Source organism: Zalophus californianus, chromosome 8 (genome assembly GCF_009762305.2).
Source record: "Zalophus californianus isolate mZalCal1 chromosome 8, mZalCal1.pri.v2, whole genome shotgun sequence".
NCBI classification, from domain to species: domain Eukaryota; kingdom Metazoa; phylum Chordata; class Mammalia; order Carnivora; family Otariidae; genus Zalophus; species Zalophus californianus.
In genome coordinates this window covers 115,857,015-116,103,559 of record NC_045602.1, presented here as the reverse complement: position 1 = coordinate 116,103,559, position 246,545 = coordinate 115,857,015, and the positions used below count along the sequence as shown (strand labels likewise).

At 42.7% G+C, this 246,545-nt stretch overlaps 4 protein-coding genes, 1 long non-coding RNA gene, 1 other non-coding gene and 1 pseudogene across 25 annotated transcripts; 2 read left to right on the top strand and 5 right to left on the bottom strand.

The window, feature by feature from the left end:
* The first annotated feature begins 7,870 nt into the window (after window positions 1-7,870).
* Window positions 7,871-112,055, top strand: NCOA6 (nuclear receptor coactivator 6). 13 transcript variants are annotated; one of them, XM_027620956.2, is made up of 19 exons: window positions 7,871-8,053; window positions 22,838-22,907; window positions 25,033-25,109; window positions 46,204-46,305; window positions 47,770-47,842; window positions 51,101-51,203; window positions 52,176-52,457; window positions 57,695-57,850; window positions 64,174-64,296; window positions 70,865-70,993; window positions 71,663-72,532; window positions 74,559-74,705; window positions 84,063-85,179; window positions 87,804-87,925; window positions 91,635-94,613; window positions 97,496-97,564; window positions 100,396-100,432; window positions 103,667-103,812; window positions 111,494-112,055. In XM_027620956.2, exons 7-19 carry the CDS (start codon window positions 52,223-52,225, stop codon window positions 111,535-111,537), a joined length of 6,174 nt encoding a protein of 2,057 aa, XP_027476757.2. In that variant the 5' UTR covers window positions 7,871-8,053; window positions 22,838-22,907; window positions 25,033-25,109; window positions 46,204-46,305; window positions 47,770-47,842; window positions 51,101-51,203; window positions 52,176-52,222; the 3' UTR covers window positions 111,538-112,055. The 13 variants fall into 13 exon arrangements, with proteins under 13 accessions (XP_027476757.2, XP_027476765.2, XP_027476764.2 ...); XM_027620964.2 differs by lacking the exons at window positions 47,770-47,842; window positions 51,101-51,203 and having other exon boundaries at window positions 71,663-72,078; window positions 72,400-72,532; XM_027620963.2 differs by lacking the exons at window positions 47,770-47,842; window positions 51,101-51,203 and having other exon boundaries at window positions 71,663-72,099; window positions 72,400-72,532.
* LOC113938852 lies at window positions 23,660-23,789 on the bottom strand (annotated as a pseudogene).
* Window positions 112,056-113,124: 1,069 nt separating the features above from the next.
* TP53INP2 (tumor protein p53 inducible nuclear protein 2) lies at window positions 113,125-144,898 on the bottom strand. 6 transcript variants are annotated; one of them, XM_035728980.1, is made up of 5 exons: window positions 144,785-144,898; window positions 121,868-122,065; window positions 117,642-117,816; window positions 116,943-117,231; window positions 113,125-116,420 (listed from the first exon to the last, which is right to left on the bottom strand). In XM_035728980.1, exons 3-5 carry the CDS (start codon window positions 117,763-117,765, stop codon window positions 116,168-116,170), a joined length of 666 nt encoding a protein of 221 aa, XP_035584873.1. In that variant the 5' UTR covers window positions 117,766-117,816; window positions 121,868-122,065; window positions 144,785-144,898; the 3' UTR covers window positions 113,125-116,167. The 6 variants fall into 6 exon arrangements, with proteins under 6 accessions (XP_035584873.1, XP_027479236.1, XP_027479230.1 ...); XM_027623435.2 differs by having other exon boundaries at window positions 116,943-117,111; XM_027623429.2 differs by lacking the exon at window positions 144,785-144,898 and having other exon boundaries at window positions 121,868-122,077.
* Window positions 144,899-145,043: 145 nt separating this feature from the next.
* PIGU (phosphatidylinositol glycan anchor biosynthesis class U) lies at window positions 145,044-231,705 on the top strand. Of its 3 annotated transcripts, XM_027622644.1 has the most exons (13): window positions 145,044-145,250; window positions 156,833-156,897; window positions 168,178-168,237; window positions 169,052-169,114; window positions 175,138-175,247; window positions 177,424-177,524; window positions 180,644-180,688; window positions 193,671-193,768; window positions 205,564-205,718; window positions 207,964-208,107; window positions 210,851-210,975; window positions 218,377-218,519; window positions 231,270-231,705. In XM_027622644.1, exons 1-13 carry the CDS (start codon window positions 145,121-145,123, stop codon window positions 231,381-231,383), a joined length of 1,353 nt encoding a protein of 450 aa, XP_027478445.1. In that variant the 5' UTR covers window positions 145,044-145,120; the 3' UTR covers window positions 231,384-231,705. The 3 variants fall into 3 exon arrangements, with proteins under 3 accessions (XP_027478445.1, XP_027478447.1, XP_027478446.1); XM_027622646.1 differs by lacking the exon at window positions 210,851-210,975; XM_027622645.1 differs by lacking the exon at window positions 180,644-180,688 and having other exon boundaries at window positions 145,046-145,250.
* On the bottom strand, window positions 161,745-161,817 carry TRNAC-GCA. Its single transcript has one exon. It is a non-coding gene; the product is annotated as a tRNA-Cys (tRNA).
* On the bottom strand, window positions 190,587-201,926 carry LOC113937804. The gene is made up of 3 exons (XR_003524725.1): window positions 201,823-201,926; window positions 193,735-193,831; window positions 190,587-191,391 (listed from the first exon to the last, which is right to left on the bottom strand). It is a non-coding gene; the product is annotated as an uncharacterized LOC113937804 (long non-coding RNA).
* Window positions 231,706-231,901: 196 nt separating the features above from the next.
* MAP1LC3A (microtubule associated protein 1 light chain 3 alpha) lies at window positions 231,902-233,581 on the bottom strand. The gene is made up of 4 exons (XM_027622647.1): window positions 233,311-233,581; window positions 232,972-233,027; window positions 232,789-232,895; window positions 231,902-232,506 (listed from the first exon to the last, which is right to left on the bottom strand). The coding sequence occupies exons 1-4, from the start codon at window positions 233,348-233,350 to the stop codon at window positions 232,344-232,346; spliced, it is 366 nt and encodes a 121-aa protein (XP_027478448.1). The 5' UTR covers window positions 233,351-233,581; the 3' UTR covers window positions 231,902-232,343.
* Between the last annotated feature and the right edge of the window lie 12,964 nt (window positions 233,582-246,545).

Here is a 246,545-nt window from a genome sequence, read left to right as displayed (position 1 = left end):
ACTTGGATTTGGCATTGGTTCTTAGATATGACACCAAAAGCACAAGCAACAAAAGAAAAAATAGATAAATTGAAATGCATCAAAACTAAAAACTTTGAGCATTAAAGGATACTATCAAGAGGGTAAAAAGACAACCCCCAACATGAGAGAAATATTTGCAAACGTATATCTAATAAGGGTCTAGTACCCAGAATATATAAAGCACGCTTCAGTTCAACAACCTAATTAAAAGTTGGGCAAAGAACTTGACCACACATTTTTCTAAAGAAGATATTCAAATGACCAATAAGTCCATGATAAGATGCTCAATATCATGTCACTAGGGAAATTCAGATCAAAACTACAATAAAATAAATACCACTTCACACTCACTAGGTTGGTTATATTTTTAAAAGGAAATAAGTGTTGGTGAGGATATGAAGAAATTGGAACCTACATATATTGCTAGTGGGAATGTAAGGGTGGAGCTGCCGTGGATAACAGTTGGGCATTTAAAAATTAGAATTATCATATGACCCAGCAATTCCACTCCCAGATATATACCCCAAAGAATTGAAAACAAGTGTTCAAACAAAAACTTGTACATGAATGTTCCTAGCAGCACTATTCACAAAAGGCAAAAGGTGAAAACAACCCAAATGTCCATCAATAGATGAATAGATAAGCAAAATGTGGTATATTCATACAACGGAATATTATTCGGCCATAAAAAGGAATGAAGTACTGATACATACTACAACAGGAGTGAACCTTGAAAACATTATGCTAAGTGAAAGGAGCCAGACACAAAAGGTCACATATTGTATGATTCCATTTATATGAAATATCAAATTTCAAATTTCAAATATCAAATTTATAGAGACAGAAGGCAAATTAGTGGTTGTTTAGGGATAGGGGAATGGGGCATTGGGAGGATGGCAATATCTAAAGGGTAGAGATTTTCTCTTTGAAGTGAAAAATTGACTGTGGTGACAGTTGCACCTGTGATTTTAATAAAAAGCATTGAATTGTGTGCCTTAAATGAGTAAATTGTATGGTATGTGCATTCTCTCTCAATAAAGCAGTTTTTATTTTTATTTTTTTCTTTAAATTTTTTATTGTTATGTTAATCACCATACATTACATCATTAGTTTCTGATGTAGTGTTCCATGATTCATTGTTTGTGCATAACACCCAGGGTTCCACGCAGAACGTGCCCTCTTTAATACCCATCACCAGGCTAACCCATCACCCCACCCAATAAAGCAGTTTTTAAAAGATAGGATTTGGAATATCCACTAGAGCTGAACACATGCAAATTCTATGACCCAGCAATCCTGGTCCTAGATATATCTATATCTATATCTACATCTATCTATCTATCTATCTAATCTATCTAATCTATAGATAGATAGATATAGATAGATCCAGCAGAAATATATATATATCCAGCAGAAAATTGTACAGATGTTCATCCAAAGATGTGCAAGAATATTCATTGTAGCACTTTAAAAAATTGACCTGAGGGGCACCTGGGTGGCTCAGTCAGTTAAGCGTTTGCCTTCAGCTCAGGTCATGATCCCAGCGTCCTGGGATCAAGCCCCGCATCAGGCTCCGTGCTCCGCAGGGAGCCTGCTTCTCCCTCTCCCTCTGCCTGCCTGTCTGCCTACTTGTGATCGCTCTCTGTCAAATAAATAAAATCTTTAAAAAATAAAAAAATAAATAGAAAATAGAAGTGGAAATTCACCATCAGTAGAATGGATAAATTGTGATATATTCAATTAATAAAATGTTATGCAGCAATGAAAAGGACAAACTACAACTATATATTAACAATATAGATAAATCTCAAAAACATAAAATTAAGCAAAAGAACCCAGACTCAAAAGAGTACACTCTCTATGGTTACATTTATATAAAGCTTAACATCTGGCATGCCTAATCTATGGAGTTAGAAGTCAGGATACTGTTTACCCTCAGGGGCATGAGTAACAACTGGAAAGGGAGCACTAAGGGGCATTTGTGAAGCTAGCAATGTTCTATTTCTCAATTTAGGTGTTGTGTAAATTAGTGTTGTACACTTTCTGAAAATTCATCAGGAATTATACTTAGGACTTGTGTATCTTTATGTCTTTATATTATACTCTGATAAAAAGTTTTAAAATTTCAGAGTATTTTTGAAAACAGGTTTTCGGGGGTTTTTTTAAGATTTTATTTATTTATTTGACAGAGAGAGAGCATGAGCTGGGAGGAGGGGTAGAGGGAGAGGGAGAAGCAGGCTCCTGCTTAGCAAGGAGCCCGATGCAGGGCTCAATCCCAGGACCCTGGGATCATGACCTGAACCAAAGGCAGCCGCTTAAACGACTGAGCCACCCAGGTGCCCGAAAACAGGTTTTTAAGTCCTAAAAATATTTCTCCTTTTTTTTTTTTTTGGTCATTTCTTTTCAATTCTGTAGTTATCACTCTATTTCTATTTTTCAATCTTTTTTTTTCTTAATAGCGAGCCATTGCTTGCCCACACCAAAACTTTATGCAAAGTAGAAGTTACTGACTCCTTTTCAAGTCACCTTTATTTTCTGTTGTGCGAAATGGATCTGATTTTGTAATTACAAGGTACTTTACTGCCATCTACTGGTAAATTGTCACAATAAAGTTATTACTATTTTTTTTTTAAGATTTTATTTATTTGAGAGAGAATGAGTGAGAGAGAGCGCACCTGAGAGAGGGGAGGGTCAGAGGGAGTAGCAGACTCCCTGCTGAGCAAGGAGCTCGATGTGGGACTCAATCCTGGAACTCCAGGATCATGACCTGAGCTGAAGGCAGTCGCTTAACCAACTGAGCCACCCAGGCATCCCTCACAATAGTTATAAATTACAGTATTTACCAGCTACTAATACCCACTTAGATGTGATGTCCTCTTGCAAGACACATCTTGCCCAACTAAATGTGGTAAACTTGTTGTTTCACGTTTGTGATGAACCCCATAGACAGTAGAACGTTGACACTCTCTAGATTTTTTTTTTAAGACTTTATTTATTTATTTGAGAGAGAGAGAATGAGAGATAGAGAGCACGAGAGGGAAGAGGGTCAGACGGAGAAGCAGACTCCCTGCTGAGCAGGGAGCCCAACGTGGGACTCAATCCTGGGGCTCCAGGATCATGACCTGAGCCGAAGGCAGTCGCTTAACCAACTGAGCCACCCAGGCGCCCTCTCTAGATTTGTTTTGTTCTTTCTTTTTATTCCTCTTTGATATTGTTCTTAAAGACATGGTTGAAGTATTCACTGCAAAAGCTTAAGCTCATTTGGACTAACATGTGAAAGCAAAAGTTCAATAAATGCTAATCAATTTGTTTATATCAAAGAACAATTGATTTGCTTTTTTTTTTTTAAGATTTTATTTTTATTGGGATGCCTGGGTGGCTCAGTCGGTTAAGCGTCAGTGTTCAGCTCAGGTCATGATCCCAGGGTCCTGGGATCAAGTCCCGCATAGGGCTCCTTGCTTGGCGGGGAGCATTCTTCTCCCTCTGCCTGCTGCTCCCCCTGCTTGTGTTCTCTCTCTCCCTCTCTCTCTCTGTCAAATAAATAATAAATATATTTATTTGACAAAGCGAGAGAGAGACAAAGCGAGAGAGGGAACACAAGCAGGGGTGTGGGAGAGGGAGAAGCAGGTTTCTCGCCAAGCAGGGAGCCCGATGCAGGGCTTGATCCCAGGACCCTAGGATCATGACCTGAGCCGAAGGCAGACGCTTAACCGACTGAGCCACTCAGGTGCCCCTGATTTGCTTTTTCTTTACCCAAGTCTGAATCCAGAACAATCCTGGATATCTTAGGACTGCTTTTTTTGCTCAAAACATTTTGTGAAATAGCCTTATACTCTCTTAGGATGCCTCTGTGAATCTGACATTGCTGAAGCTATCATAAGCGCTAGGTACTCTTCTAAACATTTTATATCTACTAATTCACTTAATCCTCTACTCCTTATCTGTAAGATACCCTATTATGTCCATCTTACAGATGAGGCAACTGAAGCACAAAAAAGTTCATTTATTATTACAAGTGATGATATTACAAAAATACCTTCTTTGGGGAGCTTACAGTCTATTAGGGACACAAAACAAAATAAAAACCATGTAAGGTTTAAGAAACAAAGGGGGACACCTGGGTGGCTCAGTTGGTTAAGTGTCTGCCTTTGGCTCAGGTCATGATCCCAGAGTCCCGGGATCAAGCCCCGCATCAGGCTCCTTGCTCAGCAGGGAGCCTGTTTCCTCCATCTGCCTGCCACTTCCCCTCCCTCTCCCCCATTCTCTCTCTCTCTTTCTGACAAATAAATAAATAAAATCTTAAAAAAAAAAAGGGGGGGGAATACTTTGGACCCTGTTGGAAAAGTCATTTTTCTCCTTTTGGTCCCAGTTTCCTCAGCTGTATAGCAAGAGGGTTGAATTATCCCAAGGTCACATAGCTAATAAATGGCAGAGCTAGAATCTGAATTTGGGTATTTTGGTTTCAGAGCCCACGCCTGTGATCACTATGCTATATTCAGTACCAGTTCATGGCCTGTTTCTGTCCCTTTGCGGACTTCCTGTAGACAACAAATATTTATGTTGCCTATGCTTCTGCTATTTTCACCTACAGAATATGTAGGTGCCCAAGTGGGTCTCTGGGTCCTACCTCCCAGCATCCTTGCTAATCCCAGGAAAACTTATGACCCTCAATTTAAGGACACGGATAACAAGGTAAAAGTGAGGATAGTGGCTCACATTCTGGCAAGTTTTTTTTTTTTAAGATTTTTATTTACTTATTTGACAGAGAGAGAGAGAGAGAACACAAGCAGGGGGAGTGGGAGAGGGAGAAGCAGGCCTCCCACCAAGCAGGGAGCCTGACACGGGGCTTGATCCCAGGACTCTGGCATCATTACCTGAGCTGAAGGCAGATGCTTAACAACTGAGCCACCCAGGCGCCCCAAGTTTTTTTTTTAATTGTGGTAAAATATATAATCAATTTCACCATTTTAACTATTTTTAAGTGTACAGCCCTGTGGCATTAGGTACATTCATTGTGGTGCAACCATCACCACCATCCATCTCCAGAACTCTTTCATCTTTCCCAACTGAAACTCTGTACCCATTAAACAGTAACTCTCAATTTCTCCTTCCTGCTAGCCCATGGCATTTCTTTCTATTCTATTCTTTCAATTCCACAGTATTCTACTTTCTGACTCTATGAATTTGACTATCTAGAAACCTCCTATAAGAGGAATCGTATATTTTTCCTTTTGTGACTGGTTTATTTCACCTAGCAAAAGTCTTCAAGGTTCATTCATGTTGTAGCATGTGTCAAAATTTCCTTCCTTTTTAAGGCTGAATGATATTCCATTGTATGTTGTAAATACCACATTTTGTTTATCACTCATCTGATAGACATTTGTGTTGCTTCTACCTTTTGGCTCTGGTGAATAATGCTGCTATGAACATGAGTGTACAACTGCTCAGGTCGTCCCTGCTTCTACTTTTTGGGGGGTAAAAATCCAGAAATGGAATTGCTGAATCAATGGTAATTCTATGTTTAACTTTTGAGGAACCTCCAAATTGTTTTCCACAGCTGCTGCATCATTTACATTCACACCAGCAAAGCATAAGTGTTCCAATTTCTCCATATCCTCACCAACACTTGGAATTTTCTGGTGTGTGTGTGTTTGCATGTGTTTTCTTTTATAATGGCTATCCTAATGGGTGTAAAATGGTCTCATTGTGGTTTTGATTTGCCTTACCCTAATGACTAGTGATATGGAACATCTTTTCACGTGCTTATGGGCCATTTGTATGTCTTCTTTGGAGAAATGTCTATTCAAGTCCTTGGCCCATTTTTAAATAGGATTTTTGTTGATGTTGTTGAGTTTCTAGAATCTTTCAGAACTTTCTTACCCCTAGAAATTGTTGTGAGACTTGGAGGTTTGTGGATGATGTCATCTCAGTCTCTGCACTGGCTTCTGGAATGAACTTTGTCTAACTAGTTTCTCATTCAGTCTTTTGGATTAATTCATTAATCAAGTAACTGATTTTATCATTATCTAAAGAGTCATTCTGTGGCTATGTCAGATTTCTAGGCTAACATAAAAGAATATATGTGTATATGTTTATATGAAATTCAAGAATTGTCAAACTTGATCTAAGGTGCTAGAAGTCAAAATAGTGGTGCCTCTGGGAGAGCAAGTATTGACTGGGAGGGGACATATAGGAGGAGATAAAAGGGAACTTTCTGGGTTAATAGTTCTATAACTTGATCAGGGTGGTGGCAACACAAGAACACAGGTAAAAACTTATTATGCATATACTTAAGATGTTTGCATTTTGCTGTATGCAAATTATACCTCACTTTTTAAAAATTAAAAGAAAAAGCTTAAAAAAATTTTCCCCCTAGGACCTTGTAAGTCCTTTTGGTGTTAATTTCATAGGCTCAAGGACCTGAGATGCCTCCTTGTGGCCCTCTTTATTTTTCTTTGCCCTCTTGGGCCCATCACCTAGCACAGTGCCCAGGATTCACAAACACAACAAATATTTATTGAGCACCTCCTCTGTGTCAGGCACTGTGCTATATGCTGAGGAACCCGTGGTAAACAAGATGGATAATGTCTCCCTCCTTTTGGAGTCCACAGTCTAGTGGTGAAGACAAGGAATAAACAACCTGCTATGTCCTATTGAGGACAAGTAAGAGAACCTGTCTGGGGAATGGTCAGGGAAGGAATCCTTGAGGTAGTGATGTCTGAGCTGGGATCTGAAGGCTGATGAGTTATCTAAGTAGGGAGAGTATTTCAGGCAGCAGGATCAGCATGTTCAAGGGTGCTGAGAAGGGAGGAAGTACAAAGTGTGAAGAAGATCACTGTCATTACAGCCCAGAAAGAGAAGAAGAGGGCCCTAAGTTAAGTCTGGAGAGGTAGCAAGGGCAACAGTAAGACATCTATTTGAGCCTTATCTTAAGAGCAATATGGACCATCAAACACTTTTAAATAGGGGAGAGACCTGATAAAATTTCTGACTTAGAAACATTATTCTGACAGCAGGGTGGAGAAAAGATTGAGGGGAGCCAGAGAGGATGTGAAAAGGCCTTGGATCACTATTGCACCAGTCCAAGTACACCATGTATGCTCAATGGAATGAAAGGACTCCAGACTCCTTTTCTTAGATGAGACTAGTATGCCTGACCAGTATGCAATCGGTTTACAATACACCGGCTCATCTTCTATCTTCTGTAATGTTCATGACAAACTCTTTAACTCCCATTTTACAGATGAGGAAGCTGAGGTTCAGAGGCAAAGAAAGTCACACAACTATCAAGAGTGAAAGCCAGTTCTGAATCCGGGCCTGTATGACAGACATTAATTCCAGTGCTGGGGAGGCGTCTCTACATTTGGGGAGAGGGGAGGAGCCACATTCCCTTGCACCTACGGAGCTTGCTAGGATGATGGTGACGGGAGAAAGTGGACAGGGACTTATAGGCAAATAATAATAAAGGCTACAGGTTATCTTTATCACCGTTAACGTTATTAGACACTATGTGTTAGGCACCGTGCCAAGTGCTTTCCATGTCTTCCCTCATTTCCTCTCTGCAAGCACCATTATCCCCATATTTCAGATATGTACACTGAGGCTTGGAGAGCTGACTTGCCCAAGGACACCCGGTCAGAGGGTTTCTAATGATATCACAGCTCCAGGAGACAGACAGTCTCCCAAACCCGTCCCTAAGCTCTGCACCCAAAAGAGCGGGCGCGCGCTCCGCCTCGCGCTATCGGGGACGTTTGGCCACGTGATCCGGGCCCGCCCCCGCCCGCCCCGCCCCCTCCCGCGCTCCCACCCTCTCTCCCTCCCTCCCCCTCCCTCCCCGGCCCGGTCCGGCCCATCCCCCCTCCCCGCCGGCTCCCAGAGGCCCTGCCGGGTCGGGCTGCGGGCGGCCGGGCGCCGACGGCCGGACTGACGGACGCACGCGAGGGCGGACTGACGGACACACGGAGGGCGACGGGTACGCACGGCCCGGGCCGCTGCTCCGAGGCCCGCCCGGGAGGGCTGGGGCCGCGCTCAGGTGAGGTGACGGCGACGCGGGCCCGTAAGGGGTGGGCCCGCCGGTCGTCTGGGGTCCCGGCCCTGCTGGCTCCGAGGGAAGGAGGCGCCGCCCGGGCCCGGCGCGGGAAAATGGCGCCGGCTGGCTGTGGAACACGGCTCCTGTGCGGGCCCGGCCCGGAGCCGCCCCGCCCGCCGCGCTCGTGTCCCCGTCGCCATGTTGGGGAGCGGGCCCCGGGCCTGCGGGCGGGGGTGCTGGAGGGAGCGGGGGCTGGCCGGGGTTGGGGAGGGTGCGAGACGCGGGGTCTGGGGCGCTGAGGGAGTGCAGGGCCGGCCGGGGTCTGCACAGGGTGGCGCTCCAGGCCCGAGGAACTGGCGGGAGCCGACCGTGGGGTCTTGGCCGGGGGTCGAGAAGGGACACTGAGTCCGAACGGAACTGGGGTCAGGGTCCGTGAGACTGGAGGCCGGGACTGGAGTTTGGTTAGGCTATTCGTGTTCAGGACCCAGAGGGCGTGGGGTCCGAGCTCAGGCTGTCAGAGCTGGGACAGTTCTTTGTGGAGGGCGGGGGGGTGGGGGGAGGCTGTTGATTAGAAATATTAGAAATGGGGGCCCTTTGGATGCAGGCGCCAGTATCAGATTGGGGCAGTTCTCGGAGTCGCGGGACCGAATTGCAAAGCCTTATAACTCCCGAGAGACTGAGGACATACGTTCTCCTAGCATATTCTACTCCCTATTGGGAAGAGCAACAGAAAATAGGAAGACTTTGATGAGAAAGAGGGAAAAAGGGGACTGAGGTTTGGGTGCAGCAGCTGGCCAGCAAATGGGGTGCATGGAGTGGAACTGGTTGGCAAGAAGAAAGAGCCTCCATCAACTTAGGGAGTTTGTGTGTGTCTTTAAAAGGAGGGACCGGGCTGTTTGTGGGCGGTGACCCAAGGTGTCTTCCCAGGAAGGGGACAGCCCACTGTTTTAAGAGCAGGGTCACCTGGGGAGGTCATCAGAAAGGCGTTTTTGAAGCCAGTAAGAATGGTGAAGAGGAATGAATTGTAAAAACTACAAGGATTTTCTTAGAGATCATGTAACAATTTCAGATCATATAGTGATTTTAGCTGAGATATAGAAAGGTAAAGATGACTCCTCAAGATCTTACAAGTTCCTGGCCGAGGAGGTCCTCTGCCTCCTCATTCAACACGCTGCCTTAGAGGAATTTGTTCGCTGTGGGAAAAGTGTTAAGATGAGCTCGGCAGCATATATCAAAGAACTGTTAATCTGTTTTGTTTTGGTAATTAGTTTGTCAGTAGAAAAACTGAAGGGATACAAAAAAAGTACAGGTGATCAGCTATTTGATAATTTCCAGCCCACATCCATTTGTGCAAAGAAGTTATCTTCAGGACCCTTTGACTTCTAACTTTCTAGAGTTTTAAGAGATGCTCCTTCTGTTCTAGGTGTTTACTGTACAGCAGAGGGACACAGAAAGCCGAAAAAGATAACAATGAACAATGGCACACACCCAGGATCTCTGTCATGATCAAACTTCAATTAAAGCTTGATCAAGATAGAGAAAAGTTCAAAGTTCATACGGGTATGGAAGAATTCTGAGGGAAACTATGCAAATTAGTCATGAAATAGTAGTTCTAGGACTCCCATAAAATCAACAAGGACTTTCAACAAAAAGGTTATGAAGATGTCCATAGCAAGTAAGATTTTCAATATATATTCAATGTGTATATACCATACGTATATACAGCATCAAGATTCATTTGTTCTGGGTCTTTCTAATGCAAGAAGGCCTGACTTTGTGCATTGGGACCCTCTGGCATCTAGTGAAGCTGCTCAGAATAATAGTAACCCCTCTCAGAATAATATTTTTAATTGACTAAAAAAAAATACTTTATTATAGAGAAAAGCATTATATTAAAATACCAAAATACACAAATTATAAAATAGTAATATGGATATAATTTATCAGTACATTAAGAAATCAGATCTAGTGATGGGTCTGATAATTACAATTTTAAACACATGATGAACATAAATAATACTTTAAGATATTAGCAAAAACTGTAATAAACATAATACTTTAAGATATCAGCAATACCTGTAATATGACGTACAGATATCTGTGATAACTGTGACAGTCACAGATACCTCTGATACTAGAGTGGTTTGTTGCCTATATTTCATATTTGAAGAAAATGGTAACTTTAAGTTAGAGGTTAGTGAAAATAAAGAAGTAGTTTTGGTTTTTTTCTTATCCAAGTTCACAGACCCCTCTGAATTCTGTCTGTGGATTCCCATCTATGAACCCCAGGTTAAGAAACCCTGCTCCTACCACCAAGCATGTCTTGCATTCAACAGACATTTACGATGCACTAAGGTATGTCTTTTTAGATACTCAATCTCATGAGAGAAATGAACATAAAAACAATGATAGTTCAGAATGAATACCAAAGCGGTATCAAAGGTTGTAAAAACAACAGAGGTGGGCACGACTCAGCTCTAGGAGTCAGGGAAGGTTTTGTGAAGGGGTGATGACTTGAGATGTGTCCTGAAAGGTGGAGGAGTTTGCCAGATGGAGAGTTGGAGAAAAAGCTTTCCAGGTAAAGGCATGCACTTTCAGGAAATATGGTTGAATGTGGTGGGAGCATAATATGTGTGTAGAAAAAGTGGTCAGAGATGAGATGGAACTGTTGTTTGGAACCTGGCTGTAGAGGACTTTGCTAAGGAGTTTGGACTGAATCTTTAGCTAATAGGGAGGCATTCATGGTTTCCAAGGAGGAAGTGTGTATGATTTGGTTTAATTTTTAGGAAATAAATGGATGTTCTTTGAATGGGGGTGGACTAGAGAGCAGAGCCTAATCATGACAGAGGCTGTGAGCTTTGAACAAAGTTAGAATTTTCAGGTATTGATAATTGACATTGCACGTGGTAAGAGAAAAGGAATATTTTAGATTTTTGGTTTGGGATGGTGGCTGTCAAAGAGGTTATAAAAAGGGTGAAAGGAAAATGAAGCAGTAATTGTCACAAATTAGGAAGAAGTTGTTTGGGGTAGAGTAATAGACTTGGAAACCATTGCAAAGCTGTCAAGTGTGGTGTATTTTTCACTTAAGGAAATCAGTGGTCAGTGTCAGCAGACATAAAAGCAGGGAAAGGGGTGCCTAGTTGGCTCAGTTGATTAAGCATCTGACTTCGGCTCAGGTCATGATCACAGGGTCCTGGGATCATACCCCATGTTGGGCTCCCTGCTCAGCGAGGAGTATGCTTCTCCCTCTCCCCCTGCTTGTACTCTCTCGCTCGCTCGCTCACTCTCTCTCAAATAAATAAATTCTTAAAAAAAAATTTCCAATTTAAAAAAAATAAAAAAATGAAAAGCAGGGAATGTAGGAAAATCACAGCTTCTATGTCAGAGGTCAGCAAACTATGGGCCATGTCACATTTGGCCCACCACCTATTCAGGTAAAGTTTTATTGCAACACAGGCACAGTTACTCATTTACGTATTGTCTTTAGCTGATTTCACACTACCAATGGCAGAGTTGAGTAGTTTTACAGAGAAGATACATAGTTCACTATATATTTACTGTTTGGCCCTTTACTAAAGATGCTTGCCAATCTGATCAGTGTCTGAGGATTGGATGTTCAACTTCTGGTTTGCCATCTAGTTCCTATAAAATGGAGAATAACCAACTTGGATTTGTCCTCCTGGCTGGGTCCTCCATGCTCTGTGTATCTGCAGTATGACATAGAGCCCTGAATATTTATATTGGTCTGCAATGCCTAGGTCTGTTCTGGGATCTGCTGTGTGGCAATTATGGTAGTGACAGGTTTTCACAGTTTAGACCATGCTGGGGCTTATTTTGCCATTTTTCCTACTGGGTTGTCTTTTTCAAAAGATTTCCTTATATTTTCTGATTAGTAATCCTTTGTTGGTTATGTGTATTATAATTTCCCAGGTTGTTGTTAATCTTTTAAATCTTTTTTTCTCTTGTTAAAAGAACTTGGGAATTTTAACAAAGTCAAATCTATCAATCTTTTCCTCCCCCAAGATTTTGCAGTTATTCTTTATATTATCTTCTTGAATCTCTACTGTTTTGCCTTTGATGTTTAGATCTCTAATCTATCTGGAGTTGACTCTTAATGTGTGATGTGAGATAGGGTCCAGTTTCATTTTTTTCGTATGTAAAACCAATTATCCCAGCACCACTTATTGAATGGCACTTTGTTTTCAAATTGTGTGCTCTTTTGGTGGAGTCTGACTAAGGTCCTAATTCTAGCTCTACTGCTTGCTAATTGTGTGACCTTGGACAAGTTGTGTAACCTCTTTGTGCCTCAATTTCCTTAGCTTTTATTTTGTATATGTATGAATGAATATATGTATTAGTATGTATGTATGTAGCTAGATAGCCAGCCAGCCCAGCGTGGGACTTGAACTCACCACTGCAAGATCAAGAGTTGTATGCTCTACCTACTGAGCCAGCCAGATGTCCCAAGTTTCCTTAGTTTTTTAAAATAAGGATAGGAGCGCCTGGGTGGCTCAGTCGTTAAGCGTCTGCCTTAGGCTCAGGTCATGATCCCAGGGTCCTGGGATGGAGCCCGCGTCGGGCTCCCTGCTCTGCGGGAAGCCTTCTTTTCCCTTCCCCACTCTCCCTGCTTGTGTTCCCTCTCTTGCTGTGTCTCTCTCTGTCAAATAAATAAATAAAATCCTTGGAAAAAAAAAATAAAATGGGGATAACAGTATTTTATCTCGGAGGGTTGTGAGGATTAAGTGATTTAATTCATGTAACGTGTGGAACAGTGTGGCACCTAGGAAATGCTCAATAATGTTAGCTTATATTTAGCACTGTTGTTCATTTCTGATTTCCAGCACCTGGCACAGAGTAGGAGCTCAATGTACTCAATACAATTGTTTAATTTGGATTTCAGGTCAAAACAGAATGGGTGAGAGGTAGGCTGAGTGTTACAGGAGATGCTTCCATTTGCTACAGTTTTAGCTGCTGCTTCAGACTTTCCACTGGGATGGAACTCCTCTCACCCCATCACTTCTTTTGCAGAGAACTTTTGTAACAGAGGATGCAAACCAGCAGTCTGTGGTTGGATTTGACTTGCAGACATGTTTTGTTTGGCTCAAATATACACAGATTTTTTACTTACCTTGAAAAATTTGGAAGATCTATCAACACCAAACTCATATTCTCTCATAGCAACAGAGTAAAAGCTAAAGCTTTTAGGTATGATGGGTGTTTGTTTCCTAATGCTCTGCGGTCCTCATTACTCTCTTGTTTTGCTCATTTACTTTTATTACTCTATAGGCATTTGATTTTCTGGTTCTTACTTCACTGAGGTTTTAAATATCTCTTCTAAACCAATAAATGATATGTTGGGATAAGGGTCAGGATGGTCAGAAATTGACAGATGAGTTTGTGGGCAGGTAAAAACCAAAGTCTGTTTCTAAGGATGCATCATTCTTGAGCATAATGAATAAAATGATAATTGAAATTAAAAGATGAGATGAAATTCATCTCAAATCACTGAATATTTAGGCATCTAGTATGTGCTGGGTACATTAGAAATTACCACATTGGTGGTAGAAAAGAAAACTAGCTGGCCAGCTTTATGAAACATTACAGAAGAGATCTTTTTAATTGTGATGTGGAGCTGTTTTCCAGGAGAGTGGTTGGATGAGAGAAAGGAAAAACAGGAATTAATTCATTTGCCAAACATTTATTGAGCCCTACCATGTGTATTAGGCTAGAACTCTGCAGGATACAAAGATGATTCTAGTCAGAGTTTTAAGTGTCAGGAGGGGTATAGGTAATGTGTTATGGAGCTGTCAAGAATGCTGTAGAGATGTGTATTTAGGAGATAGTAAAGAGTCCAGTTTGGCTGGAGAACAGGATTGTTATAGGGCCGTGGTTGGAGGTCAGGCTGGAAATAGAGATTGAACAATAACAATAATAATAGTAGTAGCTCACATTTTTTGCATGTGTACTGTTTGCCAGATACCTTGCCAAGCATTTAATAAGTAGTATTTCTTTTAATCCTCACAACAACCTTGTGAGATAGGGCACTAATTTTTATACCTTTTTACAGATAAACTGAGGAAAAGAGCTAACAGTTGTTGGGGAAAGAATTTGAGTCCAGGCAGTCTAATTCCAAGGCCTGTGTTAGTCTCTGTATACTATACAAGTGAATCAGGGAAGGCTTTGAATCCTTTTCAGTTCCAGGCTGGGAAATTTGGACTTGATTGACTAATGGGGAGGCCTCAACAGTTTTTAGCCATGTGGTGACATAATGAAATCTGTACCTTAGGAAGGTAAGCCTGCTAGTGAATGTAGGAACAGTATGAGGAGAAAGGAGAAATATGGAGCTAGTTTACTCTTTTCCTCCTCACTATATTCAGTGCTCCTTCAGAGCTGACCCTGTGTCTGTTTGTCCCTCCTGTCCTTCAGCTCCACTGTCTATTGTGTTGTCTGGCACATTTATTTTTTAAAAATGTAATCTTTTTCTATGTCACTTTATTCTAAAAAGGGCTTGAAGTGGCTGCCTAGGAGCTCAGTAATCATTTGCTGAGTTAATTAATAAACGCCTAGAGGTATAGGTAGAATGTGTACATAAAGGGAGTACTATGGCTTTGTTGGAGGGAGTAAGGTAGCCCTAGAATTTGGTGATAAGCCCTATCTTATATATAAACCCTATAAAGCAAAAGCCTGGAACCACATCTTCTTAAACTTGTGAAGAATTGTATTGGGTCAGATAGAATATTAATTAACTATATCAGTTAAAAAGCTAAACTCAGAAACAGAAAATGGTGGTTGCCAGGGCCTCTGGGTAGGGGAAATGAAGATATGTTGGTCAAAGCATATAAACTTCCAGTTGTAAGATGAATAAGTTCTGGGGATCTAGAGTACAGCATGGTGACAGTAGTTAACAATAATGTATTATATACTTGAAATTGCCGAAAGAGTAGATTAGATCTTAAATGTTCTTACCACACACCAAAAAAAAAAAAAAAAAAAAGTAATTGTGTGCGGTGGTAAATGTGTTAACTAAATTTATTGTAATTTTACGGTATATATGTGTTTCCATCTCATTATACACTTTAATACAATGCTGTATGTCGATTATATCTCAGTAAAGCCAGGGAAAAAATCTTTGTTAATATTAATGATCACTAAATTCAGAGGACATTCATACTTTAAGTAGATATTTAGGTTTGTATTTAACATTAACCAGCTACGACCACCACCCCTGCCCCCTCCCAACCCAATGCACACAGAGAGGCAACAAAAACTCCCATTAACTGGCACCTTTACCAATATTGAACCTATTGGATATTAGTTCTATAGTACCATTATGTATATTATCTAAAGACCAGACAACAGCAGTTTCTCACAAGAAGAAATAGTTAAAAATTTGTGAATCAGATTCCTGTTTTGGATTTTACAGTGGGAAATTGTTCATTAGGTTAAGTCCCTTGTAATTTTAAATATTAGATGAAAGTTAAGACTGTGTCCCTTCTATAAAATACAGACTTAAAAAGTTCAAACACTTGGAAAAATCAGACATTGTGGTTAACCACCAAATGCTAGTATAGGTGAGAAGAGTTTAGGTAAACCAGCATCTGACTAGACTTAATAAGAGACCGATCAATAGACCAAATCCAAATAATGGATTTGTTAAATATTCTTTCCCATTGTGGGTATTAACAGCAGTGTGTGCATATACATGTATGCACATATCAGTGTGAAATATATTGATAAAACTGGTATAAGTCTGAATCTAGGAATGCTTCCTAAAAAGAATGAGCCTTCAGTTGAGTTCTTTTAGATTGTTTTCAACTCGGGCGCCTGGGTGGCTCAGTTGGTTAAGTGACTGCCTTCAGCTCAGGTCATGATCCTGGAGTCCCAGGATCGAGTCCCGCATCGGGCTCCCTGCTCAGCGGGGAGTCTGCTTCTCCCTCTGACTCTCCCCCCTCTCATGTGCTCTCTCTCTCATATAAATAACTAAATAAAATCTTTAAAAAAAAAAAGATTGTGTTCAACTCTTCAGTATATGTGGAGATGACTCATTCATAAGCATTGCAATCAGAATAATTAAGTATGGAGGAAAATACTGTGATAGTATATATTGACTGCCTACCAGTGTTGAGAGGTATATCCAGTTGGTGAGTAATTAGTTTCTGCTGTCAAGGAAACTAATTCATCTGGGAAAGTGATATGAACATAAATAAAAAGGGGGGAAGCGTAAATGTTTTAAATGAAACTGTAAATGTTATGGAAATTCAAGACAGAGAGCACTACTACCGGAGGATCAGGGAAGTCTTCGTGGAAATGGTGGTATATTTCCTAGGGCTGCTGTAACAAACTGCCACAAGCTGGGTGATTAAAACAACAAAAATTTATTCTCTTACAGTTCTTGACACTAGAACCTGAATTCAAGGTGTCAGCAGGGCCATGTTCTCTTTGAGACAGGGTAGAACCTTTCCTTGCCTCTCCCTGGCTTCCATCAGTTCTTGGTGTTTCTTTTCTTTTTTTTCAAGATTTTCATTTATTTATTTGAGAGAGAGAGGGAGAGAAAGAGCAGGAGGAGGGGCAGAGGGACAAGCAGACTCCCCGCTGAGCGGGGACTTTGTAGGGAGATGAAGCTGGAGTAGTTTGTTGGGGCCCTAGATGCCAGATCTAGGACATTCAAATGTTTCTGAGTGGGTTGTATGTGGGAACGGGATGGCACTGCAGAATTTTGAAATATGGTGGGTAACTGATTCAAGCTTTGGATAGCTAATTCAAGCTTTAGGGAGATTCTGTGATCTAGTGATCATGGATAAGTAGACACCCCAAAGAAAAACAAATGGTTGGTCTTTTAACACACCTAGCCTCCCTCATTTGCCCATGCCAGTAACTTTTCACCAGGACAATCAGGGAATCCCTCTTGTGTAAAAAAAAAAAAAAAACAAAACAGCACTTGCAAAAACACCACAACAACAAACTTTGAGGGTTTTTTTAGCCTCTTGGTCACTCATCCATGGATATTGAGATACATCAGCTTTTTAGGATCTCTATTCAGAAGCCTCTCCATGGATTTCAGTATTAATAATCATGTCACTTTAATTTTCTTTCAAATTTTTCTTCAAAATCACCTCTTTTCCATCTTTTTTTGTTATCTCTTGATTTTTCTCAGAACTCTTCAGTCTTTCCATATCTTTTCTAAACATCTGACTAATGGAAAAAATTGAGGAAGATTGTGTACTGTCCAAACCAATGATACACTTTTTTTGTGTCCTTTAAAAAAAAATTTTTTTTTTTTTTTTTAATTTTAAGCAGGCTCCATGTCCAACATGGGGCTTGAACTCAAGGCCCTGAGATCAAAAGCTGCGTGCTCCAGCAACTAAACCAGCCAGGTACCCCTTTTCTTTGTCCTTTTAATGATAGTTATGTTGACTTTTGTCCACAATAGGACTTTATTCAAATTGTGAATGCTCATTCAAACTGTGGTCAACAGTAGAGCTCAGGTGCTTTTCTTTATTTGTCTCTAGGCAGTTCTTCCTGATTGTATATTTGCATTGTTCATATATTCTCTAAGAGCATGTGTCCCCATGAAATTTCTAAAATTGTGTTTAAATATTACAAAAAATGTTCTAGTCATTAGCATATGTGCTGTATAGTCTTTACAAGTTTAATTCATATAGTTTTTTTTATAGTTTTTTCATTTGGCAATATATTGAGGTACTTCTCCAATGTTTATATACTTATTTTTACTGGATACATAATAACCAAAGTTTAAATACTGTCTGTTTATTTGGTATTTGGGTGATTTCCATTTTGCTTTTATTTTTGGTTTGCAGTTCTCAATTAGGGCACCTGGGTGGCTCAGTTGGTTAAGCATCTGCCTTCGGCTCAGGTCATGATCCCGGGGTCCTGGGATCGAGCCCCGCATCGGGCTCCCTGCTCGGTGGAAGCCTGCTTCTCCCTCTCCCACTCCCCCCACTTGTGTTCCCTCTCTCGCTGTGCGTCTCTCTCTGTCGAATGAATAAATAAAATCTCAAAAAAAATTCTCAATTATAATGTGTAACATGTTATTATAAGTCTTTTTTCCCCCGATTTTTTTCTTAGAATATATTCTCTAAAATGGTACAGTTTGGTCTAAGGATGATCACTTTTTAGCTATCTTGTCAGCGTATTCTTTCTTTTATTTTAAAAGATTTTATTTATTTATTCGACAGAGAGAGACACAGTGAGAGAGGGAACACAAGCAGGGGGAATGGGAGAGGGAGAAGCAGGCTTCCCGCGGAGCAGGAAGCCCCATGTGATGTGGGGCTGGATCCCAGGAGCCTGGGATCAAGACCGGAGCCGAAGGCAGACGCTTAATGACTGAGCCACCCAGGCGCCCCAGCTTATTATTGCCGCTAGCCACAAGTTATTATTGGATTTTATAATTTTTTTCTTCCAGTATAATAGTGGTACCTCACAATTTTGTGGATTTTTAAAATATTTAAAATATTTTATATGAAAAATTTCAAACATACAAAATCCCTGAAATAGTAGAATAAACACCCTTACACCCACCACCTATATTCAATGTATAGCCATATGCTTAATAAAATACTTATTAAACCTTTTAAAAATAAAGACATTGTGAAACTATGCCTTTAAACATTTTAGCATGCATCTCTTACAAATACATTCTTCTGCATACTCACAATACTGTTATCGCACCTAACAAATTATCAGTAATTCCTTGATATTATCTACCAGCAAGTCTGTATTTAGGTTTCCCTCATTGTCTCCAGATGACTTTTATAGCTGACTTATTCAAAGTAGAATCAGGGCGCCTGGGTGGCTCAGTTGGTTAAGCGACTGCTTTCGGCTCAGGTCATGATCCTGGAGTCCCGGGATCGAGTCCCGCATCGGGCTCCCTGCTCGGCGGGGAGTCTGTTTCTCCCTCTGACTCTCTTCCCTCTCGTGCTCTCTATCTCTCATTCTCTCCTATCTCAAATAAATAAATAAAATCTTAAAAAAAAAAAAAAAGAATCAAATTTAAGGACCATGCATTGCATTTGCATTTTATTATTTATGCAGTTGTAGTCTTTTTAACATCTGGAACAGTTCCCATTCCTTGTCTGCTTCCTCACCTTTTTAATTTTTTTTCATGGCATTGATTTGTTGAGACCACAGCAGTTTTAATGTCCTACATTCTGAATTTATCTGATTATTTTCTTTGTGATATTTATTCCTTTATTTCTTATATTTCCCTAAGCTGAAGGTTTAAAGACTTGATTAGATTATAGCTGAATATTTTGGCAAAAATACTTAAATATTCTTCACATTGCATCAAATCACAAGGTACACAAATGTCTAGTTGTCCCACTGTTGATGGTAACTTTGATCACAGGTTTAAGGTTGTGACTTCTAGATCTCTCTATTGTGATGTTACATTTTTTTCTTCTATGACTAGCAAATATATTTTTTACTTTTATTAAGCTGAGTATTTTTTTAATCTTTGAGCTAGTTTTTAATATCATTTGACCATTTATCAAATGATTTAGTTTTTTTCCTTTTAATTTTGCACTGTGTTTAAAAATTTTATTAAGTGTAACCAATAGTGAGTTGTTACAATAGATAAATTTCAAGTTTCAAAATATAGCTGAAATCCAATGTAATTTAACCAAAAAAAGGATACAGATTGTAAATATATAATAGGGGACATTTCTTTGACAAGATTTTGTGATGAGATGTGTTTCCTTTTTAAAAAAACATTCTAGGGACGCCTGGGTGGCTCAGTCATTAAGCTTCTGCCTTCGGCTTGGGTCATGATCCCAGGGTCCTGGGATCGAGTCCCACATCGGGCTCCTTGCTCAGTGAGGAGCCTGCTTCTCCCTCTCCCTCTGCTGCTCCCCCTGCTTGTGCTCTCTCTCTCTCTCTGACAAATAAATAAAAATCTTAAAAAAAAAAAATTCTAAGCAGACAAACCTAAAAAGCATAAAGCTCTTGTATCAAAAATTTCTTTCATTTTTCTTTTTGAAATGGAGGTAAATCTCAAATTCATAAAAGTTGTGTTTACATTTGTTTTACATGCCCACCCAAAAAGCACCCAGAATGTATTTTTTTTAATTTTATTATGTTATGTTAATCACCATACATTAGTTTTTGATGTAGTGTTCCATGATTCATTGTTTGCGTATAACACCCAGTGCTCCATTCAGTACGTGCCCTGTTATTTTTATTTCTTGTTCTTTGAGTGTTTCATTTGGTTGCTTTTATACACCCATTTTCTTAATTCCATTCTTCTGTTGTGAATTAAATAGGATTTTCCTTCCAAACCAGATAGGCATATTGAAACTACTTGAGCATCATCTGAAGTACATGAAGAAAAAGTCAATCCTCTCCTCCTCTCTAGTTCCTGTCCTCCAACCTACCCAAGTATAATAGCCTAGTGTGGTTCTTTCATATTTTTCTCTATAGTCTTAGAAATAAATTAAATGCTGATTCATTTTCTCTCATAAGATTATCATGATGCCATACACATTATTCTACAAATTCTGTTTTTTTACTTTATAGAATATACATTTCATTCTGTGTCATTAAACAGATATCTAACTCATTTTTTTTCTAGCTGCATAATGTTTCATTTATGTAGTTTTCTGAAGGAGCATCAGGTTTTTTTCTAATTTTATTTTCTCCGTCACAAACAGTGGATATCCTTGTGCATATATCTTTAAGAAATGGAGTTTTTACTTCTGTAGGATAAATCCCCAAATACGGGGTAAAAGGTAAACTTATAATGTGGGTATTATGAACATCCAGGTTATTTTCCATAAAGGTTGTTGCAGTTCTTATTCCCACTTGCACTGGATAACAGTTATCTTCTCAGTTTTTGCCAGTCAGCTGAGAAGAGTTTTCTTATTTTTATTTTCATTTCCCTGACCATTAATAAGTTGTATACATTCATTGGACATTTGTATTCTCTATTCTGCAGATTGCCTTTACCAGTTCTTGTTTTTCTCTTGGGTGGTTAATTTTGTACTCTTTAATCAACTTGTAGGTGCTTTTGTGTATTTAGGATATTAACCCATTTTTTTGTCACATGGTACAAATATATTATCCCAGTCTGTCATTTGGCATTTGACTTTGTGGTTTCTTTGACATATAGACTATTTTGATTTTTGCCTGATCATGTCTGTCAGTCTTTATTACTTATGGGTTCATGTCTTGCTTATCATCACCCCACTAATGAATTTTTATATTTTTGTTTTATTGTTACTAATTTTTTACCTTAATTTTGTTTTTCTCTTTTTTTGCAATTTGGGTAGAGATTTATTTCTTTGTGCTTTTTTTAAGTATAAATAACCTGTTTATCTTGCCATTGAATTTCCTCTTCTGATCAAAATATTCTCTTTTTCATTGTTTGGTGATAAGCACAGTATAGATTTTCTAGTTTTTAAGTAATTCTCTTTTGAACTTTGAAGAAATACTTTTTAAACTGTTCCAAGTTATTTTGAATCCTATATCTGTGTTTAAAGATATTAGCAATAGTGTATTCACCTAATACAGTTCTGTCTACAGGTTTGCTAAGTGGATTTATCTGGGTCATCAATAATGATGAAATGGTAGCTACAGGATTTAAAAGCTGATCTTAGGACTTCAGTGTTTGATTTAAAAAGAGACAATTTTAAGAGCATAAAGCAAAAAAGAAAAAGAGAGAGAGAGAGAGAAAAGCCTGACAACACTGTCATTATGAATATAAGACAATGGAGAAGAAGAAACACTGGTAAACTCTTAGAATGATGGCCTAAGGACTTCTGTAACTTAGAGCCCAGATCTCATGATTTAACTGTGTTGGAAATTTAATAGAAAAAAAAGCCATTGTTCTTTTTTTAAAGATTTTATTTATTTGACAGAGAGAGAGAGAGCACAAGCAGGGGGAGCGGGAGAGGGAGAAGCAGGCTCCCTGCTGAGCAGAGAGCCCGATGCGGGGACTGGATCCCCGGACCCTGGGATCATGACCTGAGCCAAAGGCAGTTGCTTTACCAATTGAGCCACCCAGGTGCCCCACCATTGTTTTTTGTTTTTGTTTTTCCACCATAGTTGTTTAAAGCTGTCTTCCATCTTATGGCAAGACAACATTCATTCTTATTGTTATTTATTATACCATACTTTTCTAGTGCTTTTAAAATGAATTATTTTGTAAAGAAGTGTCACATATGAAATGAGAGACCTTCCTACTACTAAGAAGCTTCAAACTATTCACTCAGGCCTCAATTTTTCCATTAGGATATTAGACCAGATGATTGTCAAGGGCTCTCTAGTTCTTACTCTGCTAAGGTTCTCAGTTTATTTTTAGGGAAGTTTTTAGTAGTTCCTATATTGTAGGATTTGATCAACTTTTCAATGTTATTTGTATATTTTGAGCATGGATTAAAAGACTGGTACTCCAAACCTGTGTTATTTATTTATTTATTTATTTATTTATTTATTTATTTATTTTTACTGTAGCTTTATTAGGATTAAAAGAACACAGTGGTGTTCATAATTAGAACATGATGTATAAAGTAGTTTTTTCTAAATTTTACTTTATCCACTTTCATGGCATCTAACGATATGGGGAAAATCTCTTTGAGCCTCTGACTTATTTTGTTGGTTTATATTGTGCTTAATTAAATTAACTATATTTGTGTTTAGGATGAGTAGTTCCAGGAATCTCAAATTTCATATTTCACGAATTTATCTTTTTTTCTTATGCTAAAATGTCAATTGAAATTTAAAAATTAATGTTAATATTCCCTAATCCGTTAAATTATCTGTTATTCCTACCAGGAGCAAACCAATTGTTGTTACAGTATTGAAATGCCAATCTCTCTGACAGGCATTCTGTGGATCCTTTCAGGTACTCAGTTTCTGTTATTTGATTGGAGATTTGCATAAATCTTCCCTTGGGCGCCCTTGGCTTAGGAACAGGAAGCATGTAATAGTTTTATAAGAGATTCACGAGGTGTAGGAAGGATGGGATTGGATTTTTAGTTGTGCCATGGCAAATCATTTTGACAGTTCACATTTAACTGTTTATTCACTTTTTAAATGCCTTATGAGTTATCCCGAAACTTTTAAGGCTATGTGGTTAACAGGCCAATTTATTTTAAGTACTGTAAGTGTAATATCCAGATTTAGGCATTCGTATAAATGTTATTTAAATTCCTCATTCTACAAAATTTTTGTTTCTTATATAGTAACTTCAGGAGCAGGAAAGTACCTACCCTGCCTGGTGCATAATAAGCAGTTGGTAAAGGATAGTTGAACAAATGCATCCATTCAGAGTATTCAAATTCTGGATTAGAAATTATGAGGGACTTCTCTACACATAATTTTTTTTTGAAGATTTTATTTATTTTTTTGACAGAGAGAGACACAGCGAGAGAGGGAACACAAGCAGGGAGAGTGGGAGAGGGAGAAGCAGGCTTCCCACGGAGCAGGGAGCCTGATGTGGGGCTCGATCCCAGGACCCTGGGACCATGACCTGAGCCGAAGGCAGACGCTTAACGACTGAGCCACCCAGGCGCCCTCTACACGTAATTTCTATTTAAACAATAACTCATGGGGGTGCTTGGCTGGCTCAGTCAGTGGAGCATGTGACTCTTGATCTCAGGGTTGTGAGTTTGAGCCCCACATATTGGGTATAGAGATACTCAAAATCTTTAAAAAAAATAATAACTTATGTTCTGTAAGTTTGAAATTATTTCACTTGATCTTAGCCAAAAGGCTGAGAAGTGATCGAAATGATTTCAAAATATAAAGTTGAAAAATTCATGTAGAAGAGTCTCTTGGTAAAGTATTGAGGATATTATTACTAGCCATCTTTTTTTTTTTTTAAGATTTTATTTTTAAGTAATCTCTGTACCCAACATGGGGCTCGAACTTAAAACCCCAAGATCAAGAATCACATGCTCTACTGAGTGAGCCAGCCAGGCTCCCCTATACTAGCCATCTTTGAGAACGGAAGGTTTTACACCCAGACAACAAATCTGGAAGATTTATATTTGGCACAAGCTGAAGATATGCTTGTGTTTATGAGGCAGAATCCAGAAGAATTCTAGGATTCTTATTTTACAAAGCTGTTAATTAAAGTGTAGTTGACATATAATGTGACAGTAGTTTCAGGTGTACACTATACTGATTTGACAACTCTATACATTGTGCTATGTTCGCCACAAATGTAGCTGCCATCTGATACCCTAAAACTATTACAGTATCACTGACTATATTCCTTATGCTGAACCTTTCATCCCCATGACTTATTCATTCCATATTGGAAGCCTATACCTACCTCCCAGTTCCCTTCACCCATTTTGCCCATACCCCCACCCCCATTACAAATCTATTTAAAACATTTGAATAGAGATATTCATTGGTTAAAGTGAAAGCAGATAAAATAATAATTAAATTAGGCTTTATTTAACTTATGCGGATGGTGCAGCAGCTGTGATAGTGCACAGCTTTGAACCCAGGACATCTATATTTTCTGTTTGCTTGCTTGTTTGGTTTTTGCATTGTCGTTTGTGATGAAAATTTTTTCAAATCATGCAACCTCTGTGGGACTGTTTATGCTACATACTTCATTAGAATCCTTCAGGGGTTCTGCCCAAGACAGATATATCTGTTTTTTCATATTTGTTAACTAAAGTAGGACACATACAATGCAAAGTGCACAAATCATAAGGGTAATGAATTATAAAATGAACACCCTCGTATAACCACTATTGATGTATTTTGAAAAAGCTTTCTTGATGATTATAAAAGCTTTCCCTTTTAAAAAAAACCACTGGATTTGAGACTATAGGTAATCTCATGTCTTTTAACAACCCTTTTTAGAGTGAAATTAGCAGAAACAGTGGTAGAAAGAAAGAATTTGGCCAGTCACAAAAATTTACTTTGAATAGGTTTATTGGGCTTATATGTTTAGTCTTTTCTTCTGATGTTTCTTGTCTTCCTCTTTGCCCCTTTCCCTTTCTATCTAGGTCCTGGATGGAATGGAGAGGGGTCCTACTGAACATCTATTATCTTTTCTGAGAGTGGTCAGAGAGTTCTTAAACAGGTCTGTTGTTTATATAGAATACAAATGCAATCTTATTTTATTAAAAAATTGATCTCAGTTGATAAGAAAAGGATTGAATTAGATAGAAATAGAGTTTACTTTTTTAAAAAGAAGGCATTTTGATCTCACTGTCCATGGGGCATTTTAGTTTGGCAGGCTGCATTTGACATGTAAATGGGACCCAAAGCAACTGAATTAAATGAGATCTGCTTATTAGAAAAGCAGTTTCTTAATAGAAAAGCAAGTGAGCCTTGTCTTTTTGAGTTATGTTGAATATATATAATATGGCAGAATTCTTTATTGGTTTCATGGGAAGTACTAAGAAAAGATTAAAAGGTGAATATCTTAGTTGTCTATGATTCTGAAGGGGAATGGAGGCATGAATTAGCCAAGAAGGAAAATATTTGGCCCTCTTTTTCATGTTTTCACAATTTATAACATTGGAAAAAAAAGGTACCTTGCAATCTCTGATTCAGAGAAGGACAAGTTATGTAGAGTTTTGGCTCCCCCCCCCCCATTCATTTATGTCTCACTCTGTCACCAGGAATGAATTTTGTCATTATTCAGTCAGATAAAAACCTTAGCTTAGTGATATCCCAAACCTGTCTTCACGTTGGACTCACCTGTGGAACTTGGCAAATTATTGGTGCCTTTGTTTCCCTTCCTTCCCTACTCTTCACTCCATTGTGATTTAATTGGCCTGGGAATATGATGTGGGTTTTGGAATTTTTAAAAGATCCCTAGGTGATTCTAAAGTGCAGACAAGTTTGGGAACAACTGCTCTAGCTAAAACAGATCTGGCCCCTATTGCAACTTGTGACTTTTTTTCCATAAATAAGGGGATAAATATTTTGATTTAAGAATCCCGCACCTTAGAAATAAGTCAGGCAGAGAAAGACAATTATCATATGATGTCACTGATATGTGGAATTTAAGAAACAAGGCAGAGGATCATAGAGGAAGAGAGGAAAAAATGAAACAAGACGGAACCAGAGGAGATAAACCATAGAGACTCTTAATCTTAGGAAACAAACTGAAGGTTGCTGGAGGGGAGGGGGGTGGGGGAATAGGGTGGCTGGGTGATGGTCGTTGGGGATGGTATGTGTTGTGGTAAGTGCTGGGTGTTGTGTAAGACTGATAAAATCACAGACCTGTACCCCTGAAACAAACAATACATTATATGTTAATTAATTAAAAAAAAAAGAATCCCATGCTTTAAACCTAAGCGCTTACTAGAATGTAAGCCCTATAAAAGCAGGTACCGTGTCTGTATTTTCTTCACCATTGTATCTTTAGCATTTGGAACAATATCTGGCATATACTGCATGCCTAAATATTTGTTGAATGAGTGAATGACTGTCAGTCTCCAGTGAGGTGAGAATATGCTTTTAGCGAATACTCCAGTGGTCTGAGAGAGTGGGGTGGTTGTGGAGAGCCCCGCCTCTAGAATCAGACTGCCTGGACTTGAATAATGGCTCTGTTACTTACTAGCAATATGGTCGTAAGCAGTTTACTTCTCTGTGCCTAACTTCCCTCATTTGGAAAAAAAGAGGGTAATAGAATCTATTCCTTGGAATTGTTGGGCGTACTAATTGAGTTAATAATGTAAAGTGCTTAGAACAGTGCCTGATATATAATAGCGTTCTGTAAGTTGTAGCTACTGTAAAATTCAAAACACCCCGGATTCTCTGCTGTTTGGGTAATTTATCTGTAGAACACTGTTTGATGGCTAAGGTAGAATAATGGAGACAGTTGTATTAGGTGGAGTTAAGGCTTGAGGAAGGTGTTTGGTTTTTTTTTGATCAGCTTAATGAGGTATAATTTACATACAAATTATCCGTTTTATTTTTATTTGTTTTTTACCTGCACCCATTTTTTTTTATTTTTATATTTTTTAAGATTTTACTTATCTATTTGACAGAAAGAGAGCACAAGCAGGGGGAGCAGCAGGCAGAGGGAGAGGGAGAAGCAGGCTCCCTGCTGAGCACGAAGCCTGATGGGGGGCTCGATCCCAGGACCCTGGGGTCATGACCTGAGCCAAAGGCAGCTGCTTAACCAACTGAGCCACCCAGGCACCCCCCTGCATCCATTTTTTTTTTTTAAGATTTTATTTATTTATTTGAGAGAGAGAATGAGAGATAGAAAGCACGAGAGGGAAGAGGGTCAGAGGGAGAAGCAGACTCCCTGCTGAGCAGGAAGCCCGATGTGGGACTCGATCCTGGGACTTCAGGATCATGACCTGAGCCGAAGGCAGTCACTTAACCAACTGAGCCACCCAGGCGCCCTCCCCCCCCCGCATCCATTTTAAAGTGAAACATGATGAGTATTTATTAGTTTATACTATTTATTATTAAACAACCACTACAACCAAGGTATAGAAAATTTCCATCTCCCTAAAGTTTCCTTATATTCTTTTGCAGTCTCTCCATCCCAGCACCCCCATCAATATATTGCTTTGCATTTTCTAGAGTTCTAGAAATTCATATATTATGTTCTCTTTTGTGTCTAGCTTCTTTCTCTCTGCATAGTTATTTTATTTATTTATTTGACAGAGACAGACACAGCGAGAGAGGGAACACAAGCAGGGGGAGTGGGAGAGGGAGAAGCAGGCTTCCCACGGAGCAGGGAGCCTGATGTGGGGCTCGATCCCAGGACCCTGGGATCATGACCTGAGCCGAAAGCAGACGCTTAATGACTGAGCCACCCACGCGTCCCCTGCCAGTTTTAAAGGAGCTGAATATTCAGCAGGATATCCAGGGAGAGTCCATTAGTTATCTGTTGTTTCATAACAAATTGCCACAAATTTAGCAGCTTAGAACAACACATACTTATGGTGGCACAGTTTCCGTGGGTCAGGAATCTGGGTATAGCTTAGGTGAGTCCTCTGTTTTGGAGTCTCTCAGAGGCAGCAGTCAAGCTGTCAGCCAGGGCTGGAGTCTCATCTGCTTGACTGAAGAAGGAACTGCTTCTGAACTCATTTGGTTATTGGTAGAATTCACTTCCTCAAGGGATGTTGAATTGAGGCCCTTGGTTTCTCACTGGCTATTAGCTGGAGGCTGCTCTCAGTTCCTTGCCATGTGGCTTCTCCAGTGTGGCATGCTGAGAAGGCAGTAATTAGAGTGTTCTAGGGAAATAGAAGTCACCATCTTTTATAACCTAATCATGGAAGTGACATCCCATCATCAACATCTCTTGGTTACAAGCTAGTCACTAGGCTAGCCCACACTTACGGGGAAGAGATTACACAAGGATGTGAATACCAGAAGCCTGGAATAATTGGTGGCCATCTTAGGAATACTTGTCCCAAAGAAGGAATGGCTTAGTGCCAGGCTAGGTCTAGATAGGACTGGGGGGGAAAACAGCTTGTGAAATTTTCTTTACCTTCCCTATATCAAACTGTATCTCTTTATTCCTTTGTCTTTCACATCAGCCTCTCCTCACTTCAAGAACAGAGACATTAAGGTCACACTCGCAGTGAGATTTTTATCTTGGGTATTTTTGTTGTTGTTGAGAGATTCAGTTAAGACCTCTTCCTGGGCGCCTGGGTGGCTCAGTTGGTTAAGCGACTGCCTTCGGCTCAGGTCATGATCCTGGAGTCCCGGGATCAAGTCCCGCATTGGGCTCCCTGCTCAGCAGGGAGTCTGCTTCTCCCTCTGACCCTCTTCCCTCTCGTGCTCTCTCTCTCTCATTCTCTCTCTCTCAAATAAATAAATAAAATCTTTAAAAAAAAAAAGACCTCTTCCTGAATCATTTAATGTTTATATATTATTTTTAAAAAACATTTTGTTGTGGAAATTGAGACAGATACAAAAGTAGAATACTATCATGAACCTCCATGTACCTTTTACCTACCTTCAACAATTTGGTTTTTTTACCAATCTTTTATGTACAATTTACATGCAATAAAATGCACTCATTGTAAGTGTATAGTTTGTATTTTGTGTATTTTGTCAAATGTATATATCCTACCAATCAAGCTATAGAACATTTCCAAGTTACCTTGTGCCCCTGTTTAATTAATTTCCACCCCAGTCCCAGGCAAGTACCCATCTGGTTTCTATTGCTGTTCATTTTGCCTGTTCTAAAATGTCATAGAAATGTTTTGATTCTTTTGATAATCATGAAGTTTTTGAGATTCATCCACGATGCATATATCAGTAGTTCAGAGTTTTTCTATGGACATTTTGGGCTGGGTAATTTGTTTTTCAGACTGCCATGTGCGTTGTAGGATATTAGCAGCATCCCTGACCTCTGTCCAGTAGACTCCAGTAGCACTCCCCTCCCCTCCTTTGATTGTAACAATCAAATATGTCTCTACATCGCCACCTGTCCCCTAGAGGACAAAATCCCCTCCTTTTACTGGTAGATAACCCTAACAGTAGTTGATCCTTTTTATTGTTGGGCAGTATTCCACTGTATGGCTATACTACAATTTATCCATTACTAATTGATGGATATTTGGGCTGTGTGCAGTTTACTTTCAGTTTCAGGCTAATACAGATAAAGTTCTATTAACTTTCATAGGAAGTCTTTGTATAGACATGTTTTTATTTATTTGGGACATTTATCTAGGAGGGAGATTGCTGGGTCCTGTGATAAGTAAATGCCTAACTTTATAAGAAACTGCCAAATTGTACATTTTTACGTTCCCACCAGTATGAGAGTTCCAGTTGCTCTAGATTCTTGTCAACATTTGATATTATCATTCTTTTAATTTAAGCCATTATTGTAGATGTGTTATTTCTTTGTAGCTTTAATTTGCTTTTTCCTGATGACTGATAATGTTGAGCATCTTTTTACATGCTTGTTGTCAAGTGTTCACATCTTTTGCCCATTTTTCATTGCATTATTTGTCTTATTATTGAGTTTCCTTTGTCTTTGCCCGTATGTGTGCATAAATATGCACAATTAAGGGACACCTGGGTGGCTCAGTCGGTTAAGTGTCTGCCTTCGGCTCAGGTCATGATCTCAGGGTCTTGGGATCAAATCCCACATCGGAGCCTGCTTCTCCCTCTGCCTGCCACTCCCCCCTGCTTGTGCGCCCTCTCTCTCTCTCTCTCTGACAAATAAGTAAATAAAATCTTTTAAAAAAATAATAAACATACACAATTAAGAAAAATGAAATAATGAATACAATTTTATATACTTTCATATTTAAAACATGAACATTTCTCATAACGTTAAATATTTTTTTTAAGATTTAAGCAGGCTTGGGGCGCCTGGGTTGGCTCAGTCAGTTAAGTGTCTGCCTTCAGTTCAGGTCATGACCTCAGGGTCCTGGGATTGAGTCCCACGTCGGGCTCCCTGCTTATCGGGAAGTCTGCTTCTCCCTCTGCCTCTCCTCCTCCCCCACCCCGCTCATGCACGTTCTCTCTCTCTCTCTCAAATAAATAAATCTTTAAAAAAAAAGATTTAAGCATGCTCCCCACTGAGCAAGGAGCCCGAACAGGACTTGATCCCACGACCCTGGAATCATGACCTGAGCCGAAGGCAGATGTTTGACTGAGCCACCCAGGCATCCTTCATGACATTAAGTATTTCTGAAAAGATGAATCTTAATGAAGAAGCAATACCTGAGAGAGGGTCTTCACCAGAATCCCACTATGCTGGCACAATTTTCTTGAACTTGTCAGCCTCCAGAGAACTGTGAGAAATAAATTTCTGTTGTTTATAAGCCACCCAGTGTGTGGTATTTAGTTATAGCAGCTCAAACAGGCTAAGACAATTGTGAAATGAGAATTTAACAAATTTTTTTCCAAATATTTTACCAGTTTGTCCCAAACTACAAAATTATCCTCCCCCACAAAGAAATGTGACACAAAATTCATTAATGAACAATCAGAACTAGATAAAAAGAAAAGTCACCAACAGCAACCCACAAAGTAGAAGACAATATTTGCAAATCATATATCTGGTAGGGGATTTGTATATAAATTATATCAAGAACTCAGTGTAACAAGAGACAAAGAAGGAAAGAAGGACACTACATAATCATAAAGGGAACGATCCAACAAGATTACATCAGTGGATAGATCATCTAAGCAGAAGATCAACAAGGAAACAGTGACTTTGAGTGACACATTGGACCAGATGGATCAAACAGATGCATTCAGAATACTTCATCTTAAAACAGCCAAATACACATTCTTTTCAAGTGTACATGGAACATTATCCAAAAGAGATCACATGTTAGGCCACAAAACAAGTCTCAACAAATTAAAAAATGTTGAAGTCATACAGTGCATCTTTTCTGACCACAATGCTATGCAACTAGAAATCAGTCATAAGAAAAAAATCTAGAAAGAACACAAATACGTGGAGGTTAAATAATATGGTACTGAACGATGAATGGGTCCACCAAGATATCAGAGGAAATAAAAAAATACATGGAGAGAAATGAAAATGAAAATGCCAGAGTCCAAAATCTTTGGGATGCAGCAAAAACTGTTCTAAGAGGGAAGTTTATAACAATGCAGGCCAGCTGCAAGAAGCAAGAAAAATCTGAAATAAGCAACCTAAACCTTACATCTGAAGCAGCTAGAAAAAGAACAAATAAAACTGCAGACCAGTAGAAAAAAGTAAATAATAAAGAATAGAATAGAAATAAATGAAATAGGAACTGAAAAAACAATAAAACATTAATAAACCAGGAGCTGCCTCTTCAAAAAGATCAACAAAATTAATAAACCTTTAGCCAGACTCATCAAAAAAAAGAGAGAGCAAGAACACAAAATCAGAGATGAAAGAGGAGAAATAACAACTAACACCACAGAAATACAAAGGATTATAAGAGAATACTATGAAAAACTATATGCCAACAGATTGGACATCCTAGAAGAAATGGATAAATTCTTAGAAACATATAACCCCCCAAAACTGAATCAGGAAGAAATAGAAATTTGAACAGAGTGATTACCAGCAATGAAATTAAATCGGTAATTGGAAAACTCCCAACAAACAAAAGTCTAGGACCCAGTGGCTTCACAGGTAAATTCTACTAAACATTTAAAGAAGAGTTAATACCTATCTTCTCAAACTATTTGAAAACATGTAAAAGGAAGGAAGACTTCCAGATTCATTCTATAAGGTCTAAGCAATACCCTCACCCTAAAACCAGATAAAGACACTACAGAAAAAGACAACTACAGGCCAATATCGCTGATGACTATAAATGCAAAGTATTAGCAGGGGTGCCTGAATGGCTCAGTCAGAAGAGCATGTGACTCTTAATCTCGGGGTTGCAAATTTAAGCCCCACTTCGGGTGTAGAGATTACTTAAAAAAAATTAGCAAAAAAAAATTAACAAACCAAATCCAACAATATATTTAAAAAGTCATTCACCATGATTAAGTGGGATTTATTCTTGGGATGCAGGAGTGGTTCAGTATTTGCAAATCAGTCAGTGTAATACATCACATCAGCAAGAGAAAGGATAATGATATGATCATTTCAATAGATGCAGAAAAATCATTTGACAAAGTACAACATCCATTCTTGATAAAAACCCCCAACAAAGTAGGATTTATACCTCAACATTATAAAGGCCGTATATGAAAAACCCACAGCTAACTTCATACTCAGTGGTAAAACTGAGAGCTTTTCCCCTAAGATCAGGAACAAGGCAAGGATATCTACTCTCACCGCTTTTATTCAACATAGTACTGGAAGTCCTAGCCACAGCATTCAGACAAGAAAAAGAAATAAAAGGCATCCAAATTGGTAAGGAAGAAGTAAAACTTCCACTCTTTGCAGATGTCCTGATACTATATATAACCCTGGGGCACCTAGCTGTTCAGTCTGTAGAGCATGGGACTCATGCCCCATAGTGGGCATGGAGCCTACTTAAAAACAGACAAACAAAAACAACCCTAAAGACTCCACCAAAAAATTACTAGAGCTGATAAATGAGTTCAGTAAGGTTGCAGGATACAAAATTAATATACAGAAATCTATTGCATTTTTATACACAAATAATGAAGTAGCAGAAAGAGAAATTAAGAAAACAATCCCATTTACAGTTGTACCCAAAAAGAATAAAATACCTAGGAATAAACTTAACCAAGGAAGTGAAAGACATATTCTGAAAACTAGAAAACACTGATGAAAGAAATTGAAGATGACACAAACAAATGGAAAGATATTCCATGCTCATGGATTGAGACAACTAATATTAAAATGTCCATATTACCCAAAGCAATCTACAGATTTGATGCATCCCTAGCAAAACACCAACATTTTTCACAGAACTAGAACAAATAATCCTAAAACTTATATGGAACTACAAAAGACCCTGAATAGCCAAAGCAGTCTTGAAAAAGAAGAACAAAACTTGAGTTACCACAATCTAGATTTCAAGATACGCTATGAAACGGTAGTAATCAAAACAGTGTAGTACTGGCACAAAAGTGACACATAAAATAATAGAACAGAATAGAGAGCCCAGAAATAAACCCACAATTATATGGTCAATCTAAGCAAAGGAGGCAAGAATATGCAATGGGAAAAAGTCTCTTCAACAAATGGTGGTGGGAACACTGGATAGCTATATGCAAAAGAATGAAACTGGACCACTTTCTTTCACTATACACAGAAATAAAATGGATTCAAGACCTAAATGTGAGACCTGAAACTATACAAATCCTAGAAGAGGGTACAGGCAGTAATTTCTCTGACATCAGCTGTGGCAATTTTTTTCTAGATATGTCTCCCGAGGCAAGGGAAACAAAAGCAAAAATAAACTACTAGGACTACATCAAAATAAAAAAGCTTCTGCACAACAAAGGAAACAATTAACAAAACAAAAAGACAGCCACTGAATAGGAGAAGATATTGCAAGAAACATATCTGATAAAAGGTTAGTATCCAAAATATATAAAGAATTAACAAAACAACACAAAAAACCCCCAAGTAATCGGGCAGAAGACATGAACAGACATTTCTGCAAAGAAGACATCCAGATGGCCAACAGACACATGAAAAGATGCTCAGCATCACTCATCATCAGGGAAATGCAAATCAAAACCACAATGAGATATCACCTCTCACCAGTCAGAATGGCTAAAATAAAAAACACAAGAAATAACAAGTATCAGCAAGGATGTGGAAAAAAAGGAACCCTCGTGCACTGTTGGTGGAAATGCAAACTGGTGCAGCCATCCCAAAAAATTAAAAATAGAATTAGCATATGATCCAGTAATTCCACTACTGGGTATTTACCAAAGAATATGAAAACATTAATTCTAAAAGATATGTGCACCCCTATGTTTATTGTAGCATTATTTACAATAGCCAGATTATGGAAGCAGCCCAGGTATCCATCAGTAGATGAATGGATAGGGACACCTGATTTGCACTGCCAGTTAAAGCCTCTGACCCTTGGTTTCGGCTCAGGTGGTGATCTCAGAGTCATGAGATTGAGCCCCGAGTTGGGCTCTGTGCTCCACATAGAGTCTTCTTAAGAATCTCATTCCCTCTCCCTGTTGCCCCTGCCCCTGGTGCACACTCTCTCTCTCTCAAATAAATCTTTTTATAAAAAAAAATAGATGATGGATAAAGAAGATGTGATCTGTATACACAACAGAATATTGCTCAGCCATAAAAAATGAAATCTTGCTATTTGCAACAATATGGATGGATCTAGAGGGTATAGTGCTAAGTGAAATAAGTCAGAGAAAAACAAATACTATATGATTTCACTCATACGGAATTTAAGAAACAAAACAAATGAACAAAGGAGAAAAGAGACAAAACAGACTCTTAAATATAGAGAACAAACTGGTAATTACAGGGGTGGGAGTGGGGGGGATGGATGGATGAAATAGGTGAAGGGGATTAAGAATACACTTATTTTGGGGTGCCTGGGTGGCTCGGTTGGTTAAGCGGCTGCCTTTGGCTCAGGTCATGATCCTGGAGTTCCAGGATCGAGTCCCGCATCGGGCTCCCTGCTCAGCGAGGAGTCTGCTTCTCCCTCTGACCCTCCCCCGTCTCATGCTCTCGCTCTCTCTCTCTCTCTCTCTCTCTCTCATTCTCTCTCTCAAGTAAATGGATAGAATCTTAAAAAAAAAAAAAGAATACACTTATTTTGATGAGCACTGAGTAATATGTAGAATTACTGAATCACTGTATTGTACACCTGAAACTAATATAACATTGTATGTTAATTATACTGAAATAAAAATAAAAGAATGATAAAATGTTAAACATAAGATAGGAAAAAATATATATCAAGAACTTGTATAACTCAATAATAAAGAGTCAAATAACCCAATTTTTAAAAATGGGCGAAGAATTTGAATAGGTATTTCTCCCAAACAAATTCTGCCAGTCATTTGACATGAAAATATGCTCAACACCATTTGGCACTGGGGAAATGTCAATCAAAATCACAGTGAGACACCACTTCATATGTAATAACAAGGGTTGGTGAGAATGCAGAGAAGTTGGAACCCTTGTACACTGCTAGTGGGAATGTAAAATGGTGTAACTGCTTTGTAAAAAAGTTTGGCAATTCCCCAAAAGGCATAGAACATACGACCCAGCAGTTTTACTCCTAGGTGTAAATATATATATATAAACCCAAGAGAAATGAAAGCATCCACACAGAAACTTGTATGCAGGGGCTCCCGGGTGGCTCAATTGTTTAAGCAGCAGCTTTTGGCCGGGTCATGATCCCAGGGTCCTGGAATCAAGCCCCACATCGGGCTCCCTGCTCACTGGGGAGTCTGCTTCTCCCTCTCCCTCTGCCTGCTGCTCCCCCTGCTTGGGCTCTCTCTCTGTCAAATAAATAAAATCTTAAAAAAACTTGTATACAGATATTCATAGCATTTTCATAATAGTGAAAAGTGGAAGCAACCCAAATGTCTATCAACTGATGAATGAATGAATAAATCTGATATTTTTTGGTAAAGAGTATTGTTTGGTAATTTAAAAAAAATAACTGTTACTTGCTACACCACCTTGCAAATAGTATGCTAAGTGAAAGAAGCTGGTCACAAAAGACCAGTTATTATATGGTTTCTATTATATGAGATATCTAGAATAGACAAATGCACCTCGACCTAGTCTAAAACTCTACCCTTTAATTTAACCCATTAAATTAACAACAGAATTGTTCATAGTACTCAGATGAAGGTGATGACTAGTAATAGTTCATCTTTATTTCATACCTTATAGATCTTCCTTTTCAATAACTATTTTTTTAAAAAATAGCATTTATTCAAGCCATTTATTCAATAAATAAGCAGCATTGAATAAATAGAAAAATAATATGGAAAGAAAAAATCGATCACAATACCAAGTAATTGGTATAGTTAAATGTCAAGGATAAGGAGCATAGTATTTCCTTCCTTAATTAGGGGATTAGGGTAGTGTTAGGGTTATGAGTTAGGGATAGGGTTAGCGTTAGCCCTCATGCAAAATGGCTATGAGGGAGTAGACATGGTAAGTAGCCAACCTCTGATGACTATATAACGAGTAGGGCTGGTCTTGCACCTTTATAGACACTTTCTGGATGTTGGGTATTAAAGGCCCAGAATTCACACTCTTCGTTTGTGCTCAGAGCTTATCCCATGGAGGCTATAAAGCTGAGTAGGAAAAACACATTTAACCCCGTGGTTAGAAAGGAATTGAAGGCTATTAAGTACCTGAACATTTGAAAGACTTTTGAAGTAGAATGGAGGGCAGTAAGAGGTAGCAGAATTCTGTCTGGACAATTATAAGTTTAATGTCTGATATAAAAAAAATAGCATTGGTGCTAATCATATTTATGACAATTTTTTAGACTTAGCCCTATGTTTAACTGATTTCATCCCTTCTCAAGGTCTTTGTTTTTGGTTAATTATTATTCAGATAATATTTTTATGAAAAGTACTAGATGAAAGTATCTTTATGTTAATTTCACATTGAATGACAGCTTGGTCAGGGAGAGGGCAGAATTAGGTTACATTATTTTCCACCCCTAATTCTTTACTATTTTGGCATTGTCTTCTGGTCTTTTGTACAAAGCAGAAATCTAAGGCCAGCCTGATTTCTGGTTCTCTGTGTATGACTTCTTTTTTTCTTTGTGGGTTGATTGTGGAGCATTTTCTTTATCCTTGAAATCTAAAAGTTTTACCAGAAAAAAATCTAGTTGTCACTATCTTTTCAGTAATTTTGCCTGTTTTTTTTAATTCAATTAGCCAACATATAGTACATCATTAGTTTCTGATGTAGTGTTCAATGGTTCATCAGTTGCCTAAGGTATTTTGTGAGCTTTTTTGAGCTAGAGATGCAGAACACTCTTTGACTCAGGAAAGTATTCATTTCCCTTTTAAAAACCTTTGATTATTGGGGCACCTGGCTGGCTCAGTGGGTAGAGCATGCGACTCTTGATCTCAGGGTTGTGAATTCAGGCCCCACGTTGGGCATGGCGCCTACTTAAAAAAAAAAACAAAAAACTTTGATTATGGTTTCTGTTCATTTGTTTCAGGGATAACAATTAGATGAAATTTACTTCTCTTTTCTCTCATCGATCTTCTCTCATTGTTCCCATTACTTTGTCCTTTCCATCTCTATTATGGAAGTTTCTCAAATTTGCAATCCCCATACATCTGATTAAGTATTCTGCTCTTTACACTTCTAGGATTTGAAATCTGAGTTGACATATTTACTTTTTAAATGATTTTTCCTTTGCTTTTCCCCCCTCTCTTATTTCCACTTTTGTATCTCACCTACTTCTTTTCATTTCTGTCTGTGGACTTTGATCTTTCATGTCAATGTTTTATCAGATTTGTTGAGAATAATGTAGTTGATGTCTAAAATTTAACCTGTTCCTCCTTACATATTCACTTTCTGAATTACAAATGCAGAGTTTCTCTTATGTTGTAGAATGTCACCTCCCCTCAGTTATTCTTCCTTGAAAAAAGAGAGGGGTATATAGGTCTAGCATCTACCAAATAAACAGGATTAGATAGGTACCTCACTGCCTACTTGTTGGTATTATAAATCGTCCTTTCAGATGTTAAGCTCAAGGACTAATTGGTGCACATAGTTTTGGAATACTTTTTGTGTCTAACAGTCATTTTTGTGCCTCCTACTTGATTGAGGGGACAGGGCCAAGGGGGGACAGGGGGATCGCTTTCTGTGGCCTGGGTAATTTGACTTTGGAAAAGAGAATTTGTTTTTGATAATTTGAAGCCTAAGCTACAAATACCTGTGGTTCCTAAACGTAAGGCTCCTAGGACTTTTGCTTGCCCAAGTCTTCCTGCGTCTGTCTTCAGATTCCAGGATGCGTGTACTACTTTTGTGTATTATAGAACCTGAAGTAGAGAGGGGAGGCCATGTGCATGTAATAGTGCTGACTGTTCTAAGTGGGTCTGTCATAGTAGGGTGGTACATATCACCTCTGCCATTGCTGGCTCTGGAGAGAGCTGTTTTTTTTTTTTTTTTTAATTTTTAAGATATTTATTTGAGAGTAAGAGAGTGAGCACAGGGGGCGGGGAGGGACAGAGGGAGAAAATCCAAGCAGACTCTTTGCTGAGTGCAGAGCAGACTCGGTACTCAGTCTCATGAACCTGAGGATCAGGACCTGAGCCGAAACCAAGAATCAGTTGCTCAGCTGACTGTGCCATCCAGGTGCCTCTGGAGAAAGCTGTTTTAGAGCAGGTAGTTGGAGGAGGCGGAGCCACATGTGGGGGTTAGAAATCTGTTACCTTCCTGCCTAGCTCTTTTGTTGTATTTCAAGCCCCATTCCTGCCTTGGGTCAGCTGGGTCAACAGTTCTTTGAGCTGTGCAGTTCTAATTTCCAGGGTTGTTAATAACTTTGACTCTCATTGTTTCCTTAAGTATAGCAATGAAAATACCAATGAAAAATTAGGGTGGAGGCAATGATAGAGATGAACCAGGTATTGTTAGGTAGCCTCCATTCTAACTTCCAGCTTGGATTTACTTTTTGAAAGGAGGAGGTTGAGAGAATAGTATGGAAAGCAGCCACTCGTGGAAGAAGAGTTAGAGATCTTGCACCAAATGATTTCCAGTTCCTCAGGGAAGTATGATTAACATTGAAGTCAAATAGACAAGGATTAAAGTAATCATAGTGTCCCTAGATCTGGAAAATGTTAGGCCATCATTTTCTAAATGACAACATGGAAGCTAAGAAGGGTTTAAGGGACTCCAAGGACATAGAAAAAAACCAAGATGGAATACAGGGTGGTATAGTTCACTTTTAGATTCATTTAGCCATATTTTATTTGATTTTCTGACATACCATTTGGTCTGTATTAAAAAACAAATTTAAGAAACAGTCAAATTTTATAATAAGCAAAAGAAGAAAAAGCTTTCTCCATCACTTTCTTGGAGCAAATTCGTAAGCCACATTCCCCACCTGACTCAGTTTCCTCATATAAGGTAAATTAAATAATGTATGAAAGGTGTGGTTCTAAACTTTCGCCTCATATTAGAATCACCTGGCTAGTGTTTAAATGCCCAAAGCTCAGGCCACAGTGCAGACCTAGTATGGCTCGAGCATTATTTTTTAAAGTTCCCCAAATAATTACAATGTGTAGCCAAAGTTGAGAGCTACTGAAGTTCTTTCAAGGTATTTGAAAGATCACTTGATCTCAGATATTCTGACTTCAGTCATTTTCGAGTAGTTGGGGCAGTTCTAATTAGTGAGTATTGGCCTGAAATAAAGTAGATCACTTGGTTCTGATATTTCTGCCAATTGTGCACTATGAGTAGGGTAGAGTCACCCTAGTAAGAAGAGAGTTTGGTATATGGTGGAAGAAACATTGAACTTGAGGTTGAAAGACCAGACCTCGCGGGGCTGGATCCCAGGACCTGGGATCATGACCTGAGCCAAAGTCAGATGCTTAACCAACTGAGCCACGCAGGCAGCTCCCAGGATTTATTTATGCCCACCTCCTCCCCAGTTTCTTAATACGAAAAATTTCAAACATACAGAAAATTTGAAAGAATAATACAGTGATGATAGTTTGCTATATTTGCATCATGTCTGTTTAGCTACCTATCTTTGCTGAATATTTTGAAAATTAGTTTCTACACAATCACAAATAACGTTACCAACCCAGCTGAGCCACCCAGGCGCCCCACACCCAAGAATGTTTTTAAAAATGCCCTAATATCTTCTGTTACTTCACATTCAGTTTTTCCCACTGTCTAAAAAACATTTTATGGCTGTTTTCTTCAAAGCAGGTCTAAGTAACATTCATGCATTGCATTTGGTGGTTCTATCTCTGAAGTCTTTTAATTGAGAACTGTATCTTCCCCCTATCTCTTCCTTTACGATTTTGGATTTTGAAGAGACCAGATCAGTTTTGTTGTAGCTAGTCCCACATTCTAGATCTGATTGGTTCTTCATGTAATGGAATACTTCTTCTTGGAATTGTTCTTGTTGCTCTTTCTCCTGAATTTCCTATAAAGGAAGAATTAGGTTTAAAGATGTGTTTAGACCTAGGTTAAGCATTTTGGGTAATAATACATTGTAGATGATGACTGGTACTTCAGGCATAAATAAAAGGTCTCACTCTAATTGTTACTGAATTGATCACCAGGTTAAGCTGGTGACTGTCATATCTTTCCATTGTAAAGGTACTTGATTTCCCTTTGCAATTAGGAAGTAATCTGTGGAATAATCCTTTAGCACCATGGGACTCTTCTCTTTCAGTTTTCACCAGATGATTTTTAGCACCCCTTGATCATCTTTGCCTGAATCACTTATTTCATTGGAGGTTGCACATGGTGATTTTAAAAATTCTTTCCTTCTGCATTTATTAACTAGCATTCTAATGTAAAGGAGAGCTTTCCCTCTCCACCAAGGATGAACCCTTCTTAAAAGAAGTAAATTGCTTGCTTCATTCTTTTTCTTTATCAGTCTTCAGAGTAAGGAGTTGATGTCATAGTTACCCCTAATGGTGACTTCTTGAGCAATTTTTTTTTTACTCTCTGAGCTATTACTGTGTATTTATGGATTCTTATTTATTCATGATATTATAATGAATTTTAGTCATTATTCTTTCCAATACTTAAATTGTCTCAGATTTGCTGGTAGAAACCCCTTAAAACTGGCTCCTAGGTCTTTGTGACATGCTCCCCATTGGTCTGAGTGCTTCCTTGCCTTCTGATACAACATGATTTTTAAAAATTTACCTTGAAGATACAATTTTTATTTTTTTATATTTTTTTCTAGCTTATTTTTTTAAAGATTTTATTCATTTGTCAGAGAGAGAGAGAGAGAGCACAAGCAGCGGGGGAGGGGTAGAGGGAGAAGCAGGCTCCCCGCTGAGCAAGGAGCCCGATGTGGGACTCAATCCCAGGACCCTCGGATCATGACCTGAGCCGAAGGCAGATGCTTAACTGACTGAGCCACCCAGGCATCCCTAGAGTTTTTTGTTTTAAAACTAACATATAAAAAATATTTTTCTCCTCTTTTCTCGCCAAAAGTAGAGTACTATAGTCAATGTTTTACTCCTTGTTTTTTCTTCTCTCAACAGTATATCTTGGAGATCATTCTGTATCAGTGCATAGAGAGCATTCTTATTCTTGCTGCATTTCCTTTTTATTACATGTACTATAATTTAATCAGATGGACATTTGGGTAATTTCCTATCTTACTATTGCAAACAGTGCTTTAGTGAATAACCTTGTAATATATGTCATCTAGTGTGGGAACAGGTGTACCCTGTAGGATCAGATCACCAACCAGAAGCGAGATTGTTGGGTTAATGGTATATATAATTATAATTTTGATAGATAATACCTAATTGCTGATGTTAGACTACCACTAGCAATGAATGAGAGTGTCTGTTTTCCCATAACCTTGCCAAAAGAGTGCATTATTAAATTTTTGGATTTTTTGCTAATCTGATGAGTGAAAAATTTTTTTCTTATGTATGAAGTTGAATATTTTTTCATATGTTTAAAGTTCATTTGTATTTCCTTTTCTGTGAATTTTTATCATACTCTGTGTCCATTTTTGGACACAATACTTTGTCCAAATTACTTTTTATTTTATATATCTATATATGCACACACACATATATGCACACACAAAAACACCTGTGTTTTTTTCTATAGTATGTTTATGTATGGGAGGTTTGCTCTTTCATCAATGATATGATTGCCAATATTTTTTCTTACTTTGTCATTTGTTGTTTGTTTTGGGGGGTTTTGTTTTGCTTTCCTTATGGTGTTTTTTGCTTTGCAGAATTCTTTGATTTCTATTCAAATTTATCAGTTTTTTAAATGTCTTTGGATTTTGAGTCATAGTTAGAAATCCTTACCAACTCCAAGGTTATAAAGATTTCTTCTGTATTTTCTTCTAATACTTGTATGGTTTCATTTGTTACATTGAAGTTTTGGGTTCATTTGGAGTTCTCTTGATATGAGGTATAGCTCTAATTTTATTTTTTCCCTAGATGGCTACCTACTCCCATTTAGTGAAAAATCAATTTTTTTCTACCTTTATGAGATACTAAAATTCCATATGCACTTTGTTTAGTTTGGGGGATTTTAGTCTTCCATTAGTTTCCCATTCTTTTATATGCCAGTACTACACAGTTTTAATTATTGAGGCATTATGTTTTGATATCTGGTAGGACTTATTCCTTTCACTACTCTTATTTTCAGAGGTTTTTTTTTTTTTTTTACTCGTTTCCATATGAACTTTAAAGTCAGCTTGTCCATTTTAAAAAATAACAGCATTTTTTATTGGGATTATGAAATTCTAAATTAGGGAGAATTGCTGTTTAGGAGTCTTTTTATCTAAAAATTTGGTATATCATTCCATTTGTTCAAGTCTTTTTTATATTTGGATCCTTCATTAGTGTTTTAAAAATTTCATCTTGTAGTTCTGCATTTTCTTTTTAGTTTATTCCTAAATATTTTATCTTTTTGTTGCTGTTATAAATTAGATTTTTCCCCACCTACTGGTGATCAATTGCATATGTTATAAAAACTATTGTTTTCTGTGTATTTTGTACCATGCCTAAAGTATTACTGAATTTTCTTATTTTTCTTGGTTAATTTTCTAAGATGTTCAAGAATACAAATACAAATATTATCTATTAATAGTGATAGTTTTACACTCTTCTTCCCAATTTTTTACTATTATTAGTCTTGTTTTCATTTCACTGACTTTATACCTTTGGCACAGTGTTTAATAATACATAATGGATATCTGTCTTCTTCCCAACTTTTCCCCATTGAGCAAGCTGCTGACTTTAGGGCTAAAAAATATATTTTGTATGTTAAGGAAGTCCTTGTATAGTCCTATTTGATTTTTTTTAAAAGATTTATTTGTTTATTTTAGAGAGGGTGTGAGAGAGCCTGCATATGAGCTAGGGGAAGGGGCAGAGAGAGAGAGGGAGAAAGAATCCTCTAGCAGACTCCCTCCTGAGCATGGACCCAGACACAGGGCTCAGTCCCAAGACCCTGAGATCATGACCTGAGCCGAAATCAAGAGTTGGCCGCCCAACCAACTGAGCCACCCAGGTGCCCCATTTGATTTTTTTTTTTTTTAATCAAGAAGTGTTGAATTCTGTCAAATGACTTTTAATATCTGTGGAGATGATCATATGCCTTTTTCTCTTAGTTTCCTCATAGTGATCCTTCCTTGCATTCCTAGACCAAACTCCACTTAATTATGATGCATTATTCTTCTTCTAATGTACTGTTGTAGTCTATTTAAAGTTTGATTTAGAATCTTGCATCAACATAAGAGAGATTGATCTATAGCTTTCTGCATGCAGTTTGTATCAGTTTTTTGTTTTTTAAAGATTTTATTTATTTGAGAGAGAGAGGGTGCATGAGCAGGAAGGAGAGGGAGAAGCAGGCTCCCTGTGAGCAGGGAACCTGACGTGGGGCTCAATCCCCGGACCCCGGGATCACAACCTGAGCCAAAGGCAGACACTTAACCAACTGAGCCACCCAGGCGCCCCTGTATCAGCTTTTGATACTTATCTTATATTTGCTTCATAAAAATATTTAGGAAGTTTTCTTTCTTTTTATATGCTCTGGAATAGTTTCAGATCACTAGACTTATCTGCTCTTTAAAGAGTTAATGTTTCAATTAAATATGTGTGGTGCTTTTGGGGGGCATTATCATATTTACATAGATAAATGTGAGCAAAAGCTTGAAGAAAATAGTCTCTATGGTCCTTTTAATTTCCTTTGTTTCTGTGGCTACTTTCTTCTTTCTTTTTTTTTTTTAAGATTTTATTTATTTATTTGACAGAGAGAAACAGCGAGAGAGGGAACACAAGCAGGGGGAGTGGGAGAGGGAGAAGCAGGCTTCCCCGCTGAGCAGAGAGCCCGATGATGTGAGGCTCGATCACAGGACCCCGGGATTATGACCTGAGCTGAAGGCAGATGCCTAATGACTGAGCCACCCAGGCGCCCCTACTTATTTCTTATCTTACATATCTGGACTTGTCCCTTTTTACTTACTAGATTAGCTAGTGGTTTAACTATTTTATTATTTTCCCCCAATGTACCAATTTTTCAATTTATTTATTCTGCTGTTTTTCTATTTTCTAATTTCTACTTTTATCTGTGTTAATTCCTTCATTTTGATTTCTTTCAGTTCACCTTACTGGTTTTTCCCTGACTTTCTGAGTCAGATGTAGAGTCAGATTTCTTTCTTTCTTGTTTTTTCTTCCTTTTCCCTGATGTAGGTATTTATGGCTGTGAATTTTCTTCTTTACTGGTTCAGCTATATTCTTTAGGTTCTAATATATGTAATATTTTCCTTATTTTGGCATTTTCTAGAAATTTTGCAATATTGATTTCATTTTTAAACAAAGTCCAAGGGTTTTGTTGTTTTTTTAAGGTTTGAAAAGGCCTTCGTTTCTTGATTTTATTTTAAGTGTATAATTTCATTAAGTGCATTTTCATCACAATATTATCCCACTGTTACTTTTTGGATTTATCAAGGTTTTTTTAAAATTCTAGTATAGTTAACATACAGTGTTATATTTGTTTCAGGTGTACAGTGTAATGGTTCAGCAATTCCATATATTACTCAGTGCTCATCAAAATAAGTGTACTCTTAATCCCCTTCACTATAGAGATTTTCTTTATGGCCTTTCTTAAGGTCAGTTTTTGTTAATGTTCCATGGAGACTTAAAAAGATGGCTTTTTCTTAAAATAAAAATTAAGGCATAGTTTTTTCTCTAATTAATACCTAGTACATATATCCATCTAAAATTTTGAGATTATAAAATCAATAGTTGGCGATAATGAAAAACCATAACAGCCAAGTTGAAGATGTTGTAGACTGATATTATCTTAAGTGAGAATTTTTTCTGAAGCATGACAAAATTAGGCACTTTCCATGCAAAATTTCTACGTGTACCATAAAGAATACTTAGAAAAACTGAAAATTTGAAAAGTAAAATGTATAGATATTATATATAAAATCAGAAACCTAAATCTATACTTCATGCTTAAAGTTTAAAATGAATTTTGAAATTATGTTAGAACAAGTGGGTCTTATTTTTTTTTTAAGATTTTATTTATTTATTTGAGAAAGAGAGAATGAGAGACAGCATGAGAGGGAAGAGGGTCAGAGGGAGAAGCAGACTCCCTGCTGAGCAGGGAGCCCAATGCGGGACTCAGTCCTGGGACTCCAGGATCATGACCTGAGCCGAAGGCAGTCACTTAACCAACTGAGCCACCCAGGCGCCCAGAACAAGTGGGTCTTACTAAATACAAAGTATTTTGGTTTTGGCTCCAAGTATCTGCAAAACAGTGTGGCATGATGCTATCAATTTATTTTAATTTGACCCCAATAAAAATGGAGGTAAAGTGAGGAGGGCTCTAAGGCTTAGGGTCCCAGTTTCATAATTCTTAAGCTGGTATATGTCCCTGAGTTTTGCTTCCATACTCTTTGAAATGCTTGTTGAATAGTGGTTCAATCTCAAAAAAAAGATATATTTTGTAGACTTAATGAAAACTCTGTCTCAATAGCCTCTGAAGATGTCTAAGTTGACTTGATAACTTGTGATATTTGCTTTGACTTCTGTTAAAAGATGTCACTTCTGTAGTTTCTAATTTCTATATAATGCTGAAACTTTATTTTCTCTCTTTCATTCTTTTTTAGAATTTTTATTGGCTGCTGCCTTGAAATACCAGCCCTAAAAATGCCAACTTGTTTGGACTTAGAAGATGACCTGGATAAATGATAAAAATTAAAGACATTTTGGTGAGTGGTATCTTACATGAAAGAGTGGTTAAGGCTCAGCTTAATTCCACACAACAGAATGACTCTGTACCAAAGTTACACAGCAAATAAAAAAGTCTTTCCTTCATCGTCTGGCATTTTATCAAAGAGGAAATGGTCCTTCAGCCAGTTAGTGGGAGGCATCAGCATGTTTAATGAAGCCCAAAATTCACTTAAGTTTGAATGCCTTCTGTTCCTCTGGGGTTGAGAGCTTGATCTCTTTTTCTTTCTCTTAGCCCACAGACCTCTCAGGAGGCACATTGTAATTTTTTTTTTTAAGATTTATTTATTTATTTGAGAGAGCGAGAGAGAGAGAGAGAGAGAGAGAGAGAGAGCGCGCGCGCGCACGAGTGGGCGGGGCAGAGGGAGAGGGAGAGAGACTCTCAAGCAGACTTCACACTGAGCAAGGAGCCTGATACAGGGCTCAATTTCATGACCCTGAGATCATGACCTGAGGCAAAATCAAGAGTCAGACACAACTGACGGAGCCACCCAGGCATCCTGGCACATCATAACATTTTTTTTTTTTTAAAGATTTTATTTATTTATCTGACAGAGAGACAACAAGAGAGGGAACACAGGCAGGGGGAGCGGGAGAGGGAGAAGCCGGCTTCCCACTGAGCAGGGAGCCCAGTGTGGGACTCATCCCAGGACCCTGGGACCATGACCCGAGCCAAAGGCAGATGCTTAACTACTAAGCCACCCAGGCCCCGCATCATAATATTTAAATGCTTTTTAAATACCTAGTTTCCTCCAGCATTATACCAAACCCAGCATAGTTCACCCAGACCTAGCGTTGGACTAGTCAATTAGGTGAGTCATAGAAATTGAAAACTGATGGCTGAGCCTTATGCCTCTATAGCATGTTTCATTTAGCCTGCAGAGTATTTTCCAAAAATGTAAAACTATTTTAAAACCTGGAGATTTCGCTGAATATATGGATTTTAGTCTTTTCTTAAAATTCAGAACATCTACTAGTGCTGGGCCTGCACAATCCTTCCCATCCTTCCAAAAAGAAAGTAATAAGCTGAAGCAGAGTAGTGGCTACTTAATATAGGTGGGTGTGTGAGTTTTCTGTTGCCCAAATCATTCATACAGTATGTGCAAATGCATTTAATATCCAGTGTTCTTCTCTTATTTTTTTCTGCCTGACCCCTGTATGTGAGTTTGTGATTTCTGATGTAGATCGTAGGGTCTTGTCTTTTGTTCACATGGCAGCCAGGTTGATAATCTGAATGGCCTGTGACAATCTTTTCTCATCATTCAGCTACCTGCACCAGTCCTTTCTCTTCAGATTTAAATGTAAATCTGGTGCATATTAGCTGGTTATATGTATAATATATAGGATATATAAATTTATATACTTAACAAGTAATATAAATTTAAACATTTACAAATATATATGTTTAAATATATTTATTTATTTTTAATCCTGTGATTTGGAAGATGTTCATAAGTAAGCTTCTAAGCCTTCCTGATGTCTGATGGAGTTTTACCTTGGAGCAGTACTATGTTGCTGGTATGCTTGCTTTTCTCTTTTCTTTCTTTCTTTTTTTTTTAATTTTTATTATGAACAATTTCAAACATTTTAGAAAATTATACTATAAACGAAAATATAATGAACACCTATATACCCATCACCTATGTTTAACCTTTATTAACCTTTTGCCATATTTGCTTAATCTATTTTTCCCTCAATTTTATTTTTTTAAAGATTTTACTTACTTGAGAGAGAAAGTAAGAGAGAGTGAGAGAGCAGGAAAAGGAGCAGAGGGAGAGGGACAAGCAGACTCCCTGCTGAGCACAGAGCCTGACATGGGGCTCAATCCCAGACCCTGAGATCATGATCTGAGCCGAAGTCAGACACGTAACCAATGGAGCCACCTAAGACCCCTCCCTCAATTTTAAAGTAAATTATAAGCATCATGACATTTTACCCGAGTGCTTCAATATGCATCTCTTAAACAGTAAGAATATTGTCCATAACACCATTATTATCACACCTAACAAAACTAGCAGTAATTCCCCAGGGTACCTGGGTGGCTCCGTAAGTTAAGTGTCTGAGTCTTGATTTCAGCTCAGATCATGATCTCAGGTTGTGAGATCAAGCCCTGCGTTAGGCTCTGTGCTCAGCAGAGAGTCTGCTTAAGGTTCTTTCTCTCTCCCTTTCCTTTTGCCTCTCCCCCTGCTCTCTCTCTCTCTCAATAAAATAAATGAATGAATAAATCTTTTTTAAAAATTAGCAGTAATTCCCTAATTCTCCTAAAAATGTGCTTTACATCTTTTTTTTCAAACCAAGACAATAAAGGACCATACACTGCATTTGATTTTTAAGTCTTTCAAATCTCTTTTAACATAGAATAGTTTCACCCACCTTTTTCTTTCATGACCACTGACTTAACTGAAGAGGCCAAGCCAGTTATGCTCTAGAAATCTACCCTCTAGATTTGTCTGAATATTTCCTCATTGTGTTATTTAAGTTATTCCTCTATCTCCTGTACAAAGACTTGTTAGATTCAGTTTAAACATTTTTGGCAGGAATGTTTCATAGGTAATACTGTGCAGTTTGGTCATTGTGTTTGGGTGATGACAGCCAGAGCCTCCCACTGTGAAGTTAGGTTTCCGTTTGCCAAGCAGCAAATCTCTGGCCTGATACTTTAACATCATGTGAATGAATATCCAGTTAGTTCTCTGTCAATTTTTCACATGTTGTTTTGTTCTTATTAATGATCCTTTTCTGAATTACTTTATTAGGGATCACAAAATTGGGATTTTTCTAATGATACTTTTTACATTTAAGTTCGCATTCTTCTATAAAAAAAGAGCTTTCCTTTATCCACTGGAGCTGTTTGGCTATCCTGAAATATTACCCTGAAATGATTTAGTTTGGAAATCTACTTCATTCTGCCTTGGAAAGATAGAATAAATAATATGCTTGCTTTTTAAATTTCTCCTGGATATCACATTTATTCTTAGGTTCTTTATAAAAGATTAAAAGAACTCCAGTTAGAAGTGAAACCAGTAGATAATCTGGAAATTTATTATGTGGTGAGTGAGCAAATTCACTGGTGGTTAATCTTAACAAACCCAAAGAGGTAGCACATGGCTCTCTTATAAGTGAGCAAATGAGTTTCAAGCTAGTCAGCTATAATCTGTTGTCTGTCTCCAAGAGCAGGGCCCTGAACTGCATTTCACTTGAAGGTTGGTTAATTACTTTGATTATAAATCTTTTGTTAAAGACTAGATTTTAAGTGGACAGTATGTCAATGAATATGTAGTCTGGAAGAAGCTTCTTTAAAAAGTTTTTGGAGGGGAGGCCAGCAATTTTTTTCACACTGACTTTTCTTTGTTTTTTTGTTTTTTGTGTTTTTTAAAGATTTTATTTATTTATTTGACAGAGACATCGCGAGAGCAGGAACACAAGCAGGGGGAGTGGGAGAGGGAGAAGCAGGCTTCCTGTGGAGCAGGGAGCCCAATGTGGGGCTCAATCCCAGGATCCTGGGATCATGACCTGAGCCGAAGGCAGACGCTTAACGACTGAGCCACCCAGGCGCCCCTTTTCTTTGTTTTTTAAGCATCTGTGTTGTGCCCATAGTGCCTTTAAACTGTTAAGTTTCTGAATTTGGATTAGCTGATTTGTTGTGTCTGCCACTAAATGGTTTTCCAAATCCAGATTTGCCAGACTTCATGGCATGACCAGTGACCTCTTTGGAAGACTATCAAAATCCATGGGTTTTAGTTGGTCTCCTTCTTTCCAGTTAAAGATTCTTTTGGAAACATATCTTAAATTTGAAATCCTCTTCTTCTAGTCATTCCAACTGTGGAATAGCTACTGTATGGCTCCAGTATTTCAGTCTCAGCAATCAGTCTGTTTCCTCATGAGCAGCAGCTTCTAAGCCCTAAAATCTTTTTTATTCTTGTTTATTTACCTCGAAAGTTCTTTAAAATCTGTAAAGTACAGATGGCAGTTGACTAAAGGCATTGGTATTTATAAGGGATTTTCTGAATGCTATTGTTTCTTAACCACCCAAATCACACTATTCCTTTGTAATAGTCACAGTGCTAGAAAAGGGTATAATTGCAAAACTGTAAGGTGCTCTGCTCAGATGTAAAAGGGTTTGGCTTTTTTTTTTTTCATATTTACTTAAAACAGGAGTTTTCCCCTAAGATTTTAGCTTAAATTGGTTTTGGGAAAGTGTTTGCTCCTAAGAAGTTTAAGTGACTATTTAAAAAAGAAAAAGAAGAAAGTTAAACAGTTTTTAAAAAGTTGATACATTTTGGGGCGCCTGGGTGGCTCAGTCGTTAAGCGTCTGCCTTCGGCTCAGGTCATGATCCCAGGGTCCTGGGATCGAGCCCCACATGGGGCTCCCTGCTCGGCGGGAAGCCTGCTTCTCCCTCTCCCACTCCCCCTGCTTGTGTCCCCTCTCTTGCTGTGTCTCTGTCAAATAAATAAATAAAATCTTTAAAAAAAAAAAGTTGATACATTTTTTTCCATTTGTACTGGTAATAAAACCTATTAGAGCATATTTAGTTTTGCATGTCCCCAATGACTTCTAGCATATTTGGAAAGTAGGAAAAGAAAATTTACCAGTGATCTTACCAACCTAGCACAATCACTCTTTGCATTTTAGTGGATTTCTTTTCAGCCATTTTCTTGCCATTAAAAAATCCATCTTTAAAAAACACATAGTTGTAATTATAGTTTATGTAAGAAATGTTTTTAAATTAGAAGAGTTGTGTGGTGTTCTTATGTTTCCATATCATCCTCACTTAACAGAGATGCTAAAAAATGAATGTTCACTCACTTTTGGGTTAAGAATGTGATCTTCAGTCCCAAAGCTAATGGAGAAAATGGCCACATGGTGTGATCTTTAGTACAGGTACTCTTTGGTAGACAACATAACTGAAAATAGCAGGTAATGTGACTTCTCTAGATCTAAAAGTTAGAAAGTAATTTAGTTCTGTCCTGGACACAGTTCTTTCCCTCCATAAACATGTGTTAACCACTTATTTTCCTTTCCTGAAAGTATTTAAAAATGTTTGTTTTGTTCCTGAATTATTATTTTTAGTTATATCACTATTAATAACCCTTTAAAAGTTATTTTAAAGGGTCCTTAAGACTTGAGGATTTTACGTAGTCCTCTGGATGTTTTTAGTTGGGTCAAGTTGTGCTTTTCAGATTAGAGAAAGAGAATGGCTCTACAACATTGGCTCCTCTGAAACTTTTGTCGGGACAGGAATAAGGGGAGTCTTGGGGAGCCCCTTGCTCTCTGGGCTCAAAGGCTTATATAAATTAATTCTCAAAATATAACTTGTTTTATTTTTTTGTGATCTCTAGTTCCCTCCTCCCCATTGTATAGGCTTACCAAATGGTAGCCTATGACATAATAGACATAAACATTATAATAAAAGGAACTTTATTAAAAACTGGTAAATTTTTATATCAGGTATTTTTTTAAGATTATTTATTTATTTATTTATTTTTGAGAGAGAGAGAGAGAGAGAGAGAGCGCAAGCACAAGCAGGGGGTGGGGGCAGAGGGAGAAGCAGACTCCCCGTTGAGCAGGGAGCCTCATGTGGGACATGATCCCAGGATTTTGGGATCATGACTTGAGCCGAAGGCAGACACCTAACCAACTAAGCCACCCAGGCACCCTATTTCAAATATTTTTAAGAGTTAATTATTACAGAATATCTTAATTAGTTTATCCTCTCTGTAATTTCTTAATTTTTATAGTGTGCCTCTTATTACTTGGCAAATAAATTACAGTTTTCACAGAACAGTGGATTATACATTGTTGATTATATAATTATGCATTGTAATGCCCTTTTTCTATCTTCTTTTTTCAAAGGTTTTCTTATTCTCCATTTGGCATATGCTACTGGAATAATATTCACCATGGTTTTGGATGACCTTCCAAACTTAGAAGACATCTATACTTCCTTGTGTTCATCAACAATGGAAGACTCAGAGATGGATTTTGATTCTGGACTAGAAGATGATGACACAAAAAGTGATAGTATTTTGGAGGATTCCACAATCTTTGTGGCCTTCAAAGGAAATATAGATGATAAAGACTTCAAATGGAAATTGGACACAATATTGGAGAATGTGCCCAATTTATTACACATGGGTAATTTGCTTTAATTATTTTCTTCTTGTTACTCTTTTTTAAAAGTGTTTGCTCTTCTGTGATTATCCTGAGTTTCACAAAGTAAAACTGCTATAGTGGATTGAAAGGCTGATTTTAAGTGCAGGATTTTAAGTGACATATAACATATTAGTTTCAGATATACAACATACCATTCCATCAATAAATCCAGTTAACATCTGTCACCGTACATAGTTACAATTTTGTTTTCTTGTGATGAGAACTTTTAAGATATACTCTCTTAGCAATTTACAAATATGGAATAAAGTATTATTAATCAGTCACTATGCTGTACATTATATCCCTGCGACACTAACAGGAACTTTGTACCTTTTGACCCCCTTCACCCATTTCACCCACTCCTCTCACACCCCCCAATCTCTGTCAACCACCAGTCTGTTTCCTGTATCTATGAGCTTGGTGTTTTTGTTCTTGTTTTGTTTTGTTTTTAAGATTCCACATGTCAGTGAGATCATACTGTATTTGTCTTTCCTTATTTCACTTAGCATAATGCCCTGAGGGTCCATCCATGTTTGTTTTAAATGGCAAGATTCTTATTTATGGCTGAATAATATTCCATTTTCTATGTATATACCACATTTTCTTTGTTTATTCATCCATCCACAGACACTTAAGTTGTTTCCATATCTTTGCTTTTATAAATAATGCTGCAGTGAACATGGGGGTGCAGATGTCTTATTGAGTTATTGTTTTTGTTTTCTTCAGATAAATATTCAGAAGTAGAATTGCTGGATCATGTGATAGTTTTATTTTTAATTTTTTGAGGAACCTTCATACTATTTTCCACAGTGGCAGCAACAGTTTACATTGTCACCAACAACACACGAGGGTTCCTCTTTTCATCCTCACCAACGCTTGTTTTTTGTTTGTTTGTTTGTCAATAATAGCCATTCTAATAGATACGAGGTGATATCTCATTGTGGTTTTGATTTGCATATCCCTGAGATTAGTGATGTTGATCACCTTCCCTGTACCTGTCGGTCATCTGTATGTATTCTTTGGAAAAAAGTCTATTCAGATCTGCCCATTTTTTAATTGGATTGTTTGGATTTTTGCTATCAAGTTGCCTGATTTCTTTAAATATTTTGGATATTAATTCCTTATCACATACATGATTTGCAGATATTTTCTCCCATTCATTAAGTTGCCTTTTCATTTTGTGAATGGTTTCCTTTGCTCTGAGGAAGCTTTTTAGTTTGATCTGGTTCCAGTTGTTAGTTTTTGTTTTTGTTTCCTTTGCTTTTTTGTGTCCCATTGAAAAAAATTGCCAAGGCCAATGTCAAGGAGCTTACCACCTATGTTTTCTTCTAGTTTTATGGTTTCAGGTCTTACATCAAGTCTTTAATCCATTTTGAGTTAACTTTTGTGTATGGTATAAGATAGTGATCCAGTTTCATTCCTTTGCAAGTGGCTGTCAAGTGGCTGTCTAGTTTTCCCAGTAACACTTATTAAAGAGACTGTCCTCTCCCTATTGTGTATTCTTGGCTCCTTTGTCGTAAATTAATTGATCATATATGTGTGGGTTTATTTCTGGGCTCTCTATTTTGTTCTGTTGATCTGTGTGTGTTTTTATGCCAATATCATACTGTTTTGATTACTATAACTTTTTTTTTTAAGATTTTATTTATTTGAGAGAGAGAGAGACAGCGAGAGAGGGAACACAGCAGAGGGGGTGGGCAAGGGAGAAGCAGGCTTCCCGATGAGCAGGGAGCCTGATGCGGGGCTCCATTTCAGGACCCTGGGATCATGACCTGAGTCGAAGGCAGACACTTAACGACTGAGCCACCCAAGTGCCCCTGATTACTGTAACTTTGTAATACAGCTTGAAATCAGAGAGCTAGAATTTTTTTTTATAGAAATGCTGTTATGTTTCTTTTAACTACATGGAGAAACTGGACATGATAAGGTATTGCTTAACATAGTTATCTGCTCTAGTGGATAGGAGTTAATTCTTAAGACTCATTTATTGTTTTTAACTCTGTGATCTTCAGTTTTCTTTCCTTCCTTTAATACTGGATCTTGAAGGTCCCTTAAAGCTTAGAAAGATCTTTTACTTTGTGGTTCTACTTAAAATGTATGTGAAATGTGTTTTCTTAAATTTTAGATCAGAGGTTACCAACTGGCAGCCTGTTGGATCCAGCCTGCTACCATATGTTACGGCTCTACTTTAGTTTTGTTTGTGTTTTTTCTTAATGTTTGAATTTCATTGCCGATGCTTTTAAAATTGAAATATTTTACATACAAATCCAGACTTGACGTTGGATTTAGCTCTAAAAATGGAAAGATCTGGGGCACCTGGGTGGCTCAATTGTTAAGCGTCTGCCTTCAGCTCAGGTCACGGTGATCAAGCCCCACATTGGGCTCCCTGCTCGGCGAGAAGCCTGCTTCTCCCTCTCCCACTCCTTTTGTGTTCCCTTTCTAGCTGTGTCTCTCTCTGTCAAATAAATAAATAAAATCTTTTAAAAAATTAAAATAAAAATGGGAAGATCTGATGACATTGAACTCTCTTTCCCTGATAGTGCTGAGGAGCAGCTGCTATTTAGGGCAGGCCCTCATCTCACAGCGCTCCCCTCTGGCCTTTTCATGCATTTAGATTACCTGTCTGGGACTTGTGGGCATTTGTGTTTTTGAACCTTGGTTTAGATGGTGTAAGATAGTGATCCAGTTTCTAGATCCAGGATCTAAACCTGATCCAAGTTTAGATGTTCTGCATCATTTCTGGTTAGCACAGTTACCTACTCTCATCAGACATAGTACAAAGCCTAGGTTGTATCCTTTTCTTTTTTTAAAAAAAGATTTATTTATTTTGTGAGAGAGAGAGCACAGAGGGTGAGGGAGAGGAAGAGAGAATTTCAAACATATATCATATTACACAGGGACAAGAGTGTCTAATGAGCATGAAATTGTTCATTGCTCTTAATTACCCACATTTTTTCTTGGTTTAAATTGCTTAATCAGGGGCTCTTGGCTGGCTCAGTTGGTAGAGCTTATGACTCTTGATCTCTGGGTTGTGAGTTCAAGCCCCACCGTGGGGTTTTAATTTTACACTAAAAAATAAAATAAAATATAGATAGATTATTTATGGCTTTCAAATAAATTACCAAACCCAGATTTATGATGTTATCACCATATATAAGATTGTATTCTTGGTCCAAAAGTATTTTAAGTCAAATCTTCTCAAGTATGATGGAAGTTAAAAAACTTTTGATAAAATATAACCATGTTATAGACAAGGATTTTTTTTGTAACCATATCATGAATAGATAATACCATAAGCAAATTTGATGTTTGTCTAGACTTTGTATAAGATTCTAGTACTCTTTAGTTTGGCAAGAAGCCCTATAGCATCTGTAGTGGAACTAAGTTCCCTAGCTTCCTGTGTTTTGCTATTTGGAGATGTAAGTGTTATGGAAAGGAAATTGACCTGAGAATCAGGGGTGGATGTTAATGCCATCCATCTCTGATGCTGCTAGGTAACCACAGGATTCTAGGCAGATCACTTAGCCTAGCTTGGCCTCAAGTTTCCTCACCTGTAAAATAGACTTGGACTAAATATTGCCTAATCCTTTCTAAATTTCTGTGATTGTATTATTTCACTGCTTTTAGCAAGTAGTCTCTCTTTTCAACATTAGAACAAGTGAACTCCATGTTTGGATAAGTTCGCTTTCAATGTCAACCAATTTCATAGTGGTTTTGGAGCTGGAAGGGGCTTTAGACAATATGTAGGCACTTTCCTCTATCTGTAGATATATCGGATTTTGACAACACATACGCCTGTGTGACCCATTTTCTTTATATTGAAATGTATAACTGAATAGAGGATACCAAAGACTTAATTTAGCCAAGTTCCTAACAAGAGGGAAAATTATTTTGTCTTGGGTTGTTGAAAAAAATCGTTGTTTTTATCAGCTAACTGGGCCTGGGATTTACTTTCTATCTGTAAAACACAATTACAAGCAACTTTAACCTCCTCAGTTAACTTTGTATCTTCTTTTAAAAACATGTCTTGAAGTTTGCATTGACTTTTCAAACTTGCTGAAATGAATGTTTTCATATCCTAACTGAAGCTTCATTGTCAAATTATACTGTTTTTCCCTTCAGTGTGCTTCAGTGAAAATTATACTCTTATTTAAAGCAGGAAAAAAATTTTAAATCAAAGATAAAAAAGACTTAAACCCTCCTTAAATTAAGCATTTATAGGACATTAGAAGAAACGATTTCTCCCTGTCTTTATATCTTGCACAGAGATACTTGTTAATATTTAAAAATGAGTATAAACCAGCATAATCTGCATCCCATATTTTTATAGAATTTCACTGAAATTTGAGACTTAAATGTTCTCATGATGCCAGTTCACATACATTGAACTAAGTTCAAAAGTAGACCTTAGTCTATTCATTTAAACTTCTCTCTCTCTTCTCTCTTATAGTCCTCCATCTTACTGCTTTCCATGTATTCAGTGCATGTATCAGGTCCTTTGCTAGGTTTTTGGTATATATTTTCTCATTTAGTACTCACAATCTCATGAAGTAGATTTTTCACGGTTTTAAAGAAGAGAAGGGTGGGGCGCCTGGGTGGCTCAGTTGGTTAAGCGACTGCCTTCGGCTCAGGTCATGATCCTGGAGTCCCGGGATCGAGTCCCACATCGGGCTCCCTGCTCAGCAGGGAGTCTGCTTCTCCCTCTGACCCTCTTCCCTCTCGTGCTTTCTATCTCTCATTCTCTTTCTCTCAAATAAATAAATAAAATCTTTAAAAAAAATATAAAGAAGAGAAGAGTTAGTTTCAAAAAGGTTAAATAGGGGTGTCTGGATGGCTCAGTCGTTGAGCGTCTGCCTTTGGCTCAGGTCATGATCTCAGGGTCCTGGGATCGAGCTCTGCATCGGGCCCCCTGCTTAGTGGGAGGCCTGCTTCTCCCTCTCCCTCTCCCCCTGCTTGTGTTCCCTCTCTTGCTGTGTGTCTCTCTGTCAAATAAATAAAATCCAAAAAAAAAAAAAGGTTAAATAATCTGGTCATGGCCACTCAGGTGCTAAGTGGTAAAGCTGGGATTAGATTTGAAGTCTAGCTAATGCCAAAGACTAAGCTGTCACAGCTATTCCAAGTCAATGCTCTGTCTTGTTCTTTTGTTTTTGGTTTGTTTGTCCCATGTCTTCTGGTGGCTAAAAGATTACTAATATTATTCGCTTTCTTTCACGACCAAGAATCCAGCAAGCTAAAGGTACAGAAGGTGGAGCCCTGGAACAGTGTGCGTGTGACATTCAACATCCCCCGGGAAGCAGCGGAGCGGCTACGGATCCTGGCTCAGAGCAACAACCAACAGCTTCGGGATCTGGGGATTCTCTCCGTTCAGATTGAAGGTGCCCATCTAGACCCAAATCATAACAACAGTAGAACGTAGCATGATTTTCTGTGCTGCTTTGTCTGTTCCTCTCATGTTTCAGAATGCCAAGTAACTCATGTAACCTGCACTTCACATTGCAGCACCCTAGGATAAAGAGGAATTGAGGCTTCGTCTGGGTCCTGATGCTTCAGCATCCACAGTCTCAGACTCCGTTCCCTTGGCTGATTTTGTCAGTCTGTCAGATTGAGATTTTACTGGCACCCTGACCAGAAACTGATTTGTCTTTTAAAGAATATCTAATTTGATTAGCTTCCTTCTACCAAATAAGCTTTAGTATTTATTTCTTTATTCATCTAACAGAGATTAGGAGGCCTTGAATGGTCCTTTTTGTAGCAGTATTCATTTTTCAAATATTTTGCCAGAGTGGTCTTTTCAAAATGAAAATATGCTACACATGTGCACGTGTACACACAGCCTAAAACCCCTGCTCTGGCTTGCTGTCGTTCACAGAATAAGGACTAAACTTCTTACCATGACCTCATGGCCTTGTGTGATCTGACCTCTACCTTTCTCATCCAGTCTTAACTCATACACTTCTCCTCCTTGCTGTTTGTTCATGCCTCTCCAGCTTTGTTCTGGCTCCTTGAATTTGCATTTCTTCCTCCTGCCAAGGGCCCTTTGCACTTATGTTTTCTCTATATGGAATGTTGTCCCTTACCATTCCCCCTTCCCTTAGTTAATACCTACTCAGCCTTCGAGTATCAGCTTAAATCTTCTTGAGGGTATAGTTTCTGAACTCCTTGATGAAGTCAGTGTCCTTTATGTGCTCTCACAAAAGTCTTTTTTTTCCCTCCTTACATCATTTATGTAATGCTTTCATTAGAGCAATTATTTGACTATTACTTAATTCTCCCCTAGAATGCAAACTCCAACAGGGCAGAGACCATGTCTGGTTTTGCTCACTGTTGTGTTCTGCTTGCCTGGAACATGTTAGGTTCCTTAGTAAACATATGTTGAATGAAAACAAGGGAAGCACACACATAATAGCACCACTTTGCTTTAGCACTTGGCATACAACGATAAGTATAATATGGTCCTTGCTGTTATGAACTCAAAAGAAGCTCCTGACCTTGGTGAGGGAGACAAACCTGTGAGAGATCTAAGTACCAGGTATGGGGGAGCATAGAGGAGGTTAGAAAGGATTATATGTATTTTGAAAAATGGGGTAAATCCCATCATTTGATAAACAAGGGAATAGTGGTTTAAACAACAATCAGTCTATCATGAAAAATGTTGGATTATCTAAAAGGATCCAGAAAAGTAAAATTAATTCACAGCAATCTATAGGATATAGGATGAACTTAGGAAAACAATTTTTGGCTACAATAAAACTATATAGGCTGTTTATGTTTTATGTTTTTTTTTTTTTTTAAGAATTTATTTATTGGGACACCTGGGTGGCTCAGTCATTAATCGTCTGCCTTTGGCTCGGGTCGTGATCCCCGGGTCCTGGGATCGAGCCCTGCATCGGGCTCCCTGCTCACCAGGAAGCCTGCTTCTCCCTCTCCCACTCTCAATGCTTGTGTTCCCTCTCTCACTGTGTCTCTCTCTGTCAAATAAATACATAAAATCTTTAAAAAAAATTTGTATTTATTTAGGGGCGCCTGGGTGACTCAGTCGGTTAAGCGTCTGCCTTCAGCTCAGGTCATAGTCCCAGGGTCCTGGGATCAACCCCCACATCGGGCTCCTTATGCAGTGGGAGCCTGCTTTTCCTTCCTTCTGCCTGCCACTCCTCCTGCTTGTGCTTCTGTGCTCTCTCTCTCTCTCTGTCAAATAAATAAAATCTTTAAAAAAAAAAAGAATTTATTTGAGAGAGAGAGTGAGTGAGAGAGAGAGAGAGCACAGGTGGGGTGTTGGGGGGATAGGAGAGGCAGAGGGAGAAGCAGACTCCCTGCTGAGCAGAGAGCCCAATGCGGGGCTCAGTCCCAGGACCCTGGGATCATGACCTGAGCTGAAGGCAGACGCTTAACCGACTGAGCCACCCAGGCGCCCCAAAACTCTAAATGTTTATAGTCTCTGTTACCTATTTACGTGAGTTAAAAGGGCTTTGGAACTTTATGTGGTCGTGTTTTCTACTGGAGAAAGGAAACACCAGTTTCTTCTTTTAATCAGACCTATTTCCTGTAAGTTCTCTTTAAAAGGATAAGGTGCTGGCCTTTATTATAGCCATAAATTAAAGCATAGGTACCATCAAGGAAGTAAAATAGGTAACATATATTTTAAGAAATTATGAAATTCACTTACGGCAATGATTATCCCATTACAGAAGAGAGTTCTTTATTCTTTAACTTTTAGGATATACATGTGTATCCCAGGTGATCTCCTTTTCTCTCTCCCCACTCCCTCAGAATTTACGCAGGATTGAAAGTGGCGGCAGCACCTTTGCCTTTGTGAAACTGGTAGCTAGCTTATGTCTTAGTGCATCGTGAGAGGAGGTGTTGCTACCGCCATGGTGTCCGCTGCAGGGATGCAGGGAGAGGTGGTTCCCCGACAGCCTGTTTTCCATTGAAGAATACTCTCTGTACCCTTTCTTTCTCGAGTTTGGGCCAGGAAGTTGGGAAGACATCTTTTTTAAGGACATTTTGTGACCCCTCTATTCATTCATGGTGATTTAAAGCAGAGTCTGCAAACTCTTTCTGTAAAGGGCCAGAGAATAAATTTTTTTTGGCTTTGTGGGCCCTCAGATCTCTGTCACAACAATTCCAGTCTGGTTGTAGTGCAAAACAGCCATAAGCGTATGTAAGTGAATAAACATGGATGTGTTCCACTAACACTTTATTTAATTATACAGGCAGCAGGCTAGATTGGGTCCATAGGCCGAGGTTTGCCGACCCCTAATCAGCAAGTTTGGGACCCTGTAGTGTTTTTCCCTTGTGTTTCTTTGATACCAATTAGCTTATATGCAGTTGGCAAATAGGTGAATGATAACACTATAATGTGGAAATTGTGTGTGTTCATATAAAGAAGGCAAGGGAAGCTGGAATAGTGGGAACAGAAGGATGATTACAAGAAAAAAAGAAGACAAACTTAGCTGCTGCATAGGTGGGAGTCCTTTCAGCTCTATATCCAGATAATTAAGAATCAGAATTTATATTCAGATACCTTTCCTCAGAGATGCACCCCCAGACTAGCATGGCTCTTGGCTTGTGACAAGTTTCACTTCCTCCTGTGCCTGCTTTAGTGGCAGCCCCACTGGCTCAGAGCCCTTTGGCCTCTGCATTATTTCAGCACCTGTAACCAGGCATTTCCACTGGAAATGTTTTTGGATATGTTGCCTCCACCAGTTACTGTTTTTACTAGAACTCTAGTTACAAAGCCACATAGGTTGGTCCCAGCAACACTGTTTTTCCCATAAAATCTGTTATTTTCAGTGTGAGATTTTACAGAATGTGGGATTTTCTAGGAATGCATTCATCATACAGAAAAATGCCTGTAATTCTTTGTAAGGTTATAAGTTGACGATTCATAATATATTCACTAAATAGCTAATGAGTGCCTACCATGTATCAGACACCATTCTGTGTCATAAGGATATAATCAGGGTGGCCATATATTAAGGATATAATTAGGGTGGCCATATAATTAATCATCTAAATTGACACTTTTGAGAGTAAAAGGGATGCTATTAACAACTGTCCCCGAACAATAGGTATAAAGGAACTAGGGCAGATTTATGGTTACCCTTGTATGGGGATGGGAAAGGCAGAAAAGAAATCAAGTGAATGAGTAAGTAATTACATGGGATGTGCTTTGAAGAAATAACAAGATGTGATAAGGGTGACCTACCCTTGGATAAGACAATTGGAGAAGGTCTTTGGGGGCCTGTGACACTTAAGTTTACATGAAAATTGAGAAGTTGGCTTACATGAAAAGAGCAGGAGAACTGTTGTAAGCAGAGGGATCAACATGTGCAAAGGCCTTGAGGTGAGAAGCAGCTTTGTGTGCCTAAGAAACTAAAAAAAAAAGCCACTGAGGCTGAATCCTTATTACTGAAGGAGAAAATAGTATAGTTGAAGTTGGAGAGGTAAGCAAGGGCCACATCTGGGCTGTTAAATATGGTAGCCACCAGCCATATGTGGCTGTTGAGCGCTGGACGTGTGGCTAGTTCAAACTGACATGAGCTGTGAGTAAAATACATAGTGGATTTTGAAGACTTAGCACTCCCAAAAAAGAATGTAAAATATTTCATTAACTTTTGTATTAGTTGCATGTTGAAATAATAATACATTAGATGTGCTGGGTTAAATAGGATATTACAATTAATTTCATCTTTTTTTTTAACCTTTTTACTGTGGCTTCTAGAAAATTTAAAATTATATGTGTGGCTCATACTACATTTGTTTTGAACAGCACTGGACTAGATAGATCATTTAAGGCCTTTATATCCTGTTTGGAGGAATTTGGCTTTTATTTCTACAACAGTAGGAAGTAATAGAGCAGTTTGAAGCAGAGAACTGACATGATCTGATGTCCATTTCAAGAATAATCTTTCTGCTTACAGTGTCTTAGCAAGTTTGGTATATTAATAGTTCCTTCCCTTAATTGGAAACCCTCAAGATCTGTAGTCTCTTTTTCTTTCATTCCTGTCTCCCATAGGCAATTTTTTAAAAAGATTTTATTTATTTATTTATTAGAGAGAGCATAAGCAGGAGGAGGGGCAGAGGGAGATGGAGAGGGAGAAGCAGGCTCCCCGCTGAGCAGGGAGCCCGATGCGGGACTAGATCCCAGGACCCCAGGACCATGACCTGAGCCAAAGGCAGACACTTAACCCACTGAGCCACCCAGGTGCCCCTCCCGTAGGCAATTTAGAGCATCTTATAGCCCCTGGTAATCGGTGCCTTATTAGTAGGATGTTTATGCCCTATGACCAATCTACCTGCCTGGTTGAAATACTTCATACAGAAAGGTGACTTTATCAGTGACAAGACAGAGGAAACTACTGTGTCCTCATTAGCTTCCTGCTTTATCATCTGGCTCTGTAAACCAGGACCCCACAATATGGAAGGATTACTATCAGTGCAATGCTGCCTTTTGCCTCCTTAGCCACCAGCTAGCTATACTCTGTCTGTCCACTACGTGGTGCTGTCATCCAGAGGAACAAAATATTGGATTAAGTGCAGAAAGTATCCTGAAATTTGTTTCTTTTTATCATTTAACCAAGTAAAATTTAAGTTACCTCTAAGTTTAGAGTTACCTCTAATTAATTAGAACACTTCTAGTGATGTTACCTACCAGGATATTATGAGGTTCAAATGAGATAAAGTCTTGTAAGCATTAAAAACTGTACAGGGGTGCCTGGGTGGCTCAGTCATTTAAATGTCTGCCTTTGGCTCAGGTCATGATCGGGCTCCCTGCTTATGGGAGAGTCTGCCTCTCCCTATCCCTTCTACTCCCCCCAACCCCCTGCTCGTGCTTGCACTCAATCTCTCCCTCTCACTCTCTCAAATAAATAAAATCTTTTAAAAAAATAAAATAAAAATAACTCTATATAAATGTTGGTCTTATCATTAGATGTTGTAAAAGTAGATTAGTAGCAACCTATCTACTCTTCATTGTATGAATATCTCTAATGGATATCTATTTATATTACAGTTTTTGAAAGGGAAATGATATATTTTTTTAAGATTTTATTTATTTGAGAGAGATAGCAAGAGAGAGCATGAGCAGCGGCAAGGGAGGAGGAGAAGCAGGCTCCCTGCTGAGCAGGGAGCCCAACTCAGGGCTCAATCCCACAACCCCAAGACCATCACCCGAGCCAAAGGCAGACGCCCAACCGACTGAGCCACCCAGGAACCCCCGGAAAATGGTATTTTGTTCACAAATATTTCAGTGTCACTGTACCATCATATGTTCTTTCTCCATTAAACCTAGTCATATCTCTACCTTCTGATTATAAATTCCCAAAAGGTAATTTAGGATTTTGAGAATTTCTGAGAACATTTTCTTCCTTCTCACACACATAGACACACATGCACCCACACACTGAGCTAGTTGGAAATAGATATTCAGAGTTACAAGCTGTCTCCTGACACTATACATCATTAATGATTGCCTGTCTGCTGTATTGTAAGGATTGATTATGTTCTTCTTGTGCTTCTTGTAAGTAAACCTACTCAGATGAAGTTGAAGGAAGACCCATCGTATTGCACTTACCGTTTTTGTGATGGTAAACTTACCATAATTCAAAAACACAGAAAACTAAAGTTCTTGTATACTTATTTTTAAGCAACATTTGCATCTTATTCTGATGGTTTCCTTTTTATAACCTGTCATTTTCAGGGGAAGGTGCTATCAACCTGGCTTTGGCTCAGAACCGAAGCCAAGATGTGAGAATGAATGGACCCATGGGAGCTGGAAATTCAGTTAGGATGGAGGCAGCATTTCCCATGGCAGGTGGTCCAGGTGAGATCTCCCACTCAATTATATGACATTTTACTGGTTTGCTTTTTTTCCCTTTATTTGCTAATGTTTGATCATTTGGGTCCTGCAAAATAGGTGGAGATTTCTGGTACATCTCTGTTTTCTGGTTTAGGAAAGCATGATTTAAATCACTCTTAGGATAGAGTCACAGAGCATGGGCTCATGCTTAAAGGTAGATAGATGAGCACTGAGCTGTGCAGCAAACATTTATTGAGTTCTTTTTATAGGACAGGACCTCTGCTAAGTGTTAGAGATAGAAATGAATAAAATATTTTCTACCCTCAGAATGTTTATAACATAATGGAGAATGTAGCTTTTCAACTCACACTTACTCTGAGGCCGAGAATCTGTGAGCTGAGTTCTTGTGTGCTTATGTGGAATCTGAAGAAGTATGTGGAAGAATATGTGTTTTTAGGTATTTAGAATCTGAGAGAGTTATAAATTATTTGCAAACTTTTCCAGTAAAACTGAAATTTCTTCTTTAGAGATTGAGCTCAATATTCTGTGAATCACAAAATGTTAGAATTAAATTGGCTCTCAGGGTGCCTGGGTGGCTCAGTCAGTTAAGCGTCTGACTCTTGATTTTAGCTCGGGTCATGATCTCAAGGTTGTGAGTTGAAGCACCCTGCGTGAGGCTCTGCACTGTGCATAGAGCCTGCTTGGGATTCTCTCTCCCTCTGCCCCTCACCCCACTAAAAAAAGAAGAGGAATTGAGTTGGCTCTCATATATTTTATTTTTTATTTTTTGGTTAATCCCAAGCTTTATTTTTTTTTAATCTTTTAATTTTTTAATTCAATTAAAATACAGTGTATTACTAGTTTTGGAGGTAGAGGTCAGTGATTGATCAGTCTTACGTAGTACCCAGTACTCATTACATCACGTGCCCTCCTAAATGTCCATCATCCAGTTACCCCATCTTCTATTCCCCTCCCCTCCAGCAACCCTCAGTTTGTTTACGATTAAGAGTCTCTTAGGGTTTGTCTGTCTCTGATTTCATCTTGTTTTATTTTTCCCTCTCTTCCCCTATGCTCCTCTGTTTTGTTTCTTAAATTCTATATGAGTGAGATCATATGATGATTGTCTTTCTCTGATTGACTTATTTTGGTTAGCATAATACCCTCTAGTTCCATCCATGTTGTTGCAAATGGCAAGATTTCATTTTTTGATGGCTGAGTAATATTCCATTATATATATATACCACATCTTCTTTATCCATTCATCTGTTGATGGGCATCTTGGCTCTTTCCATAGTTTGGCTATTGTGAACATTGCTGCTATAAATATTGGGGAGTTTGGGTAGTTTATATGTCTAGGAATACATCCATTTCTTCCAGATTGCCTAATTTGTTGGCAAACAGTTGCTCATAATATGTTTTTATAATTGTTTGTATTTCTTCAGTGTTGGTTGTGATTTGTCCTCTTTCATTCATGATTTTATTCATTTGGGTCCTCTTTTCTTTTTGATAAATCTGGCCAGGAGTTTATCAATCTAATTAATTCTTTCAGAGAACCAGCTCCTAGTACTGCTTCTTGTTCTCTTTTTTGAGGTGAGTTTTTCCATCTTGTCATTCTTGCAGAAAGTGGTTGCTTTTCTATTTGTAGAGTTGTAGCTATTCTTTTCTTAGATCGCTGGTTGAGTTTGCAAGTGTTCAGAATGATTTAATAGCTATCTAGCTGATTTCCTGGAACCAAACAAAACTAAGGTCTCCTACTCCTCTACCATCTTGGGCTCTCAGTCCCAAACTTTAAATCTGCCTCAGGCCTTGCCATTGGCTCCCTTGCCACCTCTCGAGTTGGCTCTGATTTAAAGCTGAGGAAACTCCAGGGGCACCTGAGTGGCTCAGTCGGTTAAGCATGACCTTTGGCTCACATCATGATCCCAGGGTCCTGGGATGGAATACTGTGTCGGGCTCCCTGCTCAGCGGGGAGTCTGCTTCTCCCTCTCCCTCTGTCCCTCCCCCCATGCATGCACAAGCTCTCTCACTTTCTCTCTCGAATAAATAAATCATTAAAAAAAAAAGAAGAAGAAGAAGCTGAGGGAAACCCTGGAGCTCACAGAAAGGAAGCAGTTTGCCCAGGGTCAAGTAGCAATAGCCTAGTATCACAGATCTAACTCCCAGTCCAGTGCTCTTTTCACTACACTAGTGGCTTTCAAACTTTTTCTGCTGCAGGACCTTTTATTCAAATAAACCAGAAAAGCACACTGCTGTGGTTAAAGCATAGTAACCACCTGAAACTATACCCAGTCATTCACTTCCCCACTTACCACAGTACCTCTTGAAGAAATACAGCAGGATGGAGAGCATCAATTTATAAAGCCATTGTTCTGAACTGTAGCTGAAGACTTGGCCATATAAAATTGAAACTAGATTTTTATCCTAGCAGTGCCATTTCCTGGTTACCTCAAGCTAGCTATACCTCTCCAAGCAGCAGTTTCTTCACCTAAAAAAATGAAATAAAAATGTCTCCAATCTTTTGAGCTCATGCTTGAAGGTGGATGAGCCGTAAACCCTGAAGCTAACATTTACAGAGTTCCTATTATATGTCAGGACCTGTGCTATTGGGCTGTTATGGAATACCACATAGTAGATGTACAGTACCCAGCCTGGTACCTATAGTAGGGGGTCAGTAGTTAGAGTTCTCCACCGAAGTCTGAGCATTTGGTATTGTGGTAGCTTGATGAGAGATAATCAGTGATGCTATTGCCAGTACTAAAGAACCAGAGTGGGAAGAGTCTGGCCAAGTTGCCTATAGTTAGTGAAAGAATAGATCTAGGAAGAGGAGGACCAATAGAGGGAATGGCTGAAATTTTTCCAGAATTGATGAAAGATGTGAGTCCTCAGAAATCCTGAGCAATATAAATAAAAATAAATCAACATTTGACACAAAATTGTAAAACTGTAGAACATGAAAAAACAAAGAGAATGTTAAAAGCAACTCAGAATGAAAGACCAGTTATTTACAAATGACAAGCTATCAGATCATAGCTGATTTCTCAGCAGCAACACTGAAAACCAGGAAACATTGGAACAGTATTTTCAAAGTGATGAGAGAATAATTGACAGCCTAGAATTTTACACCTATTTATACTATAAAGAGTAGTATAAAATAAAGACATTTTCGAAGACACTAAGTGAAGTTACCATTAACAGACTCTTGCTAATTGAACTGCTCAAGAATCTACTTTAGGAAGAAGAAAATTGAATCTAAAATGGAAGAAATAAGGTTTGAGAAGGAATAGTGAGCTAAGTAATTGGTAAACATTGGATAAATCTAAGTATTGGCTCATTTAGCAATAATGATGATCACATGTTTATACTTTAAGTCAAGTATGTCTGTTGACAAAAGATATAATTAAAATAATAGAGGGGTGCCTGGGTGGCTCAGTCAGTTACGGATCTGCATTTGGCTCAGGTTGTGATTCCCGGGTCCTGGGATCCAGCCCTGCGTTGGGCTCCTTGCTCAGCAGGGTGTCTGCTTCTCCCTCTGCCCCTCCCCTGCTGGTATGTGCTCACACTCTCTCTCTCTCTCTCTCAACTAGTAAAATCTCTTAAAGTAAAAATAAAATAATAGAAATAAATGTGTAACTTATAAGCTCGTAGTGGAGGGGTAGAAAGGAAGGGCATGTTGGAAAAAAATCCAATAAAATTCAAGAAAATTAGGAAAATGGCATAGGAAAACACCATAGGAAAAGAAGGGGTAAAAAGCAGAGGTATCATAAAAAAAAAAGAAGGGGTATCATAAAATGATAAAATGAATCAAAATATATCAGCAATTAATAGTAAAGGTAAGTGTATTGTGAACACTGATAAAGAGTGATTCATCAGATTGAATAATCTCAGATTTAGTTATGTGCTCTTACAGGAAACACATAAAACATAAGGATTTGGCTCATAGTTAAAAGGATGGAATAAAAGATAATCCTGGTGAATATTAACCAAGAAAAGGTATATAACAATATTTTTATCAGATAAAACAGACTAAGATAAAAAGCATTACTGAGGATAAATAGGGCCACTTTTTGATGTAAAAGGAAATATTCATCAGGGAGCTAAACTTTTATTACATACTTAATAATCTAGCCTCAAAATACGTGAGGCAAAAGTGGAACAGGATTATATGGAGATATCACATCTTAGGGGACATATTAACACATCTGTGTTAGTAATTGATGTATTGAGCTTATTTTGAAAATTAGTAAGGATAATGCTTGAATAACATAAGTAAAATAGTTTGATATAATGGAGGTACATAGAAACCATGCACTAATAAATCAAAAATTTTTAATCTTTTCAAGCATAAATGGAACATTTATACAAATTCACTGTATTTTTCTAAAATCAAGTTTCAGTAAATAACAAGATATTGGTATCACACAGATCATGTTCTCTGACCACAGTACAATTAAATCATGGCAAACAATCAAAAAAAAACAGCTAACCAAAATATCCTGTATTTTTAGAAAATTTAAAATACGTTCTGAATATCCCTGATTTTTTTTTATAAGATTTTATTTATTTATTTGACAGAGAGAGACACAGTGAGAGAGGGAACACAAGCGGGGGAGAGGGAGAGGGAGAAGCAGGCTTCCCACCGAGCAGGGAGCTTGATATGGGGCTCGATCCCAGGACCCCGGCATCATGACCTGAGCCAAAGGCAGATGCTTAACGAATGAGCCACCCAGGTGCCCCTATCCCTGATGTTTTAAAAAGCAATCATGATGGACAGCAAAAAATATTTAAAATGGAATAATGAAAATTGTATGTACCGAAATTTGTGAGATGTAGCCAATACAGCACATGGAAGAAAATTTAAGCCCTCAGATAACTGTGTCAGAGCAGAACATGAACTGAAAATTAAGAAGCTAAATATCTGACCTAAGAATTGAGAAAAAGAATAGCAGAGTAATAATAATTTAGGAGGAAGGAAGTAATAAAGATAAGAGCAGAGATAAGTATTAAAAAAACAAAATGGAACAAAGTAGCAAAACCAAAGATGTTTCTTTGAAAAAACAATTAAAACTGATGAATACGGTAAAACAGAAAAAGAGAAGACATAAGCAATGTAAAGAAGGAAAAAAGTGTGTACTTCAAAAGGGTGAATTTTATAATATATTAATTATATCTAAAAAAATGGGAAAAAGTTGTGAATAACTTCATGCTAATAAATCTTAAAGCTTCATCAAATTAACATTTTTCTTGAAAATATAATTTAACCAAAACTGATTTAAGGAAACTTGAAAAATCTGTAACTATTTAAGAAATTGAAATAATTAAAAATTTGTATCCCTATGAATCAATTCGTATAACTCACAGGCCCAGATAGTTTTCCAGGTGAGTTTACTAAACATTTAAAGAACAGGGGCGCCTGGGTGGCCCAGTTGTTAAGCGTCTGCCTTCGGCTCAGGTCATGATCCCAGGGTCCTGGGATCGAGCCCTGCACCAGGCTCCCTGCTCAGCGGGAAGCCTGCTTCTCCCTCTCCCACTCCCCCTGCTTGTGTTCCCTCTCTCGCTGTGTCTCTCTCTGTCAAATAAATAAATAAATAAAATCTTTAAAAAAAAAAGAATTTAAAGAACAGATACAGATATTCTTCCAGAGCATAGACAAAGAAGAAAGAAGCTTTCCAGCTCTTTTTTGAAGTTATTTTAATCTTGATGCCAAAAATCAAAGAGACATGAAGAGAGGATAATATATTTTCACTTATTAATATGGATACTAAATCCTAAAAGTCTAATAGTATCAGAAATTGGAAAGATGTGGAACAAGAGTAGTTCTCAAACTGCTAGTTGGAATATAAATGGGCATAATGACTTTCTTTTTCCACTTTTTTTTTTTTAAGTTTATTTAAGAAATCTCTACACCCACCCCGTGGGGCTTGAACTCACAACCCCGAGATCTAGAATTTCACACTCTTCCCACTGAGCCAACCAGGCACCCCTGGCATAACCACTTTTGAGAACAGTTTGCCAATATCTAGTAAAATGGAAGAAGCTTTTTTACTTGAAACCTAGGAATTCTAAGTATATAGTCTAAAGACATGTCCAGAAGAATACATAACATTGCAAAATTGTTAAGAATGAAAATTGGGGCAGGGGGTGGGAGAACCTTAACTGTTCATTAGCAGAGTGAATGTATGGGTTCCATAAAATGGATCACCGTTATAGCAGTCAAGATGGATGGATCTCAAAAGGTAATATTAAGTGAAAAAGGAAACTGAAGACAGAGTATGATGCCACTTATACAAAGATTAAAAGCATACCAAAAATGCTATGCGGTTTACCTACATATGTGATAAAGATAAACAAACATGCACGGAACTATTAATCCCAATTATAAGGTAAGAGAGGGAGTGGAATGAGATTGGGAAGGAGTAGGAGGCTTCTGCTGTATCTACATATGTATCTGAAGGGAATGGGGCAAAATGTTAACAAGGTAGATGATTGGTACAGAAATTTTCCATATCTTTTTATATTCTTGAAATATTTTATTTAAAAACAAATGTTGTACCAGTTCCAGTACTCTATTCTAGGGATTTTCTTTTTCCTTTAGGACTAATAAGGATGACCAGCCCTGCCACAGTTATGATACCCCAGAGTGTAAATGTGTCATCTTCCTTGATGGCACCAGGCCCCAATTCAGAGCTGCAGCCCAGGACTCCTCGCCCTGCTTCTCAGTCAGGTAATGGCCTCTCCAATCTTTGTGGCTTGAAGAGGCTGGAACTCTTTGCAGAGTTTTCATTACAAAATTCATCTGTCTCTGGTATCAATTCCTAACTGCCCAACTTAAATGCCACCTTCTTTACAAAATCTTCCCTATTTCTTCAAGCTAAAAGTCAGCATTTCCTTCTCAGAACTTCTCATTCTCTTATCAGTTATAACCTAACATTCCTAAAAATGCTTTCCTTTGGCTACATACTTCATGGCAGAGAATTCTATAATAGGTAAGCGCAGCATGCTTTACCCTCCCTCCTAGAGATTCACAGTTAACCTATTGGAGGCACCGAACGTCCTGCAATGAAGAAACCTGTCTAAGCTGGTTAGGTTCAGTTGTTTTCCAAACCTAATTGACTATGTTTAATTTTGTTTTCTTATAATGCTAATGAACATAGTTCTCCAGGATACGCTTTGGAAAATACTGCTCTCCACATTTTATGTTTGGCTCTTCTATCCACTTTTGAACCATAAGCTCTTTCTAGACAACACTCATCTTTCTGTCATCTTGGCATGTTGCTTTGCATATAAAAGGTGCTCACAAACATCTCATTGAAGGTGCCAGGAGATTTACTACTGCTAATAGGATCTAGGTTGCAGTAATTTAATTATTGCTTTGTTAACTGTCTTTAAACAGATGCAATGGATCCACTCCTCTCTGGGCTCCATATACAGCCGCAGAATCACCCCTCAGGATCTTTAGCTCCCCCGCACCACCCAATGCAGCCTGTGCCCGTGAACAGACAGATGAACCCAGCTAACTTTCCCCAGCTGCAGCCGCAGCAGCAGCAGCAGCAGCCGCAGCAGCAGCAGCAACAGCAGCCACAGCAGCAGCAGCTACAGGCAAGACCCCCACAGCAGCAGCAGCAGCAGCCACAGGGAATTCGACCCCAGTTCACTGCCCCAACTCAGGTGCCTGTTCCTCCAGGCTGGAACCAGCTGCCTTCTGGAGCCCTTCAGCCTCCTCCAGCCCAGGGTTCTCTGGGCACAATGACTGCAAGCCAAGGGTGGAAGAAGGCTCCCTTGCCTGGCCCAATGCAACAGCAACTCCAGGCAAGACCATCCTTAGCCACGGTACAGACACCTTCCCACCCTCCCCCTCCATATCCCTTTGGCAGCCAACAAGCCTCACAAGCCCATACAAACTTTCCTCAGATGAGCAACCCAGGCCAGTTCACAGCTCCTCAGATGAAGAGCTTGCAGGGAGGGCCCTCCAGGGTCCCAACCCCCCTGCAGCAGCCCCACCTCACCAACAAGTCTCCTGCCTCCTCACCCTCCTCCTTCCAGCAGGGATCCCCTGCATCCTCCCCAACGGTTAACCAAACTCAGCAGCAGATGGGACCAAGGCCACCTCAAAATAACCCACTTCCCCAGGGATTTCAGCAGCCCGTCAGCTCTCCCGGTCGGAATCCTATGGTTCAACAGGGAAATGTGCCACCTAACTTCATGGTGATGCAGCAGCAACCACCAAACCAGGGGCCACAGAGTTTACATCCAGGCCTAGGAGGTGAGGAACACTGAAGCTATTTGTGTTGGTAAACTTGAGATAGATCTTAGTAGAACTTCAATATTTAGAGTTAATGGAGGGAGGATGTAATTATTTGGCTTTGTGGATATAGTGGTGACACTTAACTTAGTTAACTTGATACATTATGCAGCATCTTACTGGTTACATTTAAGCTAGCCCTCTGGATAAAAATGCAGGTAACTACATACAATATAGAGATTTCCATTTTGTTTTTCAAATTATTTTTGCTTGATCTTGGACTAGTAAATTAAGATGTCCAGAAGAAACATGCATTGTATTAACTTAAACTGCTCAACTGTTGGAAAGAAAAAAAAAAGATTATGCAGTAGAGCAAAAATGAAAAAAATACAGGGTCTTTTGGGGAAAAGTCCCTTCAACTTTCCAATTTTGATAATCTTAATAAAGTAGTAAGCATGGTATTTGTTAAATTTGATTAAAGTGTTAAAGGGGATTAAGTTCAGAAATCATTGACTTTTATAGTTTTATAATGCCAATGCCTGCTCCTTAGAGAGGGAGTTCCACCAGTTATACCTAAAGGAGATTTATTTATTTATTTTGTAAGGTGCCTCTTGTATGAAGAAAAAGCAATGGAGCTTAATGTGTGAGAGGTAAAACGATTACAGTAAAACTTATCCATCTCCATGTTTATTATTTATTCTTATTAATCATTGATCTAGTGCACATGAATGTGCTTGGAGCTTTTCAGTAAGGTATAGAGAGTGTCAGTAATACTGTCATCTGATAAACATGTCCCCACCAAAAGACACCCATTGCCTACCCAGAAAAAAACCCTTGCATCTTTAGTGCAACATAGCAAAGGCATGTTCTCATGGTTTCTGGTGAAATTAAGTTGCTCATCAGTCTTTTCACTCTCTTGTAATTAATTTTGCTGACTTGCAGGCTATGATATTTGAATCCTAAGAAGGTTTTAGAAAATGCAAGAATGTTTCAGCTCCAAACTTCACTGTTCTGGGCATCTAGCCCTGGATCAGTGGAAGCTGGGTAGTCCTTCCTGCAAATGTGATTACTGATTTAATTACAGTGGAAGCATGCAAATGGGGACTTGTCACTGCTAAAGAAAGGACAAATGCATATTTGTCTACAAAGTGTTTTTCAGGACACTGAAATTTGGTCCTTAAAAATAAGTGGATGAATACAAATTTTTTAAGTGAGTTTAGGTCTTGATGCTTTCATAGAGCAGATGATGTGCTCACCTAGGTGATCTGGCCACATCAAGGCCTATGTTATAAACAATGAGTGGGTTCTGAGATCCTCCTCCTTACAGATCTGTTTTCTGAAATTAAACCTTCCTATAAAAGGAAGTAATACCTTCATAAGATTCCATTAGAGCATGGCTTTTGGTACCATAGCTGTCGGAATTACAGCAAACCTTAAAAGGGGAAGGCATGATAATAATTTAATATTGCCTCACTTTGGAGCTCCTATGGATTGTTTCTAATCTCCTGTCTCTTCCCAAGAGATAAGCACAATACTGGGGGAAATTTTCTACAACAGAGATTGTCATCCATTTCCTTCAATGGAAAAAAAAAATCACCAATCATTAATATCAGGACCCAGCTCTTTGTTTTATAGTATTTCTGATCAATTTGTTTGAATATGAAAGAATTTAGTATATTCCTTTGGTGCCTGTGTTAAAGTATGTAAAGTTTTGGGGTCTGTTGTATTATAGTGAAAAGTGAGCCCTAAACCTTGCTGTGACGTGGCCTCAGATCACATTTAGGGAGCAGATTGCCATCTCTTCCTTGGCATGTTCTAAGTGTAAATTTTTTAGTATTTCTTTTTCATTTTGACAATGCTCATGTAAGAGATTGTGTTGATTTTTTTAACCATCTTTCCCAACCTTATTATTAAAGATCTTACCAGTGTGACAGAGAGAGCTAAGCCAGTGGAGACTTCATGCAGCTCATCCTTCCTTATTCATTCCACATCTAAGCAAGAGTATAAATTTGCTAGGTAACTGCCTTACTCATTGTTTTCTATTAAGGAATGCCTAAACGCCTCCCACCTGGCTTCTCAGCAGGACAGGCCAATCCGAACTTTATGCAAGGTCAGGTGCCTTCGACCACAGCAACCACCCCTGGGAATTCAGGAGCCCCTCAGCTGCAAGCAAATCAGAATGTCCAGCATGCAGGTTTGTTTTCTGTGCTTTATTCAGCCAGCATTTATTGAACATTGTGTGCTAGATACCATGATAGACAATAAAAATATACAGATAAATATAAGTCCTGGTCCTTCCCCTTAATCTCAAACCAAAATTATTCTTTCAGGGCAATAACTGATACCGCAAATGTAGATACAGTGTCTTGGGATCCTAAAAACACCTAAGGAAAGAAAATGAAACTTGAGTTTGAGCAGGGATCAGCATTTATTTTTTCCTGTAAAGGACTCCAGATAGTAAATATTTTAGGCTTTGCAGATTATATGGTCTCTATTGCAACTACTTAACTCTGCTGTCATAGTACAAAAGTAGCCATAAACAGTAGGACAGATGAGCATGGCAGTGTTCCAAACACTGTTTGTTTAGAAACTGGCTGTTGATTTGGCCCATGGGCCATAGTTTGCCAGCTCCCGAGTTAATAAAAGGGCAAAAGACATTTCTGGAAAGGAAGCTATAGGTACAGAAGCACAGAGGCACATGGCATTTTGGGGAAACTGCAACTTTTTAAATCTCTCTATAGTACACATTAGCTTTGTTTATGCAGAATGTTTAAATTCTAGTTTACAATGTGGTGTTTGAAGACCAGACTTCAATCAGTATAGATTTAATGCCAACAGTGTATTGTATATAAGAAATTTTGGAGAAGAAATAGGATGGAGCAGAATGGCTAGAAAGAATTTATAAAGCAGTGTTATATATGCCCAGACTTTGTGTTCCTTGTTACTTAGGTACCACATGACTAATCTTATCCTTTCTCATTTAGGCAGTTTGGACTGAAGTAGCACAATTAGTTTCTGTGGAGAACTCCCCATCCCCACTTGGAGTTAATTTAGTTATGTGGTTGCAGCTTTAATTGTGAATCACTAAAGAACAAGAAAGTTCTAACTACCTCTTAAAGGGTGAGAGAAGAGTAGAGCAAACCACTTGGCTTTCCCCATCTGCTAATGCAAAACTGCATTCCTGAGTTTTGTGAATTCATGAGTTTTGTAGAAGTTATAAAACAGTGATAAAATCATTCATAATTCTTCCACCCAAGCACCAGCTATTTCTTTTTATGTGGTGCCTTCCACATGCACATATTGTTTAGATTTCCCCATTTATCCTAAGATAGTTCTACTCTTGTCTCTCATTTTCTGTTCTCTTACCCTACTTTATTTCTCTTGTGAGCTTTTACTTTTTATTTTTCTTTTATTATGTTATGTTAATCACCATACATTACATCATTAGTTTTTGATGTAGTGTTCCATGATTCATTGTTTGTGTATAACACCCAGTGCTCCATTCAATATGTGCCCTCTTTAATACCCATCACCAGGCTAACCCATCCCCCCACCCCCCTCCCCTCTAGAACCCTCAGTTTGTTTCTCAGAGTCCATCGTCTCTCATGGTTCGTCTCCCCCTCCGATTCCCCCCCCTTCATTTTTCCCTTCCTACTATCTTCTTCTTTTTTTTTTAACATATAATGTATTATTTGTTTCAGAGGTACAAATCTGTGATTCATCAGTCTTACACAGTTCATAGTGCTCACCATAGCACATACCCTCCCCAATGTCTCTCACCCAGCCACCCCATCCCTCCCACCCCCACCACTCCAGCAACCCTCAGTTTGTTACCGGAGATTAAGAATTCCTCATATCAGTGAGATCATATGATATGTATCTTTCTCTGATTGACTTATTTCACTTAGCATAAATAATACCCTCTAGTTCCATCCACGTTGTTGGAAATGGCAAGATTTCGTGTTTTTTTTGATGACTGCATAATATTCCATTGTGTGTGTGTGTGTGTGTGTGTGTGTGTGTGTGTGTGTGTGTGTGTGTGTGTGTGTACACCACATCTTCTTTATCCATTCATCTGTTGATGGACATCTTGGCTCTTTCCATAGTTTGGCTATTGTGGACATTGCTGCTGTAAACATTGGGGTACATGTACCCCTTCGGATCACTACATTTGTATCTTTGGGGTAAATACCCAGTAGTGCAATTGCTGGGTCATACGGTAGCTCTATTTTCAACTTTTTGAGGAACCTCCATACTGTTTTCCGGAGTGGCTGCACCAGTTTGCATTCCCAACAACAGTGTAGGAGGGTTCCCCTTTCTCTGCATCCTTGCCAACATCTGTCATTTCCTGACTTGTTAATTTTAGCCATTCTGACTGGTGTGAGGTGGTATCTCATTGAGGTTTTGATTTGGATTTCCCTGATGGCAAGCAATGTTGAGCACTTTTCCATGTGTCTGTTAGCCATTTGGATGTCTTCTTTGGAAAAATGTCTGTTCATGTCTTCTGCCCATTTCTTGATTGGATCACTTGTTCTTTGGGTGTTGAGTTTGATAAGTTCTTTGTAGATTTTGGATACTAGCCCTTTATCTGATACGTCATTTGCAAATATCTTCTCCCATTCTGTCAGTTGTCTTTGGTTTTGTTGACTGTTTTCTTTACTGTGCAAAAGCTTTTTATCTTGATGAAGTCCCGATAGTTCATTTTTGCCCTTGCTTCCCTTGCCTTTGGTGATGTTTTAGGAAGAAGTTGCTGTGGCTGAGGTCAAAGAAGTTACTGCCTGTGTTCTCCTCTAGGATTTTGATGGACTCCTGTCTCACATTTAGGTCTTTCATCCCTTTTGAGTCTATTTTTGTGTGTGGTGTAAGGAAATGGTCCAGTTTCATTCTTCTGCATGTGGCTGTCCAATTTTCCCAACACCATTTGTTGAAGAGACTTTCTTTTTTCCACTGGACATTCTTTCCTGCTTTGTTGAAGATTAGTTGACCATAGAGTTGAGGGTCCATTTCTGGGCTCTCTATTCTGTTCCATTGATCTATGTGTCTGTTTTTATGCCAGTACCATACTGTCTTGATGATGACAGCTTTGTAATAGAGCTTGAAGTTTGGAATTGTGATGCCACTAGCTTTGCTTTTCTTTTTCAACATTCCTCTGGCTATTCGGGGTCTTTTCTGGTTCCATACAACTTTTAGGATTATTTGTTCCATTTCTTTGAAAAAAGTGGATGGTATTTTGATAGGGATTGCATTAAATGTGTAGATTGCTCTAGGTAGCATTGACATCTTCACAATATTTGTTCTTCCAATCGATGAGCATGGAACATTTTTCCATTTCTTTGTGTCTTCCTCAGTCTCTTTCATGAGTATTTTATAGTTTTCTGAGTACCGATTCTTTGCCTCTTTGGCTAGATTTATTCCTAGGTATCTTATGGTTTTGGGTGCAGTTGTAAATGGGATCGACTCCTTAATTTCTCTTTCTTCTGTCTTCTTGTTGGTATATAGAAATGCAACTGATGTCGTGCATTCATTTTATATCCTGCCACTTTATTGAATTCCTGTATGAGTTCTAGCAGTTTTGGGGTAGAGTCTTTTGGATTTTCCACATAAAGTATCATATCATCTGCAAAGAGAGAGAGTTTGACTTCTTCTTTGCCGATTCAGATGCCTTTTATTTCTTTTTGTTGTCTGATTGCTGTGGCTAGGACTTCTAGTACTATGTTGAATAGCAGTAGTGATAGTGGACATCCCTGCCGTTTTCCTGACCTTAAGGGGAAAGCTCTCGGTTTTTCCCCATTGAGAATGATATTTGCTGTGGGTTTTTCATGGATGGCTTTTATGATATTGAGGTATGTACCCTCTATCCCTATACTCTGAAGAGTTTTAATCAAAAAAGGGTGCTGTACTTTGTCAAATGCTTTTTCTGCATCTATTGAGAGGATCGTATGGTTCTTGTTCTTTCTTTAATTAATGTATCACATTGATTGATTTGCAAATGTTGAACCAACCTTGCAGCCCAGGAATAAATCCCACTTGGTCGTGATGAATAATCCTTTTAATGTACTGTTGGATCCTTTTGGCTAGTATTTTGGTGAGAATTTTTGCATCCATGTTCATCAGGGATATTGGTCGTAATTCTTGTTTTTGATGGGGTCTTTGTCTGATTTTGAGATCAGGGTAATGCTGGCCTCATAAAATGAGTTTGGAAGTTTTCCTTCCATTTCTATTTTTTGGAACAGTTTCAGAAGAATAGGTATTAATTCTTTAAATGTTTGGTAGAATTCCCCTGAGAAGCCATCTGGCCCTGGGCTCTTGTTTGTTGGGAGATTTTTGATTACTGCTTCAATTTCCTTAGTGGTTATGGGTCTGTTAGGTTTTCTGTTTCTTCCTGGTTCAGTTTTGGTACTTTATATATCTGTAGGAATGCATCCATTTCTTCCAGATTATCTAATTTGCTGGCATATAGTTGCTCATAATATGTTCTTATAATTGTTTGTATTTCTTTGGTGTTGGTTGTGATCTCTCCTCTTTCATTCATGGTTTTATTTATTTGGCTCATTTTTCTTTTTGATAAGTCTGGCCAGGGGTTTATCAATCTTATTAATTCTTTCAAAGAACCAGCTCCTAGTTTCATTGATCTGTTCTGCTGTTCTTTTGGTTTCTATTTCATTGATTTCTTCTCTGATCTTTACTATTTCTCTTCTCCTGCTGGGTGTAGGCTTTATTTGCTGTTCTTTCTCCAGCTCCTTTAGGTGTAGGGTTAGGTTGTGTATTTGAGACCTTTCTTGTTTCTTGAGAAAGGCTTGTATTGCTATATACTTTCCTCTTAGGATCACCTTTGCTGCATCCCAAAGATTTTGAACAGTTGTGTTTTCATTTTCATTTGTTTCCATGAATTTTTTTAATTCTTTAATTTCCTGGTGGACCCATTCATTCTTTAGTAGGATGCTCTTTAGCCTCCATGTATTTGAGTTCTTTCCAACTTTCCTCTTGTGATTGAGTTCTAGTTTCAAAGCATTGTGGTCCGAAAATATGCAGGGAATGATCCCAGTCTTTTGGTACTGGTTGAGACCTGATTTGTGACCTAGGATGTGATCTATTCTGGAGAATGTTCCATGGGCACTAGAGAAGAATGTGTATTCCGTTGCTGCTTTTGGTACCGGTTGAGACCTGATTTGTGACCTAGGATGTGATCTATTCTGGAGAATGTTCCATGGGCACTAGAGAAGAATGTGTATTCCGTTGCTTCTGAATGTTTGTGAATGTTCTGAATACATTTGTGAAGTCCATTTGGTCCAGTGTGTCATTTAAAGTCTTTATTTCCTTGTTGATCTTTTGCTTAGATGATCTGTCCATTTCAATGAGGGGGTGTTAAAGTCCCCTACTATTATTATATTGTTGTCAATGTGTTTCTTTGATTTTGTTATTAATTGGCTTATATAATTGGCTGTTTCCATGTTAGGGGCATAGATATTTACAATTGTTAGATCTTCTTGTTGGATAGACTCTTCAAGTATGATATAGTGCCCTTCTTCATCTCTTATTATAGTCTTTGGTTTAAAATCTAATTTGTCTGATATAAGGATTGCCACCCCTGCATTCTTTTGATGTCCATTAGCATAGTAAATGGTTTTCCACCCCCTCACTTTCAATCTGGAGGTGTCATTGGGTCTAAAATGAGTCTCTTGCAGACAGCATATCGATGGGTCTTGTTTTTTTTATCCAATCTGATACACTGTGTCTTTTGATTGGGGCATTTAGCCCATTTACTAAATTCAGGGTAACTATTGAAAGATATGAATTTAGTGCCACTGTATTGCCTGTAAGGTGACTGTTACTGTATATCATCCTTTTTGGTCTATGTTACTTTTAGGCTCTCTCTTTGCTTAGAGACCCCTTTCAGTATTTATTGTCAGACTGGTTTCGTGTTTGCAAATTCTTAGTTTTTGTTTGTCCTGGAAGCTTTTTATCTCTCCTTCTATTTTCAGTGACAGCCTAGCTGGATATAGTATTCTTGGCTGCATATTTTTCTCGATTAGTGCTCTGAATATATCATGCCAGTCCTTTCTGGCCTGCCAGGTCTCTGGATAGGTCTGCTGCCAATCTAATGTTTCTACCATTGTAGGTTACAGACCTTTTGTCCCAAGCTGCTTTCAGGATTTTCTCTTTGCCTCTGAGACTTGTAAGTTTTACTATTAGATGTCAGGGTGTTGACCTATTTTTGTTGATTTTGAGGGAGGTTCTCTGTGCCTCCTGGATTTTGATGCCTGTTTTTCTTCCCCAAATTAGGGAAGTTCTCTGCTGTAATTTGCTCCAGTATGTCTTCTGCCCCTCTCTCTCTTCTTCTTCTGGGATCCCAATTATTCTAATATTGTTTTGTCGTACGGTATCGCTTACCTCTCGAATTCTGCCCTCGTGATCCAGTAGTTACCTCTTTTTCTCAGCTTCTTTATTCTCCATCATTTGGTCTTCTATATCACTAATTCTCTCTTCTGCCTCATTTATCCTAGCAGTTAGAGCCTCCATTTTTTTTTTTGAGATTTTTATTTATTTATTTATTTGACAGAGAGAGATACAGCAAGAGAGGGAACACAAGCACGGGGGAGTGGGAGAGGGAGAAGCAGGCTTCCTGCCGAGCAGGGAACCCAATGTGGGGCCCAATCCCAGGACCCCGGGATCATGATTGGATCGGATCAAGCCAAAGGCAGACGCTTAACGACTAAGCCACCCAGGTGCCCCGAGCCTCCATTTTTTATTGCACCTCATTAATAGCCTTTTTGATTTTGACCTGGTTAGATTTTAGTTCTTTTATTTCTCCAGAGAGGGTTTCTCTAGATCTTCCATGCTTTTTTCAAGCCCAGGTGGTATCTTTATAATCATCATTCTGAACTCTAGTTCCGACCTCTTTCTAATGTCCGTATTGATTAGGTCCCTGGCAGTCGGTACTGCCTCTTGTTCTTTTTTTTGAGGTGAATTTTTCCTTCTTGTCATTTTGTCCAGAGGAGAATAGATGCATGAGAGAACAAAATGCTAATAGCAGGGTAACAACAACCCCAGAAAAATACACACTAAACAAATCAGAAGAGACCTTCCAGAAAGTGGTCGCTTTTCTGTTCAGAGTTGCTGCTATTCCTTTCTTCGACTTCCTGTTGAGTTCGTAGGTGTTCAGAATGGTTTGATACCTATGTAGCTGAATTCCTGGTACCAGACAAAATTTAGGTCTCCTACTCCTCCGCCATCTTGCTCCTCCTCCCCACCCCCGAGCTTTTACTTCTAACCGAAAAAATGCTTGTCTGTGTTATTGTCTCTTGCCAACTCCAAAGAATCAGGGATTTGGTCTGTCTTGTTTATTTGATATTACCTTAGCACCAAAAGTGTCTTGTACATATTAGGTACTCAATAAATAATTTTTTTTAAGATTTTATTTATTTATTTGACAGCAACACAGCAAGAGAGGGAACACAAGCAGGGGCAGTGGTAGAAGCAGGCTTCCTGCAGAGCAGGGAGCCCAATGCGGGGCTTGATCCCAGGACCCTGGGATCATGACCCGAGCCAAAGGCAGATACTTAACGACTGAGCCACCCAGGCTCAGTCCCTCGATAAATAATTACTGATCAAATGACTATACACTGGTATATTCAGTGTGTATAGTATATGCAGTGGTCGTGGAGTTCAAGTTAAGAGTTTATAAGCTAGGGGCACTTGGGTGGCTCAGTCAGTTGAGCATCCAATTCTTTATTTCACTTGCATCATGGGATCGAGCCCCTTGCTGGGCATGGAGCCTGCTTGGGATTCTCTCCCTCTCTCTGCCCCATCCCCCATTTTGTCTCTCAAAAAAATAAAAATAAAAATCTTTTTTAAAAAGTTTATAAGGGTAGTTTAAAAAATCTTCCTTGGGATTCAGAAAAACTCTGGATAGTGTGAACAAGGGATAGTTTGTCCCCTGTCTCCCTGGCTGGAGTATGGACTGGTCTCATAACTTCATTATGGCTTCCACTTTCTAGTCCTCACTTAAAAATGACAAAAGATAAAATCATCTAGAGGATTATTCAGTAGAAAGGGGGATATAATGCAAGAAACTACAGGAAAATCCCAAAGACCCATCAATAAGTAAACACTGCAGCAAGCTGGCAGTGTCCTTGTCTAAATTAGAAATAACCAAGAAGACTAAGACATGTCCCATGTGATCCACCAGGGACTGCCACAGGGGAGGGTCAGTGAAGTTTTAACATCCCTTGTTAACTGTTCTCTGTCCGCAGCTTCTGGGTTGTTTGTCAGTTGTGTCCCACCAGAGGCTCAGCTTCCAGATCAGGATTAAATAATTTTTAGCTGGGGCACCTGGGTGGCTCAGTTGGTTAAGCATCTGCCTTCACCTCGGGTCATGATCTTAGGGTACTGGGATTGAGCCCCGCATCGGGCTCCCTGCTCAGCGGGAGCCTGCTTCTCCCTCTCCCACCCCCCCGCTTGTGTTCCCTCTCTTGCTGTGTCTCTCTCTGTCAAATAAATAAATAAAAATCTTACCAAAAAAAAGATTTTATTTATTTGAAAGAGAGAGAGAGAGAGACTGAGAGAGCAGGAGTGGGGAGGAGAGGGAGAAGCAGGCTCCCCCTGAGCAGGGAGCCTGATGCGGGGCTCGATCCCAGGACTCTGGGATCATGACCTGAGCCAAAGGTAGACGCTTAATAACTGAGCCACCCAGGTACCCCTAAATAAATAAAATCTTTAAAAATAATCATTTTTACCACATCGGGGCAGAGAAGATCTGTCCTCAGGAAGTATTTAGTGTTCTTTCTTTTCATGTGCAGCATCCAGGTACCACACACATAATCTGTGAGAGTCATTCATTTTCCAGGAAGCATTTTTAAAATGTCTTATCAACATTGTCAAGATTTTCCTAAGAGATTACATCACATTCATTGTTTCCTGGACTCATCTAAAGCAGAGCTTATTTCACTAGCCTACAGTGCTTTTCATTAACTTTTTTCACCTTAAAGTAGCTACATATCATTTTTAAATAGATGCTGCCTTTCTCTTTAATCTGAAACAAAGTAAACTATTGATCTTCAAAATGTTATCTTTAAGGTACCAAATAGAAGTAAAGAAACAATTTCCCCTTCTTTCCTCTGGTCATTGAGAATGTAAACAGTCATTCCCTAGTCATAGCTCCATACTTAGAAAAGCTACAGAAGCCTGGATGGCTCACTTGGTTGAGCATCCAACTCTTGATTACAGCTTAGGTCATGATCTCAGGGTCCTGGGATCGAGGCCCACATCAGGTTCCACGCTCAGCAGGGAGTCTGCTTGAGATTCTCTCTCCCTCTCTCTCTGCCCCTCCCTCCCTCTCTCTCTCCCTAAAATAAATAAATCTCACTCACTATATTAAAAAAGAAAGAAAGAAAAGAAAAGCCACAGAAAATATGTCAAGCACAGCATATTTGTTTTTTTTGGTCAGTGGACATGTGGGTGATGGGTGTTTTTCCAATTAATTTGAGTATCTTAGTATCAATAATATAAGACTATTTCTTTCTGAAACTGTCCTTTCTTTTTCCTTTTTTAGGTGGTCAAGGAGCTGGTCCTCCTCAAAACCAGATGCAGGTGTCCCACGGGCCACCAAATATGATGCAGCCCAGCCTCATGGGAATTCATGGCAACATGAACAGCCAGCAGGCTGGTAGTTCTGGGGTTCCTCAGGTGAACCTGGGCAACATGCAAGGCCAGCCTCAGCAGGGCCCACCATCTCAGCTGATGAGCATGCACCAGCAGATTGTGCCCTCCCAGGGCCAGATGGTCCAGCAACAAGGAACCTTGAACCCTCAGAACCCTATGATCCTTTCAAGGGCCCAGCTTATGCCTCAGGGCCAGATGATGGTGAACCCTCAAAGCCAAAATCTTGGGCCCTCGCCCCAAAGGATGACCCCACCCAAGCAGATTCTTCCCCAGCAGGGCCCACAAATGATGGCACCACATAACCAGATGATGGGGCCTCAGGGGCAAGTTTTACTCCAACAGAACCCAATGATAGAGCAGATAATGACCAATCAGATGCAGGGGAATAAGCAACAGTTTAACACTCAGAACCAATCCAATGTCATGCCGGGACCAGCACAGATAATGAGGGGACCAACTCCAAACATGCAAGGAAACATGGTGCAGTTTACGGGACAAATATCAGGACAGATGCTGCCACAGCAAGGGCCCGTGAACAACAGTCCGTCTCAGGTTATGGGGATTCAGGGGCAGGTCTTGCGACCACCAGGGCCCAGCCCACACATGGCCCAGCAGCATGGTGATCCTGCTACTACAGCAAACAATGATGTCAGTTTGTCTCAGATGATGCCTGATGTTAGCATGCAACAAAGCAACATGGTTCCCCCCCACGTGCAGGCCATGCAGGGAAACAGTGCCTCGGGAAACCACTTCTCAGGCCATGGGATGCCTTTCAGTGCACCTTTCAGTGGAGCACCCAATGGAAATCAGATGTCCTGTGGTCAGAATCCAGGCTTCCCAGTCAATAAGGATGTCACACTAACAAGCCCATTGTTGGTCAACTTATTGCAGAGTGACATCTCTGCGGGCCATTTTGGGGTAAACAATAAGCAAAATAATACCAACGCAAATAAACCGAAGAAGAAGAAACCCCCTCGGAAGAAGAAAAATAGTCAGCAAGATCTAAAGTAGGTTGTGGTAGTTTCACCTCAAATTTTATTTATTTCTATGTGGACAACTTTTTTTGTTGGAAAATTTTAAGCATATATAAAATTAGAACAGTATGAAATCCCTGTGCTTCAACAACTATCAATTCAATCTATCTTGCCTTCATCTCCCCATTACTTTTTTGATTATTTTAAAGCAAATTGACTAAATATTTCAGTTCTATGTATCTCTGAAAGATAAAAATGGTTGGTTTTTTTTTTATGAACACACAGTATCATTAACATGTAGAAAAACTCACTGCCTTCATATTCTCACATATTCAAACAATGTTCAAATTTCTCTAATTACCTTAATTCTTTTTTTATAGTTTGTTCATATAAGGATTCAGACAAGGTTTATACATTGCAGTTGATTGATATATGTCTCTTAGGTCTGTAGTCTCAGGGGGACTGTGGCACATAGAAACTGAAAAGTAGCCAGTGCTGCCACATTGCACCTCCACAAAGCACTTCAGGCTATTAGTGGCTGTTGGGGGAGCCAGAAAGGCCAAGTGTGTTTTAGAGATGAAAACAATTTATGGAGATTCCTTGCTGTCTCAAATAGAAATAGATTTTTGGGGGTGCCTGGGTGGCTCAGTTGGTTAAGCATCTGACTCTTAATCTCAGCTCAGGTCTTGATCTCAGGGTCGTGAGTTCAAGCTCCATGTTGGGCTCTGTGCTGGCATGGAGCCTACTGTAAAAAAAAGAAAAAAATAGTTTTTTATACAAATGCCTTTCCTGTGAAGGCTCTCCATTTTGTTTTTGTTTTTTTTTTAAAAAAGGCTTTCCATCATCCCTAGATGCTTAAAACCTCACTTTAGGTTCGTTGGACCTTTTAAATCAGTTACCCTTTAAGTAAAGGTTCTCCAGGTGAGTTCTTTTGCACTTCCTTCCTTTTGCAGGAAGGAAAATTAATTTATATGTCATGTCTTGAAGCTAAGTGTTAATAATCATATTTTTGGCTTTGATAAAATTTCCAGAAGGAGTATTGATTAACTGGATTTTCTGCCTTTAATCATAAAATTGGAATTCAGGGACATTTGTTATTAGGGCATAGTGACTAATGAATGTAAAATGGGTTAATCAAAACAAATTGCTAGAACTGTAGAATAGGAGAGTTTTAGTTAACCATAAATGTTCAAAATAAAACCTACTGTCTCCATGCCTTCCCACAATATTTCTTTGATTGTACTCTAATATTATACCATACTCACTTGTTGCTTCTTGAATCTTAAAAAAGTCTATAACTGTATATTAACAAACAGTATTTTCCTGAATTCAGACCTAATAAGACCATTAATTATCTGATTTTTCCAGTAGCTCTTTCTAAGTTAAATTCTTTACTGCTATCAACGTGCTATTTATTCCTCCCAGTAGTCTAGGAGTAAAATTGCAAGGTTATTCGGTTGCCATTAGTATGCATTCTTGCTGTCTTCATGAGTCCTGAGGGAGATTGCTTACTTCTTGTGGCTAGAAATTGTGAAAAGGACCTTATATAGCATCAGGGCTTCTAGGAAAGGGAGACAGTATGTCTAATAGGAAGAGCACCTGCTCCTAACTCTTATCAGCAGCTCACTGTGGAACCATGGGCCTCTTATACCTCTCTGGGCCTTTGTTTTCTCATCCATAACATGAGGTGGCTAGACCAGATATCTGAGATTTTTTTTTAGCAGTGCAGTTCCATGAAAGTAAAACCTACAGAATCCTTATAATTTGAAGTGAGAGAGAAGTCATAGAAGGAACAAATTGATATAGGCATCTGGATGTGTTTCAAGTTCTAAATTTCCATGTGCTAGGACTTTTTAAAATGGATTTAAGGTAAGGCTTAGAAACTACACAATATAATGAGATCAAATGCGGTCTAAAAGTGGGTGACCAACATCAGGGCAAAGGGAAACTAAAGGAACAAAGGTGCAGCTAGGAATAAGATTGTAAACCAAATGGATGTGAGCTGCTGGTTCTTTGGAAATTTGGGTATTAGTAATAACATTCTTTTCATTTCTTTTTCCCCCGCTAAAAATTCTAAGCTACAACCAGGTAAAAATGAAAGCATCCCAAAGCCAACGGGGATGTCTGCAAATACTCATTCAGCAGAATTAATTAGCTTTGTTCTAGTATTCTCCATTTTTCTTTATTCTCTGAATACCATTTTTATCAGCCAGCCTACAACCTCTTGCAAGGTGTTGTGAATTATCCACACACAAAAAAAAGAAATAATCTGGACTCCCCGATTGACCTTGATAACTACACCAAAGATAGTGTGGTTTCACAGAAACAGTACTTTATAATGTTGATAGCCCAAACTATGATCAGGTCTTAAAACATCTAAGGGATGGATGATTAACGTGAAAATCATTATGTCAGAAATTTGTAGAAAGCACTTTGAGTAAATAGCCATACTATTAGAGTAAGTAGATTTTATGTAATGAAATTGCTGGATTATTTTTATGCCAAATACCGAATATTTTATCAGACTAGAGAGATGTAAGTAATGATAAGGATGATAATGCAAACAGATTTTAGTTCTTCAGAAATAGGGGAGAGGTTAAGCTAGTTTCATGTATAAACTATGCAACTTACTCTCAAATGTGTAATTTATTTTTTAGTACCCCAGATACTCGCCCAGCTGGGCTGGAAGAGGCCGATCAGCAACCATTGCCAGGAGAACAAGGAATTAACTTGGAGAACTCGGGCCCTAAACTGCCAGAATTTTCAAACCGACCACCAGGTGATAAAATGTTAGCTAAAGATTATATACTTTTCATCATTTATACAGCAGTACAAGGTTTCTTTTCAAGGAAACAGTAGTTTATTTTGTCTCCTAACTAGGCTTCTTTAGAGATAAAGTGTATCTGATATTTGGAAACTTTGCCTTGATATTAAGTAAAAATTTCAAATACAACTTCTGAAGCTTGTGTGTATACGTAGTATATACAGTTGACCCTTAAACAACAGGGGTTTGAACTGCATGGGTCTACTTACATACAAATTTTTTCAATAAATATAGTACTATAAAGGTATTCTCTTATTACTAACATTTTCTTTTCTCTAGCTTACTTTACTGTAAGAATACAGTATATAGGGATGCCTGAGTGGCTCCATCGGCTCTCTCTCGGACAAATAAATAAATAAAATATTTTTAAAAAAAGAATACAGTATATAATACATATAACACAAAATACATGTTAATGGACTGTTTATGTTATCAGTAAGGCTTCCAGTCAGCAGGTAGGCTATTAGTATTTAAGTTTTGGAGGAGTCAAAGTTATATGTGGATTTTCAACTGCATGGGGGGTTGGTGTTCCTAACCCCCACATTGTTCAAGGGTTAACTGTATATATACGGCTTAGATTAGTCTTGCATTATTTTAAGTCCTCAAAAAATCAGACTGAATTGTCAAGTGCCTCTTTATTCTTGTCAGTATCGAGGTTCTAGTTGGCATCAAAATGGAGTAAGATTAAATGGAAAAATGTTCTCACTCTAATCCTGCTTGCCTGCCTTTCTTGCAGCCTTTCCTACTAGGGTTGTTTCTCAAAGCAGAGAACAGGGTTTACAGTAAGATTTTTCTATAGCAGTTTTGTTATGAATCTTTAAGCATAAAAACTATATGAGAGTAATAAAAAGATAACTCATGTACCTACCACCCAACTGAATAATAAATAGGATCAGTATTGTTGAAGTCCCCTGTGTTATTCCCCTTTCTGACTATAAAATAATATTATCCTCTAAATGTTGAAAAGAAAAAAGCTTCTAAAATTCCTTTATTCCAACCTAGGTGTTGCAGAAGAACTAAGGCCAGTATCTCTGTACTTGTTACTGTTGGCCTGAGCAATGATTTGTAACCGTATTCCCCTGTGACTCAGTTAAAGACACACAAGCCTGTTATACTCAGGTCACTCTCCCCTGTGTATACAAAAGATTATGTTTTGTTTTTTCTTCACTAGTTATTACACCTTTTTGGCATGTAAATGAGAATGACATTATTTGGGCGATAAACTTTAATCCACCCTTATGTATTTTAAAAGTGAATCAAAAAAAGAAGTAAATACATCATGATGTCAGTATTTTGTGTTATTTATTACAAATTGTTTGGGCACACCACACTTCCAGTCAGTGAGTTGCAGCAGCACAGTTGAGGCGGGGAGGTCACCGGTCTTGACAGGTATATCCAAAAGGCATTATGAATAGGAAGGTACCTTCTTCCCTCAGACACATCTGAATTCTTATGTGAATCGCAGGGGTCCTCACACACATACTGCTTCCTTTCCATAGTTTGTAAACTAGGAACCTATAGGCTGAATTTGACCTATTAGGTGTTTGAATTGTCATGCAGTTTCTTAAACCAAACAAAAACCTGAATTTATATGCCTTTAGACAGAACATCCATTCTGATCAGTTTGGCTCTGTCCACAGGACTACTACTGTCTTATACCACACCACTTCTCTTCTTCACTACTGGTCTGGTGCCTAAAGGCATATGAGCTTGCATCCCTTGATTAACAATAGGGTGTTTGGTTATGTTATAGACACCGTGTGTGCTTTGGCTTTCCTTCTCCACCCTTCTGTCATGGCAACCCTAATCTCTTTTCTTATCATTAGTGCCCTTTGGACTGCCACCTCCAGTTTCTGGAACCTTTATAATAGCCGTGCTGTCAGCTATTACTTTTGAGAGGCTGCTGTATTATCTGTTCTGCTCTCTGGTATTTACTGTGCTGCCTGGTGGGCTGATTTAAAGATAAAAGACATTTGTGTCATAGCCCAACCAAAGTGGACTTCTACAGAAATGACAATTTTAATATGGGAATCTGAGTTAAACCTGTAGAAATGCCACATATTATTGGCTCTATAAATGTAAAGAAGTAACTCGGGCCTAAAATAGAAAAGGATTTTTAAAAAATCTTCAAAACTGAATTCGGCACATTGTACTCAGTGGTGCCATGGAAATCTTTGGCCGGAAGACATTAATTAGCTATGGACCACAGGGTCTGACCCTGTGGATCAGCAGCATTTGTAGCTGCTCTGTGAAAATCTTGAATCATCATTTCTGCCAACTGCCAGAGCCAACTGTTCTTATTCCTGCACCTTTGTAAAACTTTGCTTATGTATTTTTCATGCAACAATGGAATAAATTTAGTTTTTGAAATTGTATCCCAGCTATATCTCCACTTTTTCCCGTGGAACCCCCTTTATTCCTGGTTAATGCTTTTCCTTTCTGCTGATTGCATAAGGCTTTGGTTCTAAAATGCCAAGTAAAGGGGCGCCTGGGTGGCTCAGTTGGTTAAGCAGCTGCCTTCAGCTCAGGTCATGATCCCAGGGTCCTGGGATTGAACCCCACATCAGGCTCCCTGCTCGACGGGAAACCTGCTTCTCCCTCTCCCACTCCCCCTGCTTGTGTTCCGTCTCTCATTGTCTCTGTCTCTCTGTCAATTAAATAAATAAAATCTTTAAAAAAATAAAATAAAATGCCAAGTAAAATCTTCACAAAAGAAAGAATCATTTGAGCTCTTGCCTTCTGGAAATCTATAAGCCATTGTCCCCCAGATTCTTGTCCGAAATTATTTTTTATTCCTGAGGGCACTGCTTCTGGCTTGCTTATTCTCCCATTGTGGATTCATAGAAAATATTTCTCCAAATAGAGTTTTAATATGTAAGAAAGTAAATGAAATTAATATCCATTAAAAAATCTTCAGTGCCCTCAATTGATTTTCAATGTGTATATCAGCTTCTATGAACTCCTACTATTTATTAAACTGATTTACATCGGAGGGGCAGTTTAATTCAGTTGGGGTCCCCAAAGGATTGAGCCTGAAAGATGCAGCATGGTGTATGGAGCCAATGGATTGGAGTAATTTTAAATCCCTCTTAAGGAGTTTGAATCCCAGCATCTTATAGTTTACTTCTGTTGAAAGAATAAAAAGGCTGTCTTCGGTGCTGGCATTTTCTCAAAATCTAGCCTTAAAAAAATTAATCAGTGATAACAGAAAAAATGAATCCTAAATGCCTTAGCTCATTCCCAAGGACAGTGGCATATTTATTATGCCCACGTGACAGCCCAGTGCTGGGTGCTCAGCTCCTTGCTGTTGATGGGAATTGTTCTCATTTCTTCCGAATGAGTGGCTGGGACAAAGTCGGCCGCTCTGAGCGCGCAGCACACAGTGTCTGTCTGGTAGTCTTGGTGCAGTAGTGCCGCATTCACACCCTGAGGACTACGGAGCTCCAGGTTCTGGATGCTTTGCTTTGTGCTTCCGTAAGCAGTGTGCCCCTTGGCTTATGTCGGAAAGCAAGGGGCTGCCCCCACGCCCCCAGGAGTGGCCATGCCTGAGCTGTTCGTGCCCTGCCCGCGCCGCCCAGACGAATATTGCTTGGCTGTGCTTTAAAGGTAGCAGAGCTTTTCTTGCCGAAAATCTAACTTCCCTGATTTGGGGGGCTTGTTTTAGGTTATCCTTCTCAACCAGTTGAACAGAGGCCACTTCAGCAGATGCCTCCTCAGCTCATGCAGCACGTGGCAGCCCCACCGCAGCCACCACAGCAGCAGCCGCCGCCACAGCTGCCGCCACCGCCGCCACCACAGCAGCCGCCGCCTCCCAGTCAGCCACAGTCGCAGCAGCAGCAGCAGATGATGATGATGCTCATGATGCAGCAGGACCCCAAATCTGTTAGGCTTCCAGTCTCCCAAAGTGTCCACCCCCCACGGGGCCCCCTGAATCCAGACTCCCAGAGAATGCCCATGCAGCAGAGTGGCAGTGTACCCGTCATGGTCAGTTTGCAAGGACCTGCCTGCGTGCCACCATCACCTGATAAACAGAGAATGCCTATGCCTGTGAATACTCCTTTGGGAAGCAATTCAAGGAAAATGGTATACCAGGAGAACCCCCAGAATCCTTCTAGCTCACCACTGGGAGAGATGGCCTCACTCCCTGAAGCGAGTGGCAGTGAAGTACCGTCTGTCTCAGGAGGCCCAAACAACATGCCTTCACATTTAGTGGTTTCCCAAAATCAGTTAATGATGACGGGGCCAAAACCCGGACCATCACCCCTTTCAGCAACTCAAGGTGCAACTCCCCAGCAACCCCCTGTCAATTCCCTGCCCAGCTCCCATGGCCACCATTTTCCAAATGTGGCTGCTCCAACCCAAACATCTAGGCCTAAAACACCAAACAGAGCCAGCCCCAGACCCTACTATCCTCAGACACCCAACAATCGCCCTCCCAGCACAGAACCTTCAGAAATCAGTCTGTCCCCAGAAAGACTCAATGCCTCCATAGCAGGACTCTTCCCCCCACAGATTAATATTCCTTTACCTCCTAGGCCAAATTTAAACAGGGGCTTTGATCAACAGGGCCTAAATCCAACAACTTTAAAGGCCATCGGGCAAGCACCTTCAAATCTTACCATGAATAATCCTTCCAATTTTGCTGCCCCACAAACTCACAAATTAGATTCTGTGGTGGTGAATTCTGGAAAGCAGTCTAATTCTGGAGCAACAAAACGGGCTAGTCCAAGCAACAGTCGCAGGTCTAGTCCTGGGTCCAGTAGGAAAACCACCCCAAGTCCTGGGAGACAAAATTCCAAAACCCCTAAGCTTACTCTGGCCTCTCAAACAAACACAACCCTGTTGCAAAATGTGGAGTTGCCAAGAAATGTATTGGTCAGTCCCACTCCTTTGACCAATCCCCCTGTACCTGGGAGCTTCCCTAACAACAGCGGGCTGACTCCTCAGAATCCTGCCATGCCTGTGGCTGCAGTGGGGGGTGTTCTCGAGGATAACAAGGAGAGCTTGAATGTGCCTCAGGACAGCGATTGCCACAATGCCCAGGGTAGGAAGGAGCAGGTAAACATTGAGCTCAAAGCAGTCCCTGCCCAAGAAGTTAAAATGGTTGTCCCCGAAGATCAATCTAAAAAGGATGGGCAACCTCTGGATCCTAACAAACTTCCCAGTGTTGAAGAGAACAAAAATTTGGTGTCTCCTGCTATGAGGGAAGCACCGACATCGTTAAGTCAACTCCTTGACAACTCTGGAGCTCCTAACGTGACCATTAAACCCCCTGGGCTTACAGATCTGGAAGTAACACCTCCAGTAGTTTCTGGGGAGGACCTGAAAAAAGCATCTGTCATTCCCACACTGCAGGATCCGTCTTCTTCTAAAGAACCCTCTAATTCCCTAAATTTACCTCACGCTAATGAGCCGTGTTCAACCCTTGTGCATCCAGAATTGAGTGAGGTCAGTTCTAATGTTGCACCAAGCATCCCTCCAGTAATGTCAAGACCTGTCAGCTCTTCCTCCATCTCCACTCCCTTGCCCCCAAATCAGATAACTGTTTTTGTAACTTCCAATCCTATCACAACTTCAGCTAACACATCGGCAGCTCTGCCAACTCACCTGCAGTCTGCATTGATGTCAACAGTTGTCACAATGCCCAATGTGGGCAGCAAGGTTATGGTTTCTGAGGGACAGTCAGCTGCTCAGTCTAATGCCCGGCCTCAGTTCATTACACCTGTCTTTATCAATTCATCCTCAATAATTCAGGTTATGAAAGGATCACAGCCAAGCACAATTCCTGCAGCTCCACTGACAACCAACTCTGGCTTGATGCCTCCCTCCGTTGCAGTTGTTGGCCCTTTACACATACCTCAGAACATAAAATTTTCATCTGCTCCTGTACCACCTAATGCCCCCTCCAGTAGTACTGCTCCAAATATACAGACTGGTCGACCCTTAGTCCTTAACTCACGAGCCACCCCTGTTCAGCTTCCTTCCCCGCCTTGTACCACTTCTCCAGTTGTCCCTCCTCATCCCCCTGTCCAGCAAGTGAAAGAATTGAATCCAGACGAGGCTAGTCCTCAGGTGAGCACCTCAGCAGATCAGAGCACTCTGCCCTCCTCACAGTCAACCACAATGGTTTCTCCCCTTTTGACCAATAGTCCAGGCTCATCTGTCAGCCGGCGAAGCCCAGTCTCCTCTAGTAAGGGCAAAGGAAAAGTGGACAAAATCGGCCAGATTTTGCTGACCAAGGCATGTAAGAAAGTTACAGGTTCTCTTGAGAAAGGGGAAGAGCAATATGGTGCAGATGGAGAAACTGAAGGCCAAGGGCTAGAGACCACAACTCCAGGGCTCATGGGAACGGAGCAGTTATCCACAGAGCTGGACAGTAAAACCCCAACACCCCCAGCACCCACTCTGCTAAAAATGACCTCTAGCCCTGTGGGCCCGGGCTCCACCTCGGCAGGACCCAGCTTACCTGGCGGTACTCTCCCCACCAGTGTGCGCTCAATAGTAACCACTTTGGTACCCTCTGAGCTCATCTCCACGGCGCCGGCCACAAAAAACAGTCATGTTGGCATAGCACCTGAGCCACGTGCAGGTGGCCTAGTGGAGGAGAAAGTGGGATCCCATCCAGAGCTTCTGCCCAGCATAGGTATGTACTTGGGGCCTGGCATCATCTCCTCATGTCAATTTTTTGATGACCTATCCCACAAAAGAAAGCATGACTTCTTTTCTACTTGGAGGAAGAAGAATGGGCCAGATGGCAATAGTGGTAGTTTTATTTATTGGAAGTATATTGGGAAATATACTTTAAAAAAAAAAGTTTACGTTTATTAACATGGTTCTCTCTCAGCTCCTGAAACAATGATAGGCCTTTCATTTATATAAAGTTTGTCACTTTACAAGGCAGCCTCTTTACATATGTTATCTCACATCATCATCATACCAACCATGTTGGGTAACCCTAACCCCATTCTGCGGGTGAGAAGATTGAAGCTCAGAGTTCAGTATCTGTTCAAAGTCCATACTGTGAACCTCCAGTTTAACATTGTCCCTTAAAGGTGAATAGCAGCTTCTGCAAGTTCTCGTCACTGTAATAATGACTTGCTCTCAACAGTTTCAGGGCAGGGTTCTCATGGCCCTTTCCTCATTGTACTCTATCCCAGAGACTATTCTCTTCTGACTGGCTACTCCAGAGGAGAGCTTTTCAAAAACCCAGGTTTCATGATTATAGACACAGGAGATGCAAAGTGGTTGAGAGACAGGCTTGAGTTAGTATCACAGTGCCAGCATTTACCAGCTCTATGGGTTTAGGTAAGTTACTTGACTACTCCAAACTTGAGTTTCCTTCTTTGTAATATGGAGACAACAGTAGTTGTAAGAATTCAGTGAGATAATGCATATCATGTGCTTAGCACAGAATATAGTAATCAACACATGTAAGTAATTCTTACTGATTTCTCTTTGATTCAGTCTCTGTAAATTAGGCCATTCCAATTTGTGTATATCTTTAGATTATTTCCTATGTACTGTTAAGGTGTGCAAATGACGGGAGCATTGGTGTCCTTAACACCTCCCTTCCTCCCTTCACACCCTGCCTCTCACATACACGTTCCTTCTTCTGTGAGGCCCAGAAGCTCTGTTTCTGCAGAGTGGAGCCAATCACGCACTGCCAAAGCTGAGAAGGACCTTTGCTATATCCTAGGCAAGCAAATAGTGCCTATCTTTTTTAATGCAGCTGAAAATTTTTGAGTGGTAAGCACTCAAAACGTAAGTTTCAGGGTATGATCAGAGTTCAGATTCTGGTTACCAATCACAGTTGGATGAATTCCTTGACCTCTTGTAAGTCATGTACTTGATCTGTAAAATGGAGGCTGTAATTCCTACCTCCCAGAATTTATACAGATGTAAGGAGAGGCCTTAGCATAAAGTGGCCAGCACACTGCCTCACTCAGAGCTTTGGAAAGGTTAATTCCCCTTCTCTCTGCCCCTTTACTTCAATGCTGGAGATACAAGGAGAGATAAAAGCCCTTGAAGAGTTCACTGCCCTTAGAGGAGACAGAGACTTCACAGGTCTGGGCGCTCTAGGTTTCTGGTTCTGGTTCTGTGGAGGTAGGTGACCTCTAAGATTGAAGAAACCTGGTGTGACTTAAATATATTCTCTGCTATTAAATATTTCTATTATAGAACTTTCCCCCCACATACCCAGAGAATAATGGTGAAGTGATGAAAAAATATTTTTATCTGGATCATATATAATCTTAGAGGAATATATGAGCTTTGGGGAGATGAACCTATAGTTGGGGAAAAAAACCTTCAATTTTAGTTGAGATTGTTTCCATTCTTTTTCAAGAGGCTTCTGGGTTTTTATCTTGAAAATGTGAGAAACCAATACTAGAGTTAAAAGTAAAAGTTAAGGTATAGTTTTAAGCTTTATGAGATAAGCATCCAAAATAAATTCTTAATACAAATCATTACTGACTAGGCAGGCAGAGAAATCTACAAAATTCACAATTTCTACAATCAGGTAAAACTTACTGTTACAGAGTTTATCTAGGATGTTAGACTGAAATGTCAAGATGGGAGGACATAATCCTTGAGTGACTGTGGCATATCTATGCCCTTAATCTTTACTGTATGATCCAGGAAGCTCCCATTCTAGAGTACATTGCGTATCCTGTTCCATTCCTCTTCAAGGACCTAAGTACTCTCTGTCCTCCGAAGCATAATTCTCATGTTTATCCCCTCCATTGTACCATCAGTTTTCTCAATCTAGAATTGATCTTTGCTTTTGATTTCTATAGCACTTTATACTTTATGAGGCTTCTTCATATAACATCCCAGTGCATTCCAGTGTACCACATATGTGTATCTTATCTTTATACTGGACTGTGTTCCTGATAGGCAAAAATAATAATTGGTCTTGAAAGGTGCCTGGCACAGTGCCTTGCCCCTAGTTAAGTTCTTGGTAACTGTTTGTTAGACAAGTAAATGACATATCAAATGATTTATTCATCAAGTATGAATTGAATATCTGTTTTATGAGCATCATTCTTTGCCAGGTGCTGTAGAAAAGTATAAAAGAAATTGTATGATTCATTTCAGGTCTCAAGGGCTGTGTGTAATCTTTACAGGGATGAGACAGTTTTTAAATGCTAAGGTGAATGGTATAATTGTTCCTCTGAAAATGTTTGCGTTGCCTACTAAGGTATGCTTTGGAGTTTTTCAGAGTACTGGATAGAACATGCCCCTAAGAAGCAAAAATCGTGGGTGCTCTTGTCCTCATGACCACCTCCTTCCTTGATCTTTGTACACACAAAAGGGAAAAAGACCACCTACTGGTGGTCTATGTTACTGTGTGGTACAATAGCTAATTTTTTAAGTAAGTTTTGAAATGTCCTTTCAAGGCAGTTGAAATGCCCTCCAAGAGGGTGTGTATTTAGCAGTTACTTAGCCCTTGATTCAGTCAGTGTTTTCTGTTTTGTTGAGAAAAGAAAGTAAAAGGCCTGTATTTTTTTTTCTTCCTTGCCTTAGCCCCTTCACCAAGTTTAGTCTCAAAGGAAACTCCAGCCACAACACTGCAGGGGTCTGTTGCCAGACCAGGTAAGGCATGCTTTGGAGAAACTTCTCCAAATGGAATGGATTATGTGTGAAAGAACTGCTTCTCTCCTCAGGGTGCCAGGAAGTGGCTGAAAGTCTCTCACCTCCTGGCTTCAGAGCAGACTTCAGTTGAGCGGCAGAGCTTGTGCAGTACTATTTGAGGTTACTTTCCCTGGACCAGTTTGCTGTCTTACGCATTTCTGGTGTCAGCCAGGGAACTCAGGAAGGGCCTTGCACTACCCATTGTCTGCCTGCCACCCAGCTATGTGTGGTTTCCATTGCACAGTTTGCCCTGTTCCATGACCCTGGCACCCATAGCTGGCAGCTGACTGACTGGCATATGGCAGCTCGCTGGGGTGGCAAGCATTACTGCACTAAACTAGTAATTGCACTTTCATGACAGGAGTGGAGGCTTGTTCTGAGAACCTCTGCTACAGTGAGGCAGCCATTCCCCAGGGAGTCAGTCATTTCAGTCATCTCTGGATGGCATTGTGTTTCTTCCCATGACCAAGAAATTGCAAATAGCACTAGGGATGGTGTTTCTGGAAGGTGGAGTACATGGTAATCTGACAAATAATTGTTGTGGAATCCTGTGTCAGCTCTGAACGCATGAGGATCTTGATGGCAATAACAGCACTGCCCACTGCCTCCGTAGGCAGATAAATACGCCAAAGCAGATAAATATCATAAATATGATACAGTTTAGTCTTGCCTGGCCCTTTGTCACTGGAGGTATTGAGGGATACCAAAAAAAAAAAAGTATGACACTTTCCCAAGGAGGTTAAAATCTCATTTACAGTACAGTTCACACTTGACAAAATTTGTAAGCAAAAAAATACTGCTGTGTTTAATTTTGTGGGCCTAAGCCATTGAAATTAAGGTATAACTTGTGGTTTATTTTAAAGATTTTTTTTTAAAGGCATCTCTATACCCCGGGTGGGGCTTGAACCCACAACCCTGAGATCAAGAGTCACATGCTCCACCCACTGAGCCAGCCCTACTTATGATTATTTTAAAATGGGCTTCAGGTGCTTTGTGCTATGCTATGTTCTATCGCACACTCTGAGTAAAATCAGTCCTCTGAAATGAATGGATGATTTCACCCACCCAGATTCTTCCTTTGCTACCAACTGGCCGCATGATTGTGCTAGGCACCCGAGAAGGGTGGGAGTGGAGCGAATTATTCACAGAAGGGCTTATAGTAAAATTCATTTTTGGTGAGAAAAGAAGCAACTAGGAAGAGGAAGGGAATTCCATTTCCTGCCCCAATTTTTTACTCCAGAAAAATGTTTTATCATATCCTACATCGAAGTCAGAATAATTGGCCAAAGAATCCTGTTCCTTTTAAAAGTTTCACTTAAATGAATCTCCAATGCCCCCAGAGTCACTAATTGCCTTCACCAAATTCCTTTGATCTGTACTTACATGAATTATCTGTGATAGTGTTAAAGTTCTCAAAAGCACTGAATTTTGTTTCAGATGAGCAAACTAATCAAAATTTTTATGTAATCAGCCTCCTTTGAGCTGTTTTTTTTTTTTTTTTTTTTTTTTTTGAGCACATGTTACCTGAGTTTGTATGCTCCAGTGGAGCCAGCAAGGGAGCAGAGAGAGTACTCAGTGAGGTGGTATCTGTTTCATGTGGTGGGGTTTCCAAGGTTTATGGGTTAGATATGGGGAGCTAAGTAGCAAATGGGAAGCAGGGACTCCCTCATCTTGCATTGAAGATGCAAGGCTCCTCGCATTAAGGCTGTATCAACATGAGCATCAAAGCAATAATAATAATAGCTAATATTAAGTTATTACTAAGAGCCAGGTGCTGTACTAAATTTTTATATGTATTATTTCATTTAATCTTCTTAATTTTGAGGTGGGTAAAGTGTCCCCTTTTTTTCAGATGAAGCATTGAGCACAGAGAGGTCAAGTAATTTGCTCAAGGTTACATGGCTAATCAGCAATGGGGTCAGAATTTTAACCCATGCACTCTGACTTCACTGCCTTCAGGAAGGTTAACATGTAGTCAGTGGGGTAGATGAGGCATACACCGAGTCTGTGGTGCTAAATTTTCTAAAAGGGGGGACAGGGACAGAGCTGTGGAAGTCCAGAAGTGGGAGAGATCGCTGCTATCTGGTGCATCAGAAAAGTCTTTTAGAAAGATGGAACTAAAAGCATATAATGGAGGAAGATGTTTTTCTGCTGATGCTGAGAAAGAAGTGCCTGGTAAACCCATAGAGTGCTCATTTAAGCAAAACCCTGCTAGACAGATTACTGAGGTTTTCCTTCTGGAGGGTGTTTCTGGGAGGTTGAGGAAGAGAGGAACATAATGGAGTTTGTGGGTGTTATCTCAAAGCAAAGCAGCCTGCCCTCTAAAGCTCAGTGAGGAAGTCCTTTGGAAGAGAATGCATCCTGAATAGATATTCAAGACATATTTGAAGATTACTGTCTTTAAAAACAAGTGTCAAGAGGGTGGAGATATTTTAAGAATGAAAACAATCTCTTCTACATGAGAGGAAGAGGCTTATTTTACTAACCTAGTTATAGCTGGGTGAAATATGAACCAGGCAGTGTGAATTTAATTCTATTGATCCAAACAGGATTATTTCACAGTGTGGAGTAGAAGTAAAAATAGACCAAGTAAGTGTCTTATGCCCCAGACAACTGAGTTGTGTCCCTGCCAACTCTGTCTCTGTACCATGTAGGGTGAGAATCCTGTTGGACACAGAGACATGTTAGCCTAAATAGGGCATTCAGAATTCTCATAGACACCGCGCTTCTCCCAGTGGACATAGACAACAGGAGCTCCCACATCTCATTTCTGTCCTTTGTATTTTTCACAGAACTCGAGGCAAATGCTGCCATAGTCTCTGGACAAAGGTAAGATGATCATTCTGCAGACTCAGCATGAAAATGGCATAAGCCTCTTTGAAGGGTATCGGCTTTCTCATCCTTTAAACCTCTCTTCACCTTGGCCTTTTCCCTCACTCTTTGTACCAGTCTGTTTTCCCTACTAAAGCAGGGGAGCTGTCATGAGTCCTAACCCCTCAGAAGTAACATTTCTCTTAATAAAACTTGGTGGCTAAGTTTCTCCCTTTTTTGGTTGTTTTGAAAACTGAATGAGAGAACATGTTCAGCGCTCACCATAGTGAGTAAATAATAAATGTTCGGTATGTAGGAGCTGTTGCTATATTGTCATTAATAATAGTCCTTGCAACACCTTCTGAAGTACAGCTGTTTGTTCCTCCAAGCATAAGAGAGAGAACCACGTGGGGTCTGACCCCAAAACTCAGGCTTTTTCTGTTATACTATAAGCCCCACAACCTGACAAAATGAAATACACCTGTGACTTCAACCTCATTAACCCCATGGAGAAAAGTATTATTATTTTTCAAAAGTCATTCCTTTTTTAGTGTACTAATACATTGGATGACATTTTAGAGAATCTATCATATTTGTACAACTTAGTTTGTATAACATCTTCACAATCATTTTCTCATGTAATCCTCCTATCAGCCCTCTGAGGTGGTTATAATAGCCAACATTTATGTGAATGCAGTCCGTGCCATGCATTGGGCTGCAAGCCCCCTAAGTGTATTAGCTCATTTAATTTTCACAATATCTATTAGGAAGGTAAATTCTGTCTCAAAGATAGGGAACCTAAAGCTCAGAGAAGTTAACTAAATTGCCCAAGACCACAGATTTAGTAAGTGGCTCTGACTCCGGAGCCCTCACACTTATGTATTGCAGCAGACAACATGGGGATTTATATATCAGGAATCTGAAGCATAGAAAAAGTTAAATATCATGGCCAGTAAATATATAGGTAAGACTTGACCCCTGTTCTTCTGCCTCTAAACTCATTGATATTCTTACTACATCATTCTGCCTGTATTTTTATTTGGATTGGGCTAATACTTGAAATTATTTGCCTTTCTCAAGCATGCACCAACTGTGTGGCTATAGAAAGAAGATAATCAGACCAAAAATATCCTGTGGATGTTTGTTTCCAGAGCTGTCTGAGCACTGACCATATAAATACCAGGACAGTACTACTGTGGCTTTTGTTTTGCCAGAAGAAAGAGGCACCTCTATTAGGAGTCTTTCTTCCTCAGAGGCTCTGACCATTTTCTGGGCTCCTAGCCAGAAAGCCATCCATAACATCTCTAAAAGGATATGTAAATACCCCTTGACTTACAGTCCCACCCCAGCTCCAGCCTCCCTGCTTCTTCACTTACCTTGGCTTGTGGGGCAGTGGTTAGATAATAAGACAAGGTAGCGAACAGTATGGCCAAATTTCCAGCCATAGTGCCACTAGTGAAGGATACTCAGGCAGGAGTGAAAACAGAGGGGTTAGGGAAAGTTGATAGGCCATGGTTCATGCCGCTAAGGAGCTCCTGATCTAGTGGAAGGCAGAAGATATTAAAAGAAAATATGCTGTACAATCTGATGGGTGCTCTAGAATGCCAGAGACAGATTGTGAAACAAAAAGAAGAGACAGCTTCACTTGGGAAGTGAGGTCATGGAAGACTTCCCGAAGAGGCATCCCTTTGACCAGCTTGTTTTCTTTGTTGTACTACTTTTGTTTCAGTTCCATGCCTTATAAATAAGCAAATTTAATCAGCTTTTTTTCCCTAATGATTTTGACATGCATTTTTTTGAACCATGAAAGCAGTAAAAAGTTTATTAAAATTTGGAATTCAGATCAGAGAACTAAAAAGAAGAAAATTACCAGTAAACCAGTATTGCTGTGACTCAAACAATACTATGTATATTTTAGTTCATCTTCCTCTACTTCTCTTGAGAGTATGTATACAGATAGGGAGTATTTTATATATAAATAATATATCTAATATTTATATAATCTAGTGTTTTTTATATATAAGCACTATACATCATGCACACACACGCATATGTATCTCATTCATTTATATGTGGTTACATATATATACTCAACATGTATTATGATGAAAATGGGATTATACTATTCATAATATTGGTAACTTTTTTCCCACAATAATGTATCATAAACAGTTTTTATCATTAAACTTAACATGATTTTTCATGACTGAATATGGATGTGCCATGTTTTAGTTTTATAATCTATTGTAAAGCATTTAGGTCCTCTGTCTTCATTAGTATAAATAAAATGCTTTGACATCCTTGTGTGTAATTAGAGTGCTGTAAAAAGATTTGTTTCCTTAGGCACCTAGAAATGGAATTGCTGAGCCAGAGGATTACACCAGGGTTTCTCAGCCTTGGCGTTATTGACAGTTTGGATCAGATAATTCTTTGCCAGGGAGGGGTGTTGCACAGAAGAGCTGTCTTATGCATTATAGTTCAGTGGCATGCCTGGCCTCTACCCAAAAGAAGCCAGTAGCATCCCTGCCTCAGTCAAGACAGTCATCTTAACAATCAGAAATGTCTCCAGACATTGCTAAATGTCTCCTGGGAGGCAAAATGCCCCTATTGAGAACCATTGGGTTATATAATTTATATCAGGAGTTTCTCTCCCCATACCCTTAGTAGTACTGCATATTACCAATTTTAAATCTCTGCATACTAAAAAAGGGGGATTGAGGTAAGGGCAATCAGTATACCCAGTAGTATACTGTGAATACATCCTCATGTACATTCTATAATGTGACTTATAACATGCCATTATCTGACTATACCAGGCTCATAGGAAATGCCAGTATATATTCTTAATTTCCTAGATTTTACTTATTTTTATTTTTTTTCCTAGAGTTTAGATACTATTAGTTTTTAAAAGGGAATATTGTTATTTTAGAAAAATGGGTGAGGAAGTTTGGGAATTTTTGTTCCAAGTTCTTAATTTCTTACCTGTTCTTCTACAATTTCACCAGCAATATGCTTTAGTATTTTATTTTTACTAGTGTAACAAACTAGACTCACTCTTAAGTGAGTCTAGTTAGTAATATAGAAGGTAATTGTGTTCATTGTCCCAGGATGGAATATTTTCTCTTCAGAATGACTGTATAGTTCTTAATCTTCTGCCTTACAAATGAAACTCTATCTGAAAAGAACCCTTTTTGTGTGTGTGACTTGATTCCCTCACCTCCTTGGAAACTTTGTGCTTCCCTTTGTCGGCAGTGAGCCCAAAGAGATCATTGAAAAGTCCAAAACCCCAAGCCGAAGAAACTCCCGAACTGAAGAGCCAACTGTGGCTTCTGAAAATGTGGAAAATGGACATCGCAAGCGATCCTCTCGGCCTGCTTCAGCCTCCAGCTCTACTAAAGGTTAGCAGTGGGCTGTGGGTGCCATTGTGGGTCAAATAGAAGAATGGGGTCTTTATCACCACAGCGGAGGACTGTGTCTTTCATCTCTGCTTCTATTACTTTGACTTCTACTATTTGTCCTTCCTTAGTTCGTTTACCTATGTGTTTTCTGTGTGTGTACACAGCAGCAAGCACTGTTGGGGAAAAAAAAGAACATAACAGGGCAGATTCATTCATGATCACATGTTCAGATAGGGCCTCAATATGGCCCAGCCATTTTTCTGTGGTCAACTCTCTTTTCCACTCCTCTGGCCTCTACTTTTCTCTCCTCTTTCTCAGCAGAGACTCTCACCTCTTCACAGAGAAAATAGAACTGCTTCAGCTCTTGCTACCAAGACATAAATCTACCAGGATCCTCCTTTGTTCCTACCGTAATAGAGCAGCTGTCGCTCCTCAAGTCTGAGACCAGTTCCTCCACTTGCGCCTCTTTGATCCCATCTCTCTGACCTTGTCAAGAGCCTTACCTACCAGTTTTCTCTCCCCTGTTGACTGATGTCTCCTTTGTGAATGCATGCTGCCCTTGACTTCTCTGACCTAGAGCTCTTGATAGTTTTCTACCTCTCTGACTTTTCCTTCTCAACCTCTGTACGCAGACATTAGATGTTGGCTTTCCTCATACTTCGATCCTGAGTCACCCTTTCTCTCCAGCTCTTCTCTCCCTAACTGATCTCACTCATGCCCCCCTTTCTTAGTTACAACTTTTCACAGACAACTCATGAATTTGTATTTCTAGTACAGACCTCTAGAAATCGTAGACAACTGTATGTACAACCTTAGCAGGACTTCAAATTCAACATGTCTGATTTCACCCACAATGTCAGGTCATTTGTCAGTGTTCCCCACCTCAGGGAATGGCACCACCATCTGTTCATTGGGCACATCCTCCTCGGCACCTCTCCCTCATCCTCACATCTCTCATATCCATCACAGAAAGCTGCTGATTTTATCTCAGGTGACCCAAATTTATCCACTTTGCCCCGTCTCCATTGCTACTCCAGCTTAAAACCCTTCAGTGATTTACATTGTAATTAGGATTAAAGTCTAAAAGCACCAACAGGGACCCCAAGTTTCCATGTGGTCTGGCTCTGTCAGCCTCTCCCAGCCTCATCTGAGTTCCCTCAGCAACTCAGACATGCCATTCTCATCTCTTGTCACAAGCCTGTGTGTATGTTACACCCATTGCAGGGAATGTGCTGCCCTCTTCCTTCTTCTCTTCTCCTCATGCACTTCCTACTCTTTTTACCTAGCTCCCTGGTCACCGCTATGAGAAATCATAGCACCATGTTCTTCTTCATAACATCACAGCTGTAACTTTATGTCTATTTATGTGATAGGTAATTAATCTGTGCATTCTGCAAGGGCAGGAGGTGTCTGGTTTTGCTCACCATTGTATCCTTGGTACCTAGTATGCTGCCTCATGCAAAGAGGTATATAATCAGAAATTATTAGTAACCATCTATCAAATATATATTCAGTACTTATACATGCCAGGCCCTGGGGAATATAAAAGTGAAAAGACGGTCTCTGTCTTCATCATATCAATTTTATGCCAGCCAGAAAGACTAATACCATGTGTTAAATGTTAAATGCTGTGATAGCAAAATTACATGGTACTGTAGGAGCATATAGCTGGGATGCTTTGCTCCTCTGCCAAATCAGAGGCGGCTTTCTGGAGAAAATGATGTTTAAGCTGAGACCTGAAGAGTGAGGAAGCATTATGCAGGCTATGGGATTGAATGAAATATTCTAGGCAAAAGGTACGGCATGTGCAAAGGCCGAGATCTGAGGAAGGGTATGATACTTCATCTCCACAGGAAATGTGCTGAGCTTGAGCAACTCACATTAGGCAAGAGCTGGATCCTGGCCAAGTGCCTGATATAAGCAGTGGTGCTGAGAAACAGTCAAATACTATTGGGATGCCAGCCTGAAGATGAGGGCAGGTTCTGGTGCACCAACACCAGACACTGACCTGAGAACTCAGCTGTCATTAGCAGGTTATGCTTCTGGGCCAGACTTTCACAAATCCTCACAAAAGCCCCTGGGAGTAGGCCATGGGTCTACAGATCACAGATAGGTGGACGTATAGAAGCTACCTTCTCTCCGCCCATCAGAGAGGAAGGGGTCTTCATTCCTTCCGAGGTGTCCTGTATATACCACTGGCAGGGTCCTCTTTGGTGTCCCCACTTTGATGCAGAAAAGGAACCAGCTACTTTCTTTGTTCTCCCTGGAATCCTCTCCGAGACAGAGATTTGTTTGGAAGGAAACACTCTTTTCAGTATATTGAATACTATTAGACCACTGAAGGGAAGATTCCTGGAGTTCTGTGGGAAAACCTGCTTCCCTTCAGTTCTTTGTATTCTTTTGGCCCCTCACTTTCCCAAAGGATCAAGGTCCTCTAGGCTGTCGAATATGGTGTGTAATTACCTTTAAGCAGGAAACAAGTGGGGGAAAAAGAAAAAAGGCAGGAAACAAGTGTTTCCTTTAGAGATGTCACACACCAGATTTTTGGAAACTTCACCTGAGCCCAGACCCTCAAGATAATAAGGGTGTCATTTACAGTGCACCAGAAAGAATCAAAGGAGCAGCTGGGACAGTTAAGAGATACCCAAATTAGAGCCAGTCTGTAGAGAACTGCCAGCCAAGCGAAGATGGAAAGCTGGAACCTATTTTAGAAAGGGGTGGTGAATAGGCTTGTACACTTAAACTGGACATTGTCCCAAGGTGGTGGTAGTCATGTTGGAATGCCTGCCCCATCCCTGCTCTGAGGCTTAACAAGTGGCTTAGGAAAAGCCCTAATGACTTGAAAGCTTTGTGATTTTGCATGGAGGGGTGCCGGATAAGTGTCTCCTGAAAGGATGTCAGAGCTCTGGCCAAACCCCAGGAATCACAGTCATGTACAGATCTCCACTTTAGCCTCAAGCCCTCAGGCTGTCAGTTCTGAACTCCTAGAGTAAGTTACGTTTTAAATCCAAAATGAGTGCTATAGCTGTTTTGATTTTTAAGTGGTAGAGCTCTTGGATCCAGATTAGAGAATTAATATGCATTTTTATTTGCTATGCAATATGCTATGTTGTATCCAGAATTCTGAACCAAAGTCATAACTTTTTGTGATCATATTTGAACCCATACCCAGGGAATGATCATAAAATATCACGGTGGTTTCCAAAATCTATGCAATTCATATTTGGAGACATAGTAGTGCTGGGTACCTGAAACATCTTTCCGCAGCATCAATACTTCTTAAAGTTTTGAGGGGGGAAAAAAGGTTTGCCTTTTTGCATTCATACAGTTTTGGTCATATATGCACAAACAAAATCAGAAACAGTCTGTTTTTCATGAGCATCTTGAAAGCTGAGAAATATGAGCAGTTTATAATGAGAAGTATTGGTACATTTGTATTGTCAGAGAACCAGTGACATTAACCATGCTCCTGCTGTGGGAACAGAGTTTGCTTACGTCATGCTGGCCAAGGCCTGCTATACTGCCAGATTGGAGCAGGTGGGACAGATTATTTCTGGGCAAGTCCAGGGAGGCCCACATGGTTGGTAGGTCACTCTCTAACCTATTGTTTTGGTTTTGGTTGTTGGGTCCCCCCCCACCCCACTTTTGATTACAGACACAAAAATTGGCTCCCACAAATCAGTGAGCTTTTTTTTTTTAATTATACTTAATCAGGTGTGTTGTTACAAAATGCAAATGAGTAGTTCTACTTCCTGACATGATGTGTTCCCTATTAACACAGAAATGATTTGTCTTGTTTCCCTTATCAGTCTTTATTTACTCTTCTGTTCATAATAGGTTTTATGTTATATTTTCAACTGGGAAAAGAGATCAGTAGTTAAAAATGAAGTTTAATGCGTAAGTTTGAAACCAGGGAAAATATGCTAATATGAAGGAAGTTCAGAGCAACCTATAATCAGCAGCAGCTGTGGATGTCCCTAGAGTGCCTTAAGATGCCTCTGACAGCAAAGTGGGATGATAGCCCTACCATACCCACAGCCTGTGACTTGAGAAGCAACAATCTAAAAAAAAAAAATTCATCTTAAAATGGAAGTGTTACTGTAGAAATATAAATGAGCATGATATGGGAGAAGACTCTGAACAGTAACTGCCTGAAACTGCACTCTTGTAGCATCATCATTCCGAAACCAGCCATGAAAATTTTGAAAGGAGATTTCCAGAATTTCTTTTACAAAAAATAGAAATTTTGGCTAGAAGTAGTACAGTAAAAAAAAAAACCATAATGAAGTGAACAAGGCCAAAGGTCATTTTCTAAAACTCCTTGAAAGGTAAAGGTAAACTCCAAATAACAGAAGATTTAATAGACCCTGTAGATTTGGCCAAATTTACTTGCGGTCAAAATGAGGCAACCGGGGGAGAAAATGCCCCTATCAAATTATAAATGTAAGCGTTCTCCAAGTATATATATCTGAAAGACTGTTATTGATCTAGTTCTTTACCATATAGTTGGTTCAAAATATTAATATAAATGGTGTTACTCTTAGGTCTTTGAACTATTTTTATACCTGTGAAGACATTAATTTGTAAAATCTTTGGTTTAAAAAATAGGAGTTTTCAGGGCGCCTGGGTGGCTCAGTTGGTTAAGCAACTGCCATCGGCTCAGGTCATGATCCTGGAGTCCCGGGATCGAGTATCACATCGGGCTCCCTGCTCAGCAGGGGGTCTGCTTCTCCCTCTGACCCTCGTCCCTCTCATGCCCTCTCTCTCTCAAATAAATAAAATCTTTTAAAAAAATAAATAAATAAAAAATAGGAGTTTTCAACAATATATATAATTTTTATTTTGGTAGTGTGGTATTGGTTATGGGGTCTTGGGAGTGGGATTATGCACAGATAAAGTAGGTATCCTTTAGGAACAGACCTGATGTACACCCTGCATGTACCATCAGCCACTTCATTACTTCCCTAGAATTCCTTACCTTAAAGAGTTTACCTCTGGATTTTCTTATTGTGTTCAGTGGAGTAGTGAAAGTGGTAATATTTTGGAGGAAGTATAAAATTGAACTACAAAAACAAAAAAAAAACCTCACCTTTTCAGACAGATTTATAAAGACATCAAAAGTGACATTGCCCTGTGACCCAGATTCCTAGGTTTATCCAGGGAAGGTGATAAAGAGACTTCAGTATCAGGTTGATGCAGTTTTTTTCCTTCATGGAAGTATAAAAGTACACCCTACACCATCTTTCCCACCGCTAACCGTGGTATCTAAAAGATTATTTTTTTGCAGTTTTTAACACAAATCATTTGTTTACTCGTGGTCCCACTCATTGATTGGTCTGCAGAAGCAGAGTCAGTCTGCCAGATCATTGGGTGCTATGAAGCAGTGACAGGTGGGAAAAGGCAAGGAAAGAGGAGGGGGAGGGAGAGCCTGAGGTTGCTTCTCCACCCTCCCCCTTCTCACCTATTCTCCCAGCCACATAGGTGTTTCTCAGACACACCACTCGATCCTTCATATCACAACAAAGGAAAAGCTCTCAAAGTTGGCCTAATTAACAGATATCTTTCTAAGGATGAACACTCAAGACACAACTCTGTAGGGGTGCCTGTGTGGCTCAGTTGGTTGAGTGTCCGACTCTTGGTCTTAGCTCAGATCTTGATCTCAGGGTTATGAGTTCAAGCCCTGCATTGGGCTCTGCACTGGGTGGGGAGCCTAATTTAAAAAAAAAAAAGAAAGAAAAGACACAACTCTGTATATTTTTACTCAAATGATAAATTTACTACAGTGAAAAAAACTTGAGAGTTGGACTAGGGAGTTGATCATAGGGAACTTTGGGGTGTGTGAGACTCTTAGTTTATTTACACAGAATTAAAGAACACCATTATCCGCATCCTGTCAGATTAACTGTCATCTGATTAGCAGAAGACTAAGGAGTAAATCAGAGAGAGACTGATTCTTCTACCACATGGCACAAGCAGCATGACCTTCCAGCAAGAAGATAGACATACTGAGATTTACGCCAACAGAAGCCTAAAAATATTACACTGGTCACTTCTTGAAAAGTCATTGAGACCTTCTTAGCAATTACTCTAGCTAATAGTGACATTTTCGCTTTTTGCATCTACATCTTAAGTTTGGACTTTTAAAATATGATACTAAAGAAAAAAGAAAAATTGCTTAGAACACTGAACCTAACATGCAGCATCAGAAAATTTAGCCTAGTTTCCAGAAACCAATAAAATTGATTCATCTTACATAGTATTGTGGTAGAAAATATTTTCTCCTTGATAGGAAGTAATTTTAAAACGTTGATTTCATATTAAAGCCAAAAGATCTATGGAGCAGCATGAAGAATGAGAGTGAATTTTCAAGATCAGTAGAAGATTTTTTGTTTAGAGATTTTATTTATTTGTCAGAGAGAGAGTACAAGCAGGGGGAATAGTAGGCGGGTGGGGGCGGGGGGGACAGACTCCCTGCCGAGCAAGAAGCCCGACCTGGGACTTGATCCCAGGACCCTGGGATCGTGACCCGAGCCAAAGGAAGACACTTAACCAACTGAGCCACCTGGGTGTCCCAAGATGAATAGAAGATTTTAAAGAAATGTTTACATTTGGAGAGCTTCAAGCTATTCATTGTACCCTGCTGTAGAAGACTTTTGTGAGGAAGATTTTCTTTTGTAAGGTTTGTTTGTTTGTTTGTTTACTTTATTTATTTATTTATTTTAGAGAGAGAGTACAGGGGGGTGGAGGGGCAGAGGGAGAGGGAGAGAGAAACTCAAGCAGATCCCATGCCGAGTGTGGAGCCAGACGTGGGGCTCTATCTCAAGACCCTGAGATCATGACCTGAGCCAAAACCAAGAATTGGACACTCAACTGACTGCACCACCCAGGTGCCCCATGTGGAAACATGGTTTAAATATGGAATAAGATTGAGATGATTGAAGACACTATGATAATACAAGAGGAAGTAAAGGAATTAAAACACACTTGTTCCATTTATGCCACTGTTACTCTGTGTATAAGTCACACAGTTCCCCACTCTTCCATGAAGCCTGCAGGCTCACCTGGTCTCAGAGCAGGCTGTGGCTTGCTCTGAATTGTTTTCTATGCTTAGATGTATCCACAGCCTTGATATTCCTGGCTAGGCCACAATAGATACTTGTTGACCACAGGTCATGGTCATGTTATTTAGAGACTTTGACTATAGTAAAGCAAAAAGAGTTACTTACTGCAAAAGAATGGCTTGACTCCAAAAGGGATCCAGAGGCTTTTTTTTTTTTTTTTTTGCACTCTGGCACAATTTACCACTTGCTTGTAGCAAGACTCATTGATTTCTCACAGGACTCCGTCTGTCTGTCATTTCACTGGTGATGGAGGTTGTAGGGCTAATTGCCCAGCCCAAGATGCTCCCCCCACCCTGCCACTTTTTCCAACTGGGTATGTGTGCTTCATCTCCCACCGCCTGTGTCAGACTTCCCCAGGAGCCAGGCCCTAGTATACAGAGCCAGGCCCTCTTCCCACAGAAACCTGAGACCGTCTCCACACTGAGTGCTCCTTTTGAGGCCCTTCGATTTATTCAGAGTCCAGTAGAGCCCCGCTTAGACCAGCCCTGCTTCTTGTGGACTAAACATCACTGCCATAAAGAGTTGCCTCAGCTGAGTATGTCCTTCCTTTCCCCCCACAGACATAACCAGCGCGGTGCAATCCAAGCGAAGAAAATCCAAGTAAAGCTGGACGGCGACTTGATCCTTGTAAATGTGTGTGAATTTTACAAAAAGCAATTTTGAGCTGTGACTTTTTAAAATCCATTTCTGTACAGTTAGTCATTTTAATAATATGGCCCTTTTCCTAGGCCCTGCAACCTGTTTCATAAAGTGCAATGGGGAAAGCAGAGTTGTTGAACCCTTTTGGTGTTGCAAGATGAAGTTCGAGGTTTCTAAAATGTTGCCATGTATTGAGAGGAGCTAATGCGATTATGTTATTAGTTTTCATATTTCCTAAGCAGCCTAGAGTACAGGGTGAGCATTTTTAGATCTTCTAATGATGTATTGTGCTGTGGAAGTTATGTGTGTGAATAGCAGTAGAGGGAGCAAAAGGAATCTTCTCATTTGGAAATGTTGTAAATATTTTATTATATAGTGTTTTGGATGTATTTGTTGTAGAAATGGACCAGTGAATAAAGAGAATCTAAGGGTTTGTACAATGTGAAATACTGAATGTGTTAAATAAATGTCATTGTCCTAGAACATAAATGTATGTTATTGGTAAGGGATTATTGGGTGAGCACGTTTTCTTTGGACCATAAATGAGTAGGAACAGCCTTCTTTGTAAATTAGAATCGCACCTTGTCCTTACTATACCTGCTTTGAAGAAACTACCCCTTTTCAGCACTGTACCAGGCACTTTGATAAATGTTGGTCAAATTTGTTTTGGTTGCAAATAACAGAATCAACCTAGGATCAAAGACCACCCAGGATTTTTGAGGGACAGGAAGCCATCGGTAACCCAAATGCACTTTTTCTCCACCTCATACATCTGTTTCTCCATGCACAGAATGTTAACAGTCTCCTCCATTCAAGAGATAAGCCCAGACTGACTAGCCAGATTCTCTGTAACAGCATCAAGAATCAAGCCCACTTTAGGTCAGCTTTCCACCTTCAGTCCAATTCTATAGTTAGGTCAGGCAGCTCCCACATAAAAAGGGGTCATTTTGTGCTATATACTTGATATACTTCAAAGATGCCCACTACTTTCTACCCTTTGGGTGCCTATTTCTCACCTGTATCAGACTTGGGGCTGGTTTCTCATCAACATGCCCAGGTTTTTCCCTTTCCTGGCTCAATTCCTACCTAAAAATTACAGTCTCCAAACCTGCTGCTTCTGCCCCCACCCTACTCCCAACCTTCAGGAGACTCTGATGCTTGGGGCTCTGTCCTTGGCTTGGTCTGGGCCTCAGCCTTCTGCTGTATCTTCTACAGCTAGACACAGAGTCCGTCCCTTCCCCTGCAGTGTCTTCTTGACCTTACCAGAACCTAATGCCTGAAACCAAAAGGGTAAGTCAGTGACTCTATCATGCTCTCACTCTCATCTCTGTTTCAACTGTCTTTATATATGTCTTGGGTTATAAGGATCCTCCAGAAGTAGTTATTTATGAGTCAGATCCCACAGTTGTCTGGCTGTGTTCCCGACAAGCTTATCTTCCCTCTTCTTTCCATGTATGTATGACACACAACCATAACCAAAGCCAGCCTAATAATCCCTGTGCCAATACTGTGCTTGAGATTGCAAAGTGCTCTACTCAGACAGAAAGCATAATGTGCTTTAAATAGATTTTTATTTGTTTTTATATTAATTTTTTTCTCCCATAGAGGAATAACATTAAAATCTAACAATCAGAATCCTGTTATACACATACACAGGCATGCCACATGACTGGATCGAGGTGGTTGTGTCCTTGAGTCTGTCAACATGTCACAACATGATCAACCACAGTCTTCTCATTTCAGCCGGTCTCAACACAAAACACCTATGAGGGATACACTCAACTTGTTGGTTCCATATGGAACTAGGTGGCAAGGCAAAAGGGAAGATACAAGGGGCTCCGATGTGTCTGCATTCAGTCCCCTCACATAAAGCCACATGGATCTGAGAAGGCATCCAAGAGCTCTAGTGGGGTCCTTGTTGCATCTAAGACATTATAGGTTAGAACAAATTGATCAGGATACCAGGTGGGGGTCAGGGAGCAGGCATACCCCAAAACAGCCGCAAACTGCATTCATACACATATGGTACCCTGCTGGGGCCAAACTGGCAGAAGCTGGAACGTGACAGCCAGCTTGAAGGGAGCACTCAGACGTATGGAGGAATTACTATAAGTTGCCCTTTGATGTCTTGGGTCTCACTCTAGAAACAGGGGTCCCTCTGACATACTCAGTTTTGGCAAAGTGCTGGTAATATTGACAATTAATACAAACTTCTCCACGGTCTCTGAAAACATCAGTCAGGACGGACTCTCTCACCCCCTCCTGTCTAAGGTTGCATAGGACTTTGTGAATTCAGGTTCCCTCGTGTATTCAAGTTCTGTGGTTTAAGAAAAAGAAAATCCTGAAGCATGCTCAAGGTGAAAGGCACACAGTCAATACAGTAGGACGAGCTCTGATGCTTCAGGAGTCAGACTAGCAGGAGACTGAGTAGCGTTGGTTCTTAGGAATCTAGACATACTCAAATGCTACAGATCTACAGGAAAGTACAAAAACACATGAGCCTTACCAGCCAGGTGGTGAGACTGCTGAGTTCTAGAACTACAGGAGCCTCCAGAAATATGTGTAAGGGAGGGGCCTTTTGAAATTTGAACCAAATGCCCTATAACTCACTCTTCTCCCCACCTGCCCCAGAAGGATCATAGGGACTGCCCAGGACTGAGCCTCTGCCCCAGCCGGCAGCAGAGGGGTAGGCAGGGAGCTGAAACTCCTCTTGGAAGTGCTGAAGACCCTAAGCTGGCTGTGAAGTGACCACAGGGTAGCTGGAAGAAGAAAACAACTAGGTTGTAACTGCAGGAGAACCTTGGCGAAAGGAGCAAGGTTGTCAACTACTGGGGCCCTAGTTAGGACTGGCGTAGGGACTTTGATCTGCCTTTACTGTAGATTGGGTTTACTCCGTTGGATAGGAGACCCCAACAGGAACTTCTCTGTCCCCACCCCAGCAACCATGGGCTACCCCCCTCCCTTATCCAGGGAGGGCAGCTGCCTTTACCCTCATGGGATCGCAGTTTTCCAACCAAGCCTCAGCTTGGCAGTGAGGCCAAGAAACCTGGAACTGGAGTGAGGGGGAAGACCTATGTTAATATGTAACAGGAAATCTTAAAAGTTTCAAGGAAGAAAGAGCACACACTAGAAAAGGACAGTTAGAGGAAAAGGGAAGCAACTCGGGGTATCCCAAGAAGCTGTTGCTGGTGTCTGAGCCCAAAATTCACTCCCACTACAAGAAGGGCAACACTGCCTGTGTCCCCTCTTGTCTCACCCAGGGATTCAGGTTCCCTCCTCCAGTTACTCACTGGAGGAGAGGGCAAGGGGAACCATAGGGCACCCATTTCTCCCCATCAGACTAGAAAAGAAGGGCCTTGGGGGAGGAAATGTGAGGCCCCGACCCTGGGTTAGAACTATTTGGGGAATGGGCCAGTGGGGCTCCTGGCTTCCTATCCAGGAGTGTTTATTAGTCATCCTAGGCAGTGTGTGAAATACAAGGCCAGAGGCAACATGAAGGCTGAGCTGTCCTCCTTGGGATGGCTTCACCCCACAGCTTGTCCTCCCCAGCATCATTCTCCTGCATTCTTACTCTGGGGTGTGCACTTTCCCTGCCTACAAGCCCTCTGGCCTGCATCTCTCCTAAACTAGTTCTAGCACCTTGGGCATGTGAACAGATGGCCAGGATGGCAGGGCCTTGCCCAGCCTCTACTCCTGGGGTGACATGTTGGGGACAGGGCAACAAGGTACTAAGCCCTTCAGACTCAGGGGTGTGCAGAGGGGTGGATTTCTAAAGAGAATTGGGAAGTGGTATTATAGGCAAGGGAAGTGGGGGCAGACTTCAGGCTCAAGCCCAAGAGGAGGGCTTGGCCTCTCTGAGCAAGCACAGTGCCAGTTCCCATGGTGCCCTGCTCCCTACAGCTTCTTAACCTGTATGTCCTGTCTACGTTTCCAGTAGGCTGCCTCTTTCCCTCAGTTCCCTCCACCTTCTCCAACTCACATCTCACAGCCCTGTTCTACATACTTTACCTTTCCAGGCCTAAACAACTCCAAGGGGAGAGGGAAGGAGGAGACTAAAGGCAGAACCCTTTGGCCTCAGGGCCCACTCCCCCATCCATTTGGGAGGGAATTACTGGGAATGAATAAAGGAGCAGGAGTGAGCGTAGTGCCAAACATGAGAATGGGTGAGGCTTGTAAAGTGGGACTTGAAGGCGGGGAAAGAGCTAGATGCAGGAGAAGAGATTAGTGGAACAAGGAGTGGGCCAGAGGTACAGGACCCGAGGGCAAGGATGAAGGGGAATGTCAAGGCAGAGATGGGGACAGGGACCAGAAAAGGAGGGAAAAATGGAGTGTCAAGGGGGAAGGAAATGGAGGATTAGATGCCAGGCTTGGGGTCGGAGGGTGAAGGACAGGAGGGGATTCAGAGGCAGATCAGAGGATCAGAGGTGGGAAAATCGAGGGGGAGGGGGCTAGCACCCCACCTCACTTGAGGAGGGAGGTTGTAGTGTCCCACCCAGGTGGGCTGCGGGCGCTCCTCGAGCAACACACTGGCTGCGGCGGAGGGGCCCGACAGGGTCGGGAGTCGGCGAGGGGTCTGTGGTTCGACCGGAGGACCCTCAGTAGTTGAACTGGCGCTGGCACGGCTGGTAGACGAAGCTGCCCTGGTGCTTGGGCCGCCGCGAACGGCTCTCGCGGGCGCGGTTCTGCCGCTGCACCACCTTGGCGCTCAGCGCGTGGCGCTCGGCCCGCTGCCGGGCCCGCTGCAGCCTCCGCGCCTGGCCCGCCTTCTCCAGTAGCGCAGCCCGCGCGGGCCCAGGGGCGGCGGCGTGGTGCAGGACCCGGGGCTCGCGGCGGGCGGGCGCCAACTCCCTGCGGGGACAGAGCAGGGCTCGGTCAGGGCCGGACACTCCGCCCACCCAGTCCCCGCACCCTCGCCCTGGCGCAGTGCTGTCTCTGCTCTTAGCAGAGCGCCCAGTGCCCTTCTAGTGGGTCCCAACCCTTCTTCCGAGCCAGCCTGGAGATGCCTCCTCCGTTCTAACCCCTGTAACGGGTAAACCGGACTCCAGGGAAGGCCTCGGCTCCCACCTCCAATTCGGTTCTAACCTTCCGAGCCAGCCTCTTGAAAACCCCACCCCTTCGGCGCTCCGCCTAGCCCCTCCGCCAAACCCGCCGCAAGCCTCGCAGCTCGGTCTCTCCCAGGCCCCGCCCGGGCCACGAAGCCCGGCCTCGCCCTCTCTTAAAGCTCCGCCCCTTTCCCCTCAGGCCCGCTCCGAGCCTCGTCCCCGCCCCCGAAGACACGCCTCTAAAGGCTCCGCCCCTTCGGCGCGGGGCGAGCTCCTGGGCTCGCTCCCCGGTCTCCAGGTCTCCAGGCCAAGTCCCCGGCCCGCTCACCCTTCGCTAAGGTCGCCGTCAGGCAGGGCAGCGTCGGGGTGCGGGGAGGGGGGCCCAGACTCCAGCACTATGGTGCTGCCGGTGACGTAAACGGACATGCTGGGGTGTTCGATGAGGAGATCCTCCAGCGGGCTGCTCTGGAGGCGGGCGGGCCCGAGTCCGGGCCCCTCTGCAGTAAAACAGGCGGGAGGGGTAACAAACCAGCTCTCGTCCATCAAGGAGGGCGCGGGCGGGGGGCGGCCTGCGGGGGCAGGGGCGGCCCCGGGGCTGGGTGGAGCCGCGTAGCTGTCTACGGGGCGCGGGAGGGGGAGCCATGCGGAGGAGGGGGCGCAGCGGGGAGGGACACACACACACACCGGACACAGTGGGGCGGGGAGAGAAAGGGCATCGTTAGTCAGACACGCAGCCCCGCCCGCCGCGCCCACGGGGCACCCACGGGCCAGGAGTCTCGACTGGCTGCCCTAGGGCACGTGAGGTATGGGCCCCAACGCTGCGCTGCCAGGAGAAGGCCCAGCCAGGCTTTGCGTGGGATTGGGGCCCTGTTACCCCTGCCTTCAGTGTCACTGCCTCGGCCCCATTTGCCCAGTAGGCCGGGAGAACTCCCCAGTGCCTTAGCAGCTCCCTTCCCCTCCGCTGCTCGGCCGCTTGCCCTTTCACAGGCCCAGGAATCAGAGTCCGGGCCCCTGACCCAGGCCTCACCCGGCAGATCAATGATGAGCCAGCCGTCCATTTCATCCTCCTCGGAGACCAAGGCTAGGGGGCATTCGGGGTCCTCGGGGGGAGGGGGAGTACTGAAGAAGAGGCTGGTGAGGCGCTGGAACATGGCCGGGGATGAAACGGCCTCAAGGGGGGCGTCCTACGGCAGTGTAGAAACCTGCGAGGTGCGGAGAAGGAGTCAGAGCCCCCACCGACTTTAGTCACTACCCCTGACTCCGGGCTGGGGATCCCACCCCCAGCCCCCAGAGCGCAGTAAGAGTACGACAGGGATGTGTGGGGAAGCTCTGCGGTGTGTGCACGATCTGGTAAGTCCGTCTGCTTTCAGGCTTTTTCTATTTTCTGTGTGACCTTAGGAAGTTATTTAACTTCTCTGTGCTTTAGTTTTCTCATCTGCCAAATGCCAATGATAAAACACCTTCCTCTGGGCCCTTATAAGAATTACATGAGCTAATAAATAGTATCCTCCTCTGGGCTCCACTAAGAATTAAATGAACCAAACACAAAGTGCTTAGAGCCATACTCAGGCACAGAGTAAGCATTCAATAAACGAATCAATTAGTTATTAATATTACTGCATGCTCTAGGGACATGGAAGGAGTGATATATATATGACCAGATTCTATCAGGAAAGGTCTCCAGAGGGTTGGACATCCAAGCTGGACCCTGAAGTTCTCCAAGCAATGAAGAAACTGTCCAATTATTGTGATTACTTATCATCATCATCATAATATAGCTAACATTCATGTGCTAGGTACCGTACTAAGCACTTTACATATCACCACTGGTACTTCTCACAACTCTAGGAAGTGGGTCTAATTATCAGCCCTCTTTTACAGGTGAAGAAACTGAGGCTCAGGAAGATAAGGTAACTTGCACAAAGTCTCAACAGCTAATAAGACACAGAGGTTGGATTTAAACCCATGCTATCAGATTCCATAGGCAGCACCCATAATCACTGTACTCCTTTGCTTTTGCTCGATTAGACATTAGACATTAGTCCAGATTAGGTGTTTTTAACTTGGTGGCCAAAGTATTTTTCTGGGAAGAAGTTTTCATCATGATTTCCCACCATCATTCCTTGACCCCAAATATGAAGAACCACTACTTGAGCCTGTTTGGCTTGAAAAGTGCTAGCTGGCAGAAATCCTGCAGAACCGCCACCGTGTGACTGTACAGCTCTCATTTTTGTCTGTCAGACAAGGTTCTAAGATCCTATTCCCTTGGGCGCTCCCTCTCTCCCCCTCTATACCTAAGCTCCTGCGCAAGGGCAGCATTCTTGGCTAGGAGGAAGATCAGGTTGCCTGGCCCCAGAGAAACAGCAGGTCAGTGGGAGGTGATGATGAAGGGTGGGCCTGTCAGACCCCAGGAGCCCTTAAGGATGAGCACTGAGGGTTGGACCAGGACCCAACCCCTCAAATCAGTCCTTCCCTGGATGAAAATGAGGAAGGAGACCCCCTGGTCCAGGAATGGAGACACCAAGGAGGTGGCTATAGATCTGCCCTTCTCCCCACTTCAGCCTACCTTAGGACTAGGCCTGGCTAAGGGTCCCCTGGATGTCCCAACACTTGAGCCTCCACATCTGTCCCCTGAAGATGGTCAACCATTTTGCTACTGAGACACTTGGCACCATCCTCTAGGGATGATTCCACACTTCCTGTAGAACTTCCTGGGGGCATGTCCACTTTTCCATTCCCTGGAGGCATTCTACACTTATTGCTAACCCACCTGAGGTTTTGGGTTTTTGTTTTGTTTTTTTTAAGATTTTTCTTATTTATTTGTCAGAGAGAGAGAGAGAGCACAAGCACGGGGAGCAGCAGGCAGAGGGAGAAACAGGCTCCCCGCTGTGAGCAAGGAGCCCCGTGCGTGACTCAATCCCAGGACCCCGGCATCATGACCTGAGCCAAAGGCAGACGCTTGACTGACTGAGCCACCCAGGCATCCCCCACCTGAGGTATTTTTATGCTTGTTGCTACCTCTCCCATTCCCTGGGTATGTTTTCACACTTGCCACCAGAATCATTCCAACCTCTATAAACTGAGAGTATTTCCACATTTGCAGACCCACAGTGGGCTCCAGAAGGAAAGTGTTCCCTGGGTGCTGGCTTCTCTGGTGGGAGATCTACAGAGATTATAAAAGGTTGGGCACCCCCAACTAGGGTCTGCCCAGCACAAGCCACATATCCCAACCCATCTGTTAGCCATAGGGAGTTAGTGACTCAGTTACCAAAAATCCAGAAAGTTTGGCCCCTCCTGAAGGAAGGGAAGATTGGAGCCTTGATGAGGCACACCCTCTTGCAACAACCTACTACTTCAGTGAGAAGATGAAAGGGAAGTTAAGAACTGTTGCCCGCCCATCATATTCACCTGGCCCATTTTACAACCTGAGAATCCGAGGAAATAAGTCTATCAAAAGACATAGAGCTAGACGGTGGCCAGGCAGGTGTAGCCCCAGGTCATGAAACATCCAGTCCAGAGTATACACAGTCAGGAAAGCCTCAGCAAACAAGCCCCAAAAGGTAATGATGCAGGAGCCATAGGGAGGTCAGAGAGGAGTCAGAACTCAGCGAGTCACTTCTCATCTCAGAACCCCTCTGTCCAGCTGTAAAAGGGCTTGGAGTGCCTGACACCAAGATTCACCATGCATTTACCAGAGCACCTGCTGTGCAGCAGAACCTGCAGTGGGTCTCCTCTAATGACACACAGATCAAGGTAAAGGCGGCCCGGCGGGGGGAAGCTCCCTGCCTGAAGTCACACAGCAATTAAGTGACAGAGCCAAGAGGGACAGTGCACCAGCCGGCCAGTACCCGCCCCCTCTCATGACCACTGGGGGAGCCTCCCGGATTTTCTTTCCCATCTTTGCCAGCTTCCTGATTCTCACATTCCCAGCCCTGCTCCAGGGAGAACCATTCCCTTTAATAACTACAGCAGCTGTGCCCAGAATAGCACTTGAGCTCCAAGCCATCTCTACCCCACCCCATCCTTTAGCAAAGCGGGCTGGGGTGGGACTCTTGGCCCAGTCTCTGGGCCCGGCCACTTGGAAAGCCAGAAGCTCTCCTTCTCCTACTCCTTTCTCCTGCCCGTCTCTGTGAGCAGAGAAAGGGGCAGCACAACCCTACTCCTCACCAGCACTAGGTCAGGTCATGTCCTTCTTAGCAGACAATGCTGGGGGTTGGGAAGGTAAGAAAGGGCCAAACAGAGGCAACTCTCACCTTCCATTCCACCCCAACATCAGTCCTGGAGACAACCTGATGCAGCCAATGACTCACCTTTCTGTGGTCTAAAGAGCTGGGAGGCAGTGACTTTATTGGGCTCTGGGACTCCAAGGTACAGAGTGAGGGTCAAGGCCACAGAAGGGGACCCCGTCTCCAGAGACCTCCTGGAAAAAGATCCAGGAATGAGGGGACCTAAGAGCCCCATCGAATTTGGATGGTACTGAGCCTAAGGTAGAGTCAGTCCCCAGTGTTAGAAGGATGTGTAACTTGTTACTTGTATTGATTTCCTACCAGGCATGTGCCGTGGCTAATGCATCTGTCATTCACTCAGTAGGCATGAATCTAATTGGCTTCATGACCTCGGGTAAGCAACTTCCCCTCTCCGGGCCTCAGTTTCCCCTTCCATGAAATGGCGTCTAAGACCCCTTGTTTGGGGGCTGGGAGTGACATCAGCTAAAGTGCACACAGCAGTGAGATGTTACGGTAGTCCCGGGGGGTGCAGAGCTTGGAGTTGGAGAGAGGGTATTCCGCCATCTGGCGCCGCCCCAGCGACCTAGAGCTGGAGCTCTGGCTGCCCCTGAACTCCTGAGGACCACCCGCCCCCCAGCCTAGACCCAGCAGCGCCGCCCGAACCCAAGGAGAAAGTAGGGGATCGGAGGCCTGACCCCGACACCTGGGTTAGCCTAGGAAACTGCCGAGGCCCCTCCGGTCCTGCTGCCTTTCAGCGTCCCTCACCCGTGGGCCCAGCCCCGACCCAGCGCCTACTGGGTCACGGGAGGACAGGCGACCCGAGCCGGGGGCCGGTGCCGGCCTTGGTGACGTCTCAATGTCATATGCAAATAGGGAGACGTCACGGTCTACCGGCGTGCGGCAGCCAATCGGGAGATGGGAATGCAGCCCGGCGGCCGCGGGCGGAAACAAAGACCCGGGAGCGGGGACCGCGGGCGTGTCTCCGGACGCAGGACCCCCCCTGGGCGAAGCCCCGGTCGGGACTCACCTGGGGGAGGGGGCGGTGCGGCGGGCGGGGGGGGCTCTGAGGTAGTTGTGCGGCGGAGCGTCCGGGCGTCGGCGCTGATCACAGGCCGGGCTGCATCGCGGGGGCTGGACGGGGAGGCGGCGGGGCTCCGGCTCGGAAGCTCGCAGCTGCTGCGCTCGCCCGCGGGGCTTTGAGACTGTGCGGCAGCTGCCGGGCTCACTGCACAAATTGGAACGTTCAAACAGCTGATTGTGACGTCACAAAGGGGCCCGCCCGCCTCGCGTCACTGGCCGGCGGTGCGGTGGCCAATCCCAGGCTGCGGATACCCCCACCCCACCCCCCTCCACGATTCGCCGGCTGGTGGATCCTGCCCGGGAGCCGGACTCCGAGCCTCGGGGGGGGCCCCCCGGAGAGGCCACTGGTGCGAGCTTCGACTACTTGCCGCAGGGCGACCCACGGACCTCTTAATGAGGAGGGTCCCCACTCCCTACGAGATCCCCATCTTCCTGCGTTCCGTCCATACATCCCAGCGCCCTCAGTGGGTCCCCCATATCCTTACGCCGGCATCCTCTACCCTTGTGCCCCAATCTGTACCCTTTTGTCAACTCCGCACCACGTCCGTGCACCTGCATTCTCCCCACCAACCTTCTCCCAGCTCTCCCTCCCTCTTTTGTCTCAACTCCTCACCCCTACACATTCTCTGCTTTCCCACTGTTTTTCCTCAGCTGGGCAGGCAGGCAGAGAGGTGGAGGACATCCCCTTCCCTGGTTCCAGGGGAGCACCCGGGAGTGTAGGGGAATTGGCGAGGCTGACGGGAAATTTTGCAGAGTGGGATGCGGAGAGGAATCGTCCTGGGCTGAATAGCTCATCTAGAGACAGCTCTGTACTGGAGCGTTCATACTTTATTTAATCCATATTGCTACCAGGGCTGGACAGAAAAGTGACGGGACAAGGATTATTTGTCCCAATTTACACAAGGGGAAACTTAGGCTCACACATCTCACTGTCAGTATGTGGATTCATTTTCTTTTTTCTTTTAAGATTTTATTTATTTGACAGAGAGAGACACAGTGAGAGAGGGGACACAAGCAGGGGGAGTGGGAGAGGGAGAAGCAGGCTTCCCGCTGAGCAGGGAGCCTGATGTGGGGCTCGATCCCAGGACCCTGGGATCATGACCTGAGCCGATGGCCGTCGCTTAACGACTGAGCCACCCAGGCGCCCCTGTGGATTCATTTTCAATAATGCATTCAACAAACATTGTACCTACTATTGCCTCTGCCAGACCACTAGCTAACATTTACTAAACACTGAGTGCCAGGCACTGTGCTGTGGCACTTTATATGTATTTTGATCTCCACAACAACCCCAAAAGGTTAGTATTATCCCCATTTTCCAGCTGAGGACACAGACTCAGAGAGCCTAACATTTCCTACAGGTTGCAAAGCCATAATAAATAGAACCAGGATCTGAACCCAATCCCCTTCACTCTCTACATGTATCTAATCCCCAGGGTTCCTCAGCCTCTCCAGGGAAACCTAGGCCCAGTCCTGACTGCCCCAAACTTGCTGTGTGGCCTCAAGCAAGTCCTGTTACCTCTGTGGGCCTCAATTTCCTTTTCTGTCATATTTAACATATCCAAGCTTCGAGAGATTCTTTCAAACTCTCAACCCTCAGGATTCTGCCAATCCCATATTCTAGACCCCCATCTCTCCCAATGCCCTGGGAAATACCTGAGGAGAGACCACAAATACATGTCCTCCAAATCTCCAGGGCGAGAGGTTCTCTCTCAGTGGGGCAGCATGGGTGGGGGTGGGTCTGAGAGCTGCCTATCTGGCCCAATAGGAGGCAGGGAGTGAGCTAGGTGGGAGCTGCATGCTCTAGTGATAAAATCCTGTCCCAGCCTAGTCTGAAACTCCAGAGGGACTCCTCAGCCCTAGCAACTAGGAGAAGAAGCCAGGAGATAATACCCAGAGGCTTGGGGGAGCGGGGGGGGGCGGGGAGCATTATTTTGGCCCTTGGAGTGATGTCCCAAAGTGTCCTCCTTCTGTGCAACCCTGAGCTTCTGCTTTTTACCTCTAGTTCCTGCTAACTTCATGTCCTCTCCTGACCTCCTTGCTGACTTAAGCTAAATAATCCCTAACATGCCGCTCCCATCACACCGTCTGCCTGTTCTAAAAACTTCTGTGGCTCCCAAAGTATCACACTCCTTTTTTTTTTTAAAAGATTTTATTTATTTATTTGAGAGAGACTGAGAGATAGAGAGCACGAGAGGGAAGAGGGTCAGAGGAGAAGCAGACTCCCTGCTGAGCAGGGAGCCCGATGTGGGACTCGATCCCGGGACTCCAGGATCATGACCTGAGCCGAAGGCAGTCGCTTAACCAACTGAGCCACCCAGGCACCCAAGTATCACACTCCTTAAGACAGAATCTGTGGCCTTTCATGAACCAGGTCCAGCCCTCTCCTGCTTCCTGCCCACTTCTCCTACCTGCAGCTTGTCATGTTCCTCACTGTCTCTTCAGCACTCTCCCACTCTCCCACAGCCTAGAATGCCCTCTTCAGGTCTTTCTGAATTCATATATTTTCTGTCTTCAGGACTCTACTCACCCCTTCTTCCTCTAGGCAGCCTTCCCCACCCATATGTCCAGAGCTACTTTGAAGGACAGTGATTTGTTCGATAAACAAGCAGTGGTGATGACTAAGTGTGTGTGTGTGTGTGTGTGTGTGTGTGTGTGTGTGTGTGTGTGTGTGTGTGTGTCTTCCCAAATGGATGGTTGGCATCCCTACCCCCACCCAGCTGGACCCTCTACGCTGGTATAGGAAGCATTCTACTGGGCACACTTCCTACTGGGCACAGGATTTTGGTTCCCCAAGCCCAGGGAAGGGGCTCCTGGCATATACTCTGATATCCTAAATGAGCTGGGTTCTGTTCCCAGACTTAGCTGAACCCCATGTACAGGCTGTTAGGGCAGATTCCAGTCTTCCATTTCTCTGTAGAGTCAGAGGGGCCTGTGGATGTAGGGGGCTTTAGCCAGTGGAGTCCTCTCTGGAACCCCAGGACCCATCACTCTCTACTGTGAGATTTATTATCAGGGCTGGAGGACACCTCAGATCTTAATTCATCCAAACTCATCTTACAGTGGAGAAACAGAGGCACACGGAGGCATAGAGAGGTCAAGGCACCTGCTTAGAATTACAAAGCAGCAGAGCCATCTACTGACCCTGGTGGTGGGGGGCGGCTGGGAGTTTAGTATTCTGGGACCCTGGTCTGGGCCTAAGCACTGTAAAAAGAGGCAGTGGGCACCATGCTAGGGGTAATCCTGGAGTCTCATTTCCAATTAGAAAGTGCTACTGCTGGATAGACATGGACATCTACACATACACACAAAGGCATCCATGTACAAACATACACACGTGCGCATGAGCTCACACGCATGGAGTTTACAGATGCCCATGCCCATCCAATCTTTGCTCAGATATAAGCACCTGCCCAATTTTATGGGCTCCAGGATTGGAGGTCAAGAGGCCACCCTTCTATTCCTGTCTGGGCATGAGGCTTGCCCTCACCAAGCCCTGGGGGCTCCCCAATGGCTTGGGGGCCCCCCCACTTCAAAGGGCAGAGATGTGTCAGCCTGGGTGTGTCCTTCACGAGACCATGCGTGTACTCGAAGGTATGAGTCCTGCTGGAGAACCGCCTCCCCTTTGGTCTCTCCCTCTTTCCCCTCTCAGGTAGAGGGCAAGGCTGAGGCAAAGACCAGTGGGTAGCTTGGGATCTGAGTCAAAACCCGGAGCCCTGATCACTCTAGAAAACAGAGCTTTCCCCTGTCCCCTACTAGTCTCCAGAACTACAGTTAAATGAAAATATTAATTATGATACTATTGGGATTTCTATGTGCCAGGTACTATTCAAAGTCCTTACCTGTGTTGAGGATTAACTGAATCCTCACAACAATCCTCTCATGTAGATAATATTATTCTTTCCATTTTACTGGTGAAGAAACTGAGACAGATGGGAAAAAACCCTAATCGGTAAAGCCACCTAGGGCAGACATAATCCCTCAATTCCCCACCAACAAATTGGCCCATACCTTAGCCAGGGGCCGTACCCCTAGAATTTCTATTCAGGAAGGTTTGTTGTTTAACTCAGAGGTGTTTAAATTGAGGGTGGGGTGGGGTGTGTGTGTGTGTGTGTGTGTGTGAACACCATGAAAAAGACCTTGGCCGATTGTCGGTAAATCCGAATTTCAATCCCGGTTCTATCCTGGGCTCATGGCCTGGCGCCCTGGGTAAGTCAGTTTTCCCATCTGCAAAGTGGCTGGCTCCGTGCTTTCTAAACAGTACATCCCGTCCCATCCTTCAGGCAGCCCTTTGTGTGTGTTTGTCCTCCCGGGAGGAGGGGAGAGTCAGAGTCAGAACAGGATTCATTTCAGGAAGAGGAGGCAGGTGACAGGAAGTGAAATACCCAGCTTAGTTTTAGTCCACCTGCCCAAGGTGTGAGGATGGGGTGGTGCCTTTGGTGTTCCGTGGGTATGTTTGAGTGTGGACAAGGACCCAAGTGAGCTGCTCAGGTGCGAATGCTCGGCATGAATTCCCACATTTAGAACTTTTGAAGGGAAATGGTTGCATCCCTCCAACTTTGAGGCTGGGAAGGAGAAAGTAGACAGTGGGGTTCCCTCCTGCTGCGGCAGCTTCTCTTCTAGAAGCAGATGGGCCCTCTGCAGCTCAGACCACTGCCCTTTTCCACTCACAGCTCTTTCTTGGCTCCCTACCATCTGGACCAAGGCATGGTCTCATGGTACCCGGTACACAATAAACATTCAGTAAGTACTGAATGAGTACACGCATTTAGCCTTCTCTGTCAACACACACGCACGCATGCACACACGCACACACACGCACACTATGCAAATGACCATACTCCACCACCTGCTTTCCTGCTTCCAGGATTTTGCTCTGGCAGTTTCCTTGGCCTAGGGAGCCCTCCCCCGCCCCCACCTACTCTCCTTGTGTCTAAGCCCTCTGTATTCTTCAGGATTAATGTAATTAGCATCTTACATTTATTGAGCATTTACTGTGTGCCTGTAACTCTCCAAGATGGACACTGTTGTTATCCCCATTTTCCAGAAGAGGAAATTGAGGCTCAGACTCCGGAGGCCCAAGATCATGTTTCTGTATATGCAACTGTGTATAGAAATATTGTATATACATATAGTAATAAATAGCATAAAAGTTATAAAGCCTATGTGTGAAAAATAGACAGCATTTTTTTTTTTACCTAACATAAAATCATTTTCTCAAGTAACACTCTCCTGTGTTGGCCTTGAAGGAGCAAACCACCATGTTGTGGAGATGGCTACATGACAAGGACCCAAGAGGGACCTCTAGAAGCTCAGAGGGGCCTCTGGATAACAGATAGCAAGGAAATGGGGATCTCAATTATATGGGCTGCAAGAAAGTGAATTCTGCCAACAACCTGAGGGAGCCTGGAAGCCAAATTTTGCCTGTTTGCGTCTTCAGATGAGGACACAGCAGGTCAACACATTGATTTCCCCCTGTGGGTCCCTGAGCAGAAAACCCAGATGAGCTTTGCCTGGACTTCTGACTTCTAGAACTGTAGCTAATAAATGGGTGTTGTCTTGAGCCCCTATGTTTGTGGAGGTTTGTAACACAACTATAGAAGACTTCTACACGTGTTGAAAAAGTTTTTGCAGGGCGCCTGGGTGGCTCAGTCGTTAAGCGTCTGCCTTCAGCTTAGGTCATGGTCCCGGGGTCCTGGGATCGAGCCTCGCATCCGGCTCCCTGCTCCGCAGGAAGCTTGCTTCTCCCTCTCCCATTCCCCCTGCTTGTGTTCCCTCTCTCGCTATCTCTCTCTGTCAAATAAATAAATAAAATCTTAAAAAAAAAAGAAAGAAAAAGTTTTTTGCATGAAAATTAAGAGGTAGCTTGAGTTACTAATCTTACTCTAGTACATTTTGTTTTGGTGCAAATATATTTGTGAAACTCATAACAGTGTTATAAACGGGGAAAATCATTTTTCTATCTTTTTTAGTAAAGATTTTATTTATTTATTTGATAGAGAGTGAGAGAGAGCAAGCACAAACAGAGGGAGGTGGAGAAATAGGCTCCCCACCAAGTAGGGAGCTGAACATAGGGCTCGATCCCAGGACCCCAGGATCACAACCTGAGCCAAAGGCAGATGCTTAACCAACTAAGCCACCCAGCACCCAGGCGCCCCTCTATCTTTTTTTGGGGGGCGGGGTCAAAGTCATATAGTTGAAATTGAGTAACCTGAATATGTGGGATGCAACTCCAGGGTATATATCAACCACCCCTCATAACCCCGGTGCAGCAGCTCTCTCTGCCCACGGGCCCTGTCCCCATGCTTTAATAAACCACCATTTTGCACCAAAGACGTCTCAAGAATTCTTTCTTGGTCATTGGCTCTGGACTCCACCCCACTGAACCTCACCTATATTCCAAAACCCCATCACTTTCACTTAATTCCCCACACTCAGAAATACCTAGTTACTCTCTGGGAGACAGACACCTTTTCTATACTTGAGAATCTCCTTCAATGTAAACAGAAATATCATCAGAGACATTACAATACAGGGAGATAAGAACTATGACAGTGGGTAGGACAAGATGGTAGGGAAATCCAAAAAAAGAAAAAAGAGAGAGATTCAAGGAAGGCTGCTGGGAAGAGAGGGCATCTGAGGCAGGCTTTGAAGGATGAATAGAAGCTTGCCTTGGGGCAAATGGGTTGAATGGCCTGGAATACAAGTTCAAATTAGGAGCCCTGAACCCTTGTCTTGACTCTGCTTCTGACCTTCTTTGTAACTTTGGGTAACTCTGTCCCTCGGTGGGCCTTCCGTTTGTACAATGGGGACATTAACGGGGAATTCCTTTGCCTGCTCACTAATTTTTTGCCCTGGCTTTCTAGGGAGAGTTTTATCTTGTCTGATTGCTTCCTTTTGAGATACAAAACTGGGATAACAGGATGACAGAGGTTGGAGGCGAAAGGTGGGAAGGAAAAAGAAAAGCAAAGCTGTGGGAAAGGGCCTAGGGGGACACATTTTGATGGAAGTGACAAGTTTGCTGAGTGAGTGAGAGGCAGCAGTGTGGCGTGAGAGGATTAGTAAGAACACAGGAAATTCTAAAGATGTTGACATGGATTGGAGACCCTTTGATGTCTTTCAAGAACTCTAAGTATTAGAGTCACTCTTAAATTACTTTTGGGAGTTGGACTATTGTTCTTGGGTTTAATACATTTTAATTAATCTCTGAATAGGTTAAAATGCATTAAATTCAAAATCCCAGAGAATGAAAGGATATAGGTTTCCTTCCCATTTCTGCCCCCAGCACCCTTCAATCAATTTCTGCTCCCAGGGGCACCTGGGTGGCTCAGTTGGTTAAGCAACAGCCTTCGGCTTGGGTCATGATCCCGGGGTCCTGGGATTGAGGCCCGCATCGGGCTCCCTGCACTGCAGGAAGCCTGCTTCTCCCTCTCCCACTCCCCCTGCTTGTGTTCCTTCTCTCGCTGTTTCTCTCTGTCAATTAAATAAATAAATAAAATCTTTAAAAAAATATATTCTTTGCATATACATATGTATATGTATGTACATATTTATATGTATATATGACCTCCCCATTCTGAATATAAATGATAGGGTACTGTGCATACTGTTCTGAAATGTGCCTTTTTTTTTTTTAACTCAACAACATGAGAGATCAGTCCCTAGCTGCCTCCTTGTTTGTTAATAGCTACATAGTATTACATCAAAGTAGGGGTAGCTTGAAGTTGTCCATTCAGTATCCTGTAGCTGAATATTTACTTTGTTTTCAAATATTTGTCCTTTACACTACAGTTCTTGAATGTGACATTGAAGGCTAAGCCTGAGTCACGTAGGACCCTGGGATTTATTTGGGTTATGGGGCTATTTGGGCTCAATAGTATCTTTGAAAGATACTGACTCATTCTCTGGATCAAGCTCTTCCCACCTCCCTTTCCCTTGGTTCTACCTACCCAACCCTCTGGGTCCAGAGTGGCACCCTCAGCCCCTTCACCATGACCTGCTCTCTGAAGTCCTCACAACGCCTTCTACTCCATAAAAATCTTCCTAGCCTGATTTCCTTGATTCCAGCCAAGAGTCTACCACCAGGAGCTTTGGGCAGAAAAGCTGGGGATAGAGACTCTGAATAGACTGTAAATATTTATTAATCAATCCTTGAACTTGCCTGGGGCCTCCCTGCTTATTTTCCCTGCTTGTCTGGTTTTCTGTGGATTTTGTTCTCCCTTTCTGCCAAAGGAATTGTCTGGGTCTCTGTCAGTGGGGTGGGGGGCAGGACCTAACTTGTGAGCCTTAAAAAAAAATGTGCCTTCTTGTAGGAGAAGAAACCCTTCCACCTTGATTGGAGTTGCATGGAATTGTTCTTTAGAGATCATCTAGTGCAGTAAGTTTACAGATGAGGAAACAAGCATGGATGAGGGAGAAGTGCTTACCCAGGGTAATGGGATGAGCAAGTGGAAGGGACACAGGGCGAACGCTTGAGGCTTCTTCTGCCAGTTCTCACCTCTTTACCCTCTTCATCAAGACTTCAAACTCTGTCAACCTTTATTCTCTCAAAATCTAGTATATAAAGGTAACAGAATCGTGGTATATTCATACAATGGACTACTACTTGGCAAGAGAAAGGCATAAACTATAATACCTGCAAAAAATATGGATGAGCCTCAAAATATGATGCTGAACAGAAGAAACCAGATGCCAAAGAATACATATTATATGATTCCATTAGTCTGAACTTCTAGAACAGGCAAAAGTAGTATATATAATATATACTGACAGAAGGCAGATCAGTAGCTGCCTGTGCATGGGTGGAAGGACTGACTACAAAGGGGAGCAAAGGAACTTTCTGGAGTGATAGAAGTGCTCTATATTTTGATTGTGAGAGTAGTTATGTGGTGTCAAAATTCATTACACCTCAACAAAGTTGGTTTAAAAAGAAAAAAAAAGAATCAACATTGAAATAGGCTTACTCAATTTATTTAAGAAAATACAAATGTGACCACTGACCTACATGCACAAAATCAACATTGTCCAACTCATTTGAGAAGGGCAGGTTTAGCAGTTGATTACCCTCAGGCCAGATGTTTTCCATCTTTGAAATTAAGTTGTCACAGATTTTGGTCAAAACATCATTTTCCTTAGACTTATGTTCAAGAACTTCCTGTCCCATGACAATCATTCCTGACTCGGGTTGGATTTTATTTTTTTTATTTTTTATTTTTTTTAAAGATTTTATTTATTTATTTGACAGAGAGAGACACAACGAGAGAGGGAACACAAGCAGGGGAAGTGGGAGAGGGAGAGGCAGGCTTCCCGCGGAGCGGGGAGCCCGATGCGGGGCTTGATCCCAGAACCCTGGGATCATGACCTGCGCCGAAGGCAGGCGCTTAACGACTGAGCCACCCAGGCGCCCCTCAGGTTGGATTTTAAAAAGCTAGTCGCTAGGGGCGCCTGGGTAGCTCAGTTGGTTAAGTTTGTGCCTTCCGTTAAGGTCATGATCTCTGGGTCCTGGGATCAAACCCTGTGTTGGGCTCCCTGCTCAGCGGGGAGTCTGCTCCTCCCTCTCCCTCAGCCCCTCTGCCCCTCTCCCTCTGTCCCTCTGCCTCTCTCCCCTCATGCGCTCTCTCTCTCTCTCTCTCTCCCTCTTAAATAAATAAATAAAATCTTAGAAGAAAAAAAGAAAAAGAAAAAGCTAGTGACTAATATCTCTTTGCTCTATATCCGGGTGATTTATTGGCTCGACAGATTTAATATTTCTTTTGCAGGGCCTTCAAAGCTTTCAGTTCTGTCCTCAAGAAAGAAAAACTATTTGTACAAGTAATAACAATCATGGCTAATGTTTATTGATTGCTGTCAATGTTCCAGGTGGTAATCTAAGAGTTTTTCAAGTAATATTTCTTTTTTTTTAAAGGTCAGTATTTTATTTTATTTTTTATTTTAATTAATTTATTTTTTTAGAGAGGGAGGTGGGGGAGGGGCCAAGGGAGAGGGAGAGAGAGAATCTCAAGCAGACTCTCCACCCAGTGCCAAGCCCAATGTGGGCCCAACACTGGCCTGATCAATCCCAAGATCCTGAGATCATGACCTGAGTTGAAATCAAAAGTCTGCTGCCCAACTGACTGAACCACCTGGGTGCCCTGAGCCCATCTAGCTCTTAAGCACTATATGGCATTGACAATCGACGTGACTCAAGAGTGATAGCAAAGCCCTTTTGCCTAGGATCCCTTCCTCACTGGTACCAGAAATTCCACTATTATTGCTTCTTCCCTCACAGTTAAGCATTGCCCTCTTTAGATGCCTCCTAAAATACAACTAGTTCAGGTGCCTGGATGGCTCAGTCTGTTAAGTGTCTGGTTCTTGATCTCAGCTCAGGTCTTGATCTCAGGGTCATGAGTTCAAGCCCCGCATTGGGCTCCATGCTGCCCATGGAGCCTACTTTAAAAAGTAGAAAAGTGGGGCGCCTGGGTGGCTCAGTCGGTTAAGCGACTGCCTTCGGCGCAGGTCATGATCCCAGGGTCCTGGGATGGAGCCCCGCGTCGGGCTCCCTGCTGTGCGGGAAGCCTGCTTCTCCCTCTCCCACTCCCCCTGCTTGTGTTCCCTCTCTTGCTGTCTCTCTCTCTGTCAAATAAATAAATAAAATCTTTAAATAAATAAATAAATAAAAGTAGAAAAGAAACTAAAATACAGCTAGTTAAGAGAGCAGGACACTAAATCCCTACACATCTGGGGCGCCTGGGTGGCTCAGTTGGTTAAGCGACTGCCTTCGGCTCAGGTCATGATCCTGGAGTCCCGGGATCGAGTCCCGCATCAGGCTCCCTGCTCAGCAGGGAGTCTGCTTCTCCCTCTGACCCTCTTCCCTCTCGTGCTCTCTCTCATTCTCTCTCTCTCTCAAATAAATAAATAAAATCTTAAATAAATAAATAAATAAATAAATCCCTACACATCTGATTGAATAGGTTTTTCACTGCACTGTCTACCAAACGGACTGAAAGAGAAACACAGATTGGGAGGTGGGGAATGGGGGGGGGCAGGGCGTTGAAGGGGATGAACAGAGAGATAAGAGGTTGGAGCCAGATGTCCCAATTTTCCTGGGTTGGCCCTGCTCAACCTCACATCGATGGGGCCCTCTGGAAATACAACCTTATGGCCAACTGGCACTGGTTCTCAGCCCAGAACTCTGGGGACAGGGAGCCAAGTGGGTGAAAGGAGACGGGAGAGGCTCTTTGGAATGATGCTGGGAGTAGCTCAGGTGCCTCCTTCAGAGCCAGGGTATCCTTAGGGAAAGGCAGGTGGGACAGAGGGCATGACATGAATCCCCTGAGAAGGAAAGTCAGCCTCACTCTTTTGCCTTGAGATGGTTGTATTCTATCCACCTGAAGTCCATTTTTAAAAAATTAAAATATATTTTAAATGATGCAGCAATTTACATAAATATTGTATAAAATCCAAATTTTTTAATTTTAAAAAGTTATAAATATAAAATTCAAACAATCAAGATGAAGTCAAGGTCCCTTGACTGTCACTCGTCCAATTCAAGAGACCTTCCACCATGCCCCTAATTTGGAGTATATCCTCTCTTTTCCTCTCTTTTTTCTACATGATATATATATATATATATATATACACACACACACATACACACGCATCACACGCATATAGGAAGTGTTTTGTTTCATAGGGCGTGTTTTACTTCTAGTTTTAGAATTATGCTTTACATTTTTTTGTTTACTTACTTAATTACAGGGACATAGTTCAAAATTCCAAAGGTTCAATAGGGAATCCAGTGAAAAGCAGGTGTCCTTCCTTCCCCAGTTCACAACCATCTGGTCTCCTCCCTGGAGGCAACCACCAATTCTAGTGTCCTGTTATTCCTTCCAGAGGTATTCTATGCAGTTAAATCCAATGCATATATAGATATACGCACACAAATACATATATTACATTATATATGTATTACATTACATAATGTATGTACATATACATTATATATTATAGTGAATATATTCACTATAATATATATTACATTATATTGAATATATACTGAATATATAGTCTCTCTCTCTCTCTCTCTATATATATATATATATATATGTGTATTTTTCACACAAATGGGGACACGGTTCTGCACCTTGTTTTTTTCACCTTACAGTATATCTTGCAGACCTGTCCTTATCAGTATGGAGAACAGCCTCATTCTTTCTTACACATGCGTAGTATCCCATTGTATATATACCTGACATTTCTCTAGTCCCCTATGGAAAGAAAGGTTGTTCTCAATATTTTATTTCTATAAACAATGCTGCAATTGATATATTTTTTTATTTTTAATTTTTATTTTTTTAAAAGATTTTATTTGTTTATCAGAGAGAGAGAGAGAGCACAAGCAGGGGGAGCAGCAAACAGAGGGAGAAGCAGACTCCTTGCTGAGCAAGGAGCCCGATGCAGGACTCGACCCCAGGACCCTGGGATCATGACCTGAGCCAAAGGCAGACGCTTAACTGACTGAGCCCCCAGGCATCCCTGATATATTTTTTTAAGGATTTTATTTATTTATTTGTCAGAGAGAGAGAGGCAGGCAGAGGGAGAAGCAGGCTCCCCACTGAGGAAGGAGCCCGATGTGGGACTCGATCCCAGGACTCCTGGGATCATGACCTGAGCTGAAGGCAGACGCTCAACTGACTGAACCACCCAGGCATCCCTGTAACTGATATTTTTATCCATTACTTTGCATATTTATTTGTAAGATGAATATTTTTTTGAGAGAGAGAGAGAGAGAGATAGCAAGCACATAGTGGGGGCGGGGGTGGAGGGGCAGAGGGAGAGGGAGAGAATCCCAAGCAGACTCCCCACCGAGTGCAGAGCCTGATGTGGGGCTCAATCTCACGACCCTGAGATCATGACTCCAGCCAAAATCAAGAGTCAGACACCCAACCAACTGAGCCACTCAGGCCCCCAAGATGAATATCTACTACTGGGGATTAGTAAGGTGAGGTTATTTTAAAAGTTTAAATAGTATTTTAAGTGTTTTTTGATGTTACCAAATAGCTTCTAGAATGTACTGATTTTTACTGCTTATAGGTTTGTTCATTTCTACATAAACATGTCATATTATATACTCTGTCCGGAACACTCACATTTTTCACTCAGCAATATGATTTGGAGTTCTACCTATGTCAATACACATAGACACAGAGACCTACCTCATTAAAAAAAATACCACCCTAGTGTTTCCTGTTGTATGGCTGTAGATAGCTTATTTAACTGTAGATAGCTTATTTAACTGTAGATAGCTTACTGATGGACATTTTAGTGGTTTACAATTTTTTGCTGCCACAAACAATACTACAATGACTATTCTTGTGTGAATAAAACAGATTCAAAGAAATGACTTGCAAGAGTGATAGGTATACATATTTTGAATTTCAATAGATGCTGTCAAATTGTTCTCCCAAAACATGCCAGTTTAACCTTTCACCAATGGTGCGTGAGAGCTTTAGATTTACATCTAGAAGTGGCCTAGATGCTTCCCCCTGAATCAAAGCTTAAAGTCCCAGTTATCACTGGGATCATCCAGGCCCTGAGCTCCCCTCCGCAGAGTGTGAGTGGACAAGCAGAGTGTTGGGAAGGATGAACACAGATTAGGGGCAGTCTGTCCCCCATTAGCCAGGTGGTCACCCAGGTAACACAACCCTCTCCAAAGAAAAGGCAAGGCTACTTTGGGAGAGAGTGAGCTCCTCATCATTACAAGTGTCTGAGTGGAGGTTTGGTATCAACAAATGCTCGGAGCATTTATTTGGTGCCAGATTTGGGGCTTGGTGTCTTGACTCAGAGATGTGTCAGACCCATTTCCTGCCTTCCCAGAGCTTGATAATCATGGAGAAAACAAACAAGTAAACCATGATAATTCTGTCTACTAAGTATTGAGTTGGACTTCCTTTTCTGACAATATCTGGTACTTCCTGCTACATAACACATGGAAATGCCAGAAACAAAAACAACAAACATCCTTTTAAATGCACAACTGAACCGAAGCAGTTCAAGTTTTAACAGACATTTGGGGAGATGAAGACTTGGACTTACATGAAGTTTGGGGTTAGAACTGAGACTCTTGAAGGGCTACACCCACAGTGTAAGATTAGACTAGAAGAAAACAAACTTCTGACTACTAGCAAAGGAGACAAACAGGATATATGTCCATCTTGACCTGGTCTTTGGGTGGGGGAAGGAAACTATCTCCCAAGAATTTGAAACCACATGCCTGCCCTTGACGAGTCTGAGGTTCATATTTATATCACCTGCATGGCTGGGAATCCCCAAGGCTGAGAAATTAACATAAAAGGAGACCTATTCCAAAACCATCTCTCAGATGCCTAGCTGAAACAAATGCAAATCCTCTTTGGATCTCCCCCACACCCAACTGCAGGCTACACAGAATTCCTATATATAAAGCTCTTCCAAACATTAGCTAATAATCCACAAGGAAACAATCCACCATGAGTAAGATCCCGTAGACACGACGGCCAAAATCTTCAGATACCAGAATTATCAGATAGTAATTATTAAGTGCAGCTTAGAGGCACCTGCTAAGTGCTTTGGGAGTATAGAGAAAGAACTGACTCCCAGATGGAACCAAAGTCTTCAAAGAGATGGAAACTTGGAGAATGGGCCTTGAAAGATAAGTAGGACTTTGCCAAGTGAGGACTTTGGGGTAGCCAGTGGGGTGTACAAAGTAGAATGTACCAAGGAAATGACTATTGATTATTTAGTTTCTCAAGTGCAAATAGGGCAGAAAAGTGTGGGATGAGGCAAGAGAGGTAGGTAGAGGGATAGATCATGCTGGTCCTTGCAAGCCATCCTAAGGAAAGCCAGTGAAGGGTTTTAAGTGAAGAGTTAGTGATATTCATTTGTTCATTTGTGCATTCATTCAACAATGGGCATCAGGCATGAAGAATGGGTTGTAGACTGGAGAGTAGAATGCAACAGGAAATGAGTCAAGAGAGTATAGCAGACATCTAGGTGAGATATGCTGGTGGCTTAGGCCAGGTTGGTGGCAGTGAAGATGGAGAAGAATAGGTTGATTTTACTGATGTTTAGGTCAAAGCTTGAAGGTGGATTGTCTACAAGGGATGGGGAAATAGGAGGTGTCAAGGCTGATTCCCAGGTTTTTGGCTGAGCAACTGAAAGACGGGTGGTGCCATTCATGGAGATAAGGAATTAAGGAGGAAAAGTGAGTTGTTAAAAGAAGATCATGAGTTCAGTTTTACATATTTGGAGTTTAAAGTGGCACTATCTAGTCTGACACAAATTTCTGAGTATCAATAAGTGAAACCTCGGCTGGAAATAAAGATCTGAGAGTCACCAAAATATAAGTGGCAATTAAAGGCAGGGAAGTATATGAGAGTCTTTTGGGAGGCTGGTTTCCATCTCCTGTTGTAATGGTTAGGAACTTTTTTTTTTAAAGATTTTATTTATCTAGGGGCGCCTGGGTGACTCAGTCCGTTAAGCGTTTGCCTTCGGCTCGGTCCTGATCCCAGGATCCTGGGATTGAGCCTGGCATCGGGCTCCCTGCTCACTGGGGAGTCTGCTTTTCCCTCTGCCTCTGCTGCTCCCCCTGCTTCTGCACGCTCTCTCTCTTTCTCTCTGTCTCTCTCTATTTCACTTATTTATCTATTTATTTGTCAGAGAGAGAGAGAGCACAAGCAGGGGGGAGCAGCAGGCAGAGGGAGAAGCAGGCTCGCTGCAGAGCAGGGAGCCCGATGTCGGGCTCGAACCCAGGACCAGGGGATCAGGACCTGAGCCGAAGGCAGACGCTTAACCACCTGAGCCACCCAGGTGTCCCTGGTTAGGGCCTTTTGATTACAGGTACCTAAAGACCCAACTCAAACTGGATTAAACTCGAAAAGAAGTTGGGTTGAAATGTTTAGCAATAATTGCCTTCAGGCAAGGCTTCATCCAGTGTCTCAAATAATGGAACTAAGATCCAGTCTTTTCTGATTTTTCTAAAACACTTCCTAGGAGTTGGCTTAATTCTTGACAGGCTCTTTGTGACCACATGCTAGTGTAGGGAAATGGCTCTGCCTTGGCACCCTGGTGACCTTGCATGTATTCATTCATATAGGCCACACGGGCAAAGGTTTGAGAAGCTTATCCGAGTCTTGGCAGACTGCCTTGTGACCCTCCCAGAACATGAGAGGATGTGAGGGGCTTGTAAGACTGAAGCCATCTTCTGCTTGCTTCCCTCTCTCCCCTGGGAGGCTATCATGAGACAGTTTTCTTACTGCTTCCCAGGTTCTGAGGAGCTAATGGAACTTTCTGCCCCGCCCTATTCAGAATGGAGCTGCAGACTATAGAACCTGTTAATTGCAGTCTAGAACTGGCTCCTCAATAACAGGGTGCCCACGACTTGTTTTGTAATTGCCCAGCTCCTTTTGATTCAGTGTCATCCTTTTCAGTGTGTGGAGCAAAGATCATCAGGAGCTGGCTTATTCTTCTTGCTGTGTATGTGAGTAATAAACTACTTAAACTGAAAAGTGGCTCATTGTACCTTTACCAGTAGAATTAGTTAGGCCTTGGCCTTATCTTGTCTTGTACATATAAACTACCAGCAGCTTCTAGGTCTGGGTGCTTCCAAGCTCAAACCTGGCAGAAAAGAAAATGCCCATTTGCCCAAATGGCTCAATTCAAAATTTCAGAATTGAAAGGTTTGGTTTTTTTTTTTTTTAGCTCTTATTGACCTGATTTGGGTCATTTGCTCATCCCTGAACCAATCACTGTGGCTAGGGATTTGGAATGTATTGGTTAGTTTGAGCCATTTGGAGCCCAATCCTGGAAATGGGGTTGAGGTCAATCCCATTCAAACCACATGGCTGAGAATTCAGAGTCCTGTTAGGAAAGGGGAAAGGAAAGGTGGAAAGGAGGCCAGAAAGCAGCAAGGAAAGCCCACTATCCCTGTTTCCTTTGCCAGAGCAGGGAAGTCTGTGCGTAGTTGGAGGAAGGGCATGAGGGGTCTGAATGCATAGATGTGGAGGGTATAGGGCTCCAGAGGCAGGAGAGGGATTCAGAAACAGGAAGCTGAGCAAGATGAAGCCGATCTTTAGCCTTCAGGCTGTAGGTCTAGTTTGTATCTTGGTCTTGTTTTCCTAACAGGATGGCTTTTGCAATGGTGGGCATTTGTGGGTAGGGGACAGGAAGGAAATTGAGAGCTGGAGGCACAGAGTCCCGGAAATCTGTGTTCAGAGCATTATGAAGGTCAGATTTCCAGTTTTCTTTGGGCCCTTCCAACACTTGGGGGCAAGGGTTGAGGATGGAGCTGGTGTGCGTCTCCTTTTAGGTCTTCCCAGACACCCAACCTGGGAACAAGAGGCCGCTGGTATAGGAGACAGGTGATGAGAACCCTGGTCTCTGGACCCAGTGCCACCACTGACTTGCTAGGTGATCCTGGGGCAGGAGCTGCTCCTTTCTGAAATTTCGTTTCCCAGTCTGTACAGTGAACTAGATCGGGCCTTTCCTACTTTTTCCATCTTAAGGACACTTTCAATTATTTTTCCTGACATGTCACTGCCTTCCACTCACCCGATTTATTGAGTTGTTATTCTTCATTTTTAAGTATTTAGATAGTTTGTTTTCTGGTGAAAAATCTACACAAACATAGAGCAAGCCAGTGCTGTATCTTTAATTCTTCTTTTTGCTTTTATAGCAACCCTGTTTGTTTTTTTCACTCTGTTCTTATGTGTCTTTTGCTGATTTTCTTGAGTTCTTTTTTTTTTAAGATTTTATTTATTTATTTGACAGAGAGAGAGAGAGCACAAGCAGGGGGAGTGGCAGGCAGAGGAAGAGGGAGAAGCAGGCTCCCCGCTGAGCAGGGAACCCAACTTGGGGCTGGGTCCCAGGACCCTGGGTTTATGACCTGAGCTGAAGGCAAATGCTTAACCAACTGAGCCACCCAGGCACCCCTATTTTCATTTTTTTTGTTGCATAAGCTACTGAATACCTATGCTTTCAGGGTAATGTTCTTCAAAGTACAGTTCCTGAACCACCAGCATCAGAATAAACTGGTGAGATAGATGAAGAGTGCGGGTTCCTGGGCTCCTTCCTGGACCTAGCAAATCAGTTTCTAGAGCAGAGCTAGGAAATTTACATTTGAAAAATATATCTCCCAAAGCTCATTAAAAAAAAAAAAGGTATTATGAATAATAACTATGAACAAGCTATGGACAGTCATGTGCAAGTTTTTGTGGGGATATATGTTTCATTTCTTTTGAATATTAACTAGGAGTGGAATTGCTGGGTCACATGGCAACTCTAGGTTTAACATGTTGAGCAACTGCCAAACCTTTTTCCAAAGTGCCTACAGCATTTTACATTCCCATCACGAGGATTCCAATTTCTCCGTTTCCTTACCAATGTTTGTTATTATCTGCCTTTTATTATAGCCACCCCCATGGGTGAGAAGTAATATCTCATTGTGGTTTTGATTTGTATTTCCCTAATAACTAATAATGTTGGGCATTTTTCACATCCTTATTGGCCATTTTTGTCTCTTTTTGGAGCTATGTCTATTCCAATCCTTTGCCTACTTTTTTAAGGCTTTTATTTTGAAGTAATCTCTACATCCAATGTGGGGCTCAAACTTACAACTCTGAGATGAAGAGTCACATACTCCATCAACCAGGCATCCCATCCTTTGCCCATTTTTTTTTTTTTAAGATTTTATTTACTTATTTGACAGAGAGAGACACAGCGAGAAAGGGAACACAAGCAGGGGGAGTGGGAGAGGGAGAAGCAGGCTTCCTGCCAAGCAGGGAGACTGATGAGGGGCTTGATCCCAGGATTCCGGGATTGTGACCTGAGCCAAAGGCAGACGCTTAACGACTGAGCCACCCAGGCGCCCCTCCTTTGCCCATTTTTAAAAATGATTTATTTATTTATAAGACAGAGTGCGCATGAGCAGGGGTAGGGTCAGAGGGAGAGGGAGAGAAATCCTCAAGCAGACTCCTGCTGAGCACAGAACCTGACTCGGGGCTCTATCCCAGGACCCCAAGATCATGACCCGAGCGGAAATCAAGATCATGACCAACTGAGCCACGCAGGTGCCCCCTCTGCCTGTTTTTAATTGGATTCTTTATCTTCTATTATTGAGTTATAAAAGTTCTCCATATATTCTGAATGAAAGTCCCTAATCAGATATATGGTTTGGAGATATTTTCTCCCATTCTGTGGGTTGTCTTTTTACTTCTTGATGATTTCCTTTGGAGCACAAGTTTTTAATTTTGATTAGATCCAATTTCTTTCTTTCTTTCATTTGTTGCCTGTGCTTTTGGTGTTGTATCTAAAAAACCATTGCCTAACTCAAGGTCATGGAGATTTACTCCTAGGTTTTCTTCTAGGCATGTCATAGTTTTAGGTCTAATATTTAAGTCTATGATCCATTCAAACTCTTATTTAAGAAGCACTAGTTTGGGGGTGCCTGGGTGGCTCAGTTGGTTGAGCAACTGCCTTCCACTCAGGTCATGATCCTGGAATTCCAGGATCGAGTCCCACATGGGCTCCCTGCTCAGCGGGGAGTCTGCTTCTCCCTCTGACCCTCCTCCCTCTCGTGCTGCTCTCTCTCTCAAATAAATAAATAAAATCTATAAAAAAAAAAAAAGAAGCACTAGTTTGGGTCTACCTGTAATGGTTTTTCCCAAAGACAATCCTCACCCTAAGAAGAATTTTTTTTTGAATATTCATCATAGCTTTATTCACAAGGGCTAAAACCTGGAAACTACATGGATATCCATTAATAGGTGAATGTACAGACAGGATATATCCATACAGAGGAATACTACTTAGCAATAAAAAAGCCTGAGCTGGTGATACCTGTAGTAATATGGATAGATTTAAGAATCCTTAAGCTGCACAAAGGAATGTAGGCATAAAAGAGTTCCTTTAATGTTGTTAAAAATGCAAGCCCATTGGGCGCCTGGGTGGCTCAGTTGGTTAAGCGACTGCCTTCGGCTCAGGTCATGATCCTGGAGTCCCGGGATCGAGTCCCACATCGGGCTCCCTGCTCAGCAGAGAGTCTGCTTCTCCTTCTCACCCTCCTCCCTCTCATGCTCTCTGTCTCTCATTCTCTCTCTCAAATAAATAAATAAAATCTTAAAAAAAAAAAATGCAAGCCCACCTATAGCGCTGCTGGTTGCCTGGGGCTGAGGGTGGAGGCAGAGATAGACTGCAAAGGGACACAAGGGAACTTGTGAGGTAGAGAAAATGCCCTGTGTCTTGAATGGAGCAGTAGTTTCATTTGTATGTACACTGTGAAAATACATTTAATTATACAGTTTATTTTTTTTAATTTTTATTTTTTTGAGAAAGCACTCAGACTGCATCCTCTCCTGCTTACTCCTCCAAAGGAGGAGAAGAATGATCATCGATGGCAATTTGTAGTTGTGGGAACAACACCTAAAGCCGGCTTCACGGGGTGCCTGGGTGGCTCAGTCGTTAAGCGTCTGCCTTTGGCTCAGGTCATGTCCTGGGATCGAGCCCCGCATCTGGCTCCCTGCTCTGCGGGAAGCCTGCTTCTCCCTTTCCCACTCCCCCTGCTTGTGTTCCCTCTCTGTCAAATAAATAAAATATATATTTTTAAAGATTTAATTATTTATTTGACAGAGAGAGACACATCTCTTCAACTACTGAAGTCTCATAAAGGCGGGGGGGTGGAATTTTGTCACTGCAATATTCCCCAACACGCAGTATAGGGCCAGGGGATATAGTGATCTTTTAAAAATATACACTTGACTACATCATTTTGGTTTAAAATCCTCCAATGGTACTTGGATTACACTTTGAATAAAGTCCGAATTCCCAACCATGGCAAACAGGTCCCTACCTGATTGGCCACTATCTGCCTCTCCACCCATACCTTCTACTACTCTCTCCACTTGGAACGTACTTGTTTTCTTTCCCAAACACATCCTGCTGTTTCCCCCCCCCCTTTTTTTTTTTAAGATTTTATTTATTTACTTGACAGAGAGAGACACAGCGAGAGAGGGGACACAAGCAGGGGGAGTGGGAGAGGGAGAAGCAGGCTTCCCGCTGAGCAGGGAGCCCGATGCGGGGCTCGGTCCCAGGACCCTGGGACCATGACCTGAGCTAAAGACAGATGCTTAACGACTGAGCCACCCAGGCGCCCCCATCCTGCTGTTTCCTTAATCAGTCTGTTTCTTCCACTTGTCAGCTCTGATTAGTTTCTCATCCTTTGGGTCTCAGCTCAAATGTCTCCTCTTCCCAGAGCCTTCCCTGACTGCCCTGTCCAGTGTTACCAACACACTTCCACCAAGTTATTCTTTTTTTTTTTTAAAGATTTTATTTATTTGAGAGAGAGAGCGGGTGAGGACATGAGCGGGAGGAGGAGTAAAGGGAGAGGGAGAAGCAGATTCTCCGATGAGCAGGGAGCCAAGGCGGGGCTCCATCCCAGGACCCAGGGATCACAACCTGAGTGGAAGGCAGTGCTTAACCGATTGAACCCCCATGAGCCCCCTACCAAGTTATTCTTGATCATACAACCTGTTCCATCTTATTCACAGACCTAAAATTTCCTTATATATTTAATATTAATTATTATAGCTAACACTTAAATACTCACCATAAGCACTTTTCATACATTAACTAAGTGGTGTGCTACTTAATGCTTATCAATGAGCTCTCCAAAGTCCAAAACTCTGATTTGTAGTGCTTGCTGATTTCTGTGTGTAAACACTCTCCTCAGGGAGGGTTTTCAAGCTACCAAACTGATGTCAGTGAACACCAGTTTGGGAATTGATGGGCAGTAGCACGCCATTATACAGTATTTGCCATAGTAATATAGTAGTGATAAATAACCTCAAGAGCACAGATAAAACAAAAATGTAGTAAAATAATTAGGAAGTAATTTGAGTATTTATTACCTTGTTTTAATATTGTAAGTCTATATAATTTAATTCTTGATAATTGTTTTTTTTTATTTTTAAGATTTTATTTATGTATTTGGCAGAGAGAGACACAGCAAGAGAGGGAACACAAGGAGGGCGAGTGGGAGAGGGAGAAGCAGGCTTCCCGCTGAGCAGGGAGCGTGATGCGGGGCTCGATTCCCAGTATTCTGGTAATAAAGGTAGATGCAATTACCAAATGCAATAAAGGTAGTAGCAATTCTTCTGTGTGATAGTGAGTTTAGTCTTGATAATCCTTGAATATAATATTTGCATATAATTTGTTGAACAAACTGAATTGTTTGGGTTGAAGCCACATGGTCCCTGCTTTCTTCTGGATACCAGAAGCCCCGGCAAAATTTCTAAGCATTCCTCAATCATTTCTAGCGAGTCCATAGGGACGGGCGGGCTAACAACCAGCATATTTTTCAGATGAGGGACCTGGGGTACAAAAAGTTTGGCTACAGAGCAAATAAATCTGTCTACTACTCCAAAACTACTACTACTACTACTTCAGAACCCAATATAGTGCCTGGCATACAGGTGGTGTTCATTAAACAATTGTAGAATACATAAATGAATACATATTTCATTTTATACTCTGTCAAATAACTAAATAAAACCTTTATTTATTTGAAAGCGAGAGAGCACAAGCAGGGGGAGCGGCAGAGGGAGAGGGAGAAGCAGGCTCTCCCCTGAGCAGGGAGCCCCACATGGGGCTCGATTCCGGGACCCTAGGATCACGACCTGAGCCGAAGGCAGACGCTTAACCGCTTAACCGACTGAGCCACCGAGGCGCCGCATAAATAAATAAATCTTAAAAAAAAAAAAACCTTTAAAAACAAAAGGGAAACATCCTAACATTAAAAGCATTTACACAAGTGCTCGCTTCCGCAGCATATACTAAAAAAAAAAAAGGCACTTACACAAGAGTGAAATTAACAGCTCTTCAAAACTTGCTCACTATCCTAGGAAGATACGCCTTCACTAGTCTACTGTCGGCCTCACCAAGCGCTTTTACAACACACCTGCTATCTTAGGAGACACCGCCCAACCCTGTGCCGGGAGCTTGAGATGCCCGGCTCTACGTCGTCCCGCCCTGTCTCACCGCAAGGCTTCCTGGGAGCGGTAGTCCCCAGTTTGAGTGCACCCGCGGCAGCAGCAAGACGCACTTGACCGCGGAACTACAGAGGGTGGCGCACAGTTCGCGAGGCTTTTCCGCCTCGCGTTTCCCTCCCGCCTGCGCGCCCGCCCCAGCTATCATGGCGGCTCCCTTGGCTCTGGTGGTGGTGGTGGCCGTGACCGTGCGGGCGGCCTTGTTCCGCTCCAGTCTGGCCGAGTTCATTTCCGAACGGGTGGAGGTGGTGTCCCCACTGAACTCTTGGAAGAGAGGTGAGGCCACTGGCTGGAGTAGGTGGCCAGGCCCCGCCTGTGCTCTCCGGGCCTCAGTGAATGGGAGGCGGGGGCAGTGGCCTCAAGCTCAAGATTCTGAGGGAACTGACCCGCTCTGGCGTCCTCGGAGAGGGCGGGAGGGCGGGGCTGCCAAAGGGAGGGGGCGTGGGACTGTGGGGCGAGCTTTGGGCCCTAGGAGCAGGCACACCTGAGCGGAGGGGAGCTGAGGGGGGTGTGTCCCCCTCGGGTCCTGAGCAGAGGGGCGTGGTCTGAGGAAAGATAGATATAAGGAAAGGGAATGCTTAATGGAGTGGGCTTTGCAGAGGGGATTGGGATTTGATGAGGGATCGCAGGTGGTACTCCCTGGGGTATGGTATGGTATGGTGTGTGAGGGGGCCGCCAAGTGAGGGGACCAATCTTGCCTAAACGAGTAGTGTGTGAGCGGGCTTAGACTCCTATTCTCAGTTTGGGACTTGCAGTGCAGCATTTCTTACTGTTTTTTCTTAAGTTCTTCATCAGGCGCTGTTTTCTACCAGCGCCTACAGTGAGAGAGAGTTTATGCTGAAGGATCCACAGACTAGTGGGCGAGACAGATAGTTATAATCCTTTTTGAAAAATGTTCTTCCTGTGTACATCCAGTTCTTTCCTTGGAGTTTCAACCCTGAAGAAAGTGTCCTCTCCTTTTCCAGTTTCCTAAGGCTGTGGGCTCTGAGCTAACTGTTGAAGGATGTAGAATTTGGAAAGGGAGATTAGAGAAAGGAGAGTTCCAGGTAGCTGAAGGTAAAAAGGATCAAGAAAATGTTGAAGACTGCGAAATGTAGAAAGTGGGGGAGTAATGGGGCACTGGTTAGGTTAGGGCCAGATTTTAAAGATTTTTTTATTTTTATTTTTTTTAAAGATTTTATTTATTTATTTGAGAGAGAGCATGAGAGGCAGGAGGGTCAGAGGGAGAAGCAGCCTCCCCGCTGAGCGGGGAGCCCGATGTGGGACTCGATCCCGGGACTCCAGGATCATGACCTGAGCCGAAGGCAGTCGCTTAACCAACTGAGCCACCCAGGCGCCCCTTAAAGATTTTTTTTAAAAACTTTTTTACTAAAGTACAATATACATACAATGCACATGTAATAAGTGTAGAGTTCAGTGAATTTTTACAAACTGCGTACACTCATGTAGCCAGCACCCAGATCAAGAAACATTACAGAAGTAACAGCACCGCAGAAGTACTCTTAAGTTCAAATGTCCTTGAACTTAGTAGTTTTTTTTTTTTTTAGGTTTGTTTATTTGAGAGAGAGAGAGCATGTGCAGAGGGAGGAGCAGAGGGAGAAGGAGAAGCAGACTCCCCTCTGAGTAGGGAGCTGGATGTGGGGCTGGATCCCATGACTCCAGGGTCATGACCTGAGCTGAAGGCAGCTGCTTAACCAACTGAACCACCTAGGCACCCGTGTTCTTGAACTTTAAATGCTAGAGTTTTTGTTTTGTTTTGTTTTTGTTTTTTTAATGACTCTTGTTTTTTATTTATTTTTATTTTTTTTTTATTTATTTATTTGAGAGAGAGAATGAGAGATAGAGAGCACGAGAGGGAAGAGTGTCAGAGGGAGAAGCAGACTCCCCGCCGAGCGGGGAGCCCGATGCGGGACTCGATCCCGGGACTCCAGGATCATGACCTGAGCCGAAGGCAGTCGCTTAACCAACTGAGCCACCCAGGCGCCCTAAATGCTAGAGTTTTGATGTTATCCCGTAGACATTTTGGAACGGGGAATGGCATAATGAATGGTTGTTTTATGAATAATTCGAGCTTAGGTTTCTAAAAAATACTATATTAAAGACTATGTTTAAGCCTCTTTTATCCTCCAGTTATTCTCTGTGTTAGATGGTGCTATTTCCCCTATTTTACAGATGAGGAAACTAAAATTTAGAGAAGTTAAGTAATATGCCCAAGTTTCCCAGTTGACAGATGGTAATAAAGGTAGTAGCAATTCTTCTGTGTGATAGTGAGAGTTTAGTCTTGGTAATCCTTGAATATAATATTTGCATATAATTTGTTGAACAAACTGAATTGTTTGGGTTGAAGCCACATAGTCCCTGCTTTCGTCTGGATACCAGAAGCCCCAGGGCAGTATTAGGCCCTCCTTCCTCTGTTCTCTTAGCACTTTATACATACCTCTATTGCGAGCATTTCTCACTTTTTATCATAATTATCTGTTTATATCTGGTTTCTCCACTGTACTATGAGTTCCTTGAGGGCCAGAACTGTTTTATTCATTCCTGAATCCTTTGTGCCTGGCATAGAGTAGTTGCATCGTTACTGTTGAATAAATACTGAAGAAAAGAAAACATAAGCTCTGGTTACATATAGGATGGACAGGGTGAAGGATCCAAAGTTGAGGCAATGTAGTATGGTGACTAAGAGCACAGGGTCTGGGATATATATTTTTAAGTAGGCTCCATGCCCAGTGTGGAGCCCAACACAGGGTTTGAACTCACCACCCTGAGATCAAGACCTGAGCCAAGATCAAGAGTTGAATGCTTAATGACTGAGCCACCCAGGTGCCCCAGGTCTGGGATCTTTAAAACGGTTTAAATCTTTTTTTCCTCTGCCACTTATAGTTGTGTGATCTCTAACATCAGTTTTGTCATCTGCAAAATAGGAGGTTATAATATGTACCCCATTAAATGAGATAATCCATGTTGAAGCTCTTAGCACAATATTGAAAGCCAAAATAGCTAATTCTAGGAATTTGAATTTAAATAATAGGGAGAACAGTGGTGATACTGACTGAAATAGGTAGATTCAGAAAGGACAGCAGTAAGTGATGTGTGTATATGTGTGTATAAGGTGTAGTATGTTATTCACAGGTTTAGGTCTGGAGCTTGGGGCCAGTGTCAGACCTAGAGAGAGAGATTTGGTAGTCACCCATCTGAATCTGATTGGGTCAGGATAATTGTTTGTCCTGTTTTAAACGGGGATAGTGGGTGGAGGGATGGTACAACATCTATAAGTATCACTTGTCTTCAGAGTATATGTTAAGATGGGGTATTTTAAAAAGCAAGTGTTTGTATATTGAAGTAGGAGCCCTTCTGGTTTCACATGACATTCATTATTCATTCATTTCATTCATTCATTATTCATTCAACATTATTCATTCATTTCACATGAGTTGTTTAGGTGAAGGGCCATGGATCCAAATAGATTTTGGTTGGCGGACTGATTTTTTTTTAAGAGAGGGTGTGTGCATGTGTGGGTGCTAGCGGAGGGATGGGGAGGGGCAGAGGGAGAGGAGAGAGAGAATCTTAAGCAGGTTCCACACCTAGTACAGAGCCCAACTTGGGGCTTGATCTCATGACCCTGAGGTCATGACCTGAGCCAAAATCAAGAGTGGGATGCTTAACCAACTGGGCCACCCAGGTGCCCCTCATGGACTGATTTTTAATAGGAATAAATGAGAGGTTGTATACTTGGAGGGGATGATTCTTGTCTTCAAATATCTGAAGGGTTTTAAATTGGCATGTTGTCAGTTCTTTCATGTGCAGGTGACAGAATCCCAGCTCAAACTGCCCAAATTATAATAAAAAGTGAACTTCCTGGTCTATATAACAGAACAATCCAAGGTAGATCCTGACTTCAGGCCTACCTGGATCCAGACTCAATGATGTCATCAGGACTAATTCTTTCTCCATCTTGGCATTGACTGCATTCAGGAGGGCTCTTCTTGGGTATTGGCAAGATAGGCCCCTAATAGCCACTGACTTTTTTTTTTTTAGGATTTTATTTATTTATTTGACAGAGAGAGACACAGCGAAAGAGGGAACACAAGCAGGGGGAGTGGGAGAGGGAGAAGCAGGCCTCGGGCAGAGCGGAGAGCCCGATGTGGGGCTAGATCCCAGGACCCTGGGATCACAACCCGAGCCGAAGGCAGACGCTTAACGACTGAGCCACCCAGGTGCCCCTAGCCTCTGACTTTTAAATCCTTACAGTATCAGGCCCAGTGGAAAGAGGGTGACTGTTCTTCAATAAGCATAACAAAAGCCTTGGTACTGAGTCACATTGAACTTATTTGGGTAATACGCGAGTTCTTAAGCCAGTTACTGTGGTCATGTATCTATTTCTACCTCTGGAGCACCTGGCTGGCTCAGTGGTGGAGTGTGCGACTCTGGATCTTGGGGTTGTGGGTTCATGCCCCACGTAGGGTGTAGAGATCACTTAAAAAAATGAAATCTTTAAAAAAAAAAATAGAGCGCCTAGGTGGCTTAGTTGGTTAAATGACTGCCTTCAGCTCAGGTCAGGATCCTGGAGTCCTGGGATCAAGTGCCGCCTTCTTAGCAAGGAGTCTGCTTCTCCCTTTGACCCTCACCCCTCTCATGCTCTCTCTCTCTCATTCTCTCTCAAATAAATAAATAAATCTTAAATAAATAAAAATTAAAAATATATATATATACCTACCTCTTTGGAGAGGGGGAACCTCCCAAAATGTGGAAGAAGGGGGTATCCCATAGGAAAATAACAGTGCTGTTACTAGAAGAGGGGGAAATTAATGCTGGGAGGCGAAAATAACAGATACCCATTATAATAAGAAAGACGTCTTTTCTATGTCACTCATTTCTACAGACCTATCAGTTTATTTGATAGTCCAACTAAAATTTATACAGATTTTTTGCTTGACAAAATGCAAGCATGTGCTTCTCATTCTAGTAAAAATAATAACTAACACTGATACAATGCTTTCTATATGACAGCCCCTGTTCTAAGCTTTTTAAAAATGTTTAAGAACTAATTTAATCACCACAATGGCCCTAAGATATAAATGTCCCTACACATAAATACCCCATTTTATAGATGAGAAAATGGAAGCACAGAGAGATTAAGTCACATAATGTTTTATGTGAATTACTGGCAGTCTTGAGGCATTGCTGTTCCACCAGAGTTTACTCTATACCATCTTGTATAAAAATCTGTTGGAAATGCTTTTGGAACTTTTTTTTTTAATCAGTATTTTGGTCTTTCCTCAGCCTTGACCTAGTGATTAGGGATCAGTATGGGCTTATCTTCTTGAGTTCAGGAGAGAGCCCAAGCTATTAGCACTTACTTAGAAACCTACCTCCAATGTAACCATGAGGGTCAGGGTCTGGAAGAACACTTTTTTTTTTTCTAAGAGATCTTATTTATTTATTTGACAGAGAGAGACACAGCGAGAGAGGGAACACAAGCAGGGGGAGTGGGAGAGGGAGAAGCAGACTTTCTGCCAAGCAGGGAGCCCGATGCGGGGCCTGATCCCAGGACCCTGGAATCATGACCTGAGCCGAAGGCAGCTGCTTAACCGACTGAGCCACCCAGGTGCCCCAGGAAGAACACTTGTGATAGCACTACTTTAAAAAAAAATCGCCCTGGGTGGCTCAGTCATTAAGCATCTGCCTTCGGCTCAGGTCATGATCCCGGGTCCTGGGATCGAGCCCCACATCAGGCTCCCTGATCCGCGGGAAGCCTGCTTCTCCCCCTCCCACTCTCCCTGCTTGGCAGCTGGATACCACTACTTTTTTTTTTTTTTTAGCTTTTTACTTGAAATAACTTTAGAATTACAAAACATTGGCAAAGATGGTACAGAAAGATCTGTACTCTGTTCGCCCAGCTTCCTATACATTCCTATAATGTTTACATCCTGCATAATCATGGTACAGTGATCAGGACTAAGAGAATACCATTGTTATAATACTGTTGAACAAACTGTAGTTGTTCAGAGTTTACCATTTTTCCCACTGTTCTTTTTTGTTCCAGCATCTGATTCAGGATGCCATATTGCCTTTAGTTGTTGTGTTTCCTCATTCTTTTCCCATCGGTGAGAGTTCCTCAGCTCTTCCTTGTCTATTATGACCTTGACACTTTAGAAACATACTGGTCAAGTATTTTGTAGAATGTCCCCCAATTTGGGTTTCTGTAGTGTTTTCTTATAGTTAGATTGAGATCATGGATTTTGGAGAAGAATCCCACTGAAGTGATGTGATCCTCTCAATATATTGGATGGGGGTACATCATATTGAAAGGTTTTATTACTGGTGATATTATCCTTAATCCCTTGGTTATGATAGTATCTGCCTGGTTTCTCCAGTGTAAAGTTACTTTCCCTTTTTAACCCATAAATATTTGGGCTATATGTAGGGGCTCTGTAAACATCTTGTTTCTCTTTTAAGTTTTTGCCCACTACTTTTTGCACTTACGGGTTGATCTGCCTGCACCAGTCATTACTGTGGTGTTCTAACGGTGACTTTTCTCTTTCCCTCATTCCTTCTTCATTGGAATTCTTCTGTAAGGAAGAGTTGTCCCTTCTTCCTTATTTATTCAGTCATTGATTTTATATCTGTATGGATTCATAGGTATTTATTTTATTCTCTGGATTATGAACTACATTATCTTTATTTGATGCTCAAATTGTTCCATCTTTGGCCATTGGGACACTTTCTGCAACCACAAGATGCTTTCTTTAGGCTTAGCTTATATATTTTCCATTGTCCGGCTCTGGAATCAACCACTTCGCCAAGGAGCCCTGGTTTCTTTTATTGGAGAATGTTATTTAGAAAGCAAGATCTGGATGCTAAGTGTGTTCATTGCTATGGGAATGATACTGTATCTTGGACCTTCTGGACAAGAAATATAAGGATAACCACTTCTTTTGAACAAGCTGAATGCATGTCCTTCTTGATATGGGAAGCTCAGAGACAGTGTTTGTCTTATGCTAGATGATATGCTTTTATGATCACCCATAGGAAAAGTATATCAAGGTAACTAAGAATTTTTGCTTCATGGGATTTATCAGTTAAGAGTTGAGACACTTTATTAGGGTGCCTGGCTGGCTCAGTCAGTAGAGCATGAGACTCTTGATCTTGGGGTTGTAAGTTTAAGCCCCATGTTGGGTGTAGAGATTGCTTAAAAATAAAATCTTAAAAAGTTGAGACACTTTATAAAAAAAACCTTATACTTTAGAATAGTTGGCAATAATGAATTAGTTTTTATGGTCAACTATGAAATATTAGTTTTTGGATAAGAATTCCATGAAGCAGAAATTTTACTCAATTTCTCTGGTGTACTTTTTACAGCTGTTATTTTGGGGGGTACTCTAGGAAGAAGAATGGCTTAAAGCTGTGGGTTCTTTGTGGTGTTGTTGTTGTTTTAATTGAATATTTTGTTTTTTCCCCAAACAGGCATTTTATGAAACCTATTTTAAAATGTTCCTAGCAAAATATTATTGGTCTTTTATACATAGATTCACTTTTTTTTATAAACACTTTATTTATTCATTTGAGACACAGAGATAGAGAGAGAGAGAGAGAGCATGAGCAGGGGGAGAGGCAGAGGGAGAGGGAGAAGCAGGCTTCCCGCTGAGCCAGGAGCCCGATGTGGGGCTAGGTCCCAGGACCCTGGGATCATGACCTGAGCCGAAGGCAGACACTTAACCATCTGAGCCACCCAGGCACCCCGGAGTAGATTCACTTTTATATTCTAGAGGGTTTTGTTACTCTATAACTCAGATGTTCCCAAATGTCCTGTAGACAATGCCAGAGTTTTCAATCATGTGCACCAAAATAAGGACATTGTAAAAAGTTTATCATAAAGATCAGTGTATTCAAGTGAAAATATTTTGAGTTTATGCTCTTTTACACTTTTTAATGTTATAGATGGTGGTAGTAAATGGCAGTGGTTTGTTTTTTTTTTTAATGTTTTTACATGAGGTTGACTCTTCCCTCAGATCAATTATCTATTAAGTAATACGAGGTCATATTTAATCACCAAGGTAGCAGAGCCACATTCCAAGTACTTGCCAGAGAACACAATAACAAATTCACAGGTGTACAATTCCAATCCAGCAAAAGCAAACCTGAGAGAAATTACATTTTAGACAATTGCCTGAAAAGCATACAATCTGTTCTTCTAGCTACATACTGAAGAATCTCCCTCTGGATTAAACCAGTAGAGAATGATGTCCCTGGACAGCATCTTACTGGTCCTCTGTTGAGTTGCTTTTACTGCTCTGTGGTAGGATGCCATTGGCTTAAGGTGGGACTTACCTGGTGAAGTGGCCTGATGAATCATGTCCTTGGGTCTCCAGTAAAGCTGTTAGTGAAGGGTTTAATAGTTGTGTTACACAGCAACCTCTTTATGTGGCTCCTTGGGGGAAGTTTCTTTTTGGTCCTAGTATAAGGACCAGTTATAACTGTCTTGAGCAATGGGGTTTGTTTTATTTTACAGCCCGGATGAACTGTGTAACTGATTAAGTTTCCTTCTAGGGTGGGTCCATAAAGTTTAAAGCCATATTTAAGGTCCACTCATTATAAATATATAGTTTATTTGGAATAGGCTTTGTAACTTTGATTTTGTTTTATTTATCTTTGAATAGGTAATTCAATCACAGGTTTCTAAAATCAAAGGTGCAAAAGGCTATATGGTTAAAAGGCACCTTTCCACACCACTTTTCTAGAACCACATAGTTGTGTTCCCTGGAGGGACCAGTTTCTTATGCATATCAGTTTCTTGTGTGTACTTCTGAGATATTCTAGGCATGTATAAGCTCATACATTTTATACGTTTTTGTGTGTCCATTTTATATTTTTTCTTATCCTTCTGTTTCTTTTAAAATTAATTTTCTTATTTCTTTCTAATAATTATGAAATAATGCTCATTGCTAATGATTCAGAAAATGAAGAAAAGGTAAAAGAAACCAAACATTTTCTGTAATCTTATCAACAGGGATGGTTGCTGTATTTTTTTTTTTAAGATTTTATTTATTTGTCTGAGAGAGAGAGCACAAGCAGGGGAAGTGGCAGGCAGAGGGAGAGGGAGAAGGAGGCTCCCCACTGAGCAAGGAGCCCAGGGTCCCAGGACCCTGGGATCATGACCTGAGCCGAAGGCAGATGCTTAAGCGACTGACGACCCCCCAGGTGTCCCAGATGGTTGCTGTATTTTTACATTTTTATTTATTTTATTTAATGTCTAAGTTTTATGTTTATTTTGAGGCATTTCTCATTGAATACATATTCATTTTCTCTCAAATGGATTAAGGCTTATAAATATTTAAAATAAAATTCAATCATATTGACATGCTGTGTTATGTCCTGCTTTTCATTAAGAGTATTTCATGGACATCTTTCTTTCAGTAAATGGATATCTGTAGTATACTTTTTAATTTTAACTCTTAATTTTGAGATAGTTTTAGATTTTCAAAAAGTTGCAAAATTAATACAAAGAATTCTTGTTTACCCTTCCCTTAGCTTCTTCTAATGTTAACGTCCTACATAACAATAGTACACTGACCTAAACCAGAAGATTAACATTCATACAATACTAATAACTAATCTGTTATTAGAATTTTATCAGTTGTACCACTAATGTCCTTTTTATGGTCCATGATTCATTCCACAGTCCCACATTGCATTCAGTTATTACATATCCTTAGTCTCTTCCAATCTGGGACACTTCCTCAGACTTAGTACTTTTCTTCTTTTCTTTTCTTTTCTTTTCTTTTCTTTTCTTTTCTTTCTTTCTTTCTTTCTTTCTTTCTTTCTTTCTTTCTTTCTTTCTGTCTTTCTTTCTTTCTTTCTCTCTCTCTCTCTCTCTCTCTCTCTCTCTCTCTCTCCCTCTCTCTCTCTCCCTCCCTCCCTCCCTTTCTCTCTTTCTTTCTTTCTTCTTCCTTCTAGAGTGCGCACACCACACACACACACATACACACACACACACACACACACACACACACGTGAGCGGGGGAGGTGGGGAGGGACAGAGAATCTTGAGCAGACTTCCCACTGAGCACAGAGCCGGCCTGGAGCTCCATCCCACAACCCTGAGATCACAACCTGAGCCAAAATCAAGAGTCAGACTCTCAACCGACTGAGCCACCCAGGCGCCCCTTAATATTTTTAAAGAGCACTGGCCTGTTATTTTGTCTCTTGATTTGGGTTTGCCTAGTGTTTTCTCATGATTAGATTGAAGTTATGCTTTTTTGGCAAGGATACCACATTTTTGGCATGAGGACCACAGAAGTGTTTTTGTCTCCATCTCAGTGAATCATTTCAGGAGGTACTTGATGTTGATAATGTGAACTGTTCAACATATTGCTGGTGATGTTAACTTTGGTCACACGATTAAGGTAGTGAATGCCAAGTTTGTCCACATAAAATTATTTTTCCCCTTGCAAATATGGTTTCTCATCATATTTTTATTCTCTGATTTTCGTATCCCTTGACAGTCTTGTCTTTCACCACTATTACTGTGAGGTTTGCCAAGTGGTGAATTATTTTTTTTCTTTCTTTCTTTCTTTCTTTCTTTCTTTCTTTCTTTCTTTCTTTCTTTCTTTCTTTCTTTCTTTCTTTCTTTCTTTCTTTCCTTTTTCTTTCTTTTTTTTAAAGATTTTATTTATTTATTTGACAGAGAGAGACACAGTGAGAGAGGGAACACAAGCAGGGGGAGTGGGAGAGGGAGAAGCAGGCTTCCCGCGGAGCAGGGAGCCCGATGTGGGGCTCGATCCCAGGACCTTGGGATCATGACCTGAGCCGAAGGCAGACGCTTAATGACTGAGCCACCCAGGCACCCCAAGTGGTGATTTTCTATTTCCATCTTTCCTTCTACATTTGATACTTACAGATCTCTGTGAGGAAGAGCTTTCTTTTCTCTTCCACTTATTTATTTATTTATTCAATTATTTATACCACAGTATGATTTTTAACTATACAGTGTTTCTCTCTATGTATCTATACATACACATATATACATATCATAATTCATTTAGGTAAATATTAATGGACATTGGGATTATTTTTTAGTACTCCAAGCACCATAATGAACATACAGTTATTTCCCTAGGATAAATTGCCATAAGAACAATCACATAGAAAAGCAGGCTCCTGCTGGAAGTGTTAAAAGGCACATACTTAAAAAGTACATATTTCCCTGTGGAAAAGTTAATACACATGCCACTCAAGCATTGCATGAAAGTAACTGCCCATGTCCCCACACTCGGGACAGCATTTCTCACCAGCTTCTAATTTGTTGTTATATTATTTTGGGGAATGGGGCAAAATATATATAAAGGAAACATTTTATTTTATTTTGTTTTAAGATTTTATTTATTTAGTTGGGAAAGAAAGAATGAGACAGAGAGAGCATGAGAGGAGGAGGGTCAGAGGGAGAAGCAGACTCCCTGCCGAGCAGGGAGCCTGATGTGGGACTCCATCCCAGGACTCCAGGATCATGACCTAAGCTGAAGGCCGTCGCTTAACCAACTGAACCACCCAGGCACCCTAAAGGAAACACTTTTTAGAGTGGGTGGAAATCACAAGGAATCAGAGAAAGCTCATAGTCTAACATAAAACTTTTTCCTGAGAGCTGCCCCACAGTGGAAAGGGATGCTCTGTATGGAAAAAAATTCTGCATCGTCTGAAGTATTCAAATCAAGATTTAAAGCCACTTGCTGGGAATGAGGTAAAGGGGGTTGGACAAACTGTGAAGCCCTTCTTGTTTCTGGGAGTATCTAATGCTTTAGTCTCTGGCCATCTGCATATGTCTCTGAAATAAGAGTGAACTTGGATGTCTTACTTTTCAGTGGTTGAAGGCCTCTCACTGTTGGACTTGGGAGTGTCTCCGTATTCTGGAGCAGTATTTCATGAAGTAAGTGTTCTTGTTTTCTTTTCTGAGTACTAAGAGTAGTTTATAGTCACAAATACCAAAGCCTAACCTCTGTTTTGTATAAACATTTGAAAAGATCTATTTTTGAAAATCATATTTAGAAACAGACCTTTTTTAGATGTCCTCTGCATAAGAAGGAGGTTTCACAATTGCAGTGGAAATGATCCAGATTAAGATTGTGATTTGGGGAAGCAGATGAGACTTCTGTGGAAGTTACCATTTTTATTGGCAAATAAATTGTAAACAGTTCCCAGTCCACAAATAAGTTGTATGCTAATTGTCATGTAATTGGTTCTTTGGAACATGCTTTCCCATGAAAACTATGTCAGCAATGCTGGTTTCTTAGAAAGCCCACAAAAGCCTATTTAACCCATAACATTAGTTCTTAAAATAGTAAAGTCCTTCTTAGGTCACTATCATCTCTTGCTTGGGTTCCTGCAACAGCTTCCTGACAAGTTTTTCTCCATTCAGTCTTGCTCCTTTACTCTTTATTCTGCAGCCAGAGTCATCTTTCTGCAATGTGAGTCTGATATTGTTAGTGTCCTGCTTAGTACCTTTGCTCACCACTGAACTCAGGGTAAAACCCAAATACCCTAGGGAGCATACAAAACTGTGTGGGCCCTGCTTATATGAACCACATTTCTTTCCACTCTCCCCTCCCCATTATTGTTCGTTATATCATTTTAAAGTAGAAGTCTTCTATTTGAATTCTTAACCTCTCATTTTTACAGTTGTCTCCCTCATACCTACTTTGAGAACAAATCTATCTTTCTTTGTTTCTTTGTTTCTTCCTTCCTTCCTTCCTTCCTTTCTTTCTTTCTTTTGCTACCTAGTTTTTTTTTAAAGCTTTCAGCTTGGTTCTCATGGAGATAACAATTGGCTTTTGCATTCATATTTCATTAGTTTTGTATTACTATCTAATTGAACCACAGTAATAAGAACTGCAAGCAGAAACAGGGATATTTTAAGACTCTTAATAAGCACACAGATCAGTTATTGGGAACAGTTGTGTGGGCATGTACAAGCATAGCCCACTAGCCGTGGGGGCTCAGTGTGCAGCAGTCCTTGGGCAGTATGTTTTCAAGACAGAACAGGAAGAGAGAGTTCTGAGAGAGTTCTCACATACTTTCATTATGCTCCAGCTCTATATTCTCTCTTACCTATGTGTTTTTGCTCATTTTGTTGTCTCTTTATGAGGGTCTGTTTTTCCCCTCTTTTTTGTGGTTGGCTATGCTATTTATTTATTTATTATTATTTTTTTAAAAGATTTTATTTATTTATTTGACAGAGAGAGACACAGCGAGAGAGGGAACACAAGCAGGGGGAGTGGGAGAGGGAGAAGCAGGCTTCCCGCAGAGCAGGGGGCCCGATGTGGGGCTTGGTCCCAAGGACCCTGGGATCATGGCTTGAGCTGAAGGCAGATGCTTAATGGGACTGAGCCACCCAGGCACCCCTGGCTATGCTATTTAAATATTAGTTTAGATTTTGGGGCACCTGGGTGGCTCAGTCATTAAGCGTCTGCCTTCGGCTCAGGTCATGATCCCAGGGTCCTGGGACCGAGCCCCGCATCGGGCTCCCTGCTCCGCGGGAAGCCTGCTTCTCCCTCTCCCACTCCCCCTGCTTGTGTTCCCTCTCTCACTGTCTCTCTCTGTCAAATAAATAAATAAAATCTTTAAAAAAAAAATAAAATAAAATAAATATTAGTTTAGATTTTACCTCCTTCTAGAAGCCATTCCTCATCACCTTAGACCAGTTGGATGTTCTTCCTGAACATCTTCTAAAGCATCTTGTGCTTATACTTTTAACGGCTCATATTGTACTCTTGAAATTGCCTCTGTACTTGTTTTACTTATTATATATTCCTCAGAACAAGTACTGGTACCTTTTCATTAAGTATTCCTAGTGCCTAGCTCTGTATCCACATATGAATTCCACTCCCTCCCTTCCTTCTCTCTTTTACTAAAGATTTGTTAAGTACATACCAAATGCCAGCTACCCTGCTAGGTGCTAGGGATACAAAACAAGACATAGTCCTTGGTCTCATGGTTCTTATTTCTGAGAGCAACGAACAGTAAGTTAGTAAAAAGGGAACAGATTTCAGAACAAAGAATATTACCAGGGGTAAAGATGGTTATTTCATAATGATAAAGGGGCCAATTCATCAGGAGAACATAACAGTCCTAATGTTTATGTACCCGATAACAGAGTTTCAGAATACATAAAGACTGACAGAACTACAAGGAGAAGTAGACAAATCCACAATTATAGTCAGAAATTTCAATATCCCTCTCTCAAGGATTGACACGACAGGCAGACAGAAAATCAACAAGGATGTAGAAGCCTTGAATAGGTTGTCAACCAACTTGACCTCATTGATGTTTATAGAACATTCTGTCCAACAGCAACAAAATACATAATCTTTTCAAGTGTACATGGAACATCTGCAAGATAGACCATATTCTGGGTCATAAAATAAGGCCCAATAAATTTAGAAGGATTGAAGTGATACAAAGTATATTCTCTGACCACAATGGAATTAAATAAAAAAATTAATACTGGAAAGATGTCTGGAAAATCCCCAAATATTTGGAAACTAAGTAACATGCTCTTTAATAACCCATGGATCAAAGAAGAAATCAGAAGGGAAATTAGGAAGTATATTGAACTGAAAGAAAATGAAGACACAACCTATCAAAATATGTGGCATGTTACTAAGCAGTGATTGGGGGAAATACATAGTGCTAAATGCCTATATTGGAAAAGAAGAAAAGTCTCAAATTGATGACCCCTGTTTCTACCTTATGGAACTAGAAAAAGAAGAAATTTACTTCAAAGTAAACAGAATAAAAGAAATAAGATCTGAGTGGGAACAAACAGAAAATAGAAAAACAATAGTGAAAAACACTGAAACACGGTTGGTTCCTTTGGATGAACAGTAAAATTAATAAACTAATTTTAATAAACATTTGGGAATGGGGATATATTCACTATCTTGGTTGATGGTTTCATGGGTATACACACAGGTCAAAACTTATGAAATTGTGTACTTTAAATATGTGAAGTTTATTTTATACTAATTCTACTTCCATAAAGCTAAAGTTAAGGAAAAGTGGAATTTCAGTTAAATGATAAGCAAATACATGTAGAAAAATAAAGCTGGGTATAGGGATAAAGAGTGATGGTCAGATAAAGCTGGGTAAAGGGATAAAGAGGGATAAAAAGTATGTGTCAGTATTATAGATGGTGTGTTCCAGGAAGGCACTCCAAGGAAGTGAAATTTGAATAATCAACTTAAATGAAGCTAGCAAGCCAGATATGATGGCCCTGATTTGGGAATGTGGTTGGCATTTGTGAGTTGGATAAATTCTGCCTTAGTGTTGCTAAGGCAGAATGAGCAAATAGGAAAATATTAAAGACAACTTGTGAGAAGTTAGGAGTCAGATTATGTAGCACTTTTTACAGACATGGTTAAGAGTTCAGATTATCTATCTATCTACTATCTATCATCTGTCTATCTGTTTTTAGTATAATTTTTTTAAAAGATTTTCTTTATTTATTTGACAGAGAAAGACAGAGAGAGGGAACACAAGCAGGGAGAGTGGGAGAGGGAGAAGCAGGCTCCCCGCCGAGCAGGGAGCCGGATGCAGGGCTCGATCCCAGGACTCTGGGCTCACGACCTGAGCTGAAGGCAGATGCTTAACGACTGAGCCACCCAGGCGCCCCAGTATAATTATTTTTAATGTCTAGAATTTATGAGGGCGAGAGCTTCCTCCCAGACTCAAGTATATAAAATCTCAATTGGCTGGTGAGGCCAGTTGGGATACTTCTTGTCTAATTTGGTTTCTAGGAAGACTGCATTCAAGTCCTCAGTGGTCATTTGATCAAATGGAATTACGTTCTTCATCTTCTCCAGCTCTCTCGTATTCCTCAATCCTGGCGAGAGACAAAAACTCAGCACAACTTTTCACATCTTCTTTTTTCTTCAGCATCCTGGCACAGGAACCTTCAGGGCATTAAACTTCTCAAAGTCATTTGCCAAGCCAGCCTTTACCACATTGGCCTTGTGTAAGTCCAATCAATAGCAGGTGGGTTCTTAGATAGAGTAGCTAGCTTGGTGGTAAGGGTCTCAATTCCAGGACTTTAGGGAGTTAGCAGTGGCCTTTTGATCTCAGGGTATGATCTCCCAAAGGACTACTTGGTAAATGCCTTTTATTTTATTTTATTTATTTAAGATTTTAAGTAATCTCTGCATCCAACATGGGGCTTGAACTCACAATCCTGAAATCAAGAGTTGCAGGCTCTACCGACTGAGCCATCCCTGGTGCCCCTGAATGCCTGTTAGAACAAGTTTTTGCTCAGCCATTTTGAGATTCTTCACCAGCCCTGGTAGCCCACAGTAGCAAGTGGATTTTGTTTTTACTATGCTGAGAAAATGGAGACTTCCTAGATTAGGATATACAAGACCCTGTGGCTTACATCTTGGACTTTCTTTTTCTTGAAAACACAGAGAATAGACAACCTTTATGAGGAGTTTGGCTCTAAAGGAGGGCAGGGAAATGGTATAGTAGCTACAGGCAGATGTATAGTAAAGACATTTTATTTTTTATTTTTCTTAAAAGATATTATTTGAGAGAGAGAGCACATAGGAGTGGGGGGGGGGGAAGGGCAGAGGGAGAGGGAGAAGCAGACCCTCAACAGAGCAGGGCTCAATCCCAGGACTGGAGATCAGTGACCTGAGCTGAAGGCAGATGCCCAACCAACTGAGTCACCTAGGTGCCCTGTAAAGACGTTTTATTTTTATTTTTTATTATTTTTTATTTTTTTTCTCCTGCAGAAACCCGGGGTCGAGCCAGGGACCTTTAGATGTGCAGTCTAACACTCTCCCAACTGAGCTATTTTGGCCGTCTTTTATTTTTTATTTTTTTTTTTAAAGATTTCATTTATTTGTCAGAGAGAGAGAGTGTGCAGCAGGCAGAGGGAGATGCAGGCTCTCCGCCGAGCAAGGAGCCCGACGCAGGACTCGATCCCAGGACCCTGGGATCGTGACCTGAGCCGAAGGCAGATGCTTAACTGACTCAGCCACTCAGGCGTCCCTGTAAAGACATTTTTTATGAAAATCTGCTCTATATTTATCACAGCATTGTTTACAATAGCCATGATACGGAAGCAAACCAAGTGTCCAGTGACAGATGAATGCATGTGTGCACACCCACATCCACCCTCCCCACACACACACAGTAGAATATTCTTCAGCCATAAAAAAGAATGAGATCTTGGCATTTGAAGCAACAATATGGATGGACCTAGAGGGCACTATGCTAAGTGAAATAAGTCAGAGAAAGACAATTACCATATGATTTCACTTATATGTGGAATCTAAAAAAACAAAGCAGGGGGTGCCTAGGTTGCTCGGTTGGTTAAGTGTCTGACTCTTGATCTCAGGTGGTGGGTTCAAGCCCTGCGTTGGGCTCCATGGTGGGTGTGGAGCCTACTTAAAACAAACAAACAAATAAAACAAGTGAATAAGCAAACAAAAAGCAGAAACAGACCCATAAATACAGAGAACAAACTGATGGTTACCAGAGTGGAAGGGGATGGGGAGATGGGCAAAATGGGTGAAGGGCAGAGGGAGATACAGGCTTTTAGGTAGGGAATAAAAGGTACAGCATAGGGAATATAGTCACTGGTATTGTAATAGCCTTTTATGGTGACAGGTGGTAGCCACACTTGCGGGGAGCATAATGTAATGTATGAACTTGTTGAATCACTATGTTGTACACCTGAAACTAATGTAACACTGTGTGTCAGCTATACTTCAGTGAAAAAAAAAAAAACGTGGGGGCCTGGCTGGCTCAGTCAGTAGAGCATATTCAACTCTTGATCTCAGGGCTATGAGTTCAAGCCCCATGTCGGGCATAGAGCCTACTTTAAAAAACAGAAAGAAAAATAAAATAAGGTAAAAACAGAGACGGAGGCAAGCCATAAGAGACTCTTAAAGGTAGGAAACAAACTGAAGGTTGCTGGAGGGGTGGTGGGTGGGGAGACTGGGTAACTGGATAATGGGCATTAAGAAGAGCACTGGATGTAATGAGCCCTGCATGTTATATGCAACTCATGAATCACTACATTAGACCCTTGAAACTAATAATGCACTATATGTTAGCTAAATTGAATTTAAATAAAAAGTTTTAAAAGAAGAACATGTAAAAACTCTTAAAACTTAATAAGATAAAAGAATAAAATAGCCAAAAAATGAGACTGCATATTCGGTTGCTGATGGAAATAATCCTGTGGGTAGAGAAGTTGATGATGTAAGAAAGAGGATAATTGAAAGAGCAGTGTCTTTGGGGAGGCAAGAAGAAATGGGCTACAGTTCACAAGGGGAGAATTTGACTTCAGATTAGAAGAAAGGAAATTCATTCACTGTTAACAGGAGATAGAGAATATAGGTGTAGATACAGGAAGTTAGTCAGTGGGGTAGTGGGAAAATAAGGTGGTTCTCGTTTAATTCTTTTCTCAGTGAAATGAGAAATGAGGTTGTCAGATGAAAGTGAGAAGTGGGTAGGAAAGTTGGAGGACAGGGGAAGATGTGAAATAGTCCCTTCAGAAAGAATATGTCAAACGAATGAATGGAAGAGCTATATCTAGCCTTCTAACCATTATTTAAAATGTGTCTATGAGAAAATGCATTCTTAGCTACAATGAGGGAGTCTAGAACACATTCTTACTCCTTACCAGTGTGTGTGTGTAAGTGTAAGTAAAGGGGGATAATGATAGGACGTAGTAATTTCCAGCTACAAGAAGCCATGTTAACTTTCTATACTTATGTAAGACAAACCCTTTAGGACTGAGCAGTTGCTTCCCCCAAACATGGTGGGGGTGACCTCAGAGTCAGACTCCCTTGCTCCTTTCCTGCCTATGGGTTAATTTTTTTTTTGAGATTTTATTTATTTATCTGACAGGGAAAGACACAGTGAGAGAGGGAACAGAAGCAGGGGGAGTGGGAGAGGGAGAAGCAGACTCCTTGCTGAGCAGGGAGCCCGACGTGGGGCTTGATCCCAGGACCTGGGATCACGACCCGAGCTGAAGGCAGACACTCAATGACTGAGCCACCCAGGCGCCCCTTGCATATGGGTTAATTTGCTTTTAAGCTCAGTGTTCATAAATCCAGAACAATCTATATTTCAAGACAGTTTCTCTAAGAAATAAAATTATGTCAAGCCAAGTGAAAAGAAGACTTTGGAAGGGGAAGTTCATCATTGCTTTGCATTTTTTTTTTTTTAATCTTCAGCAGATTTTATTACCTAGTTCTTAGGGAAATGTAAGGGTGGAGAAGAAAAATCTACACAGGAGAGGAAAAGAGGATCTGGCAACCACGTTAGATTTCATGACTACCTTCAACAGACATTTCTGTTTTCTGTGGTTGGCCAATTACTGATTGTAAAATTGTGAGTTCATTCATATTTGCCCTGCCCTGACTGGGAATGGTCACCTACATGGAAATGTAGCATGAAGACAAATTATATTCACTGTTTACTTGTCTGTAATAATACAATACACGAACTAACTATTGTGACCATGTTACCTCATTATGGAAACCAGCCCATTTGCTGATAGGCTTTTTGAGAACTATTTGTTCTGTCATTTCTGAGACCTACTTAGGGCCATTCTTAACTATCTAAAGCATCAAAACACTTTGAAAGCAAGCCATTGGTAATATAAGTATCAAGTTACTACTTCTTACTGACAAAGATAAATGAAAAAAAAAGAATCTATTAGTAGATAGTTGTAAAAAGTTTAATTCTTTTAGAACTTTGAAAGGCAAAGTTGATGCCCTTGTTTTCTTTTGAAAACAGGAGGTAAAAAGTTGATCTCAGGTAGCTAACATATTGAGGTTTACTGTATATATGTTAGCACTTCATGCCCATTACCATTTACTCCTCCCAAGAACCTTGTGAAATAGGTCACTATCTTTTTTTAAGATTTTATTTATTTATTTGACAGAGTGAGAGAGAGAAAGAGCACAAGCAGGGGGAGTGGCAGGCAGAGGGAGAGGGAGAAGCAGGCTCTTCCTAGGACCCTGGGATAACAACCTGAGCCGAAGGCAGATAGAAGCTTAACCGACTGAGCCACCTAGGCACTGCAGTAGGTCACTCTTTTTATTTTATAGCTGAGGACTCTAAGGTTTAGAGAATGGGAACCTGGTTTTAAACCCGAGTTTGACCCCAAAGCCTTGTTCTTTCTACCACACCAGCTTGCTGTCCTTAAAAAGCCTGTTAGTGACCTTTGCAATATTATAGGACACATTTTTGCATGGGGTTGGGAGTTGGGAAGAGGTCCTCCTGAGTCACCAGATAGGGTTCACTAAAACCAAGTCATGCACTATCCTTCTGGTTCTGGTGGGTTGGTGAACTTGTTTATAGTAGCAGACCAACCCTCCTGCCAAGGATGACTAGGAAAGGAGGATGAATAGGAAAAAACATGTGTTCGGTGGTGTTGGAAAATATCAAGATAGCCAGGATTGAGGGATTGAGATCCCAGAGAGGAAGGTACAGAATGTGAGACTGACGACGGTCTAAGCTGCTTTCTCCTTAATGTATTTATCAGTTTGTAAGTGGCGCAGGCTGAGAGCAGAGAAAGAACAGAAATTGGCTGTTAAGAGGCTAAGGAGCTAAGCAGAGCTATTGGCAGTTTCAGTGCTAGAGAAATACAAATTCAAGTGCATGGCCAACCAAGGTGGCAGGGCTCTGGTAAAGGTCTTGGCTTCAGTTGGGTCCTCTGAAGGACTACACTGAAGGAAGGAATAAGGGTAGACCACATATAGACTAGTCTTACAAAAAATTAAATTCTAATTAGATTAAGGTGATGCAATTCTATTCTAATTGCTTGCCAGAAGTTTAAAGAAATCCTTTTTGAGAAAAGAAAAGTCCTTCCTGGAAGAAAATACCTCATACAGAACCTCTGCAGTTTTCCCTATACAGTGTCCATGATTCATTCAAAAGTTACCAAGCATAATAAAAGACAGGAAAAGACAGGCACTAAAGATTCACAGGTGATTCAGATATTGGAGTTATCAAACTTGGACTCTAAGATAATAGTGGTCAGTGATTAATATGCACAAAAAATGAGTGACAAGGTAGAGATTTTCTCCAGGGAACTGGAATATATATAATAATGAATCAAATGGAAATTCTAGAACTGGAAAACGTAACAGCAAAATAAGAATGCAGTATGAAATTTAACAGCAGATTAAATAAAGCTAAAGAGAGGATTTATGATCTGGAAGATAGATCTGTAGAAAATACCTAGACTAAAGTTTGGAGAGAAAAGGATAGAAAACAGAAAAAAAAAAAGAGGTCTATGAGATATAGTAAAGAGGTTTAACATACATATAAATGGAGTTCCAGAATGGGAGAAGAGACAAAATGAGGCAGGAACAATATTTGAAGAGATTAGTAACTGAAATTTTTTTTTCAAAATTTATGAAATATTTCCATTCAAGAAGCTCTATAAACCCAAGCAGGATAAATTCAAAGAAAAACACACTTTAATAAAACTGCTCAAAATCAAAGACAGATTACAAACAGACAAAGGGGTTTTTATCTCTCAGAGATGAAGGTAAAGACATTTCCAAGCAAATAAAAATTGATAGAATTTGTTGCCAGCATTTAAAAAATTATAAAAAGGCAGGATTGTGGTTCTCAACAGCATCATGGAATATAGGAAGGAAAAGTAACAGTGAAAAAGGTAGATATGTGGGTAAATTAAATAAATATTGACTGTATAAACAATAATAATGCCTTATGGGTTTAAAATACATGTAGAATTAAAGCTGTAGCACCAATAACAGAAAAGGTTGGGAGTAGCTATATTTAGTTAAAGTATTCAAAGGTCCTTATATTATCTAAAAGTAGTAAAAGTGGCTCAGTCGTTAAGCGTCTGCCTTCGGCTCAGGTCATGATCCCAGGGTCCTGGGATCGAGCCCCACGTCAGGCTCCCTGCTCCATGGGAAGCCTGCTTCTCCCTCTCCCCCTCCCCCTGCTTGTGTTTCCTCTCTCGCTGTGTCTCTCTCTGTCAAATAAATAAAATCTTAAAAAAAAAGTAGTAAAAGTAATAATTTATATTATATGCTAATTAAAGTCAAAGATCTATTCCATAATTTGCAGGTTAATCACTGAAAGAATAGTAGCTAAGTGTATGACCAACAAACTAGTAGAGGAGAAAATGGAATAATAAAAAATGCAGAAGCAAGCAAGAAAGAAAATGGGACAAATGGAAAATAGAATAGTAAGATGGTAAAGTTAAACACAAATACATCATTAATTACATTAAATGTAAATAGACTAAAAAGCCAACTAAAAGATAACAGTTGTCAGATTAGGTTAAAGAAAAGTAGGGGTGCCTGAATGGCTCAGTCAGTTAAGCGTCTGCCTTAGACTCAGATCATGATTCCGGTCCTGGGATCGAGCCCCGCATGGGGCTCCTCTGCTCAGCAGGGAGCCTGCTTCTCCCTCTCCTGCTCCTTCTGCTTGTGCTCTATCTCTCTCTGTCAAATAAATAAAATCTTTAAAAACAAAAAAGAAAAGTAATTATATGCTGCTTTTAAGAAACACATCTTACATATGAGGACACAGAAAAGTAGAACCTAAAAATATAGGAAAAGATACAGGGAGCAAACATTAACACAAGGAAGCTGATGTAGCTATGCTGATATCAGAAAAAGAAGACTTTGAGGCAAGAAACTGTGAAAGAAATTGAATCTGTAATTAAAATCTTCTCTTAAAGAAAACCCATGCCAAGATGACTTCACAGTGAGCAAATTTTCCCAAATATTTGAGGAGGCAGTAACATTAATGATATAAAACATCTAAGAGGACAAAAGGCGGGAAAACATTTCCCAATTTATTTTATGATTTCAGTAATCTTGGTCCACTGTGGAGTTCCCCTTGGCTATTCTGTATGGCTTAGAAATAAAGTTTACCTCATACCTTTAATATGCTTTCAATTCCTCAACAGATATTTAGCACATGTCGTATTTTGTTCTCTTTACTCAGTTCAGCAGATAGACCCCAGGGCAAAAATGATTCAGTGACACTAAATTATTCTCCCTCATATGTACACTGGCCAACTAGCATAGAATAGTATTCCAGAAAAGAGAGAGATTTTTGCTGAAAGAATAGCTTCTTCCCCATTCCCTACACTGCAAACTGATAACAGTAAGATTTAAGTTAATTTGTTTGTTTGCTTGTTTTTTTCCTACAGACTCCATTAATAATATACCTCTTTCATTTCCTGATTGACTATGCTGAATTGGTATTTATGGTGAGTAACCTTCCACATAAAGTCAATATGTATATATCTTTAGAGTCTTTTATCTTAAGAAAAATATCTTTTAGGAGCTTAGGAGTCTCTTGAGAGTATAAAAGCAAAAACCTATCCTTAATTTGAATTCAAGGAACTGTGATAGTGTTATGGAAGTACGGGGAATGGTCTCTGACATTTGACCAGTTCCAATTCCTTATACTTGATTTCTGGACTATGTATTCTCAAACTTTGTAGCGCCAAGATTCTATGATTGGTTTTAATTGTGGTGCCAGTGTAGAGGGCATCCTGAATTTCCTAAGCATTCTGCCAAGAGATTCCATGCAGTGGACATAGGCCTGACGAGACTCTCAGGAGCAATAACCTTCAAAGTTGAGTTGACAGGGTGGTTTTGAGAGAGAGTAATTTGAAACATTGCCTAATGTAGGGTTGAAAATCTGGGTCAAGTAGGAGGCCCGCTGAAGTCTTCCTTAATCATTATAATGGCTGCTGTTTACTGAGGACTTACTTCATGCTAGGCACTTGATGTACATCAGGCCTGCAAAGCATTGGGTGTTATTCCTGTTTTACAGAAAACCTAAGTGACTTGCAATTAAAGAACAGATGCGGTACACCAGGCTAACAAGCCTTGATGGGTGCCAGTCCTCAGGGTTTTCTAGTCAAATCTCCCTGAAAGGCTTTATCTTTGGATGGTCAAAGTGAGAGTTGAGGTTCTGCCTGAGTTCATTACCAAATAGTCCACTATCATCCAAAAGCTCTAGGTCCTGGCAGCATTCCATCCCTCCTACACTAGTATTTCTCTTTCTCTTGACAGATAACTGATGCACTCACTGCTATTGCCCTGTATTTTGCAATCCAGGACTTCAATAAAGTTGTGGTAAGTAGTCAGTGGGTGAGACAAAACTGGTGGAGTTTTGGGGAGTCTTCTGGTCTCTGTTACTACAAAGAATCAAAGGTCATGTACTTAAGGATCTAACTGTTTAAAAATACTAAGAAGTAGGAGTGAAGCTACTGGCCTGTTAAGCCAGCCCTGGAATGGTCAAACCCGAACCAAAGACAGCTTTACTAATAGATACAGAAAGGTTCATTTTCACTTCTGTTGCCAAGTAATAGAACCAGAAGTAGCAGTCTGCCTTTCTGTGGCACTGGTCATTAGTAACAAAGCTGATGAATTCTAGAATTATGGACCTCAAAGAGATTTATAAGATATTTAGATTGGGAATCTTTAACTTGGGGTCCATTTATAGGCTTAATAGACCTATAAAACCCTTGAAATAGGGGCACCTGGCTGGCTTAGTTGGTAGAGCTTGTGACTGTTCATCTGAGGGTTGTAAGTTCAAGCCCCGCAGTGGGTGTAGAAATTAGTTTAAAAAAAAAGAACTACATTTTAGAGACTTATCACTAAGACCTAGTGAGTGTACGTTTTAAACCAGTGGAGGATTTGGGTCATCATAGATAAACCTAAGGGCATTATGCTAACTAAAGTCGGACAAAGACCAATACCATATGATCTTATTTACACGTGGAATCTTAAAAAGTCAACCTGCGGGCGCCTCGGTAGCTCAGTCGTTAAGTGTCTTCCTTTGGCTCAGGTCCTGATCCCAGGGTCCTGGGATCGAGTCCCACATCGGGCTCCCTGCTCGGCGGGAGGCCTGCTTCTCCCTCTCCCACTCCCCCTGCTTGTGTTCCTGCTCTCACTATGTCTCTCTCTGTCAAATAAATAAATAAATAAAATCTTTAAAAAAAAAAGTCAACCTGGGGGGTGCCTGGATGGCACAGTTAGTTAAATGTCTGGCTCCTAGTTTCCATTCAGGTCCTGATCTCAGGCTCATGAGATCAAGTTTTGTGTCGGCACATGCTCAGTTTGGAGTCTGCTTAAGACTCTCTTCCTCTGGGGCACCTGGGTGGCTCAGTTGGTTAAGCGACTGCCTTCGGCTCAGGTCATGATCCCAGGGTCCTGGGATTGAGCCCCGCATCGGGCTCCCTGCTCGGCGGGAAGCCTGCTTCTCCCTCTCCCTCTCCCACTCCCCCTGTTTGTGTTTCCTCTCTCTCTGTCTCTCTTTCTCTGTCAATTAAATAAATAAAATCTTTAAAAAAAAAAAAGACTCTCTTCCTCTGCCCTTCCCCTGCCACACTCACACGAGTGTGCACTCCCTCCCTCTCTCTCTCTCAAATAAATCTTTAAAAAAAAAAAAGTCAAACTGGGGAACCTGACTGGCTTGGTTGGTAGAGCATGCCACTCTTGATCTTGGGGAAGTGAGTTCAAGTCCCACACTGGGTGTAGAGCTTAATTTAAAATAAATAAATAAGGGCGCCTGGGTGGCTCAGTTGGTTAAGCGACTGCCTTCGGCTCAGGTCATGATCCTGGAGTCCCGGGATCGAGTCCCACATCGGGCTCCCTGCTCGGTGGGGAGTCTGCTTCTCCCTCTGACCCTCTTCCCTCTCGTGCTTTCTCTCTCTCATTCTCTCTCTCTCTGAAATAAATAAATAAAATTTTAAAAAAATAAAATAAATAAATAAGGGGCGCCTGGGTGGCTCAGTCGTTAAGCATCTGCCTTCGGCTCAGGTCACGATCCCAGGGTCCTGGGATCGAGCCCCGCATCGGGCTCCTTGCTCCGCGGGAAGCCTGCTTCTCCCTCTCCCTCTCCCCCTGCTTGTGTTCCCTCTCTCGCTATGTCTCTCTCTATCAAATAAATAAATAAAATCTTTTAAATAAATAAGTCAAACTCACAGAAACAGTATATTGCTGGTTGCCCAGGGGGTGCATTTGGGGGTGGGGGAAATGGGGAGATGTTGGTCAAAGGGTACAAACTTCCAGTTATGAGTAAGTTCTATATATCTAATGTACGGCATGATGATTATAGTTAATACTGTATACTTGAAAGTTGCTAAAAGAGTTATCTTAGGGGTCCCTGGGTGGCTCAGTCAGTTAAGCATCTGCCTTCGGCTCAGGTCATGGTCTCCTCACAAGCTGAGGAATGCAGAGATAAATTAGCTCCACCCTGGAGATTTTTTTTAATTCAGAAATTTCTATTGAAATATAACATGCGTATGGAAAAGCACACAAGCATCTGTGTATAAAGTGATTAATGATCACAGAGACAGTGCACCTAGGTAATTACCTTTTAGGCCACTTTTAACCTCTCCTATGGCAGCTTTATTTTTTTAAATTTTTATTTATTTATTTTTTAAAGATTTTATTTGACAGAGAGAGACACAGCGAGAGAGGGAACACAAGCAGGGGGAGTGGGAGAGGGAGAAGCAGGCTTCCCACGGAGCAGGGAGCCCGATGCGGAACTCCATACCAGGACCCTGGGATCATGACCTGAACCGAAGGCAGATGCTTAACTGACTGAGCCACCCAGACGCCCCAGCCTGTGGTAGCTTTATTTTTTATTTTATTTTTTTTAAGATTTTATTTATTTATTTGACAGAGAGAGACACAGTGAGAGAGGGAACACAAGCAGGGGGAGGGGGAGAGGGAGAAGCAGGCTTCCTCCCTAGCATGGAGCCCAACGCTGGGCTCAATCCCAGGACCCTGGGATCATGACCTGAGCCGAAGGCAGACACTCAACGACTGAGCCACCGAGGCGCCCACTGTGGTAGCTTTAAATCTCCTCATTGTCAAGGCTGCTGAATATATCTAGAAATACTTATCTTTGGATTTTAAATTGTACTCTTTAACCTCATTTATTTTTATACTTTTAATATTTTCTTGGTGTGTGTGTTCACTTTTCCTTAGAGTTTTTTTTTAAAGATTTTATTTATTTGAGAGAGCGAGAATGAGAGAGAGAGAGAGCGTGCACATGAGAGGGGGGAGGGTCAGAGGGAGAAGCAGACTCCCCGCTGAGCAGGGAGCCTGAAGCAGTAAGGGAGGGCCAGGAGTCCCTTGGTTGGGGGTGTTATGTGGGCTTTTTTTTTTTTTTAAAGATTTTATTTATTTATTTATTTGAGAGAGAGAGAATGAGAGAGAGAGAGCGTGAGAGGGGGGAGGGTCAGAGGGAGAAGCAGACTCCCCGCTGAGCAGGGAGCCCGATGTGGGACTCGATCCCAGGACTCCAGGATCATGACCTGAGCCGAAGGCAGTCGCTTAACCAATTGAGCCACCCAGGCGCCCCTCACTTTTCCTTAGACTTTTAGCCATTTTCCTGTCTCTGACTGGATCCAGTGGGGATTTTTAAAAGGAATTTTTGTTGTTCTTCAGGGAGCTGAGTCAATATTGGGCCTGTGAGGCCAGGCATAATGGGGGCTTTGCTGGTGAGATTGGGGGAGACAAAAAGAGATGTAGCAGAGAATCTGGGGAATGCTGACCTGACTGCCCTTCTCTCCTGTAGACTCTCCTTTCATAAAATCTTCCTGTTTCAAAGTATTTTGGAAGATTAGGGTGACAAGGAAGTACTTTTCTTTAGTTGTTGGCACAGTGTCACCTCTGTGTAGGATCTACACGTGCCTGTTGAGCTGTCCCCGTCTCCTCCTGTAGTCCTGCTGGCTGGCTTCCAGCCTGCGAATGGGTCTGCATTCCCACGTGTCTCTCTGGCTGCTTCTGGATCAACTCCCTGTTTCCTTTGTGGGTCTCACCCCATCCAGGTGGCCACCTTTTTGCAGGAACTCCAGGACCCTTAAGCTAGCAGGGCCTCCTTCCTCTACCCCCGCTGCAGTTGTCCTCACTAAGTGCTTTGTCTGTGGAGCCAGCCCCTCTGATAAAAGCACCTTAGTTTATATATTGTCTGTTTAATTAAACAGCCCCACCTGTGAATGGTAGTGTAACTTTCTTACTGATGATAATTCCCACTGTTGAACCTGAACTCTCAGAGATGATCAAAGGGAGGTTTTTGAAGTTTGTTCAGGTTTTCTGATTAAGGCTCTATTTAAATCTGTGCAAGAAGTGTGGGCTTACCTGTATTCCTGTGATAACTCAATTTTCTTTTTCCTTTTTTTTTTTAAATCAGAGAGAGAGAGTGAGCACAAGCATGGGGAGTGTCAGGCAGAGGGAGAAGCAGACTCCCTGCTGAGCAAGGAGCCCGATGTGGGGTTTGATCCCAGGACTCTGGGATCATGACCTGAGCCGAAGGCAGCCGCTTAACCGGCTGAGCCAACCAGGCATCCCAACTCCTCGATTTTCTTTTGAACTGAAAGATGAATCTTTAAAATTTTTTTAAAGCTTTCCATTTAAAAAAATTATGAAATATGTAAGACATGCAAAAATATGTAAAGAATAATACATAGTGTGAACCTATTTCAGGTTCAAAAATAAAACATTGCATGGGGCACCTGGGTGCCTCAGTTTGTTGAGTGTCCAACTCTTAGTTTCAGGTTAGGTCATGATCTTGGGGTCGTGGGATCGAGCTCTGTGTAGGGCTCTGCACTCTGGGGAGTCTGCTTGAGATTCTCTCCTTCTCCCTCTGCCCCTCCTCCCCCTCATGTTTGCACACTGTCTCTCTCAAATAAATAAATAAAATAAAAAATAAATATATTACACATATACTCGCCTCTGAAATTTTCACCTCTTTGTTCTCCCTCTCACCAGTTCACGCTATGGTGGATTTAGTGTTTATCGTCCCCCCACAGGGCCTTAACTTTTGCTACTTTTGTATATATCCCTAAATAACATGTAGTATTATTTTGCATGCTTTTAACTTTGTGTAAATGGCACGATACAATATGTATTCTACACGTGCCTTTTTCATCATTAAATCTTCTATCATGCTCAGTTAAGTTCTCCCTACTCTGGCTCCCCTGTACTACTCTGTTTTATAATCGGTTGCAGCATTGATTTTATACTCTTGAAATAAGATTCTCTGACCATTAAATCAGCAAAGCTCCCCATTTTGGGTTCAGAGACTTTTTCCATCTATAGTCTGACCCATGTTTGCTTATAGGGTTGCCTAACTTTTTTTCATTCTGGAGCACACCCATGAACTTGTTGGGACACACCAGGGGAAGGCAAGAGCTTTCCGCCCCCATCTCACTCCCTCTAGACTGTCCAGCTGCCCAGCCACACCCAGTGGTCCTCTTTCTCTTCATCATGGCCATTCCCCACTTCCTCTATGGAAGTCAAAAACTTGAAACGGGAGAGCTTGGAAGAAAACCTGGGATACTGTGACATTCAGGGGATCATTTTACTTTGTATGAAAATATTTCATTTTGCCGATGGAACTTTGGAGTCCTTAGGCCACTCATGATTACTCTTTTTTTTAAGATTTTATTTGAGAGAGAGAGAGAGCGCGCATGAGCAGGGGAAGGGGCAGAGGGAGAGGGAGAAGCAGACTCCCGGCTGAGCAGGGAGCCTCCATCCCAGGACTCTGAGGTCATGACCTGAGCCAAAGGCAGACGCTTCACTGACTGAGCCACCCAGGGGCCCCAATGATAACTGCTCAGAATGGCTGAGAACCTTGCTTTGCCACTCAGTCATTCATTCACCCATTCAGTAGATATTTACTGTTTGCTCACTGTACCAGGTCCTGGCAAATAAACATCGTCCCTGCCCTCATGGAACTCATAGTCTAGTGAGGGAGACAGATATTAGTCACATAAATAAGAAAGTTGTAACCGTGAACAGTGTTATGAAAGAACGTTATAGGGAGATTTTCCCTACTTGAGGGGGGTGAGTGTGTCTTCCTGAGGAAGAAATGATTTAACTGAGATCTAAAGGTGATGTGGGAGCTAACTAGGGAAAGAGAAGAGGTTGTTCCAGGTCAAATGCAAAGGCCTGGGAGCATGAGGGTTACGGTGTGTTCATGGTGCTGGACGCCAGAGGGAGAGGTGAGGAGACAGGTGGGTGTGAGCTGAGCCTACACAGCCAGGGCCAGGCCAGGTGGGGCCATTTGGGCCGTGGAAGGACTGCTGTCTTCATTCTAAAGTCAATAGGAAATAATGTGCTTTGTCATTTCTTTTTTCCAGTTTAAAAAGCAGAAACTCCTCCTAGAACTAGACCAATATGCCCCAGATGTGGCCGAACTCATCCGAACCCCCATGGAGATGCGTTACATCCCTCTAAAAGTGGCCCTGTTGTAAGTATTCTTTGACAAAACGGGGCTCAGTGCCAACAAATGCAAGGAAAATCTGATGAGACTTTCTCATGTTGTTTGTTGTATTTTTGGAGATTTGCAGTCTTAGTCATCAAGTACTTGCTGTGGTTCTGTTGCACAACTGGGGTTCTGGCCAGCAAAAGAGACAGAGCCATTCTGTTTCTGTTGGGACAAAGCCTCACACAGGGACATGCACAATCAACCCTTCACAAATGCTTTTTCACTCTATGCTGATCTGGGCTCCAGCCTACTTGTAACCAGTGTTTCAAAAGAAAAAAAAACGTTCTTTAGTTGTATATATGGATTGAATAAAATTCTGATCTTTCTGTGGCCATTACTTTGAGCAGCTCCTATATTTCATGTACAATTAGTCCCCCATTTGTAGTTTAGAAAACTAGCCAAACAGACCCATCCCAGCTGGCAGACCAGTATGGGAGAGTGGAACTTACTGAAGCTCTGTAAAAGATTTCTCGGGGAGTGCTCAGTGCTGCCAGTAAATTTAATTCTTCCAGGTTATTCCCATTTGTATTCTGGAGATAGGCAAATGTGACAATTATTCAGTCAAACTAACAGTCACTGAATATTAATAATGTACTAGCTTCGAGGGATACACCGTAAACAAGACAGATAAGTTTCCTCATGGAAAAACCTGACCTTAGAACTTCAGAATTAGATGGGGCCTTGTGAGGACGGTTTATTCAACCCTCTGCTTTGTGTTGAATCTCCTATTCAGTGTTCCAAATAGGTGGCTGTGCAGCTTCTTGAACATCACATGCTATTTAGAAATGGCTTTTTTTCCCTCTCCCACCAAACAACTTTCATATCTATGTATTTCGAAAATATTGGCAGGAACTACCTAATAGAACCAGAGGTTTAGCAACATTATGAATCCCTTATGGACTCATATACCTCCTGGGGATACTTTTATAATAGCAGCAGCCATTTCTTTAAGGGTTGTGTAACAGGCCTATCTGTAATTGTTGAAAAAAAACACCAACAATTTCTGGGCCTTTGGCTTTAGAACTGCTAATCTTAACAGCCCTGGGAGGTATTGGATTTAAGGTCTTTACTGGTGAATAATAATTATAATCTGTCTCTGACATGCTGGTATGTTTCTTCCTATCTAATAATCAGATTACGTAACTGGTGTCCCTTTTCACTCTGTCTGCCAGGAAACTCAGAGCCAGATTTGAAGCTGATTATTACAGTGCTGTAAAAGACCCTTTGGTCTTTTTCCCCCTGGCCCTTATTTTTTTTCTATTTACGTTTTTCCTGGTCTTAATTTTTTATTTCTATTTTTATTTTGCTGTTAGCTTTTATTATCTGTTCTCATTTGAGCGGCCTCAAATCTTTTGTGGAAGCAGGATAGAAATGAAATAAAATAATAATCAATTATGACTATGTAAAATTTCCCTAATCAGCATTTTAAATTCATTTCTCAGTCCATTCTTTTCCACCTCAGAAAAAGACTAGGTTTTTCAATTTAATTCCTTCCCAGTGGAAGTTTAAGATGCCCTGTGAAGTTCTGTGGCAACCAGCTTGTGGAATTCAGCAGATACTTACCCTGTCCTGGGGGTCTGGCTTGGTAGATATAGCTTGACTACCAAGAGGGCTAATGGCAAGCTGCTCTGGCCTCTTGGAGGAAAGGTGGGGTAGCCTGCATCAGAGCTTGGGAGCCTGATTGAGGAAAAATTACTTTCCTGGTTTTCAAAGATAACTGTAGCCATTCCTAAAATATATGACTATGTGGGAATTGGTAAAATTTTATCATTTATGATATCTGAAGTAATAAAAAGAACATAGCCTTTGAACCAGAAAGTCCGGATTTTGAATGTATTGATTAGCTTATGAAACCTTGGGCAAGTTCCTTAACCACTGAGTCTCAGTTTCTCCATTGGAGGAATAATGGTGTTGCTAGTTTACTGGATCTCTGTGATGATATACCATGTAGCGCAGAATAGGCAGTGAATGTTCAGCATCTTATACTCATTGGTCCCAACCCCATTTCATTCTCTTTTACTTAAGAGAACTCATTTCTAAGAAGTTGCCTTCCCTTGAGTATGGTGTTAGTAAATCTCTTGAATTGCCTGCCTGTGGTGGCCAGGACTCCCTGGTGCTTCGACCGGGATTACTAATGCCAACATTTTTTTTTCCCCAGCTATCTCTTAAATCCCTACACCATCTTGTCTTGTGTTGCCAAGTCTACCTGTGCCGTCAACAACACCCTCATTGCTTTCTTCATTTTGACCACGATAAAAGGTAAGGCCCCAGAGGAAAGCGTAAAGCTCAGTCCCTGATTTGTGCAGGGTTTTATAATACTTCTGCTGTGGATTTTTTTTTAAAAAAGCAGTCCAACATTTAAGAATATATTTTTTTTAATTACACAAGTAATACAAGATTATTATAGGAAATTTAGATAAGCTAAGAGAAAAAAATTAAAAGATGCTGAAATTCTACTATTCAGAGAGTTATTGTTAACACAGTTGGAAAAAAATAAACAATGGGACGCCTGCTTGGCTCAATCAGAAGAGCATGCGACACTTGATCTTGGGATCATGTGTTCAAGCCCTGAGCTGGGTATAGAGATTATTTTAAAAAATAAGTAAGTTTAAAAAACAAACAGCGGCGCCTGGGTGGCTCAGTTGGTTAAATGACTGCCTTTGGCTCAGGTCATGATCCTGGAGTCCCTGGATCAAGTCCTGCATCGGGCTCCCTACTCGGCAGGGAGTCTGCTTCTCCCTCTAACCTTCCCTCCTCTCATGTGCTCTCTCTCTCTCAAATAAATAAATAAAATCTTAAAAAAAAATAAAAAAAATAAAAAACAAACAGAAAAACTGAGAAAAAGCTTATGAGAATAGTAGCCCTCAGCCTCTCTTCCCATCCCTAGGTCAACTTCAAAAGAACTACTTTCTGGCTTTTGCTGGTATTTACTTCCATATTTCTTTTTTAAGATTTTATTTATTTATTTGAGAGAGAGAGATAGAGAAAGCACAAGTAGCGGGGAGGGGGAGAGGGAGAGGGAGAAGCAGGCTCCCCACTGAGCAGGGAGCCCGATACGGAACTCAATTCCAGGACCCTGGGATCATGACCTGAGCCAAAGGCAGACGCTTAACCGACTGAGCCACCCAGGCTCTCCTACTTCCATATTTCTAAGTAAGATCTCATATTGCTACTTCCTGAATTATAAATTTTAGACATTATTTATTGCATTCCCCTGATGGGAGATAAAGATTCAGCTGTTTTGTATCATCACTTCCCCTTTGCCTAATTTTCTTAGAGAAGTTGTATCACAGGTTTGATTAATCAGTAGTCAGTACCTATAGTTTATGACCCTGTATGTATTATTCATTGTTGGGCAAAGTAGTAACGATGATTACTTTTTCTTTCTTGTATAACCTTTTCTTTTTCCTGGGGTTAATAATTTTCTTTTTTCTTTTTTTTTGCTTGTTGTTTTTTGTTTTTGCTTAGTCTTTTTGTAGCAATCCCTTTCCCCCAGCTGTTCTGCTAGACCTATCAAGTGCCGAACAGTTTTTAAAAAATATTTAAATGCATCAAACAGTGTATCAGTTCCATTATTTTTCTGAAGACCTCTCTCACACATCCTCCATCCTGCCTCATTTCTGTCCTGGTTGTTTTCTGGGCCTGGTACAAAGCTGTCATACTGGGACTTCCTTTATAATTCTCCCGTGTCGTTTCCCTTTTTCCTGGATTCCTTCTCTCCTTCATTGATTTTTTCCTCTGTTTTGCTAAAGTATTTCCTCTAGTAGTTTCCAAAAAAAAGGTGTATGAGGGGCACCTGGCTGGGTCTGTCAGTAGAGCATGCGACTCTTGATCTCGGGGTTATAAGTTTGAACCCCATGTTGGGTGTAGAGATTACTTAAAAATAAAAATCTTAAAAAAAGGGGGGGGAGGTGTATGAGATACATATTTTGAGTCGTTCTTTGTCTGAAAAATGTCTTTATTCTAGTTTAGCACTAAATAGTTGGGACAAGGTATAGAATTCAAGACTGGAAAAACTTTTCCTTCAGAATTTTGAAGGCATTACTTCACTGTCTTCTAGCATCCTGGTTGCTATTAAGCAGTTTGATGCCATTAAATGTAATCTAATGTTTTCTGAAAGATTTAGTGTTTTGAAATTTGATGACGCCATGTCTTGACATGGGTCTTTTTCCATTTATTATGCTGGGCACTTGGTAGGCCCTTTCAGTTTAGACACCAGTGTCCTTTAGTTCTAAAAGGTGTTCTTGTACTAGTTTTCAAATTCTGTTTTCTCTGTCCTCTTGTTTGGGGCATATATTGGATGTTGGCTTTTCTTGACTGATCTAATTTGCATTTTATTTTCAATGGACTCTTCCATCTTTTTTGGTGACTTCCTCTTACTTTTGCTGGGACACTACTATGTTTTTATCTTCCAACTCTTCTACTGAATTTTTAAATTTTTAAAATTTTATATGTATATATTTATCTGTTTTTATATTCTTATGTTTATTTTTAAATTAAACTCTATGCCCAATGTGGGGCTTGAACTCATGACCCTGAGATCAAGAGTCGCATGCACTACGGATGAACCAGCCAGGCGCCCCAAATTCTTTAATTATATTTTGAAGTTCTTTTTTCATCTCCAGTTGTTTCTTTGAACCATCCTATTATTATTTTATCACCACAATATCCTCCCTTGTCTCTTGAGTTTTTGTTGTTTTTTTAGTTTCCATCAGTTCTACACATAGTCCCTTTGTCTTTCTGGTCCCCCACCACCACCACCTTTTTCTTTTCCTGTTTGATTTGGGCTCTGTCTTTCACATGGAAGGTTTTCTCTTATTTATAATCTTTGGCTGTCTGTTTTTTACTTAAAATTGGCACTAACATGTTCATTTGAGACCCTGTGAATGGGCAGAATCAGTCTTACTGAAAGGAGATCAGGCAGTGGGCTGGCCTTTTATCTTGAGGTATCCTTAAATGTCATCATTTATAGGTTTTTTTTTTTCTCTGAAATCATTTAGTTTTTCCAAAGAAGAATCCGATGTCCTGCCTAAGGGTAACCAAGATGGAGTTTTGGTGGGGTGGGGGGCTCATGTGACCAACTGCTAGAGTTGAGAGAACAGGAACGGGTGATGTGGCTGATTGCAGTATAAAGGGTTTATGTAATCTCATTACACTTCCCCTCAACCCATTACTGTGCATAGTATCCTTTAGACCTGTGCCTCTTTAGTGAGTGTTCTCTAGAACTGTGGTCTCGGGGGGTGGATTGTAGGTGGAAAGATGGGGTATGTAGGGGTTGTCACTTGGCTGCACATAGATGAGATGTGACCTGGGGTTCTGACTGGTCTGTATACAAACTTTCAGCTTGATTTCCATCTCTGTACCCCCACTTTCCATAGTACCTGATGCCTTCAAGGTGCTGAATTTCTTGGAAACTCAAGGGGGTGAGTTGGCCTGATATTTATTGCTGCTCTTCTCTGTAGGCCATTAAACTGTAATTTCTTCCATGTTGCTCAGTCATTTATCCCTCTTCCACCTGTTTTATGTTTCTGCTATTGAATTAAACTTTATTTTGCTATAATCTCCTCTCCTTTTTGTTTAAGACAAGTTTTATTCCTTTATTGTCATTTTAGTGAGGTTTTTGGAGGGAGAGAGGAGGATATACATGTGATCAATCTACCAGTTTTAACAGGAAGTCTGTTAGCATTTGGGGTATATATTTCCAGATTTTTTCCCTCTTTTTTCTTTCAGACTTTTAAATACTGTTATTTAACAAACTACCCCAAAACTTAGTGGCTTAAAGCAACAATAAGCCTTTACTTGGTTCATATATCTGTAAGTCAGCTAGGGATCAGCTGATCTAGGTTAGACTTGCCTAGGCAGTTTGTTGGTTTCTTTGGGAGCTCATTCATGCATTAATGGCTGGCTGTAGTTGGCTAATCTAGGCTGGGCTCTTCTCCACATGTCTGTCATCCTCCTGGACCAGGGGACTAAATTAGGCATGGTGTTCTCATAGTGATAGCAGAGGTACAACTGTGAACAAGCCCAATCAGGCATGCACTTTTTAAGTTTCTGATTGCATTACACATGCTAACATCCTGTGGATCAGAACAACACATGGCTGAGCTCGTGGTGGAGACTTCCATCTTGTCCACAGTGGGAGGACATTGCAAAGTTATATAACAAAGAGCCTGGACATAGGGAAGGGTGAGAATTGGGGTCAATAATATAATCTACACGTATATCAATAAACACCTAGCCATGTTTAATGGCTACATACTATTCCATTGTATGGATGAAATGTGTAGAAATTCTTTTTTTTTTTTAAGATTTTATTTATTTGACAGAGAGAGACGCAGCGAGAGAGGGAACGCAAGCAGGAGGAGTGGGAGAGGGAGAAGCAGGCTTCCCACTGAGCAGGGAGCCCAATGCAGGGCTCGATCCCAGGACCCTGGGATCATGACCTAAGCCGAAGGCAGATGCTTAATGACTGAGCCACCCAGGTGCCCCTGAAATGTGTAAAAATTCTTTAGCCAACTTCTACTGTTAAATACTTAGCTAATTTTTCAGTTTTCAGCTATTTAAATAATACTACAGTTAATTTTCTATTATATAGTAATTTCCACACCCATGTATAGTTATTTTCTTACAGTGAAGTCCTGGAAATAGAATTATTGTATCACTGGGTGTGTACCTTCTTTAGGATTTCTGAAATTTGTTACTAAATTGCCTTCAAGAATTTTACCAATTTATATTCCCATAAGAAGTGTATGAGAGTCTATTTTGCTACCTTGTTGCTGAATAGTTTGTATACTCAGGAAATAAAGAATCAAAAGTTATACATAGAACCTTTTACTTAGAGTTATGTTCCCTTTCTAGGGTGGCATGAGAATGACTTAGGTCTTCATAAGACATAGTTTCTCTTGCAGTGGTTGTGGGTAGTCTTTCTGTAGGCTGTTTAATTTAATTATTATCTGTGACTAGATACTGCATAATGTGAATTTTCTTGTTCTGAAAATTGTGGTCATTTTGTTGGAAACGACTTTGAAATAGTGAAGACTCTTTGTTGTCTGTGCCTCAGTCCCTATTTCCAGAGTGTCAACCTCAGGTAGACCCATTCATTAAGGTACCTGGCTTTCGGGCACCTGGGTGGCTCAGTTGGTTAAGCAACTGCCTTCGGCTCAGGTCATGATCCTGGAGTCCCGGGATCGAGTCCCACATCGGGCTCCCTGCTCGGCAATGAGTCTCCCTCGGACCCTCCCCCCTTTCATGCTCTCTCTCTCTTTCTCATTCTCTCTCCCAAATAAAAAATAAATAAAAAATCTTTAAAAAAAAATAGGTACCTGGCTTTCATTAAAATAAGAACTCTGTGCTGCAGCCTGACAGAAGGGACTGAGCACCAGCCTTTGGAAATGCCACCTTGAAAATAGCCAAGTGCAGGGGCACCTGGGTGGCTCAGTCAGTTAAGAGTCAGCATTTGACTTTGGCTCAGGTCATGATATGTGGGTCCTGGAATTGAGCCCCATGTTGGGCTCCATGCTTAGCTGGGAGCTGGCTTGAGGATTCTCTCTCTCCCTCTGCCCCTCCTGCCTCATATGTGCACGTGCGCACACGTGCGCATTCTGTCTCTCAAATAAATAAATAAATCTTTAAAAAAAATAGCCAAGTGCAGGGAAGCCTGGCTGGCTCAGTCAGTGGAGCATGCAACTCTTGATCTCAGGGTCATGAGTTTGAGCCCCACGTTGGGTGTAGAGATTAATCAGTCAGTCAATCAATCAATACATATATACATACATAAATACATAAATAAGCCAGCCAGCCAGCCAGCCAAGTGCAAAGACAGAAAGACAGAAGACATGGGCTCTGAAGTTACATGCAAGAGGAGTTGGGGCGCCTGGGTGGCTCAGTTGGTTAAGCGTCTGCTTTCAGCTCAGGTCATGATCCTAGGGTCCTGGGATCGAGCCCCGCATTGAGCTCCCTGCTCTGTGGGGAGTCTGCTTCTCCCTCTCCCTCTGCTGCTCCCCCTGCTTGTCCTCCGTCTCTTTCTCTCTTGTCAAATAAATAAATAAATAGTCCTTATTTATTTATTTTAAATGATTTTATTTATTTATTTGACAGAGAGAGACACAGCAAGAGAGGGAACACAGCAGGGGAAGTGGGAGAGGGAGAAGCAGGCTTCCTGCCGAGCAGAGAGCCTGATGCGGGGCTCGATCCCAGGACCCTGGGATCATGACCTGAACCAAAGGCAGACGCTTAATGACTGAGCGACCCAGGTGCCCCAATAAATAATCTTAAAAAAATAAATAAATAAAGACTTTATTTATTTATTTGATAGAGAGAGAGAGAGCAAGCACACAAGTAGGGGGAGTGGCAGGCAGAGGGAGAGGGAAAAGCAGGCTCCCCGCAGAGCAGGGAGCCTGATGCAGGGCTCAATCCCAGGACCCTGGGATCATGACCTGAGCCGAAAGCAGACGCTTAACCAACTGAGCCACCCAAGTGCCCCCATTTTGTTTTACTTCTATCACTTATTTCATGTGAATTGTGTGACGTTAGTCACATGTTTGTCAGTTTCTATAAATCTAAATTTAGGGGGTTTTTTTGTTGTTTGTTTTAACTTTTAGGAGCAGTTCATGTAAGTAGTTGAAGTACTTGGTAAGAGTAAAATTCAAACGTATAAAATGAGAAGTAAATGCCTTTCATTACTGTGCCCCACCTCTACTTCCATTCCTTGGTATATTTGTTGTGGGATCCCAGACCTTCCCTTTTGTTGGACATTTAAGTTATTTTCCATTGTTGGCGGCTGTAAACAGAGGCCATCACAAATAACAGTCTATTAAAATCTGTCAAAATATTTGAAGAATTCTATTTTAGTTGGGTCTCTGAATCACTCTAACTCTTTGAGTATGTTAATAATCTCTACTGACAGAATATGCAATAAAGTTGGTTCACTTGTAAAACCTGTGAGTCATTTTTCTACATTTCACATTTGTACCACATAATTAAATTTTAATAAAATTTATAAAGGGCTAATTCACTCTTCATTTAAAGAAGAAAACAGTTGGGGGGCACCTGGGTGGCTCAGTCAGTTAAGCATCTGCCTTCAGCTCAGGTCATGATCCCGGGGTCCTGGGATCAAGTCCCACATCAGACTTCCTGCTCGGTGGAGAGTCTGCTTCTCCCTCTCCCCGCCACTCCCTACCCTGCTCTGCTTTCTCTCTTTCTCAAATAAATGGAATCTTTCTCTTTTTTAAAGATTTTATTTATTTATTTATTTATTTATTTATTTATTTGAGAGAGAGAGAGCACATGAAAGGGGGAAGGGTCAGAGGGAGAAGCAGACTTACCGCTGAGCAGGGAGCCTGATGTGGGACTCGATCCCGGGACTCCAGGATCATGACCTGAGCTGAAGGCAGTCGCTTAACCAACTGAGCCACCCAGGCACCCCTCAAATAAATAAAATCTTTAAAAAAAATTTTTTAAAGGAGCACCTGGGTGGCTCAGTTGTTAAGCGTCTGCCTTCAGCTCAGGTCCTGATCCTGGGATCGAGCCTCGCATGGGGTTCCCTGCTCCGCGGGAAGCCTGCTTCTCCCTCTTCCACTCTCCCTGCTTGTGTTCCCTCTCTCGCTGTGTCTCTCTCTGTCAAATATATAAATAAAATCTTTAAAAAAAAATTTTTTTTTAAAAGTTGGGAGAAAACAGTTGGGAGAATTCACACAGAAGGAATATAAGTGACTAAAAAATATGGAAAAATATTCAACTCCATAGATAATCAATAAAAGCAAATTGAAATAACACAGGAGTGGCTTTTTTTCCCTTTCAAATTGGCAAAGATTTTAGAAGATAATTCTCTGTGCTGACAAAGGTGCTGACAAATAGACATTCTCCTACATGGGGAGTTGACTTAGAAATTCATACAGGCCTCTTGGGAAACAATTTAGCAATAGTCTTAAAATGTTTGTACTTTTGATTTATTCTACTTTTGAGAACCTATCCAAAAGCAGTGCAGAATATAGACAAAGCTTTATGATACAAAACCATTAACTGCAGGATTATTTATAATGACTAGAAAAAAATAGAAAATATCTCAGAACAGAGAGAGGTCCCTCTGGCCCTCCCCCCACCCCCAACTTATATATGCCTGCATGCAAGTGCAAGCACTCTCTCTCTCTCTGAAAAAAACAAATCCCAAAATAGAGAGAGGAATTGCTACATAAAGAATAGTTTGCCCATGTGTTTAAAAATAATTGTAGGGGTGCCTGGGTGCCTTAGTCGGTTAAGCAGCCGGCTCTTGATTTTGTCTCAGTCACAATCTCGTGGTCCTGGGATCAAGCCCTGGGTCAGGCTCTGTGCTCAGCAGGGAGTCTGCTTGAGGATTCTCTCTCTCTCCCTCTCCCTCTGCCCCTCCCCCCCCCACTTACACTCTCTCAAATAAATAAATAAATAAATCTTTAAAAAATAATTGCAAATTATGTGAGGATACTTATTTTTAAGGCAGAATACAAGATTATATATTTTAATAAAATATAACCTCAACTGTATTAAAACAACAAAAATAGAAAAAAGATTCCAAAAGCATACTTGTTTCTGTAGAGTAAGCTCATGTTTCTGTTTCCTTATCACATCTGTTTTTTCCCAAAGTTTGTTTAGTGGGCACATAATTAAAAACAAATTTACTTGATTGATAAGAAGTTAGGGACAGTGGAAGTAAACTTGGCAACTCTCTCCCCAGATTTCCATGGAGCTAGTGTCCCACAGAACACAGTGTCCTCATTGGCTCTGTCCCCTTCTCCTGCTTGCTCTCCTGTGGCCTCCTTTGTGGCAGTCTAGGATTGACTGGGACACAGCAAGAGCTACAGGCCAGGACAAGGCCCAGGCCATTGTATTGTGATGTCCTTTTTGTGGAGTTGGCCAGCAAACAGGTCTAAGGTCAGGGTTGATGTTATTTTAGTGGAGCAGTTTGGGTTTCACTTCAGAGGTTAGGGCTTTCGGTCAAGGGGTCGTCTGCTTTTCAGTGGCTAGTTAAAATATTCCATCTCTGTGAAATAATCGTTAGGCTTTAAAAAGGGAAACAAACAGGGGCGCCTGGGTGGCCCAGTCGTTAAGCGTCTGCTTTCAGCTCAGGTTATGGTCCCAGGGTCCTGGGATCAAGCCCTGCGTCGGGCTCCCTGCTCCGTGGGAAGCCTGCTTCTCCCTCTCCTACTCCCCCTGCTTGTGTTCCCTCTATTGCTGTGTCTCTGTCAAATAAATAAATAAAATCTTTTAAAAAAGGGGGAAACAAACAGGGGCGCCTGGGTGGCTCAGTCATTAAACGTCTGCCTTCGGCTCAGGTCATGATCCCAGGGTCCTGGGATTGAGCCCTGCATCAGACTCTCTGCTCCTCCCTCTCCCACTCCCCCTGCCTGTGTTCCCTCTCTCGCTGTGTCTCTGTCAAATAAATAAAATCTTTAAAAATAAATAAATAAAAGGGAAACAAACAGATGTTAATGGGTAGTCCTGCTTGTTCACTGTTGGTGTTTGTCAATAATGAGATGTTCCAAAGTAGGAATTCTTGAGATTTGCCACCTAAGGACCCTTCCAACTCTTCTTGTTTCACCAGAAGAGGTGTGTGTGCGCGACAGGACTTACTTCTCAAGGAAAAAGGACTCTCAGAGGCAGTCCAGGGCAATTAAGAGCTCAGGCTACTCTGATGTCGGACAGATCTGGTAGCTAATCCCAGCTCCCCCATTTCCTGGCTGTATCACCTTGATCAAATCAGTTAACTATTCTGGTCCTCAGTTTCCTTATCTATAACATGGGATCGAAACAGTCCCTACTGCACAGAGCAAATATAAAGGATGAATGAGATGGTGCATGTAAAACACAGCATGGTATGGGGGATATACTAAGAGCTCAGTAAATAGTGATGCTAAGTTACTCTTAATGCCCTCTTTTTTAAAAGATCCCTCAGGATTGATAGGAGCTCCCTGAGCATTCGGGGAGGACTTGGAGGTAAAAATGAGGGGGTCTCTTCGTGGAGCTCAGCCCTGGAAGAGCAATGGCAGAGCAATGATCCTTAGGCCTAAGCCCATCGCTTCCATATGGGTTCCTCTAGGGTAAAGCCCTGCCCATGAAGAAAGTCACAGAGGACCCTAGGACAAAGCAGCCTGCGTTTTTTTTTTTCAGATCACAGCAGCTTCAAAACCTCCTAGTTTCTAGTTACCAGCTCTGTAGCCCTGGGCAAATCACAAAGCCTCTGGAGCTTCCATTTGATCACAGAGATAATGTCTGCTTCATAGATTAGGGGAAGAATAAACAAGAAATAGAAACTGCTTAGCATGCTTCCTTAGCACAACCCATTCAACAAATAGTTGCTCTGCTTATTGTGATTTTTATGGATTGAGATCAAGAAGGTAGCATAGTGATGTAGTTAAAGAGTGTGGGGTTTGGAATGAGACTGGGTTCAAACCCTGTTATTATTCACTGGTTTTATGACCCTGGGCAAACCACCTTTCTGTGCTTCAGTTTTCTTTTCTATAAAATGGGAATAGTAATAGTACCCAGCTTATGGAGTTACTGGAAGAACTTAATACGCGTGAAGTGCTTACAGCTGTGGCCAGAACAGAGTATGTACTCAATTAATTATTATCATCACTGATATGGATGGTCTACCCCGAGGGTGCCTGCCCTGTTAAAAGAGCACTTGGCATGGAATGTAGTACGGTGGGCCAGCCCCCAGCATCAGCTCCTCTTTCCCAGCGATCTTGCTTTTTGCTCAGGCCCTAGTGCGACTTCCTCTTCTCAGAGTCCTAGAGGATCTCAGCCCTTTTTGTCATGTTCCAGTCTGTCCCACTGCCTGTCCTGGTACAGGTCACTGTGACCCCTCTCTGCTCATTCCACTTGTAGTGTGTATCTTGAACCAGCCCCCAGAGCCCCACCTTGTCCGCATTCCTGCTCTATCCTGTAGTTCTGCCACTACCTGGGCCCAGATGGCTTCAAGGTACAGTCCCTGGAGGCACTGTTACCCCAGGTCTTGCCAAGGCTTGTTTTGGCCCCCGCCCTGATACAAAGAGAGAGTTGGAAAACATACTCAAAGTTAGATGGGCAGAGAATAAAATTCCCAGATACTATAGCCAGGGCATATACACATGTGACTGATTTACTTTAATAGTCCCATCATAAGGCCAGAGACTAGGGCTTGGACAGAAAACCTAGTATCCAAGTATCTGGGCCGTACTAGCAGATAAATAGTAGGCTATCTTGTTTTGGTAAATCTCACAGTCCTCTTGGCATAGTTCCTCCCGGTTAGATGAGTACAATGCCCTAGCTCTTGTCCAGATGGGGCTGCAGTTTCAGGCATTATTTGAGATGTCATGTCTGGGCCTGTCTGTCAATGCTTTGGGACGATTGTGCAATCTATCACCTGACCCCTACCTACCTGCGTGCTGCCTGCTACCTACTTTGTAGATTATAACTTTTTGTTTGAAGTATTTATAAGATATATACAGAAAGTGCACAAATTGTTAGTGTACAGTTCCATGAATTTTCACAAAATGATGAGTAATCAGCACTCAGATTAAGAAACAGAATGTTACCAACATCCACAAGAGCCCCTTTTGTGCCCTTTCCCAGTCATTCCTCCCAACGCTTGCCTTGTTTTTGCCCATCAAGCTAATTATAGCCCCCTCCACCCTTCTGTCCCTTGCCCTCCTGCCTGTGTACTCGCTGTTCCCTTGGACTGCCAGGCCTCGCCTAATCATTGTTCAGAACTTAGGTGTCAGCTTCCCCTGATGGGCTAGCTTCATACTTTCCTCCCTCCGTATTTTGCCACTGGTTACTGGGAGCTCCCTGAGGACAGCGACTGTCTCAGTTACCAGTCTTCCTGGCACCCAGCACAGGCTTGGCATAGAGCAGGCACTCCAGAAATGTTTGCACATTGCATAGTTTATCTAAAATATTTGAAGTCACCTTTTACTTTTCTCTCTCTCTTTTTTTTTTCTTTAAGTAGGCTCCACGCCCAGCATGGGGCTTGAACTCACGACCCTGAGATTAAGGGTCCTTGCTCTACTGACTGAGCCAGGCAGGTGCCCCTCCTTTTACTTTTCTTTATCTTTCCTGACCTTGCCCCAAGCACATATCATCATCCCTCTGCCTTCTTAATCCATTCATCTTACCCCTTCTAGCCTTTTTCAAAATGTATCAGCCCTGAGTCTCTTGTGTATCACCATACTCCCCCTCACTTTTTTTTTTGCTCAGACTGTGCATGTGCATCCACACCTGGCCCAGCATCCCACACACCAGGCTCCTGACTGTTGGAGGACCACATTTCTGCCTCTGGACCGCAGGTCTCTGCCATCCAGTAATTTACTCCACAGAGAGCCTTCTGTGTGCCCAGCCCCCTGTCACAAGTCCTCAACTTCTATTCAGCAGGCTCCATTGTTTCAAGAGTCAGATTTCTTCTGTGCTTTGCCCATGTTTCATTACCTGTGTTTTAACACTTGCTATGTTTTCCTTCCTTAAGAACTTGGTTTCAACTAGACTGATTGTGGTGCTCATTTAGCAATATACACAAATACCAAATCATTATGCTATACACTTGAAACTAATACAATGCTATATGTCAATTATATCTCAAAAAAGAAACACTGGTTTTCTTTAATGTGCTTGGATTTGTCAAAGGGATTCATATATATCACTGAATGACACTCATTCATTCATTCATTCATCAGGTGTGCCAGGCACTGTGCTGGGTGCTGGAGGTTCAGAGTGAAGAGAGATTTATTGCCCTTGAGAAATTCACAGACAGGGCGCCTGGGTGGCTCAGTTGGTTAAGCGACTGCCTTCGGCTCAGGTCATGATCCTGGAGTCCCGGGATCGAGTCCCACATCGGGCTCCCTGCTCAGCGGGGAGTCTGCTTCTCCCTCTGACCCTCTTCCCTCTTGTGCTCTCTGTCTCTCATTCCCTCTCTCTCAAATAAATAAATAAAATCTTAAAAAAAAATAAAGAAATTCACAAATGGGGAGAGAGAGCAACATTAGCAAATTATTATGAGAGAGTATCAGTATTGAATGTGAGGGTATTGAATGAGGCTATTGAATGAATTAAGAGAATGGGCACTGGAATCATCTGAGTGATTCCATTATTTAAAATGATACATTATTACTTAACCTTCTGTTTCTGTACCTTGGTTTCTTTACCTGTAAAATGGGTAGAATAAAAATGGGTAGAAAAATAGAACTTTCACAAGGTGCTTGTGATGTTTACTGAGGGCTTTTTTTTTTTTTTTTTTTTTTTTTTGCGTCCAGCATTGTTCTGGATACAGAGGAGGTGCCTGGCACCTAGTAAGTAACCATCATTAGCTATAATCACTACTGTTATCCTTTCTGCTTAGGCTTCATAGAGGAAGTGACATTTCAATTGGCCACTAGAGGATGTGTCTTTACCAGAAGGGGGGCAGGGAAAGACAGCTTGGGCAGAAGGAATAGGCTGAGAACAGACACAGGAAAGAAAGGGTATGGTGTTTTCAGAAATGAGGGAATGGTCCAGAGTAGCTGGAGGATGGGATGTGTGTAGGAGAGCAGTGAGAGGTGAAGCTGGAGAATTAAGACCCAGATAGCGAAGGGCCTTGTTTGCTGCTGCAGTTTGGACTTAATCCGCTAGATGAAATAGAAGCATCAGAAGTGTCTAAAGAGGGGCTTGTCACGATATAATCTGTGTTTTAGAAGGATTCTTCTGGTACTTCTCCGGCGGACTAGATGGGAGGAGACTGGGATGACCATTGAGGAGGAGAAGCAACGGATGAGAGCAGGAACTGCAGGGGTGGATGTTCCAGAGGTTGACCAGGAGGCCTTGATGGCTGCTGGAGGGAGTGTAGGGCAGGGAAGGTGAAAGATCACTGCAGTAGCCAGGGAGATATTGATGCCGCTTACTGGTAGAGAATGGCAGAAGGAACAGGTTTTTCCTTATGAATGATTTCATCTAAGGAAGGAAGACTGCTTCTTCCTGATCTTCGGAGGAGGTGTTCTGAAACTCACAAGTCCTTTCTATGATGCTATGAGCCATTTCTTCTCTCCTGGGCCTTATAGAGAGTCAGCTGCTCCAGACAAGTAATTACTGATCTCAGGCAATTAAGGCAGGAGGTGGCTGTGTTTATTTGGTTCCCTGGTGTCTCCTAGGAGAGAGAGGGGTGAAAGTCATGTGTTTGTTTTCGCCCCATTTGTAAGAATGGATGAAGTTGGAACATTAGCCTCCCTCCTCTGCTAAAAGGGCCTCTTCTTTCTCTCACCCCAGTCTCTGCAGAAAGTCATGCTAAATTTAAAAGTTCTTTCCAGTTTTCCCTCCCTTAGCTGGTTTCCTACAAAATGTTGTTCACATTTTTGGCCAAGTGAGGGAACCCTGAACCCACCTTAGCTGTTCGCCCCCAGAACAGTACCTTCCCACCACTGCCATCTCCCTGGCTCAGAATTGACCTGATCCTGGTTCTAGGCATCTGCGGCTCAGCGGGGATGTGGGGGCTTCCGCTGGTGGGCCAGCTTGGCTGGGCCTGATCCTGTCCCTGCTCAGTCATGTTTACAAGTATCCTGGATATAGGACATCATGCCTGGCACTGATGAGCATGGTAAAACAGCCCGCCCCAGAGAATTCGGTCCCTGGTCTTTTAGTTCCAGCTTTTGCTCCTTTTTATGCCTGCCTTCCATTTTCTTCAATCAGGAATTGTTCCTAGCTGCTGAGTTCCCTTGGTTTGAGGGGCGGAGCCCTCAAAGTTCTTTTCTCTCCACTCACTGTCCTATAAAGTAGTCACATTCGTAACCCTCCTCTTCCAAGGTGGCTCTGAGGTGTTTCAAGTATAGAGACTACTTTGGTCGGCAAAAAAACCCTAGGGATCATCTCCTTCTGTTTGTTTCTGGAGCTGAGTTGGAAGAGAGGTAAAACCTCTCAGGCTGAGTGGAGTGACTAGTCCCTCCTTTAATGAAATACCATTGAGAGGCTATATGTTATTTCCAGCAAACAGTTGACCCCACACTAATGAGAGTGACCATGAGCCCTATCCTTTATGAAACATTATCATTACAAGATACCAGCCTTGGACCGTCAATCACACTCTCCTGATTTCTGGGCCCACTTTGAAACCTCTGTTGCAAATTTGGGTTCTCTAGCCTTGGTTTTAGGGTACTCTGTGGTCCAAAACCAACCGAAAGAGAACAGCTATTTAGTTTTTTAGAAAAAAAAAAATCAGTTTTGGGGCGCCTGGATGGCTCAGTCGGTTGAGGATCCAACTCTTGGTTTCTGCTCAGGTTGTGGTCTCAGGGTCATGAGATCGAGCCTGGTGTTGCCCAGGCTCCAAGCTTGGTGCTCAGTGGGGAGTCTGCTTGAGATTCTCTCTCTCCCTCTGCCCCTTCCCCCCAACCCTGCCCCTGCTCATGTGGGCAGATACACTCTCTCTCACTCTCTCTCTAAAATAAATAAACCTTTTTTAAAAAGATTTTATTTATTTATTTGACAGAGAGAGAGCATAAGCAGGGGGAGCTGCAGCGGGAGAGGGAGAAGCAGGCTCCCCATTGAGCAGGGAGACCCATGTGGGGCTCAATCCCAGGACCCTGGGATCATGACCTGAGCCGAAGGCAGACACTTAACCCACTGAGCCACCAGCTGCCCCAATAAATAAACCTTTAAAAGAAAGGAAATCAGTTTTTTTTATGACAAAAACAAAGCATGTTCATTATAGAAAGTTTAGAAAATACAGAGAAGCAAAAATTTAAAAAAAAAAATCTGTAACTCAGCCACCAAGAGAAAATCATGTGAACTTGGGCCTAGTCTTTTAGTCTTTTTTAAAAAATTTACTTATGCATTTTTTTAAAGAGATCATAGTATATATCTTGTTTATAAATTTCAATTAATAGGATGTTATAAATATCTTTCCATGTCATTGCAAATTTGTTATATCATAATGGTCCATTTTATGTAGGGAATGGGGACATTATTAATAAAAATTAATATGCCTTAATAATAAGCACATGACTTGAAGATAGTGCATAAGGAAAGGGTATTGTAAAATAGGGATGGGTTTCCCAGCTCTGAATCGCTTAAGCGATAATTATGGGCTTCATTGATAAGTTAAACAGGACATAGATGTTAATAGACTCGATCCCTTTATTCATCTTTAGGCCAAAGTTTTGTGAAATCTTTCTTGGTCTGAAAATTTAAAGGAAACGTAGTTGAGGTGTCTTAGTTTGCTAAAGGTAAATAGTTTTGACTTCCTAGGTTTCCTTTCACAGGAAATCAAGCCAAGAAGCTCTCACTGTGTGTGTTTGCATAGCATTTTGTACACAAGGAGACATGTGATAAGAACTTATTTGACCAGTTATGGGAAGTTTCTTGTTTGGGGGACTTGCCAAGTCTAACCCTGATTGCTAAGGCTGGATTATTGCATATATTTATTTCTTTTTACAGGTAGTGCCTTCCTCAGTGCTATTTTTCTTGCCTTAGCAACATACCAGTCTCTGTACCCACTTACCTTGTTCGTTCCAGGACTCCTCTATCTCCTCCAGGTAAGCACTTGCTGGTCAGAAGCCAGCGCTCATGTGACACTTAATACCTGGCCTGGTCATTGCCTGGGGGAAGGAAGGGCATGGCTCAGTTAAAGCAATAGGACTGGGTCCCTATCTCACATTTACTTGCTTCTACTTGAAAACCGAACAAAGACACTTGACTGATTTTAAACAAAATGAGCCTAGTGACCATTAAATTCCAATAATGCATATCACTGCCAATGTATGAGCGTATTTCATTTTACTTGTTTATAGTTGGGATCTGCCAACCATCTTGCATTCTCCTTCTCTCATCTAATATTCATAGGCCCCTCTCTCAGCTCATTTTTTTAAAAACTTCTGTATAGGGGCACCTCGGTGGCTCAGTTGGTTAAGCGACTGCCTTCAGCTCCAGGTCATGATCCTGGAGTCCCGGGATCGAGTCCCACATCGGGCTCCCCGCTCAGTGGGGAGTCTGCTTCTCCCTCTGACCCTCTCCCCTCTCATGTTCTCTCTCAAATAAATAAATAAAATCTTAAAAAAAAAAATTCTGTATAACAACACTCACCTTGTAAGGTTCTTGTAGGGATTAAATGTAGTGGGTGTCCCTAGTGCAATGCTGAGATCATGGCGGGTGATCAGTATTAATTGAAGAATACAGATTGCTGACATTTACGGAGAACTTACTATGTCTGGCACTGTACTGAGCACTCTGCAGGCATCATTTCATTTCAAGCTCATAAGAACTTTATGGGGTAGGTCATATTATTAGCCATGTATTCGTCTCATATTAGCCATATTAGACACATGAATTGCAACTGGAATGTTGGGCGGTGTAGTCACTTGCCTAAGGTGACATGGCTGGCAAGTGACAGTGCTGAGATATGAACTCATCCTGATGCAAGAGCGTGCCCTCTGTCTCTCTTTTCCACGCCATTGAGAATACACACATCTCCTCAAGAGCAAGAAACCAGGGCGCCTGGTTGGCTCAGTTGGTTAGGCAACTGCCTTCGGCTCAGGTCATGATCCTGGAGTCCCAGGATCGAGTCCCCTGCTCAGCAGGGGGTCTGCTTCTCCCTCTGACCATCCCCCCTCTCCTGTGCTCTCTCTCTCTCTCTCAAATAAATAAATAAAATCTTTAAAAAAAAAAAAAAGAGCAAGAAACCACTTGTAGGTCCTGCATGGTCCAAATCCATTCTTAAACGAGAAACATTTCTTGAAAGTATACAGGGGACAGTACCATGAGTCAAACCAAGAAATGTCTGGTTTCAGAACCTTTGTTCTTAATTATAGGCACTGTTGCTAAAACTGAGTATATACCTCCATTTATTGAAATAGGCTATATGCTTGTCATTTTAAGTGACTTCATAATATGTCTTTGTGTTGATGTACACAGCGATACATGATGTAGCTTGGTCTTTGTCCTGTGTGGGGAATTTGAGATGTGCCCTGGTTGTCACTGGTATAAATAGTGTAGTAATTTGGTTTTCTTTTTTTTTAAAGATTTTATTTATTTATTTGAGAGAGAGAAACAGCATGAGAGGGGAGAGGGTCAGAGGGAGAAGCAGGCTCCCCGCTGAGCCAGGAGCCCGATGTGGGACTCGATCCCAGGACTCCGGGATCATGACCTGAGCTGAAGGCAGTCGCCCAACCAACTGAGCCACCCAGGCGCCCTATAATTTGGTTTTCTTTAAGTTATTTCCTTATGGTGTATTCCTCCAGCTGACTCACTGGACCCAAAGGTGTGAGAAGTTTCATAGTCCTAATTATGTAAGACTGGAGTGTTCACCAGAAAGCCTGAGCCAATTTGTAGTGCCACCATCAGCATCTAGAAAGCAGTGAATTAGGGCGCCTGGCTGGCTCAGTCAGTAGAGCGTGAGACTCTTGATCTCGGGGTTGTTAAGTTCAAGCCCCATGTTGGGTGTAGAGATTACTTAAAAATAAAATCTTTTTTTTTTTAAGAATTATTTATTTATTTGAGAGAGAGAGAGAGAGAGAGAGCGCGAGCGAGCCTGGGGTGGGGGAGGGTCAGAGGGAGAAGCAGAAGCAGACTCCCTGCTGAGCAGGGAGCCCGATGTGGGACTCCATCCTATGACTCCAGGATCATGACCTGAGCCGAAAGCAGTCACTTAACCAACTGAGCCACCCAGACGTCCCAAAAATAAAATCTTTAAAAAAAAAAATGAAGTGCAGTGAACCATTTCCTCTCAGGTTTCCAGCACTGGCTTTTCAAATTTGACGTATGATTGCTAGTCCAATAGATGTATCATTGCACTGTGAAGTTTTGCTTTGATTCTCTTTCTAGATTCTTGTTGAATCCAAGAATTTTTCCACATAACAATATGCTGTTTGCATTTCTTTTATTCATATTTACAGTTCATTCTTTAGAAAGTCTGAACCCTAAGAGGAATGCATACAACCAGAATTTTTGTGCAAATATTTATCAAATAAATACCATTAAAAATATATTTATTTGTACACATGAACTGACTAAAATTTTTAAAATGGTTTTTAAGCCAATTTCTAAATACTGCCTTTTGTAAAATCATTTTCATTTAAAACTCAAATTTCCTTCTGATGTCAAGGGACAGTACAACTGAGTCATGGAATCGAGCAGCTCAGCCAGTCACCTTATTCAGTCCCTTCTCTGTGCCTCAGAATGGGGATAATATTAGTTACTGCAAAGGCTTAACACATTAAGTATTAAAACAGAGTATAAGAGTTCATAGAAGGGGCATGGTCATCAGTCTGAGGGTACGTGGGGTGATGAGGGGAGGAAAGAAAATAATTCATTTTCTAGTGTCAAAGGAACTATAAAAATTAGTTTGTACTTCTTCCTTTGACACTACAAACCTACCTCCATTCTTCCAGTGGAATCTCTAGAGGGTACAGAAGGCAGGTTGCAGACAAGCTAACGTCTGATCAGTGCCAGAGGCAAAGCTGTTTTTCTCTTCCCAGGAAGAGACCCAGGAAGGCTTCAGGGTCAAAGGCAGGGGATGTTGCATCTGGATTCCTAGTGGGTCACTTATAAGAATGGTAGTTTAAGCTCATCGGGTCCCCTCCCCTCAACTTTACTCTCTCTGACCTTGGCTTACGGCCTGGTTTCAAATTAGTAGCTAAAATGTTATGATCTGATAGCATTCAGAGTGAAATAGAGAGCCACTTTAGGGCACAGGACCTAGAGGCTACGGGGAAGGATATGCCAAGTGCATAGGACCTCCAGGCTGAAGCTGTGGGGCTGGCAGAAGGAGGCTCATGGTGCAGTCAGGCAAGTTTCTAGTTCCCTCCTTCCTTTTGCTTGGGGTTCCTAAGTCTTGGACCCCCTTAGATGGCTTGAGGTTCTTAATTTCTTTGAAAGAAAGTAACAGAAACCAGGGGGAAACACCTCATGAGTGTTCTTATGGTTTTTGCTTTAACCCAATCTGACCTTCTCTTGTCTGAAGTGAAAAGGTTAATCCTGTGATTTCTATACTTTTCTGGAGTCTGGAGCAGCCGGTCACATGATATTAGCTTGCACCAAAGGAGCCGAACCCAACCAGGTCTCCCTTCCTTCCCTCCTTCCTTCCTTTCTTTTTTTTTTTTTTTTTAATGTTTTGTGTATTTATTTACTTGAGAGAGAGAGTGCCTGCCTAGAGCGCTGTCACAAGGAGGCGGGGAGGCTGGAAGGGAGGGGTAGAGGGAGAGAGAGAGTCCCAAGCGGACTCCATGCTTCGAGCAGAGCCCAGTGCGGGGCCCCATCCCACGATCCCGAGATCACGACCTGAGTCAAAATTGAGAACCAGATGCCCAATCTACTGAGCTACCCAGGTGCCTCCCCCCAACCAGGTCTTTTTTGTTAATGGGTCCTTCCCCAGGCCTTCTTTGGGACCTTCTCTGAAATTTTCACAACTCACTCTATTTCAATTCTGTTAGCTTCCTTTATCTTTAGAACGGGTGAAAATGAGTGTGAGCACTTGATCATGCAATTGCAATGAACTTTTCCACCAGCTTTGTTGCCTCTAATATACCTATCATGTAAAATATATCTCTTAGGTCTCATCCTGTTAGTCCAAGAACCTAGGTGTAATAACTTTTGTTAGATTTCAACCTCCTTAAGAGTTTTGGGGTTTTTTTTGTGGTAACTGACTTTTTGTCTTTTTCACCATATCTGAGAAAGAAACGGTTTCTGTATAGAAAATGCTTTTCTTTTCTTTCTTTTTTTTTTTTTTTTGAGATTTATTATTTATTTGAGAGAGAGAGCACCAGTGGGAGAAGCAGGGGGAGAAGGAAAAAGAATCTGAAACAGACTCGGCACTGAGCACAGAGCCCGATGCGGGGCTGGATCTCACGACCCATGAGATTATGACCTGAGCTGAAACCAAGAGTCAGATGCTCAACCAACTGTACCACCCAGGCACCCCTAGAAAATGCTTTTCTCCCTAGTGCTTTAGAGAGTTGGGGGAGGGAGATAATTACACATTTCTCCCCTTTCTTATTGTAGTTAGGCTTTTCTTCCTAAATTTTTTTATACATTCACAACCATATAACTTCTGGGATGTAACTACAGGTTACATTTTTCAGGTTGAGAGTATACATCTCATGGACCGCACCTGGCCCACAGATGTGTTTTATTTGACCATGGTGTTTATTTTAATTAGTTGTCAACATTTAAAAAATTCATGTTAAAAATGTACATTTCTGGCTTCTTTTGGAAAATTGGGAGATCTGTCTCCTTTAGACAAGGTACACCCTCTTCACAGTTTAGCATAGTCCCTGTGCTTCATTTCTGTTACCCTTCTCTCATTTGTTACCTGCCTGGCCCCTGTAGGAATTTGAATATGTGTGTGTATGTATGTGTATGTGTGTGTGTCTATGTTTATGTCCACTAAAAGGTCTAGAAACAATGACCAACCCAGTATCAAGGAGTATCCTTGGGGCTCAGATTGTGACCTTACAATACCATTTTTACCCATTAAAAGAAATGAGTTTCTCAGAGAAATGGCTGATCCTATGTTTAGGGCAGGAAATGTACAGGATAATCCTAGACCATTGTAATACCAGATAACAAGGAAGCTATGAAGGGCTGCTGGGGTCATCTCAAAAGGACTCAGGATCCAATTTGAAGAGGCTCCCACTGACCAGAGATGGACAGTTTGAGTTTCATTAGGATTAGAATTGCAATAGATTGAAACCCAAAATTATTTTTAAATCCAGGTATTCATAATGATATTAAAAAGGTCAATTGGTAATTGGTCAAATTAGGAGAATTGACAAAACCAATTCATTACCTTGAAAACTGGAACTAAAGGGGAAACAGTAAGCATTTATCCTGCCCTGTACCATTGGGTAACCATATAGTAGGTGAGCTACTATATGTTTTTGAGCTTGCAAATCAAGACAGATTGATAGGATAGCATCATTTTGCAACACTGGTTGATCTAGGCATTGAGTGTTAATAGCTACTAACATGAAAGACAAAAATCACGCCTCCTGAGAAAAGGACTCACCACCAGAGTTTTGCCAAGGGGATGCAGTTGCCAATTTGCAAGGAATACTGAAGAAAAGTCTGTAATTAGCAAAAACCAGATTGTGGGAAGTTCTACAGGTTAAATGCCCAGGTTCTTCAACCCATGAATTGTAGGGGGCATGAGTGGAATGGGTTGGAGGACCTGTAAATTAAGAGACTTAAAAGTTGTATTAAATTTTTTAAAAATGGGCAAGCTAAACTATAGTGTAAAGGCATACACATTTTGATAGAAAACCATCAAGAAATGCAAGTAAGTGAGTACTCTACAAGCCAGGATCAGTGGTGACTTTGGAGGAAGGAGGAGACTGTCTGGGAGAGGGCCCAATAGACTCGGAGAGCGGAGGGACATTTCTTCCTCTTAACCGTATGGATCTTTGTCTCATAATCATTCACTAGGTTACATATTTGTTTTATGTGGTTTTCTGTATCTTGTGTTCTATTTTACAATGAAAAGATTTCTAAGAATTGATCCAAATATTTAGGGCACCATTCTCCCAACCCTTCAACTTACTCATTTCATTTTAAGTCAGCATTTGCTATTGAGAAAAAAAAGGTGGGTAAAATGAATGCTTATCTGCTCACTGGGAAACGTGCAATGTGGACCTCTAGATTAAGTTAGGCTCTAGGGTTTATAAATAAGCCATCAAAGAAAGGATCACTTGAGTTTCTTTTTTAAGCATTTCAGGCGTGCCTCACTTGGTGTAATGGGAGTGGTCCTAAAAGATTACTTAATCTTTAATCAGACCCAGGTTTTTTAAATAGATTCAGTAAACATTCCACATGACATTATATTCTCAGGGCTCTGTTTCCTAAAGCAAACCTGACCCCTAGACCAAGTCTTAACAAAAATTATACCTAAAATTTAATGCACATTTTACATCACAGATTTGCCAAGGGGGGAGAAAATCATTTTCCACTCAAGCATCAACAGTAACACTTTGGGTTCAATAAAGCTCTAAGAACATGGCAGCAAACCAAAATGTGGGGGCTGCTAATGGATGTGTGAAAAGCGAAACCTCATCTCCTGGATCTGTGCTTAGGACTCTCCTCAGAGAGTAGCTTTGAACAGTCTACCTGATTCAGGTCTTCATGGCTGTCTTTTTCACTTCCCTTCTTTTTAAATACCTTTAAATAGGGAAGAAGGGAAAAACAAACCAAAAGAACATTTTTACTTTCGAGGGTTTTTTCCTCCATCCTTGGGCTGTGGGTTTCCTCCCTCCCTCCCTGCCTCCCTTCCTTTTATGCTAGACGGCAGGCAGTATTTTTCAGGAAGAAACTCAGAACCTTAAGTGCCTTCCTCTTTGAATTTATCTCTGGATGGCTCCTCTTTGTCAAATCATTTTCCATCCCCAGAAATATAATATTCTCTTGAAACTGTGTTGTTTTAGAGCAGCGTTGTCAATAGAACTTCTTGTGATGATGGAGATGTTCTGTATCTGTATATTGTCAGTTGTCAAAATATAAATAAACTTTAAAAAAAGAAGTAGGTGCAATTGAAGTATTCAAAAGAAATGGAATTGATTAAACTATTTTAGAGACGCTTACTATACTTGCATGAAAGGGGAATAAGAATCCAGGAAGGCCTGTAACTTCCTCCCTTGGATATGGTGCCTGAGGCTTCATTCCTAATCCATCCTCTGTCTAGTCTTCTTAGGAGGATTTCTGGTTGCCTGATGTGACTCCAAGGACAACAGACCCCTGCCTCTGGGATATTGTCATATTGTCACTTCTGCTTTGAGTGAAAAATTTTTTTGTTCAGTTTATTTTTTTTAGTAAACCCTACATCCAACATGGGGCTCTACACCCAATATTGGGCTCACAACTCCCAGAACAAGAGTCACATGTTCTTCCAACTGAGCCAGCCAGGCGCCCCAAGTGAAGCTTTTTTACAGTAGGTGATTGGAACAACTAAAAAGGGAGAGAGCTGGGACTTAATGGACCTCCCAGAATAATTTGTGTAAAGTGCTTTGTGCCTGCTTGCTAATGAATATTTGTTTAATAAATGTTGTTAAGTATGCCAGAATATGGTCTGGAACTTGCTTTTTTCGCAGAGAGAGTGTAGAGTGGGAGCTAACCCTCATCCACCTCAAACTTCTTTCATGGCAACCATTAAAGCACCTGAACTGCATACTTTAAAATAGTTAAATGTATGTTGTGTGAATTTCACCTCAAAAAAAAAAAAAAATCCAATACTAATATTAGCCATCGCTCACATTTTTCTAGCTTTGACCTAGAAAAGGGGGTTCCTTTAAATCGGCTCTTGTGTTCGTTTGACAATCCTCGTGTTTTTGAGCCTTTCCTTCCTTTCTTTCTGGTACCACAAGGTGATCCAGGTTCATCTTGTATTTTCCCTGCCCCAGCCCAGGAATCAACTACTTCTTTGAGGACTCCTGGTTCCTTTTATTGGTGAATGCTATTTAGAAACCAAGGGTTATGGGTATGCTTCTAGCAGAAAGAGTTATGAAATACATGTATGTACACTAACTGCCCCCCAAACATGTCTGTGATTCTTTATCTCTCTATCTCTTCACACCAATAGATCGATCCCAATATCTGTTTATACTGATACCTGTGATTCCAGTCCAACACCACAGGGTTCACGTTAGTGTCTTCCTTTTCCTTGTGTCTAATTTCTTTCTCTAATGTTTGGAAGCCCAACTTTCATTATTTGCAGTTTATTTGCTAATATGTTCAGTTCTAGAACACACACAAAGTTGTTCTAGAATTGCTGTGAGAAATACCCATGTCAGAAGTATATCTACTGACTTGATTATAACACGTAAGTAAAATCCTTTTTGTCTTTAGCATGACTGTTCTGTCAGGCTACTGTTTCTCAAAGTCACTCAGGTTAGTTCTTTTCTTCTCCCATGTGGCCCTTCAGCGTAGTTACCTTATTTATGATATAGTTAGGCTCATGTATTACTGTTTGTATCATTTTGGATTTCCCCTACACCTTGGTTGGTTTTAATTTTTTGTTTATTTGGGGGTATGTGAAGAGACTAAGAAATATTGCTATCGTTCTAAGAATCAACTAAACAAAAAACATATTCAGAGAACTATCACTCTATCTTCATCCCTGCTATCTTGTTCTTTCTTTTTTCTTTTTCTTTTCTTTTTTTTTTTTTTTAAAGATTTTATTTATTTATTTGACAGAGAGAGAGAACACAAGTAGGCAGAGCGGCAGGCAGAGAGAGAGGAGAAGTTGCAGGGAGCCTGATGCTGGGCTCGATTCCAGGACCCTGGGATCATGACCCGAGCTGAAGGCAGACGCCCAACTGACTGGGCCACCCAGGCGCCCTTTGTTCTTTCCTTTTTCCTTCTTTCTCTGTCACCCTAAGTAACTATTTTTAGTTTCTGGTTTATCCTTCCTGTGTTTCTTTCCACAAATGAGCAGGTACCTGTGTATTTCCTTCTTTCTTATATGAAGGATGGCATACTCTAGGTACCCTTTAGTGCTTTGCTTTTTTTTACTATTTCTTGGAAGTCACTGCAGATTGATATACAGAGATCTTCATTCTTTTTTATAGTGGTATAGTACTCCATTGTGTGGACGTACCATAGTTTGTTCAACTTTTTGCAATTGCAGTCACAATTAATGCTTTAATGAGTAACCTTGTGTATATGTATTTTCATATTGTCAGAGGGGTATCTTCAAGGTAGATTTCTAGAAGTAGAATTACTGATCCATAGGTAAGTATATATGTAGTTTTTTAAGGTCTTTTCCAAATTCCCCTCCACAGGGATTGTACACATTTTTTATTCCCACCAGTAATGTATGATAGTGCCTGTTTTTCCACAGCCTTGCTAACAGAATGTGTTGTCACATTATAAAATTTTGCCAGTCTGATTATGAGAAATGGTATCTCAGTGTTGTTTTAATTTGCATTTCTTTAAATATGAATGAGTTTGAACATTTTATCATGTTTGTGGATTGTCTGTTCATTTTTCCTCCTCATTTTTCTGTTGGATTTAGATCTGTTTTCTCTCAATTTTTAAGAATCCTTTATATATTAGGAGTATTAACCCTTTGTCTGCAAATATTTTCTTCCAGTTTCTCATTTGTCTTTTTTACTTATTTATGGTGTTTTTCTTTTAACAGTTTTTATTTTTATCAAGATATAATTTACATAGCATACAATTTACCTACTTAAAGAATACAACTCAGTGATTTTTGGATAGTCACAGAGTTGTGCAGCCGTTACCACAATCAGTTCTAAAATATTTGTGTCACCCAAAAAGAAACCTCATGCCCATTAAGCAGTAACTCTGTTTTTCCCCAGTGCCCCTTTCCCCTCTAGCCCTAGCAATCAGTATTCTGCTTTTTGTCTTTATAGGTTTTCCTATCCTGAACATTTCATATGAAAGGAATCATGTAATATGTGGTCTTTTTTTTTGACTGATTTCCTTCAATTAGCTTGAGGTTTTCAAGGTTCATCCCTGTTGTAGCGTGTATTAGTTCTTCATTCCTTGCATGTTTGTATTTCCATATGAACTTTATTATTTTTTAAAGATTTTATTTATTTATTTGACAGAGAGAGACACAGCAAGAGAGGGAACACAAGCAGGGGGAGTGGGAGAGGGAGAAGCAGGCTTCCCGCTGGGCAGGGAGCCCAATGCGGGGCTCGATCCCAGGACCCTGGGATCATGACCTGAGCTGAAGGCAGACACTTAATGACTGAGCCACCCAGGCACCCCATTCCATATGAACTTTAATCTTGTATAATCCCACAAAACAGCTTGTTGACATTTTTATTGGTATTATATTATTGCTTTGAATTAATAAATTAAATTAGGAAGAACTGACCTCTTTATAATTTTGAATCATCCTAAACAAGGACAGGGGATATCTGTCCATCTGTTCAAGTCTACCTTAGTGTCTTTCAGGAGTGTTTTAAAATTTTCCATGAATCGGTTTTACACATTCCTTGTTAAACTTAAGTCTAAGTTTTCTTTTCCTTGGTGTTATTGTAAATGTGGTTTTCCTTACCATTGTGTCCTCTAATTGTTTATTAGTGCATATGAAGGCTATTTGTATGTTAATTTTGTACTCTGCTCCTTCACTGAATTCTTTTATTGCTTGTTATTTTTATCATAAGTAGTTGTTGCATATATCTAGACACTAATATGATTTCTTATTTTTAAGCTGTTTGTGTTACATATATTAATAGCTTTTCTTATGTTGAATTAACCTTGAGTTTTTGGAATAAATCCAACCTGGTCATAACCCAACTTTATCATGTATTGCTGAATTATGTTAGATAATATATCATTTAGCATTTTTGCATTTTTGTTGGTAAATGGTTTTGGTATAAAGCTTATGATATTTGCTGTGAAAGAGTTAATGTAAGATTAGAATAAACTGCTTCTTGAATGTTGGTAGAATTTTCCTGTAAAACTGGCTCTTTCCTTTATGGGAAAATTTTTCATTACTAATTCAATTTCTTAAATGTTTGTAAGACCATTCTAATTTTCTGTTTCTTCTTGAATTAGTTTTTCCCTAATCTTTTATTTCATGCTTTAGAAAAGTTAAAAGATGAGTATAACAAGTAACCTTTTATTTAGATGACTCAGTTACCATTTTGCCACGTTTTCTATATCTATGTAGATAGATTTTTTTTTCTTTTTTTCTTTCCTGACTCATTCTCAGGGAAGTTACAAGTTTTTTAAAAATGTGCTATTCCTATTTCCTCCTTGGTTACTGATTTTTGTCTGTTTGATCTATCAGTTACTTACTGATGATGGTTATGTCTGTTTTTCTTTTGTAGACCTGTCCACATTTGTTTTATATATTTTCATTTATTTTATTTTTTTTCAGATTTTCTTTATTTGATAGAGAGAGAGGCACAGCGAGAGAGGGAACACAAGCAGGGGGAGTGGGAAAGGGAGAAGCAGGCTTCCCGCTGAGCAGGGAGCCCAGTGCGGGGCTCGATCCCAGGACCCTGGGATCACAACCTGAGACGAAGGGAGATGCTTAACGACTGCGCCACCCAGGCGCCCCATGTTTTTTTAGACTGTGTTATTTGGTACATAGAAGTTTAGAGCTGTTACATCTTTCTGATAAACCTTTTATCATTATGGAACATCTTTATTTTTGTAATTCTTTATACATTAAAGTTTATTTTATCTGGTAACAGTATAACTAGTTTTCTTTTGCTTAGTGTTTATCTAGCATAAGGAAGTCCTTTTCAGTCCTTTGATTTTCAAAATTTTTCTGTGTCCTTTGCTTTGCTGAAGGGATCTTGAAGTTTAAGCTGATAATTTCTTTTTGTCCTTGACATCCCTAAATATACCATTTTGCCTTCTCTCCTAGCGGCAGTACATACCTGTGAAAGTGAAGAGCAAAGCCTTCTGGATCTTCTCTTGGGAGTATGCCATGATGTACGTGGGAAGTCTAGTGGTAATCATTTGCCTCTCCTTCTTCCTTCTCAGCTCCTGGGATTTCATCCCTGCAGTCTATGGCTTCATGTAAGTAATGACTTCATTAGAAAACTCTGGAAGCTAATTTCTTTTTCCCAGCTCTAGCTGGAGTCAAAGTGTGAGCAACCACAGGGAGCATCTAGACATAGTGGTCCTCAAACTTCAGTGTGCACCAGAACCACCTGCAGGGCTTCTTTTTTTTTTTTTTTTTTAAGATTTTATTTATTTATTTGACAGAGAGAGAGACAGCCAGAGAGGGAACACAAGCAGGGGGAGTGGGAGAGGGAGAAGCAGGTTTCCCGCTGAGCAGGGAGCCCGATGCAGGATCCCAGGACTCTGGGACCATGACCTGAGCCGAAGGCAGATGCTTAATGACTGAGCCACCCAGGCGTCCCCACCTGCAGGGCTTCTTAACACCCAGATTTCCAAGCCCAGCCTCTAGAGGTTTTGATTAAGTAAATTTGGGATAGGAACCAAGAATTTACATTTCTAAGTAGTTTTCAGATGATGCTAATGCTGCTGGTCCTGGTTCTCACTTTGAGAACCACAGGTCTAGCGAGTGTCTTCAGTCTGGTGAGATTAAAGATCACTCTCCAGGAACATCTGAAGCAACTACAGTGTCTGCCTGGAAGGGTTTGGTTCAGTCCCCAACAGGAATGGATATATTCCTCTACTGCAAGCAGGTCTCTAACAGTTTTGAAATAAAGCCACCTCCCATGTGTCAAAGTTTTAGAGAAAATCAAAATGGAGTATGAATTCTGCAGACATTTCCCAATGCTCTCTGTGTGGTATGTGGAGGAGGATGGTCGCTGCCCAAACCTCAAGGAACTCACAGCCCAGTGAGGTGTTAGACAGTTGAACCTGTCAGGGTGAGGAAGGGATATGGAGTGGCAGACTCCCCTTTGGGATTCTGGACTGCTAATTTGTGTTAAATCCTGGCTGAGCATAACTGTTCCCTCTTCATGCTGTTCCTTAGATAGGAGTTTGTATTGCTGGCGAAAAGCTTTGCCTGTTTTTTTGCTGACCTGCAGACTGTGTTCTTTACCTCATTTTACAGAAAAGGAAATGTAGTCACAGCAGGAGGCAAAGACGCGCCCTGGGTGGAGTGAACTCTGGTCAGTGAACTCTGACCATGAGCCACTGCATATTTCTCCCTTCTCCATGCTCCATTTATTTGCCCTTTTCATATTGTGAATTGACATCAGTTTCAGCTCTGTTTTTTTTTAAATAAAACATTTATGTAAATTTTTAGAAGAGCCAGAATGGCAACCAATCTTTTTCTGATACAACTAGACAAAAAGTTTTCCAGTGAAATCCTTATTTCTCCAATGAGATCTGGGATCCTAGCTGGAACCTGCCGATGCTTCCGCAAGGCCCCAGAAGTCAGTGCCATGTCAGGCGCTCAGTCTCTGGCTCCTGCTGTGGGGATGCAGAGCAAGAATGGGGAGCAGTAGGATCTTTGAGCTTGCTCCTCTAGGCCAGTCTTTGGAATGCCCCCAAATAGATATTGTTTGTTTAAAACCCATTCCTCTTTTGTTACAATCCTGGATATCTCCTAAATTTAAACATATGTATTTTAGGCAGTAAAAGAGGGGCTGGTCTTTTTTTTTTTTTTTTTTTTTTGACAGAGAGACAGCAAGACAGGGAACACAAGTGGGAGTGGGAGAGGGAGAAGCCGGCTTCCTGCTGAGCAGGGAGCCCGATGCGGGGCTCGATCCCAGAACCCTGGGATCATGACCTGAGCCGAAGGCAGAGGCTTAATGACTGAGCCACCCAGGCACCCCAAGGGGCTGGTCTCTTGATTTCTAGCCTGAATGCTGCCTCATTTCAGATCTTTGATGCATGCCAGTTTGGTTCAGCTGATATTTGTTAAGGGTTATCATTTTCTGTTTCTCTGCCTCTTGTTTTTATTTATTTATTTTTATTTTTTTAATGTTTTATTTATTCATGAGAGTCAGAGAGAAAGAGAGAGAGGCAGAGGCAGAGGGAGAAGCAGGCTTCCCGTGGAGCAGAGAGCCCGATGCGGGGCTCGATCCCAGGACCCCGCGACCATGACCTGAGCCGAAGGCAGACGCTTAACCATCTGAGCCACCCAGGTGCCCCTCTGCCTCTTGTTTTTATTAATTACCTATATCCAGGGTGCCTGAAGAGCCCCTCACATCCTGATCTCAGTGGGGACAGTCATCCTTGGCTGCCCAGTAGTGACCAGAATCTTTAGGAGAAAACCAGGTCGGAGCAGACCATTTATAATTTGGCTCTCTTTTTTCCCCTCCCTTTGTTTTCTTCATTCCAGACTTTCTGTCCCAGATCTCACTCCAAACATCGGTCTTTTTTGGTACTTCTTTGCAGAGATGTTTGAGCACTTCAGCCTCTTCTTTGTATGTGTGTTTCAGATCAACGTCTTCTTCTACACCATCCCCTTAGCCATAAAGCTAAAGTAAGTGGTTGGACCTGCTGCTTCTTTGTCCACAGAGCCATTTGTAGTCTTACAGGTGCCTGTCAAACTGGGAGCATCTGCTCTCAGTTTATGCCGTCTTTGCCCAGGGGGCCTGCCCTTACTGGGCTCCGGTGCCAGGAGCCATACCAGCAGTAGAGTCACACATGAGTACAGGATGCGCGGAAGGCGCTTTGGGGCACCCTTGATACTTTCCCTGGCTTCGCTCTGAGCCCACAGTGCTACTGAACCCCTCCCTATTTTGCATAAGAGGAAGGGTTTTTAGTTGGAAGGTGTCTTTGGAAAAAGTGGCTCTTGTTGGGCGTCCTCCATCACTATCCCAGTGACAGTAGGGACTCAGGATGTATTAGTTGGGAGGTTGGCTACCTGCAGCTCTGTTTAATCTTCTGATGAATTTCCTTCAAAAGGCTCATCTGTGGAGCTCTCTTCTGTAGTGTAAGAAAGTGAGCATGTATTGAGCCTGGCTTCATCCCAGCCCTTTTTAGGCTTTCTGAAAAGTGTTCATACTCAAGCCTTCCAGCATTTCTTGGAAGTAGGCATCATTTTATTACCATCACTTCCATTTTATAGTTGAGGAATGGACATTTGGAGAAGTGGAAAAATTTTCCCAGAGTCACACAGCTAGTGAGTAGTGGAGCTGGGATTCAGACCTACGTTTGTCTGTCTCCAAACTCTATCCTCACCCCTTGCACCGTGCCAAACTCCTGAAAGAGATCACTTGTAGTAGCCCCCTGGAAATTGTTCTGTTATCCTGGCTCAGGGAAGGGAAAACAGGCTCTGACACATGGTCCAGGTGATGGTCGTGGGTGCTTGAAGGGCCCCTCACATCCTGATCTCAGTGGGGCCAGTCATCCTTGGCTGCAGGTCCAGGGAACCTGGAAGGGAATTTGGTTTAGTTTTCAGGAGCCTGAGTTCTCTGTTCTAACCTTGCTGCCAGTCTTCATGGCCAGTGTACCAATGCACATGATTCCCATTCTATAAGAGCTCAGAGCTCATGCCTCCTTCCCATAACTTAGCCTTGGCCTGGCAGTCTCAGAACTCTGGCAGCCTTGCCCAGCCAAGCTCTCCAGCAGTCTGTCGTCCCCAGTCCCTGCCTTTGTTCTTGTCGGGCTTAGCCGCTGGGCTGAGAGAAGCCAGGAGCCCGGAACACCTCTCCTCATCTGCGTAGCACCTTTCATTGTCTGCATGGGAAAGGCCACAGGTGGCTCCTGGGTAGACAACAGCAGCACCGGCATGTGACCCCCACCCACACCCACCCCGGGTTGTAGGGACAGAGGGTATGAAGTGGCCTCCCCTGCTGGATCTGAAGCTCTGCTAACTCTCCGGCCCCCTGCAGTGGTTGCTTCCAGTGCCAGCTTTGTGGAAACAGAGCCCTTCAGGCCACTTCTCTCCAGACAGTACTGCGGGAGCCTCGGCTCTCCATACTTTTTGTCACTGTACTTTCGCTGGCCTTTTCATAGAAATGTTGTAGTTCTTACCAGCTCCCTACAAAGCCCACAGCCAGTGATTTGGCTTTTCTTTAGGAAGATGTTCACTGAGCTAGCTGGACCCTTCTAGAGCCTACAGGACTGTGAGACTTTGCCAAGCTGCATCTGAAGCATTTGCTGTGTAAAACTGCTCAAGTGTTTGGGGTGTGTACATGTTTGTCTCCACATCTCAGATTGACACCCACTGAGTCACCCTGACCTTTGACCTGCAAGTCAAGAATACCATGAATCTCTGAAGAAAACCTTAATGAGCTGGGCATGCAGGTACTGTGCAGAAGTAGGCCATATGCTTGTTGTTCAGGTACAGCTGAGGAGGGCGTAGATCCGGCCTCTTCTCTTGGCTTCCTTTTAGTACTTGGACAGCTCTCGGACGAACGTTGGAGATGGAGCTCTGTCCCCACCCTTTCTGACGAGAGCTGTGATCATGCTAGGCACTCAGGAGAACAGTACTGGTGATGCTTAAGAGTTCTGGAGATAAGCAGTCCCACTGCTTACTAATTCACCTACCTTCTCTGAACTTCCATTTCCTCATCTGCAAAGTGTGGGTGACGGTCCTGCCTACTTTGAGGAGTAACTGACACACAGTAGGGATCATGTGTGATGGCACAAGGAAAGGGCCTGGGACAGAACTTGGCAGAGTGAGGGTTTAGGAAATGGTAGTCGTTATTGTTAGTTTAAGGTAATAAGAACTCCAGTTCCAGCACGTTGGAGCTCAAAAGCTGCCTGCAGCAATCAGTTCTCTTTCTGGAAAGGAGCACATCATAGCTAAGGGTCCGGAGACTCCACTGACCATACTGTCAGAGAAGAGCGTCGGCAAGCAGGCACATCCTGCCCTGGGTCCGGTTGTCAAAGGGGCCTCTGGCGAGGGCGAGGGAGGCTGCCTGATGACTCTAACAAGCAGTCTTTAGAGCCCAATAACGAAGCTGACTTCATCTGTTTTCTTCCTCCTACGGGAAGGCCCGGAGCCGGGATGGGGGTTGGCGGGGGGATGAGCTGTTTCTCCAGTGTTTGCTGGGCCCTCCTCCACCACCACCTCTGGACGTCTCTGGGTCCCCACGGTTTTCTGCTGTGCTACTCGGTCTGGCCCCCATGTCCTTTGGGCCGCAGAGCCAGCCCCTGCCTGAAGTCTCCTGGAGAGCACTTTTGAGTTCAAGGGTTGGGGTTAGGAGTCTGGGGGTGGACCTCGTCCCTGACTGATCTCTCCCTCTCTGTCTGTCTGCCTGCCCCACCCGCCCCAGGGAGCACCCTATCTTCTTCATGTTCATCCAGATTGCTATCATCTCCATCTTCAAGTCCTACCCAACGGTAGGGGATGTGGCCCTCTACATGGCCTTCCTCCCTGTGTGGAACCATCTCTACAGATGTGAGTATTCCCGCCTCTAAACCTCTGGTGGCAGACTCGTGTTAGCCTGGTCCCTGGATGAAACAGCCAGGGAAAAAGAAATCGATAGGCATTTGCTGGGTGTTTGCTGCACTAGCAGCACCTGGAGAGAGACAGTGGCCGGCTAGGTACTACAGACTGGTGATGATGATAACAAAAAACAACATTGTGGGGCGCCTGGGTGGCTCTGTCGGTTGGCGGCTGCCTTCAGCTCAGGTCATGATCTCCAGGTCCTGGGAGCGGGCAAAGCAGCAGATCCAGCTGCTGGATCCAGCTGATCCGCTCACTCTGTTCCCCAACTCCCCACTTGTGCTCGCTTGTTCTCTCTCTCTCTCTCTCTTAAGTAAATAAATCTTTTTAAAAATGCTGCTTAGGGGCGCCTGGGTGGCTCAGTCATTGAGCGTCTGCCTTCGGCTCAGGTCATGATCCCAGGGTCCTGGGGTGGAGCCCTGCATCAGGCTCCCTGCTCCGCGGGAAGCCTGCTTCTCCCTCTCCCACTCCCCCTGCTTGTGTTCCCTCTCTCACTGTGTCTCTCTCTCTCAAATTAATAAAATCTTTTTTAAAAATTAAAAAAAATAAAAATGCTGCTTATTTTATTTCTTTTTTTCTTTTTTCTTTTTTAAATGCTGCTCATTTTATTTCTTAAAAGATTTTGTTTTTTGAGAGAGTGAGAGTCAAAGAGTAGGGGGAGGGGCAGAGGGAGAGAATCTTAAGCAGACTCCCTGCTGAGTACAGAGCCCGACAACGACTCGGGGCTCTATCCCAGGACCCATAAGGTCACGACCTGAGCTGAAGAGCTGAAACCAGAAGTCGATGTTTAACCGACTGAACCAGCCAGGCGCCCCCAAATAACCACCATTTTTTGAGCACCTACTCGGTAGCTACCTGGCCACTGTGGTTCTAAGAGTGTTATGGGCATTAGGTCAGTTTATCTTCACAGCAGCCTTGGTGGGAAAATATCACCATTTTGCAGATGAGAAAACTGAGGTACAGAAAGGTAGAGCCACTTGTTCAAGGTTATGTGATAGGTAAGTGGAAGGGCTGGCCATGAGCTTCTAGCTAGTGCTGTCCAGTAGGACTTTTCTGTGATGATGGAAATGTCCTTTATCTGCACAGTCCAATAAAATAGCCACTGGTGTGACTCAGAAACTCAATTTTTAATTGAAATTTATTTAAATTTAAGAAGTCACACATGGCTGGTAGCTACCGTATTGGACAGTGGAACACTAGACCTTGGGCTTTGAACCATTTCCCAGCACTGCACCTAAATGTCCACAGAAGACAGATGGCAACACTGCACGCTGCCTGCTCCGAAAACCCCTTCAGCTCTAACCATCCTCCTCCCCCTGCTTCCTAGGCCCCCAGGATTTTCCTCAGTTGGACTCTTAGCCCTCTGTGAGGGCTCTTTACAGTGTAATGGGCTTCCTGAGGGTAGGCTGATGATTCACTCACCTCTGTGTCCCCAGCACCCAGGATCAGACCTGACCCACAGCTCAGCAGGTGTTTCTGGATGGGTTTTTTCAGCCTCTCTAATAAAGAGGCAGTGTCAATGGCCAACACGACTTGATTCTCTAAACTAAAATAGGAAGGGAGCTGTGGAATTTTCCTTGCCTACAGTGGGTGCCCGGCAAGATGTCAAGAATGAACCTGGGGAGGGCAGGCTTCAGAGGAAGTAAATCTTTGTTATTATTTGGGGCTGTCTGGGTGTCAACCAGGAAGTGAAACTGACCAGCTGCTAGAAAGAAACCTACCTGTAAGTCGGGGCCTCTGAGCGAAGGTAAACAGCAGAGTGGGCGGGCCAACCCTAGACTGCCCTTGCAGGTGGTGACCTGTGGGGCGGTGACCAGTCCAGCCTGCCTGGGAGAAGGAAGTGGCTGGTGTCTTCTGCCTGTGACATCCTCATTGCACAGATAAGAATCACCCAGTCCAGCGGGTTTATAGTCAGCCTGGTGCTCCTCAGCAGAGTGGCCAGTGACAAGTCATGAGGCCACCAAACATGTCAGCATGCCCCAGATTGTGACAGGGTGGGTCTTGGGTACATTGATCCTCTTTCCCCAAAAGTAGAGTCATTGTTTCCTAGCTGGCTGTTCCACACGGGGCACCTCTTGCTCTTGGTTAATCCTTCATCCCGTATTCCTGAACACGGCCTGGAGCCAGAAAGACTTGAATTTGGATCCTGACTTTCCCATTACTAGCTATCTGTTTTTAGGAAATTCATCAAACCTTTCTGAGTCTCTGGGTTTTTAATCTGTCAGATGGGGAGAATATCTTCCAATGAGTGTTTTAAGTTTGAGAAAGATTGTATGTAAAGAGCGCTGCAGTTATCGCTGGCAATAATCATGCAGGGGGCCCCCTGCATAGTTCTGTGACCAAAGCTTCAGGCTAAGTAGTCAGAGTCATTGGAATAAACATATTTTTCAAAACTTGAAATAAGCTATTTTATGCCCTCCGGGGTTGAGGCAGAGAAAACAAGGATGGGGTTTCTAGAAACCTAGATGATCTAATAGATGCTGTAGCTCGCTGGCTGGGCAAGCAGTTTACAGTTCAGCTTGACCGAAGATCCTGCACGGAGCGTTGGCTGCCCCCCTCAGTGGCCAGCTCCTGTGGCAGAGAATACTCGTGCTCAGGGTATCTGTGTGGGGCATGACAGCCGTGCGTCATTGCACTCAGCCAGGAACATCTCCAGCCGAGTCCTTTGGACCTGTGGGCGGAGACTCAGAGAAGTCTGTAAGTCTAGGTTGGATATATTCAGACTTGTAATGTGCTTAAGAATTCAGTTTAAACATTAGTTGCCAGTGCTAACCTGCCTGCTCACACATTCACCTTTTTGTTTTCCTGTCCTGGCCAGGACAGGGGGAGGAGAACAGGTATGTGGGCCCTGCTCTGAATGCAGGCCCCAGACGCAGGGGTGGTGCTTGGGGCCAGGATGAGGCATACCAGACACACAATTGCAGTGTTAGGGAACCGCCTGCTGGCAGAGCTGGTGCTAGTCTGCAGTGGCCCGGCCGAAAGAGCCAGTAACCAGAGGCTGTGTGTGCATGTGTGTGTGTTATGTGGTGTTTTGTTTTTATTAACTTTTGTATAAAGATAAAAGAATATGGATAAAAAACATACAAGTTATAGAGAATAATAATACAATAAGCACCTTTGAAGCTCCCAGTCCCCTCTGTGCTCTTCCCAGTAGGGCTGAGTTCTTCAAGTAGAATTTTATTTTTTCTTAAAGATTTTATTTATTTATTTGAGAGAGGGAGAGAGAAAGTGAGTGAGCACTAGTGGGGGGGGTGGGCAGAAGCAGACTCCCTGCTGAGTCCAACATGGGGCTCGATCCCAGGACCCCGAGATCATGCCCTGAGCCTGAGCCGAAGGCAGCCGCTTAACTGCCTGAGCCACCCAGGCGCCCCTAGAATTTTATTTCTGAACACCTGAGGCTCAGAGAGAGAAGGGGACTTGCCTGAAGTTTCAGTTTGTCAGTAACAGAGGCAGAGACTGGATAAGCCACCCTATGAGTGTGGTGGGGAATCTGATTCCGTCTGACCCAGTAAGTCTGATGAAGGGTAAGCCTTTCGTCTCATTAGGCCCTGGTCATCTCTGACATCTCTGACACCTGGTGCCTGGAACAAGCTGTCCTGTGTGCCAGGTCCCCAGCACCGTGTGCTCTGGCATATAGTTTTAATCCTCTGGCCTGTCAGCCAGCAAGAGTGAGTAGCAGCTCCCTGTTCCTGCAAAGGTCATCACAGGCCAGAAGCCAACTGGATGCTGGTGACAGTTCCTCCAGGCACATGGGGATGTATCTTTGCAGCTGTCTGTAATTGCAGCCAGGAGCTGCATGGGAGCCTCTCCTAGTCTCTGTGCACTTTGTCACCTTCTTGTCACCCTGTCTGAAATCCAGAGTGGTGAGGTAAGGAACAATGACCTACCTGGGCTGTTGGGCCACAGGAGTTTTGTTTTAGGAATAGCGTCTGTCTTTTTCAGCAAAATAATTTCCAAGGGATCAGAAAGAACCGCTGAGAGGGGCGTCTGACACTTGGTTTCGGCTCAGGTTGTGATCTCAGGGTTGTGGAATTGAGCCCTGCTTTGGGCTCCACACTCAGCGCGGAGTCTGCTTAAGACTCTCTGCCAAGGCGCCTGGGTGACTCAGTTGGTTAATCGGCTGCCTTCAGCTCGGGTCATGATCCCAGGATCCCAGGATTGAGCCCCGAGTCGGGCTCTCTACTCTGCGGTGGGGAGGCGCTGCTTAAGCACTCCCTCTCCCTCTGCATGCCACTCCACCTGCTTGTGCGCGCACACTCTCTCTGTCAAATAAATAAATAAAATCTTAAAAAAAAAAGACTCTCTCTGCCCCTTCGCCCCCACCCCTAAAATAAATAAATAAATAAATAAATAAATCTTTAAAAAAAAAGAACCACTGAGAAATGTAAATAGTGATGTGGGAGTGAAGGAATGGCAAATAGATTTGTTCTCCTTTCTTGAGGTTGTAACATTGTTTACTAATAGTAATTCTCAATGCATGTATCCCTTTTCCCAGACTTCTTGTTCTGGGAGCAAAGAAGTCTCAGGAAGACTTGAGTCAGGTCCCTCCCTGCTTTGAAAACCCAGAATCATGGAAATTTCAGGTCAGAAAAGAGGACCCCGCAAGCACTCCAGGCCAGTGTTTCCAAATTGTGGGAGTTCACAGACCGCTAATACTTTTTTAAAAACTCTGATGACAGAGTTGCCAACTTCTTATTTTGCTAAAGACATTAAAATAGTCAACTGCCAGGCATTCATCCCCATTTCATAAAAGAAAGGACTTTTTCACAACAACAACCAGCAACAAAGAGACCCCTGTCATTTCTCATGAATCTTAAGTTCAAAACATTCACCTGTAACAAGAACTCTGAACTACCTTGTTCTGGTTATCATCACCATGACACAGACCAGTGAAATCTCTGTTGCAGACTGGTCTGGGCCTCTTATTTGCCAAGGGTCTGCAGCTGTAATCCCGCGCTTTGAAGCCTTGGCTGCATATTGGAATCACCAGGGAAGCTGTTAACAAACGACTATGGATGCCCAGGCCCCACCCCTAGAGACTCTGATTGACTCAGACCAGGTGGGGCTCCCCCGTGATTTTATTTTGCAGCCAGAATTGAGACTCGCATGGGTAATCCAGTCCCCCTTCTGATGCATGAATCCCTGGTAAAGCAGTTCTACCAAGTTTCCGTACAACCAAGACAAACAATCTTAATGTTCGGGATGTTCCCCATCTCTGAAATCTCCCCAAACTCTGATTTGGAAGAAGGGATTTCCTGAAGGTCAGGATCAGAGAGGGGGAGGGAGCTTCTGTTCATTAAGTGCTTGCTGGGACCCAGATCCATTGGTAAGTTGTTTTGTTTTTTTTTAAAGATTTTATTTACTTTTTTGACAGACACAGAGAGAGAGAGGGAACACAAGCAGGGGGAGTGGGAGGGGGAGAAGCAGGCCTCCCACTGAGCAGGGAGCCCGATGCGGGACTCCATCCCAGGACCCTGGGATCATGACCTGAGCCGAAGGCAGACACCCAACAACTGAGCCACCCAGCTGCCCTCATTAGTTTTTTTTAAATAATACTTACTAGTTTCTTTAAAAATACAATAAAGTGTAAAGAAAGATAAAAATAGCATATAATTCTACTGTCAGATACCCCTTATTGAGTTAAAAGGCGGGGGGAAGCACAGTATGATAGGCAGAGTAATGCTCCCCTCCCCACAAAGATGTCCACATCATCCCCAGAGCCTTGGAATATATTACTTTATGTGGCAAAAGGATTTAAAGTTAAGGATGTTCAGATGGGGAGATTAGCCTGGAGGCTTATCTGCAGGCAGACCCAGTGTAATCCACAAGGGCAGAGGGGCAGAGAGAGTCTGCGCCCTGGCAGAGAGAATCTTAGGCAGACTCCGTGCTGTGTGGAGCCCAAAGCAGGGCTTGATTCCACAACCCTGAGAGGGCCCTTAAAAAGTAGAAGGGCTAGGGGCGCCTGGGTGGTGTTGGTTAAGTGTCTGCCTTCGGCCCAGATCATGATCCCGGGGTCCTGGGATCAAGCCCCGCATCGGGCTCCCTGCTCAGCGGGAGCCTGCTTCTCGCTCTCCCACTCCCCCTGCTTGTGTTCTCTCTCTGTCAAATTAAAAAAAAAAAAAGTAGAAGGGCTTTGAGGCAGGGGGCACATGGGGGATCTCTTCCACAGTTTTGCTGTGAACCTAAAACTGCTCTAAAGTCTATTTTCTAAAAAAAAAAAGTGGAAGAGGGAAGCAAAAGAGGTCAGCGTGCTGCAGTGTAGGAAGGGACTTGCTCTGGCCTTGCTGGGTGAAGCGGGAAGGGGGTTGCGAGGGGGTTGTGCCTTGCTTTTAGCCTGTGAGACCCGTCTTGGACTTCTGACCTCCAGAACTATAAGATAAGCTGTATGCTGTTTAAGCCCCTGCATTTGTGGCGATCTGTTATAGTAGCCATAGAAAATACTCAGGAATACGTCGTACCAGGTTTTTCACACATCTTGTTTAATCCATGTAAACCACCTGAGAGTAGGCATTTTTAGCCCTACTTTAGAGATGGGCAAGCTGAGACTCAGAGAAACTTGCTGGCGGAGCAGGGATTTTAACCAAGGTCTTTGTCTTTCTAAGACCAAGTTTGGGCACACTGCCCTCCTTCCCCTCCAGCTGCACTCCGCCTGCCTGCCAGTACCAGTCTGAGTGTCCGGTCCTCCCTGGGGTTTCTGGGAGAGCTTCCTCCCTGGTGGGATTTGGGATCCTGTAATCCCTCTGGGAGTGTGGGGTTGTGGAGGGGTGATATCAGACAGAGAGGGTGTCAAAAGAGTTTTTCAAATCATCTAAGGAAAAGTAAAGGACATTTGAAGAGAAAGGCAGGGAACCTAAGACATGAATTAAGGAAAATGGAAAATGTGTTCCTAAGACCCAGGGCTGTGGCACCATAGACTTTATGTGGGGGAGGGGGGGGCTCTGACCTCCATGGGTTCATGCTGCTGTTCCCTTCTATGATCCCATGTGGACAGACAGCACCCTGCTTGGGGAGCGGGAAGGAATTATGCTTGGACACTCCATTGTCTTGCTGAAATGCCCCCGTTGCGGTGCCCAGAGGCCTTCAGTCTTGCCGACGGTAGCCATCCAGGCCCACAGTGGGAGGGCCAGAGACCAAACCTAGGACTTCCCACCGGCTTTGGGCATGGGAAGCCATTAACTCAAGGGTCTGAGGCTTGCCTCCTGGCATCGCAGAGCCTCTGAGTCTGGGGGGAGGATTTCTGCCTCTGAGCTACACCAGACTCTCCCTGGGCCTGTGTCCTGTGCGGCCATCCCCCCAAGAAAGGGTGCTGAGAAGAATCAGCATTCAGCTAACTGTAACCATCTGTCTTTGCAGTCCTGAGAAATATCTTTGTCCTCGTCTGCATCATTATCGTCTGCTCCCTGCTCTTCCCTGTCCTGTGGCACCTCTGGATTTATGCGGGAAGTGCCAACTCTAATTTCTTTTATGCCATCACGCTGACCTTCAACGTTGGGCAGGTAAGAGTCCAGGGCTGCACGGGGACAGGGATTCGTTTTGTAGCTTCAGACATTGAGCAAAGGCCATGGGTTCTGCAAGCTAGGCATTTGGACTTGAGTGAGGGGACCGTTCTTCCCCTGCAGTAGCTCCTGGTCCAGTAGAGAAGATTAAAGAAGAGAGCAGTAGAAAAGCTGAATTGGGCCAGCATTTATTGGGCACCGTGCTGAGCCATCGCCCCAGTGAATTCTCCCTGCAAGCCTGTGAGATAGTGTTATCACTGCTTTACAAACGCAACCAAGGCTGGCTCACACAGGTTGTCTCTTGCCCAAGGTCGTTGGAGGTGCCAAGAACCAAATTCAGGGAAGGCTCCATTTCTGAGGCTACCCTCTTTCTGTAACAGCCTGTGTGGCACTGTAGCAGGTGCAGTGGGGGTGGCGGGGGGGAGGAAACAGTGGTAGCGGGTGGAGAGACTTTCCAGACTGGGACAGCAGGAGCAAAGGCAGGGAGATGAGAACTAGTTCAGTCTAGCTGTTGGGTCAGTCGGAGCAGAAATCGTGGGACTGGGGGGTGAGGAGGCCGTAGGGGGTCAGAGAATGAGAGGTACCAGCTGGGAGCTCCGATCTCCTCCTGACCCAGGGAAAGCCCCTCCCTGGGTGCCACAGAGCAATGCTTCTCAGAATCGGGATGAGGGGGGGTTGTTAAGAATGCAGATGCCCTGGTAATGTTTTAAATCATGTAGATATGTTGTGACTACCACAATTACACGGCTTTGTCCAAAAAAGCAAACAAACAAACAAAAAAACAGATTCCCTGATCCCACTCCCAATAGATATGGAAAACAGGGTCAGGAATTTGGGTTTTTAGTAAGTTTTCCCAGAGATTCTGCTGCAGGTGGTCCAGCACACTTCTCTGAAGTTCCCTTAGGTCAGCTCCATCTTCCTTGTGGGGTCTTAGGAGAATCAGTTGTCCCATTTACCACTTTAATTGCCGTTGGCACAGCCAGGCATTTCCTGTGCTTGATGGACTGGATGGGAAGCCAGGCGACTGGGGAGACGAATGATGCCAGGGAATGGTCCCCAGGGAGAGCCTTGCCTCCAAGGTTAGCTGCTGGGAAAGAAGAGGGGAGGAGCTTGTGCTTTCGCAGTGAGTGATGGGTCTGGTATTTCCTGCACGGACCTTTCTGGACAATTCTTGTCCAGCCCGGCTGTTTATCCTGGTTTGTGAACAGCAGGAAGAGAGAGGAGGGCCCTATAGCCTGGGTGGGACCGTGCTGGAGGGGCCATCCTGTCTGTCACACACAGGTTAGTCATGGTGGATACTCAGCTCCTCCTGAGACCTGCGTAAACAGAAGTGTGCAGGATTCGACTTCATACTCTAGGAAATCCAAAAGGTTGTTCTGGCTCTCTGTCTTGCTGAAATCCCTTTAATTATCCTTGGAAAGTGATGGCTGGTGTGTGAGGGCATCAGGCCTGCCCTGGGCCTCTGCGGAGTTTGGCAAAAGCTCTGCTGAAATAGTCCACAGCTTGTCGTCAGGCCATGAGTGTCAGGTGTGGGTCGGGACTACAGTTGCAGTGATGACGAGGTATTCATGGAACTTGCCAGATGACTGCTTTTTTCCCTGTGGCTGCCTTTGTGAGGGAAGGGTCTCCGTTGATGGTAGGGGAGATGTTTGCAAGTGCTCAGGGGCCATCGAAGGCAGGAGAGACTGGACTGTCGGAAGGTGGGACTGGGGGTGGGAACGAAAGGCCAACTACATGGAGCATGCTAGTTGGTGACTGCGCTGTGGAGAAAAACCAGGTTGAGCTTTGACATTGTCTTTTTACCTTTTTTTTTTTTTTAAATCTTTTAAAAATGTACTTTTAATCAGACAAGTAATACATGAATTCATTATTGCTGGGAAAAGAAATCAAACAAAATAGAAGCCTACGGAATGAAAAGGGCCCCCAGGGTCCCCGTCTCTTCCCACCCCGGGCAGACGTCATGATTGGGATCGGTGTGGGGTATCTTTGCAGATGTTGTCTGTGTATTTACGACAACTGTCAGTACGCATGCACGCATGCCGAGCTTGTTTGTGTACATGAAGAAACGGCCTCCTATTCTGGACACTGCTCTCGGACTTGCAGCATTTCGCTTGATGATCCCCTCTTGATATTGGTTCCAAGAGCCCGTTGGCAGAAGGAACTTGATTGATTTGACTAGGTAGGCTCCTGCTGATGGACATCGAGGCTGCTTCTGGTTTTCTGCTATAAATGGAAGAGCCCTGGGCATCCCTCCGCATAACCTAGTACACACAGACCAGCGTTTTCTCAGGACAGACTCCAGGTGGTGAGATTTACTGGGCCAGAGGACATGGGCCTTGTGCATTTTGGCAGATATTGCCACATTGCCCTTCAGACAGGTCATACCAGCCCACAGGCCTCCCAGCTGTGGCCCAAGTGCAGACATCACACACCTGTGTCATCGGCCGCCTCGGGCCTGGACTCTTGAGTCAGACAACTTTGTCGGGTCAGATGTTTTCTGGGACTCCTGGCTTTGTTTGGGCTCTGTGGCGGCTGCTGCCAGATCACTGAACGGACATGTCATATGGGGGCACTTACCAAGGCGGTCGCTCAAGCCCTCTCACTGTCCCAGAGCATTGACTGAGCAGAAGAGCACCCCTCGTGAGGTTAGACACACCTGCCTCGGGCTGTTGGGAGCCATGGAGCACAAATATGAGACAGAATTTTACTAACTATTGAATGTCCCCTCCTTAAAAAGGCCTTCCGTGAGGTTCCCCTCCTCCACTGTCTCCTTCTTAGCCCGTTTGTTTCCTTCCTAGCACTCTCCCAGTTTATAAGTTTATATTATTATTTCTCTCTCTGCCTCCCCTATTAGCCTCTGCACTTCATGCAAGCAGAAATCAGCCTGTCCTTTCCACTGCAGGGGCCCGAGCTACCAGCTTTGTGCTTGGCATAGAGCACTTGAGCAACAGTTGCTGAATGAGTGAATGAACCAAAGATGGCCAGGGAGAACAGGGTGTGATTAAGGGCCCAGTGTACAGAGTAACCACTGGAGGAATCTAGCGGGAACAAGACCCCCGTTCCTGTTGTGAGTGGTCGTGAAAGCCCTGGGGAGCAAGGAGTAGCAGCTGGGCCTTTCAGACCTGGAGAACGAGAGGTGTGGGAGGTGGGCAGGTGGGGGGGCCAAGTCGCCCCCACCGGCCGAGGTTAGTGGGTAACAGCTCTGTCCCTAACCCTTCTCCGGCTTCTGTCAGAACGTGGTCTCTGTGGCTGGGGAAGCCGCTACGTATCCCCCACAGATCAAACCAGCCCTTGCTTCCATCTGACCTACAATCAGTGCTTCGGTTGCAATGTATGGCATTTGGGGACATGTCTTCAGTCCCATGGCTGGCTTTTCTCAGCTCTTCTAGCTGGGACGATACCTTAAAGTCCCCTGGTCCTCCCTCTCCCCCCACTGGGCAAGACAGACCAGAGCTGTCCTGGAAACCAGATGAGCATGGATTTACAGCAGGCATCCAGAGCCCAGTCTGTTGCTGGTGAGTGCGGAATTGAATGTGGAGAACATCTTGACCCGTAGACTTTAGGTCCTGCTGTGTTTGAGTTGGTCAGTGCCACATTCTGTGATACGACAAACTACTGATAAATTCTTAGTAATACTGGCAGGTAAACCAGTGACTTAGGCTCCATCCTTTCCCCTGGGGCCATTAAGTAGTTTACAGTTTGTGGCATGGATCATTTGTTAATTATAATTGTGCCTCAGAGTCAGTAACTAGGAAATGACAACAGTAAAACATCCATGGGTGTGTGTGTGCACACACACACATACACAAGAAAGGCTGGGGAGAAGGAATGGTTGAGCTAGATTGGTTGGTTGAGGTCCTTTTTTACTTCCTCACAGTGTGACCTTCAGCAAGTGACTTCTCTGGGTTGCAGTTTTCTTAAAACCAGGCTTGATAACCCAGCCTCCCTGGGTGTTGAGAGGATAGGGCATGTGTGAGTCCTGTTGCCATTTATATGTTGATATGAGAAGTAGCACCGGTGACCTGCTCTTCAGATAGCCAGAGCAAATCCCCAGGGAAACATTCAGACTGGAAAGAAGAACAAACTTCTTCCTTTTTTTTTTTTTTTAACTCTTTTCTCCTGCAGGTCAGTGACCAGCAGAAGAAAAATAGTCATCAAGGATTACATATAAATCAAAATTAATATGTTGAGGGGCACCTGGGTGGCTCAGTTGGTTAAGCATCCGACTCCTGATCTCAGCTCAGGTCTTGGTCTCAGGGTTGTGAGTTCAGGCCCCATGCTGGGCTCCATGCTGGGTGTGGAGTCTACTTTAACAAACAAAAAAAGTAATGTGTCTGAATTTAGCTTTTTTGAATGAGTAAGATAAAAACATCCCATTCACCCCCATTCATCTTAAAAACAGGGAACATGAGGAAATCTCTTCCTAAAATTATAATTAATAGTGGCTCATGTTTAAAGAATGACTGCTAGGGGCCAGGCCCATATGATCCCTTTAATCTTCTGGATCATGTGCTTGTGTGGCCTTCTGAGCCTTTCCTTGTGCGTTTGCATGTACTTGTATGCTCCTGGAGAAGAGTTTTATTTGTGTGTGTGTTTTATTATTGGCATCATGATGAAAATACGACTTTTTCCTTTTAATAAAACATCTTGGCGATCTTTCCCTGTTTATGTAAGAAGGAAGCTCCTCACCACAGTTGACACAGCTGCTCCCCTCCTTGGGGCCCTATAAGCTGTTTTCCCTTATTTTTATCATAAGGAATTCACTTAGTCCTTGTAACAGCCCTTTGAAGGAGACACTAGTATTCTTCTCTCCTGGTACCAGTGAGGAAGCAGAGGCTTGGAAATCCCCAAGCTCTGAGGGGGGTGTTTATTCATGTTCTTGTTTCTCACGTCCTCTTGCTAGACAGGGGGTTCCATGAGGTCAGCCCCAGGTCTATCTTGCTCACGACTGTATCCCCAGCACCAAGAATATTCAGTGACTGTTCATTGATGAATAAACGGAATGAGCTGGGATCCAAAACCCCATTTTATGACCAGTGATCCCATATAATCCTGTGTACTCTAACCTCCCACTTCTAGCATCTGTTAGGACAAAGCTGGGCCTGTGGCAAGTCTTGCTGGATTCCTAGGGTGTCAGAACCAGAGCCCCCTTCCCATCTTCCCCTGTGGCTGACCCTGAGAGCCTCACTCCTATTCTATGTCCATGTCTAAAATAGATTCCCTACTATCCAAAACAGTGTCCCAGCTGTGTCTGGAACATTCCATGAGTTGCTGCCTCCTCACCATGAGGTGCCAGCTCCGGTCCCTTCTCCTTGTAGTGCAGACCCTGTAGATCCAAGGCTGGCCTTGCTTTGGCCACTCTGCTCTCGGTCTCCAGGGGGGCCTGGAGCCCTGGGGTCTGGGCGCCAGCCCTCTCCTGTTGGGTCTGCTCAGGACTGGCTTATTTACTCCACCCATGAAAGCACAGTCCTGTCTCCTGGAATTGCCTTCTAGTTGGGAATGGGACAATGAGGAAGTAAATGTCTGGGGACATGTGGGTCAGATCATCAGTGGTGGGGTGGTGTGTAACCCCCATTTGTGGACAGCCAGGGCCCATTTCAGATTTAATTCCGTGGGTCTGTGTAATCCTGGCTGCAAAATCCTGAGTCTGCGTGTGGGAAGAGGTGTTCCTCCTGACAGGAGGCGCCTGTGGCCCAGGCTGGAGTCCTTGCCCTCGTCCAGCTGCCTGTGCTTTGCCTTCCACACTGGTGGCATTTTGCCAGGTCTTCGTTCATTCCTTTGTCCCCCCCATCCTCAAACTTTTAGCTCAGTGCTCAGCATCCCAAGCGTGGCTCTCACAGGCCCTTCCCCACCTGCAACCAGAGTGACAGGAAAAGCCTGAGCTAAATATAGGGAGGCAAGGCCAGCAGAAAGCCTGGGCTTTGGAGGCCCAGCCTCTGCAGTAACTCTCAGCCCCATCTGTCCTGGCTTACTGGCCTTAGGCAAGTCTCCTAACTCCTTGGGCCTAATTAATTTATTTGCATATATTGGGCGCTTGCTATGTGCCAGGCACTCTGCTAGCAGAATGTGAATGAGACACAGCTCTGCTTGCTGGGAGCCCATGGTCTGAGGGAGAGAAGGAAAAGGAACCAGGCAGGGCCAGGGGAGCCGGATGGTGCCGTGAATGGGGTAAAAAGGCTGGGGAGCTCAGAGCTGTGGTGGGTAAGGAAGCTTCTGTGGGGAGGCCGCCCATACATGGGGTGCCTGGGGGTGGGTAGGAGCTAACTGGGCTCTCTGTGGTGACACCTGTGGGGAGGAGAGCATGAGCGAGCGGGTGCAGAAGGCCGTCCCGCGGGCCTGGTGGGTGCCGCCAGAGAGCGTGAGCCCTGTCGTGCTGAGGACCAGGCTGAGCCTTTGGGTTTTGGCTGAGGGTAACTGGGATCCCATTCCTGCTTGGAAAACTTCATCGTGCCAGGAAGGGAAAAGGTGAGGGGTGTGAACCCGAATCGGGGGCACAGAGAGGCTGTTGAAACCTGGTGAGAGGTGCTAGCAGCTTCCGTGTCCTCCGCCTAGAAGGATAGCCGTGAGGACTCAGTAAGGAGTTGGGTGGGGAAAGCTTTTGTGAATTGAAAAGTGCCACATAGATGACAATTACCATCATAGCGACTTTGATCTTACCATGTGACCTTACAGACCCTGAGATGGAGGTCCAGTGATTTTCCCACTGTTTTGTGTCTTTAGAGCTAGAGGGTGGAGCTCTGTTTCTTCACCATCCCCTCCCACACGTGTCCATCCAGGCCTGAGTTGGGTCACGCCAAAGCCCGTCCAGCTCCACAAGTCGACCCTCAGCCCCTCCTGCTCCCATATTCCGAGATCCGAGGTGGTGTGGACAGAGGATGCTGTGCTTTGCCCATGGTGATGACCACGTGAGCTCCCCCAAGTGCAGGTTGGCTGTCAAGGGTCAGCATCTCCAGCCCAAGCAAGAGACCTGGGAACTGGGACATGCCTACGGCGACAGGAGCTGCTTCTCTGGGAAGCTGGGGCAGCCCAGGGGCCAGTGTCGGCTGAGGCTTCTGTTCTGAGCACCGCCCCTGCCCCGACACCCTGAATTAACAGCCTTGATGGCTCGGAGGGCTCTGATACTTATTTTGCCTTTTCCCAAAAAAAACTCAGTCTTGGCCAAGTGACAGGGCTGGGACCTGGGAGCACAGCCTCGACAGGGGTGTCAGTGTAGACCACAGGTTTGCATGGACCCATAACAGGACCCACATGTGTGGGTGCAGTCCTTTCACCCCTCCCAGAATCCTTAACTGGGAGGAACTCGGGGGGTGCCGGAGAAGAACTAAGGTTTGGGTCTCAGGTAGGATTAGCATTGCAGCCTAAAGCTTCCCTTACCCCCCTGGGACTCTGAGTTTGCTCATCTGTAAGTGGGGCTTATAAGCCCTACCCCAGAATGTTGTGAAGATTCAATGCTTTTTTTTTTAATTGAGGTAACACAATGTTACATTGGTTTCAGGTGTACGACCTAGTGACTGTCAGCTCTGTTGTGCTCACCACAAGGGCAGCTGCCCTGTGTCCCCACGCAGTGCTCCTACCACCCATGGTGCCCCTGTGCTCTACCCTTCATCCCCGAGACCTGCTCACCACAGGAAACCTGCCCCCCCCCCCACTGGTCTTCACCCGGTCTGCCCATCCCCCACCCCCTCATGATGCTTTTTTGTTAAAGGGCCTGGCCTGGGGTGGCTACCCAGAAGTTGCTGCTTTCCCAGCCTGTGATGGAGCATGTTTTGACCATTTTACTCCACGTGTGAAGCACCCTTCCCTGTCCCCTGGCCGTCCGTTGATCCACTACCTTGTTACATCTTCATTGTGGCCCAGAGGTAGTCCTGCAGCCCTCACGGCTGCCGGCGGAGAAGAGTGGTCTGATGAGCCCTCACTGGGCTAATGCCGAGGGGCTGGGGACCCACAAACCACTCCCAGAGCACCAGCCCTCTGCCGGGCCCAGGGTCCCAGAGCTGGAGCAGATGCCAGCCTGTCGGATTGTGGGGCAACAGGAAGTGACTCCATCCCAGGGGTGACATAAGTGAGCATGGGCTTAGGGAAGACTCTGGGGCAGGAGATGCAGATGATCCCGCTCTAGGGATACATAGGAGCTCTTTGTGGAAAGGGCCATTCCAGCCCAGCCGAGGCAGTGAGGCATGGCCATCCAGGCACTGTTTGCAGGACCAGGCTGCGGTCAGGGTTTCTGGGGCGTGTGGGTGTGGTGCAGGGCAGAGTGGGGCACTAGAGGCTTCTGAGCAGGCAAGTGAAGGGTTCGTGCGCATGCGTGCGTGTGTGTGTGTGTGTGTGTGACTGAGAGAGACCGTAAGAGACTCCCAGAGAGAGATGGAGAGATTGAGAGAGAGAGAGAGACAGACAGACACTGGGAATCAAGAGGGGCCAGGATGATGCAGGAGGCCTTCCAGCAAGAGATGGCAGTGGGAGGGAGACAAGGAGGCTGAGTTGGAATCTGAGGAAGGAGATTGGCAGGACTTGGTGGTTGATGGCAGGAGAGAGGCCAAGGAGTCCAGTCATAGTTCTTGAGGGCAGCTTTAAAGAATGGGCTGCCCGGGGCGCCTGGGTGGCTCAGTTGGTTAAGCGTCTGCCTTTGGCTCAGATCATGATCCCAGGGTCCTGGGATCGAGCCCCACAGAGGGCTCCCCGCTCAGCAAGGAGTCTGTTTCTCCCTCCCCCTCTCCTTCTGTGTGCGCTCTCTCTCTCTCTCTCTCTCTGTCTGTCTCTCTCAAATAAATAAATCTTAAAAAAGAATGGGCTGCTCTTCAGGTCTCTGAAAACACAGAGGAATGGCACAAGGACTAGGAGCCACCTAGCCACAAGGTAAACTAGTTTATCACTCACTTTACAGATGCGGAAAATACAACTTAGAGTAGGGAAAGTGACTTACATAGGGTCACACAGCCACTAACTTGCCCGTGCTATTTCTACTGCCCCTCACCCAACTCCCACTGCCCAGACTGGGCAAAAGGGCTCTGGGTCTACAGCTGCTGTAGATCGGCCTCTGGGAAATCCCTTAGCCCAAATGGCAAGCCTCAAGGTCAGAAGAGGTTGTCTCGGCCAGCCTGCTACCAGCTGGGGGCATCACTCTGAAAGAGCCAAGCCTCCAGGCCAGGCTGGTGTCCACAAGATGCCTTTCCCTATGGGGGCAGGGCACCTAATCAGGACTAGTGACTTTGGTTCCAGACAGACCAAGCCAGCACACAGGGCTCTTTTCCTCCATGCCACCCTCCCCTGACACTTCATCCTGGAAAATTTCACAGACATAGCAAAGTTGAAAGACTGAACATTGAACATACCTACCACATACCTACCACCTAGACTGTACCATTGATGTTGTACTATACTTTTGTGATCACAAATTATCCATTCCTCAATCCATCTTATTTTTAAAATATATTTCAAAGTGAAGTACAGACATCACTGCATTTCCTACTAAACATCTCAGCATGTATATCATTAACCAGAGTTCAGTACTTATATTTTTCTTATATGAAATTTACATACAGTGAAAAACACAACTCAATGTGTACATTTTCCGAAGCTGCCCTTCATTCAGCAGCATATTTTTTGAGGTTCATTGATATTGTTGCAAATAACAATAGTACATTGCTTTCTTTAATTTTCTTTTTTTTAAAGTAGGCTCCACGCCCATTGTGGAGCCGAGTGCAGGGCTTGAACTCACAACCCTGAGATCCAGACCTGAGCTGATATCAAGAGTCAGATGTTTAACCGACTGAGCCACCCAGGCACCCCAGTACACTGCTTTTTTAAAATAAACTTTTTTTTTTAAGATTTTATTTATTTGAGAGAGAGCACAAGCAGGGGGAGAGGGAGAAGCAGGCTCCGCACCGAGCAGGAAGCCTGACACAGGACTTGATCCCAGGACCCCAGGATCATGACCTGAGCCAAAGGCAGACGCTTAACTGATTGAGCCACCAGGTGGCCCTTAAATAAACTTCTAAATTTCAGAATAACTTTAGATACAGAAAGTTCCCATATGCCCCACACCCAGGATCCGAGCCAGGAGACCACATTAATGTGTTCTGTCTCTCCCATGTCCTCTGCCCACTTTCTCACTCTGTCCCAATTTCTCATGACCTAGACAGTCTTGAGGAGCACTGGCCAGGTCTCCTGTAGAGTGTCCCCACTTTGGGTTTATCTGATGCTTTTCTCATCATAAGACTGGGGTTTGGATTTTTGGAATGCTCAGGTACCATGCCCAGTACATGGTAGCCACCTGATCTCATACTGATGTTACCCTTCATCATTTGTTCAAGACGGTGTTTGGGGCTTCTCCAGTGTAGAATTACTATTTTCTCTTTCCCTGCACTGTTCTTTGGAAGTGAGTTATTGTATCTGGCCTGCCGGCAGGCAGGGAACAGGAGGACAGGCAGGAATTAAGCTCCACCTCCTGGAGGAGGGAATGTCTACATATGTTATTGGAATTTTTCTGTAAGGATTCCAAAAGGAATTCTCCCTCATTTATTTATTCGGTCATTTATTGGCTGGTTTTTTAAATTGATATTTTAATCAATGTAATACAAATACATACTTTACAATGTTAAAGATTATAAGGAAATAGAACAGCTCCCTATGGCCTGAGAGTTGTTTGCTCTGGTTCTTCTAAATACCATGCGTACTCTGCTATTTGTATTTCTTGACATTTTTTTCCATTTTATATTAGATTGAACTATATGAATTTTCCAGTATTCAACCATTTTTGATCTGCAGAAATGGCTATTTCATATGGTTCAACCTAATACCTAGTATTTTGACTTTCTAATCCTTGTACAGCTGATTGTGACACTGGAGTTGGTTCCTTTTGTTTCATTGTGAATTGTGATTTTGTATTTGACCCTCATTGGACCTGGTTCGGGGGTCAACCCCCACCCGCTCAGCCACAGCTCCAGGCTCTCCATCCCCAGACCGGGCACCTTGGGCCTGGGTGAGAAAGGGGCTGCAGGATGTGAGGTCAGCCTTTGCTGTGGTACCTGCCCCCCACCGGCAGCTGTGGGGCAAGGCCTCCGGGGCTCTCTGGGCTGTCTGCTCTGCTGATACCCTCAGCTGCAAGTTCTCTGCCCTGTGGCAGACTGGACCCCGGGTGCGTCGCCTTGCAGGTCATGGCCACTAGGCCAGCTCTCCTGGTGTAGCCTTAGGCCAACTACTGAACCCTTTGTGCCTCAGTTTCCTCGTCTATAGGATGGAGACCATCAGCCTTCCAGATGGGCTCCTCTGGTCATAAAATGGCAGGACTTTGTCCTGAGGCCAGCCATGGTATTGGTCCTCAGTTCTTCCTTCAGGCCCCTCCATGTTCTTCCTGCCCACGGTATGAGGCTGCCCAGGACAGAAGTCTCCGTGGGTCAGAGGCCAAGATCCCAGATTCAGCTCAACCTCTGACCTGCTCTACAGACCCTAGCCAGGTGTTCCCCCTCCTCTGGGCTTCCATCTTCTCATCTGTGCCAACAGGTGGTTGGTGCTGATGGTCTAAGAGGCCTCTGAGTGGCTGAGACCTGGGGTTGTGAACCCCTCTGCCCTCCTCCTGCCCCAGGCCCTGGGGGTCTTGGAATATAATGGGATTGTAAAACGTAGCAAGTCCTTGTTCCTCTCTGGGCCTCTGCGAGGGGGATGGTAGCCTGAGCTTCTAGGGCCCTTTTAATTCTGTGGCCCATACAGGAAAGGCAGACTGAGCTGGGCATGGATACCAGGGTGGCAGAACCCTGTGGGGACCTTCCCAGTCCAGGGGAGGAGCCACGCCATCAGGCAGTCACACAGATGAAAGAAAAACTAATCTGGATGAATTTGTGTTAAGAAATAGAGGTTAATGGGGGCCATGACCCAATCTGGGGGGTATGGGAGGGCTTCTCTAAGGAATCAGGATCCTTCCTGAGACCTGAAGGGTAAGGAGGTGTTGACTGGATGAAAGGGAAGGGAACATTCCAGGCAGAGGGAACAGCAGAGATCCTGCAGCAGAGGGAGAGGCCAGTGTCGCTGGAGCTGAGTGAGGTGGAGCAGGAGAGAGGGTGAGGGACCAGGCGCAAGGCCTCAGAGCCCCAAAGGAGCTGGTTCTTCACCTTAAGAGCCCTCGGAAGCCTTTAGAGGACCTTTCAGCTGGGAAGTAATAGGACGAGATTTTGTCCTGAAAAGCAACCTCTGGCTGCTAGGGAGAATGGACTGGACGTGGCGAGGGTTACAGGGGTGGGAGGCTTGGGACCAAGGAGCCCAAAGAGGAGACTGCTGTTGTTTAGATGACAGTGGCTTTGTCCAGGGTGGTAGCTCTAAGGACAAGTAGAAATGGATGGATCTGAGAGAGTCTGGGAGATAGAACTGCCAGGACTTAGCAGCCTTGTGTCCGGCAGGTGAAGTGTCAGGTGATTCTGTGGCCTCAGCACCTGGAAGGAAGATGGGGGGTGTGGTATGGGCTCCCAGGGAGCAGCAGCTTTGGCAGGGGCTCAGCTGTACCATGGAGGAGCCTCGTGGGCACCCAAGCAGTGAGGCGGAGGGGCCTGTGGGTGCAGACATACCATTCTGGAGTTCAGAGGCCGGAGCTTGGGCGGGTGGCACAAACCCACAGGGGTGGGATGGGATGGGGCAGTACAGGCAACTTCTGAAGTGCAAGACCTTGCAGGGTCTCCCCAAAACCTGCCTAGCCTCTCAGCAACCCAAGGTTCTGGGGGAGGTTCCTCAGCGCTGCTGACAGCTCCTCTCTCCCTGCAGATCCTGCTCATCTCGGATTACTTCTATGCCTTCCTGCGGCGCGAGTACTACCTCACCCATGGGCTCTACTTGACTGCCAAGGACGGCACAGAGGCCATGCTCGTGCTCAAGTAGGCCTGGCTGGGCCCAGGGCTGCATGGACTTCAGGGGGTGGAAGGGCCCGGAGCTGAGCCCAGCCCTCGAGCCGGAGTTGCCAGCAGAGGAGTCCTCAGGCAAATGAGGTTTGAGTCCAGGGTTCCGAAGCTCTGGCACCAGAGGGGAACCAGGGCTGGCAGCAAGGCCGGTGGGGAGTAGCCAGGAGCACCTCCCCTTGGACCCTACTCTTTTGACTCTGCAGACCAGGGAGCCCCCTCCGATGCTGGATAGGGTAAGAAGCAGGGGAGCAGGATTTGTTAGGTTGTGGCTACTTAATAAATGTTTTTTGTTATGAAATCTATCCTGGGCTTACACTGAACTCCTGGAAAGGGTGGACTTGTCCTTGAACACCACCCCCATATACTACACACTGGTGTGGGTTTCCAGAATGAGCCCCAGGTCCACAGCACACAAGTCTGTTCCCTGACGAGCTGAGACTGGTGTGAGACAGCCCCACTGGCAGCCCTCCCCACACCCCAAGCAGCTGGAGGCAAAGGGCCAGGCAGGCCTGAGCAATCTTTATTCTGCAGAGGGACAATGACCACAGATCCATACACCATGTCAAGACCAGGTGAGCCAGGGGCCAGTCCTTCAGGGGTGGGCAGGTCCGGGGGTGGGGCAGCGCCTCAGGTGAGGGAGGGGCAGATGGGCAGGGGCCTAAAAAAAAGACAAATCACACGGAGCAGGGGTGCTGGGGGCTGTTCCCTACCCTCCCCCATCCCAGCCAGCACCCAGGGCAACCCTAACAATGGCCCAGGATCCACCCAGGGGCAGTGTAGGTGTGGTTGGTGCCCCCTGGCTAGGGGGGGCAGCATCCCTGCCTAGCTCATCTCGGGCAGAGGCAGTTCAGTTCAGGAGCCAGGAGCTCCCTGGGCAGAGCCTGACAGGGCCCTCCCCCTCCCCCACGCCCAGGCCAAACACCACCCCCCTACTGCTGGCTCAGAAGCCGAAGGTTTCCTGGGAGGCGTAGACCATGTAGAGGAAGCCATCGTCGTCCTTCTCCTGCTCATAGATGTCCGCAATGGGTGTGGACACGCTCACCATGCTGTGCTGGTTCACCAGCAGGAAGAAGGCCTGCGTGGGGTTCAGCTGCAGGCGGCGCCTGGGGTGGGCAGAAGAGCAAGCCTACGGTGAAGGGGCCTGGCTGCTGGGTGGGTGGAGCCCTGACCCCCCCCCACCTCCCTCTCTCCAAAAGGATTCTGAGGCGGCTTCACACCCATCCCAGGCCCTTCTAGAAGCTCTCACCTCTGACCTGACACTGACCCCAACCCTGACCTTGGCCTTTCCCAACCTCCCCAAAACAGGGATTCAGGGCCCGGCCCCGCGAGGGCCCCGCCATCCCCAAAAGGACCCCAGGCCCCTATGACTGCTGCTGCCCACACACCGGATGATCTTGACCAACTCGCTCATGTTGACATGGTCTGGGACCAGGAACTTGGTCTTGTCCAGGACCGGCAGCTGCTTCTCACCCTTGTAGCGCTCGATGATCACCTAGGGGTGGGGCGAGGGATGCGTGAGCCGGGAGGGGCCTGGGGCCGCGGGGAAGGGAGGGGGCGGCGGGACTCACCGGGATCTTGCTAGGGTGCTGGTCGCGGATCTGCTGCACCTCCTTACAGCGGTCGGCTGCGGACAGTGGGCGGGCAGTGAGGCCGAGAGAGGTCCCGCTCGCCGTTCGCCCCGCCTGTCCCCGGCCCCGCCCCCCCGAGCCCCCGCCCCCAGGGCCGTCAGGCCCCAGGGCCTGGCACCCGCCGGGCTCCGAGGCGAGGCCCCGGCCCAGGCCTGAACCTGCCTCCCGGCCCGGGGGTCTAGCCCGAGTCTGACGTCACGGGGCTGACGTCGCCTGCGGCAGTCCGGGTCAGTCGCGGCGCCCCCACCCCGCGCCCGCCGACCGCCCGCCGGGCCTCACCGAAGGTCCGCCGCTGCTTGAAAGGCCGGTCCGAGGGCATCGCGCGGGCCCGGCGGGGCGCGCAGGCCGGGGCTCCGGGGCGCGCGGCTTGGGGCTCTGAGGTTCGGGGGCTCCGCGCCTCGCGCTCAAGGGCTCCGGGGCTGTGAGCTGAGCCTGGCGGCGGTGGCTCGGGGAGGTAACTCGCCCGGGTGACGTCAGGTCACAACATTCCTTAAAGGGGAGGCCGGCGCGCCGCTCCCATTGGGCCGACGCAAAACCCGCCCGCCCGGACCCGTGACGTCACGGCGCAGAGAGCTGGACTCCGGGCCAGCGCCGCGAAGGGGCGGGGCTCCCCGGCGCGTCACAGTCCTGTGACGTCATGGGCTGCCGGCCCCTCTCCCCGAGGCCGGGGCTGAGAGACTGGCGGGGCTGCGGGCAGTTGGGCTGGCTGACCCGCTGCGCGCGGGCCAGTCTGGGGTTTAGCGGCTCTCTGTTCCCACTGGTGCTAAGTCATCCCACGGCACACTCTGTTCCGTTCCAGAGATGGTGCGAGGCACTGGGGTGACAACAGCGAACCTAAAGACCTCCTCACCTTCGTGGAGCTCATGGTTACAGGAAAAAAAGCTAGGGTGGGGTGGGGGGGATTAAAACACGAAAGAGCAAGATGCTAAAAAGAATCACACAGGTTTTAAAAGGAACTTCTAGAATTAGAAACACCACTGAAATTCAGGTCTCAAAGGATGAGACCAGAAAGTAGATTAGACGCAGCAGAAGGTAAGTCACTGAGCTGGAGGAGAGAGCCCAAGCTACTGACCAGAGAAACAAGGTGATGGACAATGTAAAAGGGGAAGGGACAGGTCCGTCAGAATTCCAGGAGAAGAGAAAAGAAGTGGGAGAGGCAGTTCCTGAAGAAGAGCTTCCAAACTTGACTAAAGACCAGGAACCTCACATAAAATCCAGAGCAGGATAAACAAAAGTAGCATCTTGGCACTTTGTAATGAATTTGCAGAACTCTAAAAAGATAGGAAAATGCTAAACAACTCGACCGGTAAACATGGAAGTAGGTCTAAAACACCGTGGAACATGAACATGATCATCAATTTGTGGAGTACAAAACGAGAGGACACAGCAACATGTCAGACGGAAGTGGGTAATCAGTTCAAGTGCTCTTAGTTAAGGGGAGGAGGATAAAGATACTGGTAATTGTCCAGCTTTGTATATCCAAGTGTGTGTTTCAGATACTTATGAGGGATCGTTAAAAGAATGGAAGGTGTAGGGGCGTCTGGGTGGCTCAGTTGGTTAAACGTCTGCCCAGGGTCCTAGGATCGAGCCCCGCGTGGGGCTCCCTGCTCGGCAGGGAGTCTGCTTCTCCCTCTCCTTCTGCCTGCCCGCTGCCCCTGCTTGTGTGGTCTCTCTCTGTTGGATGAATAAATAAAATATTTTTAAAAAAATGGAAAGTGTAACTGCCAATGCAGAAAAGGAGAAAAGGGTAGTAAAAAAGAATGGTATAGGATACAAAACCAGAGGTAAAAAAAAGGCTTTACATTCACCTATTTAAACAGATGATCAAACTGGCCAAGGAAAATAAAATGCAGCTCTACATGGTGTTTACAAGAGGACAGTTAAAATGTAAGTGCACCGGGCACCTGGGTGGCTCAGTTGGTTAAGCGACTGCCTTTGGCTCAGGTCATGATCCTGGGGTCCTGGGATTGAGTCCCACATTGGGCTTCCCTTGCTCTGCAGGGAGCCTGCTTCTCTCTCTGCCTCTGCCTGCCACTCCCCCTGCTTGTGCTCTGTCAAAGAAATAAAATCTTTAAAATAAGAAAAACGTAAGTGCACCAACAGTAAAATGATGGGAAAAGGTATACTAGAGAAAAGCTAACCAGAAGGTGTATCTATAGCAAAATCAGACAAAATAGGCTTTAAGATAAAAGACATTATTAGAGATAAAGAGGGTGACCACAAAATGATGAAAAGTACAACTTTTAGGAAGACATAACTCTTGTAAAATATACAAGTTAGAAGTTTAAGACTGAAAATGTATAAAACGAAAGTGATAGGATACAAGGAGAAATTGCCAGATCTTTCATCACAGTGAGATTTAAGACCTCTTTCAGTAACTGATTGACCCAACAGCCAAAAAAAGGATATAGAAGATATTAATGAACCCTGATAGGACCATGAACCCAGAACCCAATATTGTTACTTTTAAGCACACAAGAAACATTTACCAAAAAATGACCTAAAAATAGCCCCAAGATAAATCTCAAAGGTATCAAATATACCATCCATTCCATGGAGACCATATTTCTATGACCACAGACCAGAGCCAAGTAAACTCCAAATGTTTGGACGTTTAAACATCTAAAAAGCTTTTTACTCAAAGATGAAATTCTGTAGAAATGAAAACTAGATCAAAAAAATGAGAATACATATAAAAACTCATGGTAGGGGTAAGGCAACTAAAGCATCATTTGGCAGATCTATAGCTTTATTATAGTAGGTAAGAAATACAGAAAATTTACAAGCAGAGTGTTAAAGAAATTTATTTATTTGTTTATTTGACAGAGAGAGAGCACAAGCAGGGGTAACCGTAGAGGGAGAGGGAGAAGCAGGCTCCCCGCCAAGCAGGGAGCCCGATGCAGGCCCTGGCTCGATCCCAGGACCCTGAGATCATGACCTGAGCCGAAAGCAGACACACAACCATCTGAGCCACCCAGGCACCCCAAAGAAATTTTTTAAAGATTTATTTATCAGGGGCACCTGAGTGGCTCAGTCAGTTAAGTGTCCAGCTCTTGATTTTGGCTTAGGTCATGATCTTGGGGTCATGGGATGGAGCTCCACACTGGGTGCAGAGTCTGCTTGTGATTCTCTCTCCCTCTGCCCCTCCTCCTGCTTGCACACTCTCAAATAAAATGTAAAAATATATATATATATATGATTCCTTTATTAGAGGGGCGCCTGGGTGGCTCAGTTGGTTGAGCAGCTGACTCATGGTTTCAGCTCAGGTCATGATCTCAGGGTCCTGCTATTGAGCCCCATGTTGGGCTCTGCACTCAGCAGGGAGTCCGCTGGAGATTCATTTTCTCTACCCCCCTCCCTACCTCCTTCCCTCCCCCCCCCGCTCATGTGCACACACACTCTCTCAAATTAGAGAGAGTGTGGGGTGTAGGGACAGAGGGAGAGAGAGAATCTTCAGCAGACTCCCCACTGAGTGCAGAGACTTACTCCGGCTGATCTCATGACCCCGATCATGACCTGAGCTGAAATCAAGACTGGGATGCTTAACCAACTGAGCCACCCAGGTACCCCTAAAGAATTTTTAAAAGGAGTAATAGTGTCAACCCAAAGAAAGTGGAAAGAAGATAATAATGAAGAGCAGAAATTGAAATAGAAAACAAAAACACTAGGATGGACCACAAAGTGGGATCTTTGAAGAGACCAATAAAATATTAATGGGAAAAATGGACATTAACTATCATTTCTAGCAGAAATGATAAAAATAAGAATGTTATAGGGGCGCCTGGGTGGCTCAGTCAGCTAAGTGTCTGCCTTCGGCTCCGGTCATGATCCCAGGGTCCTGGATCAAGTCCCACATCGGGCTCCCTGCTCAGCGAGGAGCCTGCTTCTCCCTCTCCCTCTGCCTCCTCTCTGCCTACTTGTGCTCTCTCTGTCAAATAAATAAAATCGTTAAAAAAATAAGAATGTTATAAACTTTATGCCAGTCAATTTAAAACTTAGATGAAATGGACAATTTTCTAGAAAAAGATAATTTGTCAGGACTAATTCAAAAAGAAATAGATAAATGAGTAGCCATATACCTAAAAAAAATAAATAATCCAGCTGGTTTTCTAGGTGACTTCTCCCCCGCCCCCCCCAAAAAACCCTGCAGCAAACATCATACTTTATGGTAAAACACCATACTATATGGTAAAATGTAAAGCATTATTCCCTTTAAAGCCAGGAACAAAATTTGGCATTTTGTCATTGAACACATTGCAACATTGTATCAAGGTCCCAGCTAGAGCACCAAGCCAAGAAGAAGAAAGGAGAAGGCACAGCCTTCTATCTATCACTCACAGCCAGAAGATGCAGAGGAACCATGGACAACAGAATACTTCTAACTAATATGAACTAATATCATACCACGTTTTAGAGAAAGATGGGAAAAATAGGAACTCTCCACACAGCTGATGGGAGTGTAAATCTTTTCAGTCACACTAAAGAGCAATTTGGCAAAATCTACTGAAACTGAAGATGCCTATATCCTACAGACCAGGAATTCCACTTGCTGTGTACCATATGGGCTCAAGGGAACACAGTTAAATATGTTTAATTGGAGCATTTTCATAATAGCAAAAAAACTGGGACTACCTAAATGTCCTACTGAATATCTTGGGTATTCCTCTAACAGAGCAAAACACCGTGAGAGAGAAGGGGTCAGCAAACTTTCCCTTGAAAAGGCCAGACGGTAAATATGTTTGGCTTTGCAGGCCATTTGATCCCCAGCAACTACTCAATTCTGTTGGAGTGTGGAAGCAGCCTTGGGGCCCAAATGAACATGGTTGTGTCCCAATAAAACTTTATTTGCTAAAATAGATCTGGCCTGAGGCCTTGGTTCACGGACTCTTGATCTAAAGCTGTGTCAAAATGGACAAATCTCACAAAGTTACAGGACAGTGTGGTCAGAGCTGTTAAGTGCAGCTGAAAGAACTAGGTCAGCCATGGCCTTGGGGAAGTGGTTACACCTCTCTTTTGTCTGACTAAGCCCCGGATTGAGGCTACAGTTGGGGAGGGGCCCATCCCCCAAATCCCAAGGTCTGTGCTCACTCTTCCTCTTCCCTGACCTGTCAGCAGGACTGATACCCCTTCTTCCAGTCCTCTGATTTCTCTCCCCACCGCTTCCTCCTCTCCCCCATCTCCCTCGAATCCAAAGGTCTGGTCTACTCCAGGTCTCTACTTGAATGCCTAGGAGACATCTCGAATTTAGCTTCCCCTAAATGAACCTATGCTCTTCCTCTAAAATGTGCTCCCATTGTAAATCTTCCCTGTCTCCATCCGTCATCTTTGACGCCTTTCTTTCTTTCACTACCCACACATCTGATCCATGCTCAAACCCTGCTGGCCCACATTTCAAAAACAGCTCCAGATGGGCGCCTGGGTGGCTCAGTTGGTTGGGCGACTGCCTTCGGCTCAGGTCATGATCCTGGAGTCCCGGGATCGAGTCCCGCATCGGGCTCCCTGCTCAGCGGGAGTCTGCTTCTCCCTCTGACCCTCTTCCCTCTCGTGCTCTCTATCTCTCATTCTCTCTCTCTCAAATAAATAAATAAAATCTTTAAAAAAAAAGAAAATGTGGCACACACACACAGGAATATTAATCCATAAAAAAGAATGGAATCTTGCCATTTGTGACAACATTGATGGACCATGATCTCACTGATATGTGAAATCTAAAAAAAACAAACAAGCTCATAGATAGAGAACAGATTAATGGTTGCCATAGGCTGGGAAGTGGGGCGGGGCAAAAGAAGTAAAAGGGGTCAAAAGGCACACACTTTCAGTTATAAGTAAGTCAAGGGGGGGGCCACCTGGGTGGCTCAGTTGGTTGGGCGTCTGATTCTTGATTTCAGCTCAGGTCATGATCTCCAGGTCGTGAGATCGAGCCCCACCTCGGTGGGGCAGTGGGGAGGAAGTCAAGGGGATGTAATGTACAGCATGGTGACTAGGATTAGTAATGTATATTTGTGTATATTTGAAAGTTGCTAAAGAGTAGATCTTAAAAGTTCCCATCACAAGAAAAAAATTTTTGTAACTATGTATGCTAATAGTTGTTAACCAAACTTACGGTGATCATCTCATAATATATACAAATGTTGAATCATTATGTTGTACACCAAAAGGTAATATGTTATATGTCAATTATGTCTCAACAGAAAAAAGGGAAAAAAACCAGTAAGTTACAGACATCAGTTCACTTTATCTCTAAACCCTTCACATCCATATCAATGTGTGGTTTTGGTTATTTTTTTTTTTCATTACAGGGATAAAATTTACATACAACTAAACACAGATTTTAAGTGTGTGTTTGAGGCATTTTGGCACCTGTGCAACCCAAACTCCTGCAAAGATATAGAACACTACCATCACCTTTTTAGAAAGTTCCCTCTTGCCCCTTCTCAGTCCATTTCCACACTCACCTCCAGATGCAACCACCATTTGGAGTTTTTCACCATAGATTAGTCTGAGCCGGTCTAGAACTTCATAGAAACAGAACAATACAGTACACGCTTTTGTATCTGGCTTCTTTACCTCAGTATAAACATTTTGAGGTTCACGTTGTTGCAAATACCAGTAGACCATTTCTTTATATTGCCGAGTAGTTTCCACTGTATGGATGCACCAGTTTGGTTATCCATTCTCCTACCAGTGGAGACCTGGACTGTCCAGCTTTTGGTGATTGTAATAAAGATAATCTGAACATACCTATAACAGTCTGTGTGTGGACATACTCATTTTATTTCACTTGGACAAATATCTAGGAGTGGAATTGCTGGTTTATGGGGTAGGTGTGTGTTTGGTTTTATAAGAAGTTACCAGATCTTTTTCTTTTTCCTTTTTTTAAGATTTTATTTATTTGACAGAGTTAGCGAGAGCAGGGACACAAGCAGGGGGAGTGGGAGAGGGAGAAGCAGGCTTCCCGCGGAGCAGGGAGCCCGGTGCGGGGCTCGATCCCAGGACCCTGGGATCATGACCTGAGCCGAAGGCAGACGCTTAACAACTGAGCCACCCAGGCGCCCCTCCAGATCTTTTTCTAAAGTAGTGGTTTCATTTTAGAGTCCTATCAACATTATACGGGAGATGTAGTAGCTCTGTATCTTTGCCAACATTTGGTGTTGCCAGTTGTTCTAATTTTAGCCACTCTGGTGGGTGTGCAGTGGTATCTCATTGTGGGTCTACATTTAATATGGCATATAATTATTACAAAAATGATTTTATTTCTCCCTCCCACTAACTTTCAAGACCCTTAAGGGCAGCATTTACTGTGTGTTTGGTTCCTGCTCTATCCCCTCTGTCTGTTCCTTTACACAGTGGCAGAGAGATGTGGGTCCAAAGTAGCTTTACCTCTTACTGGAAAACTTTGAGCACATTCTTTCCCCCTGGAGCCTCAATTTCGTCACCCGGAGACGCTCACAGAACCTACCTCTGAGGTCAAGGATCTGTATCAGTGCGTGACCAGGAGGGCATGGGGCTCTGGGGAAACAGGGCCGGGAATCAGATGGACCAACTTTAGTACCCAGTGCTGCGGTATCTTATTTAAGGCAATGAACTCACTTATAAAATGGGCCTCACTTTGGGAGGACCCGGGAGGACGGAGGTCTGAGTCAGGGTCATTATCTCTGAGTGAGGATTGGTTGTTCCTGTTTACAGACTCTAAGTGGAATTTTCCAAAGACTGGAGGGAATGAAACCCGCCCAGGGGTCCCCAGGCCTCTGGCTGGGGCTGCCCTACCCTCACTCCTCGAAGTCTCTCTGGCCTCACTGGGAAGTATAGGCCATGACCACCAGTCCCACTGCCCGCATGGGGCCTCGCTCCCTCCGACCCCTCCTTTCCCTCTAGCCGGGGTCGTGCTCAGCTCTCACCCTCCGTCCCTCCCTGAATGCTGGGGCCGGCGTCGCTCCTCCCCACCCTCCCCTCCTCTGTCCTCACCCCCCCCCCCGCCCTCCCCATACACTGGCCTTCAGAGCTGGCCAGTCCCCTGGAGAGGTTGCCTCCCATCGGCCTTTGCAGGCTCTGGCTGCACCCAGGAGATCTCATCCTGCCATGGCCCTCATCTCTCCTCAGCCCGCTCAAGTCATCCTGGGTCACGTTCCCGTTCACACCCATCAGTGCCTTCAACATGACAGCGGCTCCCAGATCCCTACTTCCAGCCCTGATTTTCCCCCAGGGCCTCAGGTCTGGGTCCTGCCTCCTGAGCAAAGGTTGCCTCAGGATGTTGAGGCTTCTCAGCTTCAACACGTCCGAGAGCAGCCACCATCTTCCCCAGGACCCGCGCCCCCTGCTTACCCCCACCTGCCCTCACAGCCCATCACCCCGGCCTGACCGGGTCTCAGCCGGGCTCTCCCCTTCAGTCACCGATCCAGTCACTCTCTGAATCCTCCCAGACCCCTCTGTCCCGTCCCGACCCTCCCCGCTGTCACTCCGCCAGGTCAGCGTGGCCCCCCACTTCGCGGGTCTCAGCCTCGACCGCACACTTCCCCACCGGCCTTGGAACACCACCCCCAGTCAGTCACTTCCCCGCCGTCTGCACTCCCTCCTGCGGGTGCACGCTCCACAGCCCACCCCAATTACCATTTCCCACAGCCCGGAACTCCCCCATTCTGCTGAACACCCCAGTCCTGGTGGAAGCCCCCGAGAGCGCGCATCACCGCCGCGCCCCTGCGGCCGCGACACTGTTGACCGCAGCACCGCTCGGCTGGGCCCTGCCCAACCAGCCCGCCACGCTGCCCCGGGCGGCTCCGGCCCTCCGCCGTCGCGACCCCCTGCGCCCTCGCCCTGCCTCCCCTCGGGGGGCCGTGCACTAGCTGCCCCTGTTCTTGCCTAAGCCAGCCCTCCCCCGGGGCCCTGGGGCCACCCTTCTCCCGGAGGCCCCTCCGCGTCCCTCACCAGCAAACAGACCTGTTCTGGGAACTCACACACCCCTCCTCCGCTCCCTTCCCAACCCACTGCTATGAGCACTCTCTCCTTGAAGTTCCTTCTCTCGGCTTCTGTGGGGAGACTGCGGACTGTTGCCCCCCACCCCAACACACACACACAGCTATGGCGCTTCTCCCCCCTTGGAACAGAACCCCGAATGTCTCGTAGGGCAGCCGCACACCCAGCCCAATTTCCCAGCTTCCGCTGCAGTTAAGAGTGACAAGATGACAACACTTTTGTCCATAAAACATAAGTGTTGCGGGACAAGATCATCCTACCGGACATGGTGGGCGTCTACAACAGCAAGACCTTCGACCAGGTGGGACTCAGGCCCGAGATGATCGGTGGCCACCTACAGTCCTGTGAAGCACGCTGGCCTGGCCTGGGGGCCATCCCTTCCTCCTGCTTCAAACCCCTCAAGTAGCCTGCTTGGTTGTTGTAAGGGCATAGAGTGCTCTTGGGGGGGCGGGGGGAGGGTGGAAAGTGCTCTGTGGGGGCTTCTGGGAACTCTCCTTAAAGGAAAAGAGTACATCCTTGTGTACCCCATCCTCCGTCAGCTGCCTGAAACTTGAGTGTGATGGCTGGGGCTCTAGCAGCTATCTTGGATCACAAGGACAAAGGTTATACATACCCTGGGGATGGTGGAGCTGAAAGCTGAAAAGAGCCTGGGTCCCTGACGACTTTGTGGAGTCACCATTCCAACCCTGGACTACTGACTAGATAAATTTTTATCTTGTTTAAGCCACAGTTATTTTGAGTTTTCTGCAGCTGAACTAAATCCTAATTGAAAGAGCTTTTGTCTCAAATGGCTCTCCTAGCCTCCCTCCTTCTCATTCTCTGCTAGTGTCCGCTCCTGGAGCAGACCTCCAGAGGTGAAGTATCCCTGGTGATGCCTTCAGACCCTTCCTCTCTCCTTTCGCTCCCTCTTTCACTCTGGTGAATTCATGTAAAGCCCTTCGCTTTAATCACAGGCTTACGGTCCCAAGTCTGTATGTCCAGCACAGAATTGTGTATTCAGCAGTGTGTGCAACATATCGGACACACTGATATCTAATAGGCCCAGATTAAGTAGGCCATTTCAAAATTGTTCTCGTCCCCTCCAAAATTGCTCCCCATCTCAATGAGTGGCAGCACCTGGTTGCTCAAGCAAGCACCTAGGAGTCCCCTGGAGGTCTCATTCCTTCCCTCCCACCAGTTCAGCAAGTTCTGATGCTCTCCTTGGAATCCCCCTCCTACACCTGCCCCCAGCAAGGACCCCAAGTTAATCCTCTCACCCAGGCCACCATCAGTGCTCACCTGGCTGACTGGGCTCCGGTTTCCACTCAGGTCCTGCAGTCTCCACAGAGCCACCAGAATGCAAAATATGTGTACACTTTTATTTTATTTTATTAATATTTTATTTATTTATGTGACAGAGAGAGACACAGCGAGAGAGGGAACACAAGCAGGGGGAGTGGGAGAGGGAGAAGCAGGCTTCCCACCGAGCAGGGAGCCCGATGTGGGGCTCAATCCCAGGACCCCGGGATCATGACCTGAGCCGAAGGCAGACACTTAACGACCGAGCCACCCAGGCGCCCCTATGTGTGCACTTTTTTTTTAAAGATTTTATTTATTTATTTGAGAGAGAGAGAATGAGAGAGAGAGCACGTGAGAGGGGGGGAGGGTCAGAGGGAGAAGCAGGCTCCCCGCTGAGCAGGGAGCCCGATGCGGGACTCGATCCCGGGACTCCGGGATCATGACCTGAGCCGAAGGCAGTCGATTAACCAACTGAGCCACCCAGGCACCCTACACTTTTTAAAGATACTAGGAGTTGGGCGCCTGGGTGGCTCAGTCGGTTGAGCGACTGCCTTCGGCTCAGGTCATGATCCCGGAGTCCCAGGATCGAGTCCCGCATCGGGCTCCCTGCTTGGCGGGGAGCCTGCTTCTCCCTCTGACCCTCCCCCCCTCTCATGTGCTCTCTCTCTTTCTCTCTCTCTCTCTCTCTCATTCTCACTCCCTCTAAATAAATAAATAAATCTTAAAAAAATTAAAAAAAAATAAAGATACTAGGAGACTTCAAAGATAAATTATGCTTGCAACAGATTCTCTTTGAGCTACCCCTCCAGATTCCCCCTGGAGTTCTAGAAGACTCTCCTCATTCTTCAGTTATTTCACTGGAAAAGGGCTAGAAGCACTAACATCATATTATAAGTATAGCTTTAGGTTATTGCAAACTCTCAAAATTTAACCCAAATAATACTGGTAACATACAAAAGTCAAATAACAATTTAACTGCTTATTGCTGTTTCTTCTGATATTTACCTTCATGTTTTTTTTCTTTTTTTTTGAAAGAAAGAATCTTAAGCAGTCTTCACGCCCAGCATGGAGCCCCAAGCTCGGTTTGAGGTCACAACCCTGAGATCATGACCTTAGCTGCAATCAGGAGTTGGATGGACGCTTACCCGCTGAGCCACCCAGGTGCCCCTTACCTTGATGTTTCTAAGCACTATGGTTTCCCTCTTATTTCTTTAAGGGAATTTGATGCTTTTTTTTTTAAATTTATTTATTTGACAGAGACCAGCAAGAGAGGGACACAAGCAGGGGAAGCGGGAGATGGAGAAGCAGGCCCCCCGCCGAGCAGGGAGCCCGATGTGGGGCCAGATCCCAGGTCCCTGGGATCATGACCTGAGCCGAAGGCAGACGCTTAACGACTGAGCCACCCAGGCGCCTCAAGGGGATTTGACTCTTGCCCCTCATCACCCTTCCCTTCCCCCAGCAGCTGTAGCACCATTCAGGGTTTATAGTAGTTTGCCTACATAACTATGCACAGCTGAGCCACATGATATGTCCTAGATTTGCTTTTTATTGTACAATTTTGTATTTCCTGGAATTTGGGTTTACGTTTTTGTTTTTATTTTCCATGCCCCAATATTAAATTATCCCTGAATTTGTTGCAGAACTAAAAATCTCTCTGAATCCACTCAAATACATCAAATAATCTATCAGTTTTTTTCTACTCGGAAACATCCTTCTCCCCTGTTTAGGACTTCTCACTAGGTTTACTGCCCTGGGCCCTTCACCATCATCCTGAGGTATCCCTTTTGTCTCTCTGGTGTTGGAGTCTCAAATTGCCTGAACCCCATGTCTTATTTTCTTTGCTTTATGCCTTATTTTGATGTACATTCTTCGATAGCTTCCTGAGAAAGGGTTCACGGCAGATAAATACATGTGATCTTATGTGTCTGAAAATATTTACCTTACTCTCACACTTAACTAATAGTTTGGCTGGAAATAGAACTCTGCGTTGTAAATCATTTTTTAATCAGAATTTTGAGGGTATTTCCCCACTCTCTTTGTTTCTAGTGATGCTGTTGGTCCAACGCTGTTGTAATTTCTAATCCTTGGCACCTGTTTTTCTTCTCTTTCTGGATTGTGTCTGTCCACAGTGTTCTGAGATGTTATGATGATGGGGCCTGGCATGGGTCTTTTTAAATTTTTTTTAAAGATTTTTATTTATTTGACAGAGAGAGACACAGCGAGAGAGGGAACACAAGCAGGGGGAGTGGGAGAGGGAGAAGCAGGCTTCCCGCTGAGCAAGGAGCCTGATGCAGGGCTCGATCCCAGGACCCTGGGATCATGACCTGAGCCAAAGGCAGACACTTAACAACTGAGCCACCCAGGCACCCCTTAATTTTTTTATTTTTAAAAAATTCTTTACTTAAATTCAATTTAGTTAATATATGCTGTATTATTAGTTACTGGGGTAGAATTTAGTGGTTTATCAGTTGCAGTTGGGTGTTAACCCAGTGCTCATTACATCAAGTGCCCTCCTTAATGCCCATCACCCAGTTACCCCATCCCCCATCCCCCTCCCCTCCAGCAACCCTGTTTGTTTCCCATAGTTTCTTATGGTTTGCCTCCCACTCTGTTTTCATCTTATTTTATTTTTCCTTCCCTTCCCCTATGTTCATCTGTCTTGTTTCTTAAATTCCACATATGAGTGAAATCACATGGTATTTGTCTTTCTCTGACTTATTTCGCTTAGCATAATACCCTCTAGTTCCATCCACGTCCTTGCAAATGGCAAGATTTCATTCTTTCTGATGGCTGAGTAACATTCCATCGTATATATATATACCACATCTTTATTCATTCATCTGTCGATGGACATCTGGGATCTTTTCACATCTTGGCTATTGTGGACATTGCTCCTATAAACACTGGGGTGGCATGGGTCTGTTTTAAAATTAATTCCTCTGGTCACTCAGATCTTTTGATCTGGAAACTTACGGCCTTAGTTCTGGAAAACTTTCTCATAGTCTCTTGATAATTTTCTACCCTCTGTTCTTTCTGGAACTTCTACTAATCAGATGTTGAATATCCCAGACAGATCCCTCAATTTTCTTAACTTTTTCATCATCTCTTCCTTTTTTCCTCTTTTGGGGAGATTTTCTCAAATTTATCTTGCAGTTCTTCTGTTGAGATTATTCCCTTCATATTTTTAATATTTCGAGAGTTCTTCCATATCTCTGAATATTGTTTAGCTTCTTGCACTCGCAACCATGGCATATGTATAAGGCTTG

Coding starts and splice junctions, on each gene's coding strand:
- NCOA6 (XM_027620958.2), top strand. CDS start 52,223: ATGGTTTTGGATGACCTTCCAAACTTAGAAGACATCTATACTTCCTTG. Junction 70,994..71,662: donor TCGCCCTGCTTCTCAGTCAG/GTAATGGCCTCT, acceptor GTCTTTAAACAG/ATGCAATGGATCCACTCCTC. Junction 103,813..111,493: donor AGCCTCCAGCTCTACTAAAG/GTTAGCAGTGGG, acceptor TTCCCCCCACAG/ACATAACCAGCGCGGTGCAA.
- TP53INP2 (XM_035728980.1), bottom strand. CDS start 117,765: ATGTTCCAGCGCCTCACCAGCCTCTTCTTCAGTACTCCCCCTCCCCCC. Junction 117,232..117,641: donor GCTCATCATTGATCTGCCGG/GTGAGGCCTGGG, acceptor CGCGCCCCGTAG/ACAGCTACGCGGCTCCACCC. Junction 116,421..116,942: donor GACGGCGACCTTAGCGAAGG/GTGAGCGGGCCG, acceptor CTGTCCCCGCAG/GGAGTTGGCGCCCGCCCGCC.
- PIGU (XM_027622644.1), top strand. CDS start 145,121: ATGGCGGCTCCCTTGGCTCTGGTGGTGGTGGTGGCCGTGACCGTGCGG. Junction 156,898..168,177: donor CTGGAGCAGTATTTCATGAA/GTAAGTGTTCTT, acceptor TTTTTCCTACAG/ACTCCATTAATAATATACCT. Junction 205,719..207,963: donor CCTGCAGTCTATGGCTTCAT/GTAAGTAATGAC, acceptor TCTTCATTCCAG/ACTTTCTGTCCCAGATCTCA.
- MAP1LC3A (XM_027622647.1), bottom strand. CDS start 233,350: ATGCCCTCGGACCGGCCTTTCAAGCAGCGGCGGACCTTCG. Junction 233,028..233,310: donor CAAGCAGCGGCGGACCTTCG/GTGAGGCCCGGC, acceptor CACTGTCCGCAG/CCGACCGCTGTAAGGAGGTG. Junction 232,896..232,971: donor AGCACCCTAGCAAGATCCCG/GTGAGTCCCGCC, acceptor CCCCACCCCTAG/GTGATCATCGAGCGCTACAA.